The sequence below is a fragment of the Delphinus delphis genome, chromosome 2 (assembly GCF_949987515.2).
Source record: "Delphinus delphis chromosome 2, mDelDel1.2, whole genome shotgun sequence".
Classification (NCBI taxonomy): domain Eukaryota; kingdom Metazoa; phylum Chordata; class Mammalia; order Artiodactyla; family Delphinidae; genus Delphinus; species Delphinus delphis.
In genome coordinates this window covers 113041780-113330137 of record NC_082684.1, presented here as the reverse complement: position 1 = coordinate 113330137, position 288358 = coordinate 113041780, and positions in this window count along the sequence as shown.

Genomic DNA, 288358 nt, shown 5'->3' with positions numbered 1-288358 from the left:
AGATTTTTTCCTGTAATTGATATCTAGTCTCATAGCATTGTGGTCGGAAAAGATACTTGATACAATTTTAACTTTCTTAAATTTACCAAGGCTTGATTTGTGATCCAAGATATGACCTATCCTGGAGAATGTTCCATGAGCACTTGAGAAGAAAGTGTATTCTGGTTTTTTTTGGATGGAATGTCCTATAAATATTAATTAAGTCTATATTGTTTAATGTATCATTTAAAGCTTGTGTTTCCTTATGTATTTTCATTTTGGATGATCTGTCCATTGGTGAAAGTCACGTGTTAAAGTCCCCTACTATGATTGTGTTACTGTCAATTTCCCCTTTTATGACTGTTAGCATTTGTCTTATGTGTTGAGGTACTCCTATGTTGGGTGCATAAATACTTACAGTAGTTATATCTTCTTCTTGGTTAAATCCCTTGATCATTATTTAGTGTCATTCTTTGTCTTTGTAATAGTCTTTGTTTTAAAGTCTATTTTGTCTGGTATGAGAATTGCTACTGCAGGTTTCTTTTGATTTCCATTTGCATGGAATATCTTTTTCATCCCCTCACTTTCAGTCTGTATGTGTCCCTAGGTCTGAAGTGGTTCTCTTGTAGACAGCGTATATATGGGTCTTGTTTTTGTAGCCAGTCAGCCAGTCTATGTCTTTTGGTTGGAGCATTTAATCCATTTACGTTTAAGGTAATTATCAATATGTATGTTCCTATTACCATTTTCTTAATTGTTTTGGGTTTGTTAATGTAGGTCTTTTCTTTCTCTTGTGTTTCCTGCCTAGAGAATTTCCTTTAGCATTTGTTGTAAAGCTGGTTTGGTGGTGCTGAATTCTCTTAGTTTTGCTTGTCTGTAAAGGTTTTAGTTTCTCCATTGATTCTGAATGAGATCCTTGCTGTGTAGAGTAATCTTGGTTGTAGGTTTTTCCCTTTCATCACTTTAAATATGTCTTGCCACTCCCTTCTGGCTTGCAGAGTTTCTGCTGAAGGACCAGCTGTTAACCCTATGGGGATTCCCTTGTATGTTATTTGTTGTTTTTCCTTTGCTGCTTTTAGTATTTTTTCTTTGTATTTAATTTTAGATAGTTTGAGTAATATGTGTCTTGGCGTGTTTCTTATTGGATTTATCCTGTATGGGAGCCTCTGTGCTTTCTGGACTTGATTATCTATTTCCTTTCCCATATTAGGGAATTTTTCAACTCTAATCCCTTCAAATACTTTCTCAGTTCCTTTCTTTTATTCTTCTTCTTCTGGGACCCTTATACTGTGAATGTTAGTGTGTTTAATGTTGTCCCAGAAGTCTCTGAGATGGTCCTCAGTTCATTTCATTCTTTTTTCTTTATTCTTCTCTTCAGTAGTTATTTCCACTATTTTATCTTCCAGGTCACTTATCCGTTTTTCTGCCTCAGTTATTCTGCTATGGATTCATTCCAGAGAATTTTAAATTTCAGTTATTGTGTTGTTCATCATTGTTTGTTTTCTCTTTAGTTCGTCTAGGTCCTTGTTAAACGTTTCTTGTTTTCTTTCATTCTATTTCCAAGATTATGGTTCATCTTTACTCTCATTATTCTGAATTCTTTTTCAGGTAGACTGCCTATTTCCTCTTCATTTGTTTGGTCCGGTGGATTTTTATCTTGCTCCTTCATCTGCTCTGTGTTTCTCTGTCCTCTCATTTTTCTTAACTTACTGTGTTTGGGGTCTCCTTTTCGAAGGCTGCAGGTTTGTAGTTCCCATTGTTTCTGGTGCCTGCCCCCAGTGGCTAAGGTTATTTCAGTGAGTGGTGTAGGCTTCCTGGTGGAGGGGACCAGTGCCTGTGTTCTGGTGGATGAGGCTGGATCTTGTCTTTCTGGTGAACAGGTCCATGTTTGGTGGTGTGTTTTGGGGTGTCTGTGACCTTATTATTATTTTAGGCAGCCTCTCTGCTAATGGGTGGGTTTGTGTTCTTGTCTTGCTAGTTGTTTGGCATAGGGTGTCCAGCACTGTAGCTTACTGGTCATTGAGTGGAGCTGGGTCTTCACCTTGAGATGGAGATCTCTGGGAGATTTTCGGGGTTTGATATTACATGGAGCTGGGAGGTCTCTGGTGGACCAATGTCCTGAACTCAGCTCTCCCACCTCAGAGGCACAGGCCTGACAACCAGTTGGAGCACCAAGACTTTGTAATCCACATGGCTTGGAAGAAAAGTGAGAAAAAAAGAAAGAAAGATAAATGTATTAATATAAAAAAATTATTAAATATAAATATAATTTAAAAAGTAATTAAAAAATAGTAAGAAAGAAAGAGGAGAGCAACCAAACCAAGAAACAAATCCACCAATGATAGCAAGTACTAAGAACTATACTAAAAAAAACCCACCAAAAACAGACAGAACCCTAAGATAAATGGTAAAAGCAAAGCTATAGAGACAAAATCACATACAGAAGCAAACACATACTCACAAAAAGAGAAAAAGGAAAAAGAAATTATATATTGTTGCTCCCAAAGTCCACCTCCTCAATTTGGGATGACTCGTTGTCTATTCAGGTATTCCATAGATGCAGGGTACATCAAGTTGATTGTGGAGCTTTAATCCGCTGCTTCTGAGGATGCTGGGAGAAATTTCCCTTTCTCTTCTTTGTTCGCTCAGATCCTGGGGTTCAGCTTTGGATTTGGCCCCACCTTTGCATGTAGGTTGCCTGAGGGCATCTGTTCTTCGCTCAGACAGGACGGGGTTAAAGGAGCAGCTGATTAGGGGACTCTGGCTCACTCAGGCCGGGTGGGGAGGGAGGGGTACGGAGTGCGGGGTGAGCCTGCAGTGGCAGAGGCCGGCGTGACGTTGCACCAGCCTGAGATGCGCTGTATGTTCTCCCGGGGAATTTGTCCCTGGATCCCGGGACCCTGGCAGTGACGGGCTGCACAGGCTCCCCGGAAGCGGGGTGTGGATAGTGACCTGTGCTCACACACAGGCTTCTTGGTGGCTTCAGCAGCAGCCTTAGCGTCTCATGTCCGTCTCTGGTGTCTGTGCTGATAGCCGTGGCTCGTGCCCATCTCTGGAGCTCATTTAGGTGGTGCTCTTAATCCCGTCTCCTCACGCACCACGAAACAAAGAGGCAAGAAAATGTTTCTTGCCTCTTTGGCAGCTCCAGACATTTTCCCAGACTCCCTGCCAGCTAGCTGTGGCCCACTAGCCCCCTTAAGGCTGTGTTCATGACGCCAACCCCAATCCTCTCCCTGCGATCCGACCGAAGCCTGAGCCTCAGCCCCCAGCCCCCACCCACCCCGGTGGGTGAGCATACAATCCTCTCCGGCTGGTGAGTGCTGGTCATCACCGATCCTCTGTGCGGGAATCTCTCCACTTTGCCCTCTGCACCCCTGTGGCTGCGCTCTCCTCCCCGGCTCCGAAGCTTCCCCCCTCCCCCACCCGCAGTCTCTGCCCACGAAGGGACTTCCTAGTGTGTGGAAACCTTTCCTCCTTCACATCTCCCTCCCACTGGTGTGGGTCCCGTCCCTATTCTTTTGTGTCTCTTTATTCTTTTTTCTTTTGCCCTATCCAGGTACGTGGGGGGTTTCTTGCCTTTTGGAAGGTGTGAGGTCTTCTGTCAGCGTTCAGTAGGTGTTCTGTAGCAGTTGTTCCACATGTAGATGTATTTCTGATGTATTTGTGGGGAGGAAGGTGATTTCCACGTCTTACTCTTCTGCCATTTTGAAGCTCCTCTCTCATTTTCTGTTTGTTGCTATAATCTAAAAATCCAATTTCTAAATGCCATTTACTTTAGCAAATGTGATAAACTCGTTCATTATTAGCTGTATTAAATCCTATTTCTTATTCCAGCAAGGCTATCAAAGTGGGGAGGACTCTCCTCCCTGATGCCCTGGAAGACGTCCCAAATCCTGGGCTCATTTCTCTGGGCTCAGTCCTCATCCAGGTCTTGGCCATCACTGTCCTATCAACTCCTTCAAGTAAACATTTCTTTTTTTAAGTATTTGCAGCTTTCCTATTTGCCCTCATAGGATGGTTGGTTTGTAATGTAATCCTCCTTTACTAAAAGTAATCTCAAAGTTGCTTTATTTGACAAAATATAATTCAAATGTAAATGCAGACAGATTCTTCCTATTAAACTGCTCTCAGAGTTAAATTTTTGCTTAGATCTAAAAAAATTATTAAAATTGGAGATAGGAGGAAAAAATGAAGAATGTTGTTAAAACATTCTGCTTTAATTATTTTCTATAATATTTACAATCTGTTAGAAGCAAAAACTCATTACATAAAAGAAAATAAATTTTCCTATGTTGTGATATAGGTGTTATTTCAATTCATAAAAACTACCGTGTTAAAGAAAACAATAAACATAAATTAATGAGTAATTATTTGTTTTACATAAACTGCTGTTCATATATTTGGCTGTAGGTGCCAATGATTCAATAGCTATGTTTTTGGTTTTGTTTTGGGTTTGTTAGTTTACCACCTTAAGAGGCATGAAATTTGGTCTGCTTCTTATTTCTTAAAGATATTCAGTTTTATTCCTCATAGTTATCTCAAATGACACATTGCTATTATGTTAACAGCAGAATAGGCCAATAATATGCATAAACATGCTCAAGGAATTAGGAGGAATCCTACTATATTTATTTTCCTTCATGGCTTGGGTCATTTAATTCAGATTTTCAACACCAAAAGGTCAATTCAATTTATGTGATTATTTCTGGGAAAGATAGTAATTACATAAGCCAGATATTACTTGAGAAATTTTATAGAAAATATATATTACTAGCTTTATCTAGATACATCTGGAAATGTTAAAGCATAGTTGGTCTCTCTAGGTAAAGTAAGAAGAATAAATAAGTAAAATTTAAAAATTTCAAAAATAATTTTTTGCCATGCCCTACTACTGTAGAATGTGCCAAAGCTCTAAAGTTAACTTATTAAAGAATTAGAATACGAAGATTACTGACAAATATGGGTTTAGTGGGCCTTTAAGACCAAAGAAATTGTAATAAATTGTTTTATGCTAAAGGAATTGAAGAAATAAATGAAAATAAGCTGTGTAAGGAATCAATGAAATGAAAAGCATCAATAACTGGGAGAAAGTAAAGGTATACAAAGACTGGGAGCCCTGATGAACCTGAAGAGTGGCTGTAGTGGAGGAGAATGAATAAGATTCCTGAATCAGAGGGAGTTATAGGCAGATAATGGGATAGTGAATTGGTTTTACAGAAGTGGGGCAGTTATGGATGATGACCAGGGCCAAGACAGGACAGAGAGTACATGTGGACTGGAGGAGATACTCCTGGAGTTCAGGATCTCAAAGAAATGAGAGACCATTGTGTGGACTTATCCACATGGAAAAAAAAATAACCCAGGATCATGGCACGGGTTGAGGGAGAAAGAAAGATTCTGAGCTAAATGCCAAAGTCTTTGATAAATAAATGAGGATAACAAAAACAAAATATCTAAAATCTAGGAAAGAAACAATCTCAAATGGAGTACTACTTGAGGGAAATGCTATCTGATCAAAACTACTTTCTTCAACAGTGGGATAGTAGAAAAGATGTTTAATTTAACCACCTATTGAAAATCAACAAAAGCTACAAACGCTGCCTGTGTACCAAAGCAACCAGGTCAATTGCACCAGGACACCTCACTTGTCAGCAATAACCCAAGAAAACACATTTGATGTCATTTCACACATGCGCTAAATTAAATTTTCAAATGTATATTAGAGTCAGAGATATATGAGCAGTAGTGTTATCTAGGGAAACCAGCTCTTGTCCAGATGCGCCCTCAAAGGGCAGAATTGCCTTGGCAACATCGTCATTCTCAGTGATATTTATTAGGTACCCACCACATGCCTGCCACTGGGCTGGGCGTTGGAGATCGACCTGTATTTACACCCCAGCAGGGTGTTTGGGGTAGTTCTTATCTTTGCTTTTCTGGAAGTCAATATTTCTAGTCCTTAAGTTCTCTCAATTGGATATACCAAATTAGCATGTAGTAATGACAAGGATGGTTAATGAACATACTAATGACAAGCACAAAGAAGTGGAAGTATTAAAGAGCCTTTCATCTAATCATAGAGGAAAGGGCCATAGTCATCAAGCTATGGTCCATGAGCCAGCCTGCCACCCGATTTTATATAGCCAGCAAGCTAAATGTATTAGCCTTCTGAGAACAGTCGCTTGATTTTGCTTCTTGGCTGGCAAAGCCTACAATATTTACTATTTGGACTTTTATAGAAAAATTTTAACTAACCCCAATTTAAGCAAGACCCGATGAAGTATCTCTGTTCCATATTACCTGGTTTTAGTCTTCTAAACTTGAAAAAGATTGTATCCGTAGTGCCAACAAATTTTGAGTTTGGTGCTTTCCTTAACCAGTGTGCTAGAAACTTTGTTTTGTTTTGCTACCTAGTTATTCTTCAGCTATAATGTTCACTGTCAAATAGCTCTGTTCAGCAATCTAGTCTTGATTAGGTTTCCAGGCCATTTCACTCTGATTTTTTGACCTGATAAATATCCTTTTATTTCTGAGGGTGTCTGTAGATACTGCCTCTCATGGACTATGCATACTGTAGTCTAACTTAGGGATTGACAAACATTTTGTGTAAAGAACTAAATAGTAAAATTTTGGGCTTTGCAGGCCTGATAGTCTCTGTCGAAACCACAAAACTCTGCCATGGTCATGTGAAAGCAGAGATAGAAAATTTGAAAATGAATGGGGTAGGGGTGTTCCAATAAAACTGTATTTACAAAAACAGGTGAGCTGGTTTTGGCCTCTGGACCACAGTTTGTCAAACTCTAGTCCAACTTGTTCTTAGATGTTCCAACTCAAGTTTTATAAATATCTATGCAGAAGTTTCATTTTCTTTTATATCCACTTTACAAGTGAGGAAAATGGCACTGTCTCTCTTACAGCAGAATAAATTCCGTATTTGAATAAACCAATCAAGCAACTAATAATATCTGTGGGGAGAAAAGTAAACCATCAAATTGTTAGTCATAAATTGAACCCCAAAACTGAGTTTGGAGTTTGAATTTTTCCAGGGATTACAATGCCTTACATTTGATCCCTAATGCTGGTGAATGTCGAATCACAGCTGTTGGACCTTTAATGTAACAGTCTTGAAAGGACAGCTTTGGCTTTGCTTGAGACAGTTCATGTTTTCATGAGATTTTTAGCTTACTGTCTTTGGGTATTGCTCCACCTTTCATATCTGAAGATTCTCTCTTCTACCTGGAAATCAGGGCTGGTCAGAATGGCCCTGAGTATTGTTCCTTTTGGGTATCAATTATAAATGTTTAAACAAATGGGTCACAAACTGAAATGAGGTCAATTAAATCTTCTGAGGCATGCTCCATTCTGATGGATGAAATGAAATGAAAACCATTTCAGAACTTACTTTCAGCAGAATAATGAATTCGGCATCTCCAGTCATTAAAGTTGAAATTATAATAGATAGCATTCTGCCCCACTGTTCATGAGATTTAACTCTTCAAAGGTCATAATAGATACACCCTATTAAATAATGCAGGCCAGACAAAACTGACTTAATAAAACTGAAATGTCACTTTGGGTTTGAACTGATTTTCCTTCTTAAAGACCTTTTAGGCTTGCAAATCAGAACTGCCTTGTATTCGCATGTCTGAAGGAGCTTGACTTTCCCAGGGTTAGTTTAAAATATGCAGATCGATAGGAAAGGTTGGTGTTGGGTCAGTATCGAATAGCCTTCTCTCAGGGGCTTGAATTATTCATGAGCATCCATGTGTTTTGTGTTTCTTGCTTAACACTGTGGGCATTGGGGGCAGGAGGAGAATGTAGTCAGATGCAAACATAGATTCCTTCTTGGACAGAGTTAGCAGTTCAAGGAGGCTGGGGGTGGATGTAATTTTACAGGGATTTGAATCGATAAACTTTGAAATGAAAGAACTGTCCGACAGCTGAGGATACCCAAGTTTTATGTTATCTACAGTTCATTTTTGCCAAGCTGTGTACTCTTTAAACAAAAGTAAGAAGACGTAAAGCCAACTGCCTATCTTCTGATTGTGAATATAACTGTCTTTGGCTGCCTCCTATACTGACTTTGAGGGGGGGTGGCCCCTGTAGACACGTAAGTGTACAACTGGAGTATGGAAATAAGACTCAAGAAGGGAATAAAGCCAATATTTTATAATAACTGTAAATGGAATATAATCTTAAAAAATTCTGAATCACTATGTTGTGCGGCTGAAACATATAATATTGTAAATCAACTCTACCTCAGTTAAAAAAAAAGAAAGAAAAGAAGAAGAAAGAAAACTCAAGAGCTAGGTTCCACTCTGCCTTCCTTTCCACTGAGTGCACCATCTACCATTTCTGAGCTGCAGAATGCACGTCTATAAAATAAAGCACTTTAGGTCTCTTCAGTGATTTTCAAATTTTGGGGGGGATGCAGAGCACACTCTTGGAACAGAATATTCCCTACAAGTCATATGCACAGAACAGACACAGGACTGAGGTAGGAGTAAGGGAGGCAAGGAAGGAGACGCTGAGTCTCTCTTTTTCCTAACTTGGTAGAATTGGTCTCAGTATTCTCCCTGACCCCATGTCCCTAAATATCAAGCTGAGGAAGTCAGGAGAAAGAAAGAGCTAGCTCTTCCTCCATTTTCCCTGTTCGCCCCCTTAACTGCCCTTCATCCTTCCTCCCATGGTTCACAAACTTTAGGTCTTAAAAAATTCCTTAGCTGAAATATTGTGTGTGGTTTTGTCTACAAAGGAGACCCAGAATGAGCCACATTGAAGATCATGATTTTCAGGGCCCACTTCCTGACTTTAGAGAGGAATCCTGTGTATGGACGACTAGTTTTGAGAGCATTTAAAGAAGGACAGAATGAAGAATGGTAAAAAAATAAATAGAAAAAAAGATTGTTGGATTAATGCTATAGTATTAGATCTGGAGGGCTAGAGCTAAAATAATGTCTTAATTTGGAAGAATAAACGGCCACATCGGGTTACACCAACATCTGAGAGCCTGAAGCAAAGTTTCTCTGCCCGTATTTCCCTTACCACATTAATGCCTGTAAGGAACCAGCTGGGGCCCCTATGGATAATGATCACCTTATTACTGTATAGATGTTCATTCTAGTGTCAAAAATAAGTTGTCCTTTGTCATCAGCGTGTCTTGATTTCATTCTCAGCCCTGGACAATAAGACAGTTATATAATTTTTTTCTGACAGAAAGAAAATACGCCACATTTTACAAGAATGAAAACTTCATCTAGAGAAGTGGTCCAAGAAAAATATCCAAGGAAAACCCTGCCCTGGCCTCATAAATCTGTGACCTTAATGTTAAATGCAAAAAAAAAAAAAAAAAAAAAAAAGGTGATCTTAAAACCAAAAAAAGAAATGTCTAAAGTTCAATTCATTTTTTTCTTGCTGTTAATTAAGGCTATGAGGACAGTGACCTTAAAAGTGTAACATTCCTTGTAAATTGATGCAGCCACTATGGAGAACAGTATGGAGGTTCCTTAAAAAACTAAAAATAGAACTACCATATGACCCAGCAATCCTTCTACTGGGCATATACCCTGACAAAGCCATAATTCAAAAAGAGTCATGTACCACAATGTTCATTGCAGCTCTATTTACAATAGCCAGGACATGGAAGCACCTAAGGGTCCATTGACAGAGGAATGGATAAAGAAGATGTGGCACATATATACAATGGAATATTACTCAGCCATGAAAAGAAACAAAATTGAGTTATTTGTAGTGAGGTGGATGGACTTAGAGTCTGTCATACAGAGTGAAGTAAGTCCGAAAGAGAAAAACAAATACCATATGCTAACACATATATATGGAATCTAAAAAAAAGATGGTTCTGAAGAACCTAGGGCCAGGACAGGAATAAAGATGCAGAAGTAGAGAATGAACTTGAGGACACGGGGAGGGGGAAGGGTAAGCTGGGACAAAATGAGAGAGTGGCATGGACTTATAAATAATACCAAATGTAAAATAGATAGCTAGTGGGAAGCAGCCGCATAGCACAGGGAGATCAGCTCAGTGCTTTGTGACCACCTAGAGGGGTGGGATAGGGAGGGTGGGAGGGAGATGCAAGAGGGAGGAGATATGGGGATATAGGTATATGTATAGCTGATTCATTTTGTTATACAGCAGAAACTAACACACCATTGTAAAACAATTATACTCCAATAAAGATGTTAAAAAAAAAAGTAACATTTTTTTAGGCAGTGAAAGGAATAATGACTGGCCCTTAAGACTGCTGCTGAATGGACAAAATATGCATTGATTATGCATGCAGTTACCCAATTTTGTTATTTTACAAAATTGAATTTTTTCCTGGTGAAGTCCAATGCTGAGCAGTTAAATGCAGACTGTACCTAATTTTGTCAGAGTAAATAGCAGAGGTTATGGAAAGTGTTGTGGTTCCACAGTCATTAATATTCCACTGGTGTTGGAAGAGACTAGCAAGAGAAGAACACAGCAGGTTAGGTTTATATGAATCTATTCAAACCCCACATAATGAATGTGGAGAAGAGTGATTTGAATGTCTAATTTCAGTCACTCAGCAGAAAGAAAAAAATCTCATGCTTACTCTCAGGGCTTTGAAAGAGCTGTTTATTTTGTAATTTTTCACTCACTATTATAATCAGACCTTCTGTAATAAATTATTAATAATTTTCAAGCTAAATGAACTCTTTTTTTTCTCTAGAAAATTTCTAAATTTCTTATGCTGTCACAAGATTTTGTATTTTGTAGCTCTTTCCACTACAAGGATTCAGAGCAGTCACAAGACAGGGAAATTCAGTTATGCTGGCATTTTAATGCTTTCATACACTCACACCTACTGGGACCCACATCTGTCCCTCCTGAATTCAATAGACAGTTGTGGTTATTTTCACTTTCTAGTGGAGATGGCTAAAGTGCCTAGCCACTTATGTCACACTTCTACCAAATGTTTTAGGCAAAGGTAATCAAAAGGAGTTAAACACTATAATTATGAGATGAAAGAAAGTTCCCAATTCAAAGATGAAAGAGCAATCTCTATCTGGAACTCTCAATAGTGGGGTCAGGGAATCAAACAATAAATTGTGGATAAAGAGATGGGCAGAAAATATCAAATTTAATAAAGAACTCTGGTGGAGAGGAAGATGGAATGTTATAGGATCGAAAAGCCCTGGGGAGGAAATTACAACTATGTGAAGATCCTTTAGCTCTCTCCTGCAATGTCAGGAGATGTCTTTCCAAGAATATGATGAATATAAGGAAACTAAAACAGACTTATCAGTAATTTACCCAAGACTCTCTGTAGGCACTCAACAACTGTCATCATTTTCTACTAAGTCAAACTGTAACACTACCCTGGAATGTGAATACAAGACAGTAAGAAAAATAGGGATAGAGGTGACAGAGTTTTCTTTCAAAGCGAGTGTAACTTATTTTTTATGTTTCCAAAACTACCATCTTGACATTACAAATAAATAAAAGTAAAAACTTCTCCTATATCTATAGGACTGTACTAACAACTAAAAGCTTCTTGTGTGATGGAAATAGTAATACTAAAATATAATAATAATTTTAAAAGAGCTGAGGGAGAAGGAGGAAAATTACCTGGAGTTTCCTGTAAGTCCATCCACCTGAGAATACAAATAGGAATTGGTTTCCAATCCATACTTCACCGGTTCTTGCTTCTTCCTACTCATCCAAGGAAACCTATTCCCTGTAAAGCCTCCACTTGGCCACCAAGGGTTTCTAGGCATCCCTAGAGGATGTCTCCCATGTGTTTATAAACATGCCCATCAGCATCCATGGAACATCACTGCCAAATCCCTGGGGAACTCATATCTCTTCAAAGTACCACAGCTGCTGTCATCCACTGGACACTACCATTGGTTGGGTCTGCTACACTTGCCAGACACTGCCACTGCTATGAGCTTTGGACACTTGTGCTAAGAAATTTCTGCCATCTTCCATCACATGTTTCAGAATTCCATTGGAGGCAGCTGCCACTTCCATCCCCTCCCACCTAGCACCTCCCCAGTACATCAGACCTCCATGGTGCCCAAGCTGTGTAGTGGTCTAGAGGAAAACCTTTATTTTTTCTCTTCTTACTCTGATACAACAGTATTGGCTTGCCCTGACATATATTTTTGATGGAATAGCATTGTCAGTTTTTATTTTAAACTTATTTCACCTTAGGACAAAGACAAGAGTCCTTCCTTGGTGGCTGAGTTGGACTCTAACTCAAGTGTTATTCATCACTCATCCCTGACATCGCTCTGCTTCTCCCCTCCAGCTGTAAGGCTGTGCCTGACCTTTACTTTCCTTGAAATAAGTACTTAACTATGAGACTCTCATAGAAGCAGATTCCTGGTAGAACTGCCCCACAAGCCCATCAGACCTGCCCAGCCTGACTCTCAGGTGTAGAGATAATATAGACCCTATACCCCAAACTAACTAGAGAAATCTTTGTCTAGCATGTTTATCTTTAAAATATGTTTACATTATTTTCTCTTAATCCTGTTCTATTGAAACATGACACAGAGTTGCAACCACTGGAACACTCTTCTTCTAGAGACTTAGCCTCTTAGAATGTTTTGGGCCACCTGAACAAACAGAATCCAGTGCCAGAGCAAGAACTGTTCAGCAATCTTGGACTTTTAAAACGCAACTCATAGTTACTTGTTAAGTCATCAGCCTTCGGTAATTAAGGATATTTCTCTTTTTTCTGCAGGATAAGGCCAGTAAAATCCTCATCCAATTCAGCCATGAGATGGTCAACAACACAGGGAGAGAAACTCTGAGTTCCCAAGCGGTATTGCTGTTGCCCTGTCATCACATATGTCACACTGTATTGTAATTTCTTTTTGATTCATCTCTGTTCCCCATCAGCTCAAGGCTCACATCTACCTTGTCCTCAAGCACCTAGCTCAATACCTGGCATATAAGATTTCCGTAGTAAATATTTCTGAATGAATGACTTCAACATATTCCAATACCTTATATAAGTAACTATAATTCCCCAATGAGATATACTTTCAGACTTTGAGAACATGGAGATTAATTATCATGCTTTCAATATTTCATATAAAGTCTGAAAAATAAAATGCATGAGTTTGGCCATAATCAGAGTGTCCCTCCCCAGAAAGGTAGTTTCTGAGTGTTTTATGCTAAGACTAGGGTGTTCCTCAATTCTCAATCTACAAAGTCAAGGTGCTAATCTAATCATGGCGCTCTTTCAGGGGAAAAATGACTCATTAGAATGAAGCTATAAACTTCATCAAGGAGGAAATGTCCTTTGCAAATTATAGGATGTCCTTTGGGTATCCTTTTAGGTAGATGCCTTATCCATAATGTGAGTCAGGTTCTGGAGTCTACTTGACTCTGTGTAGCTTCTCTAGAGTATGGAGGACATCTATCAAGGTGCCATTCCACCATGATGCCCAGGAGCGTGGTCAGCCCCTCCTCATATCTTCATGGCTTGAAAAATTTTTAGTGATGTCTTGTGTTTTTCTTTTCCTTGAGTGTGTGACCTCAGGCTGTGTGCATTTCTAAGGCCTCAATTTCCTCACTGAAGAGTAGCAGTTACACTAAAAATTCTCCCTCTTATAACTTAAATTTGTGACACTGCATTAAATCTGTCCTCTGAAACTCTCTTCCTCAGCTAGATTAGTCAAATCTGACACTATAATTCTATGATTTCATCCAATGTTGAAAGGAAAGTCTTATCTAGGCTGTCCCTGCCAATGTCTCCCCCATATCCATTGAACCTACCATTTTCTTTGTCTGGATGTGATTTTTGGCATCTAGAAGGCCAGGAGTGTCAGGGAACTGACATCCCACGGGAGCACCCAAAACCAATGACTCAAGAATTAGTGTATAAATTCCCCAGCCTGCTTGCCCCTCAGCTGGGTTAATTTCATGCCTTGTATTCTGTACCATTTCCCAGACTTTGCTTTCAGGATCAAATACTAATCCCCCATGGTGGCAGCTGGCTTAATAGGGCACACTCTATTTCCTGCCTTCCCTTCCCTGTGTAACTCCCTCCACTCTCTGCACAGCCCAGATAAATTATCTGTACTTAAATCCTATCTCAGGTTCTGCTTCTGGGGGAATCTGAATTAAGACACACATATTAAACTAAATTGAAAGTATTGTTTCAGGTATTTGAGTCTCTTTATATTTTCTCCCTTCTTTTGACCTCCAGAGAATAGATGGATGAAGTATCAATACCCTGGGATGTGCCTGCATGAATTGGATATTATTACTTAGCTGCCTTCCCTGCAGAGTAAACAGCTCAATATGCCAGTGTGTAGAACTCCATAACCCTGTGGCTACCTTTATGCACCCAGCAAAGTGTTCTGTATATGTTCACATCATAGTGTGCTGTGCAACTCAAGAAGCCCTGGAAGAGCCAGGGTTTGTGATTAACAGAGCAAAAGCAAACTTAGAGTTCCCAGGAAACTGGGAAGAAATACAGGGCAAATAGAGATGTCCAGAAATAAAAGATGATGAAAGAAAGCATCATTTAATTTTGTGAAAATAATAATTTCAGGACCCTGAGTCATAATTGATTTATAAATTTATGCTTATATAATTTATATATTTAATCAAGATGGTATAGATCTGTTTTATCCAACAGCAACCTATGGAATTTGAGCACTTGAAATATAGTTGGTTCAAATTGAGATGAGCTACAGCTAAATACACATCTGCTTTCAGACTCAGCCTGAAAAAAAGAATGTAAGGTATCTCATTAGTGATTTTTTACATTAATGACATGTTTAATTTATAATATTTTGGATATGTGAGGTTGAATAACATACATTATTAATTTCACCTATTTACCTTTACCCTTTAATATATGGCTGCTAAATAATTTATAATTACCTATCTGGCTCAAGTTATATTACTATTATACCATACTAAGCCAAATCATGCTGTGATAACAGATAAACTGAATTTTCAGTAGTAAATAATGCAAGAATGGTCAATTTCTTTTTTTTATATATCTTTATTGGAGTATAATTGCTTTAAAATGTTGTGTTAGTTTCTGCTATACAACAAAGTGAATCAGCTATAAGTATACATATATCCCCATATCCCTTCCCTCTTGAGACTCCCTCCCACTCTCCCTATCCCACCCCTCTAGGTCATCACAAAGCATCAAGCTGATCTCCCTGTGCTATGCAGCAGCTTCCCACTAGCCATCCATTTTACATATGTCAGTGCTACTCTCTCACTTCATCCCAGGTTCCCCTTCCCCCAATGTCCTCAAGTCCATTCTCTATGTCTGCATCTTTATTCCTGCCCTTCCACTAGGTTTATCAGTACAGTTTTTTTTTAGATTCCATATATATGCGTTAGCGTACAATATTTGTTTTTCTCTTTCTGACTTACTTCACTCTGTATGACAGACTCTAGGTCCATCCACCTCAACACAAATAACTCAATTTCGTTCCTTTTTATGGCTGAGCAACATTCCATTGTATATATGTGCCACATCTTCTTTATCCATTCATCTGTCGATGGACACCTAGGTTGCTTCCATGTTCTGGCTACTGTAAATAGAGCAGGAAAGAACATTCTGGTACATGCATCTTTTTGAATTATGGTTTTCTCTGGATATATGCCCAGGAGTGGTATTGCTGGATCATATGGTAGCACTATTTTCAGTTTTCTAAGGAATCTCCATAGTGGCTGTATCAATTTACATTCCCACCAACAGTGCAAGAGCATTCCCTTTTCTCCACACCTTCTCCAGCATTTATCGTTTGTAGATGTTTTGATGATGCCCATTCTGACTAGTGTGAGGTGGATACATCCTTGTGCTTTTGATTTGCATTTCTCTAATAATTTGTGATTTTCAGCACCTTTTCATGTGTTTGTTAAGCATCTGTATGTCATCTTGGTGAAATGCCTATTTAGGTCTTCTGTCCATTTTTGGATGGGGTTGTTTGTTTTCTTGATATTGAGCTGCATGAACTGTTTGTATATTTGGGGGATTAATCCTTTGTCAGTTGCTTCATTTGCAAATATTTTCTCCCATTCTGAGGTTTGTCTTTTCGTCTTGTTTATGGTTTCCTTTGCTGTGCAAAATGTTTTAAGTTTCATTAGGTCCCTTTGCTGTGCAAAAGTTTTTAAGTTTCATTAGGTCCCATTTGTTTATTTCTGATTTCATTTTCATTACTCTAGGAGGTGGGTGAAAAAGATCTTGCTGTGATTTATGTCACAGAGTGTTCTGCCTATGTTTTTCTATAAGAGTTTTATATTGTCTGGCCTTACATTTAGGTCTTCAATCCATTTTGAGTTTATTTTTGTGTATGGTGTTAGGAAGTGTTCTAATTTCATTCTTTTACATGTAGCTGTCCAGTTTTCCCAGCTCCGCTTGTTGAAGAGGCTGTCTTTTCTCCATGATATATTCTTGTTTTCTTTGTCAAAGATAAGGTGACCATATGTGCATGGGTGTCTCTGGGCTTTCTATCCTGTTTCATTGATATACATATGTATATATATATACATATATATATATATATATATATATATTTTTTTTTTTTTTTTGCCAGTACAATACTGTCTTGATTACTGTTGCTTCGTAGTATAGTCTGAAATCTGGGAGCCTGATTCCTCCTTCTCTGTTTTTCTTTCTCAAGATTGCTTTGGCTATTCGGGGTCTTTTGTGTTTCCATACAAATTGTGAAATTTTTTGCTCTACTTCTGTGAAAAATGTCATTGGTAATTTGATAGAGATTGCATTGAATCTGTAGATTGCTTTGGGTAGTATAGTCATTTTCACAATGTTGATTCTGCCAATCCAAGAACATGGTATATCTTTCCATCTGTTTGTATCGTCTTTGATTTCTTTCATCAGTGTCTTATAGTTTTCTGCATACAGGTCTTTTGCCTCCTTAGGTTTATTCCTAGGTATTTTATTCTGTTTGTTGCAGTGGTAAATGGGAATGTTTCCTTAATTTTTTTTATGATTTTTTTTGTTGTTAGTGTATAGGAATGCAAGACATTTTTGTGCATTAATTTTGTATCATGCTACTTTACCAAATTCATTGATTAGCTCTAGTAGTTTTCTGGTAACATCTTTAGGATTTTCAATGTATAGTATCATGTCATCTGCAAACAGTGACAGTTTTACTTCTTTTCCAATTTGTTTTCCTTTTATTTATTTTTCTTCTCTGATTGCTGTGGCTGAAACTTCCAAAACGATATTGAATAATAATGGTGAGAGTGGACACCCTTGTTTTGTTCCTGATCTTAGAGGAAATGCTTTCAGTTTTTCACCATTGAGAATAATGTTGGCTCTGGGTTTGTCATATATGGCTTTTATTATGTTGAGGTAGGTTCCTTCTTTGCCCACTTTCTGGAGAGTTTTTATCATAAATGGGTGTTGAAATTTGTCATAAGCTTTTTCTGCATCTACTGAGATTATCATATTGTTTTTTCCTTCAGTTTGTTAATATGGTGTATCACATTGATTGATTTGCATATATTGAAGAATCCTTGCATTCCTGGGATAAACCCCACTTGATCATGGTGTATGATCCTTTTAATGTGCTGTTGGATTCTGTTTGCTAATATTTTGTTGAGGATTTTTGCATCTATGCCCATCAGTGATATTGGCCTCTAATTTTCTTTGTCTGGTTTTGGTATCAGGGTGATGTTGGCCTCGTAGAATGAGTTTGAGAGTGTTCCTCCCTCTGCTATATTTTGGAAGAGTTTGAGAAGGATAGGTGTTAGCTCTTCTCTAAATGTTTGATAGAATTCACCTGTGAAGCCATCTGGTCCTGGACTTTTGTTTGTTGGAAGATTTTTAATCACAGTTTCAATTTCAGTGCTTGTGATTGGTCTGTTCATATTTTCTATTTCTTCCTGGTTCAGTCTTGGAAGGTTGTCCTTTTCTAAGAATTTGTCCATTTCCTCCAGGTTGTCCATTTTATTGGCATATAGTTGCTTGTAGTAGTCTCTCATGATCCTTTGTATTTCTGCAGTGTCAGTTGTTACTTCTCCTTTTTCATTTCTAATTCTGTTGATTTGAGTCTTCTCCCAAAGAACCAGCTTTTAGTTTTATTGATCTTTGCTATTGTTTCCTTCATTTATTTTTCATTTATTTTTGATGTGATTTTTATGATTTTTTTTCCTTCAGCTAACTTTAGGGTTTTTTTGTTCTTCTTTTCTCTAATCACTTTAGGTGTAAGATTAGGTTGTTTATTTGAGATCGTTCTTGTTTCTTGAGGTAGGATTGTATTGCTATAAACTTCCCTCTTAGAACTGCTTTGCTGCATCCTACAGGTTTTGGGTCATCGTGTTTTCATTGTTATGTTTCTAGGTAATTTTTGATTTCCTCTTTGATTTCTTTAGTGATCTCTTGGTTGTTTAATACCATATTGTTTAGCCTCCATGTGTCTGTATTTTTTACAGTATTTTTCCTGTAATTGACCTCTAATCTCATAGTGTTGTGGTCAGAGAAGATCTTGATACAATTTCAATTTTCTTAAATTTACCAAGGCTTGATGTGACCTATCCTGTAGAATGTTCTGTGTGCACTTGAGAAGAAAGTGTATTCTGTTGTTTTTGGATGGAATGTCCTATAAATATCAATTAAATCCATCTTGTCTAATGTGTCATTTAAAGCTTGTGTTTCCTTATTTATTTTCTGTTTGGGTGATTTGTCCATTTGTGTAAGTGGGCCGTTAAAGTTTCCCACTATTATTGTGTTACTGTTGATATCCCCTTTTATGGTTGTTAGCATTTTCCTTATGTATTAAGGTCCTCCTATGTTGGGTCCATAGATATTTATAATTGTTATATCTTCTTCTTGGATTGATCTCTTGATCATTATGTACTGTCCTTCCTTGTCTCTTGTAATAGTCCTTATTTTAAGGTCTATTTTGTCTGATGAGTATTGCTACTCCAGCTTTCTTTTGGTTTCCATTTGCATGGATTATCTTTTTCCATCCCCTCACTTTCAGTCTGTACGTGTCCCTAGGTCTGAAATGGGTCTCCAGTACACAGCATATATACAGGTCTTGTTTTTGTAACCATCCAGTCAGTCTGTGTCTTTTGGTTGGGGCATTTAATCCATTTACATTTAAGGTAATTATAGATATGTATGCTCCTATTACCATTTTCTTAATTTTGGAGGGTTTGTTTTTGCAAATCTTTTCTTTCTCTTGTGTCTCCTGCCTAGAGAAGTTCCTTTGGCATTTGTTGTAAAGGTGATTTGGTGGTGCTGAATTCTCTTAACTTTTGCTTCTCTGTAAAGTTTCTGATTTCTCTGTCAAATCTGAATGAGAACCTTGCTGGGTAGAGTAATCTTGGTTGTAGGTTTTATCCTTTCATCACTTTAAATTTATCTTGCCATTCCCTTCTGGCCTGTAGAGCTTCTGCTGATAGGTCAGCTGTTAACTTTACGGGGATTCCCTTCTATGTTATTTGTTGTTTTCCCTTGCTGCTTTTAATATTTCTTCTTTGTGTTTAATTTTTGTTAGTTTGATTAATATGTGTCTTCACATGTTTCTCCTTGGTTTATCCAGTATGGGACTCTCTGTGTTTCCTGGACTTGATTGACTATTTCCTTTCCCATATTGGTAAGTTTTCAACTATAATCTCTTCAAATATTTTCTCAGACCCTTTCTATTTTTCTTCTTCTTCTGGGATGCCTCTAATTCGAACGTTGGTGTGCTTAATGTTTTCCCATAGATCTCTGAGACTGTCCTCCATTCTTTTCATTCTTTTTCCTTTATTCTGCTCTGTGGCAGTTATTTCCACCAGAATGGTCAACTTCTTATCATGGTTCATATCCCAAAATGGTGCATATACAAACCCAGTGGGGGCCTCTACTCCTGAGTCTTTCAGGGATTCAGGCTGTTGGAGGGACTGTCATTTTTTATCAGAGAGACAAAGATGAAATTTCCCTTGTTGCCCCAGAAGGGATAGAGAGTTTTGGGAGATCTTGCCCCAGCACAAACTGTTTTGAATCAAAAGGAACACACACTATCTACTCATAGCACGTTATCGGAACTCATCACAAGACTCCAAGGCAAAGGAGATCAGAGAAACATCACCATCCCATGCACCGGAAGACAAATCAGAATGGACATGGTTGCACACCTAAAGTGTCTACCACAGTGTGCATAGTTTAATGAAGTGTAAATTTCCAACATCAGTCACTCCAATCTAGAGCATATAAGCATGAAGATGGCAAGATGGCACTGGATGATGCTATCAGTCATTTACACATTGACAAGAACCACTTAAGAGATGCATTTTTAGGTGAGGAAAAGAAACTGAGATTAAGGAACTGGGTACAGAACTGATACATTAGACGTACAGAAAACAAACTTGCCTAGCTGCCCATTTTTTTTCTTAGCAGTGTCCTGTGCTTTGATATATATCTCAGGTGAATGAAATGAAATCAAATGTCACCTAACAAAGGCCAGACAGCTGCTCAGAGTAATCTTCCCACTGTCCAAAATCTAAAGATCAGAAAGACTTTGTTGGAACACTAAGAGTGTCTCGGTCTCTCAGGAACAAGGTCATATTTAAACAGAATTCCAACATATTAGTTTAAGTTGGGAACACTGCCATTCTCAGATAGGACTCACAAACACACTTTTATTACAAGAAGAAAATACTAAATGGAAAATCACTGTTACCTGGTAAATAGGAAATTAAAACAAGGAATGTTTACTGATTTCAAGAATTGCTTCTCAGGTAAGAAGGCTTGAGGAATTCTAATATATTGTAGGAATAATTTGACCAAGGAGAACATGAGCCATAAGTCTACTTAGCCAAGACCAGCTATCTAATGGTATATACATAAACCTGTTCAAGAACTGGTACTCTTATTTTACACTTTCATGACTAAACCATCTATTTTCCATGGGCTTTCTCCAAATAGTGAAAGCACAAGTAATGATATTTCAGATGGCTGAATTGCATTTACTTCCATTCCACACTGCCTCCCTGAGATGACTTCCAGAAAGCCTTAATTACAATTTTAGATATTCCCACATCCTTTCAGCACATATTCACTCATAGTATTACACATCTCCTCATTTATGATATGTAGATTTTTGCCATTGTAATTCTCAGAGGGCTCTTATATTTACTAGTCCTCAGTCCTCTCTGTGACCCCCATAAAATAAAAATTTGTCCAATTTGGATTAATGCACTGACTTTATTTTCTATGGCAAATTATGTTGCATTTGGATTAACGTTTTGATACTCAGACTAGAAAAGGAAAATTGAAAATTAGTCCTAATAATTCTAGACTATATGAAAGATCAAATGAAGCTAATGATCAGCTTTTTACTAAAAAAAAAAAATAAAATTAATTAAGATGGCTTTACCTTTCATGTTTTTTCTTCAGATTTTCACAGAAAGGTATTAAGATTTTATCTCCATAGAACAAATTTACCAAATGTTTCATTGGAAACATCTATAAGGCATATATCTAAAAGCATTAAAACTATATATATTTATGGAGACAAATTTGACACTAATGAGAAGTTTTCAACATGACGCTGAGAGCAGGTCAACATAATCCCTCATTGCATTGGCTCTGGGTAGGTTTGGAATGACAGTTCTACCAAGGACAATTAGATTTGGTAGCATTCATGTTTATAAGTAAAACAGAGAGTTTATTATACTGCATAATTCCAAAAATGATAGCCTCCCTATAAAAAAATATACACCCTTGGCTGAAGTGCAAACATACCTAACATTACATTCAATATTTGTGGACGATTAGATTTGAAATTCACACTCTCAACTTTTGGGGATAAACACTGCCCTTTTAGTTCTTTCAATTTAAAAATTCAAATGATACCAAGACTGGTAGCAAATCAAGAAAATAGTTTTCTAATGTCAGTGGGTGAACACCTAGAACCAGAAAACTTAAGTAGCATGAAGTTATTAATTACTCAGGAAAGGTAACAAATGCAATCCAGAAGGGGGAAAATGGCATTAGGAGGAATGAGTTATAAAAAGGAATAAGGTAGGCTTCATAATATTATTCAGTGTTTGTCCTAAGCAAAATATAACTTTAAACAAGTTTTAGGACTTTTAAGAGAGAAGTTAGGCTTTCATACTTTTTTTTATATTCCCCTCAGGCTCTTGCAGTAGGCTATAAAGATAGAAGGATTCAATAAAGATTTGTTCATTCAATATTTACCGCTTTTTTATAGTGCCAACTATATCCTAGTTGCTATACCAGGTTTTAAATGTATATCACAAACAAGAAAGATTCTCTGCTGTCAAAGTGTTTATGGTCTAGGTGGGGTTTCCAAACAATAAAACATGCCATTAGAATTCACTGTTAATACAAGAGCAAAATACAAAACTCAGTTATATTTCTGTAAACTAAACAATAAACACTCTAAAAATAAAATTAAGAAAATTATATTTAAAATATTATAAAAAAAAAATGCTTAGAAATAAATTTGCCCAAGAAGTGTAAGACTCATACTCTGAAGATTACAAAATATAGTTGGAAGAAATTAGAGAAGATTTAAACAAATGGAAAGATCAAAATAAATGAAAGAAATTAGAGAAGATCTAAATAAACTTTCATTAATCAAAAGACTTAATATTAAGATGGCAGTACTCCTCATATGTATGTACAGATTCAATGTAAGCCCTATCACAGATGGCTTCATTGCAGAAATGCACAAGCTGATCCTAAAATTCATTCAGAAATTCAAGGTGTGCAAAATGGCCAAAACAATCTTGAAAAAGAAAAGCAGAGTTGGAAAACTCACACTTACAGATTTTAAACCTTATTACTAAGCTAGAACAATCAAGCAAGTGTGTAGTGGCATAAGGTAAACATATAGATCAAAGGAACAGAATTGAGAGTCCAGAAATAAAACCTCACATTTATTTAGGAAAAATTTAGTTCTGACAATTTTGCCAAGACAATTCAGTGGGGTAAAGAACAGTCTTTTAACAAATAGTGCTGAGACAGCTAGATAGCTACAAGCAAAAGAATGATACTGAGCTACATATAAAAAACTTAACTCAAAATTGATCATAGATATAAATACCATATCTGAAAGTATAAGATTCTTAAAAGCAAACATAGAAGTAACTCTTCATGACATTGACCTAGGCAATGAATTCGTAAAGAAAACTACATAAGTCCAGACAACAACAACTATATGTATAGTTGGGTTTCATCATTTTTTTTAAATTGTACTTCAGTGGACACCATAAAAAGAGTGAAAATAAAACCCACAGAACAGGAGAATATATGTGAGAATATATCTCAAATTATGTACCTGATAAAGGATTTGTATCTAGAATATATAAATAACTCCTATAACTCAACAACAGAAAAACAAATGCCCTATTGACAATAGGCAAAAGATCTGAATAGCCACTTCTCCAAACAAGATATACACATGGCCAATAGACATATAAAAAGATACTTATACTACAATGAGATGCCATTTCATACCCAATAAAATAGCTACAATCAAAACGGCAGATAATAACAAATGTTAGTGAAATTGTGGAGAAATTGGAACCTTCATGCATTGCTGGTGGAAATATAAAACAAGTCAGTCACTTTTAAAAAAACTGTTTGCCAACTTCTGAAAAAGTTAAACATGGAATTACCATATGACCCACTCTTGGCATATACCCCAAAGAACTGAAAATCTATGCCCACTCAAAAACTTACAGATGAATATTCATAGAAGCACTAGACACAATAGACCAAAAGTTGAAACAGCTTAAATGTTCATCAGCTGATGAATGGCTTAACAAAACACTGTATATCCACAAAATGGAATATTATTCAACCACAAAAAGGAGTGAAGCTCTGATACATGCACAGATGAATTTTTAAAACATTACACTAAATGGAAAAAGCTAGTCACAAAGAACAACATATTATATGATTCCATTCATATGAAATGTCCACAATAGGCAATTCCATAGAGTCAGAAAATATATTAGTGGTTGCCAAAGGTTGGGGCGGAAGGAAAGAGAGAATGGTGAGTAACTGCTAATGGGTGCAAGCTTCCTTTTAGAAATGACTAAAATATTCTGGAATTAGATATCAGTGATTCAGGCATGATTTTGTGCACATTCTAAAAACCACTGATTAATCTATTGTAAAAAGGCAAAGTTTATGATATATGAATCTGCAAGGAATTCAGACAACTTATGCAGTCTAAGGAAATAGTCTCCACAAGACTGCCCTCACTTCACACCCTAGATACAGATTTGGAGGTCCCCAGGGCCACATTCACTTCACACCAGCTGTCTACAAATTAGGGGGTTTCCTAATAACAACCCTCTGTTTCAATAATGACTCATGGAATTCCAGAAAGCACTGTAATTAGAGTCAGTTTTATTTTAAGAAAGGATACAAATTAAAACCAGCCAGAGGAGGAGACACTTAGGGTGAAATCTGGGAAATTTCCAAAAGTAAGGTTTCCATCATCTTCAAGGGTGTGTTACCTTCCCAGCATCAATATGTTACAATATACATGGAGTATTGTGAAACGGGGAAGCTCACCCATGCATTAGTGTCCAGAGCTTTAATTGAGGCTTAATTATGTAGCCATGATTGATTGAATCATTGCCCACATAGTCGAACTCAGTTTCCATCCCTCTTTCCTTGCCCAAAGGTGAGGTTCATATCAGGTAGCTCAAAGCCCAAACTCTCTAATCACTTGATTGGTTTTTCTGGCACGACCAAGTTTTACCTCCTTAATGTAACTTAGCATCTCCTGAGCATAAACAATCAGATATAATCCAAATTACACATCATGAATAACAAAGATACTCTTATCACTCAGGAAATTAAAAGAGATTGGAAACTACCTGCGTGCCAGCACTCCCAGGACAAAATTCAGATCTCTCTTTAAGTGAGGTCAAATTCCTTACTACACAGAATTATATCTCAATAAAGCTGCTATTAAAAAGAAAAGAAAGAAAAAGAACATTGAATCCTGATTTATGATAGATACTGCCTACATGCATATAAAGTGAATATAGGAATTTAAGTCATATTAAAGAATTTTAGAAGGATTCTTCAGAAGCGTAATGTATGTATATCACTGATATTGAAATAATGCCCAAATAAAAGAAAAGTTAAACTACTGGCAATAATTTTTAAAAATTTACTGTGGAAGTTCTGCTATGTGAATAAATAAAGGCATCTATGGAACAAGTAAGAGATACATGCAGTGCAGGAGGGACATCAAGAGAGGCTCTGTTAAAGCACTAGCTTCAGGAAGTTTCCCTGGGTTTGAGTGGTGAATTGTCAACAGGAAACACAGAAAGTAATGGAATCCTTTAAGATACCATGACAAGACTTGACCTCAAAATCAAGAAAATATAAGTGGAAAATATAACAGTTCTGGAGTCCAGAGTGATGAGCTACAGCTCTTTAAATCTCCACCCATTCCAGAGAGGATTTGTCCCAGAGTCTAGGCAGGACCATGTCCTCAGCTGAGGACCAAGTGGCCCAAGATATTAGAAGAGAAGAGGAATGCAACACAAAGGGCATGGCTCAGGGTCAACACGAAACACCTTCACACAGAATCCATTTGGAACAATTACGTGGACCCAAAGTCATTGATTTTAATCTTTGCTTCTCCTCGCAGATAAGCTATGTGAAGAGAATCCTATGGACAATTGCTTAGAGTAGACTCTTCTCAAGGACAGAACTCTGGAGACAAATTCCAGTTAGGAAATTAGAAGTCATGTCAGCCTCATGCATGGTCAGGAACCAGAAGGAGCTGAGGAACACCTGGACCCAGTAGCATCAGTATCCTTAACCTACTTTGGAGTGGAGCTCACATCTACTTGAGAAGACCTGTTTGCTTTTACAAGTTAACATCCAAAGCAAAACTGGTTTCTAGAAGAACCCTACTTTAATGAAATGAAAAAGCATGGGTTGTAAATGAAAAAAGCTTATCTGAAAAAAACTCGTTATAATAAAATTCACTTATTAATAATTTCATTCATCCAAAATATGCCCTTGAACATCTGCTAATAATATATTTATCCATGTAACAGGTATTTATTGGATGCCTACTAATATCAGGCATGTAGTCCCTGATGATACAGAAGTAAACAAATCAAATAAGGTAGAGCTCTGCATTCAGAGATCTTACATCTTAGAAGGAACACAAGTAATAAACACAAATACATACATAAGAACATAGATAGGTACCTAAGATAGATAATTCATACAATGAAAATGTACTAAAGAAAATAAAAGGGGGAAATGAGATTAAGTGTGCCTGAGGAAGGGGAATTCTAATTTTGCTATGTTAGATCACAGACAGCCTTGCTAAGGCAGTGACATTTGGATGACATTTTGCATGGAAAACAGCCAGGCAAAATGTGGAGGAAGAGAGTTCCAGCTAGAGAAAATATCAAGTGGAATAGGAGAGGGAATATGCTAGAGAATTTGAGGAACAGGAAGAGGGACGACACAGAAAGCAGAGGCCAATATACATAGCTCCTTATAGGCCACGGGGAGGGTTGTGGATTTAATGCTAAATGCCAAGTGCTGGGCCATGTGGATTACAGGGTCACACTCTCTGCCCTCTTGAGTCTTCCAGTCTAGACTGTGGGGCACAAACACTAAACAAATAGCCACACACAAAAAATAGAACTACAGACTGGGACATGATACAGAGGAAGACTCCAGATCACCCTGGGGCTTTATAACCAGAAAACCCAACTTAATTTGGGGGTAAGAAGGGCTTCTTGGGGGGAATAACCTTTAAGGGAAAATTTAAAGGGGAGTTGTATTAATATAACCAGTTACATTAAGTTGATTATTTTAGGTTTATATGAATAAATAAAGATAGATAGAGATGATAGAGTTATAGAATTCATTCACTTTAATTAAAAATTTTAAATGGTGACCCTAATGAGGCTCCTGATGAAAAGAATGACAAATTTTCAGTCACACAGAATATATGCCATCAGACATGAAAATTTTATTATCTTTGCAATGACAGATTGATTCACTATACAGGACTTCATAATATTTGAAATTAGGAACATGGCATTAAAGTTCATGAACTGATTACCATAATTATAGTTCATTTGATCTTGATTGCTTTTGTAGGAACTCCTGATTAAATCTGTCTGCCCTTGTAATTACTACAGCTTCTTTCTTACAGTGCTAAAAATTTCTTGGGATAATAATTCAGCATTTTGCTTTCAGCCCTTACCCTCTTCCTGTACCATATTGCTACAGATGTTTTAATCATAATTTTTTTCTTAAAAACCTGGGGTAGTAGTTTACAAAGATTTTCACTTACAGTATTCAGAGATTCAAAACAAGCTGGGGAAGGCAAGCATTATTCATTCTATTTATAAATGAGGAGACTGAAGATCACCAAGGGGAAGTGAATGATCCTAAGCTACATAACTCTGTGTTAGTTTCTCTTCTTCAGGTTGCCAGAGAGCTCTAGGACGTTGGATTCACACAGGCAGGGAGTCATCCATGCATTCTTCTTCACCAACAGGGAAATGCATGTGAGAGTCACTTTGCTTCTTTACCAAAGGAGAGCAGAGAGGCTAGAAAGAAGCAGAAGGGTAGGGGACAAGTTCCTATTGAAACACAAAGATCTTTTGATCTCCCCTCTCCAACTTTCTGAGTTCTCAGCCAACACCTTACAACTTGGATTTTGGCAGCCAAATAACAAGTCAGAGGCTGCTCCCTGGGACAAAGGAAGAGGCTGGAGGTAGGGGGAATTTTTCTGTCTGCAAACATTAACCTTTGAAGAAGACTTCTGTAGATCTAGAGCCCCAACCCTTTACAAAATAATTCATCCAAGAGGGTTCAGTTAGATGAGTGGGCTTCACAGAATTCCTAGAAAACCAAGGCTACCAACATGGGTGGTATTTGATGGTGGTTGCTATTTTGGAAGATTTGCCCATGAGAGATGAGAGGCAGGGGCCCAAGTTGGCTGGGAGTGTAAGGGCAAGCCCAGAATAGGTAATATTGAACATTAATTGGGTACCAGAGACCTGCCAAAAGTTTGGAGTTCCAAAAGGAGAAGCTTCCATCCTAGACAAGGTCATGGGATGAAAGCTCAGCCTCAGAGAAACTGCTGACCTGGTATAAAGAGAAGTACAGTGGTCAGTTGTGACTCAAAAATAAAAGTGAGGACCCAATAATTCTCCTAAAGGACCAACTCCAATTCCTTCTATCCACATATGCTTGGGAAAGAAGGAAAAAATGAGAGGATCAATAGGTATTAGTATAGGCTGAATTGTGTACCCTTAATTCCTATGTCTAAGTTCTAAGCCCCAGTACCTCAGAATATGACTTTATTTCGAGACAGGGCCTTTAAAAAGTGGGTTAATTTTGCTTATGGTGTGAGGAAATGTTCTAATCTCATTTTTCCACATGTAGCTGTCCAATTTTCCCAGCACAGCTTACTGAAGAGGCTGCCTTTTCTCCATCATAATATTCTTGCCTCCTTTGTCATAGATTAATTGACCATAGGTGTGTGGGTTTATTTCTGGGCTCTCTATCATGTTCCATTGACCTATGTTTCTGTTTTTTGCCAGTTTTAATTACTGTAGCTTTGTAGTATAGTCTGAAGTCAGAGAGCATGATGCCTTCAGCTTTGTTCTTTTTTCCAAAGTTGCTTTGGCAATTTGGGATTTTTTGTGGTTCCATATAAATTTTAAGATTATTTGTTCTTGTTCTGTGAAAAATGTCATGGGTATTTTGATAGGGATTGCATGAAATCTGAAGATTGCTTTGGGTAGTATGGAAATTTTAACAATATTAATTCTCCCAATCCAAGAACACAGAATATCTTTCCATTTCTTTGTATCATTTTCAAATTCTTTCATCAATGCTTTATAGTTTTCAGAGTATAGGTCTTTCCCCTCCTTAGTTAAGTTTATTTCTAGGTATTTTATTATTTTTAAAGTGATTGTAAATGGGATTGTTTCCCTAATTTCTCTTTCTGATTATTCATTATTAGTGTGTAGAAAAGCAACAGATTTCTGTATATTAATCTTGTATCTTGCAACCTTGCTGAATTCATTTATTACCTCTAATAGTTTTTTGGTAGAGACTTTAGGATTTTCTATATAATAGCATGTCATCTGCAAATAATGACAGTTTTACCTCTTTCCTCCTAATTTGGATACCTTTTATTTCTTTTTCTTGACTGATGTCTATGGCTAGGACTTCCAATGTTATGTTAAATAGAAATAGTGAGAATGGGCAACCTTGTTTTGTTCCTGATTTTAAAGGAAAAGCCTTAGGTTTTCATACTGAAGTATGATGTTAGCTGTGAGTTTGTCATAACTAGCCTTTATTATGTTGAGATATGTTCCCTCTATACCAACTTTGATGAGAGTTTTTGTCATGGAGAGATGTTGAATTTTGTCTAAAGTTTTTTCTGCATCCATTGAGATAATTGTGTGATTTTTATCCTCCCTTTTTTTAATGTGGTGTATCACATTGATTGATTTGCAAATACTGAACCACCCGTGAATCCCTGGAATAAATTCCACTTGATCATTGTGTATGATCCTTTTATATATTGTTGAATTCAATTTGCTAATATTTTGTTGAGGATTTTGCATCTATATTCATCAGAGATATTGGCCTGTGATTTTCTTTTTTTGTAGAGTCCTTGTTTGGTTTTGGTATCAGGGTAATAGTGGCCTTGTAGAATGAATTTGGGAGTACTGCATCCTCTTCAAATTTTTGGAATAGTTTGAGAAGGATAGGTATTAGCTCTTCTTTGCATGATTGGTAGAATCCCCCTGTGAAGCCATCTGGTCCTGGACTTTTGTTTTCTAGTAGTTTTTTTCTTTTTAATTACAAGTTCAATTTTATTACTAGTGATTGGCTGGTTCAAATTGTCTATTTCTTCCTGATTCAGAGAAGCTTGTATGTTTCTAGAAATTTGTCCATTTCTTCTAGGTTGTCCAATTTGTTGGCATGTAACTGTTTATAGTATTCTCTTATGATTTTTTGTATCTCTGTGGTGTCAGTTGTTATTTCTTCTCTTTCATTTCTTATTTTGTTTATTTGAGACTTCTCTCTTCCTCTTGAGAGGCTTGCTAAAGTTTAGCCAATTTTGTTTATATTTTCACAGAACCAGATCTTGGTTTCATTGATCTTTTCAATTGTATTTTTTTCTCTATTGCATTTATTTCAACTCTGATCTTTATTATTTCCTTCCTTTTGCTGAATTTGGCTTTGTTCTTCTTTTTTAAATTCCTTTAGATGAAAGTTTAGGTTGCTTATTTAATATTTTTCTTGTTTCTTGAGGTAGGACTGTGTGGCTATAAACTTCCCTCTTAGAACTGCTTTTGCTGCTTCCCACAGATTTTGGAAAGTTTTCTTTTCATTTTAATTTGTCTCGAGGTATTTTCTGATTTCCTCACACCATTTGAAAAATAAACTCAAAATGGAATAAAGACCTAAATGTAAGACCTGAAACCATAAAACTCCTAGAAAAGAATATAGGCAGACCACTCTTTGACATGAATCATAGCAATATTTTTTGTATCTAAAAATAAAAGCAAAAATAAACAAATGAGACCTAATCAAACTAAAAGCTTTTTCACAGCAAAAGAAACCATTGACAAAACAAAAAGACAACCTATTAAATGGGAGAAAACATTTGCAAATTGCGTGACCAATAGGGGTTAATATCTAAATTTTATAAATGGCTCATACAACTCGATATCAAAAAACCCCAAAGAACTCAGTTTAAAAATGGAATGAAATAGGGGTATGGGATTAAGAGACACAAACTACCATGTATCAAATAGATAAGCTACAAGGATATTTTGTACAGCAGAATGTAATATAGCCATTATTCTATAATAATTTTAAATGGAGTATAATCTATAAAAGTATTGAATCACGATGTTGTACACCCCAAACAATATAACATTGTAAATGAACTGTACTTTAATTAAAAAAATGATTTGATTAAGTTAAAATGAGGTCATTAGGATAGGCCCTAATCCAATACTATTGCATTGGATTCTTTATAACATGAAGAAATTTGGACACAAACACAGAGGGAAAACCATGTGAAGACATAGGAAGAAGATAGCCATCTGTAAGACCTGAGACAGGTCTCAGAAGAAACCAACCCTACCAACACTTTGATCTCTGATTCCAAGCCTACAGAATTGTGAGCAAATCCATCTCTGTTGTTTAAGCCACCCAGTCTGTGGTACTTTGTTATGGCAGCCATAGCAAACTAATACAGGTATGTCTATGTTTTTCTTCTAAGCCCCACACTTCTCTGGGGGGAGGGAGTCATCATAATATGCAGCCAACCCCTGAGGAGATGGATTAGAAAAGTGAGGGAGTCTGGTCTGTTGGAGCAGAGAGGGGTGGCATCAGCAGACCCATCTTCAAGGAAATAAGAGTTTCTGGGAAATGAGGAAGGGAGTGCTATTCCCCTCATCTGTTCCTACAAATTGCCCAAAGACAGCAGTGAAACACCTTCTCAGTGAAAAAAATGCCTTTTCCTCTTCCTTCACAATACAGCACACAAAGGATCACCCCACCCTTCAGAGTGAACCATCTCATTGGGATTTACAAAATAAAAGGTAGTCAAGTTGTTCAAGTCTTTACAAAAATCCTTGACCCAGAAGGGTTAGAATCTAGAAGAAGGAAATCAAGACATAATGGGTGATTATTTTCAATAGTATCACTCTTGACATTCTGCTCTTTCCATTCTTTTGTGTGTGTGTGTGTGTGTGTGTGTGTGTGTGTGTGTGTGTGTGTATTTTCAGAATCATAGCCATTGTGGTTATACAGTTCTCAACTTGCTTTGGTTATATTTTAGTTTTTTAAAAGGCATAGAAAAGTATTCAAATGAGACATGGTATGTGAGAAATGAAAAGAGAGGATGAGTTATTGAAAGCTCTAGGGAAACCTGAGGTCACCTGTGCTGCTGGAAACCCAGGCTGCAGTGCATTGGAGCAACGCTGTGGTCACAAAATACTCCCACCTTCAGTGTTCCAAGTAGAACAAATATTAGGGTGAAGAGCCAGATGAGGTCATTCCCTCCAAGTCTCCCTAGAGACATCCTTAACTGAGCAAACAGGCAGGTAGATGCACAGTGGCACTTCCCCTCCGGGGAGTGGGGAGCCCTTCTTGTGCCCTTCACCGGCTGATCTTAGTCATTCTGAATCAGAGGAATCAGCAAGTCCATCACTTGGAGACTTAATTATCTTTTCTTTACTCGAATCTCATAATGAATCATTCCAGGAGGTTATTAATTTTTCATTCCAGAATGAGTGCATGAAGGCTACCTAGTATGATGTTCTGCTACTTTTGAAAAATTCCACTCATGCCATGGGTCTGTACTGTGAATGGGCTGTACATTCTCTTGATTAACAGTTAGAATCACATTGAATCTTGTCGACAAGGGCTTAAGGCAAGGTCATACTAGCATGCACCTAAACATCTTTTAACTGAGGTATTGCCAAACCCATACTGGCTTCAACCAGAGGCTGGAGCATGGGGTACTACAGAACCCCACCCCCCAGTCAGAACACAGGAGCCCCTGTATCTAACATCTGTCAACCTGTCACTGAAGCTGCCTCTACCTGAGTTCAGGATTAATGATCTCTCACTTGAACAATAACATTAGCCTTCATCTTACTTAACCAGCTTCTCTTCCTACATTCAACCCTACCAAACCATACTCAACCTGCACTTGCTTGGACATACCTCCAAGTTTGTTAGAGGAAAGTTCTTGATATTTGAAAAGAAATAAGAGCTAATCAAGGACTCTTCAGCAGTACAAGAATTTCCTTAATTTTTGTCATGTTATAGTTGGTGCTCCATAAATGCCCATGAAATGAATCAAGGTTGCATAGAGCAGCTCTCTGCTCTGCAGATATAGTGTTCCTACAAGTATCATCTGTTTCCTACTTCTACCTCAGATTTTTTTTCAATCACATCAATGTCTTAATTTTTAGTAGTATTTTATCTTCTCGAATTCTTTAGGTAACAATTATTTAATTAGCATCTACTAAGGGCTTTAAATTATGTATTTATTTTTATCCAGTTCTTCATTGTTTTTCTTCCTCAGTAGATTCTAAACTCCACAAAAACAGAGACCTGTCTGTCTTACTCACTATGAGATCTTCGACACCTGGAAAACAGTAGGTGCTAAAATATATGTGTAGTGCTAAATGGATGAATGTGTAAACATGCACCTACGATCTCAACAACTGAGGTTTTTAGGGTTTGTTTCCTCCCTCTATAGCTTTCTTTTTTATTCAAACAACATCAAGATCGTACCTATTTGTTTTAAAACAACAAAAAATGATTGTTTGGGAGGGCTCTCAGATTAGCCATTTCTTCATGGTGATTGATGGACTGACATTTTCACTTTTTCACCTTCCATTTCTATCCTGAATCACTCTTCATTCTAATACAGACTACACACTGATAGGTGCTTTTGCAGCAGATGCTGGAACAGCTCCCAGCATGATACTGCAAAGTCTCTTTTCCCAGCAAAATCTGAGTCCATCAGTAACACGTTTATTCTTCACAGCCAAGATTACAATTTTTTCCAGTCAGATTTCACTTGCTTGGGATAAATCTTGTAAGCTATTAAATCTGACTTTCTGATCCCTGCTAACAGGGTATTTGAAGAACTATCAAAGGGACACTGCCAGTGTCTTGTATATTACAGTAAGCCCTTGATAGCAGCCATAACGTGTTGTATGATGGGGAATGTTGTCTAAAGATAAAAATAGGCTGGCGGGCAGGCATCAGCCCAATTGACTTAATTTTACACATGTACAGCCACTGACATGTCTGCAATGAGATTAAGTAATGCCCTTGTTGGCAAACATTACAACTTTTCTCCAATAACAAATCTTTAGTTGATACTATAACTTTGGTGTAGCTAAGTGTAGGAAGGAAAGAACAAATAGTAGTTGATTCCAAAGGAACACTCTCGTTTAAAAAAGTTCACCCATTAGGAAGGCATATATCAGATAGAAGTATGTACATAAGAAGGATTTACAGGTTTTTTGTTTTCAAATAGTCAGGGATGTAGATAAGCAGAACAGACTGAAAGCTGTTGTCAGACCCTTCCTCTTTTCTGCCTTCACAGCTAGAAGGGAAATTCCAAGTTTGCTACAAGCTCTCTATTAAATCATAATATATGTTTCCTGCACATCATTAAACCTCTAGCTGATTACTTGATGCATTTCTCTGAAACAAGGGAGCCCCACTTAGGACAGGAAGCACTTATAAAAATAGCCCTTTTAGATATCACCTGTGATTCTGATGATCTGTCAAAGCCAAGATGCAGAGAGACCAAGGTCAGAAACACCCTGTGAAAGCAGATTGTATCCCTGCTTCTAGGCAAAACAAAAGAAGGGGGAAAGCCCATGGCTGGGGAATCCATCAATTTCTGGGAAATGATGTCTAATCACAAGTTTGCATATGCAGTAGGTGCCCGGGGAAAAAAGACAGGACCTACAGGGCACATTTGAAATGCATCTCAAATGCAGTCCTCAGAACTCCATTCAAGGAGGGAATAATTGCATGGGACCAGAGGGGGAAGGTGAATGGGGAAAGCAATGGGTTGAGGCTGAAAACCCTTGAGTGTTGTCACAAGTGGGCAGGTGCACATCAAAGAGTTCACATGGATCCCATTCTATGTATTTCTGTGGTGATACTATGAAATATGTGCTTTCCTTTAATATCGTAGAAGAAAAAACAGGTCCTGGAAAGTATAGTTATTTCAATTGTTTTAATACTGGAATGTTTGAATATAGTGTATTTGCTAATTTAATTCCAAGTATTTATTGCATACTCCCTTATTAACTCAAAGGAAATTGCATGCAGGTACCCCAAAGGTATAAGTAAAAAAGTCCTTCCATTTGTGATGTGCCTGCTTTTACCAATGCCTGAATTCCATGCTGGCTGAGATTATCTCTGTGTCGAATGGGAGAGGTACTATGAATTCTAAATGCTACATTATCTTGCTTTATAACTGCAATGCCTAATAACAGAAAGAGGGCTTTGGGCCACAATTAATAGCCATTCTTGCAGATCTTTTAACTCTGCAATCTCTAAGGAGTTTGCTTTCCATTAACATTTCCAGAAATAGCTTACTTTACATTATTAAAGTGCGGTGAGTGATAGTTTCCAAATTATTCCTAAGCTAATTATTAGAAAAATGATTACTCCAAAAAGCTTTTCCCACTTTAAATTGTACATTTAAGAGTCTTGCAATAAATATGAAGATAGAGCCATAGCTATCGTAAGGATCTCTGTTTGTGATATAACCAGTTTTATTAAGCCAATCTCCAGTGTACTCTAAAATGTGTTTTCATTACAAGTTATGGTGCTAAATACCATGAGAAAAGATATGGAAATCAGCAATATTAACTATGCCAGTTAAGATGAGCCAAAGTAACCTAATGAAGGGGATATAGCCACTAGAAAGCTATGTTTCGATTTTTTTAAAGGTTAATTAGACTGCTTAATCATTCCAGACTGAGAGCATGTTATTCTCTTAGAAAAGCAAGCATAATTAACTTAGAGAGGGGCCTCCCCTACAAGCAAAAACAAGTAAATAAGACAGCTCCAAGCCAAAGTGGTTTGCTTCTGTTGAAATCCAGTGACTTGATGCTTATATAAATAGGATAAAACACACATGCACACACACTCACACACTCACACACACTCAAACACACACACAACAATAGCTGTTAAATGTGGCCATCCTGAGAGTTTACAAGATATGGAAGAGTTGACTGCAAATCTATATCCATAATTTCTAATCTGTATAAAGTATGCTTCTCAAGAAGATGAAAAGAAAATACTTCCTAGGAAAGAATGGGACATCTGTCACTTTGAGCTGCCTAGCAACAATCCCCCTTTCTTTTGGTAACACTGCCCCAGTTTTCTTTCTGGAATTATCTGTTGCACCTACATTGCACTCCCTTACTGTTTAATGTTCCCTAGGAGACTATCCAATAAACCAACCGCACACAAATGTCCACTTCAGACTCTCAGAGAAGACTTTTCCAGGGAAGCCAATATAAGGTACTGGTGCCAGAACTGGCCCTAGGAAGCAGAAACTAAAATGAGATTTTAGTTTCTATCACTTGTCTGCTGACTGGCAATGAGGATCACATCACTGGTAGTTGGGGTAGAACTGATAGCCCCCTTGTATGCTATAGCAAGATAGATATTAAAACTTTCACAGGTTTTACATAATGACTTATAAAGTGTTTGAGCTACTGATAAAGGATCCTCTTCAGCATTTCATCAGACCAAAGGCTCTATCTTATGGCCAAGGAGGTGAGGTAGTTGACACAAAATTATAGGATCTATTCATCTTCTACCACATCACCTAGAAACTGTGGGCAAAATAGAGCCATAGAATACATAGCTGAGGCACCAGCTTGAAGATGACACTTTCAAGGATGGGCACCACTCTCCAAGACCTAGTATACACCATAAATCCACTGTATGGTTCTGTGTTCCAACTGGCAGAATACATAGAGCTGAAGACTGAGGAGCAGAGGTAGGAGCAACTCCATTTACCATCACTCCCAGTGGGGAGTTTTTCTCTCTCATCCACATAAATGTAGGCTCTTGGGTCTAGTGATTCTGATTCACAGAGGGAGGACACTTCTACCAGGGGATGCAGCAAGGGTACCATTAATCTATAAGCCCTGGCTGCTGGCCTATCACTACAGGTTCCTTGTGCCAAGAGACCAGATTGCAAGGAAGCTCATTATGCTGGAAGGAGTAATTGACACTGGTCTTCAGGAGGACGTTGAACTACTGTTACACAGTGAAGGTAAATGTATGCTAGAAACCCAGTTGATTCACTGGAGCTTTTTAATGCTCCCCTGCATAATTGTGGCAGAAAATTGTCAAGAGAAGCATTCATGACATGAGAAGGGCATAGTGACCGTGTCCCCAGACCCCTCAAAGATGAGAGCCTGGGTCACCCCATGAGGTAAGCCATGACAGGAGAGGTGCTAGCAGAGAGTACAGGACTCACAATGGGCCATGCAGGAGGGAGCATTTGTTATGGCCCCATGAACAACTGTAGCAGTGGGAGCTGTAATTTGTTTCACCAACCTTACCCTTGTAAACTTCCCCACAAAAATAGACCAACCAGAATTCTAGAGGAGCTGTTCCCAGAGAGGCTGAACTTATACAGCAAATGGATCCAAGCAGTAAAAGGAGTAGACAGTAGTGGATGCTGGGGTGCAGCACCCAGATCCCCCACTTAAGACTGAGTTACTACTTCCCCCAGCTGTCAAGGTGTATTTCCAGATGGCAGCGCAGGTGTGAATTCTCCAGGAATTTCTGTCAGCCATTGAGAGCTTGTTCATCCAACATTATGTCCTATCTCAAGTCTAGCCTTCACTCAACTACTGGTTAATGTGGGAGGGAGTACTAAGCCCTATCTCGGAAGAATCACTCCAGCTTCAGAGCTGCCATCAACAACCACAGGACCATGCAAAGCAATGACAGTATTTCTGATATTTACACATTTCAGTTAAGGTACTGTGTCAAGCGAGGAATACATATATGTCTATGGGCTATCATAAAATAAATTTGTTTTTCCCTGTATTTAATGAAAAAATAAAACCTGCCACAAGATGCATTCCTTTAAGTGGGCTTCCATATTCTATGAAGAAATATTTAGAACTTATGCCAGTATAAGATAAGAATAATCTATTTTCCTGGAAGGGAGTAATATAAGGGCCTCATTCTTATCCATTTGTATCCATGCAAGGATTTTTGCAATTAAAGGAAAAAGAAAGAGGAGGCAGGGGGTGGGGGTGGGGAGAAGAAAGAGAAATGAGGGAGAGGGGAAGGATAAGAAGAAAAATTTCAAGATTTGAAATATAGCAGTATACAAGAAGGCTATTCACGATGACCTATTCTCAATTTATCCCATTCAACAATTTGTCATATAATCCCCCCAACAGTCCACAATAGTCCTTGGCTCCCTAATAAATTACAAGGAATAGATAAAAATGCTGAAATTAGTTCTTATGCTCAAGCTTCTCCATCAACAAACTGTAATAAAGAGAACTACACAGCTCCTGTCCCTGCCTGTTGAAAGCCTGAAATATAAGTCCTATTGCTTAAAGATTGCTGCTCTCTGATTGCAAATGTGACATTGGTTTTGGGTCCTGGGATGTTTGCAAAGATGCAAATGTTAACAGGCGCAGCAAGTCTAGAAAAGGATTTGAGGGAAGACTGTCAGAGCATTAAAGAAAACTCTGAGGCTTGGTTTCCTCACCCGAAGGAAGGGTTGGTTCTCCTGGACATTCTGTCTGCCTTCTTCCAGAAGGACTTGGCCAAGCTTCCATGGCCACCCCAGAGAGAGGAAGATGGAAATGTTCATTCCTCCCAGCCAGGGGCAATAGCTCAGTTCCTTTCCATTCTTCCCTGCAAGTCAGCAGGGTGCCATTGGCAGCATCCTTGTGATTTCTTACATAGGCGCCGAGTATTACAGTTTTCCAAATTAAGTTCCTCTCCTTTCCTCTGCAGAGTGCCATGCTCTATCTTGGAGTTTTTTCTCCTTCATGTGGAGCAGCTTGCCCTCCGCTTCCTGTTTTCTAGAGGCCAGTTCCCTGACCCTAATCACTTACCTCAGTAAACTAAGAACATCAGAAACTGAAGAAATTGAAACAGCCATTTCCACTCCCGGAGGTCAGAAGCTGCTCAAGGCCAAATGTTATAGGGGCATTCGAGGCCAAGAAAAAGCAATTTACTTCTCACAACATTTTACCAGGGAGGCAAGTGGAGTCACCCCACTAAAACAAGTCACCTCTTACACTTTCCCTCATTGAGTAGGTCCCTTCAGTGAGGAGAGAGAGCCATGCCCTCCTGCTTACATGAAGTGGGCACAGTGATGCTCTATACGAGTGTTTTCCAGCATCCGTCCACGTTTGAATCCCCTGGAAAGCTGCTCACAGCACAAATCCTGGCCCCACCCCCTGAGTTTCTGATTCAGTCATTTGGGGGTGGGGCTTAAAGATTTGCTTTTCTAACCACTCCCCCAGGGTATGCTGACCCTGCTAGCCCACAACCCTCACTTTGTGTGGACTTTTGCACCATACTAAGTCTCTACCATGTGTGTAGGGGCAGCAGGTGACCCCAGCCAAATGGCTCTCAATGAGTCTGCTTGGGATGGAGAATTGATTTTAAGTAGACCATGAAGGCAAAATCAATATGAAGAGAAATAAGTAGGTGTGGGAGGAAAACCCTGATCTCACGATACTGGCTTTCCAGTCTCACCCATGATCCATACCAAACCACTGAGCCAATTTCAGAGGGGGGCACTGGTGGCAAAGAAAACTTTCAATTAGCACATCTGCAACAGAGATTGTTGCCTGAATATTTATTTTGTTCAATAGTCTTATCAGCCAGGCACCGGAAGGAAATCCAGCCAGTGAAAGGCTTGTAATTATTTTTATTCACCTTGAAAACTAAATGCTGGTTCAGATGAGAATTCAACTGATTTGCAAACAGTGTTTACTCTTTTCCTTGTCATCACACAGACAGCCAATTAATGACATTAAAGGTTAATTAACAGGGAAACTGTGCACTACCTGCCAAAGAGATGATTAAACTTGGAGTCTATGTTTCTTCCCAGAAAAGAAAATAAACTTCGGTAATTAAACGTTCAGAAGCAGCTTTTGTTCTGGGTACCAAGTCCGTCCAAGTCAGAATAAGGAAGGTTTCTTAAAAAGTCAAGTGGGTAGGCTCAAGCTGCAGCCAAGTCTTAGCCACCCAGTGACGCCAATTCGCGTGAGCCATCGTGTGAGCCAGCGAGCAGCTCCACCCGCCAGGGAAGCGGGAGTCCTCACACAGAGCCTCCGTGTGCCTGCTTTCCAAATGGAGCAGCAGCAACTCAGAACTGGCTCTCCTTTCCTGCACCTTCCCAACGTTCACAATCACATCCCATTTCTCTAGAACCTTCTCTTATTCTAAAATCATCTTTTCTCAAACGACTCTGCTGAGGTTGCTCATTTTTCTTCCAAAGAAACACATATCAAAAGCAAGGTTTGATCATTCTAAAAATGCATAATTGAACAGAAAGTTTGAGGTTGGGAGAAGGGCATGATCTCACTAGAACACTGCAGACCACCGCTGGTACCGCACACTGGATAACATTTCACAGTTCACAGCGTGTGCTTTTCTTTGTATGCTATCCCATTAAATACTCCCAATAGCCTTGAGAAGTGGTCTTCATTGTTTTTTTTTCCACAGATGAAGAAACTAAGCCAATGTGGGTGTGCAAAGTCTAGCAAAGTCTAGGGATAGGAGGTGTCAAACGATCCCCCCACTAGTGCTGATGTATATCCATTGACTAGCTGTGGGCTCCTTTCACTGACCATGCTGAATAAGGGACTTGGCTGTAGAGTCCAGAACAGTAAAGGCAGTCATGAAAATCTCGCAGTGAGAGAAAAAACATGGGATGCCATAACTTCTAAATCTAAGATAAGCAGCTAATTAATTAAATAATCACAATTAAATAAAAGCTATAGCTCATGGATCAGTAATGTGACCATACAATGCAGCTCTGGTCCAGAATATTTTGAGAATGACAGGGGACAAATCAGAACTTGTAGTCATCTCATGATTAGCAAAGTGCTTCGAAAATAAATACCCATATATATCAATGTTTCAGGTAGTGGTATTCTGAGTAGCTATTGCGGGTACCTTGAAACACATAATGCTATAGTTTAGCCAAGATGAATTCTGTATATGTTCTTGTCCAGAAAAGATTCTTCAATAAAAACCTTTTTAAAAAAATTATTAGATGAGCTATATAATCCTAAGGGATGGATGGAATCATTTCAGTTGAAGCCCTGGAGAAATTTTATGGAGAAGGTGACATTTAAGTTCAACTATGAAGGACCAGTAGATAATCTATAGTAAGATAAAGAAAAAGAGCATTTTTAGGTTAGAGGAATTGCTTGAAGAAATAATAATTCAAGGCTATGTTATGGACGTAGGAAATGTCATGTTATGCTTGAGGAACAGTGAGTAAGACAATTTTTATGTCTTTATTTAATTAGAAGTTTTTTTCCTCTCAAAGAGTAAATGAATGGAGATTCCACAGTAAGTTTATTAACATACAGTGTTATCTTACTTAACATTGACAATGTTCCCCCAAAGTTAAATATTTATGAAGTTACATTTTGATTTAGATAAAAGATAAAATTTGCTTCAAGTAATATTTAATAGAAGAATTAGAATGGTAATTAAAAAGGCCATTGGTTGCAATGCTTGATAACATTTGATGCAATTATCACAAAGGTTACTGAGCCAGCAGAAGACACTACAAATAAGTAAAAGCCTAGAAATGGAAATGGCTGGGAACTGATAACTATAGTACTGGGAATGAAATGAAATAAAAGAGTAAATATGTCCATTCAAATCAATAGATAACAGTGCCTTTCTTGTGCAGTGAAATGTTAAAGTTACCATATTTAATTCCCTGGTCAAGTTCATCTGCAAGTAGATAGTGAGCCATGATGAGATAAGCAGGCTGGGTTTCCATGTTTTGTGATTGTCTGATGCTAAGGAAACATCCCAGAAATGCTGACATAATGGGAATGAAGGAGAATTTATTTAAGACAATCTTGAATATTGTATTCTGAATGAATGCAGAAATTAATAAATCCAACACGGTGCTGAAGGAGAAAGTGTGTTAGTCTCTGAGAAGAGGGAAGAGTTGAGGTTATCACTGTAAAAAATGGAAACAATTTAATTTGTACAATAACAACCACAATATAACAACAAAAACCACATCATATTCATTTATTCTGTAAATTTTTATTGTATACAAGTATGTGCCAATAGACTCTAGTGATACAGTAGTAAATAAAGTTCCTGCCCTCCTGGAGAAAGACAATTTTTTAAAATATGTAAATTAATTCTAGTAGTGATGAGTACTCTGAAGAAAAACAAAGCAGGTCAGGAGTACAGAGTGACAGTCATGCTAGTTTAAATCAGGGAAAATTTCTCTTACATTTGAATCATTTTTCTGCTGACAAAACCCTTCCATAAACTCATTTATTTCACTTAACCTTGACAGCAGAATGTTAATTTGGATATTATTCCTACTTTTACAGATAAGAAGACCTAGATAAGTTAACAGAATCACCCAGCATGGGGTGGGCATTGGTAAGGAGGGGATGCCGGAACGCCCTGGAAGTAACATTGGTTGTGCACCTGGATGTCAAAAACCCATCTCAAGGTGCTTTACAAATGCATACAGTCTTCATAAGATGTTTTGGTCTATTTCTTCTTCCCATAAAAATTCCCACCATAGGTTTGAAGTTATTGTACAAAGTAAAACGTCAGTAAATGGCAGATATAGTTAAACATAGTGTGGTGATTCCAAATTCTGCTCCCGTCCTATTGCACAGGAACTTCATCATGGGTCAGGATCTTTAAAAAAAAAAAATTCAGGGCAGGCTGCCTATTATTTCCCAGGGAAGGAACGGATATGCATATATATGTACATTTATATACAAAAGACTCATATTCTGAAAATAAAAAGAACTATAATAAAACAACGTTTAAAAAGACACATAGCCTCACAGGAAAAGAAAAGGGCAATGGAATTTAACAGGCATTTCAAAAAAGAGGATATCCAAGTGGCTAATAAATATATTAAAAAGGCTCATATTTATTTATTAAAAACTTTTTTTTTTAACAGTAGGTCCTTGTTGGTTATCTATTTTAAATATATCAGTGAGTACATGTAAATCCCAAACTCCCAATCTATCCCTCCCTCGCAACCCTTCTCCCCTGGTAACTGTCAGTTCATTCTCTAAGTCTGTGAGTCTGTTTCTATTTTGTAAATAAGTTTATTTATATTATTATTTTTTTAGATTCAGCATATAAGCTATACCATGTGATATTTTTCTCTGACTTACTTCACTTACTATGATGAGCTGCACGTCCATCCATGTTGCTGCAAATGGCATTATTTCATTCTTTTTAAAGGCTGAGTAACATTCCATTGTATATATGTACCACATCTTCTTTATCCATTCCTCTATTGATGGACATTTAGGTTGCTTCCATGTCTTGGCTATTGTAAACAGTGTTGCAATGAACATTGGAGTGCATGTATCCTTTTGAACCATGTTTTTCTCCAGATATATGACCAGGAGTGGGATTGCTGGGTCATATGGTAGCTCTATTTTTAGTTTTTTAATGAACCTCCATACTGTTCTCCATAGTGGTTATACCAATTTACATTTCCACCAACAGTGTAGGAGGGTTCCCTTTTCTCCACACCCTCTCCAGCATTTAATGTTTGTAGATTTTTTGATGATGGCCATTCTGACTCTGTGAGGTGATGTATCATTGTAGTTTTGATTTGCATTCTCTAATGACTAGCGATGTTGAGCATATTTTCATGTGTCTTTTGGCCATCTGTATGTCTTCTTTGGAGAAATGTCTATTTAGGTCTTCTGCCTATTTTTTGACTGCATTGTTTGTTTTTGGATATTGTGCCACATGAGCTGTTTGTAAATTTTGGAGACTAATCCTTTGTTGGTCATATCATTTGTGAATAGTTTCTCCCATTCTGTCAGTTGTCTTTTCATTTTGTTTGTGGTCTCAAAAGGGGTTCTTATTTATTTATTTATTTATTTATTTATGACGTGGACAATTTTTTTTTTTTTTTTTTTTTTGCAGTATGCAGGCCTCTCACTGTTGTGTCCTCTCCCTTTGCGAAGCACAGGCTCCAGACGCGCAGGCTCAGCGGCCATGACTCACGGGCCCAGCTGCTCTGTGGCATGTGGGATCTTCCCGAACTGGGGCACGAACCCATGTCCCCTGCATTGGCAGGCGGACTCTCAACCACTGTGCCACCTGGGAAGCTCCTATGATGTGGACTATTTTTAAAGTCTTTACTGAATTTATTGCAATATTCCTTCTGTTTTATGTTTTGGATTTTTGGCCGCAAGGCATGTAAGATCTTAGCTCCCTGACCAGGTATCAAACTTGCATTGAAAAGCAAGGTCTTAACCACTGGACCGTCAGGGAAGTCCCAAGGGCTCATATTTATTAATCATCAGGGAACATCAATTAAAATCACAAGGTGATGCTACTTCATACACATCCAAACAGCTAAAATGAAATAGAGACTGTACCAAGTGTTGACAATGACGTGAAGTATCAGGGATTTTTATACACTGCTGATGGGATGACAAAGCAATTAACTTTGGAAAATCTTTAGCAAGATCTATTCAAGCTAGATACTCTAAGACCTTGAAATTCTACCCCTAGGTATATACCTTACAGAAATGCATAGATGAGTTCACTTAAAGACACATTTGAGAATATTCATGGCTTCTTTATTCATGACAGCCAAAAGCTGGAAATAACCAAAATGTGCATCAACAGTAGAATGTTAAATAAACCGTGACATATTCAGGCAATGGCATTCCATATGGTAATAAGAATGAACTATACACAGCACACAACTACACATCGCAACGTAGATGAATTTCACAAACATAATAACAAGCAAAAGAATAGAAATAGACTCAGAGACATAGAAAACAAACATGCTCACCAAACAGGAAAGGAGGCAAATAAATTAGGAGTTTGGGATTAACAGATATACACTACTATATATATGTGTGTGTAATAGATAAACAACAAGGACCTACTGAATAGCACAGAGAACTATATTCAATATCTTGTATAGAGATCAGACCTGTGGTTGCCAAGGGTGGGGCGGGGGGAGAGGGATGGACTGGGAGTTTGGGGTTAGTAGATGCAAACTGTTACATATAGAATGGATAAACAAGATCCTACTGTACAGCACAGGGAACTATATTCAATCTCCTGGGATAAACCATAATGTAAAAAAATATTTAAAAAAAAAGAATGTATACATGTGTATAACTGAGTCACTGCTGTACAACAGAGATTGGCACAACATTGTAAATCAACTATACTTATATTATTGCTTATATAGATTATAAGCAGTAATCTATAATAGAAAAGAATCTGAAAAATTATATATATATTATATATATTTATATATATAATATATATGTGTGTGTGTATATATATATATGTATATGTATATATATATGTATATGTGTATATATATATATATATATATAATCACTGAATCACTTTGCTATACACCTGAAACTAACACAACATTGTAAATCAACTATATTTAAATTAAAAAAAAAAAGAAGTTAGGCACAAAACAGTGTTTACTGGATGATACCAATTATATAAAGTTCAACAAAAGCAAAACTAATCTTTTGTGCTAGCAGTCAGCCTGGTACATTTTGGAGGAAGCAGCTGGGAGGGGCAGGGGCTGGAGGAGTGCAATTCTGGTCCCAGTAAACACTCTCCCTTGGTCTGGGTGTGGATTACACTGGTGAGTTTACTTTGTAAAAATTTATTGTTCATTATATGTCAATAAAAAGTTTTTTAAATTCTTCAGGAAAATAAAAAAGGAATAAAACTTGCAGAAACAAAGGAAAGGACCCAGTCTGGATTCCATGAGAACTGAAGCAAAGAGAAAGAGCCCGCAGCTTTGGGAAGACACCGAGGGATCTCGTGTGTTTCTCTTGCAGGCCTCTCCATCCACACCCTCTCATGCTGGCTTTATCCCAGGAGCTCCCAGCAGACAGAAAGAGCAGGCTTTAAGCTCATCATGAGAACTAAAGGATTTTAAGATCCACCTGTTTTCAAAGTAACACCCACTATTTTTATTTGATGCAGGCAAAGTCTGTACGTTCAAAGCTGCTTTCATGTTCTGTGCTGACTGAGATCTGTGGCTCTATTGTTACTGAAATGTGGCCTTGGCTTTGTCTAGTTATTAAAGGAGATGTTTTAAGTCACTCAGATACAAAATGGAAAACTCAACAGGTTGAACTGTTAAAGTTCTATTTGGAATGAACCAAAGAGACTGATTTTCTACTCCACATAGTTCCTCTCCAAAACTGATTCTCTGCCACACGGTTTTGTCTGGTGTTGGTTTATGCAAATTTTACATCCAAAGTTCTCACTGCAACTATTTTGTGCACTTTACAAAGGGTCCTGAAACAATCTGCTGGACCCTAGGTTCACCCAAGCACAACCACTAGCATAGATCAACCACAGTATTTTATAGATTCATGTGCTTATTCACTACCTAAGCAAACATCAACTGAATGCCTCATGTACTGGGTTATCTACCAGGAGTATGGCCGAGGAGAGATTGGGTAAGTAACTCAGTGTCATACAGTAACCAGGCTACAGCACAGACATTGAAATTCAGGGCTCTCGCCACCCTCTGCAGTGTTGTTTCCAGTCTCACTGCCCTACCTCTCCCCCACACCTCTGAAATCTGGGGTATGCTCTTATGCTGCTTATAACTGTTATAAATAAAGGAAAATGTTCAGGGAAAGACTCCTCACCTCATTGCCAAAATGATAAAGATCTGGACAAGATAGACCCCAGATGTTGGGGTGAGGATTTTTTTCTTCTTTCACAATGGGAAAGTGAAAAAAAAAAGGCTATCCACCATCCTTTACCTCCAAAATGGAGATCAGACTCACATCACTGGTACCAGGAGAGAATCAAAGTGTATGTATCTTTCAAAGGAAAGATAAATAGGAAAGCTGTAATAGTAAATGTTTACTGTCTTAGATTAACTTTCTCCAAACATGACAAATGTATTTACCAATCAACAGTCAAGTTTCAGGAAGGCATCCTCACCTATTCTACTAGATAATTACAATGCAAAGGATGCACTTGGCAGAAAAGACATATTGCCTTCTTGGAGGACCTTTTCACCACACAAAACTCTAAAATACACTTAACAAATGATCATGCAATTGTTGAGCAAAATTTGTTTTACACATGTTCTCTATGAAGTTAAGCCAAAATGTCCTTCCCTGTAATTTTTGTCCTCATTCTGAATTTTGCCTTTGGAAGAAGCATGTTACAAATATAATCCCTCTTTACTTTGACAATTCTTTAAAGATTTAAAAACCTCAAGCATATTACCCACCCCAGGACTTTTTTTTTAGTCAAAATTAGAACCTATATCCTCTATGATTACATTTAATTTTCCAGTCAGTATAATTTTTTCAAAGACCAGTTCAGTGATAAGACTTAACCTTTTTTCTTGGATTATAAAAACAGTATATATTCACTATAAAAATAATTTTAAATCCAGACGAAAATGAAGACATAATAAATATCACCATTATTTCCATTACTCTGAAAAAAGCTAACATTTTGTTGTACATCTTTTTAACTCTTTTCTATGCATATTTATAAGTATAACTGGTCTGACCCATATTGTAAAATGGGTCCATACTATACATAACTGTTTCAAACCTTAGAAGTTTACTTACTGTACAATGAAGATTTTTCCTTATCAAAAAGTGGTACAAGTGGTTCTGGAAAAAAATGACATAAACTCACGTTTTCCTGTTCTAAGTTCAACTGAATACCGTGGAAATTACTCAGCAGACAACGATAAAAGGACTCTGAAAGCTGGAAAGAAGGTGAGCTGGCTAGAAATCTTAGGACTTGAGGAACAACAACATGGTGAGTTTCCTGGGTTCAAGTCTAATCTCCCATCTACCCCAGACTGGACTCTGGAGAGACCTGCAACCACAAAGCACTATAGACAAAGAAAAAACACAAAAACAATCCCGAAAAGCCTCTTCTCTTTGGCTAAAAGACTGGGAAAGAGACGCTTGTCTTCCCCTCTCTCTCCACAACAAGGAAGTAGTTCAATCAACCTGCAGAAGAGCAAGGAATCCCAGGCCAACCCAATCTGCACTCTATACTCAGGGCACTGGCCAGGTAGCCCAATCTACTGATGGCAGCATCAGCAGTGAAGCTTTGCGTCTCCCTGATCTCCATCCAGTGATGCAAGAACACTCAGGTCTAGTGACTTCTGCCCCCTCATACACACAGAAGGTGGCCCAGTAACAGCAGGTAACCTACAGAAGTGCCTTTCACCCCTGCAGATGTCACCAGCAGGATTGAGTTAGGAGCCCCACCAACACTAGGAAAAAAAAAAGAAAAAGACCAAAACAGCATTGCAAAGGTTCTGAACACTAAAATGCCATGGAAATAAAGATACACAAGTAGGTTAGAACTTACACAATAAACCTAAGCAAGGTTACTGCTTGCTAAAATAGAAGATTTAAGTAGGATCAGTGTTCCTAACATAGTAACCAAAGTGTTCAGGAGGAAATAAAACATCATTTATGCAAGGAACCAGGAAAATCATAATTTGAATTAGAAAATACAATCAATTTATGTCAACATTGAGATGTATCAGATGTTAAAATTATCTGCTAAGGATTTTAGGATGGTCATCATAAAAATGTTTCAGCAATCAATTACAAATTTTCCTGAAAAAAATGAAAATAAGTCAATCTCAGCAAAGAAATTGAAATTATAAAAAGGGACCAAATGAAAATCATAGAAATAAAAAGATAACCAAAATTTAAAGGTGGCTGGATGGTCTCAACAGTATAGAGATAACAGAGAATAGAATCAGTGAACTTGAAAACGATCAATAGAATTTACTCAGTCTGCCCAACAGAGAAAAAATAGACTGAAAAAATAAATGATCAGAACCCCAGGGACAGGTTAAGTAATAGCAAAAGATCTAATGTTTGTATCATTGGAGTTTCAGAAGGAGAAAGAGTATGGGACTGAAAAAATATTCAAGAAATAATGCCTGAAAATGTTTCAAAATAGGCAAAATCATAAATCTACAGATTCAAGAAGCTAGATGAACTTCAAATAGGGTGAACCTTAAGAAATTCACATGAAGATACAACATAATCAAACTTTTTTTTTTCTTGAGAAACCTGTATTTATTAAAACACTGCCAACATGGACTAAATGATTTTTTAATTAATTTTTAAAATTAGAGAGTAGTTGATTTACAACAATTGTGTTAGTTTCTGCTATACAGCAAAGTGAGTCTGTTATACATATGCATATATCCATACTTTTTTAGATTCTATTCCCATATAGGTAGTTACAGAGTACTGAATAGAGTTCCCTGTGCTATACAGAAGGTTCTTTTTTTATATAATTGGAGTATAATTGCTTTACAATGTTGTATTAATTTCTGCTGTACAACAAAGTGAATCAGTTATGTGTATACATATGTCCCCTCCCTCTTGAGCCTCCCTCCTACCCCCCATCTTATTAGTTATCAATTTTATGTAGAGTAGTGTGTGTATGTCAATCCCAATCTCCCAATTTATCCCTCCCCCCGTCCCTTTCCTGCTTGGTAACCATAAGTTTGTTTTCTACATCTTTAACTCTATTTCTGTTTTGTTAATATGTTCATTAAAACTAAAGACAAATAAAAGAAATCTTTAAAACAGCCAGATGGAAAAGAAACATCACATGTGAAGGAAGACCAATTCAAATGACAGTGGATTTCTCACCCAAAACTATGGAGGCCAGAGGATGTGGCACAACATTCTTTCAGAAGAACTGTCAACTCTGAATTCTATATTTGGTGACACTATCTTCCAGGACTGAAGGAGGACTAAAGACATTCTCAGATGAAGGAAAACAAAGAGCCTGTGTTGCTAGCACACCTACCCTTGAAGAATGGCTAATGGAAGCTCTCCAACAGAAAGATAATGATAACATAAGCAGGCTGGGACCTTCATAAATAAGAGGACAACAAAATGGGTAAAAATAGAAAAAAACACAATAAACTATCCTGCACCTCATGAGTTTCTTTAGTTATATTTCATATTTATACTATTTATAACATGGGATGTGTGTTCAATGTATGCAGAGAAAATACCTAAGATATTTTCATTTGAAAAGTAGGGAGGTAAAGAGATACAAATGGGAGTAAGTTTTTTAATAGTTGAAATGGTAAAAACATCAATATCAGTGGCCTGTAATAAATAAATATTTTATATATACAAACACATAGAGCAATCACTAAGATAAGCAATCAGTATGCAAAATGATGTATTCAAAAATAGTATAGGGTTAGGACCTGTGCAGATAGTGAGAGGCAGCAAGTTAAAAGGAGGGCCTCTTGAGTGTGGGGTTCCGGAGTCTGGAGATCTGCAGTCCACCTGGGAACAATTACTGGGTATGGGGTGAAGTGTGGTCAAGTCTGATTTTTTGGCCATGTGGCTGACAGGGTCTTTGTGCTCTAGCCGTGTGTCAGGACTGTGCCTCTGAGGTGAGAGAGCTGAGTTCAGAATATTGGTCCACCAGAAACCTCACGGCTCCACATAATATCAAACGGGGAAAGCTCTCCCAGAGACCTCCATCTCAACGTTAAGACCCAACTCCACTCACCTACCAGCAAGCCACAATGCTAGACACCCTACGCCAAAGACAGGAAGACAACCCCACCCATTAGCAGAGAGGCTGCTTAAAAATCATAAGGTCACAGACATGCCAAAACACACCACCGGACATGGTCCTGCCAACCAAAGACAAGATCCAGCCTCATCTACCAGAACATAGGCACCAGTCCACTCCACCAGGAAGCCTAAACAACACACTGAACCAACCTTGGCCACTGGGGGCAGACACCAAAAACAACAGGCATTATGAACCTGCAGTGTGCAGAAAGGAGACCCCAAACACAGTAAGTTAAGCAAAATGAGAAGAGGAGAAACACACAGTAGATGAAGGAGCAAGGTAAAAACCCACCAGACCAAATAAATGAAGAGGAAATAGGCAGTCTATCTGAAAAAGAATTCAGAGAAATGAAAGTAAAGGTGATCCAAAATCTTGGAAATAGAATGGAGAAACTACAAGCAACATTTAACAAAGACCTAGAAGAACTAAAGGGCAAACAAACAATGATAAACAACACAATAAATGAATATAAAAATTCTCTAGAAGGAACCAATAGCAGAATAACCAAGGCAGAAGAACAGATAACTGACCTGGAAGACAAAATAGTGGAAATAACTACTGCAGAGCAGAATAAAGAAAAAAGAATGAAAAGAAATGAGGAAAGTCTCACAGAACTCTGGGACAACACTGAACGCACCAACTTTCAAATGATAGGGGTCCCAGAAGAAGAAGAGAAAAAGAAAGGGACTGAGAAAATACTTGAAGGGATTAGAGTTGAAACTTCCCTAATATGGGAAAAGAAAGAGTCATTCAAGTCCAGGAAGCACAGAGAGTCCCATATAGAATAAATCCAAGGAGAAACATTCCAAGACACATATTACTCAAAATATCAAAAATTAAATACAAAGAAAACATACTAAAAGCAGCAGAGGAAAAGCAATGAATAATATACAAGGGAATCCCCATAAGGTTAACAGGTGATCTTTCAGCAGAACTCTGCAAGCCAGCAGGGAGTGGCAGGACATATTTAAAGTGATGAAAGGGAAAAACGTACGATCAAGATTACTCTACCCACAAGGATCTCATTCAGATTCAACAGAGAAATAAAAATCTTTACAGACAAGCAAAAGCTGAGAGAATTCAATACCACCAAACCAGCTTTACAACAAATGCTAAAGGAACTACTCTAGGCAAGAAACACAAGAGAAAGGAAAACCCTACAAGAACAAACCCAAAATAATTAAGAAAATGGTAATAGGAACATACATATCAATAATTACCTTAAATGTAAATGGATTAAATTCTCCAACCAAAGACATAGACTGGCTGAGTGGATACAAAAACAAGACCCATATATATGCTGTCTACAAGAGACACACTTCAGACCTAGGGACACATACACTGAAAGTGAGAGAATGGAAAAAGATATTTCATGCAAATGGAAATCAAAAGAAAGCTGGAGTAGTAACTCTCATATAAGACAAAATAGACTTTAAAAAAAGACTATTACAAGAGACAAAGAAGGACACTACCTAATGATCAAGGGATCAATCCAAGAAGAAGATATAACAATTGTAGATATCTATGCACCCAACATAGGAGCACTTCAGTACATAAGGCAAATGCTAACAGCCATAAAAGGGGAAATCGACAGAAACACAATCATAGTAGGGGACCTTAACACCCCATTTTCACCAATGGACAGATCATCCAAAATGAAAATAAATACGGAAACACAAGCTTTAAATTATACATTAAACAAGATGGACTTAATTGATATTTATAGGACAACCCATCCAAAAAGAGAATACACTTTCTTCTCAAGTGCTCATGGAACATTCTTCAGGATAGATCATATCTTGTGTCACAAATCAAACCTTGATAAATTTAAGAAAATTGAAATCATATCAAGTATCTTCTCCGACCACAAGGCTATGAGACTAGATATCACCTACAGGAAAAAAATCTGTAAAAAATACAAACACATGGAGGCTAAACAATACACTACTAAATAACCAAGAGTTCACTGAAGAAATCAAAGAGGAAATTAAAAAATGACTAGAAACAAATGACAATGAAAACACGATGACCAAAAACCTATGGGATGCAGCAAAAGCAGTTCTAAGAGGGAAGTTTATACCAATACAATCCTACCTTAAGAAACAAGAAACATCTCAAATAAACAACCTAACCTTACACCTGAAGCAATTAGAGAAAGGAGAACAAAAATACCCCAATGTTAGCAGAAGGAAAGAAATTATAAAGATCAGATCAGAAATAAATGAAAAAGAAATGAAGGAAACAATAGGAAAGATCAATAAAACTGAAAGCTGGTTCTTTGAGAAGATTAAAAAAATTGATAAACCATTAGCAGACTCATCAAGAAAAAAAGGGAGAAGACTCCAATCAATAGAATTAGCATTGAAAAAGGAGAAGTAACAAGTGACACTGCAGAAATACAAAGGATCATGAGAGATTACTACAAACAACAATATGCTAATAATATGGACAACCTGGAGGAAATGGACAAATTCTTGTCCTTTTTGAACTTTTTGAATTCTTGAACTTTTTGAATTCTTGAACTTTCTGAGACTGAACCAAGAAAAAAATACAATATATAAACAGACAAATCACAAGCACTGAAATTGAGACTGTAATTAAAAATCTTCCAACAAACAAAAGCCCAGGACTGGATGGTTTCATAGGAGAATTCTATCAAACATTTAGAGAAGATCTAACACCCATCCTTCTCAAACTCTTCCAAAATATAGCAGAGGGAGGAACACTCCCAAACTCATTCTACAAGGCCACAATCATCCTGATACCAAAACCAGACAAAGATGTCACAAAGAAAGAAAACAACAGGCCAATATCACTGATGGACATAGATGCAAAAATCCTCAACAAAATGCTAGCAAACAGAATCCAACAGCACATTAAATGGATCATACACCATGATCAAGCTTATTCCAAGAATGCAAAGATTCTTCAATATATGCAAATAAATCAATGTAATACACATATTAACAAATTGAAGGATGAAAACCATATGATCGTCTCAATGAATGCAGAAAAAAGCTGTCGACAAAATTCATCACCCATTTACGATAAAAAACCTGCAGAAAGTAGGCATAGGGGGAACTTACCTCAACATGATAAAGGCCATATATGACAAACCCACAGCCAACATCGTTCTCAATGGTGAAAAACTGAAACCATACTGAAACCATTTCCTCTAAGATCAGGAACAAGACAAGCTTATCCCCTGTTATTCAACATAGTGTTGGAAGTTTTAGTCACAGCAATCAGAGAAGAAAAAGAAATAAAAGGAATCCAAACTGGAAAAAAAGTAAAGCTGTCACTCTTTTCAGATGACATGATACTATACATAGAGAATCCTAAATATGCTACCAGAAAACAAGTAGAGTTAATCAATGAATTTGGTAAAGTAACAGGATACAAAATTAATGTGCAGAAATCTCTTTCATTCCTATACACTAATGATGATAAATCTAAAGTGAAATTAAAGAAACACTTCCATTTACCATTGCAACAAAAAGAATAAAATACCTAGGAATAAACCTACCTAAGAGACAAAAGATCTGTATGCAGGAAACTATAAGACACTGATGAAAGAAAATAAAGATGATACAAACAGATGGAGAGATATGTCCTTAGATTGGAAGAATCAACATTGTGAAAATGACTATACTACCCAAAGCAATCTACAGATTCAATGCAATCCCTATCAAATTATCATTGGCATTTTTCACAGAACTAGAAAAAAAATTTTCACAATTTGTATGGAAACACAAAAGACACTGAATAGCAAAAGCAATCTTGAGAAAGAAAAACGGAGCTGGAGGAATCAGGCTCCCAGACTTCAAACTATGCGACAAAGCTACAGTAATCAAGACAGTATGTTACTGGCACAAAAACAGAAATATAGATCAATGGAACAGGATAGAAAACCCAGAGATAAACCCACACACATATGGTCACCTTATTTTTGATAAAGGAAGCAAGAATATACAATGGAGAAAGCCTCTTCAATAAGTGTTGCTGGGAAAACTGGACAGCTACATGTAAAAGAATGAAATTAGAACACTCCCTAACCATATACAAAAGTAAACTCAAAATGAATTAAAGACCTAAATGTAAGGCCAGACACTGTAAAAGTCTTAGAGGAAAACATAGGCAGAACACTCTGTGACATGAACCACAGCAAGATCCTTTTTGACCCAGCTCCTAGAGAAATGGAAATAAAAACAAAAATAAACATATGGGACCTAATGAAACCTGAAAGCTTTTTTTAACAGCAAAGGAAAACCTGAATAAGACAAAAAGACTACCCTCAGAATGGAGAAAATATTTGCAAATGAAGCAACTGACAAAGGATTAATCTCCAAAATTTACAAGCAGCTCATGCAGCTCAATATCAGAAAAACAAACAACCCAGTCCGAAAATGGGCAGAAGACTTAAATAGACATTTCTCCAAAGAAGATATACAGATTGCCAATAAACACATGAAAGGATGCTCAACATCACTAATCGTTAGAAAAATGTTAATCAAAACTACAGTGAGGTGTCACCTCACACGAGTCAGAATGGCCATCATCAAAAAATCTACAAACAATAAATGCTGGAGTGGGTGTGGAGAAAAGGGGACTCTCTTGCACTGTTGATGGAAATGTAAAGTGATACAACCGGTATGGAGAACAGTATGGAGGTTCCTTAATAAACTAAAGATAGAACTACCATAAGACCCAGCAATCCCACTACTGGGCATATACCCTGAGAAAACCATAATTCAAAAAGAGACATGTACCACAATGTTCATTGCAGCTCTATTTACAATAGCCAGGACATGGAAGCAACCTAAGTGTCCATCGACAGATGAATGGATAAAGAAGATGTGGCACATATATACAATGGAATATTACTCAGCCATAAAAAGAAATGAAATTGAGTTATTGGTAGTGAGGTGGATGGACCTAGAGTCTGTCATACAGAGTGAAGTAAGTCAGAAAGAGAAAAACAAATACCATATGCTAACACATATATATGGATTCTAAAAAATAAAATCATTCTGAAGAACCTAGGTGCAGGACAGGAACAAAATGCAGACCTAGAGAATGGATTTGAGGACACGAGAAAGGGGAAGGGTAAGCTGGGAGAAAGTGAGACAGCATGGACATATATACACTACCAAATGTAAAATAGATAGCTAGTGGGAAGCAGCCGCATAGCACAGGGAGATCAGCTCGTTGCTTTGTGACCACCTAGGGGGGTGGGATAGGGAGGGTGGGAGGGAGGGAGACGCAAGAGGGACGAGATATGGAGACATATGTATATGTATAGGTGATTCACTTTGTTATAAAGCAGAAACTAACACACCATTGTAAAGCAATTATACTCCAATAAAGATGTTTAAAAAATAGTATAAATAAATCAAAATAGAATTCTCAATCTTTTTTGAGTAACGCCAGAAAAAAAAAGGAACAAACAGAATACTAATAACAAAATAGCAGACTTAAGCCTTAACATATCTATAATTACTTTTAATGGAAAGTTGTTCCAGTTTCCAAAAGGAAGAAAGTGGATTCTGATCAGCTTTGTGATAATCCTGAGCAAAATCTTTATAATGAAATAATTACGTGTCGACTCAATGGGACCGGAGAATGAGGAATTAGATGGGGTGTGGTGGCATAACATATTTTATGAAATCCTTTGGACAGGTATCAGGTTAGTAATTATTAGTAAGTGTTAATTTTGGTCATATAAAAGTACATAGTGAGTTATATAACTCACTAACTCCAAAGTGCTTTACATACTAACATCTATATAGATACATTAGTAACTAATATTTATAAACATTTAAAACATATAAATTTTCCACTTTCCATACATTTTCTTTTTCTGAGCCTCATATCAAGTCTATAAACTAGGTATTATAAGCTACAAATGAAATTTGAAGAAATCAAGTATAAGATTGACTTGCATAAGGTCATGCTGCCCGCACGTGACAGTGCTGAAATCTCAGCCCAGGTATTCTGTCCCCAAATGCCATCATTTTTCTACCATACCATACAGGTCCCCCAGGACTTCCAGGGAACACAGTAGCTCTCAGCACTCCTCACAAGACTCCCAAGACATGATAAACTCAGGGTTGTCACGTTTATGGTGTTATAAACAATAACCTCACAGGTGTGGCTAGGTGATAGCAGGAGAATAGAATCTTTCAATCTTGGAAAGGCATTTCCTTAGCATCCTAAGTTCAATGGTGGGCTTTTCACTAGTTCTTAAAAGGAAATGTTTTGAAAGTTTAATAGATCTTTATTGAGCATCCATTATATGTAAGTAACTGTGCAGAACACTGTGTGGATCAACAGAGTTCCTTTCCCCCACAAGGAACTGGAAGAGATGAATAAAGGCTTAGGTGACTGTAATAGTATCAGTCAGAATCCAGTCAGGGAAGTAGAGTCACTGTGGGTGTTATGGGATAAAGGACTTGTTACAGGATGCACACGTTCATGATTGTGGAGACGTTGAGGGAAATGAAGGTGTGGAAAAGGAAGCTGGAGGATCAGAGGAAAAGGCACTAACAAGTCTGCCTGAAGCCCTGGTGTGGGTAAAAAGTCAGAACAGGAAGGGACACGTTGGGGCCAGAGAAGGGAAAGCTTGTGGAGAGGTCTTTGGGAGCCTCCTGGAGAGCCACAGCCTCTGTAGATCCACCACTAAGTGTCTGATGGTGAGCCTGGGATCCCCGCCAGTCAGCGGGGTGAGCCATCAGGAAGAAGAGATGATGTAGAGCAGTGGAGAGCAAGGAAGAACTGGGACCTGCTCATTACTCTGGTCACCTCAGCATCATTCCAGTCCCTGTATTTAACCAGGTGAAGACATCCAGAGAATAATAGCAGCTGCTTTCCTTCTACCTCCCAAATATATCTCTCTTTTGGCCAACTCAAACTTGAAACAAAACAAGGAAGAAGATTCTGGGAAAGGTAAGTCTTGATGTAACTATGTTGACAATAAAAATCCAGTATAATGAGTTAGACCAAAAGGGTATCAGAGCTGGGGTACAAATACCTTATAATAGGAGGAGGGAGGCACAAAAGAGGCACGGGCTCAGAAGCCAGGTTCAGGCAACCTCTCTGCCTCCATATTTCTTGCCTCTCCCCTTTTCTCAAATACTTGGCTCTAGTGGGAATGATGCTGCACGCTTGTCACAGCATTTACTGTGTGATCTTGGGGAAGTTACTTAATCTCTGTGAGACTCCATTTCCTCATCTGTAAATGGAGAATAATGAAACATACCTCAATGAACTATGAAAATCCCATGAGAATTACAAGCAAAAGCTCCTGGTACACAGCAGATGCTTGAAAAATTGTGTCCACCTTCTCTTCCACTTTGCTCTTCTCCACTACTGCAGAGGTTCATATTCAATCTTCGACTACGTGTCAACTCTGGTTCCACAAATGACCCTGATGATACATAGACTCTTGCTAAATGCTCTAATGATTCTTAAATACATCATGCATTCTGAATTTCCTTTTTGCATCATGGAAACTATGTTTTAAAGTATTCCAACTCTTCATTTCTAAAGTGGTACCTAAAATGTATTAAGCCCTTAGATGGTGCCAAAGTCTGCAGAATATGTATGCTTATAAAAAGGTAAGAACCTAATGTTTCATTTCAGGTGTCTTGTCAAGTGGTGATTTCCCCCATTTCTTTTCACACGACCCCTTTGTTCTTCACTGAGGCTTGCATTTTTTACACTGAGTTCTTGGGAACTCTCCTCCACCAAGTCCTGAGCTATTCAAGATGTCTGGCAAAAAGACTTCCAAGTGTAGGTGTATGTAATTAGGATCAGGTGGGCTGTCCTCTTTAGTCACCCTTCTTTCCATCTGTTTAGTTCCTTGCTGACAAGCAATTCATCTATCATGCTGAATAATTGATTCCAGATTGAAGAAGTTTTCTCTTGCATCTCCCCAACCATAAGCAGAAATTCTCTCTCCCTGTCTCTCTCTCCATATATATGTATATAGTCCATTTTATATTTTGTCCACTGTACCCCTTTGGGATAAATCAACTGCAATCAAAAATAGTATTTTTAAAAAATGGGAATGGGAAATGTGGGGAGAGGAGAGTGCATGATGGGAAATATTAGCACATATGCAGCAGACCATTTGGAGAATATTGCCCAGCACCACTCAGCCAAGTTGAAGGGAATTGATGAAGGGATTCCAACTGGCCAGATTTCTCCTGTAATCCATAAAAATTCAAAATGACACTTTATGTATGAGCAGAGAAATCCACAAATCAGAGCAAAAGATGGATTTGCAAGTGCAGTTTTTTGTGGCTGCAGCGTTAATGCTCTCAGTGTGCATGCTGTCAGAGCGATTGTGCAACGTGGGTTTGTTGTGGTGGAAGAAATAAAATGCACAAAGTACTTGGAAGAAGAGGTTGAGCCAGGAGAGCTTCCCAAAGCCCTTACCCCACATTTCTCCACATTAGTGTAGCAGATGTTTCAGAGAATTACATAAAACAACAAATGTAATAATAATTTAAAATAATGTCACTATGTAACTCTAAGGCTTCTTTTTTTTTTTTTTTTTTTTTTTTTTTTTGTGGTACGCGGTCCTCTCACTTGCTGTGGCCTCTCCCGTTGCGGAGCACAGACTCCAGACGCGCAGGCTCAGCGGCCATGGCTCACGGGCCCAGCCGCTCCGCGGCATGTGGGATCCTCCCAGACCGGGGCATGAACCCGTGTCCCCTGCATCGGCAGGCAGACTCTCAACCACTGAGCCACCAGGGAAGCCCCTAAGGCATTTTTTATTACACAGGATGATATAAATTATTTACTCATTATTTAAATTATTGTTCATTCATTAGTCCTAACTAAAGTTGAAAATGTCAACATCAAGTAGCGTTTATTTAAACACTATCTTTTTTGTATCTATTCGTTATTAACCTAAAGTCTAGTTGAATAGATCCTTCTAAGAAAATACAATCTAAGCTGAACCCAATAGTGTATACAAACATATAATTAGCACAAATAGCTATACAAATAGCTATGATTGCACAAATAATGAAATATTTGCAGATTTTTTTTTCAATTTTAAACACTATATTCTAAACTAAAGCAACCTGCCAGGTGCTTGCCTTAGCCCATACCCCCTCCCCCCCCCCCCCCCCCCCACACACACACACCTTATTTGCATCAATCCCTCAGCTCAAATCTTAAATGATGGGTTGGTGAAGAGCAACTTGGCTCCTGGGCCCTGCCATATTATGCTGACCTTTTTTTTAAAAAAGCACCTCTAATTAATGTGCTAAGTACAGGGTAAGCATTAGCAAAATAGAGCAAATTCAGGTTTCCCTTGATGTTTTATTGGCCAAAATCAGTCAGTAAATTATTTCTCATGACTGCTTCTCTTATGGCCCTCTACCTTTATATTTCATTTCCACATTATCAAACAGGTGTGCAACTGCCCTATTGCCTCCAAACTGTTGGCCAATTGCCCATTGTCTGCCTTCTACATTACTCAGAATTAGATATGGCTGGTCTTACAATTGAAGGGAAATCATTTCTAGAAGCCCCTCAAAAGTGCTTGCTGAAAAAAAAAAAAGTCCTTGCTGTTGAACCAGAAGGGTTCCACATACAGAGTCCAATATTGCAGTTGGATAATTATGCATTTCTTGCTCCACGACATTCACCAGCATTGTCTTGAAAAAAAATCACATCATGAAACCTTTTACTTTGATATTCCTTGAGAGTTTTAAGAAAGGGTTTAAGGTATTCAGCACGCAAAGCTCTTATTGACCTGAATCTTCCTATGACACCTATCTCAGCTTTCCTTATTCTCACCTGCACACCCTAACCTGTGGCCCTATTCACTTAAATGTATTGTTATTACCTGAATCCTCATCTATTTGCTTATGTCTGGAACACTTTCCCTCTACGTTGTCTCTTGGAGAATACCCACCCATCTTTTAAGGCTCTGGATCTAGATAGTGTGCCCTGGTCCTGATAGAGATTGGAATAAGTATCCCCACATTCAGCACCATCTTCTTTCATAATTCTATTTACACGTTAGAATCACCTGGAGGTTTTTTTGTTTGTTTGTTTTGTTTTTTTCACTTATCTGTCTGCCTCACTGACTGAGAAATTCCAAAGACCAAGACCTTTGTCATTAATTTTAGTATTAACAATTTCTGCCCTGTGCCTGGTACACAGCAAATACTCAATACATATTGATGAAAAGTCTCAGTTAATGGGGGTACAGATGGATGGATGAGTGGATGGATGGATGGATGGATGATAGAAAAGTTACAATCTATTTCCTAGCCAGTTACTACTTGCTTCTTGTAGTAAAGTGGCATGGTCTTGCAATGTGCTGAGATGAAATTAAGGTGTGTCCATACCCTCCGTTCCCCTCTACTCATCCTGGAGCTGTTAGACTTAATTAAAAGGCATGAAAAATTTGAGACCCCAAAATAAAAATCAAAGCAGCAATCTCCTCAATAGTAAAAACGTTGTTTCTATTGATTGTACTCTTGTAAGAAGCAACAAAAACCATTCATGATCTAAAATTCAAAGTATGGGGCTTCCCTGGTGGCGCAGTGGTTGGGGGTCCGCCTGCCGACGCAGGGGACGGGGGTTCGTGCCCCGGTCCGGGAGGATCCCGCGTGCCGCGGAGCGGCTGGGCCCGTGGGCCATGGCCGCTGAGCCCGCGCGTCCGGAGCCTGTGCTCCGCAGCGGGAGAGGCCACAACAGTGAGAGGCCCGCGTACCGCAAAAAAAAAAAAAAAAAATCAAAGTATGTTGTATACATTTTTAAATGCTTTTTCAATGCTGTTTTTATTTCCTATCTCTGCTCATTTGTACTTACGTGATGAAGATATAAATTTGTTATCATTGAGCATCTTCCTTGAAAAAGAACGCCTGGCATCTCTACAGCCCTTTCTCTTTGACAGAAGGACTTACTCTATGGGGAAATATATCAATGTACAAGCCACCTTCACTTTTAGAAGAAATCAAAATATTCCTTTGTCATCCAAAGAACGATTTCATTACAGTTAGTATTTCAGTAGCTAAACCAATGAGAATCTTTATTTTAGAAATACGAGTCAAACAATGCTAAGGCTGGAAGTTACATAAACGTTTAGTCCAGTGCTTAAGGCTTAATTCACTTTCCATCCCTTCCAAACTATTTGACATCTCTAAGCCTTAGTGTCCTCCTCTAAGGAACTGGAAATAAGAAAAAATAACTGATTCATAGGATGATTTTGAAACTGAATGAGACAGTATGTATGAATATAGAGTATGTTTTGGTCATTCCTGGCACAGAGCAAGCATTTACTAAATTCTAATAGTTATAAAGGGGGGGGAATTATACCTTCATGATACAGGCAAGGAACTCTGAGGTCATGAGATATGACGTGAATTACTCAAGTTTACAATGGAATTTATCTTTAGTTTCCCATAATTATCTCTAGCATAGATGGTACTTATTTATGAGCCTACAGATTTTTTTTCTTTATATATATATATATATATATATATATATTTAATTGGAGTATAATTGCTTTACAATGGTGTGTTAGTTTCTGCTTTATAACAAAGTGAATCAGTTATACATATACATATGTTCCCATATCTCTTCCCTCTTGCGTCTCCCTCCCTCCCACCCTCCCTATCCCACTCCTCCAGGCGGTCACAAAGCACCGAGCTGATCTCCCTGTGCTATGCAGCTGCTTCCCACTAGCTATTGAAGCAAAACAACAACAAAAAACAATGGTAGTGATACTAAAGCTGAGGACTGGGTGAGTTGGAAACCAATTTTAGGCCTTATCAGAACCAGTTCGGCTTCAAAGCCCTATCAAACGTAACAAAAATATCATACAGAAAAAGTGGTATTAGAAACTACTTTCCAAACCCTCAATCAGTGCACAGTTTATAACAGTTCTTCTATACAGTTAGAGAAGGAAAGAAAAAAAGAAAGGCAAATATGAAATTTCAGAGGACAGGTTTGTAAATCCCCAAACTTAAATGGGGATGTTGTCAGGTTCTGATGCCCTTTCTTCCTCTGACCTCAGCTCAGCCAGTAATACCCTCTCTGGCTTCTTCACAAGTACTTATTACAAGAATCTATACTTTTTCAGTCCAGAGTCCTCACAGGTCAGCAAAATTGGAGCCTTAATGGTTTTCTTATAAGCTTTCCCACACTCTTTGCCTTGGCTCAAACCTCAATATAGTATCATTTATCATAAGTTAACTATTTGACCTTCAAGTTTAAACCAGGACCTGGCAATGCAGCCAGCTACAATGGTGAGGAGAGTTGAGAACCTAGCTTTTCTTTTAAAAAGGCTCATTTCCAGTGGTGCTTAAGTTTCTTTCTAAGCAGAGACAGAAATTGGTTTTAATTTTATTGACATTAGATATCTTCTCCAGAACAATAAATAGATTGGCTAAATTCCTGTAGCTGCGTTGTATCCACTTAACATTTTTAAAAAGAGGCTTACCCATTTTCCAGATGCCTGATCAGGATATAAGGATCTGATCCCAGAATTAACACAACCTTTATAATGGGCTCTTCCTCAGAAGAGGAAATAAGGAATGAATGAGGTAACCTGAAAGTCCTGGAGAAGATCTACATCCATCTCCCCATCAAAGGGAGTGGGAGGGTGGCAAGAATGGAGCCTAGTTGAGGATGGAGCCAGCACTGGTGATACCCTAGGCGCCAGGAAGGAACAGAACAACTTTTTACTAAACAACATGTACTGCTCTGGCAGAGCAACCAAATCCCAGGGCTGGAGATTCTGATGTTTGGGTATATATATGTTTAAAATAGCAATAATGTTTCAAATAACAGAAACTTCAAAAGCCTCGTGATCTTGTTCTGGCAGCTCAAAGTAGAGATCTTTACTAAATATCCCTTCCCACTGACTGCCTCATTCCCTCCCGTGAGCGTCCTGATTGGCTGAGAAGGGCTCTGCAAGAGCAGAAAGAGTCATAGTAATTGCTTCCTCAAAGGTTATTGTGGAAATCCAATCAGATGCTGAGTATCAGAGTACCTGGCCCAGGGTAACTATGTAACTCTTCCCTTCCTTGCAAAGAGATCATTGTACATCTTCTGCTGTTTTAACATAAGATAAAGTCCAAAAGTTATATTTCAGGAGGTTCCTAAGGATAAAATTAATACATAGCAAACTCCAAAAACAATGTTGCATTTTAGACATTTTTAACTCCACCTCTACCTGCTTTCAAAGAAATAGCTTTTATGAATCCACCTTCAATGGTACTGAATATGCATAACCTAGACGTCAGTGAGTATCTTAATTTTTTTCCTTCCCATAATATTGCCAAATTTACCAGGACATTCACATACCCACACAAAAATTAAGCTAAAAAATAGAAGTCACAATTAAACTAAATGAAGATAAAAGGAAGCATCATGTTAATGAAAACCTAATTTACATACTGTTCTGTATGGCATTCAGATTAATAGGAGAACAATGGATATAATAGGAAAATTATACAAGGATTGAATTTCACATGGATCATTTGATATTCTTCTACCTGTGCTGTGAGCAAGTCATGTTGCATTAGATCAAATCCTGATTTTATTCTGTTGCCGAATATCCAATTGTCGCATCTTCACCTTTTGCCTCTTCATTACAGGGATGTAATCACAGGATGAACCCCTGAGAGCTTGTGTTCAACTGCCCGTGTGTGCCTATTTCACAATCTGCCATTGTTACAAGACACTCTGGTTAATAAGCAGATAATGAGATATGCAAATTGCATGTACCTGATGAGGAAGGAAAAGTGTGCCTTCCCACCTTTGCATAAATACTAGCTGACTTCTTTGTGACCATGGAAGCATCCCCATCGAGGTGATTTATGGAGTGTTCTATCCCTTTCCTTTCAGGAAATATAGGTAATGAAATTGTTTTCTTGCAATTTACAGAACTTAGAGTATGGGCAACACAGGAAGGTCTGAGGACAGGGAAACTTTTTCAAATGGGTTCATTAAACCATAAAATAAAATGAGCCCCACATTGCAAAATGTGTCAATCAGCCCCAGAAGAGGTATAAAATATGATACCAAAGTCTGAACAACCTCAGGGATGCTCACAAGAGGTCAAATTGATACAGAAACTTACCAGACGCAGAACTATGGTGATTCGGCCCTGGTACCAAAGAGAGTAAGAAGTGATTTAGTCAATTTTAAACATCAGGAGTTACTTGAGGTTCTGCATTAGCCCTCTCTGGGACAATGTTCCACTGGACATAGCATCACAATCAACCAGTCCATCAACTCGCTGCTCTGAAACAGAAGAAAGAGCAAGGGGTTTGTAGAGAAAAGGTGTGGCTTTGATGGGCGACCTATGACATGTCTCTGGCTTCAGTTTTCTCATCTATAAATGTAAATAACTGTACAGGCTTTTCATAGGATCACTTAAGTTTCCTTTTATTTGGGGGGAGGGTGCACAGAGAGGCTTGTGGGGATCTTATTTCCCCGACCAGGGATTGAACCTGGACCTTCAGCAGCGAAAGTGCAGAGTCCTAGCCACTGGACCACCAAGGAATTCCCTGTAAGTTTCTTTTTTTAATTGAAGTATAGTTGATTTACAATGTTGTGTTACTTATTGCTGTACAACAAAGTGACTCAGTTATACATATATATATATTATTTTTCATATTCTTTTCCATTATGGTTTATCACAGGAGATTGAACATTGTTCCTGTTGAATATTGCTCCTGTTGAATATCTATTCAAACAGATTGAATATGTTTCTGTTTCATAGGTAGGTTCATTGGTGTCGTATTTTAGATTCCACATATAAGTGATATCATATGGTATTTGTCTTTCTCTTTCTGACTTACTTCACTTAGTATGATAATCTCTAGTTGTATCCATGTTACTGCAAATGACATTATTTCATTCCATTGTATATATGTACCATTGTGTGTGTATATATATATACATATATATATATATATATATATATAAGAGATGGTACATATATACAATGTAATACTACTCAGCCATTGTAAGTTTCAAAAGTTGGGATAATCATGGGAACTGTTCTGGGTAGCTTCCCTCTGCTGGTACTAAATCCCCCTGCCCCCTTCTCCAGCCCCATCTCTGCCCTGGGAGACCCACCTGGATGAATTTTCCTGGCCCTTACACCCTCTGGCTTTACGTTGGTTTTGTCAATGGTGAGCAGAAGCAAGAGAACAGAAGGAAGAAGGAGAGTGGGTTTGGGGGTGTATTCCTTTGGCTCTTTCCTGGCAAGGTTACCCCAGGCTAGTCATGTCCTTTGAACTGAGGTGGTGCCTACCCTCTGTTTGTGAATTACAATAACTGTCCCTCCCCTCACTCCTTTATGCATATGTGTCCCCCAGCTTTGTTACTAGCTCAAGGTCCTGCTTTATCCTTTGTGGTTGTGCTGTATCCAGCTCACACCATCTTAAGAGATCTTTTATTAAACATTACTCAATCTAAAAAAAAAAAATGTTTCTGAAGAACTCAGGGGCAGGACAGGAATAAAGACACAGACGGAGAGCATGGACTTGAGGATACGGGGAGTGGGAAGGGTAAGATGGGATGAAGTGAGAGAGTGGCATGGACATATATACACTACCAAATGTAAAATAGATAGCTAGTGGGAAGCAGCTGCATAGCACAGGGAGATCAGCTCAGTGCTTTGTGACCACCTAGAGGGGTGGGATAGGGAGGGTGAGAGGGAGATGCAAGAGGGAGGGGATATGGGGATACATGTATATGTATAGCTGATTCACTTTGATATAAAGCAGAAACTAAAACACCATTGTAAAGCAGTTATACTCCAATAAAGATGTTAAAAAAAATTACTCAAGATTATCCTAATTTGAATGTCCTGTCTGTGTCCTGCTGGGTGCCTCAGTACTGCACACTCTAAAAATATTTTATGGGCTAAGACATATAACAGTTCTAACTTAAAATAATAAAAAGAATTCCAAAGCCAACAGTCAAATTCTCTATTTTTCAATTCCTAATTTCTAATTCCTTTATTACAATTCAATCAAGTAGCCATGAAAATGATAAAATCCTGCAGGTCCACAGCAATTTGTATGTAGGAAAATAATATCAGATGAATCATTTCCACTTTCATCTGGGTTTCTCCTTAGCAGTCTAGATGCTAAAACCTGTATTACTAAGCAAACAAGGCACACACATCTGTTTATAGTTTATCTGTTATCAAATATTGTCATGAAATATCCCTGTAAGGATGAGGCTGGGATCCTCTATCTTTGTGCAGATTTTTGGAGGAAGACACCCCAAATTCTAGTGTCTGTGATTGCCATGCCCTCCACAGCTAGAACAGACCCTTGAGTCCACAGCTGCCACAGCAACAACTGAGTCAAAGGCTCTGTTTAGACAGTGGATCTTCCCAGCCCTGGAAAGCCAGGGTGAAACTCTGTGTCTGAATCCATTTTCCCAGGGTCTACACTGGCATAGTTAGTGGGCCTCAGGAGGGACCTTGCTCCTCCTATACCTGACTCTGGCTCTAGGAGTAGACAGTTAACCTCTTGCCTGATTCAAGTCATCAAACACAGAAAACTCTCCCAATTGACTTGAAAGTTCGGAGGCCATGGGAGGTGGAAGTAAAAATAATGAAACCCAGTCATTATACCTCCACCATAGATAAGACAGGGCACTTTTTTAGTAGTTGTTGTTAATGGGCTAATTTGGAACTTGACTTTCACATACAAAAAATTTGAGAATGGAAACATCATTAATTAAAGACAAAACATTTTAAGTGAGGCCATGGAGGTGTCTTGCATTTGGAGTAAAGAGTCCTGAGTTTGAAGCCCCAACTCTCCCTCCGATCATTTGTCACTTTAGGCCACCTGTGCGTCTTTTGGACCGTGTGATTTTTCAAGTGCAATTTAAAGATACCAACACCTTTCCCAACAGAATCTCCTAATGGGGGAGTTGTAATTGTCAGCAAGGTGATAAAATAGGGTAACACCTTGCAAAATTAGACTCTATGCAATTGTGTCACGTTGTTGTTAATAAAAACATGAAAACAGGCATGTACAAATACATCGAGACTGGAAGAGTCCCAGGAGCTCACAGTTAAATGTTCCTGGAAGGCAGAGCCCTTAAATGTTTCCAGAATTAAACACTTAGGATGGATTAAAGAGAAGAGCATCAAAGGTAACCCCTTTTTTTGATGATGGGAAGGCAGGTGGAGATCACAGGAACGAAGAATGCCGTTGAAAATTTTAGACAACACAGAGACAATTGAACAGATTCAAAACTTTCCTAAGGTGACCTTTCTTATACAGTAATCCCCTACATACAAACCTTCAAGTTGTGAACTTTCTAAGATGCAAACGTGTGTTCTCATGTCCAATCATGTAAATTAGTTCATGTGTCTGGTGTACATTGTCATGTGTGTGTACCTTCTACAAGTGGTTGTGTTTTTGTACTTTACTGTATAGTACTGTGTAGAGTACAGTAGTACAGTATCTTTATTTCAAGCCCAGGATGTCCGCAAGCAAGCATAAAATCAGCAGTATATAACTGATTATGTTAGTTGGGTACCTAGGCTAACTTTATTGGACTTGCGAAAAAATTGGAATTACGAACATGCTCTCCAAACGGACCTCGTTCGAATGTATTGGGACTTACTGTACCTAGGATAACTAAGCTTCCCAATTTGCCCAGGCCTGCAGGTTTTTATGGGAGTTGGGACTTTCTGGGCTAAAACCAGGAAGGTCTTAGGCAACCAAGAAGACATGGTCACCCTACCTATACTTACCCAGCTCCAGCGGCCAGATCACTGTACCTTTGCTTCTCAGGGTGTGGTGTTATTTCACCACTGAAATCCACTTTATCTTCTCTCCTTTTAAAACTGCATTTCACCCTTTCACTTGTCTAATCCTTCTACTAAGCACACAGAAGAAAAAGAGGCACCCAGGGACCCCTGTCCCTTGGAAGAGTAGTCTACTGGGACCCGTAGGAATATTATTTTTATGTCTTGTTATTTTCTTAATATCCTCTCCAGTTACCTCCAAAGAGAGCAGCAGAACAAGCCGGCCCACCCCCAAACAGGAATTTTACCATTTCATTCTGCATGCTCCCAATAGAGACAATTTTTTGGAGAAAATACTGTGTTTTCTCATGATTCCACAAACATTATGCAAAACATGTTCTCTCTTCATAGCTGCCATGGCTTGGATCTGCTGGGTGACATCATCTGTTTAAACAATTATTTTTGCCTAATGGAGAGTTTGGGTGCATGAAAATACTGCAGATAAGCATTTGACTCTTGAAGACTGGTGGCCGTGGTTCTCTCGTTAGCCAGCTGAGGATACCAGCCTCCTCTCTGCAGAGCTAATAGTCCATCAGCAGCAGCAGAAAGGAGACAGCAGAGCCAAATTGTAGCAATTATCCTCTAATTTTACTAAAATTTAATTTAACTCCATTCACTTTCACCAGCTTCTTGGCATATACGCTGAGCCCAGGGGGCTGGGCATGGATGTAAGACAGGAACAAGTCACAGCTCTTAATCCCTTGGAAGACAAGAGTCTGATGGGGAGGCCAACACACCATTAACCAGGAAGGCAGGTGATAGCACTGTGCCACTAAAGTGGAGTCCCAGAGCTGGCAACTGAGCATCACCTGGAAGCTTGTGAGACATGTAGAATCTCCAGCTCACGCCAGACCTGGTGAATCAGATTCTGTATTTTTACAAGCTCCCCAGTGAGCTTGTTATGTACTTGGAAGCCTGAGAAGCACAAGAAGTGTAAAGCATCTCTTTACATTTCATACAAGAAATAGAAAAGAAAAATACTTATACCCAGAGATGCCAGCAGTTGGGAGCCTCCCTGAAAAAGGAATGAGGGTGGAAACCCCAAAGCATTGACATGACTCCAGGGGAACACCAGGTGAGTACAGAGAGCAGCAAACTGGAGCATAGGATTGAGATCCAGATGAGTTGAGGTCAGGATCATTAAAGGGCTTGGATGTCAAGCTGGGAATCTGGACTTAGTCTAAAGAAATGAAAAGTCAATGATGGTTTTGAGGAAGAAAAACTTTGATCAGGACTGTGCTTTAGAAACACATCACCGGTTGCTGTGTGAAGGAGGGAAGTGAGGGGGAAAATGAGAATCAATAAGATAAGTGTTTTGAAACAGCATCAGATATTAGCCACCGCCTCCATTCCCAGGGAATCTGTCAATAGTACAGTTTCTCGGCCCCACTGCACCTACCCTCCAAATGATGCTGCTGCCCACTGATGTCTGAGAACAACTACCAATAGAATGGTTCATGATGAGGCCAGCATATTGGGAGGCCAGCTCCTTTGGGAAAAAAAAATTGTAATTTCTTTCCCCTGAGGCAATTCTGATTTGGGGGAATGTACTGGGTTAAATGGCAGTTCCCCAAAAGATACGTCCATGTGCTAACACCCAGAACCTGTGCATGTGATCTTACTTGGATAAAGGGTTTTTGCAGATTTAATTATCCTGGGTTAAGTGAGTGAACTGTGAATCTAATGACAAGTGTCCTTATAAAAGACAGAAGGCCCAGATGAGGGGAGGAAAGCGGTCATGTGAAGACAGAGGCAGAGACTGGAGTGACGCAGCCTCAAGCCAAGGAATGCCTAGAACCACCAGAAATGGGAAGAGGCTGGGGAACATTCACCCCTAGAGCCTTCAGAGGGAGCATAGCCCTGCCAATGCCTTGATTTTGAACTTCTGGCCTCCAGAACTAGGAGAGAATGAATTTCTGTTTTAAGCCACCCAATTTGTGGTAACATTACAATCATTTTAATAAACTAATGCAAGGAGTGATTGGGACTTTTGGATTTACATATGCAAATGAAGGAACACTTAAAAAGTCATGTAGAAACATAAAATCAAAACTATTATGGTGACCAACAGTGGTGAACCACAATTCAAATGATAACAATGGTGTCCGTACTTGAGCATAACATCCCTGTATCCCTATTAGTTGGCCATCTCTGTCCTGAATTGTTTCCCCATGATTATGATTGCACAGGTCCTCCCCTAACACAAAACTAATAACACATACCTTTCTTTCATCTAAGTCAGTGTTTCCCAAGTGATAGGCAAAGTAATGTGCCCCACCCCAAATATGTCCAATCCCAGAACTTGTGAATGTTATGTTGCATGGTCAAGGGATGTTGCCAATGTGTTTAATTAAAGATTTTGGGGTGGCAAGATTATCCTGGATTGTCCAAGTGGGGCCAATATAATCACAGGGACCTTATAAAGGAAAAGAGAGAGAGGAGATGTGATTACAGAAGCAGAGAGATGATGCGGGGCCATGAGTCAAGGAATGTGGCAGACTTTAGAAGTTGGAAAAGGCAAGCAATTCCAAGGATTCTTCCCTAGGACCTCCAGAGGGACTGATGCTCTGCTGACCCATTTTAGACTTCTGAATTCCAGGACTGTAAGATAATAAATATGTGTTGTTTAAAGTGACTAGTTTGTGATAATTTGTCACAGCAACAATAGAAAATGAATACACCAATCTTCTTTTCTCATCATGGTTTCAGTAAGGAACCTTTTTAGACTTTTCATTTTCCTAACCAGTCCCCTTCCAGCATGAAATAGTAATATCACATATATATTGTATATGTAGTGTGGTTCTTAGGAGAGCCACAGACTATTGTAATATCTAGGTATTTTTCACCCCCTAAGAACTAATTTCATTGTCTTGGGGCAATAGCATCCCTGTTAAGATGCATGATCCAATTTATATCCATCCTTCCCGGCACAAACTCAAGTGTTATCTCCTCCATAAAGATTCCCCAAATAATCCAAACCATTTTGGATTATAGGAGAATTTTCATGATCATTTCTCCTGTTGCCCAATTTTAATCCACTGTGTGCCTTTAACTACTCATATAGTTTATTCTTGAACATCTTTATCAGTCAACCCCTTCACAAAGATGAAATGTCCAATGGCTAAACTCTGTTGAAAAAATGTTTTCACAGGTTGAGCTGAAACCCGTTTTCTTGCAGCTTTCATCTGTTGGTCTTATCCTTCTAGAAAGGGTATAAATATCCCTATCCTTTTAGAAGGATATAAAATGCAGTTGATTCCTTTTCTACCCAACAGCCCTTATTTGACGATGCCTGTTTCCTCTCCAGGCATCTTTCTCTTTTCAGGATGAACGTCATAAGTTCCTTAAACAAATCCTTATATGATGTAGCTGCAAATTCTTTTATTACTCTGATTATACCACAAATGTACTTTTTACTGAGGACCCTCTTCAAGCTTGTTGTTCTGAACCTGATATTCTTAGAACTGAACTGAGCTGTCTTGGCTATAGTTTGACCAGAATAGAGAAGAGCAGGATCTTACCTTCCTTTTTCTGCATAATATATTCCTATAGATGCAGCTTTTGGTAACAATATTTTGTCAGCCACATTACACTGTCGATTCATATTACGCTTACAGTTAGGTCAATGTTCAACATTTGCTGATGCTAATCCTGTTGGGTTTTGGAAAAATTTCAGCACCTCATGTTTATTGCTATTAACTTCTATTACATTCATCTCTCTAACCTTTCGATGTTTATTTAGAGACAGATTCTGGTAACATCATAAGCATTGTCTGCTCCCAACTTTTGAACATCTGCAACTATGAATATGTCTTTATATTTTTCCATGTTATTAATACCATAAATATTAAACTATCAGGGTAGGTCTAAGGCCAAACCCCTGAAGTACACTGCTAGAGAACTCTCTTGAGGTAGACATTTATCATTAACTGACTTAACTGGGTTCAGTCAACAGCCATCTAATAATACAACTCTTTAATCTTTTATTTATGTCTGTATTTAGTTCATAAGGCTCTAGGAAGATATTGTGCCTTGCTGATATCTCCTGGGGCTACCTCTTTTTCTTAATCTTTGGCATAGTAAAATCCAAAAAAAAAAAAACAGGAGACTGGTCTAATATGATTTGTTTTCAGCGTACTCAGTCTGTCTCCTTGTCATCATCACTTCCTTCTCTCAGTGCTCACAACCAGGAGTTGGTATTTCATTTCAGAATCTCACTCAGTGACTAGGCAGAAGGATGCTATAGACAAGAAGCAGGCTGGGAGACAGCTCCCTGGGCCATTCCACTCTTGTTCTGGGTGAAGATCAGTAGAGCAGATACTCCAGCCAAAGGCCACAGAAGCCATCAAGACAGCTCTGGAGTCAGAATGAATGGGAACCAATGAGGAGTGAAGGCAGCCTGGCCAGCCTGTGAGATGTCCCTCCATATTTTCAGCCACAGAGTTAAAGAATCACAGACTTTTAAGAGCATTACCTGAGAGAGAGATATCAGAAGTTTCCCTGGGAGGCAAGAATGCCACTGAAAAGAGATAGATTGGATGAGAGATAGAGGGGTTTGGATTCCAAAGAACAGAGAGAAAGACTCAAAGTCTTCACTCACAACTTCTAAATCTCCAACCCCTAAACTTCCAAGCATTCATGCTTTCCATCCTTCTCAATGTCATCATTTACAGTTAGGAAATCTCCAGAAAATAAAAATGACTTCAGCGATAAATGATAAGACATTTAAAGAACCAAGAGCTACAAGAAAAAACAAGAGCAGAAGCAGGGCTAATGGAAGAGAAAAAGTAGTGATTCAAAATTAGCTTAATATGCTCTTGCAAACAAATCAACGGACAAAGGATTAATCTCCAAAATATATAAACAGCTCATGCAGCTCAATATTAAAAAACAAACAACCCAATCCAAAAATGGGCAGAAGACCTAAATAGACATTTCTCCAAAGAAGACATACAGATGGCCAAGAGGCACATGAAAAGCTGCTCAACATCACTAATTATTAGAGAAATGAAAATCAAAACTACAATGAGGTATCACCTCACACCAGTTAGAATGGGCACCATCAGAAAATCTACAAACAACAAATGCTGGAGAGGGTGTGGAGAAAAGGGAACCCTCTTGCACTGTTGGTGGGAATGTAAATTGATACAGCCACTATGGAGAACAGCATGGAAGTTCCTTAAAAAACTAAAAATAAAATTACCATATGATCCAGAAATCCTACTATTGGGCATATACCCAGAGAAAACCATAATTCAAAAAGACACATGCACCCCAATGTTCATTGCAGCACTATTTACAATAGCCAGGTCATGGAAGCAACCTAAATGCCCATCGACAGATGAATGGATAAAGAAGATGTGGTACATACATACAATGGAATATTACTCAGCCATAAAAAGGAACAAAATTGGGTCATTTGTTGAGATGTGGATGGATCTAGAGACTGTCATACAGAGTGAAGTAAGTCAGAAAGAGAAAAACAAATATCGTATATTAACACATATATGTGGAACCTAGAAAAATGGTACAGATGAACCAGTTTGCAGGGCAGAAATTGAGACACAGATGTAGAGAACAAACGTATGAACATCAAGGGGGGAAAGCGGGGGGGTGGTGGTGGTATGAATTGGGTGATTGGAATTGACATGTATACACTGATGTGTATAACATTGATGACTAATAAGAACCTGCTGTATAAAAAAATAAATAAAATAAAATTCAAAAAAATATGCTCAAGGTATTAAAGGAGTATTCTTAGAAATATGAAGCAAGAATAAGCATTATGAGGAACCAACCAGATATATTCACTATTAAAATTATAGTTGCTAAAATGAAAAGTTCAGAAGATGGTTTGAGTAACAGAATGGATTCAACCAAAACCTAGAGAGCTAGGGGATTTTCAGGAACCTCCCCAAAAGACATTAGAATGGAGTTAAGGGAGGTCAGAATAAAAGAGAAGTGAATGATAAAAGTAGAAATTTTAACATCCAACTAATTGGAATTTCAAAGTGAGAAGAAAAGGTAAAAAGAGGGTAGGATACACTTGAAGAACTTATGATTGAGAAAGTCCTAGACCTAAAAAAGACTTAAGAACTTGGATTGAAAGGGCAAAAAGGGGGTCAATCAGGATCAATAAGAAAACATACCTTTCCAGAAGCCACCATCAGAGTTACCTTGTATCCTATTGTCCGGAACTGGCCCACGTGACATGGGGAGATGAATCCCTGATTAACTTAGATCAATCATATTTCATCTATGAAGTTGTGTGTATTTTTAATGGCTCTTTTTTTCCAGAACATTAAAGTAGTTGAAAATTGAGAAGTCAGGGTAAAGAAGTTGAAAATTGAGAAGTCAGGGTATTCTTTTTTTCCAGAACATTAAAGTAGTTGAAAATTGAGAAGTCAGGTATTAAAACTCACATTATTTTATGTTTAAATATTTATTTATACCCAAAACAGGACTGGTTGTAATTTTACTTTCCTGACTTCAGTAGAAGCAAACTCCCCAATAATATTTTCAACTGAAAAAATAAGCCAAGAAGTCAGTTTTGGAAATTTGTGATGGGCTCTGAGATGATTCAAGGTGCCCTAAGGAGAAAAGACTGCCTGGACAGTTGGTTCTAATCTGCATCTGATGTGGGACCTGTTTGAAATGGCACATACCTTCTCCTGGTGCTTTAGGGGCCCCGTCAACTAATACTGATGACTCCTCAGTTGATCCTTAAGTGGTTTTTCAGACTTTAAAACTTCATCTCAGGTGTGCCCATGAACACCACAGTCCCTGCTAAGCCACAAATCAGCGTTTGCTTGCAAATCCCTTCTCTTTATTTGTTTGATTGCGAATGCTATTCAGACTGCTCAAGCTGCAGCCACAACTACTTTTCTGAAACATGCTTTGTGGATCCGTTAAATCATCTAGTTAGAAAATCACATTAGTTTGGGCTATCGATTCTGTATAGGTTCTTCTCATCTGGCTGTAGTGAAGCTGTCTTTGTGGCAATCTTCTTGGCATCCACCAAAGGCTGTCTTTCCAAGCAAGGGTGACATCACAATTAAAAGTAAAAATCTAGGTGCTGGCCAAGTGTTTTGGAGAACAATTCAAAAGAAATACTAAAAACATATTCTTTTCAACTATTTTTAAGATAAGAATGGAAATGTCTCTTTCTCCTGTTCTCCCTGATTCATTCCATTTCTACCCCTTTAAATTCTGGTGGGTTGTTTGTAATAACAAGATTGTCTGCTTATTGGAGCAGCTAGGTCCTATGGTAGTGGATCTCAAACTTTAGAGGCCATCAGAATTATCAGGAAGGCTTGTTGAAACACAGATGTCTGGGCTCCAGCCCCAGATCTTTTGATTCAGTGGGTCTGGGATGTGGTGGAGTATTTGCTTGTCTAACAGGTTCCCAGGGCCTGTTGATGCTGCAGGTCCGGGAAGCACATTTTCAGAAGCATTGTACTAGAGTACTGTGTATAAATAGAGATATCTTGCTAAACAGTAAGATTTAGCTTAGAAGTGATGAGTATGTCTATTTTGTAGCACAGTTAAGTGGACACTTGTATTGAAGTAAACTAAAAATGCACACACAGACCATATACTGGTCTGGTTGTTTGGAGGAACTTGCTAAAACACAGATTCTAATCTAGTAGATGTGAGGGAAAACCCTGGATTTTTCATTTCTCACTTGTGATGCTCCATAGCCCACATTTTAAGTAGCAAGAGGGTAAGATAAACCTTATTTGATACAGCTTTTCATTAAGTCCCTTACTATTGATTCAAAATAGAAAGCTTTTTTTCCTGTGAACAACTGATGCAAAATACTTTAAATTCAGAAACAGGGCTTTTGTCACTATTATTGTGTTTATTAGAAAATAAATTTTTATTTCATAGCTTCTGAATTAAACAACTTCCTTTGGATTTCACTTCCCTTCAGTGAGGGAGATGCCAGGAAACATACAGAATGTGGGATAGTATGAGATGTGGTCTCATTCATAGCTTTTTGGCCTCAGGGACTCCTATATCTCTATTTTAACCTTGTCCAAGAAGGACAGCTTTGATTGGGCAGGATTGCCACTTTGCAGTACAAAGCAACTTTAATGGAAAGAATTGACCTCAAGTAATAGAAGAGGCATCTTCTTCTGGTTCACCGCCTGTGGTCAATGAAATGCAATTAGGTTCAGCTGCCAGGGCAACCGCCTTGCAGCATAACCAGCAAGGATTTTATAGCTTCCTCTGTCTAGCACAGTCCCAAATATACATACATTGGAGCTAAGATAACCAGCCCTTCCGGTTTACCCAGGGCTGTCTACATTGTGGCAGTGAAAGTTTTGCATCCTAGGAAAAACCTCAGTCCCAAGAACACAGGGACAGTTGGTCACCCTACATGGGGCAAGGCAATGATCTTTACTCCACTGATATTCTTTCTGCTCAATTCCCACCAGTGTGGCATAATGGAATTCTGCTTACACCTCCACATCCTCACCTGTGATGGGGTATTCTTTTTTTAAATAATTTTATCATTTTCTTTTTACATTTTTATTTATTGCACTAATTTACATGCAAGAAAGTACAAATACGTGTACAATTCAATGACTTTTCACAAAGCATATTCTATTGTGTAACCAGAATTTAGATTAAGAAACAGAATGTTACCAGCACCAGTCTCCTCATGCTCCCATCCAATCACTGTTCTCCCCCAAGAGTGACAACTATCTGACTACTTTTTAATAGCTTAGAGAATTATTACAAGACAAATACCCTTGTAACCACAAGGGTGCTTACCATACGTAGCTTAATTTTTTCTTAATTTCTCAAAAGTTTTCTTGAATTATATATTTTGGTATTTGTTCTTTTACCTTGGTTTGGTTTTCTTCTTCAGAAACTTCTGTCTCTAGGGACTTCCCTTGGCAGTCCAGGGGTTAAGACTTCACCTTCCAATGCAGGAGGTGCAGGCGCGATCCATGGTCAGGGAGCTAAGATCCCACATAACTCATGGCCAAAAAACCAAACCATAAAACAGAAGCATTATTGTAACAAATTCAATAAAGACTTTAAAAATGGTCCACATCAAAATAATCTTTAAAAAATATACTTTAAAAAAAAGAATTTCTCTCTCTAATTTGGAACTTCTTTGCCTTCTACAGGTGTTATTTTCTCTCAATTCCTTCTATCTTACATTTCTTTTGTTTTTAAAATTTTCCTCATTCACCTCCTACTTCTCTTAAGGGATGATTTGTTATATCTATTTTTCTTGTACTTCTTCTAGCTTAGTTTTTAGCTCCAAATGACTTTTACTTATTTTTAACATCTTTATTGGACTATAATTGCTTTACAATGGTGTGTTAGTTTCTGCTTTATAACAAAGTGAACCAGCTATACATATACATATATCCACATAACTCTTCCCTCTTGAGTCACCCTCCCTCCCACACTCCCTATCCCACCCCTCTACGTGGTCACAAAGCACCGAGCTAATCTCCCTGTGCTATGTGGCTGCTTTCCACTACCTTCCCACTATCAGTTTTACACTTGGTAGTGTATATATGCCCATGCCACTCTCTTTGTCCCAGCTTCCCCTTCCCCTTCCCCATGTCCTCAAGTCCATTCTCTAGGAGGTCTGCATCTTTATTCCTGTCCTGCCCCTAGCTTCTTCATGACCTTTATTGTCTATATATATTCCATATATATGTGTTAAAATACGGTATTTATTTTTCTCTTTCTGACTTACTTCACTCTGTATGACAGACTCTAGGTCCATCCACCTCACTACCAATAACTCAATTTCGTTTCTTTTTATGGCTGAGTAATATTCCATTGTATATATGTGCCACATCTTCTTTATCCATTCATTTGTCGATGGACACCTAGGTTGTTTCCATGTCCGGGCTATTGTAAATAGAGCTGCGATGAACATTGTGCTACATGACTCTTTATGAATTATGGTTTTCTCAGGATATATGCCAGTAGTGGGATTGCTGGGTCATATGGTAGTTCTATTTTTAGTTTTTTAAGGAACCTCCATACTGTTCTCCATAGTGGCTGTATCAATTTACATTCCCACCAACAGTACAAGAGGGTTCCCTTTTCTCCACACCCTCTCCTGCATTTATTGTTTGTGGATTTTCTGATGATGGTCATTCTGACCAGTGTGAGGTGATATCTCATTGTAGTTTTGATTTGCATTTCTCTGATGATTCATGATGTTGAGCATTCTTTCATGTGTTTGTTGACAATCTGTATATCTTCTATGGAGAAATGTCTATTTAGGTCTTCTGCCCATTTTTGGATTGGGGTTGTTTGTTTTTTGGTATTGAGCTGCATGAGCTGCTTGTAAATTTTGCAGATTGAGCCTTTGTCAGTTGCTTCATTTGCAAATAATTTCTACCATTCTGAGGGTTGTCTTTGGTCTCGTTTATGGTTTCCTTTGTTGTGCAAAAGCTTTTAAGTTTCATGAGGTCTCATTCATTTATTTTGGTTTTTATTTCCATTTCTCTAGGAGGTGGGTCAAAAAAGGATCTTTCTGTGATTTATGTCATGGAGTGGTGTTCTGCCTATGTTTTCCTTTAAGGGTTTGATAGTGTCTGCCCTTACATTTAGGTCTTTAATCCATTGAGTTTATTTTTGTGTATGGTGTTAGGGAGTGTTCTAATTTCATTATTTTATGTGTAGCTGTCCAGTTTTCCCAGCACCACTTATTGAAGAGGCTGTCGTTTCTCCATTGTATATTCTTGTCTCCTTTATCAAAAATAAGGTGACCATATGCATGTGTGTTTAACTCTTGGCTTTCTATCCTGTTCCCTTGATCTATATTTTTGTTTTTGTGCCAGTACCATACTGTCTTGATTACTGTAGTTTCGTAGTATAGTCTGAAGTCAGGGAGCCTGATTCTTCCAGCTCCGTTTATCTTTTTCAAGATTGCTTTGGCTATTAGGGGTCTTTTTTGTTTCCACGAAAATTGTGAATTTTTTTGTTCTACTTCTGTGAAAATGTCCAGTGGTAATTTGATAGGGATTGCATTGAATGTGTATATTGCTTTGGGTAGTATAGACATTTTCCCAATGTTGATTCTTCCAATCCAAGAACATGGTATATCTCTCCATCTGTTGCTATCATCTTTAATTTATTTCTCAGTGTCTTATAATTTTCTTCATACTGGTCTTTTTTCCCCTTAGGTAGGTTTATTCCTAGGTATTTTATTCTTTTTGTTGCAATGGTAAACGGGAGAGTTTCCTTAATTTCACTTTCAGATTTTTCATCATTAGTGTATAGGAATGTGAGAGATTTCTGTGCATTATTTTTTTACCCTGCTACTTTACCAAATTCATTGATTAGCTCTAGTAGCTTTCTGGTAGGATCTTTAGGATTCTCTGTGCATAGTATCATGTCATCTGGAAAGAGTGACAGCTTTACGTCTTCTTTTCTGATTTGGATTCCTTTTATGTCTCTTTCTTCTCTGATTGCTGTGGCTAAAACTTCCAAAACTATGTTGAATAATAATGGTGAATATGGGCAACCTTGTCTTGTTCCTGATCTTAGTGGAAATGCTTTCAGTTTTTCACCTTTGAGGATGATGTGGGCTGTAGGTTTCTCATGTATGGCCTTTATTATGTTGAGGAAAGTTCCCTCTATACTTACTTTCTGGGGGATTTTTATCATAAATGGGTGTTGAATTTTGTTGAATGCTTTCTCTGCATCTATTGAGATGATTATTTGGTTTTTCTCCTTCAATTTGTTAATATGGTGTATCACATGGATTCATTTGTGTATATTGAAGAATCCTTGCATTCCTGGGATAAACCCCACTTGATCATGGTGTATGATCCTTTTAATGTGCTTTTGGATTCTGTTTGCCAGAATTTTTTTGTGGGTTTTTCATCTATGTTCTTCAGTGATACTGGCCTGTAGTTTTCTTTCTTTGTGACATCTTTGTCTGGTTTTTGTATCAGGGTGATGGGGGCCTCGTAGAATGAGTTTGGGAGTGTTCCTCCCTCTGCTATATTGTGGAAGATTTTGAGAAGGATAGGTGTTAGCACTTCTCTAACTGTTTGATAGAATTTACCTGTGAAGCCATCTGGTTCTGGGCTTTTGTTTGTTGGAAGATTTTTAATCACAGTTTCAATTGTGATTGGTTTGTTCATATTTTCTATTTCGTCCTGGTTCAGTCTTGGAAGGTTGTGCTTTCCAAAGGATTTGTCCATTTCTTCCAGGTTGTCCATTTTATTGGCATAGAGTTGCTTGTAGTAATCTCTCATGATCCTTTGTATTTCTGCAGTGTCACTTGTTACTTCTCCTTTTTCATTTCTAATTCTATTGATTTGAGTCTTCTCCCTTATTTCTTGATGTGTCTGGCTAATGGTTTATCAATTTTGTTTATCTTCTCAAAGAACCAGCCTTTAGTTTTATTGATATTTGGTATTGTTTCCTTCATTTCTTTTTAATTTATTTCTGATCTGATCTTTATGATTTCTTTCCTTCTGCTAACTTTGGGTTTTTTTTTTTTTTTATCTTCTTTCTCTAATTGCTTGAGGTGTAAGTTTAGGTTGTTTATTTGAGATGTTTCTTGTTTCTTAAGGTAGGATTGTATTGGTATGAACTTCCTTCTTAGAACTGATTTTGCTGCATCCCATAGGTTTTGGGTCATCACGTTTTTATTGTCATTTATTTTTAGGTATTTTTTGATTTCCTCTTTAATTTCTTCAGTGATCTCTTGGTTATTAAGTAGTGTATTGTTTAATAACCTCCATGTGTTTGTATTTTGTACAGATTTTTTCCTGTAATTGATATCTAGTCTCATAGCATTGTGGGTGGAAAAGACACTTGATACTATTTCGATTTTCTTAAATTTACCAAGGCTTCATTAGTGACCCAAGATATGATATATCCTGGGGAATGTTCCATGAGCACTTGAGAAAAACGTGTATTCTGTTGTTTATGGATGGAATGTCCTATAAATATCAATTAAGTCCATCTTGTTTAATGTATCATTTAAAGCTTGTGTTTCCTTACTTATTTTCATTTTGGATGATCTGTCCATTGGTGAAAATAGGGAGTTAATGTCCCCAACTATGATTGTGTTACTGTCGATTTCCCCTTTTATGGCTGTTAACATTTGCTTTATGTACTGAAGTGCTCCTATGTTGGGTGCATAGATATTTACAATTGTTATATCTTCTTGGATTGATCCCTTGATCATTATGTAGTGTCCTTCTTTGTCTCTTGTAATAGTCTTTTTTTTAAAGTCTATTTTGTCTTATATGAAAATTGCTACTCCAGCTTTCTTTTGATTTGCATTTGCTTGGAATATCTTTTTCCATTCTCTCACTTTCAGTGTATGTGTCCCTAGCTCTGAAATGAGTCTCTTGTAGACAGCATATATATGGGTCTTATTTTTGTATCCATTCAGTCAGTCTATGTCTTTTTTTTGGAGCATTTAATCCATTTACATTTAAGGTAATTATTGATATGTATGTTCCTATTACTATTTTCTTAATTGTTTTTGTTATTGTAGGTCTTTTCCTTCTCTTGTGTTTCCTGCCTAGAGAAGTCCCTTTAGCATTTGTTGTAAAGCTGGTTTGGTGGTGCTGAATTCTCTTAGCTTTTGCTTGTCTGTAAAGTTTTAATTTCTCCATCGAATCTGAATGAGATCCTTTCTGGGTAGAGTAATCTTGGTTGTAATTTTCTCTGTTTCCTCACTTTAAATATGTCCTGCCACTCCCTTCTGGTTTGAAGAGTTTCTGCTGGAATATCAGCTGTTAACCTTATGGAGAGTCCCTTGTATGTTATTTGTTTTTCCCTTGGTCCTTTTAATAGTTTTTCTTTGTATTTACTTTTTGATAGTTTTATTAATATGTGTCTTGGCTGTTTCTTCTTGGATTTATCCTGTATGGGACTCTCCACACTTCTTGGACTTGACTGACTCTTTCCTTTCCCATATTAGGGAAGTTTTCAACTATAATCCCTTCAAATATTTTCTCAGTCCCTTTCTTTTTCTCTTCTTCTGGGACCCCTATCATTCAAATGTTGATGCATTTAATGTTGTCCCAGAGGTCTCTGAGACTATCTTTATTTCTTTTCAGTCTTTTTTCTTTATTCTGCTGTGCAGTAGTTATTTCCACTATTTTGTCTTCTAGGTCACTTATCCGTTCTTCTGCCTCAATTATTCTGCTATTGATTCCTTCTAGAGAGTTTTTTATTTCATTTATTGTGTTGTTCATGATTGTTTGCTCTTTAGTTCTTCTAGGTCCTTGTTAAATGTTTCTTGTATTTTCTCCATTCTATTTTCAAGATTTTGGATCATGATTACTCTCATTATTCTGAATTCTTTTTCAGGTAGACTACCTATTTCCTCTTCATTTGTTTGGTCTGGTGGGCTTTTACCTTGCTCCTTCATCTGCTGTGTGTTTCCCTGTCATATCATTTTCCTCAACTTACTGTGTTAGATAAGCAAAATGATACTGTGTTTGGGGTCTCCTTTTCATAGGCTGCAGGTTCGTAGTTCCCATTGTTTTTGGTGTCTGCTCCCAGTAGCTAAGTTTGGTTCAGTGGGTTGTGTAGGCTTCCTGGTGGAGGAAACTAGTGCCTGTGTTCTGGTGGATGAGGCTGGATCTTGTCTTTCTGGTGAGCAGGTCCACATCCGGTGGTGTGTTTTGGGGTGTCTGTTACCTTATTATGATTTTAGGCAGCCTCTCTGCTAATGGGTGGGTTTGTGTTCCAGTCTTGCTAGTTGTTTGGCATAGGGTGTCCTGCACTGTAGCTTGCTGGTTGTTGAGTGGAGCTGGATCTTGGCATTGAGAGGGAGATCTCTGGGAGATTTTTGCCAATTGATATTATATGGAGCTGGGAGGTTTCTGGTGGACCAATGTCCTGAACTCGGCTCTCACACCTGAGAGGCACAGCCCTGACGCCTGGCCGGAGCAGCAAGACTCTGTCATCCACATGGCTCAGAATAAAAGGGAGAAAGAAAGAAAAAGGTAAAATAAAATAAAGTTATTAAAATAAAAAATAGTTATTAAAATAATTTTAAATGTAATAAAAAAAGAAAGAAAGGAAGAAGAGAGCAACCAAACCAAAAAACAAGTCCACCAATGGTAACAAGTGCTAAAAACTATACTAAAAAAAGAAAAGAATGGACAGACAGAACCCTAGGACAAATGGTAAAAGCAAAGCTATAGAGAGAAAATCACACACAGAAGCATACACATACACAATCACAAAAAGAGAAAAAAGGAAATATATATATATATCCTGGCTCGCAAAATCCACCACCTCAATGTGGGATTATTGATTGTCTATTTAGGTATTCCACAGATGCAGGTACATCAATTTGATCGTGGGGATTTAATCCGCTGCTCTTGAGGCTGCTGGGAGAGACTTCCCTTTCTCTTCTTTGTTTGCACAGCTCCCGAGGTTCAGCTTTGGATTTGTTCCGGCCTCTGCCTGTAGGTCGCCTGAGGGCGTCTGTTCTTCGCCCAGACAGGACGGGGTTAAAGTAGCAGCTGATAGCGGAGGCCTGGCTCACTCAGGCCAGGGGCTATGCAGGGCGAGCCTGCGGCGGCAGAGGCCTGGGTGACTTTGTACCAGCCTGAGGTGCGTTGTGCGTTCTCCCGGGGAAGTTGTCCCTGGATCACGGGAGCCTGGCAGTGGCGGGCTGCACAGGCTCCCCGGAGGGGAGGTGTGGATAGTGACCTGTGCTTGCACACAGGCTTCTTGGTGGCGGCAGCAGCAGCCTTAGCGTCTCATGCCCGTCTCTGGGGTCCGCGCTTTTAGCCGCGGCTCGCTCCCGTCTCCGGAGCTCCTTAAAGCAGCGCTCTTAATCCCCTCTCCTCGCGCATCAGGAAACAAAGAGGGAAGAAAAAGTCTCTTGCTTCTCTGGCAGCTCCAGACCTTTTCCCGGACTCCCTCCCGGCTAGCCGTGGCACACTAGCCCCTTCAGACTGTGTTCACCCTGCCAACCCCAATCCTCTCCCTGCGCTCAGACCGAAGCCTGAGTCTCAGCTCCCAGCCCCGCCCGCCCCGCCGGGTGAGCAGACAAGCCTCTCGGCCTGGTGAGTGCAGGTCGGCACCGATCCTCTGTGCGGGAATCTCTCCGCTTTGCCCTCTGCACCCCTGTTGCTGTGCTCTTCTCCACGGCTCCGAAGCTTCCCCCTTCTGCCCCCCGCAGTCTCCGCCCGAGAAGGGGCTTCCTAGTGTGTGGAAACATTTCCTCCTTCTCAGCTCCTTCCCACTGGTGCAGGTCCCGTCCCTATTCTTTTGTCTCTGTTTTTTCTTTTTTCTTTTGCCCTACCCAGGTACGTGGGGAGTTTCTTGCCTTTTGGGAGGTCTGAGGTCTTCTGCCAGCGTTCAGTAGGTGTTCTGTAGGAGTTGTTCCACATATAGATGTATTTCTGATGTATCTGTGGGGAGGAAGGTGATCTCCGCATCCTACTCTTCCACCATCTTGAAGCCATGCTCCCAAATGACTTTTATATTTATTTCCAATTCCTTCTTGAGTTCTGTCACCTCATTTCTGAGTTTTTTTTTTTTAATTTATGACTGATGTTATTGTTTTATATTTTGAATCATTTTTTATGTCTTTTAACTTATTTTCAAATAGAGTTTTGATCCTTTTATGAGTATGTCTTTCTGGTCATTGCCTATAGGAAAATTTCTCTGCTACTCATTCTCTTTTTTCTTAAAGTAACTTTGTATGGGATTTGACCTTACAACTTTTCTTTAGTTCAGTTTTATATATTTAAATAAACTTTTATTTTAGAATAATTTTAGATTTACAGAAAAAGTTGCAAAAAATATTACAGAGATTTTACTTTGTACCTAGTTTATTGTTAGCATGTAACATTATGCTGACACATTGGTCACAACTGAAGAATTAACATTGATCCATTATCAATAATTAAATCCATACTTCATTCAGGTGTCATTAATTTCCACCTAATATTCTCCTTCTCATCATGGCTTCCATCCAGTATACCAGATTAAACTTGGTCGTCATTTAGCCTCCTCTTAGCCAGGTTAATTTCTCAGACATTCTTTGTTTTTGATGACTTTCATGGTTTTGAGGAGTCCTCTTTAGATATTTTGCAGAATGTCCCTCAATTTGAATTTGTTTGCTGTTTTTCTCACATTATACCGGGGTTATGGGTTTGAGGGAGGAAGACCAGAGTGTATATTCCCAACACATCATAACAAGGGTACAAGCTATCAGCATGATTTATCATTGATGATGTTAACATCAATCACTTGGCTAAGAGTGTTTGTCAGTTTTCCACTGTTAACTTTTCCCCTTTCCATACTGTAGTCTTTGGAAGCAAGTCACAGATTATAGCCCACACTCAAGATGTAGAGAGTTATGCTTCACCTTCTGTGGGAGGAGTACCTACATAAATTATTTGTAACTATTCTGTGTGGGAGATTTGTCCATTCTCCCCCATTTATTTATTAATTCTAGCATTTATTTATATCAGTATAAACTCAGTGACTCAGATTTTACATGTTGGGTTATAAACTATTACTATTTTATTTCTTTTTTGTCACTCAAATTGTTCCAGCTCTGGACATTGGGAACTAATTCAGTTGTCTCCTGTGTCCCTTTGATATACTTGCATTGCTTTGTTTTTTGAGCATTTACTTTTTTCTGGCATTACATGATGCTCCAGGCTCATCCTATACATATTTCCTGTCCTAGTCCCAGACTCAGGCATCTTTCCAAGGAACTCTGATTCCTTTCATTGGAAAACGATATTAGAAACCAAGATTTGGATGCTGAATGTTCTCATTGATGCTGGGCTGTGGTTGTATTTTACGTGTAAAATTAGTTTTTCTGAGATTTTAGAAATAGACTTTGTTCATGTTTATGTATTTTCTAATGCCCCAGAGCTCCATTTTCTATTGCTTCTATGTAATGCCAAAAATTTTGGCCTCTTGCTTTCTGTGATGTCCTGATTCTGTTCCCTCTCTCACCTTTATTTGGATGTTCTCTTTTCTTTATCTTCATTGTCCCATGAGACCTAGAATGTGCCAGTCTTTTCAGGCCTTACTGAAGTCCTTGTTATATTTACCAACTACTGAATTGGTTAAAACATTTTATAGTTTAAAATATTCCTAAATGTGTCTGTTCTCATTCCAGAAAATACCTGTTGGCTATGCTGCAGCTCTGCTGTACTCATATCCACCAGACAGCCTCTATATCCCTCTGCTTTCTCCAAGACACACATGTGACTCTTGTATCTGTAGTTTGTATCTGTAGTTTGTTCTCCCAGCTTGCATTTGGGAGTTTGTTGGGATACCTCATTCTTATACTTATTTTCAGTGTTGTCCCTGAAGTTTCATCTCCTACTGAGTTGTTCTATTTTCACTTGGGGATCACTTGGGGATTTGGAGACCTTACAACTGTATTGCCATCACTGGCTCTTTCCAGAATTGCTGAAGGTTTCAAAAATTTTTTAGAGAAAAATGTTGTCAATGAGAAAAAGTTGTCTTTGTCTTGTGAGTTCTTGACTCAAGAAGATGTGAGGGTGAATGAGAGGGAAAGAGGGAAAGAGAATTTCCAGGACTCCGATATGACACAGTCTTGTCATGGACAGAATGGAGACCCAGGGAGAATAATAAAGAAATATATCCACCATTTTAGCTAAATGATCAAAGTTAGTTTCACTAGCAGTGGGACAAACTTGACATCACATGCCTGCTGATGAGAAGCACATGTCACTTCTATGTAGTTCTGCCAAATCCTATCACCTCAATCAAATTCTGAGAAAATGTGGAGCAAATCCAAATTGGGGGATAATATATAAAATAATTTCCCAGTATTCTTCAAAAAATAAACATTAGGGAACACAAAGACATACTGATAAACCATTCTACATTACAGGAGACTAAAAAGACAACTGAACACAATATCTGATCCTAGGATATTTCTTGCACCAAAAAATGTTCCCTCTCTCTTTCTCTCTCTCCCTCTCTCCCCTCCCCCTCCCTCTGCCTCTTGTTCTCTTTTGTTTCACTATAAGTGTTATTAGTGGGAAAATTGAAAATGAATAATGTTCATATGTTATACAATAGTATCAATATTAATTTCTTGATTTTTACAATTGTACTGTTGTTCTATAATAAAATGTCCTCATTCTTAGAAAGTACACAGTGAAGTACTTAAGAGAAAATGGACATCATATTTGCAACTTATTCTCAAATGGTTTATAAAAAATAAGATGTGTAACAAAAAAACCCTATAAAACTCTTAGAAGATAAAATAGGAGAAAACCTAGATGACCTTGGATATAGATATTAGTCTTTTTAGATACAACACCATGAAAGAAATAATTTATAAGCTGGACTTCATTAAAATTAAAAGAACTTCTGCTCTGTGAAAGACAATATCAAGAGAATGAGAAAAGCCACAGATTGGGAGAAAATATTTGCAAAAGACACATCTGATAGAAGTCTGTTATCTAAAATATACAAAGAAATCTTAAAACTCAACAATCGGAAAACAAACAACCCAGTTAAAAATGGGCCAAAGACCTTAGCAAACCACTTACCAAAGGAGGTACACAGATGGAGAATAAGCATATGAAAAGATGCTCCATATCATATATCATCAGGAAAATACAAATTAAAACAAAAAAATAGTTCTTTATACTTATTAGAACGTCCTGGAACATTGACAACACCAAATGCTGAAGAGGATGTAAGCAACAGGAACTCTCATTAATTGCTGGTGGGAATGCAAAATTCTACCACCACAAGACATTTTGGTGGTTTCTCACAAAATTAAACATACTTTTACCATACTATCCAGTGATCACACTTCTTGGTATTTACGCAAAAAAGCCGAAAACATGTCTACACAAAAACTTGCACACAGATGTTCAAAGCAGCTTATCATACTTGCCAAAAGTTGGAAGCAACAAAGGTGTTCTTCTTTAGGTGGGTGGATAAACTGTGGTACATCCAGACAACGGAATATTATTCAGTGCTAAAAAGAAATGAGCCATCAAGCCATAAAAAGACATGGAGGAACATTAAATGCATTTTAAAAAGAAATAAGTGAAAGGAGTCAATCAGAAAAGTCTACATAGTATATGATTTTTAATATATGACATTCTGAAGAAAGAAAAACTATGGAGACAGTAAAAAGATCAATGATGGCCAAGGGTTAGAGGGTAGTAGGGATGAATGGGTGGAGCACAGAGGATCTTTAGAGCCGTGAAAATACTGTTTGATACCATAATTATTAATACATATCACTATGCATTTGTCCAAACCCATAGAGTGTACATCACCAAGAGTGAACCATAGTGTAAACTATGACCTTTGGGTGATTATGATGTGTCAGTGTAGGTTCATCAATTGTTACAAGTGTGCCACTCTGCTGGGAAATGTTAACAGTGGTGAGGCTATGCGTGTGTGGGGAACAGGAGGTATATGGTACATGTCTGTACCTTTCCCTCAGTTTTGCTGTGGACCTAAAACTACTCTAAAAAATTGCCTTCATAAAATAATAATAATGATACTAATAATACTAAGAAGAAGAAGAAGGAGAAGAAGAAAAAGGAGAAAGAGGAGAAAAAGGAGAGGGAAAAGGGGAAAACACAAATTCATATAGTAAAAAGAAAAAGCAAATGTGTTAAAATTTTAACAGCTGTGGAATATGGATAAAGGATAATCATGAGTTCTTAGTACTATTTTTACAATTTTTTGTAAGTCTGAAATTATTTTAAAATACAAAGTATATATATATATATATATATATATATATACATAGTGTGTGTGTGTGTGTGTGTGTGTGTGTGTGTGGTACGCGGGCCTCTCACTGTCGTGGCCTCTCCCGTTGCGGAGCACAGGCTCCAGACGCACAGGCTCAGCGGCCATGGCCCACGGGCCCAGACGCTCCGCGGCATGTGGGATCTTCCCGGACTGGGGCACGAACACGTGTTCCCTGCATCGGCAGGCGGATTCTCAACCACTGCGCCACCAGGGAAGCCCCAAAGTAAATATTTTTAACTATATACCTCTTTGCCTCTAACACCCCTCACTCCGTTGCTCTGCTGACACACTGGATAAAATTATTCAGTTTTAATCCTCATTTAATCTGTCTCAAACACCATTGACTTTATGCTCAGGAGGTGAGAATAAGAGCACATCTACTAGACACCAAGAAGTTGGGGAGCAGCTTCCATTTGTTGAGTAAAGTTTACTGTAAGACAGAGGAGCATGAGCCTTAACTCATGACCACATTTTGGAAATTTTCCAGCTTCCTTAAAGCTGACTCTTGGTGATATTCTGCAAGTGAACTTCTTCAATCAAATGTCAACATTAGTTATTGATGGAAAGCTATTAGATAGATCTCAGAAAAACAGCTGGATGGACCCATATGGAACACTTGTTACAGAAGACAAGAAGAAATGCATATATTAGCCTGGGTTTTCTAGATAAATTGAAAGTGTGATACCAGATCTTTGTGAAACGAGAAGGCATTATTTATTCATTCCCTTCAACATCCCAACAAGCTTAATGAATATAGATGGTTCACCTGGACTTTGAAATGGCAAACAGCAATCGTTCTCCAACAAGATGAATGGACACATTGCAGAGCTAGACAACTTCATTTGTCAAAAAGAGGCAACCAGCATTCATTGAAGACCTCCAGAGGTTTTTTCATCATCTCCCTATATTTTCTAAGGTGAATCCAACTCTTCAATGATGTTTCAATTCTTACCATTCAAGAATTCTCTAGCACATTCTCTGATTTCAGCCTTATTACTTGGATTCCTTGGCAAATTATTTGCAGGTTGGAGGGGAGAGAAATTACTCTTTTATGATATTTGTCAGAGGACATATCTCTGAGCTATCTGTTGCCCAACACTTATCCAAAACCTTGCCAGGATAATTGATATTTATACTAGATGGTCTGAAAATCAGTAAGATAATCCATTTCTCAATATAATCCATGCTTCATCTATACATTAAGCCAAAGAGTCAGAAATCTACATTAGTTTGTAGAAAACTGCCCAGGCTTTCAAGTACTCCTTTTACTAAGTCATACACTTGTATCATGCCTGAGTGTTCCCAGGAAATGTTACAGAATCGAGGTTATTAAAACCAGTATCCATTTTATTATAAAGCCATCACCTTATACACTGCACGGTGCCTGGCTGCTATACTATATAGAGCCACAGAGGGTAGCTTTCAGAACAGATGCCAAGAATATTTTTACTTTTCTAGCGAAATTGATATGTGTTCTCTGTGTGGTCAATGGAACCCATACAACTGACTATACTTCTCTTTTGTTCTAACCACTAGAAAGCACAAAGCCAAATTTTAAGTTCAGCTTTAACAACAATATAAGGGTCTATGGGGATTGCCTGCACTGTGATCTTGTTTACGTATTGCTCTTCTGATTTGTCTTTTTGTTGTTGCGATTTTTAATTTCATTTTTGTATTTGTCTAAGGGAAGGAGGGAAGAAAGATGTGTAAGGGAGGAGGGAGAGTAGCAGGAAGGAAGGATAGAGGAAGGAGGAGTAAAGCAGGAAATGCATTTGTTGAAATGGGATTAGATTGTTCAAGGAATCAGGAATTATCTATGTATCCTTTTCCCCTGCTAATGTCACTGGCAAAAAAATATTTTGACATTTTATTAACATCACATTTTTCTTAAAGAAATAGAAAGGATTCTTTAACACAAGCTACATGGCTTGTGTTAGCCAAATAACAATAGCAGACTTTACGGTCACAAAAGAGAAAATTGAAAGCTAGATGAACAGGAGAGGGGACTTTGACCAAAGGAACAAGATAGTTGATCAGTTCTAACCAGAAGTAACTGTAAAGCTCTCCATTCTGCATACTTGAGAGACAAGTCACCGAATTGAATAAGCCTTTAACTTCCTTCCCATTTTTTAAAATTTATTTTTACTGAGGTAACATTGGTTTATAACATTCTATAAATTTCTTGTGTGCAATATTATATTGCTACAGCTCTGGAGAGTGAGACAGCAGAAGACAATGCTGCCATATAGGGTACATCTCCTTGAAGCTACCTACCTCCACCACTCAGATGCGATCTGGAATACCCCAAGTGCCTCTGACCCTATCATGCTGAGTCCTTGTCCTTCTGGGGCAATCCTTCTCTGAGATGTCCTCATAAGTTTAAATGATAGCAACAGAATCCCAGTAGAGCATAATAAAATATGGAAACATACTGGGGTAAATGAAACATTAGTAGGCTCCTGAGAGATATAAAGAGAATAAATGGTATGGTTCCTTTTTTTTTTTTTTTTTTTTTTTGCAGAGCCAGCATTGAGATGGGCATGAAAATCCCCACAGAATTCGAATAATATCCCTCTGCATGTAGGATTTCATGGGAACATTCCCACAGTTGTTAGGGTTCTATTCAGATTATGAACCAGCTAATAAATTTAATTTTAAAAAAAGAAAGAAGAGCCACAGTCCCTGGGTACAGTTGATTGCTACCATTTTCCAAAGGCGGCCACAGCTGCACAATGCAAAAGCCAAGAGGAGAGTTAGGCCAGCAACAGTGCTATTCCCAGAGGTGTGCATTTGCTTGTTCCTTCAGCTAGTGTGTTATCTCCCTCAGACAGGAACATAAATAAATGTTGCCTCAGACAGGAACTGTAGCATCAAATATAAAAGCTGTGTATTTGAAATTAGTTATTTTCTGGCACAATTCTGTAAGAAAATGTCATGCTTTCAGTTGAAGCACTTCCATGTAAAGCCAATTAAGCAAGAGAAGCAACAACTGGGCTGAGATCAATAAAGGATGTTGGCTATTGTGCAGCCATGAGACAGGCTGTGCCGGTCACCATCTGTGGAAGCAAGTTAGGATGCCATTTTCAATAAAGGTTGTCAGGACCTGCTGGAAGTAAGATAACAAGTGGAAGGAAATTAGACCTTCAGATTAAAAAAAAAAAAACCTTCCCTTTCTTCTAGTTCTGTCCTCTTTATTCATCACTTCTCTCCATTCTTACCAAATCCAATTTCTGGGGAAGAATTGGCCATTTGATGAATAGATATACCTTGGTGTGAAGGTACCTCTTGGCTTATTCTGCCCAGGATGTCTACCACTAAACCATACTTGATTTTAACAGCTTAATTGAAATATAATTTGCATAGCATAAAATTCATCATTTAATTTTTTAATTTTTTTTTTTTTGGCCACACTGCGCAGCTTGCAGGATCTTAGTTCCCTGACCAGGGATTGAACCCGGGTCTCAGCAGTGAAAGTACTGAGTCCTAACCACTGGACTGTCAGGGAATTCCCTAAAATTCATCATTTTATTTTTTTTAATTTTTATTGGAGTATAGTTGATTTACAATGTTGTCTTAGTTTCAGGTGTACAGAAAAGTGAATCAGTTATACATATACATATATCCACTCTTTTTTAGATTCTTTTCCCATATAGGCCATTACAGCATATTGATTAGAGTTCCCTGTGCTACACAGTATGTTCTTATTAGTTATTAATTTTATATATAGTAGTGTATATATGTCAATCTTCCAATTTATCCCTCTCCCAACCTCTTAGCCCCTGGTAACCATACATTTATTTTCTACATCTGTAACTCTATTTCTGTTTTGTAGATAAGTTCATTTGTACCTTTTATTTTTTTTTAGATTCCACATATAAGCGATATCATATGATATTTATCTTTCTCTGTCTGACTTACTTCACTCAGTATGACAATCTCTAGGTCCATTAATGTTGCAAAATTCATCATTTTAAATGTACAATTCAGTCACTGTAACATCACTGTGGCCATTTCCATCAACCCCAAACTATCCCTCATGCCCATCTGTAGTTTGTTAATCCCTGTTCCCACCTCCAGCACCAGGTAACCACTAAAGTACTTCCTGAATCTATATATTTTATAAAATTTGGACATTTCATATAAATGGAATAATGGTGGGGAGGAAGGCAACTAACATGTGTCCAGTGTGCCAGCTGAAGAAAAATCTAACTTATAAAAGAATTCTCCTCTCTTTTCTCCTAGAATTGTAATGGATTCTATTTTTCATATTTAAATATTTGATCCATTAAAAATTTATCTAAAGTTTCCATTTTTCATTTTTCCAGATGTGACTCGACAGTTTCAGTTCTATTGTTTATGTAGACCGTATTTTTTCTGCTGGTTTGAGATGCTACCGGTATTGAACAGTAAATTCCTATGAGTTTTTGTTTTCAGGTTCGTATTATATTCCATTTTATTCTAGTCCATCTATCACTTCATATGCCATCACCACACCTTTAAAATGTTTTTCACATCTGACAGTTCTAGTCTCCAAAAAAAAAACAACAAACTCACCATTTTTATTTGCCTATTGTTTTCCCAACAAACTTTATGTTTATCTTTGATGGGAAAGAAATGTGTAGCTCCAGCTCAAAATGCAGTAACTATTAACAGATTGATACATACATCTATATGGTAGTAAGTTCTTTTGAAAGATAAACTAAAAGAAACAAAAATCTATAAACAGAGTCAAATGACAAACTGGACAATAATATTTGCAACTCATCACAGATAATGGGTTAATCACCCTAATGTATAAAAAGTTCTTAGAAATAAAAAGACCGACAGCTCAAGAGAAATGGGGAAAATATATGAATAATTCACAGAAAAGGGTGGCTAATAGTCCACTGTTCAATAGCCTCACACTCAGTCTTGCTCTGTTATTTTTTTTTTCTTATCTGGAAATGGGCATAACAGTGAGAATAGTAAACAAACTCAACACACTTTGGGGAACACTTTCTTTCCCAAAATTAAAACTGAACTTGGAAGGATGATACTACAAAAGGGAAAGAAAAAAGGGCAATTTCTGTACTCGAGGGATTCTTAGTAGTTATTGAAGCCCACATACAAAGACCACTAGAGAAACCCACTAATCATATAAAGTATCGTAGGATCTCAAAATGGGGAATTAAGGAAGAGGAGTTATAGACTGATTTGGGGACAGTTATTAATCAAGACCTGGACAGGGACTGATCAGAACTTATAAATAGTTGAATTGCTGAAGCAGTCAGTGTTCTTATCTTTGGAACACCTTGGTCCATGTGGAATTACCAGTAAAGCAGTGTTTTTATGGTTTAATCTCAGAACATACTCATCTGAAGGAGCTGGTATTTGAACAACTTGAGTTTTGATGGGTTTGTTGCATGTCATTTTATCTGTTTTGCAAGTTATAGAACAGCATCATGAGTTGTAATTTTTCTGTTTTCATTTCTCATGGTTTATATGGCACTTCAATATCCGCCATAACTAATGCATTAGATATGTACTATAATATTCATTTTATACATGGGGAAACATGCACTATGGTTTTAAGTATTTTGTCTAAATTCCCACAGTTATTAAGTGTCAGACTGAGTTTCAAAATCACGTCTGTCTAGCTCCAAATCCTGGGCTTTGGACGTCTATCTACTCCATATGCTTCTAAATCAGGGATTCTTTACTTGGTGTACATGAACTATCAGGAGGATTCACGACCCCTGCATATCATGTGCTAAATTTGGGGTATATGTATATTTGGGGGGAGAAGGATGAGAATGATTACACCCATCTCATTCTCAATGGGTAGGTGAACCAACAAAAGAGGTTAAATGTCTTTGCCCTAGAGAAATTATCTCCCTAAACCTAGGGCAGCTTAATCCCACAGTAGCATGGGGAGAGAAATTCTATTTACTTTAAAAGCTAAAGGGGCATGGTGACCACTTTCAGAGCCATTACATGGATTGGGTTTCTCATTTGTACCTTCTCTGGAATTAAAATAAAGAGCTAAAAGGAAGCAAACGATGACCTTGGATTGAGAACCCATAAAAGAGGGAATCCATGTGTTCTATCTAGTCAGTGCAATTGCTTGGGAAAGTCATGCAGTGCATCTGAAAGTCATCTAGTATCTCTGGCTCTCTAAATCATGTCCATTTATCCCAGACAGATCCAAGTAGAAAGTGATTTCAAAAGGATAACTCTATTCTCTCTATGGTTCATGCAAATTTGAAACAAGAATTAGACTTTCAGCTTCTTCCCAGCAAGATCTCATCTCAGAAGCTTGCCTTTTTAAAGTGAAAAAAGAAATTAATTCATACCATAATATGTAAGTTTGTTTTCCCAAGAACAGGAAAATACACTTTAACTCATTTGTTCGTGTGACTGTTTTTTCAAGTACAAATAGTGAAGGAGTTTGGAAATTAACAAAAGAAGAGATTATAGCTCACGGAGGAAAAAAAAAAAAAATCCCTCTCTGAGTTTCTCCCTTACAGCTTGTTGCAAACTATGTTCTCCAAAACGGAGTGAGTACAACATCTTGAGGAGAAAGATTATAAGCTAACAGTAACAGGAAAAATCTCCCTACAGACAGAAGGATTTAGCAACAGATTCTGAGAAGGGAAGGAGACAAAACAGGCAGCTCACAAGACACAGCCAACTTGAACTGTCTCTAGTTTGTGGAGCCTGACAATTCCCTCTGTTTTGAAAGCTTCACATCAGGGTTTTTTTTTTTTTTTTTTTTTTTTTGTATGCTCTTCACTATTGCAGCCAACCTGCAGCTGTTATGCACATTTCAGAAAAAAAAGTTAATTTATAATAATGTATTGTTTGTCACAGAAGACAAGGGGGAAATTGAACTCTTTCCATCCATCTGGAGATGGTGAGCAGCTGGTTAAAATCAGGGATTTGACATATTTTATTTTCTAAGTATCTCACCACCTTAGCACACCAGCCCAGCCATAGCTGTTTTCCCGGAATGCATGTTGGTGTCTATCATCTAACCTCCCCTATTATTCTTCAGCCATCTGGCTTGAGGTTTGCCCTCTCTTGGAAGTTTTGTGAAACAAGTGTTTGAGAATTCGTGAGAAGAGACACTATGCCACACTAGGGCAGAGATTCTTCAGTAATCAGACTCTGAAATTAACCATAACCAGACTGCATGCATGCCTAGAGTCAAATATTCATATTATAGGGGAAACACAACAGCAATTTCGTGGCTGAAAAAGATTGCCTAGATCAGGCCTGTGACAAAACCATTAAAACTTAAAGGAAACAAACAAACAAAAGTCAAACACAAATGTGCTTTATATCCCTCTGGATATTTAGCTGGTGAAGGGTCACATCCAGATTATATGCCCCTGAAAAACACTGAAATGGATCTTCATAAGAAGCTCTCTCTGAGAGTCAGAAGATAAACTAGTAACTTCAGAAATGTGTAAATGTGTATCAAATGAGAGCATCCTAAATTTTGTCAGTGGAAAGTTACTTAAATTGGACATAGATGTTGCCCCACAACTTTATCATATATAATTAAATCATTAATTTTACTGTAATGTCACTCTCATGTATTTAATTAACATTTCCACTAGCCAAAAAAGGAAAAAAAAATAGTGAATCTGGATATAAGAAGTAATGGTCAGCTTGGTTCCTCACCATCAAAATTATTACACTGTTAATCCATAAATTCCAAGTGTTCAGAGTTTCAGAGGCATTTCTTCATGGTCATTATGGGCTTCCAGTGTTTTGTTTGTTTGTTTGTATATGGCCCACAGAGTTATAGAAGACTACAAATAATTATGAATCATAGCCTCAGAGACCATGATCAACACAAATAAAACCAAATTTTGTATTTCTAAGGAGAATTATTAAACTATCATTCTAAGACTAGCTTACCCACTTCCACCAAGTCTGAAACAAAGTAAAAATGACATCTCAGTGCATCTCCCAGGACTAAGGTCAAACCAAAAACAGACCAGGCCTAACAAGGCCTGAAACTCAGCTTCAATTAGATTATGATAATTGTCTTGTATTGTAACTGCCTAACAGAAAGATATTAAATCCTCTTTGTAGGATAATAACATCATCCAAGTCCTCTAATATAGTTCATAAGGATTGCCCAGCATTCAATCAAAAATTACTAAGCATGAACAGGAACAAATGACCAAAAATAGACAACAGAAATAAACTCACAAGTGATATAGCTATTATAATATCAGACAAGGACACTTTAAAAACTTTAATGAATATAATTAAGAAAATAGAGAAATAGATGCAAAAACTTACCAGAAAACTGGAATCTATTAAAAAGAATCAAAGGAAGTTTCAGAACTGAGAAACTAATTTACAGAAATTAAGAGCTCAGAAGATAGATTTAACAGCAAAACAGAGAACTAGTGAATTGCAAGATAAATCTGTAGATAAATTAGTTTGGGGCACAGAGAAAGTAAAGATGGAAAATTCAGAAAAGAGTATTAAAAAATATATGGGACACAGTGAAAAGTTCTAATGTACATGTAATTAAAGAACCAGAAAGATGAAGGGTAGTGAGTATTACAGCTAAGAAATTTCTAAAACAGACTTGGGACACCAAGCCATAGGTTCAAGAAACTCTGTAAAAGCAAAGCAAGATGAATTCAAAGACAGCCAAACCTAGGAAACGGTAGTAAAGCCTCTTAAGCCAGAGACAAAGAGAAAATTTCAAAAGCAGCCTGATTATGCATTTCTATCAAAAACCTACAGATATCATCAAACTCAAAGATCAAGCTTTAGAATTATGTTTAATATAGTGAGGAACAAGACTAGGGTATCCTTTTTTTCAAGTGTTCAATAGTTTCAAATCATTTCTTCAGGCCCATTATGGCCTTCCAGTGTTTTGTTTTTTCACATTTGGGATATGACCCAGGAAATTAGAATATCTAAGAATCTAGCCTCAGAATCCATCATTAATATAGTACAAACAGATATTTTTACCAGTCAATATAGTAAAACAAGACTTTTCCAAGATTGATATTTATTCTCCTTATTTAGAGGTTATTGATTATTTATATATCTACCAGCAAAATAGTAGAACCAATTCTAGTGAATAAGATTAATATGTAAAACTTGATACCCTTCCTAAACACCACTAATCAAATAGCAACAAAATTTTTGTGGAACTTGACAAGCTGACCCTAATATTGATATGAAGCAGCAAAAGCCAAACATAACTAAGATAATTTTATAGGAGAAATACAAAGTATTAGAATCAGATAACCTGATATTAATTCATACTACAAAATATAGTGATTAAATATGAGGTATGGATAAATTAAGGAAAAATAGGCAGTATTAAAATAAATCCATACCTATATTAAAATTTGACATATGACGGGAATTAAGTAAGAAGGCACACTCTTCCTGACAGAATGATAGCCTAGATGTTTTAAAAAACTCATGGTGGAAAAATAACCAAAATAGTGGAGACATACACGTGTATGTATGTGTACACACACATAAACACACACATGCACATGTGCACACATGCATATATAGTCATAATTTAAGCAAATCCCTTTATTGGCAAGAAGATTAAAAAGTTCTTCAAGGACTTCCCTGGTGGCGCGGTGGTTGAGAGTCCGCCTGCCGATGCAGGGTACACGGGTTCATGCCCCGGTCCGGGAAGATCCCACATGCTGCGGAGCGGCTGGGCCCGTGAGCCATGGCCGCTGAGCCTGCGCGTCCAGAGCCTGTGCTCCGCAACGGGAGAGGCCACAAAGGTGAGAGGCCCGCGTACCACAAAAAAAAAAAAAAAAAAAGTTCTTCAAAACCAACTATTTAGTGAAAGCAGGAATCCAAAAAGGCAAACAATTGCTGAATTTATCCCGGATTCATTAATCTTGATGAACCATAGTTTTTATTTCCACACTTACATGCAGTATGGGAAACAGGGGAAGAAACCCAGGTTTATCTAAAAATTAACAATCAACTAAAAAGTGTCTGTGTAAAGCTGGGACTCCAAAGGCCTATTCCCTCAGTGTTTAGGTGAAGGAGAGAAAAAAGTCACAAAGCAGAGCACGAAATTTGCCAGACTGTAACTTGGTGTTGGGTAGAGAGGGGATAAGAATTCCCCTGTAAGCCAGATTTTATGAGAATTTGAGGGCAGAGTCACACATATGTGTCCAGAACACCTCCAGCCAAGAATTTATACTAAACCTGTTTTGGTGGTTATTGTTTCATGTATCTGCAAGAAAGAAAGTACAATTCTTCTCTCAAAGAAAGAGTGCCAGCTGAAAAATAAATAAGAATACATAAAGAACAGAAACAGCGCATAAAGAATGGCCTAAGGTATTATAATTATCATACACAGAATTATAAAATTTGTATGCTTAGTATGTTTCAAGAAATAAAAAATTGAAAATATTTTTAGAAAATAAAAATAAACATACTATAAAATATGACCGAGATGATTTCTAAAAATTTAAACAAATCTCCTGAGAAAGACAATATTAACTTAGCCTCAAATATAGGAAACAAAAATCATTGGAACTACACAGAGAACTGATACATCCATCAGTGTAGTAGAAGAATATAATCAAAATCACAATGAGATATCACCTCACACCTGTCACGATGGCTATTATCAAAAAACAAAACACAATAAGTATTGGCAAGGATGTGGAGAAATTGGAACATTTGTATACTGTTTTTGTGAATGAAAAATGGTGCAGCCACTATGGAAAACAATATGGAGATTCCTCAAAAATTGAATATAGAACTACCATATGATCCAGCAATCCTACTTCTGGGTATTTACCCAAAAGAATTGAAGTCAGCCCTCCCACGTTCATTGCAGCACTAGTCACAATAGCCAAGATGTGGAAACAACCCAGCTGTCCATGGACAGATGAATAGATAAAGAAAACACACACACACACACACACACACACACACACACACACACACACACAAATGGAATACTATTTATCTTTACATAAGAAGAAAAATCTGCAATATGTATAAACATGGATGAACCTTGAGGACATTATGTTAAGTGAAATAAGCCAGTCATAGAAACACAAATACTGCATGATTCCACTGATATGAGGTTTCTAAAACAGTCAAATTCATACACTCAAAGAGTGGAATGGGGGTTGCCAGGGGCTGAGAGAGCAGAGAATGGGGAGTTACTAATCGATGGGCACAAAGTTTCAGTTAAGCAAAATGAATAAGCTCTAGAGATCTGATGTACAACATTGTACCTCTAGTCAATGATACTATTGTACACTTAAAAATTTGTTAAAAGGGTATATCTCATGTTAAAAATTCTCATTACAATAGAATATAATTTCAAAAAGAAGAATATCGCATACATACCTCAGTAATCAAGTGATTAATCAGACTCAAAAAATTAGTGAAGATGAAAGCAACACATTTAAAAACACAAACTAATAGAAATATGCAGAACATGGCACCCCACAATTGGAGAATAAATATTGTATTAAAGCATAAATTGATAGTTAATAACAATGGACCATGTTTCAAACTATAAATTAACTCTCAAAAGAATTTCCTAAGATGCCATACAAACAAAATTCTCTAACTACCATCCAGGTAAGTCAAAATCAATAAAAAGATAATAACTAGAAAAATATATGCATAAAAAGTAAAGAATACACTTTCAAATAACTCATGGGTTAAGGAAGAAATAAAATTGAGAAAATTTGACTAAATAGTAAAAGAAATACTACATTTCAAAACATTATATGTAGCTGAGGCAGTAGAAAATAAGGAATCTATAGCCATTACTTCTTGAATAAGAATGAAGAAAAGGTTGAAAATTAATGAGTTAAACATCCTACTTAATAAGTTCTTATAATTACAAAACTAATGCAAATAACTCATTTTTTATGTCTTTTGCCCAGTTATCAGAAAAATACATGTTTTAAGTATATAGCTTGATGAATTTTCATAAACTGAACACACACATAGCATCACCTGGATCAAGAAACAGAGTATTACCAGCACCCCAGAATTCAACTTAATTAAAAGTAATTTTATAGATCAGGGAAAAATTTTGTGATATACGTTTTCTCGACTTTGCTTATGATCTTGGTGCCATCCAAACTTTTTCTATAACCAGATTTATCAATAATTATTTTATTGCTTTTGGATTTGAGACCTGTTTAAAAAAGCCCTCTTCACATCTCAATTATAATATTCTCCACTTTTGTATGTAGTTCTCAGGTTCACTCAGGGTTTGGCATCAAATTTTATCTTTTTCCTTAGCTCCTAGGTTGCCCCAGTGCCATTTATTGAAAAGTCAATGTTTCTCCAAAGATTTGAGGTGTCACATTTACCATATGCCAACTTTTCATATGTACTTGGTCTATTTCTGGACTCTCTGTAGTGTGCCATCAGTCTGTCTATTTTGGTGTCAAATCCACACAACATAATTAGAGAGGCTTTTTAGTAAGTGATAATATCTTATCAGACCAGCCCCATCCCAATCTTTGGCTCTTCTTTTTTAGGTTTTTTTTTTTTTTTCTGGTTATTCTTCCTTAATTATTTTCCCATATGAACTTTATTATCATCTTCACCACCAACAACAACAAAAAGACACCTTGGTGCTTTTATTAAGATTGTATTAAACTATTAAATTTATATATTAACATAGGGAGAATTGACATATTTATGATGTCTTTCCATTTGTTCAAGTCAAATGTGATTACAGAATATTACCTGATGCCAAGATTATTTTCTTTCCTTCATAAGAAACAGTTTTTGTTTTGGAAGCCATAGAAATTTTCCTATTTTATCCCAAAACAGCAACAATTTTTACTAGACTATGTCTTGGAATTGATCGTTTTTGGCCAATTTTCCCACGTATGTGGTAAATCCTTTCAGTATGTTCATCCATGGCTTTTTTGTAAGGAAAATTTTCTTGAATTATAAATTTAAATATTAAGTCTATTTCTTTTCTTTTCTTTTCTTTTTTTTGCGGTACGCGGGCCTCTCACTGTTGTGGCCTCTCCTGTTGCGGAGCACAGGCTCTGGACGCACAGGCTCAGTGGCCATGGCTCACGGGCCCAGCCGCTCCGCAGCATGTGGGATCCTCCTGGACCGGGGCACGAACCCGTGTCCCCAGCATTGGCAGGCGGACTCTCAACCACTGCACCACCAGGGAAGCCCAAGTCTATTTCATTGTTTTATTTTTCTTCTACAGGTAAGATTATTATAACCATGTTGGATCTTCTTGCCTGACTTATCCATCTGTCTGTCTCTCTGTGATCCTTTTTTCATTTTTTTTTTTTAATGAGAAGATTCTATTGGCTAATATATCCAGTTACAAGAATTAATGTGAATTTACAAATGTCTATAATCCCTCCTAACTTCATTTTGCTTTTCATTTTTCTATTTTAGTAGAGGTACAATTTATTTGCTATGAAATGTACAGACCAGAAATGTGCAGTTTGAAAAGTGCATATACCGCAGTAACCTACAGACATATTAAGATATAGGATATTTCTTTCACCCCAGAAAGTTTCCTTGTGCTTCGTCTCAACCTCCCAGAAGAAATTTCTCCTCTGATTTCTATCACAACAGACTAATATTGGTATTTCTGCTACTTTATAAATGGAATCATACAGTATATATTCTTTTGTGTCTTTCTTCTCTCATTCAGCATTACGGTTTCAGATTCATCCATGCTGTTGTATCAGTAACTCGTTATTTTAAATTGCTAAATAGTACTCCAGTGAATATGTGGCAATTATTTATCCATTATACTATTGAAAATGATTTGGGTCGTTTCCCATTTGAGAATATTATGAATAAAGCTTCTATAATTACTCTAGTACATATAAGTCTTTGGAGAATGTATGTTTTATTTCCCTTAGGTAAATACCTAGTGGTGGAATTATTTGTTCATAAGGTAAGAGCATGTTTAACTTTGTGAGAAACTATTGAAATTCTTTAAAGTAGTACTACAGTTTTTAACTCTCACCAGCAGTATGTGAAAGTTCTCTCTAAAACGTCATCAATAGCTTATATTTACTGTTAGTCATTCTAGTGGTTGTGTAAGAGTATGTCATTGTGGTTTAATTTGCATCCCCCTGACTGCTACAGATGTTAAGCACTTTTTTATATGCTTTTCAGCCTTTCATTATGCCTTCTTTTCAAGGCTTTTGGCCATTTTAAATTCAGTTATTTGTTTTTATTATTGAGTTGTAAGCTTATTTACAATTAAGATACAAATCCTTTGTCAATTATGCACTATGAGTAATTTCTGCTAAACTGTGGGTGGCCGATTCACTTTCTTAGTGATGTCTTTTGATAAGCAAAAAGTTTTAATGTTGATGAAGTCCATTTTATCAATTAAAATAATTGTCAATGGTGCTTTTGGTGTTCTAAGAAGACTTTGCTCACTTGGAAGTGGTAAGCATATTGTCCTGTATTTTCTCCCAAGAGCTTTGTAGTGTTAATTTTTATCTTTCAGTCTATGTTCTATCCCAAATTAATATTTATGTTACAAGAAATGACTTGAGGTTAATTTTTACATATGAATATCTAGTTGTTACAGCACCATTTGTTGAAAGGTTTTTCTTTGCTGATTTTCATTAACCACATTGCCATTATTACTGTCAAAAAAAATTTTGATCATATGAGTGTGGTTCTATTTCTGAAGACTACTCTGTCTCATTGATCTATTTGTCTATCTTTATGCCAATACTACATACTTTGATTAATATAGTGTTAAAAATACCAAGTTTTAAAAATTGATAGTGTAAGCCCTCAACTTTCTTCTTTTTTGAGATTATTTTGACTATTCTAGTTTCTTTGTATGTCTATCAATTTTTAAGCCAGCTTATCAATTCTACAGAAAACCTGACTCAGATTCTGATTTGGATTGTGTTGAACCCATAGATATATTACTGGGAAAAGATTATTAAAATAGCCATGCAGAATTATGGACTTGTCTGTTCCTCCCTTCAGTTCTGTCACTTAATTGCTTCTTGTATTGTGAGGCTCTGTAATTGAATATTTATATGAATCAAATTCACCCCTTCTATTGGTTTTTAGTTCTATCACTTTGTTTTTATTTGTTTATTTGTTTGTTTGGTGATCACTCCAGGGATTACAGTTGCATCATTAACCTATCATGTTCCACCTTGGATTCATATTATATCACTTAATGTATAATGCAAGAATCTTACACTTTCATTTATCACCTCTTGCTCTCTGTGCTAATTTTGTCCTACGATGTTTCTTCTCCATATGTTGTAAATACCATAACACATGATGATCATTCTTATTTAAAATGGGAAATGCCTTGTCAATATACTAAGAAACAAACAAAACTATTTTTAACATTTACCCACATATTAACCATTAGGCATCATGTGGTTTTAGATGTGGGGAGGGAGAGGGTAAGTGGTTTTATAGTTGAGAAGATAGATTATAGACATATCCCAAGAGGAAAAAAGAAGAAAGTTAGTTACTGCTGGATACTAGGTAAGGAGCCTTCAATACAGCCCCTGAAACCTGGTCAATTGCCTATAATTAGACAGAAAATATTTTTTGTTTTATTTACATTTTCCCTTACCCAGTGCATAATCAATTCTGTAATTGATGAATCGACAGTCAATCTTGATTCAAATGTAATTACTGTAAATAAAAATGTCAGTAAGAGGGACTCCTTTATTTTTGAAAAAATATACTCATATACTATGGCTTCATTCTCAACTTCTATTGCCATTTTTAACTTTTTTTTTTTTTTTTTTTGCGGCACGCGGGCCTCTCACTGTTGTGGCCTCTCCCGTTGCGGACCACAAGCCCCGGACGCACAGGCTCAGCGGCCATGGCTCACGGGCCCAGCCGCTCCGCGGCATGTGGGATCTTCCCAGACCGGGACACGAACCCGTGTCCCCTGCATCGGCAGGCGGATTCTCAACCACTGCACCACCAGGGAAGCCCCCATTTTTGACATTTGAAGCTCTAAGTATTGAAGGAAGCATAATGCATCATGATCCTCTCTGTTCTCCTTAATAACTGGGATCACACCAATAACGAGGGCTAGTGAACCCTGACATGAGGCTTACCAGAGCCGGAAAGGGGATCACTGATTTAATTCTTCTGGAAACGTTAGGCAATGTATCTTTGGTATGAATTAGAAGTGCCTTTACTGTTTGGGCTCTGATTAGAGCTACTCTTGGAGCGATGTGACTCATATTGGAATCTGTGTTTTAAAAACTAACAGCTCTGTGTTAATATGAAAGCCAGTTAACCTCCATGCACCTATAGTAATTAAACTGCAAAATCAGAATAATAATTCAGACTTCGCAAAGTTGTCATGCATATTAAATGAGTATTTACACCAAAATGCTTGGTTGGATAACCATAAATCAGCTTATAAAATTAAAATAACACTACTATTTTTGCATAAGTTAATTTTATTATTTTGCATAAAGAATAGTATGCAAAGAAGTGCAATGCCCTAACCTTCATTTCAAATTCCTGTTCAGAGGCTTATTTTATTGTTGATTACAGAGATTGCTGCATATATCTTATTTGAACTTTCTGGAAGTGAGTTCAGTTAATTTCACTTGAGTTTCAAATCTAGGTATGTGATATTGGGAAGGTCACTTAAATCACTTAATTTATTCACATGAAAAGATGAGAATTGGACCAGGTAAATTGTGGGGTCCTTTCCAGCATTGATTGCTATGGTCCCATGATCCCATAAATCACCTTCACTGTAAAATGCCATTTCTCCATTTGCTTTGTTTCAGTTCTGTCTTTAGATCACCCCAAGCTGGATGTTTCTATAAATCCAGAAGATGGGAAGGAGAGGATCATAGGAAGAGCAAGCCTGTCAAAGGGGGGAAGCCCAGTGCCTCCAAGAGATTTTTTCCCTGTTGCTACCCTCAGTCAACTAAACTGGTCTCTCCATTTGTTCTGAATGAAAGAGAGTCAAGAATTTTAGTAACAATGCAGATACACAGTAGTGAGTTGGCAGGATTGTTCAGAAGGGGACATCTGTCGAAAAGGAGGAAAGACATGGTTAAGGTATATTAATAGCAATAGAATGTAGGCAAATGTGCAGGTCAAAAGAAACAGACAAAACTGCAGAAGTATGAGATGATTTGCAGGATTACAACTCAGTGACTTTGATCAAGTAGCCTTAAGGTTTCTCTGTGGCTCAGACATCATTATCTTCACCTTCTAACAAAATAATATAAAAGGGAGACCAGTACTGAACAGCAGAGCCACTTGTCACATGGCTGATTCTACACTGGAGGAGTCTGGAGATCATGTCAGACAAAAGTATGAGGTCACGAGGCGAAAGAATCCATGTTCTGTATAAAGTTATTAAACTGAGGTTACACATGGCCAAGAGCAGACCTGCTCTTTTCTCCTCTAGTTTCATGGCCACAGATGTGTAATGAATCACCTGTCTGCATATTCCCACATGATCCTGCCTGCTGTAACCAGCAGCTTCAGTGCCTGGAGGGACCCTGGGCTGAGAACATGAGAAGGCTCGATGTCATGGTGACCCAGTGAGTTGTCTGGAATGGCTGAAATGGCCACAACTTCTATGTTCTTCCTGGCCTTGCAGTCACCCCATGACAGGAGATACTGACCACGCCAAAATATAACTTTATTTTTCTAAAACTAAACTCAATTAGCCCAAGACACCAAGTTTTTCCAATGGCAAAATCCAAGCCAAAATAAAACTCTCCTTACTTGACAACAGTAATTCAACCCCTTTCCAATTTAAAACAATCTCTTTCATCCTTAACAATTAGTTCTAATGACTAAGTCAAATTCAAGATTGTAACTTGGTAGGTTACAGATTCTCTCATTTCCCTCTTCTTGAGTTGGGCTCTTGGTACAGAAAATATATTGTATTATTATTGGGGAGCTCAATCATCTCACCTGATAATCATCCTATCTTGGCTTTCACTAGTAATGGTCATTCCCTTAACCTGGTCCCCAGCTTAGGACCTTTACATGCAAAAATGAAAAATAAATTTGATAACATTTTTTTAAATTATTGATATTGTGTGCCACAATGCTAATTGACCTATATTAGAATAAAGCCATATTTTTTCATAAGTATCCAAGGGATTAAGTTAGAAAGTAAAAGGTAGAAAGAAATGAAAGAGAAACTGAAGTGGGCAGAAAACCTCTTTCTGTCATTTCTATAAGCACCTTAATTTATTATACCATGATCCTACTCATAGCATTTTTCTTGGTTCAAATTTTTCACCTCGGTGAATAACATTATACACATATCTGTTCACACATGGTCAAGTATTTCTGCAGGATAAATTACTAGCAGTGAATTGCTGGGGAAAAGGGCAAGTGTATTTAGAATTTTAATAGATAAAGTTGACTTTCTGTCCAAATAGGTTGTACCAATTCAGATTCCCTCAAGCAGCATGAGAGCTCGCATTTTCTGCATCCTCCCCAGTGCTACATATTGTTTTAAAATATTATGCTAGAGCTTCCCTGGTGGTGCAGTGGTTGAGAGTCCGCCTGCCGATGCAGGGGACGTGGGTTCGTGCCCCGGTCCGGGAAGATCCCATATGCCGCGGAGCAGCTAGGCCCGTGAGCCATGGCCGCCGAGCCTGCGCGTCCAGAGCCTGTGCTCCGCAACGGGAGAGGCCACAACAGTGAGAGGCCCACGTACCGCAAAAATAAATAAATAAATAAAAAAGTATTATGCTAATAAAATAAGAACTATTCCACTAAGTTCCATTTGTTTGATTATTAGCAGGGTTGAACATTTTTTTCAGCTATTTATTGGCCATTTGTATTCCATCAACTGTGAATTGTCTGCCCATGGTGTTCGCTTGTTTTTTATTCAGCTGTTTGTCTTTTTCTTATTAATCTATAGGAATTCTTTATTCTAAGTATTAATCTTTGTCTGTGCTTTTTGTTGCTGGTAAAAAATATCCCAGTCACTTGCTTATCTTTTATTTATAATGTTTTTCATCACCTAAATGTTTTGAGCTTCTGTGTGCTAAAATATTTCTTTTTCTTTATGAAATTCAATTTTTATATTTTTCTTAGGAAAGCCTTTCTGGCTCAATATTACTTAAAGCAAATATATCCTTTTATTTCCTTCTAGAATTGCTATTGTTGTTTGCTTATTGTTTTAAAGATTATAATGAAATCGATCTAGATTATTTTTGCCTGTGGTGTGGGGTACTTTTTAAGATAGATAACCAATTGTCCCCAAAATATTTATGTCAATCCAGTATTTTTCTTCCAAGAGAAAATGCTATTCTTCTTGACAACAGAGTCCCATAGACACATAGGTTTGTTTCAGGGCCCCATTGCAAGGAATTTGAGCAATTTGAAAGGATCCAGAAATTCAGTGGAATAAAACTACATATATTAATTCATTTTATTTATTTTATTTTATTTTTTAACAGAAGTGTAGATGATTTATAATATTATATTGGTTTCAGGTGTACAACATAGTGATTCAATTTTTTAATATAGTCTACTCCATTTAAAGTTATTACAAAATAATGGCTATATTTCCCTGTGCTATACAATATATCCTTATTGCTTATTTAAGCAATTACTTTATTCCACAACATTATTAAAACCAAAAATAATATAAGTGCTTCATCTTCTGGAATTGTTTTTTTCCTCTGACTAAATAAATTAAATATCCCTTGAATAACTTAGACCAGCCATAGAAAAGGCAGATTTCTAGAGGCAATTCAGCTGAAGCATCCCAACATCTTAAGCCCACCAGGATGAACCATCAACAGAGGAACATGTAAACAGATATTTGAAAGGCTGTTGAAATATTTGTGTTGGGTTTAGTAGGGTCAGAAGGTCTTTTCTCACTCAGGTGGCCTGGAGACTACATCTCATTGGCTGAAGAGGAATATCTGAGAATCTGATTTTCACATTCTGAGTCTTCAGGTATGTGCTAAGACTGTCCTGCTGACACAGCTTTTAAAAATGGGAACTTTCTAAGCCAATCCTTTCAGATATAGCTCCTCTAAATAGAGAACTGAGTTGATTAGGTTTTGACCTCCTATGTTATCTAAGGCAAGGGAGTCTTTGATCGACACAAATCAATGTACCATTGGAAACATACCCTTTGGAAAAGAAAACGCCAACATCCAGTCAAGACATGTGCAGTCAGCATAGGTTACAGGAAAAGAGAGGGTAAATTTATTTCTTTATTTACTACCTACTGAGTCAGGCTTAAAGAAAGTCCTGGATTAACAAGAGCTGTATGGCCAAGAGAGGGGTTTTATGTTACAAGATAAACATGCTCTTGTTCAGGTTATAACATGTTCAGGATATCCTCCCAGTTCAAGGAACTCACCCAGTGAGGATTTGCTGCTTCCTGGTGACTCAGGGGAACACACCAATACACTTGGACTGGTGACAGCCCCCTTGCACCCAGAGGAAGGCAGGGCCAAGTGCAAGGGTAAAACGGGACTGGGATGAGCAAACCCTGCTCAACTGCAGTAGGGTTTCACTCATTGCCAGGGAGACATCAGAGTCAATTTGGCAGGTTACAAACATCCTCCTCCTGCTTCAGGCCAGTCCAGCCAGTGGAACACACAGGTGTGTGAATGTGTCTGGGTGAGTGTGTATGTTGAGTATGAAAAATGCAAAAATATTACCTGTGATGACTTTGACTGTCCTTTATTCTCATACCCTTGGTATTGATGTTGGTCTATATACATACCCAACAGCCTAGTTCACAGTTTGTGCTGTCAAATATGGAAGCCACATGGGGCTCTCGAAACTTAAATGTAAGTAAATTAGAACTAAATGGAATTAATTTTTTTTATTTTATATTGGAGTATACTTGTGTTAGTTTCAGATGCACAGCAAAATGATTTAGTTACACATATTCATATACTTATTCTTTTTCAGATTATTTTCCCATTAGGTTATTACAGAGTATTGAGCGTAGGTCCCTGTACTATACAGTAGGTCCTTGTTATCTATTTTATATATAGTAGTGTGTATATGTTAATTCCATAAAACTCTATTCCTCGGTCACACTGGCCACATTTCAACTACTTAATAGACGCAGGTGGCCCGCGGCTACCATAAAAAACAACACAGATACAGAACATTTCCATCATTGCAGGAGGTTCTGTGGCATAGCACTGTCCTTATATAAGTCCTTCTATGTTTTGTTCTGTTTGGTATGCCCTGCCTTCAAGGAGCGTATAGCCAGCTGGGAGACAGACTGTAAGCAAGTATTCTCTCAAATAAATCAGCAGGAATAATTTGAGATAGTGCTTACAAAGGAAAGGTGCTGGGTGCTTGGAGAGAGTGCAGTGTGAGATCTGACTTGTTTAGAACATCCCAGACAGCAATTGACACTTTGAAGAGTGAAGTCTAAGAGGAGGCCTGAAGAATCTGTGGAAGAACAATTTTCCACTTGAAGGCGTGTATCCATGGCATGGTGCAGAGTGGAGGGGAGTAAGGGCGTTAAATGTACAGAGAGAAGGGACGGGAGCAGCAGCGGGATAAGATTTCAAGATGTCTCCAGGCTTACCTGTCTCCGCTTTATGTTTTCAAGCCCAAAAAGAATCTGCCCTCTGATTTAGCCTGCTCCCTCCTACATCCTCAGGTCCCCATCAAAATCAGGTTTTACCCAAGATAATTCAGACTAGGAAAAATAAAGACTAAAATTTAAATTAAATAAAAACTGCCATCCTTTGCATAACTAGTGGAAAAAGTCAGGCTCAGTTTGCTAATTTCCACCTGGTTGAGGAAGAAGGGCAAGGACAGGGGGTACTTGGGCAGGCAAATCTTGGAGAATGCACATGGAGAACCATGGAGTCAGCATAGACATGGAGGAAGGAAAGGGAGCATTAGGAAAGGTCTGGTTCCCCCTGGGAAGAGGAAAGTGACAGGAGAAAGGACACCAAATGCAAGTGAAATTAATTAAACAGAATATTTATAACGTGGCCCTAAAGTTAGGCTGAGCTGGTGGAGTTTTCATCAGAACATTATTTATGGAATTATTTTATGACTTACATGCTTCCTTCCTAAACAGATGTTTCAAGAACAAAATTGTAAAGGAAAGCCAGCATTTACAATACAATTTCCAAATAACATGCTAGTTTGCCTAATTGAAAGAATAAATGCAAGGGTGGAACTGAGTATCTAATTTTAATAAGCAAATAGATCAAGTTGGAAAACAGCTACTACTCAATGTTTCTTTCCAAAGCAGTGGAATGAAAAATGAACTTTAAGTTAGCTATTCTGATGATAGAAACAAAGAAATGATTAAAAGGATTCTTAAGATAAAACAACTTTGTTTTAATCATTGATTTAAGAGATATTTACACAAAGAGTTATTGAGGGAGAAAAGTAAGAAGCAGAGAAGAATGAAAAAAAATAGAAGCAGAAGGTACAATGTGCCATTTTTGAAAAACAATGAGAAAACCTTTAAGTAAATATGGAGAAAAATCACCAAAAATGTATACCATTTCAGGATAATTTGTAAAATACAATATTATTTTGGAAAAATTAAACAAATGGGAGTCCCGCGTGTGTGTGTGTGTGTGTAACTGGCTTATCAGATATTCATTTCTCTTTTAATGCACTTTCCAAATTGTGTCTTTGTTATCTCTACATAGTTGGTCTTTTCCATGAGACAAGGTCTCTCCCCTCATCTACAATGTACCCAGCTACAATCTCTGGCAAGCATTAGGCATGGGATGGATTGTTGATGCATAAATGACACCAACTAGACCAAACGGGATGCTGGGGAAGGAAGGATGGATGGGAAGATGCAGGAAAAGCTCAGGGGTGAGGTCAGAGAACTCTGACCAGGGTGTTGGCTGTAAGGAGATGCCATCACCAGTCATGTGGACCATGATGGCTCTTTCCCGGGCTTGAATTCTACACCAAAGACAGGACCAGCTACATAAGTTTTGGAGCCCAGTGTGAAATGAAATTTCAGGACCCCTTGTTTTAAAATTATTAAGAAGTTCAAGAGGGTAACCACAGAGAATTAAACCAAGCATGGGGCCCTGTGTTAATTGCATTGTGCCACACTCGTGAAGCCGACCCTGACTACAGACAAGCATCTTTTTTTTTTTTTTTTTTTTTTTTTACGGTACCCGGGCCTCTCACTGCTGTGGCCTCTCCCGTTGTGGAGCACAAGCTCCGGACGCACAGGCTCAGAGGCCATGGCTCACGGGCCCAGCCGCTCCGCGGCATGTGGGATCTTCCCAGACCGGGGCACGAACCCATGTCCCCTGCATCGGCAGGCGGACTCTCAACCACTGCGCCACCAGGGAAGCCCACAATCAAGCATCTTTGATAGATGTTAAGCAGGGCCAAGATGATCAGATTTAAGGATGTCTTTAAGAAAGATCAGTGCAGGGCTTCCCTGGTGGCGCAGTGGTTGAGAAACTTGCGAGTTTCTGCCTCTGGCAACAAGGCAAATGGAGGTGCAAACAGATCCAGCTCACAAGGACACCCAACATATTCTTGAGAATGACAGTAAAACGTGGCAAGTGAGCACATGGATGTTGCCCTGAAAAGGTAGAGCTAACATGCTAACGAGCTCAGAGGAGACAGACATCATTTCTTTCAAAGAACCTGGGAGAAGAAGAGGAATTGTCCCGTGGCAAAGTTGGCATTTGTGCTGCAACTCAAAATATTGTTAAGTTTTGTATAAAGAATGGTGGGGAAGAGAGTTCAGGAGTATAGGCAGGTGCCTGGGGATGTTCATGGTATATGGAAGGAAATGCTGGTGTTTTGGATCACAGCATCAGGATGAGCCCTATTTACATGGGACGGGTTGGGTGGGTGTGCATAAGGAAACAAGGTGACTTTCCCAAGGCTACAGTGAAAATAAAGCGAACCACAGCAAACTAGAAAATAGTGTCACCAGACTCTTTATCTAGGGTTTTCTCCAATAGAGCACTTTCTCCCCCCAAACCCTTCTGTTGTTTAGATTGTGCTAATAACCAATTGAATTATCAACATGGCAAATTCAACAGAAGACGGGATGGACACCAGGCGTGAAGACCACCAAGGATTTGAATGGTAAACAGTCAAATGGTTGGAAATGAGCTGGACTCCAAAGTTAATTTAGAGTAACAACACGCCTCTGGCAAAGACTTGCCTCCTGATTTTTTTTTTTTTTTTTTTGATCAAGGCAAATCGCTGAGTGAAATTGAACGCACAAGTGCACACAAATCCATGGAAGGATTTTTCTTTCAGGTTATGCCTGAATGTCCAGTATCGTCATGAGAAAGTAATTGTTGAAACATTTGCTTCTTTGTTATTGATGAGCAGCTGTGGATGACAGAAACATAAGACTCAGAAGTTTCTGTCCCTTAGCCCCTTCAGCCCGTTCTGGTTTAAGATGATTACATAGCTATTTGATATAACAAGAGCCAGTCGCATGGAAGAGACAAATGGTTTTATTTCTCAAACCAGCTTCATCAAGGACTACTCAAAGCAGAGTCTCATCTGTCTTTGCACAATTTCTCTCTCATTATAGCTGGAAATGGGAAGTCATTTTTCACAAGGCTGATCTCTAGTTAGCGATGGAACTGTTAATGGTGCATCCTGAAAAACTGGACATTCATTATCTGCCCCTTCTGGCCTCAGCTGCCTTGTGAGTTTCCATCCATCATAGCAACTCCTTGGATAGTCCGGCCCCACTGTTCCAGAGGTGTTTGCAATGGAATCCCAGACCCTGAACAGGAAATGGTCAAGGAGACCACTTCCAGAACCTTTCAAAAGGAGCCACAAAACCACTGTTCCTGAGAGAACACCATGTAATAAATTATCCAAACACTTATCATCTCCTGGAACACTTTTAAAAGTAGAGGAAGGTTTTATTAATAATTACATTGTCAATAGATATAAGTCAAACTTAAATGAGAAAAACCAGTTCACTCTAACCCTTATCAATGGAATTTCAAAGGTAAATCAGCCAACCTTTCCTACTGGGACAAGCACCTGGCATCATACATAGATATATATTCATGAAAGGTAGAAATAAAATATACTAGTCAATTGACAATTGAATCTTTTGTTAGCTTTTTTTCCTTCCATATGTTTGGATCAGTTGACTCTTAAAGATAGTCCTGGATGTTCAGAAAATACTGGACTTTTTTTTTTTTTTTTTTTTTTTTTTTTTTGCGGTACGCGGGCCTCTCACTCTTGTAGCCTCTCCCATTGCGGAGCACAGGCTCCCGACGTGCAGGCTCAGTGGCCATGGCTCACGGGCCCAGCCGCTCCGCGGCATGTGGGATCTTCCCCTGCATCGGCAGGCGGACTCTCAACCAGTGCGCCACCAGGGAAACCCTTTTTTTTTTTTTTTAACTTAAAGTCAAGGGCACTTAAATCCCAGAACCAGAGAAACTACTATAGCAAATAAATTGGTTTTACTTTGGCTCACTCCATTTACCATGTCTGGAATTAATAAGTATTTATTGAATAAATAAATGAGGTGATAAATTTCATCAAAAGCTCATCTGGTTGCCTCTGATGTTCTCAAAACATTGTGTTAAAGAATAAATTGGTAATGATAGTTATTATAAGCACTTCAAGGTAGCAAAGAGGGAAGAGAATGACCATTTCAACACTTATTCCATGTCAGGCAGTATTCGAGGCCTTTTATATAAGCTATTTTAATCCTAAAAACAATCCTGTTAGATAGATATTGTTATCCTCATCTTACAATTGAGAAAACAAAGGTAAGAGTTAGTGACGTAACTAAACAGAGCAATCACGTGATGTCCCAAACCCATGACTTTCTGATTCCACCACCCAACCCTTTTCCTTTTCCATTATGGATAATTACAACTTTTCACGGATCACCCAAATGAAAACTCTCAGCACTAACAGACATTTCTAAATATTACAAAATAGGTAAGGAAATTAAAGTTTTAGAAAGAAGATAAAAATCAATTTAAAACAATATATGTAAATACTCAAAACAAGAAACAACATTCTCATTATGTTAGGATCTTAAAAATGTATGTGTCTCAATATTACCAGTCATCTTCTTTGGAAAGTGTTGATTCAGGGTGAGTTCTCAGATGCTTTGCTGAGTCACTCACAAAAAGATCTATACGTCGCCTGTTCTATCTTTCTGAGACTGTCATCCCCTAAGTATCAGATCAATGAGAAGAAATCATTGCCACAGCTCAAGAAATCTACTAACAAGTGAATGGTTGAGATGAAAGGCCATTTGAGGAGAACCAAAATTAAAATGGTCTCAACAGTGTTCCTGTGGATTTTTACAATATCTTTTAATTAAAGCAGCTGGAATTTCATCCTGGCTCACAAGCTTTCGTTATGGGTCCCAAGTACTTCGATCTTTTTTTTTTTTTTTCCTTTTTTTCTTTTAGTACTTATGCCAAATATCAGAGTCTTGAAAATACTGGAAAGCTTGTTTGCTTTTTATTTTGTTCCTTTCTCATTTTCCTTTTGCAAATGTGTTTTGGGCTGCACATTCCTTAGACATTTCTTTGCAGTTGGTTATCGAAATGAGTGTTTCCCTGTGACAATGTTTAGCCAGGAATGCCACTAGGTCATTGAGATTTAAGGCCTACTGCTGACTTGCAAGTTCCCCTGAGAATCACTGCCCTTTCCTTGTGTATTGCAGACTCAGGGGAGGCAGGCAGGGAACCAGCACGGTCAGAGGCAGCTGATGATTTGCGCTCAGTTAAGTCTGCTCTCATCATTCCTCCTATTGAAGCCCCACCCCAGTGTCCCCAAAGTGTCCATCTGCCAAGGGCAGGGCTGTACTAGCAACATTCTTTGCTCGTGAAGTCTACTGAGCACCATCCTAAGATACCAGCTGGTCCAAAGCTGCTGTCTTTCTATAGACCATGCAGCAAATGGGAAAATAATGGGTCTTGGAGCCCACAGCCCTGAACTTCAATTCCAGTTCTACTTTTTACTAGTAATTAGTACCATAATTCACTGCGAAGTTTATTTAGCTTCATTGAGCTTCTGCTTTCTTGTTTCTAAAAGGGGCTGTTTATATATAACTGTAGAAAAACACCAAAAAAAGATATCGCTTTTAATACAAAAACTGCAGACATTTCTTCTTTTTGTAGCTGGCAGAACAACTTTCTGAGGTGTTTAGAAAAATGCCTCAGTTTGGTCTTGATGAGTCATTTGGGGTTAAAAAGTATGATACCACTTGGGCAGAGCCTAAATGGATGGAGACATGGGAAGAAGCAGATTTCTATGCCCCAAAACATGTGAGGAATGCTAAGATTCTACAGGAAACCCTAGATTAGGGAGAAGGGTTTCAGAAACAGAGAGAAAACAAGGATGGAAGGAGGTCAATGAGGATAGCCCCAAAGTTGTGTGGAAGGCAGGGGCAGGCTTCCCTCTAAGGAAGCTTGAGCACATGAGTCTGCACAAGGATGGCCAGCAAGGAGAAGTGAGGCCATGGGGGCTGGAATTCTGTGCAAGTCAAGCCAGCCATATGCCCAGGGTTAAGGCTACCTTTTCCTTCAGGCAAAGGCACTAAATGTTGCCACAGCCCTGGACAGGGGTCTACAAAGAGAAACAGCCCAAATGACGAGTCCCTATCAAATCAAATGTCAAGTTTGAAGGTATTTCACGCCGTCCTCACACATACCTGCCCCTGCGTACTCAACATACTTCCAGTAAATGCTTTGTTATCAGTGAGGTTGTGGGGATTACAAGAAAGTAGATGGTAACCACCATGCGATGAAGCAGAATAAAAGATGGCAGCTCAGAGGATGAGGAGTAATTGCTGTGATCCAAGTTCCAGAAAAAGAAAGAAAAGGAGAAATAGCTGGAGCGAAAAAATAAGTAATAACAGAGCTAGAAGTGACTGAGTTTGGAGAAACAACCACCGCCAAAACAAACACAGAAAATCTCTGGAGGCATTGAGAAGGGCCCTTGACTGCCTGCGCAGTGAGAGCTGTGGATATGGAAGGGTGGAGGACTTGAGGACATGTGGGTGACACTCCTCAGGGTGGCAGCAAGAATTAAGTGAATGAAAGTCCGTGAAGCATCTGACCCAGGGCCTTCTACCTATTTCACGCCTCTCCTCTGTCACTTTTCACTCATTTCTTGTTTTGCTCACTCTGAGGGCTTCCCTGCACCCCGCCTTTTCTGGGCTCAAATGCCAAGGGGACTAAAAATGTTCACCTGGCTGGACCTGCTTCCAGGAAGAGGACCCCTGTTAATGACTCTGCTAGGCTTGGAAACCAATTAATTTCTGATTTTCTAATCATCTACTGGACGGTTGTCATCTTGGAGAAGTTTAGAAGGCAAATTTACTTCCCCTACTCTCAAAGATGCCTCGGATTAATTACAGGTTCATACAATCATATTCACTTTATATGAGAAACAGATTCAAGGACATAGACTTGTAGTTCCCAAAAGGGAAGGGGTTGGGGGAAGGATGGAGTGGGAGGTTGGGGTTAGCAGATGTAAGTGATTATATATAGAATGGACAGACAACAAGGTCCTACTGTATAGCATAGGGAACTATATTCAACAACCTAAATGTCCAACGATAAATGAATGGATAAAAAAGACGTGGCACAAATATACAATGGAATATTACTCAGCCATAAAAAGGAATGAAATTAGGTCATTTGTAGAGATGTGTATGGACCTAGAGTCTGTCATACAGAATGAAGTAAGCCAGAAAGAGAAAAACAAATACCGTATATTAACGCATATATGTGGACTCTAGAAAAATGGTACAGATGAACCTATTTGTAGGGCAGGAATAGAGACATAGACATAGAGAACGGATATGTGGACACAGGTTGAGGAAGGGGAGGGTGGGACGAATTGGGAGATTAGGTTTGATATAAATACACTACCATGTGTAAAATAGATAGCTAGTGGGAACATGCTGTACAGCACAGGGAGTGCAGCTTGGTGCTCTGTGATGACCTAGATGGGTGGGATAGTGGGTGGGAGGGAGGTCCAAGAGGTAGGGGATATAGGTATACATATAGCTGATTCACTTCATTGTACAGCAGAAACTAACCCATCATTGTAAAGCAATTTTACTCCAATAAAATAAAAGACAACATCTAATAAAAATACAGCATCAAAAAAAAAAAACCTATGACAAAACATAATGGAAAAGAATATTAAAAAAAGAATGTGTGTATATATTTATGTATAACTGAGTCACTTTGCTGTACAGCAGAAATAAACACATTATAAATCAACTATACTTCAATTTTTTAAAAAAAAATTAAATAAAATAAAATCACATTCTTTTTATAAAATTTCCAGAAAAAGAATGCCATATTTTAAGTAAAGTTATTTATAAATTAGAAATAACTAGCAGTTGTATGACTCCTCACAATTTACAATGAGCTTTCACATTCTTTTTTATCTTACTCAACCTTATTTAATTCTTACCACAAACCCAGTGGTGTCAGAAATATTGTTAATGGGGCTCAAACCCAGGTCCTTGCCAACAGTTTTATTCCACTACAGCTGAGGTGGCATCATTGACCAGATATGCCCACTCTTCCATTAACCTCTCCAAATTAATGGGAAAACTAGAATGATGGTACAAAATTAGAAAGAAAAAAAAACAACAAGAAGCAAAAGACTATGAACTTGAAGTTTGTTCTTTTGTCTTCATAACCCCATTTGTAGCCTGATCACCCTTCTCTCTCCTTCCATCTCTCTTGTCCTTGTGTGTCTGGCAGCCCTGGTTCAGTCGACAAAGGAGAGTGCCCTTGGGCCCATATTCCTGGTGTGAAATAACAAGCCCACGATTCTGAGAAAATGTTCCTCATTGCAAATACCCTAGGAAAATAAATCAGACATTTTTCTTTTTCAGTAAAAGCCTTTACTTCCAAGCCTTTACTGTGAGTTCTAAAGCTGGGAGTTCACATTCATTGTGGGGGATCCAAAGTGGTTCCGTGGGCATCCACCATAATCAATACAGGCTTAAGCTCTCCATTGCAAAATCTACAGGAAGTAGGGACCCTTTTCTATTCTCAGAGCGCTTCAGATCTGGATGGCAAAAGAAGACGAGCTACTCAACATTTCATGGCTGTTCAAAAATCAAAGAACTCTCATATATGACAGAAGGGAAGCCACAAGGTTTTTATTTTTTTATTTAATTATTTTTATTTTTATTTTATTTTTTTAACATCTTTACCGGAGTATAATTGCTTTACAATGGTGTGTTAGTTTCTGCTGTATAACAAAGTGAATCAGCTATACATATACATATATCTCCATATCCCCTCGCTCTTGCATCTCCCCCCCACCCTCCCTATCCCACCCCTCTAGGTGGTCACAAAGCACCGAGCTGAAATGTCATCTCATTTGGCTGAGCTGCAAGAGAGAAATTGCAAAATGTATGTTCCTTATGCCACTTAAGCAGACAAAGTCATTGTCTCTGAACCAAATATTTCTTCAGCTAAGAGAACATGAAAACAGTCAATTACCTGGCTCCATCTGCAGCTGTGGATTCCTTCCTGGCCATGGCTGATTAGTTTCAGCATGCTTGGGCCTGGCTTTGCTTTTCTGTCTAAGGAGGGTACCAAGGAAAAAGCTGATGGGCAGGTTACAGGACACTACTTGCTAGAGTCATTCCATGCTCCACCTGAACATCCAAAGCAATTAATCTCATCTGAATGGACGTGAAGATTATAGGATTTATAGGATGGTTGGATGGTCTGTTAATGAAAGCAGCTGGATAAACACAAAAATATTCCCAAATCAAGTTTTCTTAAGAAGCTCTTTCTTCATATGAGTTAATCAAAAAGTAGATAAATGGTAATTTGGGCACTATACCTCCATTTTTAAGCAAAGCAAATGATGCATATGAAAATTGAAAATAATGATCCTGCAAGGAATAGTTATGGAAGGAGGTGGGGGGGGGGAGCAAAAGTAGGGGAAGAGAAAGACAGAGGAAGTGTAATAAGTATAACAAGATTAATTTGTTCCCCTAACCCAGTTCCTCTTTTCAGCCCCAAACACACTGTGTGACCATTGGTATGTGTGGGTGACTATGAAAATGAGTGTGTCTGGGTGTATCTGTATGGGTCTCTGTATATGTGGTGTGTATATGAGGGAAGGGAAAACTGAGAGTGCATAAGGTGGAGGGGTTTGAGTGTGTATGGGTGTGCAGGGTGTGTATCTGAAGGATGTGTATAAGGGTACTTGAATAAGGGGTGTGGGGCTGTGGGTATGGATGGAGATTAGAAAAGAGAGTGTGTCTGAGCTTATGTAGGTGATATTTAGAGACTATGGAGGGGGTTCTGTTTGTTAGGGTGGTAAGTGTGGGTGTGTGTATATGAGGCAGGAAATGTGCACGTGGAGCTGTGTATACGCATCTGGGGTACACGTACAAGGTGAGGGTATGTGCCTAGGAACTGCATGCAGGTCCTGTGTGTAAAAGCAGGGTGGTGTGTCTGTGCAATCAATGTGATGTATGAGATCCTCTGAAAAGCAAACTAAGCCTTTCTTTTGCCTCAGCTGCCCTGCCCTGTGTGTCCTCTCCTCGAGATGGTCCTGCTCTCAATATTCAATCCCCTGGAGCTCCTTCTGAATCTGATCTACACTTGGAAATCCACACCTTTGTCTCCTTTTCTGGGACTCAGGGGATTGATTTGTTATGATTTATGTTACCTTAGACTTTCTTTTGCCCACTGAGCTTATTTGGGAAAAATACCTCTGGGCCAGAATTTCTGCTGACAAATCATCATCGTCATCACCACCACCACCGTCATCATCACCATCACCACCATCATTATCACCATCAACATCATCATCATCATCTTCCTCATCACCATTACCATCATTGTCATCATCACCATCACCACCACCATCATTATCATGATCCTTGTCATCATTCCCACGTGTTGCGCAGCACCGAGCATTTACTATGTATCATCATCTCAAGCTAATGACACATTATCCTTTTTGAAAGGTTAATTCTACAGCATAAAATACAGCTGGATTTGCTCACAAATCTATGCTAGTCAAGAAAAAGCTGTCTGAAAGGCTGAGGAGTACTAGAGACCTTCAAATTAACATACAACTTCTGTTTCTGGTCCAAAGCCCCAATCCATTCAGAGATCTTGCTTGTTCTACCCTTACATGAAAATTCTTTTAATTCAGCTTCAATTTATTCATCCCTTCTACCACTCCGCTAAAATACAAAATTAGTAATCCATAATATTTCCCTGGACGTTTATAGAGATACATATTGTTTTTGTTGGTGGTGTCAGTATGTGACTAGACTTACTGCAACACAGCCTGTGGAGATAACAACGCTGTGTAACCATTTTCCAGAATGGAACCCCACAGAGAGCAGTTTGTTACAGCATTTGTACCAAGGACATTTTCACAAGGCTCCACATTTCCATTTCATAAACATCCATTCCCAGGAGAGCAAAACAGGAATTTCTCAAGGACAACAAAACAACAGCAATGGGGTAATTTGCAGGCAAAGATACAGCAAGTGTGCCAAACCTTTGATATTGGAGGCAGCATTCAGTCCATTTAGAGCAGGAGAGCCAATGACATTTCCCAGTTTCACCTGGTGTTCTCTCCAAGGCAAGAAGAAAGGGAAAAGTGATGAAGGGTGTACACAACCTCTATCTGTACGGTGAAATTTTCTCTAACTGTAATGGATTGAAAAGTTGGGAGGTTACTCAAATACACAGAGAATTCAGTTCTCACTTTTATGGCCAAGTGAGTTCTGTATCCTTCTGCATAAGGAATTGGAATGACAAATATCCTCGGCACTTGCATCTCCATCCATTCAAGTCTCTACTGGAAAGGAGACTCTAGTTCCAATGCCTTCTGGCAAAGAAAGGCAACACCCCTTATGGCTGCTAGCCTAAGTCTTTATAAAACCCAGAGAGCTGCATAGATATTCCAGAGACCCAGATGGTAGATCATGTCACAACTGTGTCCTGGCATTGTCCTCAGGCCATGTCCAGGGAGACCATAGATGCCACACAGTTACTAAAGCTGGACTCATCCCCATTGCCTGATTATAATGTCAGGCAACTTGTTGACAGGCTGGAATACTTTTCTTTTTGTGCAATTGTTTCAAAGACTGATTTAGACATCACAGAGTGACAATAGTCAGCTTATTCAAGAATGTGGATACACACAAAATGTGGGCACAAGATATATCAGAGCCCACACTTAAATGCTATCCATTCATTCATCCATCCACTCAGCAAGCCTTTGTAGAGAGCCTGCAGTGGCCAAGTATGAGTCTTAGAATGGTGTTCAGAGATGACCCTACCAGGCCTCACACATTCAAGAAGTTCAAAGTCCACAGACAATTCAACCAACCATTAATAGACAGAGAGGTCAGTGCTTTAAATGCAGCTAAAGGAACAGAATGGATGTGTACTGAGCAGAGCCTGGGTTGGGGCAAGGAGGGACAGAGAGCTGAAGCTCCCTTGAAGTCATGACACTTGAGCCGAGCCATGAAAGAGGAGCAGGAACTGTCCAGGCAGAGGCGGGCAATTCTCCAGCTGCAGAATAAGTGGTTCCAGAATATCCCCTTACAGGATCGCCAGAGGAAGCTGGGGCTGGGGAACATTAGGCCAAATATTTCACACCGGAATCCGTGAGAATGCCCGGAAAAAAACGGCCCCCCAAAGTTGCTCTGTAGAACTCTTAGTAAATGCCACATCTCATTCACTCACACACACACACACACACACACACACACACACACACACACTGCCATCTTCCTAGAGAGCAGAGAATACTGTGGGAAAAATTAGGTGAGGTTACAGTCCATTCTTTGGTCTGTTGATGCCAGGCATGAGGGAGTACAGCTGCATAATTTATGTTAAGTTTTCCTGGGAAACAAAATCTCCTAAAGACTGTGAAATCTTACCTTGCATTGCCTTCCAATGGATGAAGTACCATCTTGTTTACAAGGGCATAAATCCCTCCAGTTCCACAGCTTGCATCTGTCATTACACTAGCTACCTGTGCCAGCTACAGTCCTAAGGAGACACAGACCTACTTCAGATTTAGTGTGGATGACAGTACATGCAACAGCAAACTGGGGCACAGAGTACAGAAATCCAGAAGTACATGGGAACCCCATGCCCGTCCTTCAGCAGGACTAATTAGTTATCAAGACTTTTACTCATAGTGACCATATCACATGGATATATATTAATTCTTTAGAATGTGTCAATCTTCCCTGCTCTTGCACCTGACTAAACACTTTCCACCCATGCAAAGCCAGCTCAAGTCCTCCATGTCCCTTAGAAGTCTTTCTCTTTTCCCCTAAATTCTTACAACAAAGAAAATGTGCCATGTGCAATTTAGCCCTAACTTACATTCTTTTTATTGTTGTTGCTTATAAAGTGTTACCTTGACCTCACAAATAGATTTTAAGCCCCCTGAGGAAAAACTATACCTTATAAGGCCATCAGCATCCTTCACACCGTTATCAAGGGTTATTCCTCTCCCATGATAACTAATACCCTATTTCTGTCTGCCTATTGGATTTCCCCTGGTGGACAGTCTACAAGAACCAGAACCTCAATACAGCTAAAGTTGGGATCATCTTTCTACCAAAATGAAGTCCTCTTTTTGACTGCCTCTAATTCTCTGAAGCTCTGACTTTTCCTTGTGTTAACCTGCCTGCAGCCACAGGTGACATTAACTCTTTTTTTCTCTTCCTTCGTGTCTCTCATAGTCATTCTCTCTTTTAATGATTAATGCCATTGCCCTGGTTCTGGCCTCTATCACTTCTCATCAGGACAACTTCAGAACCTCCTATCTGATCTCCCTTTAACATTTCTCTTCCAAATCCAGTCACCCCTATGACTCAGTCACATTAAACTTCCTGTAATGTCACATGAATGGTGTCCCTCCTGTGGCTTCTCACTGACCACTTTATGAAGCACATACATTTCTTTATTTACTGTTCAAAACCCTCTACATTCTGACACTCATTTTTCCAGCTTCGTACTTACTACTTCTCATCCCATACCCTTTATTCCAGCAAAGCTATTTCTGCTGCTTGAACCTCTCTTGTGCCTGTCTAGCTCCACACCTTAACTGAAGCCATTACTTTTACATAAAATATTTTTCCAACTATCATATCATAATTTAGCTCTGTCTCCAAGGTATACGTAGTGTGCTGTGAACTCTTAATAAATGAACCCATCAAGAATTAGGCATTCTGTTCTTTGCTGGAGGCATTTTTTATTTAAGTGATTTTATAATATACTTAATACATTAAAGGCACTATGTTAAATATTGGAGGATTAATCTAGAAAGCACAATTCCATTTAGTAAGAGGTCAAAAGCATAGAGACATGAAACAAAGAGATTAATTAATCAATTAATACAAGAGAAATAAAACATCCTTGATGTGAAGTCATGGTTCTTCATAGTGAAAAGTGCACTGAACAACAAAATTCATAAATGACTCATATAAAACATACCCTAGTAAAATTTTGGAATTCTGTGGATAGCTACAAAAGCATAAAATTTTCAAAGAAATGGACAGAGGCCCCTTTTAAAAAAAAATCTACACTTGGCTTTTCATCAGCATCACTAAATAATTATTACAAAATCAGAAGCAATATTTGAAGTTTCAAGGCTAAACTGTTGGACTCTAGAATTCTATGCACAGTAAAACTAACATATTAGTGCAAGGGCAAAAAAAAACATCTATTATCTATATATATAGATAGATTTTTTTCTCTATCTATTATATATATATATAAAAGAAAAAAATATTTTGGTGATGCAAGAATACAGATGTCCTATTAAACCAAACATTCTGTAAATCATTCAAGGTTACACTGCAGAAAAATTAATTACATGATATGGAATATGATGGGTCACCCAAAAAATAAATTATGGTTATTCCTAAACAACAGTTGATATATAATCTTTATAAATTAATGAAAATATAATAATTATGACATGATAAGGAGAATAAGAGAGATGGTATCCTAAATTTCTTTCAGTGGTCAGAGAAAAATACAATGACTAACTTTAAATGATTATAGAAAATATGAGTTTTAAAATATGCACTAAACATTTAAACATATCAAGTACTCAAAATAGGTATTGAACCATAATTCCAAACCAGATGAAAAAGCTGGACTAAGAAAACTCATTCAATTCCACCATATACATGCATACACACACACACACACACACACACACACACACACACACAAAGGCCAATAAAGGGGGGAAAGGAAACAATAATACATCATATAGAAAAATGCATAAAATATGAGCCAATGTTAATAAATGTAAATGGGTTAAATTTCCTTATTAAAAGGTGACTATCAGAATAAGATACTTTTTTCCTCCTCCAGCCCCAGCACATCCTCGAAGCACCACTGGTCAGTGAATCCCAGTCAGGGTAGCACTTTGTTCAACATCTTGGTGTTAACTTCTATCTCTCTGCAACATCCTGAACCATGGAAGGAACCACAAACCAGAGGAGAGGAAAAATAGTGCCAGAATAAGATTTTAAAAGGAATAAATAAAAAATCCAGTATTTTGTTATTAATGAGCATGATATCTAAAATAGAATGACACACAAAGGTTAAAAATTTATAAAGATGGGAAAGGATGAACGAAGTAAAATTGAAGAAAAAAAGAAAATAGACATGGCAAAACTTCATATGGGACAAAAATGATACAAAGTTCACAGCAAAAACTAGGACAAAGAGATATATTTTGTGATAATAAAAAAGTGAAATCAAAGTTATGTTATAATATTCATGAACATTATGTAATTAACAACATAGAATCAAAATATTTATGCAAAATTTTTTGAAAAAAAAGAAATTGACAGATCTGGATTTGAAAATTCTTCCCTCAGTAAAAATAGATTAAAATTAGTTGAATTATAAAAGAGTTTAATAACTCAATAAAGAAGCTTAATCTAAAAGTGTGTGTATAGGTGTGTGTGCATCTGTGCACATGTGTGTGCATGAGACAGAATTGTTTATAAAGCTCTGTACCTAATACACAAAACACGCTTGTTTTATAATAATATGAACATTCCAGAATCCTGACTATTAGGGCACAAAGAAGAATCTCAAAAGGGCCAAAAAGCTGCATTTACTGGATCCAAATTAATAATAAAATGGGATAACCAAAAATTTATCAAGTCATTTAGAAATTAGAAACAAGCAAATGAAAGCAACTTTCAATATGCTCTTTGGTAAAAGAGGATGACAGGACTAAAATAACCCATTTAAAAATGAATGACAGGGAAAACATTGCATTTATCAACTTGTCTCATGTGGCCAAAATGTTATTCAAAGTAATGAGCAATGTGCTTATAAAACAAGTAAGACTAAAATAAGAATTACATATTAAACACCAGTAGCTAAAAAATAAACAGTAAAATGAACCCAAAGAAAGTAAAAGAAATAAATTAATAATTATTAAAAATTTAACTTGATATAGGAAACAAGCAAATACTGGGTTAATAAAACCAAGAGCTAATTCTTTGAAAAGAACTTCCCTCCAAAAATATGAATAAATCTTTGGCATATGTGTTTAGTAAAAATGATCCAAGTGATAACACTGAATGTGAGAAAAATACTGTACATACAAAAAAATCTGAAGACCTTTTTAATTATGTGAAAATAGTAGGGTTTTTTTTTTGTTTCTTTAGATATTAGGAATGGGACTCCAGGTCCTTTTTCCAACATTCTAACAATAAATTTAAAATCTAAATAAAATCATCTATTTCCTAGGGTATATATATTATATCGTACTGATTCAGGATACTAGAAAACATGAGTAGACTTACAATCATATTTTTATTTGTTTCTTTGTTTGTTTGTTTGTTTGACCATGCGGCTTGCAGGATCTTAATTCCCCAGCCATGGATTGAACCTGGGCCCTTGGCAGTGAAAGTGCAGAGTCCTAACCACTGGACTGCCAGGGAATTCCCAACAATCATATTTTTAAAGTAAAATTGTAATTGAAATTCTCCTGAAAAATAACACTAAGATCAGAGTTTTAATAAAAATTTTATAAAACCTGCAAAGAAGGGATACTTCCAATATTATATAAGCTAACAGATTATATTTTAAAAAAGATTAAAAGGCCCTCAGTACATTCCATAGACCTATAAAATCCCTAATTTTAGAAAAATCCTGGGCTAAAAATACATGATATTAGTCTTAGATTGGTCTTAGAGACAACCATCATAAGAACAAAAATGTGTCAACCTTAAACAAAATGAACAGCAATTATTTATTAAGCAAAGGTGAGTTTATTCAGGAATTGTAGATGAATTGCAATTTGAGACAAGCAAACTATGGCAAACCATGGCAAGTCTGAGGAAACAAAGGAAAGATTAGCTTTTATTAGTTTCTGGGAGGAAATTGGGGGGACTTATTTTGAACAAAAGTTCACTGGAGGATGAGAGTTCAGGGTTTTGATGGTTTCACATTGGTTGAAGGTGATGGGCAGTTTCCTGTTACTAAGGAATGCTGAAATCTCCTTTCTTCCTACTGCCTGTGTAAGTTGAGATGAGTGGTACATATGTGAGAGCTCTCCCTTCATGACTCCCAACTCCATTTTAAATCAGATTTCCTTTATCCATTTTCACAAATATATACAATTTTTAAACCAGTAAAAGAAAATAAAATCTATTCAATAGAAACATATATGTATATGGAGAGAAAGAAGGAAGAGTGTACAATAAATGGAGGGTATAAGATAAAATGACAGAAATAAACCCTAATACAATTTACAATAAATGTAAATAGGTTAAACTCACCAGTTACAGACACTCTTGAATTAGATAACAAAAACAAGGTTGAAAAATTACCATCTAGAGGAGACACACTCCAAACAGAAAACACACAGATTCAAAAAAAAGGGCTATCAAAAAGTATACTGGGCAAATCTAAAGCAAAAAGGACCTGAAGTCCCTTTCCTAATATCTGAAGAAGCAAAAAAAAAAAAAAAAAAAAAAAAAAAAAACCCTAGATTTTAAGACAAATACAAGTGATCAATAAATATGTAATATTATTAAGGAAAAAATAGAGCCAGAAGATCACATGTTTGCTTTAAAATCTACTTTTTCAGATATGTTACTAACAAAATAGTCTCAAAATATAAAAATCAATAAATTACAAAAGTAGAGGGGTAAATAAATTATCAGATGTAGGTAGAGATTTTAACTCACCCCTCTTCAAACAAGTAGAAGAAAAATAAGAAACTTCAAAGAGCTGAAAAATACTATGAATAATAGTAAAGAAACAGACAGCACATGTCTTCTTGAGCATATATAGATCAGTAGCAGAAACAGAACATGTAATAAGTCAGAAACAGAAGCCTCAGATAATTCAAAAGAATAGATATCATATATGCTGTTCTCTGATCTTATTCAATAAAAATTGTTAAAATAACAAAATGAGAACTAAAAAGATCCTCCATGTTCAGTAACTTAGTAACAAAATAACTCCTGTTGAAAAAGGAAATTAAGAAATATTTAGAATACAATGCTAGTACAAATGCTCACCAAGCTAAATTACAGGGAAATTTATAGTCATAGATACTACAAATTCACTTTTGTACCTAAATAAGAACAAAAAAAGTGCAGAGACCTCCTGTTTTTGAAGATCCAATTTTAGAAAAATATCAATTCTCCTTAAATTAATCTATAAATTTAAAGCAATCTCAATCATGATTCTCAAAAGATTATTTTTATGTAATCTAAGAAAATTATTCTAATTTGTATCATATTCAAGTATCTCCCCAACATTTTAAAATGATGAAAAGGGCCTTGCTTCATCAGGTGGTAGACAGTGCCAAAAAGTCCTAGTAATTGAAACAATGTTGTATGGGTTCAAGAGCAAACAAACCTATAGATAGAGAAAGGAGAGCTGCCGTTACAAGTATTAAAGTCAATACAATGGTCATTAGTGGGCTTCCCTGGTTGCGCAGTGGTTGGGAGTCTGCCTGCCGTTGCAGGGGACACGGGTTTGTGCCCCGGTCGAGGAGGGTCCCACGTGCCGCGGAGCGGCTGGGCCCGTGGCCAGTGGGCCGTGGCCGCTGAGCTTGCGCGTCCGGGGCCTGTGCTCCGCAACGGGAGGGGCCGCAGCGGTGTGGGGCCCGCTTACCGCAAAAAAACAAACAAACATAAAAAAGTCATTAGTGCTATCTAGCAAATACTGTGTAGGGTATCGGTGCATTATACCATCCCGCCTCACCCCCCCACCCCTGCTTGAAGTTAGGTACGATCATGTGACTTGCTTTGGACAGTGAAATGTCCTTGTGTTCTTTTCGGGTAAAAGCTTTAAAACGCATGCCCTCTTTCCTTCTGATATCATGACTGTCAGCAGCAGCTCTGATACTCCTGATGCCTGAGCAAGAATAGAGCAGAACCCTCAGCCAGCCCACAGTGGATATGTAACATAAGGGAGAAATGCACCTTTGATTTATATACCAGTAAGCCTTGGGCTGGGAATTCCCTGGTGGTCCAGTGGTTAGGACTCAGTGCTTCCTCTGGTCCCAAGTTCAATCCCTGGTCAGGGAAATAAGATCCCACATAAAAAAAAAATAAATTAATTTTAAAAATAGAAGATTAAAAAGACTTGGATTTTACTATGACATAAGCTAGCCTAGACTGAGAGAAAAAGAGGTCTTTTACCTTTTCGAGTTCTTATAGTACTCAATATTTCAGAAAAATGTACTCAGACATTCCTTCTAAAATTTGAATTAAAAATCTTACTAGGGCTTCCCTGGTGGCGCAGTGGTTGGGAGTCTGCCTGCCGATGCAGGGGACGCGGGTTCGTGCCCCGGTCCAGGAGGATCCCACATGCTGCGGAGCGGCTGGGCCCGTGAGCCATGGCCGCTGGGCCTGCGCGTCCGGAGCCTGTGCTCCGCAACGGGAGAGGCCGCAACGATGAGAGGCCCGTGTACCACAAAAAAAAAAAAAAAAAAAAAAAAAAAAAAAAAATCTTACTAAAAGTTAATTAATAGCAACAAAAAGAAGGTATTGGGAGGAAGCTATTTTCATGTTGTTGTAATAATTCATTCTTCTGAGTTTAATTTCTCACAATGTAGTTTACAATAAAACAGTGCTTTACAGAAATTAGGGATTTTGACAATCTGAGAGATTGAGAGAATAACTTCCTAAGAATCTCTTATCCTAAAAGAAAACAAGCAATCTTCCTACTTCCCTTCCAAACTTTTTAATTTCTAGGAATTTTAATAGACAGATATTAACTGCCCGGCAGTGATGGGAAAGGATGTAAAACACACAGAACTGCTGCCTCATCTATGGTGTTTCAAGTAAGCAATGGAAACAATTATGAACAACTTTTTCTTTGCTATGCTCTCATCTTTGGAGCAAAAGTTAAAGGCAGTGGGTTGATAATAATGGCCAGTTATCCATGAAAACCCCAAAAGAAAAAATGGCTCATGATGGGTCTGACCTCTGACAATTGCTGGAACTTTGGTTAGCAGAATTCTGTACATGAGTAACAGAAATCAGAGTTCTCCTCTTCAACACTAATCTCATTAGTTGAAACTATGAGCAAATCATAGCCCATAATTCGCGCAGTGGGCCCAGTTATCTTAGAACGAAATCTCTCTTTCTAATGTATCCCATTAGATTATTCTTTAGCTTCTCAATTTTAATATCTCAAAGTTATTGGTCTCAAACCAATTTGTTTAAAATCCAGATAGATGGTCTTTGCAATATAAGTGAACTAACCATAGCACACTGATAGGGAATTTTATGATGTTCAGATATTGCTACAACACACAGAGCAACTGGAGGTGAACGCTATTCAGCTGCTAAAATTGGCAAAGAAAACTGATGTATTTACTCATAGCCCATTTATTTAGGTAAAAAGACACTAGAAATTCTAGCTCTCAGCACATGCCATAATGATTCCAAGGAAGTTTGGGGATGTCTAACCACCACTCAGATCCTGACTCAAGCACTTTTGACTTGTAAATGTAATTACAGTTATTGTATAGAAATCATCTGGAATCTCAACTGTGAGAAATGGAAAAGTAGGCTGGACTATTTCCTTAGTACAATTCTCTAGAGATTCTCTAAACAAAACTATGATACTATCTGCAAGACCATTCCAGAAAATTCTGTTCATTCTATTTATTTGTCTGAGTTGATACTAAATCTGGCATCATTTCTCTTTGCCCGGTCACTCTGGTTTCTTCTCAGTTAATTATGATAAGTTACTGAAAAAGCCTGGAGAGTAGCAAAAGTGCTTGTGGTACAGGCACTAAACAAGATTAGAAAAAAGAGCATTCAAAACGGCCGTTTAATCTTGAAGTTATACTAGAAGGAAAATGTCTTTGATTCCCAAGTGATATTACACAAATGTCTATGTGGGATAATAGATGGGATAAAGAATGCAGAAATGACTAAAATTAATGGAGTAGTTATCACAGAGAGCCAGCTCTTTGACTTTGGATCTGAGTTTTCTTTCTCTGTGTCATATGAGACAAAGGCAACTGGAGAACAGTGGAAAGAAAGGGGGATTTAGAATCAGAAGTCTGAACTGTGGAGACTGAGCAGGAGAGCTTACCCTCCTTGTGTACTGGTCCTCACCTATGAGGTACAGATCGTGACTTGACCTTAACAGTAGTTGTACGGATTAAACTAAATGAGACAACATGCAAATTACTTTATCAATTGCAAAGCATTTCTCAAGTGATCATTTTTATGATCCAATTTTGCAAACATCATTGAAATTTTCAACAAGGATCTAGTGGAATCTGAGATAGGAATCCTGATACCAAGGTCTGCTCCACGCCCTAGTCGATGATGTTAGTCATTCATGCAGAAAGAATAGACAAGCAAGAAAAAGACACGCTCAAGAGTCCACTGAAAGCGGATGCAGGCTCTCCAGCAGCACTCAGTGTGGGAAGCAGCAAGCTGGCCAGGCTACCGTTATTTTGCCTCCTGAAATCAGAAGTAAGGCCAGAGAGACCTGCCTTCCTTCAACATGCCTGACCCTGGTAGGCAATGTTCAGCCTTGCTGGGTCTTATTGATCCTTCCCTGGTCCAAATTCATGTCTCCCTTGTTTTCCCATTTCACATCTTACTGCTTTGCTGAATGATTTGATTGGTAAATTATTCAGTAAAGCAACCATAAATTATTCTATTTCATCAATTTTACAACTGCTGAAGGAAGCTGTTCAAAGTGTTTTTCTTGACTCCTGCTTGCTGTATACCTGTAGCCCTCTACCACAAAGCACAACTTTTCTATGAGTTTTACATGCAGGAAGCCTCTGAGATCCATTCAGATTCAGCCAATCACCAATGTGACATGAACATCTAATCAAAAGGCCATGTTTGCTGTGTTTGCCTTGGATGATAAACACATTCCAGCTGTGTGATCTTGACAAGTTATTTAACCTTTCTTTGCCTCAGTTTCCTTATCTGTTATATAAGCATAATAATAGCACCTATCTCATAGGAAAGTTAAGAGGATTAAATAAATGAATACTTATAAAGCACTTAAAATAGTGCCTGGGACATGGTAAGAGCTATATATGGGCTTGTTAAATTTAAAAAGTACATTATTATTCTTTATAAGGGAAATCATATATGAATCCAGAATAACAAACTTTTAAGTGAAGATGAACATATATTAAGTTTTTATTGTAAAACAATATTCCAAGTGCGGTTGTCTCTGAGAGAGACACTATACATTTGTCAAAAACTCATAGAACTTTACAGCACAGTGAATCATAGTATACATGAAGTTGGAAAATCATTTGGGAGGTCAGGGGATCCCAGAATGGAATGCAGATTGGGACAAATGAATCTAACTGCATTACAAATGTATGAAACAAGCTCACTGAAGGGGGTGGGAGAAAAAGGTTGTGATCTAAGTAACTTTGGAATTCAGTAAAATCTGTAAGAGTAAAGGCAACAGAAACTATACACAAGCAAGTATTCTAGTTGATAGAGTTATTTTCTATGGGGGTAGGTGTTAAAAATTCTGATACTGTTATACATGTATATTGGATTAGGGCAGTTAAATAAGCGGGTGGAGGGGCAAGTTTCTCACTGTTGAGTAAAAGTTGACGGATAAGCAAGAGAAGGAGGTGTGAATGATCCATGTGATAACAGATTATAGTTGGAGATATTAGTATAAACCCATATTTAGCTTAATAGAGACACAGACGGTTACATATAGCTATGTGTATACACACACATATATTTCCTTGTTCTGACAGCTGAGGGAGCCTGAAGGAATAGTATCCCAGTAACAGCAAGCACACCTAGTGCCAAGATCTTGGTTTTTAATGATATTTTCAGTAAAAAACAAAACAAAACAAGGATCCTTGGAGAAATGGCTGATTCTAAGAGTGGGGCAAGAAACTCTCAAGAAAAATCTGGAGCATCTTACAGTGACAGAAAGGAAGAATATGGTTTTAAAAAGAAAAGAGAGAGAGAGAGAGAGACATAGTATGTCAAAAGGACACAGAAGCCAAGGGAGCATTATCAGAGGCCAGAGTTGAAACTTCATTTGAGCAACAAAAGAAATTAAGTAGTATTGGATTATAACCCAAAGTATAAAATAAATATTCATGAGTTTATACTGACATAAATAAATGATTAAATACATAAATAAGGTTAAGGAGAAGAGATAATCTCCCCCGAAAAGAATTTCAAATAGTTTATACATATGGTCCACCCTCAAGAAGGTGGAGTACAACTTTCTATTCAGTGACATTCTGCCACAGACAACAGTGTGGAAAAAAGGAAAAACATAACTTCACGGGGGGAAATCTGACAAACGTGACCTCAGCCAGGTGATCCAAATCAGCATCAACAGTGACAAGTCATGTTGGTAGTATTCACCCTTGACATCATGTGATGAAAATGACTCTACCTCTGTGGTCTTCCTCCCTAGAACTCATAACCAAGGTCTAATCATGAGAAGAATATCAGACCAATCCCAACTGAAGACAGTCTGCAAAATACACCTGACCAGTCATCTTCAATGCTGTCAAAATCTTCAAAAACAAGGAAGGTCTGAGAAACAACCACAGCCAAGAGGATCCAAAGGAAACATGATGAATAAATATAACCTGATATCCTAGATGGGATCCTGGAACAGAAAGGGGACATTAGGTAAAAACTAAGGAAATGTGGAGAAAAGGGTAAGGAGGGAGGAGGGATGAACATTAACCACAATAACAGTGTGCCATGAATTGAGGAGAATGGCTAACTCAACCCTCTGCCCCCAAGGCAACGAATCAAACAAGTCAACTAACACACGACTGAAAGGTAGGACCTGAAGAAGTTACAGTTATCCTGAGAAGGGAAGAGAAAGAACTAGCAGGGAGATGACTGGCTTCCCTGGAAAGACAGCTCCTGTGGAGCCACCAAGCAAGCATTGGAGGCCCTGGTTGAGACCTCACTACATGTGGCCATCTCTGGATGGAGTGGTAGACACCACACTGATTTAATGGGTGCACGGTGGGACCAGGCATTAGCCTGGTTTGAGAGGATCCCCGGGGATTCTGAAATCCAGCCACGGTTGAAAGAGCACCACTGAACTGTATCAGGGATGGCAATGGAGATCTGTGAAATCCTGTAGCTTTCAGCACTTGGAATGTTATGTGGTCTTGTGGCCACCAATCCTGCCTTCTTAGCAGACAATTGTCCAACAATACTGAAATGGACAAAAGAGAATATGGAGAGTTACACACCAGGGAGAAAGAGAAAAGGAAAACACCCAAACCCTTTAGTTGTGTGTTAATAATTCCATTCTACAAAATGACATGGAGCTCAGTCTGGAAAATCATGCCAGTTGGATTAGATCACCAGGGTAACAACTTACAGCAAAGCCAAGAAACTCCCCCAATTCTTTCTGTTCTCCAAGCTAATTTCCAGGATTGGAGGAAGAAAGAAGAGTAATACTGGCTGCCCTCAAAGGTCCAAAATGAACTGGAACCAATATCACAAGGCAAGGCTTGCTGACTCTGAGGTAGACCCCTGGTCCATAGTTTCCGCAAAAGGAGTTCCTTACTCTAGTTAGAGTTGAAAACCACAAATTTATTTTCAATATGGAAGCCCTGATGAGAAGCTGGACCTAGGAGCACACACCCAAACATCAGTGACACTTCTATGGTTACTTGGTATGAGACAAAACTCTTTTACCAACATGCAGTATCTCCAAGTTTTGTTTTTTCTTTTCAGGCAAAAGTGCTATAAATAGATAAGAACATCTATTAATATAATATTTGACAGAAGTAGATTAAAGAAGAAAAATATGGTCTAAGGATACATAGTATTTAGCATAAGTGGATTAAAGAACAAAAATGCTCAAAAAAGATTACGTCCTTTTATAAAGTACTAAAATACAGGAGTAGAGGAAAACTGCTTTACCACAATAAAGGCCATCTGTTTCTATCTAAAAGCCATATTCATGATAAAATAAATTTGTTCAGTTTCACTATTATTAATATTCTAGAAATTCTATTCACTGAAAGCAAAAATGAGATAGCAGTAAGGGTTAGAAATATTGAAAAATAAGTGATAAAAAATTTCTGGCAGTATAATTTCATAGTTAGATAACTCAAGAGAATAAGCTAAGAAACTATTTTAATTAATAAAAGTTTGATAGGTAGTCTGGTAGAAAATAAAGCACACACACACACACACACACACACACACACACACACACACATATACACACACATACATACCCCCCAATTCTCATAGTGTGGCTGAAGATATAATGAAAAAAATCTCCTTTCACAATGTCCATGGAAATATGCAATTATAAGAAATAGCTTTAATGAGAAAATAACTCAGCAATATTTTACTGAAAGACATAAATAAAGACTTGAATAAATGAAAAAGAACATCATGATCTGAGATGGGAGACAACATTTTAAAAGTACAATTTTCCCAAATCAATTTGTATTTCATATAAGTCTAATCGAAACCCCAACCTGTTTTTTCACTTGGAAAAATTGCTGTAAATGTCACCAGAAAAAAAAATGTCTAAATATAATTTTTTAAATATTTGAAGAAGGAGGAGCAATCTTATCAGATAGCAATGCATATTACAGAGGAACAGTACAAAAATGGTTTCATACTGGCACCAGCTAGGCATATGGGGAAACTAAACAGAAGAGTCACTTAGTAATGTAGAGAAATGGTTAACAATTTATACCCACATACATGCATGCACACATTTACTCAATAAGAGATTTAGAGTCTGATAATGATTTGGAAAAATAGACTTTCATATCATACCTTGAACCAAAATAAATACAGCACTCTACCAAGCACATAGTTGACACTCAATATTTATTTATTCATTTATTTATTTACTTATTTATTTATTTAGCTGTGTCTCATGGCATGTGGGATCTTAGTTCCCCTACCGGGGATTGAACCCGCAGCCCCTGCATTGGAAGCTCAGAGTCTTAACTACTGGACTGCCAGGGAAGTCCACTCAGTATTTATTAAATGTGAAAGTTACAGATAAAATTTAAAACCATATTTAAAAAACGAAAACTGTATGTGATATACATCAGACCTCTGAAGGCTAGGGAGAATTTTCTATTCTAGAAGAAAAGGAAGAAATCGTAAGAGAAGAGATGGACAGATGTCGGATGCAAAAATTTTTAATGTTTACATCACAAAATAAAAGGATAGAATTGGAAAAGAATTCATAGCAAATGTGCTTTTATGCATTAATCTACAGAAATATTTTTGTAATGTAATGAGAAAAGTGACTAGGCTCTGAGAGACACAATGAGATTTTTCACAACAAAGAATTACAACTATCAAAAAATTTAGAAATTGATCCACTTTAGTAATCAAAGAAATGAATGGCAAAACACCTATTAAATTAACAAATAATTTTTAAAAGATAATAATATGCAATTCTGGTGAATAAGAGATTCATTATGGGCAGAATTGTAATTTGAGGTGATACTGTAGTGCCAAGAGATTTATCAATATGACTTTATAGTCATAAAAATGCCCATGAAAGTAATTCCTTCCCTGGTAGTCTATCTTAAGGAAACAACACAAAATAGTGGAAAAGCTGATTCTATAGTATGTATAGTAAGAGGAATTGTTCAACAAGAAGGGGCTATTTTGCATAAACTATAGTATACCTATTCTGCCTTGATTTTTAACAGGTTTATTGATATTCAGTGACTTTTAATATATGCAGAGTTGGGCAATCATCATCTCATTAGAATATTTCATCACTCCAAAACAGAAAACCTGCATCCCTTAGCTGTCACATCTGAGTCCCACCCTCCCAGCCCTGCAATCACTAATCTACTTTCTGTCTCCATACATTTGCTATTCTAGGCATTTTGTATAAATGGAATCTTATAATATGTGATCCTTTATGACTGGCGTCTTTCACTTAGTGTAACGTATTCAAGGTTCATTCATGTTGTAGCGTGCATCAGTATTTTGTTTCTTTTTATTGCTAAATAATATATCATTATAGGGATGTGTCACATTTTGTTAATCACTTCCTCAGTTGATGGACATTTGGGTTATTTCCTATTTTGGATATTATGAATAATGTTGCTATAAACATTCATGTACAGGTTTTTGTGTGAACATATGTTTTCATTTATTTTGGGTATCATTCCTCTAGGAGTGGAATTTTCAGGTCATGTGGTAACTCTATATTTAACATTTTCAGGAATGGTCAATCTGTTTTCCACACTGGTTGCACCATTTTATATTCCCATCAGCAGTGTATGATTTCTAATTAAGAATTAGAAATTCCTAGTTTCTCTACATTCCAACAAAGATATGTTATCATCTGCCTTTTAAAAAATTATACTCATCCTAGTGGTTGTGAAGTAGTATTTCGTTGTGGTTTTGATTTGCGTTTCCCTGATGGCTAATGATGTTCAGCATTTTTTCATGTCCTTGTTGGCCATTCTTATACCTTCTTTGGAGGTATCTATTAAGAGCTTTCCCATTCTTTAATTGGGTTATTTGACTTTTTATGACTGAGTTGTAAGAACTCTTTACATGTTCTAGATAAGTCCCTTATCAGATATGTATTTGCAAATACTCTCCTCCATTCTGTATGCAACCTTTTCACCTTCTTGATGATATCCTTTGAAACACAAAAGTTTGTGATTTTGATGATGCCCAATTTATCTATATTTTTCTTTGTTGCTTGTGTTTCTGGTGTCATATCTAAGAAAACATTTCATAATCCATGCAATGATTTTTTGAAGTAGATTGTATATAGTTAGGTTATTTTCCAGAAAGTTTGATTTCCTGGTGCAGCTACATGGTCTCTCCAGCCATCCCATCTGTCCTTTTTCAGGTAAATGTTTAGCTTTCCCAACAAGGAAGCCTTAGGCAGCATCTCAGAATGCAGCAGAAGACGGAACATTTCAGAGATCGCAGAGAGGTAGATAAAACCTGACAAAACAAGTACCATTGCAGTGCCCATCAGGAAGTTGACACTCATTTCTTAGATGTCCCTGTGATATAATTTCTAATAAAAGTAATCTGAACTCATGAGCACCTATTTCCCTATTTACCAGGGAAAGTCAGAATGACTGACTCCTTCAGAAAAATTGCATCTCCAGCCTTGCCAAGTCCTCACTTTGGGAACACTGAACCTGTTCCATGTATTCAATATTAGATGGACTTTTATATAAATAAGCTGATTATGAAGATGATGGAGCAACTTTTTTTTTTTTGCGGTACGCGGGCCTCTCGCTGTTGTGGCTTCTCCCGTTGCGGAGCACAGGCTCCGGACGCGCAGGCTCAGCGGCCATGGCTCACGGGCCCAGCCGCTCCACGGCATGTGGGATCTTCCCAGACCGGGGCACGAACCCATGTCCCCTGTATCGGCAGGCGGACTCTCAACCACTGCGTCACCAGGGAAGCCCTGGAGCAACTTTTAATAATTCTTACTGAAAAGCATTAGGTAAGGGAAGAAGAGTAATCTGTCAATATGCTGTGTAAAAGATAAATATATAAGGAGAAAAAGATTAGAAAGAAACATGCCGAAATACTGTCATTGCACCAGGCTGGAAGAATAGCTGCATTTTTAATTTTATTTGTACTATCTAAATTATTTCCAGCCAAATCAAATCTGAATTTCAGTAAATTGCATTGAATACCATTTATAGTCTTGTATCAATCTCTGTTCAGTATATTTTCCAAATATACTCCACTATCAAACTACCCTTCCCAGGCTTCAGGTAAGTATTCCCTATTTTATGTCTTTGTTCATGATGTTCCCACAGCCCCTAATGCTATTCCCTCTCAGCTCAGCCTGACAAAAGAGCGCTCACTTTTCAATGCCTACTTCTAAAATCTTCCACCATCTCCTTGAAACCTCAAGCTAAAAATAATTATTCCCTCCTCTAAAGTTATTTGTTTATAACTTTGCTCTTATCATCCTTGCCTTTTTCTACCTTTTTCTGTTATAAATAAAACTGTGATTTATTCACACGCCCCCTCCCACCAGAATAGAAAAGCAACTTAGTAGTAGTATTTAGGTCACAAGTATTTTTGATTTTCTCTCAGTCCTCAGTAAATGTTCGTTAAACTGAATTGGCCTTGGAGTAGCAGGACAGCATGTAGAAATAGCAAAGGAGACACAGAAAGTAAAATGGATATCGTAGGAAAATTATGACCATGTGAACTTCTACACTGGGTCGTGCTTTCTACCAAGGAGCTGCGGGTGCCTGCTATTCAGGGCAGACATGGGTGCAGAGTTCAGGGCCACCACTGCGGAGCCTCAGCTTAGACTATCAGTCAGAAAGGAGCCTGTGCTGCAAACTAGTCACCTCCTTCTCTGACAGCTGGCCAGAAGCCCTTCCTCGGCCATCCACAGTAGTTCCTGCGAGTGATAAGTTTTCTGCTGATAATAATAAAACTCATAACATTAGTTCTTCAAAACAAAACACTTTGCACTTTACAATGTGCTTTCCTATGTGATGACTTATTTACTGTCCGTTCTATCCTTACCAGGTATCACTACTATGCTTCATCCTTGGTAAGACTTGGCGTACTAGAAGCCGTGCTTCCCTGTAAGTCACATGTCCTTGATATGGTCAGCACTCAAGCCCCAGTCATCCATGTGCAGCGTTTCCCTCATTCATCACCTTCAAAAGAGTCTTGGGACATAGAGTGTGGTCAGCCTGATGAAAAAAAATGTGTCATTTGGAGAACCAGCGCATTATGGGACAAAGAATAGCAAAGACAGAAGGAGTAAGACATAGTTCCACCTCTCCTCATTCAAGAGACTTAATCATATAAATCACAGCTTCTGGTAATGACACACCACAGCCTATGCCAGTTGAAGTGGGGTCTACCTCGTAGATTTCAACTACTGATGTGTGGGATAGACTGAGAAACAAACATATTAAAAGAAGTGACATGTTTTCAAGCATTGGATTACAGAAAGGAGGTAGGTCTATAAAAGTACATGATTCTATTTCCCCAAATGATGCTGCCCCATTTTCTGTTGACAAACTGAGTTTCTGTTTGTTCACATGCTCATTCCTTTAGCAAATATCTATTGAGAACATCCACAATGTGTCAGATATGGCAACATCTCAGTTGTGCATGTAGCTTCAAGAAGTTCCTGTACCCCACTTTGAGGACCGTTATCTAGAAGGTACAAGTATCTTCTTCTCATCAAAGTAGAGAGAAGAGAGGATTAACAAGCACTGATGCTCAGTGACAGCTCCATAAATTTACAAATGGGCTTCTCCATTGACAGTCTAATCTTCTGCAATCAGTTGATTTACATAAGTGGTTCTGAACTGAATTAGTTAATAAGCCACCTTGCAGTGATATAATGGAATTGGCTTCAGGACAAATACATTTTGTTGAAGGGAGGAATTATTTCAAGCACTGGTGCTGTGACTGGGAGCTGATTTATAACTACCAAAGTGGATCGCTAAGGTACCCCGACCCCATCACCAGAATTTCTATCCAGTTTGACTTTAAATTATCACAAGTACCAGCATCTGAATTCATGGGCTGACACAACACGAAGCCAGAGCTACGAAAGGGCTTGTTGGCAAACATTTGGTCCCCAGTTAATAATCGCTGGCAAGCATAAAAAAAGTTGTTTTTTACAAAATGGAGCTGTCTATCTGTTTCACTTTCAGGACTTGTTGTGGTTATGTCAAAGTGTGAAGGCTAGAAGATTGGGACTGATGTATACACACTACTATACATAAAATAGGTAACTAATAACGACCTACTGTATAGCACAGGGAACTCCACTCAGTACTCTGTAATGACTCATATGGAAAAGAATCTAAAAAAGAGTGGCTATATGTATATGTGTAATTGATTCACTTTGCTGTACAGCAGAAACTAACACAACAGTAAATCAACAATACTCCAATAAAAACTAAAAAAAAAAAGGCTGCATTGCAGACTTCCTCCAGAAGTTCGCTTACCACTGCCACCCACCCACCTGCCAAACTTTCCCCAAGCAGATGGACCTGCATGTAGTGTAAATTTGAAAGGAGTGAGCTGGGGGCGGGGTGTCGGGGTGTTGACTTTAAGTTAAACAGGGTGAAAATGAAACACATGGGAACCTACAAGTTAGAGAGCAGGGAAATTCCCAGGATTAACTTGAATAGAAGACAGAGCAGAGTCCCTGTGAGAACAGATTTGGAGAGCTGTTCAAACAGATGGGCTAATTTTGATGAACGCTTTGGAGAGATGGGAACAGAAGCCTGGGGTTTATTGTCTGTGAACAATCCACACTAGGTGTGGTTCAACCTGAACTAGGAGAAGCTGGGGAACAACAGTAGGGACTTTATGGTCAAGGTCGGTCTATCCCAGGATGAGGATAGAACGTGGATAAAATTAAGAATTTCTTTATTAAGAATTAAGAATTTGGAATTAGCAGATGCAAACTATTATATATAGAATGAATAAACAACAAGGTCCTACTGTATAACACAGGGAACTATATTCAATATCCTGTAATAAACCATAATGGAAAAAAATACATATTACATATATGATTATACCTAAATCACTTTGTTGTACACCAGAAGCTAACACAACATTGTAAATTAGCTATACTTCAATAAATTTTTTTTAAGTTTTTCAAGAATTTCTTCTGTTTAAGATAATTGGGTGGAGAGAGACGGGGTCTGGTGGAAAGAGCTAGATTTAGAAAGTAAACCGGGGGCTGTAGCATGAAAGAATCACTTTTTAAATCTAGCCTACACTGAACATAGCTAGCCTTTGAATCTAGTTGAATACAATTTATATTCTGACAAATATACTAGAATAAAGGGGTTTTGTTCATTGAAGACAAATGGCCAAAGAGAATGGCTATGAGCATCTTATAGAAGGCACTGGATTTGGTACATAAAGATATTAAGTATTCATTAAAGATTTATCAATTAATTTAGTATCTGTTAGAAAGGACATATCTGACCAAATGAATCTTACCTCACAGTCTACCCTCTCCTAATCAAATATCAAGCAAGGAAGGAGTAAAAACAAAATCAATGTTCCTTTTTAATTTAAACCTAAATATTTTAGATTTTGTTTATCTCTTCTTGTTCCAATTCTTTCACTGATATTGTGGCAGATATTATATGTTACCTCGCTTAAGACATATCCAAATTCCCCTTTTCTAGAAGTTATAACGCAAAATATTCAAATCCCAGCCTCTTTTGCAGGTAAGGATGTTCAGGTAACTTGAGTATTGCCAATAAAATTCAAGGAGGCATTCCTGGGATGGGGGTGGTGGTTGGTATTCATTCTTGAGTCCTGGACTGCCACCTCACTCCAGAATCCTTGCAACATGAGAAGCATTAACCCATTTGATTATTTGACCCATGGTCAGGTTTTCTACACCTTGCAGCTAAATGTATTCCTAACTGATACAGTGTTTTAGGTCAGGCTGCCATAACAAACTACCCCAGACTGGGTGGCTTGAACATCAGAAATTGATTTTCTCAGAGCTGTGGAGGCTGGAAATCCATCAGGGTGCCAGCACCATCCAGTTCTGGTGAAGGCACTCTTCTTGGCTTACAGATAGCCACCTTCTCACTGTGTTCTCAAGTGGCTGAGAGAGAGAGAGAGAGAGAGAGAGAGAGAGAGAGAGAGAGAATGCCCTCATGTCTCTTCTTATAAGTGCAAAAATCCCACCATGAGAGCTCTACTCTCATGACCTCATCCAAACCTAAGTACTTCTCAATGGCTTCATCTCTAATACCATCAGTTTGGGGGCCAGGACCTCACCATATGAATTGAGGGGGTAGAGAGCAGAAACTTTCAGTCCCTAACATTCACTTCTGACGGTTAATTTTAGGGGTCAACTTGACTGAGCTATCATGTGCCCAGACATTTGTGAAACATTATTCTAGATGTGCTGTGAGGGCGTTTCTGGATGAGAATGACATTTGAGTCAGTAGACTATGTAAAACAGACTGCCCTCCCCAATGTGGGTGGGCCTCGCCAATTAGCTGAAGGATTGAATAGAACAAAAAGACTGAGTAAGACAGAATTCTTCCTGTCTAACTGCTAAGCTGGGACATTGGTCTTTTTTACAGCCCTGGACAAGTGAGAATTTTGCTTTACTATTTCTTATCAGAAAAAAGTCTTTACCTGAGGAAGTGGTACATTTAGTGTAGTGGCCATTAGCTTGAACTCTGAAATCAGATGTAAACTTGCTTCAATAGCCTGCCACTTACAAAGAAATAAATATCGGCATTTTTATGTTCCTTTCTGTCTATCATTTTTCTCATCTATAAGTTGAGAACAATGCCTACCCCACTGAGCTGCCATGAAGCTTGGAGGGAATTCTCCACATGATAATGACCATGTTCACACTAATATGTGAGATTTTCTTCTGTTTTCTTGACTGATTTTTATAGTACTATTCAGTTGGCCTTTTATAGTACTATTCAGATCATCCAAAGAAATATGTAAGAAAAGTTTTAACAGGTAAATATGTTTTTCTATAAATGCAGTTTGTTAGTGACTGAGAATTTCAGCAAAGTCCTCTCAATTACTCTTCTCATATTATTTGGCACAAGAAAAAAAAATTAATATTACTCAAAATGTCCCATTTGTTTGGCTTAGTACCCATGGTCAGTATGACAATATGTTTATGAGGATGCATTATGATTTCCATGACTTCAGTTCTTTATCTTTTCACTAAACTGAAACTCCAAGTCTTTCTTCCAGGGTTACAAAGATGGAAGAAGTGATTCATCCAAAATCCCAAATGTACCCCCATGTAATTTTCTTTCTTCAGTTCTTTATCTTTTCACTAAACTGAAACTCCAACTCTTTTTTCCAGGGTTACAAAGATGGAAGAAATGATTCATCCAAAATCCCAAATGTACCCCCATGTAATTTTTTTTCTAGAAATTTCTAAGCCATCCTGAAAAATCACTTTTTGAAACAGCATGGAGTTCTCAGTACTGCTCTAATACCCTTTTCCTAACACAGGTTTCAGGAAGTCAAAAGAAGTTGCTAGAGAGCGTTGGGAGTGTGAAAGGTGAGGGAGCAGAGGGAGAGGTAGAGTAAAATAAAACCCTCATGACCTAACTCAAGGACTATAATTGGATGAGCTTTCAAATTACAGCCTGTTATGAAAGAGGCAGATCCCAAAGCAGTTTTTCTACGTTTTTTTGTGCTAAAGTTATACACCCAGGGATTTTCTTTTCGATCGCAAAGACATCAAACTTAGTTCAAGCAGTGGGTAATTCTAGAATTTTCAAATACACAGGATATTTTCTTGCCTCCCACACGATATCTGAAGTAGATACACCACAGGTAGAAATGGCCCTAGCATGCAGTAGGTATCATTAGTGTTGAAAACTACCGGCCATCCCTCTGAATGCAGTATTTCAAAGGAGCAACTTCAAACCATGCAGTATAAAGTTTCCAGCTTTGCTTTGAAGTTACCTTCTATTTGTTGTTATCGTTGAAGCAGAAAGCCTGCAATAAATCATTTTTGTTATTTATCTGACTTCTGTTCAGGAGAGAAAATATGTACAGTTACTTTGAACACCACAGTGTTGGTATTCCAGGTAAAATCTCTTTGATACACCCCAAGCAAGTGAGGAAGAGGGGGCAGTAGAGAGTATATATAAACCTGAGTCCTTCATCAACCTGCTTGTTCAGACAGCATGGGGCATGGCCCACCTCCCTGAGAATGATAACCCACAGTGGCAGGGCTCTTCTGTCCTGTGGGTTCTCTCACCTCCTATAGAACCACCATATTCCCAGTGTTTTCTCTGGAAACTGAAAACATTTTCATGCACCTTAAGTCACAAAAGCCTTGGAGAAGAAGACACAGACCCGAAAAGTGAATTACCTTCCAATTCATAACACAAAGAAAAGCATCTCTTCATGAAGGCGTTTTGAAGAAAGGACACAATGGGCACACCAGCACTGCCTGACCATCCTTATAGGAGAGGGCAGCATTGCTCATCCCATATAAGGAGGGACAATGAATGATGACTGGGGTGGTCCAAAGGCCATAGATAAAGTGCTGGCTCTGCCACTTGTTACTTCCTCTCTCTGAGGCTTGGTTTCATTATAATCAAATTCAGACTAATCTTAAAAAGGATGGTAATAACAATAAGGCACTGTGTAATCATACGTGTCAGGCAACGCACAGGGCACTTTTTTGAAGCATCTCCTCTATTTCCAAAACAATGTTATGAAGGAAGTGTTACTGTTGCAACTCACAAATGTGGAAATTGAGGCTCAAAAAGATGGAAAAATCTGTCCATGTTGTATATGTAGTACTTGTGGGAAAAGGATTTGGATTCCACATATGTCTCTCAAACTTATGGTCTCGCCAAGAGTAACATTCCCTTTCCAGAAAAATTATTCTTCCTCCTCCTGGGGAGTCATGAGAATCACATCAGAGAAACTATGAAAATTACTCTGAATGCACGATGTGAGTGTAACACAGCGTTGTAGAATGTCTTTCACATCACAGGTTTATCAATAATTGTAGGGAAAAGGAAGGAGGGAGGGAAGGAGGGAGACATATTCTTATAGGTAGAGAGAGATACATATAAGCAAAAGTAACTCGGGCCAGAGTTGTCCTTGATTCCAAGGATGAGTAAATAATCACAGCTATGGATTTAGTAAGGGATGATTTATGATTCTAGAACCCAAAATCTTGGAAGAGAAAGAGAAATTCAAAGAGACAGCCGTGGAGAGGAGCTGCTGGGTGCTGCTGTAGGAAATGGTTTCCAGTGCACAGCGTCCCACAGGTAACTTCACAGGATCCCACGGGGGCTCCCTGGAGAATACTGTTTTCTGCAACCCCATGATATGATTCCATAACTGTAGTGTGAGCCAGTGCCAGAAGGGAAACCCTTCTTTCATGCAAGATTGACCCTGACTCACGCCCAAAAGGAAAGCTTACCAACCGCGATAATTGACCTGTGGCTTCTGTTCCAAGGAAGAATGTGGCCTTCAGGAGTCAAATTATAGGGTAACAAATTATAGGGTAACAAATATAGGGTAACAGAGTCAAATTATAGGGATGTTTATAGCCATAAACATCCAGTCAACAGCTCGTTATGAGGGCTTTTCCCCCTCTGGAAGAGAGCTGTTACAAGTCTTTAGTATTAGCTTGTTATCCAAGCCTCTATTTCTAGGGGCTCTTACAAATCTACACAGTGTCCCCAGTGGAGCGGTGGAGGGGGCTGGGTACAGAGGGGCTCTATGCATGGTTTGCCTTTTGTTGTTTTAATCTGATGACTTTCCAGGAGGACTGACTGTGAAAATATTCCTTTGTCATTACTGAGGTCATTGCCCTGCTCTTTCTCTAGCTTTGAAATTGTGGTTTGCACTGAATTCACTACCAATTTCTCATTTACACTTAAAACTTATAATCACCTAATCACCCAAAAAAGTCTAATCTTGGAATTTGAGGTTGACCACAGAAGTTATATAGACACACACACACACACACACACACACACACACACACACACATTTTTTTATTTGAAAGGGGTTTAGGAATACACAAATTTCTTTAGGTTTTAAGAATTACTCATATTTTTTTTTGGCTGTGTGTGTGTGTGTGTGTGTGTGTGTGTGCGCGCGTGTATGCATGCATGCACACTCGTCTGCTATCTTTTGTAAAAGAGTAGCCAGCGCCCTTGGTCATGGTGGCCCCATCTGCATGACAGGGAGCCAGAGAGGCTGCCTGGACACCCACCAGTGGCCAAGCCCATGGCAGTTCTGAGAGTCCCAGGAGCCAGAAGATGTCAGCAGTGCCATTATTCTGTCATTTGAGAGTAGGACTAGTTAGAGGGGGATAAAACCAAGAAACTTCAATGTTCAAGTCCAAATTGCAAACTTATCAAAACTAGAAATAGAATATTGAGCTTCTTTGTCAAAAACTCAGCTAGCCCTGGAATGGAGTGGTGTATGAGAACAAAAGGGAAACTTAGTGAGGGGATCTGACATGGGGGTCAGCACCTCTCCATTATTTTGTTGTATCGTTGAAAGCTTGTTTTTGTTTGGGAACTGGTGTTTCTTTGAAGGAGTGGACCAAGTCTACGCCAAGCCTAGGCTATAAGACTTATTACCTTTTATAAACTTAAGCAAGTATGTGTCCAATAGGAACGCCAAAAGGTCAGAGTAAAGGGAGAGAAAGACAATATTTGGAGAGAAAACTTCTGAGAGTTTTTCAGAATTGGAGAAAGGCATGAATCCTAACATTGAAAAAGCCTTTCTTCATAATGTAGTTTTTCTGTTCTAGAATATCATAAACGGAGCCACACCGTATGTACTGTTTCGTGTCTGGCTTCTTTTACTTGGCATATTGTTTTTGAGGTTCCTCTGCATTGGTTTGCGTATCATAAAGCAGCTTTCCTTAGATGATTACACCACAATTTTTCATCCGTTCTCTTGTGGATGGGCATTCTGGTTGTTTCCGTTTGGATGGTATTATGACTAATGCTGCTCTGAATATATTTTTAATGGACACCCACCTTTGTTTCTCTTGGGAAAATTACCTGGATCGTAGTGTAGATATATATTAAACTAGATAACAATTTCCCAAACAGTATTACAAAGTGTACTTTGTACCATTTTAAAGTCCCACCGGCAGTAGAGGCCTAGTGGCTTCACATCCTCACCAACACTTCATACTGTCGGTCATTTTAATTTTAAATTTTCTAGTGGGTATGTAGTGCTATACCACAGTGGGGAGGGGAGGGTTGAGATAGACTTGACATATAACATCATATTAGTTTCAGGTGTACAACATAAATGATTAGATATTGACAAGTGGTCGGCACAATAAATCTAATCAACGTTCATCACCACACATAGTTACAAAGTTGTGTGCATGTGATGAGAACTTTTAAGTTGTACTCTCCTGGCTTTCTGATATACAATATGGTATTATTAATTATAGTCACCATGCCGTACATTATATCCCATGACATTTATCTTATAACTTGAATTTTGTACATTTTGACCCCCTTTACCCATTTTGCACCCCTCCACACAACCCCCACCCCTCCCCTACCCGCCTCATAGGGTTGTTTTTTTAATTAATTTTTATTGGAGTATAGTTGCTTTGCAATGTTGTGTTAGTTTCTACTGTACAGCAAAGTGAATCAGCTGTACATATACATATAGTCCCTCTTTTTTGGATTTCCTTCCCATTTAGGTCACCAAAGAACATTGAGTAGAGTTCCCCGTGCTATACAGTAGGTTCTAAGTAGTTATCTATTTTATACATAGTATCAATAGTGTATATATGTCAACCCAATCTCCCAATTCATCCCATCACCCCACTCCCGCTTGCCCCTTGGTATCCATATGTTTGTTCTCTACGTCTCTGTCTCATAAGGTTTTAAATTGCATTTCCCTGATGACACTGATATGAGCTCTTTTTCTTGTGCTTGATGGCCAATTTTTGTAAAGTGTTCAAGTCTTTTGCCCGTTTTTAATTAGGTTTTCTATCTTTTTATTGTTGAACTGTAGGAATTCTTTATATATTCTGGCTACAAGTTCTTTGTCAGATATGTGATCTGCAAACATTTTCTCCCACTCTATGAATTGTCTTTTCATTCTCTTTAACTGTGTTTCACAGAGAAAAATGTTTAGTTGTTTGTTTTGGGTTTTTTTTTGTTGTTTGTTTTTTGTTTTTTTGCGGTACGCGGGCCTCTCACTGTTGTGGCCTCTCCCGTTGCGGAGCACAGGCTCCGGACGCGCAGGCTCAGTGGCCATGGCTCACGGGCCCAGCCGCTCCGCGGCATGTGGGATCTTCCCGGACCGGGGCACGAACCCACGTCCCCTGCATCGGCAGGCAGACTCTCAACCACTGCGCCACCAGGGAAGCCCTAGTTGTTTGTTTTTTTAACATCTTTATTGGAGTATAATTGCTTTACAATGGTGTGTTAGTTTCTGCCTTATAACAAAGTGAATCAGCTATACATATACATATATCCCCATATCTCTTCCCTCTTGCGTCTCCCTCCCTCCCACCCTCCCTATCCCACCCCTCTAGGTGGTCAACAAAGCACCAAGCTGATCTCCCTGTGCTATCCAGCCGCTTTCCACTAGCTATCGGTTTTACATTTGGACCTACTAGAGAATGAACTTAAGGACACGGGGACGGGGAAGGGTAACCTGGGACAAAGTAGAGAGAGTGGCATGGACATATATACGCTACCAAATGTTTAGTTTTGATGAAATCCAAATTCTATTTTTTCTTGTATGGTTGATGCTTTCTGTATCCTAAGAATTTTTGTCTACCCCAAGGTCACAAAGATTATTCTTTTCATTTGTTTTCTTCTAGAAAATTTAGAGTTTTAGCTTTTATGTTTAGGTCTGTGAGTCATCTAAATTTATTTTTTGTATATGTTGTGAAGAAGAGATCAAACATTTTCTCTTTTCCACATGGAGATCCAGTTATTCCTGCAACATTTCTTTTTTTTCTTTAACATCTTTATTGGAGTATAATTGCTTTACAATGGTGTGTTAGTTTCTGCTTTATAACAAAGTGAATCAGCTATACATAAACATATATCCCCATATCTCCTCCCTCCCACCCTCCCTATCCCTTCCCTCTAGGTGGACACAAAGCACAGAGCTGATCTCCTGAGCTATGTGGCTGCTTCCCACTGGCTATTTTACATTTGGTAGTGTATATATGTCCATGCCACTCTCTAACTTCGTACCAGCTTCCCCTTCCCCATGTCCTCAAGTCCATTCTCTACGTCTGTGTCTTTATTCCTGTCCTGCCCCTAGGTTCTTCAGAACCTTTTTTTTTTTTTTTTAGATTCCATATATATGTGTTAGCATACGGTATTTGTTTTTCTCTTTCTGACTTACTTCACTCGGTATCCTGCATCATTTCTTGAAAAGAATTTCCTTTCTTAATAAATAGCTTTGGCATAGCACGTTTGTCAAAAATCAATTGACCATATAAGTTTGAGTCTTTTTCTGGGCTTTCTATTCTGTTCTATAGATCTTTCTATTCATATGCCAATACTGCATTCTTGATGTCTGTTTCTTTATAGTGTCTTGAAGTGAAGTAGTGTAAATCCTTCAACATTGTTCTTCTCTTTGAAAGTTGTTCTGGCTATTATGGGTCCTTTGACTTTCATATAAATTTTAGAATCAGGTTGTACATTTCTACACAATTCTTTCATGGAGTGTGTGAAACCTATAATCAGTTTACGGAGAAGTGACATTATTACCACATTGCATCTTCTTTTTTTCTTAATGCTACTCTAAAACTAAATAAATAATACATAAATAAGACACCTGCATTTTAAAACTTGAGAAAGGAAGTAGATGTTGGTGAAACATTTCCTAATTTTCAGTGGAAATTTTATTACCTGTTCAAAAACTCACCTCCTGAAAGGAAGGGTTTTGCATTAAAGGGAACCAATTAGAACTCACGCCAAGAGACTCTAAAATCAATATCTTAGGATTTTCCCCCTGGACTCATGCCTTAACCTGCTCTTTTCATTTAAGAAATATTTATTGAGTGCCTGCTATGTGTCAAGCATTACTCTGGGCACAGGAAACACCAGTGTGACCAAAACAAGCAAAAATCCCTGCCTTCAGGGAGCTCACATTTTTTAGTGAGGACTAACATCTTCATGCTTAAGTCCTTTGGAGGACTCAAACAAATCTATACTATTCTAAATGCTGTCTAAAATTAAATATTGCATTTATAAACATGTAAAATGTAAGCCTGAAAATAAGCCCTATGTGTGAATATATAAGATTCTCAAAGTCACTCCCTTAAGATTTTAGAATAGGAAAGTTTTGACCTTGGTTCCTTGTAGAATAGCAAAGCTCTATTTCAGGAAAGAATGGAGGTAATTTCCAGAAACCATGGACATTGTCTCTTTTGATGTTTTCATGCCAAAATGGCATATTTACTGCAGTTATTTGCATATAAACACTGCTTTTTGCTTCCACACAATCCCTGTTCTGACAACTATGTTTGGTATATGGTGTGGATTAAAATGAATATAAAAGAGAAAGGCACTCTTCACAAGGGTACTAAATCAAAAGAGAAACTAGGCAAGGGTGGGGGAAAAGCAGAGAAAGATGGATGCAAGGCCAAGAGAATAAATTATCAGCAAGAGTCAGAATTATTCTGACTCCAAATATTTTTCAGGTACAAGTCTGCTGAACCACCTATATAGTTCTCAAACTCTCATATACCAATTTGTCTTCCTTCTTTTCCTCAAAGAATATTGTTTATTAGCCAAATACAAAATAACTATTTAGTCATTGTTTATTCATTTCAGGACATCTGATCTTCAAACCTTTGAAGAAAGATATGTTTTCCTTACAAATATGTCTGCTCTTTTTTGATAGAGAGAGTGCAGCAGGGAGAAGGGGATACAAAGGAAAGAGTATTTGGGGGGAAAACAACCATCATATGCTTGTGTATCGCTCCTACTAATAGATTGTCTATCCAGGCAATCTATTCTGCACTTTTGGAAATGAAAAGGATAGGTACAGCCATGCGTACAAATAAATTTTCCATAAATAATCTACCAATGGTTAGATATTTATAATCTGGAGAGGATATGATTGCTCAAATCATAATTCTAGAGCAAGAAACATACATGCTTTAGGGCTTCCCTGGTGGCACAGTGGTTGAGAGTCTGCCTGCCGATGCAGGGGACATGGGTTTGTGCCCTGGTCCAGGAAGATCCCACATGCCGCAGAGTGGCTAGGCCCGTGAGCCATGGCCGCTGAGCCTGCGTGTCCGGAGACTGTGCTCAGCAACGGGAGAGGCCACAGCAGTGAGAGGCCTGTGTACCGCAAAAGAAAAAACAAACAAACAAAAATATATGCTTTAAATGGAAAATAGTAATATATTTCTAATAAATTGGCTTTAAACTCACTAATTTTAATCAAACTCTAAGCTGCAGCTGATTGATTTAGTAATATAATGTACTTGGACTCCAATTTTTAATAATTAATTGTTCATTGCAAGGAATTGCTTTTGGGTCATCCCATCCCATCTTGGCCATCACCTCATTACTGCTGGGCTCCTCACATCAATTCCTCATTCATTCCACATGCAAAAATTAATGAATGGCTCAGACATCTTTTATTTTCTTTGGGAGAAATAGTTACTTTGGCAGGAAATAGGTGTGAGCAAATGGAACACGAGTCTAGAGCAAAGTAGCCCTTTTCTGTGTGGGATAAAAGACAGAGATGAATCATGATGTGCCTTGGACTGGAACTTCCAGAGTAAGGCAGCCTTTCAAGGGCCAAGAGGGAGGAAACAGGTGACCCTTCCCCTATTTCCAAAATGTAGAAGTTGAAGAAGATGATAAGACCAGAAGTAGAAACCGGAACATCTTGTGAGCTTGATGTGAGCTTGCAGTAAGGCTTGGGCACAGAGCAGTGTTTCTGACACAATGATACAGGATCTATTTTGGTATAATGACAAAGTCAGCACATAGTTACATAAAACCACTTGAGTGCCAGGGATGACAAAGCACATGGCAAGGAAAGCCAAATACATTTTGCTGAGGCAATGTCTGTCTCTATCTCTAGCTCACTTCAGAGATCTACTGGAAAATCAAGGCAGGAGATGGAAACACATCCAGTACACTGTGAGCTACAAAATTAGCAGTGAAGATTCTTGAGGGAATAAAAGTTGTGATCGAGCCCAACCTTCTAATGCTGGACATTTGTTGAATAAATGAGACATAAAAGAGAGAAGTGACCTGCTTAGTATCAAACTAAGTCCATGAAAAATTATGTTTAGAAACAATGCAGGTCTCCCCATTACCTGAGATGTGATGCTCCAATCTCCTTCCCAAACTATGTAACCCATTGCATCAAAGATGAACATGAACTTTTCATAAATACTTACATACAAATATACATAAAGTGGGGACTTCCCTGGTGGTGCAGTTGTTAAGAACCTGCCTACCGATGCAGGGGACATGGGTTCAATCACTGGTCCAGAAAGATCCCACATGTCGCAGAGCAACTAAGCCCGTGCACCACAAATACTGAGCCTGCACTCTAGAGCTCACAAGCCACAACTACTGGAGGTTGCATGCCCTAGAGACTGCACGTCATGACTACTGAGTGCACGTGCTGCAACTACTGAAGCCCGGGTGTGTAGAGCCCACGCTCCATAACAAGAGAGGCCACCATGGGGATTTGGTTAAAGATGGTGGAGTAGAAGGACATGCTCTCACTCCCTCTCATGAGAGCACCGGAATCACAACTAACTGCTGAACAATCATCAACAGGAAGACACTGGAACTGACCAAAAATGATATCCCACATCCAAAGACAAAGGAGATGCCACAATGAGATGGTAAGAGGGACACAATCACAATAAAATCAAATCCCATAATGGCTGTGTGGGTGACTCACAAACTAGAGAACACTTATACCACAGAAGTCCACCCACTGGAATGAAGGTTCTGAGCCTCACGTCAGGTTTCCCAATCTGGGGGTACGGCAATGCGAGGAGAAATTCCTAGAGAATCAGACTTTGAAGCCTAGTGGGATTTGATTGCAGAACTTTGACAGGACTAGCGGAAACAGAGACTCGACTCTTGGAGGGCACACACGAAGTAGTGTGTGCATCAGGACCCAGGGGAAGGAGCAGTGACCCCATAGGAGACTGAACCAGACCTACCTGCTAGTGTTGGAGAGTCTCCTACAGAGGCAGGGGGTGGCTGTTGCTCACTGTGAGGACAAGGACACTGGCAGCAGAAGTTCTGGGAAGTACCCCTTAGCGTGAGCACTTCCAGAGTCCACAATTAGCCCCACCAAAGAGCCAGGTAGGCTCCAGTGTTGGGTCGCCTCAGGCCAAACAACCAACCGGGAAGGAACCCAGCCCTACCCATCAGCAGAAAAGCAGATTAAGTTTTACTGAGCTCTCCCCACCAGAGCAAGAGCCAGCTCTACCCACCACCAGTCCTTCCCATCAGAAAACTTACACAAGCCTCTTAGATAGCCTCATCCACCAGAGGGCAGAGGGCAGAGAGCAGGAGCAAGAGAAACTACCATCCTGCAGCCTGTGGAACAAAAACCACATTCACAGAAAGATAGACAAGATGAAAAGGCAGAGGGCTATGTACCAGATGAAGGAACAATATAAAACCCAAGAAAAACAACTAAATGAAGTGGAGATAGGCAACATTCCAGAAAAAGAATTCAGAAAAATAATAGTGAAGATGATCCAGGACCTCAGAAAAAGAATGGAGGTAAAGATCAAGTAGATGAAAGAAATGTTTAACAAAGACCTAGAGAATTAAAGAACAAAAACCTAGAAAAATTAAAGAAAAAAAACCTAGAAGAATTAAAGAACAAACACACAGAGATGAAAAATACAGTAACTGAAATGAAACATACACTCGAAGGAATCAATAGCAGACTAACTGAGGCAGAAGAATGGATAAGTGACCTGGAAGACAGAATGGTGGAATTCACTGCTGCAGAACAGAATAAAGAAAAAAGAATGAAAAGAAATGAAGACGGCCTAAGAGACCTCTGAGAACATTAAACACAACAACATTTGCATTATAGAGGTCCCAGAAGGAGAAGAGAGAGAGAAAGGACCCGAGAAAATATTTGAAGAGATTATAGTCGAAAAATTCCCTAACATGGGAAAGGAAATAGCCACCCAAGACCAGGAAGTGCAAAGAGTCCCAGGCAGGATAAACCCAAGGAGAAACAAGCCGAGACACACAGTAATCAAATTGCCAAAATTAAAGACAAAGAAAAATTATTGAAAGCAGCAGAAAAACGACAAATAACATACAAGGGAACTCCCATAAGGTTAACACCTGATTTTTCAGCAGAAACTCTACAAGCCAGAAGGCGGTGGCATGAGAGATTTAAAGTGATGAAAGGGAAGAACTGACAACCAAGATTACATTACCCAGGAAGGATCTCATTCAGATTCGATGGAGAAATCAAAAGTTTTACAGACAAGCAAAAGCTAAGAGAATTCAGCACAACCAAACCAGCTCTACAACAAATGCTAAAGGAACTTCTCTAAGAGGAAAACACAAGAGAAGAAAAGGATCTACAAAAACAAACTCATAACAATTAAGAAAATGGTAATAGGAACATACATATCGATAATTACCTTAAATGTGAATGGATTAAATGCTCCAACCAAAAGACACAGGCTTGCTGAATGGATACAAAAAGAAGATCCATATATATGCTGTCTGCAAGAGACCCACTTCACACCTAGGGACACATACAGACACAAAGTGAGGGGATGGAAAAAGATATTCCATGAAAATGGAAATCAAAAGAAAGCTGGAGTAGCAATAGTCATATCAGATAAAATAGACTTTAAAGAATGTTACAAGAGACAAGGAAGGACACTACATAATGATGAAGGGATCAATCCGAGAAGAAGATATAACAATTATAAATATATATGCACCCAACATAGGAGCACCTCAATACATAAGGCAACTGCTAAAAGCTACAAAAGAGGAAATCGACAGTAACACAATAATAGTGGACTTTAACACCTCACTCACACCAATGGACAGATCATCCAAACAGAAAATTTATAAGGAAACACAAGCTTTAAATGACACAATAGACCAGATAGATTTAATTGATATCTATAGGATATTCCATCCAAAAACAACAGATTACACTCTCTTCTTAAGTGCACACGGAACATTCTCCAGGATAGATCCCATCTTGGGCCACACATCAAGCCTCAATAAATTTAAGAAAATTGAAATCATATCAAGCATCTTTTCTGACCACAATGCTATGAGATTAGAAATCAATTACAGGGGAAAAAATGTAAAAGAACAAAAACACATGGAAGCTAAACAATACATTACTAAATAAGCAAGAGATCACTGAAGAAGACAAAGAGGAAATCAAAAAATACCTAGAGACAAATAAGAATGAAAACATGATGATCCAAATCCTATGGGATGCAACCAAAGCAGTTCTAAGAGGGAAGTTTATAGCAATACAATCCTACCTAAAGAAACAACAAACATTTCAAATAAGCAATCTAACCTTACACTAAAGGAAGTAGAGAAAGAGGAAGAAACAAAACCCAAAGTTAATAGAAGGAAAGAAATCATAAAGATCAGAGCAGAAATAAATGAAATAGAAACCAAGAAAACAATAGCAAAGATCAATAACACTAAAAGTTCTTTGAGAAGATAAACAAAATTGATAAACTGTTAGCCAGACTCGCCAAGAAAAAGAGGGAGAAGACTCAAATCAATAAAATTAGAAATGAGAAGGAGAAGAAGTTACAAAAGACATCGCAGAAATACAAAGCATCCTAAGAGACTACTACAAGCACCTCTATGCCGATAAAATGGACAACCTGGAAGAAATGGACAAATTCGTAGAAAGGTATAACCTTCCAAGATTGAACCAGGAAGAAATACAAAATATGAACAGGCCAATCACAAGTAATGAAATTGAAACTGTGATTAAAAATCTTCAAACAAACAAAAGTCTATGACCAGATGGCTTCACAGGTTAATTCTATCAAACATTTAGAGAAGAGCTAACACCCATCCTTCTAAAACTCTTACATAAAATTGCAGAGGATGTAACACTCCCATACTCATTCTATGAGACCACCATCACCCTGATACCAAAACCAGACAAACATACTACAAAAAAAAGAAAATTACAGACCAATATCACTGATGAATAAAGATGCAAAAATCCTCAACAAAATACTAGCAAACAGAATCCAACAACACATTAAAAGGATCATACACCATGATCAAGTGGGATTTATCCCAAGGATGCAAGGATTCTTCAATATTCACAAAGCAATCAATGTGATACACCATATTAACAAATTAAAGAATAAAAACCATATGATCATCTCAATAGATGCAGAAAAAGCTTTTGACAAAATTCAACACCCATTTATGATAAAAACTCTCCAGAAAGTGGGCATAGAGGGAACCTACCTCAACATAATAAAGGCCATATAAGACAAACCCACAGCAAACATCATTTTCAATGGTGAAAAACTGAAAGCATTTCCTCTAAGATCAGGAATAAGACAAGCATATCCACTCTCCCTATATTAGTCAACATAGTTTTGGAAGTCCTAGCCACAGCAATCAGAGAACAAAAAGAAATAAAAGGAATACAAACTGGAAAAGAAGAAGTAAAACTGTCACTGTTTGCAGATGACATGATACTATACATAGAGAATCCTAAAGATGCCACCAGAAAACTACTAGAGCTAATTGAGAAATTTGGTAAAGTTGCAGGATACAAAATTAATTCACAGAAATCTCTTGCATTCCTGTACACTAATGATGAAAAATCTGAATGAGAAATTAAGGAAACACTCCCATTTACCGTTGCAACAAGAAGAATAAAATACCCAGGAAGAAACCTACCTAAGGAGACAAAAGACCTGTATGTAGAAAACTATAAGACACTGATGAAAGAAATTAAAGATGATAAAAACAGATGGAGAGATTTACCATGTTCTTGGATTGGAAGAATCAATATTGTGAAAATGACTATACTATCCAAAGCTATCTACAGATTCAATGCAATCCCTATCAAATTACCAATGGTATTTTTACAGAACTAGAACAAAAAATCTTAAAATTTGTATGGAGTCATAAAAGACCCCAAATAGCCAAAGCAGTCTTGAGGGAAAAAAATGGAGCTGGAGGAACCAGACTCCCTGACTTCAGACTCTACTACAAAGTTACAGTAATCAAGACAATATGGTACTGGCACAAAAGCAGAAATATAGATCAATGGAACAAGATAGAAAGCCCAGAGATAAACCCACACACCTATGGTCAACTAATCTATGACAAATGAGGCAAGGATATACAATGGAGAAAAGACAGTCTCTTCAATAAGTGGTGCTGGGAAAACTGGACAGCTACATGTAAAAGAAGGAAATTAGAACACTTCCTAACACCATACACAAAAATAAACTCAAAATGGATTAGAGACCTAAGTGTAAGACCAGATACTATAAAACTCTTAGAGGAAAACATAGGAAAAACACCCTTTGACATAAATCACAGCAAGATCTTTTATGACCCACCTCCTAGAGTAATGGAAATAAAAACAAAAATCAACAAATGTGACCTAATGAAACTTACAAACCTTTGCACAGCAAAGGAAACTACAAACAAGATGAAAAGACAGCAATCAGAATGGAAGAAAATATTTGCAAATGAATCAACAAAGGGTTAATCTCCAAAATATATAAACAGCTCATGCAGCTCAATATTTAAAAAAACAAACAACTCAATCCAAAAATGGGCAGAAGACCTGAATAGACATTTCTCCAAAGAAGACATACAGATGGCCAAGAAGTACATGAAAAGCTGCTCTACATCACTAATTATTAGAGAAATGCAAATCAAAACTACAATGAGGTATCACCTCACACCAGTTAGAATGGGCATCATCAGAAAATCTAGAAGTAACAAATGCTGGAGAGGGTGTGGAGAAAAGGGAACCCTCTTGCACTGTTGGTGGGAATGTAAATTTATCCAGCCACTATGGAGAACAGTATGGAAGTTTCCTAAAAAACTAAAAATAGAATTACCATATGACCCAGCAATCCCACTACTGGGCACATACCCAGATAAACCATAATTCAGAAAGATACACGCACCCCAATGTTCATTGCAGCACTATTTACAATAGCCAGGACATGGAAGCAACCTAAATGCCCATCAACAGACAAATGGATAAAGAAGATGTGGTATATCTATACAATGGAATATTACACAGCCATGAAAGGGAACAAAACTGGGTCATTTGTAGAGATGACAGAGTGAAGCAAGTCAGAAAGAGAAAAACAACTATTGTATATTAATGCATAAATGTGGAACCTAGAAAAATGGTACAGATGAACCAGTTTGCAGGGCAGAAATTGAGACATAGATGTAGAGAACAAAGGTATGGACACCAAGGGCAGAAAGGGGTGGGGTGGGGGGGTAGGGGTGTGATTAACTGGGAGATTCAGATTGACATATATACAGTAATATGTATAAAATGGATAACTAATAAGAACCTGTCGTATAAAAAAATAATAAAAAATTCAAAAATTAAGAACAAAAATATAATTAGTAAAAAAAAAAAAAAAAAGAGACGCCACCACAGTGAGAAGCCCGTGCACTGCAATGAAGAGTAGTCCCCACTCGCAGCAACTAGGGAAAGCCCACATGCAGCAATGAAGACCCAACGCAGCCAAAAAAAAATATATATATATATATATACTTATATATATATATATGAAGTTATTGAATTTGCATATCAACAAGTGTACATATTGAAAGTGTACATGTCAATGATTTTTAGTATATTCATGGAATTGTGCAACCACCACCACAATACACTTTAGAATATTTTCATCACCTCAAAAGGAAATCCCATACCCATTCACAATCACTCCTAAGCCCCCTCTCCCCCAATACCTGATCATAGACAAACGTTAATCTACTTTCTTGCTGTATAGATTTACCTCTTCTAGACATTTCATATACATGAAATCATAGAGTATGTAATTTTTGTGACTGACTTCTTTCACTTAACATGTTTTCAAGGTTCATACATGCTGTAGCATGTTATCAGTACTTCATTTCTTCTTACAGCTGAAAAATATTCTATTGTATGGATATAGTGTATTTTGTTTTTCCATTCACCATTTGATAAACATTTTAGATGTTTCTTCTTTTTGTTTTTATAAATAATACTTCTAAGAACAGTATGTTCAAGTTTTTACATCTTTCCATTTCTCTTGGATATTAAAAATGGAATTGCTGAATCAAATGGTAACTATGTTCAACCAGATTTTCTTTAGTCAGGCTTCCTTTCAAAGGGGCTACATCATTTTACATTCCCACTCAGAATGTATGAGGGTACCAATTTCTCCATATCCTTTCCAACACTTGTTAATGTCTGTCTGTTTTATTATAACTATCGTAGTTGTTGTGAAGTGGTATCTCAGTGTGGTTTTGATTTTTATCTCCCTGATGGCTAATGACATGAGCTTATTTTCATGTGTTTATTGGCTATTTTAACATTTTCTTTGGAGAAATATCTATTCAGATCCTTTGCCCATTTTTAATTGAGTTATTTGTCTTTTTATTTCTGAGTTGTAAAATTTCTTTATATATTCTGGATACTAGACGTTTATCAGATATATCATTTGCAAATATTTTATCCCAATCTGTAGGCTATCTTTCTGCTTTCTTGGTAGTGTCCTTTGACGCCTAAAAGTTTAAATTTTGATCAAGTAAAATTTATTTATTTTTGTTGTTGCTCTTGTTGCTTATACTTTGGGGATCATATCTAAGAACCTGTTGCTTAAGTCAAGGTCACAAAGATGTTGTGTTTGTTTTTTCTAAGATTTTAATAATATTATTTCCTACCTTTAGGTTTTTGATTCATTTGAGTTAATTTTTGTAAATGGTGTGAAGTGGGAGTCCAACTTCATTCTTTTACATGTGTATACCCAATTGTCTAAACACCATTTGTTGAAAGGAGTATTTATTCTTTCCCATTAGATGGTCTTGGCATCCTGGTAAAAGATCAATTGGTCATAGATGTATGGGCTTATGTTCGGACTCAATTCTATTTCATTGATCTATATGTCTATTTTGTTGCCAGAACTGGACAGTCTTGACTACTGTAGCTTCTGTAGTAAGTTTTGAAATCGTGAAGTATAACCTCTCCAACTTTTTCTTTTTCAAGATTGTCTTGGTTATTCTAGGTCCCTTGAATTTCCATATGAATTTTCGGATCAACTTGTCAATTTCTGCAAAGAACACAGCTGATATTTTGTTACAGATTCTGTTGAATCTGTAAACCATGAGCATTAGAAAAAATATTATTAAAACGAAATAAAAGAATCAGTAATCCATATTTTTTTCAGGTCACTATCATCCCTTTCATATATTATTGGGAAAATCTCAGGATTTTTAACCAAATAAAAAGGAAAATGGACTTAAGAATCATGGAACTCCCACTCTCCTCTTGGCCCCATGGTAGGTATTTTTAAGTAAGTTTTTCCTCATTGAATTCTCATGATAATCCTGTGAGAGACAGGTGGTATTACCTCCATTTTACCTACCATCAAGATTCAAACAAGTTAGGAAACATGCTCAAATCTCCACAGTCAGCAAAAGGTGAAGTCATATTTTCAATCCAGACTAAAGCTGTACTGATAGGCCTAAGTGTTCGAAAAGCCTTATATCGCTTCTGAGAAAAGCTGTATCTTTCCTAAAGGTACCCTCATGACTCTCCATGACTGGGCTACGGAGTGACCTTCCTTTTGGAAAAAAGTACAAATCAACTTCTGAATTTTCTCAAGAGATTATCTGTTAAACGGTTGACGGGTCTGGTTCCTAAAGTATATGTTTTACACTTTAATCAATTACATGACATTCAGGAACTCCTCAGCAAATTCAACCATGAAAATTCACATTTCACTTTTGCATTTTGTATTTGCAACTACCAGTGGTTGTTTCTGACAAGATTTAGGCATTCTTGAAGTTGGAAGTGTTCATTATGCATCACTCTAGGCTCTTAAGAAATCTATAATCATAATATCTTAATAAAATAAATAATACCGATAAAAAGAATAATCCTAGTAAAAATAAACAAATGAAAAAATGCTTCATCAACAAGAGAGTTTGGAAGACAGTAGGTAAAGCAAAATCAATCAAGTTTCTCTGTTCCAGGATTTCTCGTTTAACTTAAGGTTCATATGTACTCTAGAAGGCGTAAACACACAGTTTCTCAGACATGTTAAATGCTTGTCAATGGGCTTCTCATAGTACTAGCATATCATGGAACACAAGTTAGCCTCAGGAAATGCCATGAATGTTCTATATTTCCTTAGATTTCTATAGCAATAATTCCTCTGAATAAAGTCAATGCTCACCACTACCCTTCCCCCATCCCTACCACCACCATCATCACAGATTTTTAAATAGATGCATATAAGGAAAATTCATTTGAGAAAGTTTCTAAATATTTAGAAAGTTATATTCTAAAATTCCATCTGCTGTGTTATCAAATGTCTTATATATAAGAATCTAAATAATAAATTTTACCTGAAAGCCAATGCCAAGGGAAGGTCCACCCCTCCATGCAAATGTGTGTACTTCCTTTGATAATGAAAGTTATATAATACAACATATACAACACATTTTTCATTTTTGCCTGACCCCCAGGAATCTGTCTAAGCTAAGTGCCTACACACAGTATATACCATCTCTATTGTATACTGGTTCCCAAGTATTTATGTTTTCTGGCTTTTTAAAATTGTATTTGTACATCTATTTTTGCCTTGTCTTATATGTTCTAATATGTTGCATTCTGCTCAAGTCTTACTTGCAACTGGGGCAAGAGGGTATGATTGATAAATCAATAAATAAATGAATAAATAATTTATATGAAAGCAAATTTAAATTTTTATCTTTTTAAAATTAACTTGTCAGATGAAAACTGCTGTACATATTCTCAAAATACGTGAAGGGTGAGATTGAGGCTCTATGTATTAAAGCGAAGATTCTAGTGTATACGTGAAAATTCATGCTGAAGGGTCTTGAGAGAGGATGTAGTTTTAAGACATACCCCAGAGCAGCTGATTCAATGACAATTCAATTACATAATCCTAGAGCAGTGGATTCTGATGTACAGACTCACATGGTTATACATATGCAGAAACTCATCATATGTATTAAGAAACTATGAACAAAGCAAAAATAAAACAAAGCAAAAACTAAACCAAAAATTCCAATGGTTTTAAACATCAGCTTCCAAACAAAGTCACAGGATGTACCAAATGTTAGGCATGATTTGTAATTGTGTTTAGTTGTCAGATGGGCAAACTTAACTGCTGTGTTCTAGAATGAGACACAACTTACTTATTGAACAACATTTAATGCTTCTCCAGAGCAAATCTAAAGACGTGGTATAAGTAAATTAATTAGTAAGCAAACGAACGGGTTATCTATGAAACCAGTGCATGTTTGGCCTTGCTCCTCAAAGTAAAGCTTAAAACTAGACTTTCTGAGAAATACTGAATGGAAAGATTTATGAATACATAAAAGGAAATTCTGGTCTAGAGATTTTCACACTTGTCTTTGAGAGTGAATTATTTTTCAATCCTAATCTCAGGATTTAGAGCCACTTTTAGGGCATTAATGCTGTACATAGTGCCAGTAGAGAAGTTGAAATAGTCTTGAAAAATCACATTCATATTAATTTTTTAAAAAAACTCACAAGAGAAAGGGTGCCCTGAAAGACCCAATTTTTAAAATTTCTCTATTTATAAATGGTTGCTTTTGCTCCACTCCACCACTATCATTCCCAATGCTAAAGCTCCTTGAAATTCATGGAAGCAGTTTTTAAAGAAATGGAGCTTTACAATGTCTGAGAACCCACACTTTCTTCCCAAAGAACTGACCAGAAGCTTGTGTTGTATCATTTGACCCTTGGACCAAGGGGCAGGCACCCCCTGAAGACTGGCTGAATGAGGTGCCTGGTTTGCAAAGATTGGTCTGTTCCCTAAATAGACATTTCTCCAAAGAAGATATACAGATTGCCAACAAACACATGAAAGGACGCTCAACATCACTAATCATTAGAGAAATGAAAATCAAAACTACAATGAGATATCACCTCACACCAGTCAGAATGGCCATCGTCAAAAAATCTAGACACAATAAATGCTGGAGAGGGTGTGGAGAAAAGGGAACCCTCTTGCACTGTTGGTGGGAATGTAAACTGATACAGCCACTATGGAGAACAGTATGGACGTTCCTTAAAAAATTAAAAATAGAACTACCATACGACCCAGCAATCCCACTACTGGGCATATACCCTGAGAAAACCATAATTCAAAAAGAGTCATGTACCACAATGTTCATTGCAGCTCTATTTACAATAGCCAGGACATGGAAGCAACCTAAGTGTCCAATCGACAGATGAAGAAGATGTGGTACATATATACAATGGAATATTACTCAGCCATAAAAAGAAATGAAATTGAGTTATGTGTAGTGAGGTGGATGCACCTAGAGTCTGTCATACAGAGTGAAGTAAGTCCGAAAGAGAAAAACAAATACCGTATGCTAACATGTATATATGGAATATAAAAAAAAAATGTTTCTGGAGAACCTAGGTGCAGGACAGGAATAAAGATGCAGACATAGAGAATGGACTTGAGGACACTGGAAGGGGGAAGGGTAAGCTGGAACGAAGTGAGAGAGTGGCATGGACATATACACACTACCAAATGTAAAATAGATAGCTAGTGGGAAGCAGCCGCATAGCACAGGGAGATCAGCTCGGTGCTTGGTGACTACCGAGAGGGGTGGGATAGGGAGGGTTGGAGGGAGATGCAAGAGGGAGGGGATATGGGGATATATGTATATGTATAGCTGATTCACTTTGTGATACAGCAGAAACTAACACACCATTGTAAAGCAGTTATACTCCAATAAAGATGTTTTTAGAAAAATGGATTAAAGACCTAAATATAAGGCCAGACACTATAAAACTCTTAGAGGAAAACATAGGCAGAACACTCTATGACATAAGTCACAGCAAGATCCTTTTTGACCTACCTCCTAGAGAAAGGGAAATGAAAACAAAAATAAACAAATGGGACCTAATGAAACTTCAAAGCTTTTGCACAGCAAAGGAAACCATAAACTAGACGAAAAGACAACCCTCAGAATGGGAGAAAATAGTTGCAAGTGAAGCAACTGACAGAGGATTAATCTCCAAAATATACAAGCAGTTCGTGTGGCTCAATATCACAAAAACAACCCAATCCAAAATTGGGCAGAAGACCTAAACAGACATTTCTCCAAAGAAGATACACAGATTGCCAACAAACACATGAAAGGACGCTCAACATCACTAATCATTAGAGAAATGCAAATCAAAACCACAATGAGGTATCACCTCACACTGGTCAGAATGGCCATCATCAAAAAATCTACAAACAATAAATGCTGGAGAGGGTGTGGAGAAAAGGAAACCCTCTTGCACTGTTGGTGGGAATGTAAATTGATACAGCCACTATGGAGAACAGTATGGAGGTTCCTTAAGAAACTAAAAATAGAACTACCATACGACACAGCAATCCCTCTACTGGGCATATACCCTGAGAAAACCATAATTCAAAAAGAGACATGTACCACAATGTTCATTGCGGCACTATTTACAATAGCCAGGACATAGAAGCAACCTAAGTGTCCATCAACAGATGAGTAGGTAAAGAAGATGTGGCACATATATACAATGGAATATTACTCAACCATAAAAAGAAATGAAATTGAGTTTTTTGTAGTGAGGTGGATGGACCTAGAGTCTGTCATACAGAGTGAAGTAAGTCAGAAAGGGTAAAACAAATACCGTATGCTAACACATATATATGGAATCTAAAAAAAAAAAATGGTTCTGAAGAACCTAGAGGCAGGACAGGAATAAAGACGCAGACTTAGAGAATGGACTTGAAGACATGGGGAGGGGGAAGGGTAAGCTGGGACAAAGTGAGAGAGTGGCATGGACATATATACACTACCAAATGTAAAATAGCTAGTGGGAAGCAGCTGCATAGCACAGGAAGATCAGCTCGGTGCTTTGTGACCACCTAGAGGGGTGGGATAGGGAGGGTGAGAGGGAGACGCAAGAGGGAGGGGATATGGGGATATATGTATACATATAGCTGATTCACTTTGTATTACAGCAGAAACTAACACAACACTGTAAAGCAATTATACGCCAATAAAGATGTTAAAATACTTATTAGTTCAGTAATGTTTGTGTACATAAACATATATTAATGTGTGTGCATGCATTCAAGCATACATATATATTTTATTTACAATACAAATAGAAAATCTAATTTTAATTACATAATAATCACTAGAGAGAAAGTGAGTACTAATGCAACTCTTGAGTATTGCGTAATGGTTAATCCCTATGACTCTGTAGTCTGATTACCTTGTGCAAAACCTCATGCTACCACTTAGAAACTGTTACTAGGGCAAGATAATTAACCTTTCCAAGCCTCTGTAAAATGAAGGCAATAATAAATAGAACCTAACTCAGAAGCTTTATTTTTAGTGTCCAATGCTAAAACTATGCAAATGGGAATACAAAGATAAAATATACCAAAATTAATGAGTGTCATACACTTGCTTGGATGCACAGTAACTAGGAAATCAGCCCTTCCACCATCAACATAATTTCACCTCATTTATTTTGAAAGTTAAACCGTCTTCAACAAATACCATGACCCCTTTATAGAGCATAATTCTGGCTTTCACCTGTCATCCTGGCGTAATTATTGACAGCGATTCCTGTCACTCTCAAAAGTTTGCATGATAATTTATTTGGTTACTCAGCCTTTACAGAGCTTGGATGTCAGTCTCTTCTTTTTTCCTCTAAATAAATACTGTGACTGCTTTTGTTTTCAGATGTCTATACGACATCTTTTCAAATATGTATGTTTTTTTTCTTTCCAAACTTGTGCTATCAGTTTTTCCTCTCAAATAGCCCTTTGAGGTTTTTTTTTAAAACTTGTGAGTACCAGGTCTCCACCCGCCCCCATGTAACACAAGAAATTCCTAAAAGCGGTGTAGGTATTTATACTGAAGGGGTTAGGGGGAGAGGCCTGTATTCATGTATAATAGAAAACTGTAAAACTGATTTTCAAGGAACTGGGGTGTGCACTAATTCAACTTCTAGCTGATGGATGCCCCCTTCTCTTCTCCCTCCATGAAGATTTGCATAAGCCACAAAAGCTATATTTCAGAATACTTAGTTTGTGATCTTTTCCCCATAAGAACAATTTAAAACTAGAGATCGATGCATGAGACACAATTTGGGGAGCAAGGGGTGATAACAGGTCAGCCTTAAAGACTATGAACATTCATACAGTGAAGAGACCTCTTTGCTTTGGTTTCAACCAGACTTTCCCAGAGTGACTTGTGCACAGAACAGATCTTTTTTTTTTTCTTTTTGCATTTTTATCTCTTTAACTGAGAGGCTGTGTAGTGGCATGGAAAGAGCTTACAGCAGAACTGTTAAAACACCAGATCTGGAGATAGTCGTGGCTGTATCACTTATCAGCTGGATGACCTTGAAAGGTTACTTAATCTATCAACTTCCTCGTTAATGAAATGCAAAACCAATAGCATCTCTCTCATCTTGTTAAAACAAGTGAATATAAATAGAAAGTTTAATTTAATAAGTAGTATTGAAAAGGCTAGTTATTCATTAGAAGGAAAACATATGGCCTCCCCATCTGATGCCATATACAAAATATAAATTCCCAATGAATTAAAGATTAAATACAAAAACAGGAAGAGCAAATACAATAACAAAAACCTTAGAAGAAAATCCAGGAGGCTGCCTGTACAATTTAAGGATGGGGGGAACATGTTAACTAAGGCAAGTAACCTAAGAAACTGTAAAAGAAATTATACTTTTTTTTTTTACTATACGAGAAATTGAAAACTTTTGTGTGTCATAAATATATATACCAATATACAAATGATAGAGTTGGAAAAAATATCTCCATGCAAGTGACAGATAAAGAAGTAATATCTATATAATGCAAAAAGCTTTTGAAGACTGAAAAGCAAAAAAAAAAAGCCAACTAAATAGAAAAATTTTCAAGGAAATTGAATAGCAAGTCACAGAAGGGCAAATTCAAATGTTGTTTATATTAAAAGATGAATAAACTCATTAAAGATCAAGAAAATGCCAATTAAAGTAACAATGAGATAACAGTGACACTCATCAAATTGGCAAAATTTATTTTTAAAAGTTAACATATATTGATGGCAAATACTTGGAGGGGACCAAGCTCTCATACTTTGCTGGTTGAAATATAAATTATGCAGACCTTTTCGAAAAGCAACCACGAAGAAAAATCTATTAAAAGGAAAAATATGTTTATCTTTGACCTAGAAATCCCACTCCTGGTTGTCTATTCTAGAGAAATCAAAACACCGATATGTTTATGCACATAAACACGCACATAGTGGCAAAGGAATAGAAATGAAGTCAAGGTCCGTCAATAAGAAAACGGTTGAATTAATTATGGTGTTTCTGTATCACAGGGCATTACACTCCATTACAAAGAATGGATTAGAGCCAAACCAATTCACCCAGAAGGCTAGCTACAAGACATTGTTAAATGAGATAGGCACGATGAGAAAGTTTTTTTCAGCAAATTACTATTATTTACTAGTTTAGATAATAGCAAATGACACTCATCCTGTGCCCACACTAGTTTCTTGGCATTCTGTTGGCACCCAGTCTTCATTCTTGAACTACTGTATTTTATTTTTTATTTTTTTTGGCCGTGCCACACGGCATGCAGGATCCAAGCTCCCCGACCAGGGATTGAACCCGAGTCCCCTGCACTGGAAGTGCGGCATCTTAACCACTGGACCGCCGGGGAAGGCCCTCGAACTATTGTATTTTAAAGGGTCAATCAGCATTCACAATCTATCCGCACTCGAGCCCCATCTTAGGAGGAGATAAATTGCCGTCCATCCATGATCAACTCTTCAGACACAAATTGGTCATCATTCCTCTTCATTAGAGAAATCTTAGTGTTTCTCTAATCATTAAGATAATGGACAATAATCCAATTCTGTTTGGGTTTGTTCCTTTTATTTGGGACATTAAGGATTTGGCTTCTTTGTTTCCCTTGTGAGAGAGGTTTGTAAAAGTAAGTGTTGCAGTTTATCTCACAGACAAATAAAGCATTATTATCCCAAGAGCTTCTACAATGGAGAAGAAAAAGCAATAGATTTACTTTTTTAAAATTGTTTGCTGATAAGAGAGACAGCCCATGAGGTGAAAATGTGAGAGGTCCTGAACTGCACAGAAAGATGCTCAACCTTGCTTGCGGTGGTATTTTCTTGCACTAACTTAGGTAAGGAAGAACTATGTTTCCCAGAACTCCCTTCACTACATAGCTCCAGGTTCATGTGCACCAAAAGAGACCTGGTACAAGGATTTGGAGAATGGAAGAAAAGCAGGAGTTTTATACTCAGGTCAGTGCAAGATGCCATGTGCTGCTGCTACTCACACATGCCTACCTGCTGGCTTAACTTGCAGGGAACCTACGGCCAGCCTGCATCAACTCCCACTCCTGCCCAATCTCCACTTTTGGCTTTCCACTCTCCCAGACCTGGTGCGTCTTAGCTCTTCGTCAAAGAGCAACAGTTTCTCTTGCAGCTAACCTGCCACCTCTGCACCACCACCATTAAAGTCTGAGGCTTAGAAGAACTAACAGATGAACTCAGTTTCCAGTCCAACCTCTGGATTCTGGCTCATCCTCCCAGGTTCCTGCTTCTCTTTGTTTCCCCTGCTAACTCCCTGCCCTGCTGACTTTAGGCTCCAACATCACACAACAGAAGCAACAGCCACATATAAATTGTTTAACCAGTTCTCACAATTGTGTAAGGTCAAATACATAAAACCATGGCTTATTACCAATATTTCCCACTGTTTCTGACTTTTAGATTGAACTCTGATTGATGCCTTACTCAGAATAAGAGAAAGGCATATTAAAAGTTCACTGAGGTAGAATCTGTGAATATCTGAAACATAAAAATATATTTTTATGTTGGATGAAAGCTGTGGGAACACAGGCCTAATCATATATTGTTAAGGAAATTTAAAAATACGGTGATACTTATGGAGAATAATTTGATTCACATCGAGTGAAACCATACATAGATTTACTCTTAGATCCTGAGGTACTACTTCTGGAATCTATCCCAAAGATACACAGGCAAAAATCTAAAATGATGCATGCACAAGCCTATTAATTGAAACACAAATGTAATAACAAAAGACTGGCAATAACCCAAATGTACATCAATAAGGAACAGATTGAAAAATTATAATAAATCCAAGCATTGAAGTAGTATAAAGCTGTCAAAGGGAATGAGGTGCCTCTCCATATATTACTATGGGTTAATCGCAAGATATAGTAAATATAGTAGAAAGTAAAAGATGCAAAGGGGAAAAAAGTGTGGGTAGTGTGTGTCTACCATTTATCTAAGTGTTTGCAAGGATATGAAACAACTGGAACTTTTATTCTATACACTGCTGGTGAGAATATAAAATGTTACTTTTGAAAACAGTTTAAACATACACCTACCATAAGAACCAGCCATTCCATTCAAAGGCATTTAACCCCCAAAAATGAAAGCATAAATCTTCTATACACAGACTTGTAAATAAATGTTCATTGCAGCTTCTTCTTTTTTTTTTTTTTTTTTTTTTTGCGGTATGCAGGCCTCTCACTGTTGTGGCCTCTCCCATTGTGGAGCACAGGCTCCGGACGCGCAGGCTCAGCGGCCATGGCTCACGGGCCCAGCCTCTCCGCGGCACGTGGGATCTTCCCGGACCGGGGCACGAACCCGTGTCCCCTGCATCGGCAGGCGGACTCTCAACCACTGCGCCACCAGGGAAGCCCGATAGCAGCTTCATTTTTAATAGTCAAAGACTAAAAGCAAACTGAATGTTCATGAACAGATGAATGGATAAACAAATTGTGGTATATCCATATAAAGGAATACTATTCACCAATAAGAAAGAACTGTTCATACATAAAACTTTGATGAATCTCAATATAATTATACTGAGTGAAAGAAACAAGACAAAAAGAGTACATAGTTTCACAGTGATCTCTATTAAAATTCCAGGCAAATTGTATTTGCAGAAATGAAAAAAATGACACTAAAATTTGTTTGGAATTTCAAGGGATCCCCAAATAGCCAAAACAGTCTTGAAAAATAAAAAAAAAAATAGGTTGAGGGTTTATATTTCCTGACTTCAAATTTACTACAAAGACACAGTAAACAAACCAGTGTGGTGCTGGCATAAAGACAAATAGTTTACTGGCATGGAATTGAGAGTCCAGAAATAAACCCATGCAGCTACGCTGCATTGATTTTTAGCAAGGGTGCCAAGAGCATTTAATGGGGAAGGACTATCTTTTTAACAAATAGTGCTAGGACAACTGGATAGCCACATGCAAAAGAATGAAGTTGAACCTCTACCTCACTCCACATACAAAAATAAACTCAAACTGGATCAAACACCTAAGTGTAAGAGATAAAACTATAACATTTTTAGAAGAAAACAGAGGGGTCCTTCGTGACCTTGAATTAAGAAATGGATTCTGGGCTTCCCTGGTGGCACAGTGGTTGAGAGTCCGCCTGCGGATGCAGGGGACACGGGTTCGTGCCCCGGTCCGGGAGGATCCCGCATGCCGCGGAGAGGCTGGGCCCGTCCGGAGCCTGTGCTCTGCGGCGGTGAGAGGCCCACGTACTGCAAAAAAAAAAAAAAAAAAAAAAGAAATGGATTCTTAGATGTGACACCAAAAACACAAGCAACTAAAGAAAAAATAAATTGTCCTTGATCCAAATTAAAAACTTTTGTACATCAAAGGACACCAGCAAGGAAGTGAAAAGACAACTTACGGAATGGGAGAAAATATTTGCAAGCCATATGTCTGATAAGGGTCTAGAATCCAGAATATACAGGGAACACTTACAACTCAACAACAGAAAGACAAAAAATCCAATTAGAAAATGGGTGAAGGACTTGAACACACATTTCCCTGAAGATGAACAATTTCAAAATGTTGAAGAGATGCTCAACATAATTAGCCATTAGGGAAGTGCAAATGAAGACTGAAATGAAATACTAATTCACACCACTAGGTTGGCTATAATTTTTTTTAATGGGAAATAACAAATGTTGCTGAGGATGTGGAGAGATTGGAATCCTCACACATTGCTGGTGAGAACGCAAAACGGTGCAGCCACCACAGAAAACTGTTAAACATACTGTTAAAATGTGACCAACCACTCTCTTAAGTATATGCCCCAAAATATTGAAAACACGCAGTCAAACAAAACCATGATTTGTCCATGAATGTTCATAGCAGAACAATTCACAAGAGCCAAAGGGTGTAAACAACTCAAACGTATATCAAGAGATGAATGAGTAAACAGATTGAGGTATATCCATACAGTGAAATATTTTTCAGACATAAAACAGCAATGTCTTACTAATACATGCTACAACACGGATGTACCTGAAAAACATTATGCTAAGTGAAAGAAGCCAGACATAAAAGGCCACACAGTACATGATTCCTTTTATATGAAATACCCAGAATAGGCAAAACCAGAGAGACAAAAAGCAGATTAGTGGTTGCCAGGGGCTGGGTAGAGGAGAGGAAAGAAAAGTGACTGCTTAATGAGTACGAGGTTTCTTTTGGGGGCAATCAAAGTGTATTGGAACTAGATAAAGGTGATGGCTACACAATACTGTAAATGTACTAAATGCCACTGAATCGTCTACTTTAAAATGGTGCATTTTATGTTATGGGAATTTTGCCTCAACAGAAGAAAACGAGACTACATAGTGAATGATTTCTTTTGTATAAAATTATAGAGATGAATATTCATCTATAGGGCCAGAGAGCAGATCAGTGGTTGTCTTGAGATAGGAGGGTATACAGGGGAGGGGGATTACCAAAGGGCACAGGAAGCTTTAGGGAGTGATGGATGTGCTCATTATCTTGATTGTGGTGATGGTTTTGTAGCTGTATACATATGTCCAAATATGTGTGCAGTTTATTGTATGTTATAATATAATGCACAGTTAGTCACACCTCAATAAAGCTGAAAGTAATTTAAAATGATGGAGTTCTCTGTAGATTAAAAGATAATTAACACTCATAGTAACAATTGTACTGTGTGACATTATTTACCTCCTTATAAAAAACACATCATAAAACATAAAAGGTACAAGGAAAAATGTGAATGACAGATAATGAATGACACTAAGGTATTGCTGTTAATTTTGTTAGCATGATAATGGTATATGATTATGTATTTTAAAGTCTTTATCTTTTGGCAATACATAATGAGGAGGTTATTCTCTTTACCTTTATATACATTTGAAATTTTCTATACTAAAATATTTAAAAATAAGGTTAGCATGCATATGTATTCTCCTCACATAATACAAGATGTAAAGGGAATTTCTTATACTTTTATTCCCTTTCCAAGCCATAAACAACATCATGGGGATAGATTTTACTCAGTAGAATGACTCAAGCCTGTTCTACCATGCTGTCTTAGTTAGTGATAGTTTTACTAGGTCCATACATTAACTGATAAAGGAGGAACTGACACAAAGCCAATGATCAAGGTCTTGGCCTCCTGAGGCAAGACTGTCTAAGAGTCCCCCAACATAATTTCGAGGTGAAGGGGATCATTACCCTTCACTGAGATTTTTCAGAAACTGAATTTCTATGTTTTTCAATACCAATCATCTCTCACTCAGCCATCATGGCAAAACTCCAAAGCCTCAGTCTGAGGTTACCCTGGGAAATGTCTTTAAAACACTATTTCTACTTTTATTTCTGGATGATCAGAAATAACTGTATCCTTCTGGGGATAATATAAACTATTTGTCCCATGTTCTGCACAGAATATTGGCATTTCTGATGAATAGGAGAAAGTTAAATCCATTTTGGGAGAGAAAGGGGAATTGGAGAAATCAATGTCTCTAAATGTTCTGGTTTGTATTTTCAGAAGTTTAAGGATTTTTTAAAACTGTTAATTCCTCTAAGGTTCTACTTATAAATATATGTGTGCCTCCCTTCCACTGAAAAATTCTTTCAATATTTCTTAGGTTGTTCTTAATCTATTCTATGCAATCATAATAAATCGGTACCTTTACTGAGAACACCACAAACCCAACAATTACTTTGAAAGTTTCCTGCTCAAATACACCCAGACATAAAACTGGAATATACCACAAAACTTAGGACTATCAGATTTATATGATTTTAAACAGAGATCTCTCTTATAAGTAGCAGATAGAACTGAGTTCCAAAGTATAATGTCACCAAATCATTATCCTAGAATCAGTTAAACAAAAGATTTTGGTTTAGAAATCTACCCTACATGGAAGATAAAAACACATTACTTCAAATCACTATGCACTATGGCATTTTTACCCATTCTGTTTAATCAAAGCACATAGCTCACTAAACCAGGACAGTGAACCGTACGTACATTATCCAGTCATATTAATCTTATTGGTCCTTGCCTGTCTGACAATGACCAACTTCATGTTAATAATGACTCCTCCCTAAAGAAAGATCTGAAATTCTTCTACCTACCTCTCATCCTCCTAGCTCTGCACAGAGACATTCCTAATAGTTGATATAGAGACCCTCTTCTTGGTGATGACACCTGTGAAGTTGTTCAAACACAGACGTACAAAGACATGAATTCAATTCTTCTTCCAATTTATCCTTCAAGTCACTTTTCTCTAGTAGACTTTTGTCATTTAAATTTTGAATAAAATATCTATTTTATCACACCTTCCGACTCTGTAACAATCACTACTACTTCTTGAATGCCTTCTTGAACGCTGGCACTCACTAGACATGTGTATACTCCAGGCCAAGCCTCACAAGAATCATGCAAAGAAGATCTTGCTTTTTAAACTGAGAACACAAATAGCCAGAGAGATTAAGCTCAAGCTCACTTAGCAATAAGTGATAGAGCTAAAATTCTAACCTCAGTCCACCTGCCTGTGTCTTGTGTTCTACCTACTACTTCCTTTCCACTCTCTACATCTCTCAACAGAACTGTCTTATCACTTTCCAAGACTTTCACTCTCCTTAATAACTTCAGCACCTAGTTCCCAAAGTGTAGAGGCCTGACCCATCCAGCTACCGTGCCAGAGGTAAGATGTCAGCTAACTCTGGAGGTTTACTATTGAGAAGTCAATTTGGCTCTCATTCTTTTTTTTTTTTTTTTCCATATTCTTTTCCATTGTGGTTTTCTAACAGGATATTGAATATAGTTCCCTGTGCTATACAGTAGGACCTTGCTGTTTATCCATTCTATACATAATAGCTTGTATCTGCTAATCCCAAACTCCTAATCCCTCCTTCCCCAACCCCCCTTGGCAACCACAAATCCGTTCTCTATGTCCATGAGTCTGTTTCTGTTTTGTAAATAAGTTCATTTGTGTCATATTTTAGATATGACATATAAATGATAAATATCATATGGTATTTGTCTTTCTCTGTCTGACTTACTTCACTCAGTATGATAATCTCTAGGTCCATCCATGTTGCTGCAAATTGCATTATTTCATTCTTTTTTATGGCTGCATAATATTCCACTGTACATATGTACCACATCTTCTTTATTCATTCATCTGTTGGTGGACATTTAGGTTCTTTCCATGTCTTGGCTATTGTAAATAGTCCTGCTATGGACATAGAGGTGCATGTATCTTTTCAAGTTATGGTTTTGTCCAGATATATGCCCAGGAGTGAGATTGCTGGATCATATGGCAACTCGATTTTTAGTTTTTTAAGGAACCTCCATACTGTTTTCCATAGTGGCTGCACCAACTTACATTCCCACCAACAGTGTAGAAGGGTTCCCTTTTCTCCACACCCTCTCCAGCATTTGTTATATGTAGACTTTTTAATGATGGCCATTCTGATCAGTGTGAGGAGATATCTCATTGTAGTTTTGATCTGCATTTCTCTAGTAATTAGTAATGATGGGCATCTTTTCATGGGCCTATTGGCCATCTGTATGTCTTATTTGGAGAAACGTCTACTTAGGTCTTCTGTCTATTTTTTGATTGGGTTGTTTGGGGGTTTTTTGTTGTTGTTGTTATTAAGTTGTAAGAGTTGTTTGTATATTTTGGAAATTAAGCCATTGTCAGTTACATCATTTGCAAATATTTTCTCTCAGTCCATAGGTTACCTTTTTGTTTTGTTTATGGTTTCCTTTGCTGTGCAAAAGCTTATAAGTTTGATTAGGTCCCATTTGTTTATTTTTGTTTTTATTTCTACTGCCTTGGAAGCCTGACCAAAGAAAACATTGGTATGATTTATGTCAGAGAATGTTTTCCTGAGTTTTATGGAGTCATGTCTTATACTTAAATCTTTACATTTGGCTCTCATTCTTAGGCCACATTTCATGCTAACTAATTTTGCCACTAATAAGGGTAATGTTTTGTTTTCCACCTACCTTATTCCTTTATCTTATTTCTCAGTTGGTTCAGAACCCAAATGGGGAAGATTGGGCCCACTCTATGATCTGACATCACTATTTTAGAATATGTGCTCCTAAGTTTGGGTGGATTTTGCCTTTGCTTATTAAAAAAGGGGGTTCCCTATGCAAATCCGTACTGTAACCAAACACAGTAGTTGTTTAACCTGAGTGCGTGCACACACGGAGAAATTAGGTTAAGAACATATGTGTTAATTTGCCTCTGAGGAACAACTTTAATTATAAGTGAACATTTTTTATCCCTTAACTAGGCCCAGTAGGACTTCTCTTTGGCAGTACCTACTTCTTTATTTTTAGCTGTTGATTAGAAATGTTCTCTGTAATTGAAAGCAATAAAAAGATTTTCATTTAAAAGGAAGGGGAATCTATAAATCAGGTTGATATTCTCCCACATAACAATGAGTCTTTAAGATTTTATTTAAGCTTCTTCCCCTGTTTAAATAATATTGAGACCCTTTCAACTTGCAAGTGGAAAGTAACACAGCTTGCTGTGCTACCAAACCCAAGAAGCCTCACAATATAAATAGAGCCAGAGGTACAGAGAGCCAAAGCCAGCTCAGCTCCTGGAGGATTCCCTTGAATACAAGTCCCTTGCCAGCAACCAACATATTTTCTTAGCAAGAGGAAAACTATTTCACAGCATGTTACATTACTTGCTGTTTTTCAGCTCTTAAATAATAAAAGTCAATAATCAGCGAAGTCAGAATAATGACTTTAAACTCACACGGGGACAACCAGGTGAAGAATTGTGGACCAGATTACCAATTCTGGCAAAAAAGGAGAGCAGTTTTATGATCAGATGGTCCATAGCCTAGATAGCTGAAAATGGCAATAACCAGGGATTCATTTCAGTGCTTTATGACTGACATTTACATGTTAATGATCAAATGGAGAATCAGAATTATTGTTGGGAATGGAGACACTGTACTCCAGGAGAAATAGAACGTTACCTAACTTCTGGGGTTTCACGGACCGCAAATGGATCCTCAGGGACCTTTACTGCCCATTGAACAGTTCATTTCAAGGTGCATCCTCTGTGTCACAGCCCCAAACTCAAATACCTGCAGGGTCAAATAGGTAATGGGAGTAAGCAACATGGACCCCATGTACTAGTTCACACAACTTCTCTAAATTCTCAGCAGGACTAGCTACACAATTTGTGGAGTCCAATGCCTAATGAAAATGCAAGGCCCCTTGTTCTCAAAGCAGCAAAAAAGTGACATTAAAGGTATTAAAGTATGAAGCTTTTTCGTTTCTGCCCAGTCTCATGCTGTCTCTGCCTCTGTCTCTCTTTCCCTACAACTCCCTCCGCGTGTCCTGTCAAGATGATTTTATTTGCTATTTAATGCTGCTTTTTCTCAGGCACAGGGAGACTCATGAGGCGAGTGCAGACCGTATGGTGTAAGACCAAAAATTAAGATTCAACATTACATGCTGTCTTGACATCTGAAGCCAAGAGGCCCTCAAATGGCATAATGACAAGTTCCCCTCCCCACTCTGCTCCTGCAGATAAGGTCTCCTAGCCAAACACCCCTCCTTATCATGGGGCCCCAACACAGGGCCTGCTTGTTCCTGGACAGCAGGTTTCAGCCCCCTGCCGGCCAACAGAATTATTCAAACAAGCCAATTCCATCCTCCCGTGGAAATCAGGGGTCACCTCTACCTCTTGTTACTACAAAGCCTGCTCTCACAGCCTCTGCTTCTTTACTCTCTTCCCAAGTGCACCTCCTCTGTGGTCTTGTGTGGCACGTGACTTCTTCCTCCCTGGAGCTGTGAGTACAGGTGACTAATAACTGCTGTTAATCTCATTTGTCTTGTGTCAAGTGTCATGTGTTCAGCCACCCCCATAATCCCAGGGCATGACTCTCACCCTTGCCAACAGAGTGAAGAAGAGGCAATCGAAATAGACTCTCACAGACCCTGCCCTGTGACGTCATGAGCAGGCATATGTGTACATGCTGGTATGTGATCCACCAACTGCCAGGATCCCCTCCCACACGCTGCTGGACCAGCACACCACGCCCCAACCATAAGCACGGAAGGTATCTTCTCTTACCAGGAGCTTACCACCCCAAGTCATGGCAGATGGGCAACCCCCAGGGGCATTGCAATCTCTTGTCCAGGACATGACAGACTAAGGATAGATGAGAGGGTCACTCCTGCCAAGTCACCCACCAACAACAGCCTGGCACTGCTAGCCCAGGGTGGAGACAGCCACCACCATGCCCGGCTCCAAGATAGGAGGAGGACATGCCTGTCCAGCACTCACTGTCCACACATCAATGCCCAGATCCTCGCTAGGGGCAGACGGTGGCAGTAGTCATGAGGTGGCAATGAGGAGCAGGGTCCAGGCAAGGTCTGGGGCACCAGGAAGTGGGGAAGTAGGTGGCTGAGCATCCTTCCCAGGAATACAGGCAGTGAGGTGCATGGAACCGCACATGAGTTGAGGCTTCAGACCTGGGGCACACTCCATTGTCCCATCAGACTTCATGAACAGAGCACAAATTCAAAGATAAAATTATTAAGAATTTTAAGACAGTAACCATAGGACATTAAACCCTAAGCATGGAGCCCTGCCTGTGAAGTTGGTCCTGGTTCTCAAACATTCAGCACACTAAGTAGCAATGTTTCTGGTTGTACATGTTTATGTCTGTTCATGACACATGATTTCTACTGCCCCCAGAAAATCCTTTGTGATAAACTTGCTATCTCATAAAAACTTCAATGCCTCCAAAGTATCTTCATTCTTACTGAATTTACAACATCTTAATTTATTTTCATTGAAATGTAAAACCTGTTGAAATTTCAGTAATTTTATTTTCAGTTTGGCCCATGGTTCTCAATGTGGTTATTTCATAAAGGATTCTTAAATTACATCACTTTGTATAGATACAATTGATTTGTACCTTAAACACCTAGGAATGTGTTTCCTATCTACAAAGGAATTTGCTTTTTTCTTTCTTGCCTGAAACATAATACCCTCTCAAGGTATCTTCCATTATTCCAGTTTGAATAGATACAGAAAATCTTCAACTACCTCTTAACTCTATGCCATGAAAACCACACTGCAGGTATGACTGTGAGGGCCCACTGACGGCCTCAGTGTTGAGAGGCCAGTAGAGTATGGTTTGGGGAGCACATGCCCCATCTAAATGGAGCCTCCATCACTCGGCAGCCAAATCATTGCCACATGGAAACATGGAGCCAGGATTGGCAGAGCGGCCACATTTTCAAAGAAAGCCAGTAATTCAGATTTTTACAGGAAAATAAAACTTATTTGTAAATGAGGACGACTGAAGAAAAAAAAAAATTAATGCTGATTTGACCAACACTAAAAGGACCTAATAAGACACATACATGTAGGTAGCATTCAGCCACATTTGACGGTCTCTGACATGGAGGAAGAGTACCACTCTCATAAAAATCCCATTTATTGCTCTGTCATGACACTTACCTTATCATACAATCATTATCTGTTTATTTGCCTGTTTCTTTCACTAGACCCTGAGCTCCCTGTTGAAGGGAGTATGTCTGCACCTGGCACTATGGTCTGACACACACCACGTGCTACAGAATCATCTATTAAATGATTTATTTTACTTTTTAAATTTTATTATTTTATTTTTGGCTCCGTTGGGTCTTTGTTGCTCCACGCGGGCTTTCTCTAGTTGCGGTGAGCGGGGGCTGCTCTTCGTCATGGTGCGCGGGCTTCTCATTGCGGTGGCTTCTCTTGTTGCAGAGCACGGGCTCTAAGCGCATGGGCTTCAGCAGTTGTGGCACATGGGCTTAGTTGCTCCGCCGCACGTGGGATCTTCCCGGACCAGGGCTCGAACCCATGTCCCCTGTATTGGCAGGCGGATTCTTAACCACTGAGCCACCAGGGAAGCCCCTATTAAATGATTTAAATTCAATGAATACTTATTAAAAACTTACAACTTCCCAGGCACTGAGATGAACCGAACAAATAATGCACATATTCTATGAATTAATCTTTCATTTTAAAAGCTTTCTTCTTTTCTTCTCAGTGAGACTTTAAAAATCTCTACGTTCTTTTTAAAATCACATCTATCAGTAGCAGAGAGTCAGGTGTTGGGATTTTATTCTGCAGAACATGGCCCTAGACCAAGAAATACATTAAAAATCACCCTTGAATTTTGGTGGAAATCTCCGACATTCCTCAAGTTTCTTATTCATGTAATACATACATGGGACATAATGTCTTTCAACAGACATTAATTGAGGGCCTGATATATACCAGGTACTGTGTGAGCTTTGGGGGACCAGAAGACCAAATAAACATGGTCTCTCCCCTCAGTTAATCTCAGACTATAGAAATACAATCTTACCCTGACTTCGTCTAACTTGCTTTTTTGGTCCACAAATTCTTCCTTGCAGGAGAATCATTCTCCTGCAATATCCATTGCAATATCCAATATCCATTCCCCTCAGTCTCTTTTCCAAGGTGCAGTCCCACTGACTCCCAGGATGCCATAATATGCAATCTGGGGCCAACAATGTCCACGAGTTTACACTGGCCTGGCCTGGCCTGTCTCAGGATGTGATGCCACTCTCATGGCTGCACCTATGAAGGCTTCCTTCACACAACCACATCTTATTATGCCTACTGCACAACCAAGCAAGAATATCTTAACCTAAGATATTTGCAGATGTTCCTGGATGAGAAACCACACTGGTGCTTTCCAAATCTGCCTCCTCCTGCAAACCAACGCCCATTCTGCATTAGCAACGATAATATCAGATATCATTGACTGACTCCTTGCTCAATACTAGATCTATTCTGAACACACTGCATACAGTATATAAAGTAGTCCTTGCACATATACACACAGCCTCTAAGGTAGTCTTTACAGTTACCTGGAAAGAAGTTAGTTCAGGGAATCCAGGTTATGATGCCAACACTTGTTTGGAACTCATACTGTTTGTATAGGATACAAAATCATAATTCTCAACTACCTTGTAGGCCTCCTGACTCTGAGGACCTCAGATATGGATTTCTTACATACCCAACACAGGTCATGGGAACTAGCTCAGATTCTCTCTGCCTAACCTTCCCAAATCCATTAGTATTCACCCATGACCACGTCGGCACACTGGCCTGGGGCATTCGGCTAAGTGTCCTTCCCAGAATTCAAATAGGAAGAGGGGAAGAGGTAGTAGGACACCAGTGTCCTCTTTTCTCCCAATCCTTTACTTTTGGCTTCCCTCCTCAATCTGTCTTTCCCACCTTCTTCCAAGTGATAGAGCCACTAGGTCCCTCTGAGCAACCCCACAAGAATTTTCACCCTAGCTTTTGCCTTCTGATTCTTGCCTCCATTAACTAAGCTCCTCTTTCCCATGGTAAAAGAACTTTCTACCATTTCCTCTCTAGTAAGACATTCCCTTAAACCTTTTATTTGCTCCTCTCTGTACTGTGTCTTGGCTGTTGGTATGATTATGAAGTAGAGTGGAATTTAAATAACCATTTTCTCTGTCAACAGACCCTAGCTTTCAATGAAGACTCAAGAAAATCTGTTCTGAAACTCAAAAGTGAGCACTGATCTCTTTGGTCTAAGTGTACCCTGAGCAAATTAATGTTTTAGGTCGATGAGTTGCCCTTTGGACATAATTTAAGGAGAATAAAATACATTGGCATAGTATATTTTAAAAACGATATCCCAGGGACAGTAACACTCATAATCAAAGGAAGTTGAAGTGACATTCATTATTTTCTGTCTCTAAGAAAAGCTTCAAAAGGAAGCAATCTTCAGACTGAATAAAATTTGTCACCTGCCCCCCATCTGCATCTGCCTTCCTGGATGCCAAGAGGTTGGGGGAGGTGAATATAGGGATCCTCTACCACTCCGCCTTCCTCTTCACTCTCCTCCCTAATTCACTTCTTTCTCTAGGTTGTACTTTTATCCAGGTGGTCTGAGTGCCATAATTCCTGCATCAGATCGAGAGTTAACATTTTTTAGCTACGAGTGATTGACAAAGCCTCTTGTTGTTTCTTTATGACTTACGTTAAGCTTATTAAATAACATTTAATCATTTCTGGGCAGTGTTGATGAATCAAACTCTTGGATAATGGGTGTCTGGAAATGTATCTACACTTTCTAACATTAACTTGTGTTTAAAAATAGCCAGTATAAGTGTTTTTGCTCTAAACTGCGTTTGTATGGAACTTTACAGTAAGGTATGTAACATGGAAAACAGCTCTATCTTTGAGAGGTGAAATCAAACAACTTACCTAAGGTGACTCAACTACTAAGTAGATTCAACCTGTCTTACTTTCCTTAGAATCTATGTTCCTAACCACTAGGATAGACTAGCTCCCTATAAATAGGACACTGGTTCATGCCTACAGTGCCATGCTATAAGGCAGCAGGATAGTTTGCTTCTGACCCAGAATTCTGACACAGCAATACAACCTATGACTGCCCTCACAATGCCCTGTACCTAGGCTTTCTTAGTTGTTACTCTCCTTCAACACATCCTCTCCCATAAAGCCATTTGGAAATGATGACCTGGCAGAATTCTGCATAGTCCAACATCCAGACCATGTACCAGCAGATAAGGCATGACCTGTTCCAAGGATGTGACAAGCAGGTAGAGTCTCCAGGTCAGAGCCTCATCTGGTATCAGCTTAGATCAGAAATCTCAGCAACAGGCTCCCTGGGACCTTTTTATGCCAACATTCATGGTACTCAATGATGTGTCTTCGAGGTGCGTATTTTGTGTGTTGATTTAATCCCGCCTTCATTTTATTTTCCCATTATAGTCATTTAATCTGCTGCTACTGCTATTACTACATTCTAAAAACTGCCTAAGTCCCTTCTTAAAATGAGGCAATAGGTAAATATTAACCAGACCAGCCTAGAATGCTCATAGAAAACTCTAGTTACTGTAAACCAAACGTTAGCATTAAGAATCAGCAACCCAGTTGTGTAATGTCCCTACCTTGGTGACTAAGTACCATTGACCCACCATATAAAGACAAGACCCTTCCTCAGCCGGGAGCAGGGCAGGGCCCATAGGGACAAGGATGAAAGAGACTGAGCAGGACTCCTGGGGATGACAGGCAGAGCCTTCCAGGAGACTTAGATTGACTGCCCCATGGTTGAATCTGTCCTGCTTTCTATCAACATAGTCAACGCAGACAGCCTACCTCCTGAGAGCAGAGATTTCAAAACTCCCTCCTGTTTTCAGTATCTACAAATGGGCTCATTTCCAGTCCCTGGGAAACAGCATGGAGCATTGGAAAGGCATGAGATTTGAAACCAAACCCAGCTATCCATCCTCACTGGCCAAGTGATCTTGGAAAGTTACTTAACTTCTTTAAGCTTGTGTTATTTCATATGTAAACTGAATCAGTATATCCTTGCAGGGTGGTCATAAAGAGCAAATGCAAGGAACCTGGTTCTGTGCAGCGGTGGTTAACAGTATATGGACTATGTTCGAATATGTCCAGTCTTCCGTTGCCCCTTCTTCACAACCTGGCCCCAACTCTGCCTTGTAAGCCATGGACTGAACTATTTATTATTAACTGTAAGTCCATGGGTTCCATGTCTACCCAATTTCCATGTATAAAAAGACTAAAATTGGAAAATATATATCTTTATGACCACTTTGTGCCAGATTGACTGACTAGCTTAAATTTTTGATGCATTAAGAGGGGGTGAGGGCATTTCTGTGGTTTGGTGTTCCTTGAATGTGAGCCAGACCTTGAGCCAGAACCTCTAACTTCTGTTGAAGGACCTATCTACCTGCTGATACTTTCAATACACTCCCTTGTTTTATACTCACACCAACTCTGGGATGCTAATTTTATAAACTGAGGCATAAGGAAGTTAAGTATCTTGCATCAAGAAAGTGGTAGACCAGGAAGTCAAACCTAGATCTCACTGGACTGTGTACTTTCCCAAATGATGCAGTTCATTTGGCAATCTGCTGCATGAAACTTCCTAATTTTAGACAGTATAGCAGGCCTCAGATGCATTCTGTTGTACTAAGCCATGCTAAAGGAGGAGCTGTTCCACAAATAAAATCAGAATCATCTGCATTTAAGGAACTCACTAAGTATGTCCCTTTTAGAATAAATGTTGAGAAAATCTACTGGCACCATCAAACATAAAGATGTGAAGACAGTCAGAGCTGCTGTGCTCTATTTCTTGAGAGACTCAGAAATGTAAATCTCACAGCAAAGGTGGTCTATGTAGAATTTGTTATTCTTTCTGTTGTGCATATGCCAAAGTTAATTTCATATCACAAAAATATCCTAGATCAGTGTTACTAACAAGAATGGTTCTCAAAACTTAATTTGGTAGAAATAAACATGTTAAGAAATTGTTGTATATCTTATTAAGGAGGGGAATATATTAGGGTTATTGTGTTAAAATACAGCCGGCCCAGCATCTCCACAGATGTGGTACCACAGAGTCGGAGGGCCAACTGTACTACCATCATTTTATATAAGGGACTTGAACATCCACAGATTTTGGAATCCTCGGCTGAGAGTCCTGGAACCAATCCTCCATGGATACCAAGAAAGACTATACACTTTCCTGTGGTCATTGGAATGTAAAAGGAATGCTGACTTTACCATCAAAGTAAGGAAAAGATTCACTCACCTCTTCTTGTGCGATGTGCTTGGTCAGTGAGTTTGGTGAGGGCAAGAAGAGCAAGTAGGCAGGCTGTCACCAGAATCTAGAGATCAGGCAACTGTCTGAGTCTGTGGTTAAAGTTGGGAGTGGTGGGCCAGGATGGCAAAGGGATGGTAAGGCCAAGACCCATCCTGGGAGGTCACAGAGATGCCAGCGCCAAGCAAGATGGTTCAGAAGCCAGTAGCCAAGGTTCCTGAAGACAAAACATGGGAGACAATCATCACGTGAGCCAGCAAATCTTCAGGCCAATATTTCTCAACCAGAGCATTGCTTATCCAAGGCATCTGAAGGTGCTCCCTCAAATATGACATTCTGAAAACTAGATTGTTCTAAGTATACTCTGCATACACTATGAATGACAGCACCTCCAACTACCACTTATATCACTCTTCAATTTCATTTGTTCATCAAGTTCTACTAGATTTACCTACCAAGTATCTCTAGAATCCCTTCTCTTTTATTCTTTTCTTTTGCCGTGGTCCTTATGACAACTTGCCCTGATTACAGTTTCCTTAGGATGAGACTTCCTACTTCTGTTCCTATCTACCCTGTCCCTGTACCTCCAACTCTAATGGTATTGTTTCTCTACTTAGAGACTTGGAGCACACAATCTACAATCCCTTGCTGTGTTGTTGTTGCTACTGCTGCTGATGCTGTGAGATGCTATGTTCCTGGCACTGTCCCAAGCACCAGGGATCCAAAGAATAGGACAGATCCCCTTCCCCCAAAGAGCTCATCATATTTAGGTGAAAAATCTCCAGCTTCATCTCATGCTCTTCATTCCTATTCATGTCATATTCCTGCTACAGAACATCAATCAATCCATGCTCTTTAATATCTTCTTGCTTCTGACTGTCACTCCTCTGTCCAGAAAACTCCTATTCATTCTTCAATACCCAACACATTTATTACCTTGTGCCTAAATTTTTTCTCAATTCCCAAAACATAATTTGTCCTACGTGTGTTCCCAGAGCACTTTGCATTTCTCCTTGTATAGCACTGACCCCATTAATTGTAAATATCTGCTTAAAAGTCTTTTTTTTTTCCACCAAACTTAATCAGTTTTTCAAGCACAAGAACCATATTCTGTTCACATTTGCCTTGCTCAGGAGCTGAGAGAGTGCTAAAATGTATTGATATTAGGCATCAAAACATGGTTTTAAAAATTAGTTTGTTAATTAAGTACATGAATGTAGACAAGGTTTGAGAAATCAGACTGAAATTTGACACAAAATAACCACACAAGCATCATATTTCATTTATTGAAGGTGGAATACCAGTGGAAACACCCAGAATGTTTGGCAGGTAAATGGGGGATTCTTCGTCTTAAGAATGCAACAATCATATTTTCAAATGACTTGAGAGGAATTTATCCACTGCATAAATAAATTATTTCCTCAAAGATATTCAAGTCATATTTCTAATTCTTATCAGCAAGATCATCTACTCCTGTCTCCAGAATTTCTTCATTGGTTTAGTGGTAAATTTATTTTATTAGATAATTTTTCTCTATCTAGTTAAAGGCACGTTTCAGGGAGGTAGGAAATGGTGCAAGCTCTCCTTCAGCTCCCGCACCATCCTACAAGCATCCCCCAGCAACAAGAGCTTGGATACCAGAGACTGAGAAAAAGTCGATAACTGACAGCAAGGAAAGAATTCGAGGCATTGATCATCTCAGACTTGGGAGTTGAGATAAAGCCACAGAATTCAACACCACATTAACTCTGCTTGTGCTGGAAGAGATAAATATTTTTAAATGGGCTCAGATTAGAAATATGGGAGCGATTTTAAGGCATTTTAAGGCATTGTTTCTTGGCACTATTGACACTTTGGACCAGATAATTTTCTGTTGAGGGTGGTGGGCGGGGGGGGGGGGGGGGGCGGGGGAGGGGGTCGGAGGGTGTTGTCCTGGGCACTGGAGCATGCTTAGCAGAATCTCGTGCCTCTACTCACTAGATGCCAGTAGCAACCCCCAGCTGTGGACAAGCAAAAATGTCTCCAGACATTGGCAAATGTCCCAAGGGGCTAAATGGACCCCTTGTTGAGAACCACTGCTCTAACCCATCACACACAAATAAAAATGCTTCTAGCTCCATTATAGAAATCTACCTTTTCAAATGATTTAACAATGGCAAAATGTGGAATAGTATCAAATTAATATTTAGGCAAATGATGTTGCTCCAAAGAGATTATCCTAAAGAGATCATCTGTAAGCCCCACCAAAGGAATGTGAAACAGACTTTGACATTACCTCAGCCAGAGGTCTATTTTGGATGAGAAGTGGAGGCAGTTTGCCATGCGGTAAGCTTCTCCTTTCTTGATATTTCTGGAGGGCATGTGCTTGCTTGCTCTACAGCCAAATCAGAAGCATTCAACACAATGATTTCTGTTTTAAACAAAAAACGATACTCTAAGGAATGTTTTTCCTGACAAAGCAGGCTGTAAAAACCCTGCTGTTCAAATGAGAGAACCGATCTACCATGTCAGTGACTCAGCCCTCCTTCAACCCAGTTCACCTGAAATCAGCAAAACCAGGCAAAAGGCCAAGTTAATGTTAATTCAATAGAAAAAGCATCTTTTTACAAGATAATCTTTTTATAACCTCCCCAGGCCTTCATTTCCTCACCTCTGAAATCAAGTAATAAGATCTGTCTAACAGATTTATGAAAATTGAGACATTACATACAAAGGCAGTAGCTGGCACATGACATGTATTCAAAAGTGTTTAAATACCAATTCGAATATATTTTCTCAGCCAGTTTCTCTGATAGCATATGAGAACTAAGACTAGAATTTATTTTCACCTCCTGTTGCCTACTGAACAACCAAAGGGTTAAGAAAAACTGAAAGAATTAGGATACTGATCATTTACTAATGTATGTAGTTACTTTTGTGTTTCAAGAAAACAAAAAAGACATCAGACAAAAGTTTCATATAAAGTAACTTTCTAATCCTAACTTCTTAAAATTTAACAAGCATTGCTCTCTAAGTAAGTGGTTGGCCTTTTTTTCCTACTGATATTTCATTCCAAAAATCATTTGGCTACAGGATGTGTGTTGTTGTAAAGAATGGCAATTTTAAATATTCAAAATCACAGTATTCCCTTTCACCAAATATTAACACTTATCAAATGTATGAAATATAAATCAAAACCAAATCTAGTAAGGAATATCTATATGTGTATAACTGAATCATTTTGCTGTACAGTGGAAATTAACACAATGTTGTAAATCAACTATACTTCAATTTTAAAATAAATTGAAAAAACCAAGCCTAGGAGAACCAGCTCAATGCATCAAATAAAAGAGAGCATCAAATAAAAGTAATCATTATAAATGGCTACTTCTTCAGGCTGCACCAGACACCAAGCCAAGCCCTCTACATAAATTTTTGATGTTCTACGATGTGTCATATTGTGATCTTATCCCCCATGGCAATTTTTATTATTCCCATGTTACAGATGAGGAAACCGAAGCTGAAAGTATCTGAGTGACTTACCCAAGGTCATGCCCCTTAATGGAGCCAGGATTGAAACCCAGGCACTCTAGCTGGGCTTCTATCCATCAGGAATTACGCTTCAGTACAAATGGGTAATGGATATGAAGAGAGTGTGGGTTTCTCTTGCCGCCAAGTTACCATGGAAGCAATGACTTAAACCAGTCCTATTAAAACATATGCCCACCTGAAGATCATGCTGATTTCCGTGCCTCACAAATTAGTCTCAGGCTGTTCCCAGGTAATGAAAATACAAATCATGAAAACTGGCGTCCCCATTCATAAGCCCATCTTTCCCATAGATAAGTTACCTAGCAGAAAAATCAAGACAGAGCCCTCATAAAACAACGATACTCCAATAATAATTAATTTTTAAAAAAGAATATCAATGAAAAAAAAAGAGTCCTCTTTCTAAAAGATTCTTCTCCACCAGAGACTTCTAAGTAAGTCTATCTCTTGAGTAGATTTTGGAAAATCCATGGACACTTTATCAATATATGCAGATATTTTGCATGCATCAGAGCCCAGAATTTTTAGAACAAAAAATTTAAGAAGCACTGTGCTAAACCAAAAGAAGTACATGGATCAGAAGCCTATTAAGAAACTTTTAGTGCTGAGATCTAATAGGATCTGATTTTAAGATGGCATAATATCTATAGCCAACTCCTAAAGTAGTAGCAACAACCAATAAATATCAATATGTCATATTCATGAGTGGTCAAACCCAAGGGACTCATGTGCCTCAAATTTGAAGATTCAATCCAGACTTCTGGACTTCCCTGGTGGCGCAGCGGTTAAGAATCCGCCTGCTAACGCAGGGGACACGGGTGGAAGATCCCACATGCTGCAGCTCAACTAAGCCCATGTGCCACAACTACTGAGCCCGAACCCCATGCGCCTAGAGCCCGTGCTCCGCAGCAAGACAAGCCACAGTAATGAGAAGCCTGCACACCACAACGAAACTAGAGAAAACCTGCATGCAGCAACAAAGACCCAACGCAGCCAAAAATAAATTTATTTAATAAAAATGAAATCCAGACTTTTGTCAAAGCACCTACTAGACAACTAGCAGGCGCCATGATGGGCACAAAACGTTCAAACACAAATTAAAATTTCTGCCTTCATAGCTTATTATGGAAGATTTTTTGAAAATAAGTATCAATGGCAAAATAACACTGAATGGTTAATGTTGCTATAAAGGTACGTGAAACATTATAAGGGATCAGAACAGGGTAGAATGATTAATTCTTTGTGTCAGGAAAACATGAAGAGTTACAGAAAAGAAATGGTGTTTGAGCAGAGTCTTGCAGGTGAAGAGGAGGTTGTCATACAACAGAGTTAGTTGACAGTACAGTGGTCATGTCTGAGAGGCGACAAACTGTCCTACATTCCTAGAAATGTACAGAAAGGAGAGGCCAGGGACAGGGTTTGGTATGTGGGCTGAGGTAAAGATGCAATAACCCAATTCAAATAATTTTGGCAATACTCTACCGATGATAATGAGAAGCTTTGGAGAATATACCTGGAAATGAAGATGATCTATCTGTGTGAGAATGAGTACTCCGAATGCAGAGGATGTACTTAATTGGAGACAGGAGAATCTGGGGACAGAATGATCAATTAGGATGCCCTGTTACCATAATTCAGGAGAGAGATGAGCCTCAGGGCACATCAGATAAACAATTGGCTGTGCTGGGAGTTGCAGGAAGAAGGAGATCAGGGAGAAAAGGGGGTACCCCACAAGGGTAACTGGATGCTAACTGACCCAATGAGAAGTGCCAGAAATAGCTCCCTACTTCAGAAGTATACGTGGCCCTTATGGTATATCTTGCTTAAAATGGGTACACACCTATATTAATTCCAAGAAAAGACTTAGGTGTAACATATCGGAGAAATCTCCCTACTTCAGAAGTATACGTGGCCCTTATGGTATATCTTGCTTAAAATGGGTACGCACCTATATTAATTCCAAGAAGAGACTTAGGTGTAACATCGGAGAAAAGCTCTAAGACTCGGGAACATGGACGATCCACCAGGCACCATGCTGGACACTGCATACATTGTCTCAAAGACTGTATGTCAGGAGCTCACCCATATCCTGACCCACTGGTGGGCCAGACATCTCCCTCTTCACAGATCCGCCTTAGCAATCCACCCAGAATGGCTCATTTCTCTCCATTTCTCTTGCCAGCAACAAAATGAATCATTTTTTTTATGACATCAGCCCTACAAATCAATTCAATGAATTAAAACGGGCCCTGCTAGACCAGAACACAAGCCAAGGGTGTCAGATCTTCTTTCCTCCCACTCGCTCTCATGGCTCAAAACTGCTCCAGGGTATCTGGAGAGAACAGCTCAGGCTCCCCCTGCCCAGCACCACGTGGGCTTGAACAAGGCCAGACCACCACCCTTAGGGACAGCTGAGATGATCCTGAAATGTCAGAAGCAGCCCTGCCAGCCTCCCAGCCTCCGCCATGTTCTGTGTGATGGGTATTGATTTCAGACACTGTTTCAGAGCAAAATTGAAAGCGTGTGCCTTTGCAGCTTGTCAAGAACTCGGGCCTGACTTTCACAAGGGACTTTGCACCAGCAGCCTTGTGCCTGGTGCCTGGGAAAGTGGAGCCAGGCCCTCTGAGGCCTGTTTCCTCACTCTCTGAGATTCAATCAATGGCTCACCAGTCAACATTTGCATTCTTTTAACAAGTGTACATAAAGTCCTCCAACTAGGAGAAAAGGGAGGGGAAAACAGAAGACCTTCAGTCGTTGGTGTGGACAAAATTCAAGCAGAATAAAAAATGTCAACATGCTCAGGTGCCTCTATCTTTTGTACTTTTGGGGGTCTGTTGTTCTTTTGAGCAAGTCCGTATTTTATTCAACAGACATTTATTACACGTTATAGTAGATTTTGAGGTGGGGAGAAGGAAATCAATAAGGAAGTCCCTTCCTCAAAGAAACCTGTAATCTAGGAAGGAAATGGATATGGATACAAATGCTACAAGGAAGGAAATCAAAGCGGGTGAGGAAATAAGAAATCGGAGATGGATCTGAGCTGCACTGATGCTGGGGTAAGTAAGGATTTTCAGCCTTGTCCCAGATGCATTATTAAAAACGAGAGAACATTAGGATCAAAAGTGAAACTGTTGTCTGCTCTTTAGTTGCTGGTGAAATGTCAATATCAATAAAAGCCTTGAATGTGACCTCCACATCAGATAGATCATCTAGCTGAATATGCTCCCCACATTTTACTTATTTTTTTACTTGTCAATCATGTATTCATTCAACAGATATTGATTAAGCACAGTGTAACTAATAAAAATAAACATGTTCATGATTAGTTGTACACACATAAAACTTCTGTAAACAGTTATAAAGCATGACCTAAACTTAAGTTGAAATGTTAAAAATCTGTAATAAAAGGCATTAATTTTTCTGTCATCCTGAAGCATTTGACCATGACTATGTACTCGGCACATGGCAGGTGCTCAAAAATGTTTGTCCTGTGAGAAGAGGGACACCTAATTTCCTTAGGTAGCTAAGAGCATCATTCCCGGTTTCTCCTCACAATTTAAATCCAAATGACACTAGAGTGGTCATATTAATCTGAGTTTCAAGTTTTCGAATCCTACACTTTGACTATAAAGTACGGTTTTGCAAACCATCTTTTTATAAAAAGCTGCAGAATGTTGAGAATAAATTAACCTAGGAACGTGGGCCCTGAGCAATGAAACCGTCTGATATTGAAAGTAACCTTGAGGTTTCTCTCTTCAACCTCAGAGAACCACAGGAAGAGAAAGCAAAAATAATGGTGGAAATAAAGTAAGATAGGTGTTTAAAATGGCCTAAAATGCTATCTATTTTTAATGATCTCGGATGCTAGAAACCCAAGGAAGGAAAGTCAAATTTGAAAATAACCAGTGAGCCTTTACTTGGTATTCAATACCATATTTCACAAAGTTTCTAAACTTCCCTGTATCATCTTTTGCAGTGTATCATAAGGGGGCATTAGCGTCCCCAATGCTTAGGAATTAAACAGGAACAGAGAGAAGAAATGCATAGGGGCAGGCTTGTAATAAAAGATCACCAAACGTAAGCTAAACGAAGCCAGAGGTCAACCTACATAATTGCAGGAGAATCTCAGACCACTTGTTCATACAACTATTTCATTCAATCAACAAAACTTTACTTAACCCCTAATATTGCCAGGTACTGAGCTGGGTGGCTTGTCACCCAGAAGCTTGTCATCCAGTAGTTCACACTAGAAATGTCTATTGATCTAAAATTATGAATAAACCATCTCATCCTTTTTCATAAGTTAAAAGTGCGTCGTCATTCTACATTCTATTTCCCTCTCATTCATTCATTCAGCCAGTCAGTTGCTTATCTGACAAAGATTTAAGCATTTAATCTGTACCAGATATTTTCCTAGGTTCAAGGGATACCCAAATTAATAGAATACAGTACCTGCCCATATAAAGAGGCAAGGATTTCTAGTAATTCTGGTTAAATGTGATAGGCACAATAATTACTACATAAACAAAATGCTATAAAAGGTACCAGCAAGAGGTGGGGAGGGTGAAGAGGGATTTTTAAAGTTTTAAGGAAAAAAGGGAGGTGGCATTTGATTTGGGTTCCCCAATATGTGTAGGAGCTTTCCAGGCAAAGGCGATGGAGGAAGGGCATTCCTGATTGAGAGCAGGACATGCAAAGAGGCAGAGGAACAAGAGTGTGTGGACAGTAAGGCCAGGAGAGCTGGACAGCCACATGCTTGGGGCTGACGACTCTACACTGCAGAGTCAGGCACAAGCAGGAAGATCTTGGGGGCTCGGCAAGGAATTTGGACTTAATTCCGTCACGACCGGGGGGCGCTTTCAGATACCTACATCCTAACTTCATCAAGCAAGGCTTAGAAAGTTTAAACCCAAGAGCAAGTCTATCAACACACAAAGAGCTATTTCGGTTTGCTTAGAGAATAAAACACGACGGTCCTCCTGGCTGGGCTAAATTTTGAGTGGATATTGAAATGTTTAGCCTGTAGAGAAAGGGGAGATCACTATTAGGCCATATTTAAGGTTTGTTGGTCATTCCTCCATGCCTTTATTCAACTGCTTCACATCAGCCCCTGCAGGATGCCAAGCACTGTATTAGACCCTTTGACTCTAAATAGTAATGAAAATAGTGAATTTCCTGGCTGTCTAGCGGTTAGGACCCAGCACTTTCACTACCAGGGCCTGGGTTCGATCCCTGGTGAGGGAACCAATATCCTGCAAGCTGCGTAGTGCGGCCAAAAAATAAATTAATAAATTAATAATAATAATGAAAATAGACATATAAAGGTTTAATAGTGGAGTTGGCCAAACAATATAAGTTCAGGGCATCAGAGAAAGCCCATATCAGGGACCCTTGACCTGGCCTGGGGTGGAGGGGTCCATACCTTAGAATTGAAATGTCATAGAGAATTGCCCTGTGGTATTTCACCGGGAAAGCCCACTGGATGATGTCCAAGCAAACCTAATAGTTGACATTCCACCAGCAGGTCCCATCCCCTGGAGTTGCTGCGCCTCCCTTGAATGTGCTTTTCTGTCTGAATACACATGGACAGGAAGGAAAGCAGATCCTTCTGCAGGTGACAGAACTAATTCCCAGGTCTCCATCTTCTCTGTCAGTCTAGAGCGAACCCCTGAATCTTGTTCATAAAACTAGGATGAAAAAGGAAAACAAATACATTTCATTGAAAAGAAATCTCAAGGCTGTGACTGACTCCATCACTTCTGTCAGCAGATGGGAAATTCAAGCGCAACGCCTGCATAGAATTACCCACCATGTCTTGAATACAAAATTACTGATTTAACAGGTGACACATTCCACACACAAACATTGTAATAATATAAAAGGAGAGTTGGACAATAGATTCCATAAATAGAAGAGATGCATAGTAAAGAGTTTTTTGCTATTTTATTTTATGCATTGTGATGACATACGCACTACAAATTTATAAGCACTTCGAAAATAGGATTTATATATTGGATTTCTTTTCATCTGATCACAAAATCTCTGCCACTTTCAGACTCCCCCGCTTCGCAGCTTCCCGAAGACCCGGAAGGAACATCGGACTAGGAGTCAAGAAAAGCAGGTTTCTCAGGCTCTGTCACAAACTACTTTTTGTAGGCAAAGTTGTTTAATCCCTGTTCAACGTCCTCATCTATACCGCGTGAACAGTGGCACCTACCGCTGTGAACTCCCAGCCTGCTTGGAAAAACCCTGGATTTAGAGTTAAGAGGTTAAAGTTGGAGTCTGGTCTTGCCGCTGACTGGTAAATTACTTTGGGGAAATCACATACAGTCACCAAGTTAATTCACCTGCAAAGGGGCCCTAATTCCACCTGCCTTATACACTTGTCCTGAATCAAGTAAGCCAAAGTGTTTTACAAACCATAACCACTTATGGTAGCATAAGGTATTATTAATTAGAATCAAACAAGATCACAAAGAAGATAGATCTTATAACTCTAGTGCTTTGAGGAACACACAGTACGTGTGACATTGAATTTCTTATGCAGTCAACTATGCTGTGTGCATTTTCCACAATCAAACTTTAAGCTTTAGGACATTTTAGGGTTACCTCATTTATCATGAGCTGGGAAAAGACTGGGGGGGTCCCAAGTGGCAGGAATCCCCGGGCAGCTCAGGTTGCTGTGCTCTGGGATTATCCCAGGGAGAACGAATAACGCTAAGTCAGTGACTGAGGAGTGATGACCTGATGCTACTCCCAAACTGGGGAAAATTGGGATGAAAGAATGAGGAGCTCCTTTCTGCCCCAAAATTCTAAGGTTTAATAGTAAAAGGGGCCTCCTGTAAACCTCCACTTAGCTATGATCAAGCCAGTTCAATGCTCAGACCAAGATTTGTTCAACAAGAACCAGGTGGAACTCTTCTAGGCTAATGACACGAGATTGAACTTCGGAGTGGCTTTTGAAAGTCTCAGGTCCTAAATCCAAGTTCATCTACTTCACCACCTCCCTCAATCTGTCAGACATTCTAGAAGCACTCAGCCTTCTCCAAGCTGGCCCACTGTTGCTCAGCACAGTTGGCTAAACAGAGAGAGGGAATATGCCGTCCAAATATCCCCAAGTGTCCACAGCACGCCGGTTGTCTTGACCGGGAGCGGTAGAAATAGCACTGGCACCTTCCCGCTTTGGCCTTGGAGTGTGTGCCGGTGTCCGCTGCACCCCGTGCCAAACCAGAGCACAGGGACACGGGCGTGAATTTTGCAGCCTAAATCCCCCAGGGTAAATTTTATAGCTGTGCTATAGTAGTTACTTTCTTTTTAAAGGTCAAGATTCACATGTTTATTATGACTTGTGTTTCTTGGCCTAATCCAGATTGGGGTGGGGGAAGAAAAAAAAGAAAGAACGAACTTGACACAAATAGATGAATAGTTTGCAAGTGAAATCTACAGCTCATTTTGAGCCCTGTCCTTTGAAGACCTTGCTTTATTTTATTGAAAAGGGCAAGAAAGAGTGACATTTCTGTTCAGCTCAGGGAGCCCAACGAGCCAAAGACCAAGTCCCAGAGAGGAACATCTGGTTGGCAAACACAAAGGAACGTAACACCTGCAAACTGGCTGTGTTGTGTTTACTCTGGGACTGGTTGTCCATTACCCTCTGAAAATACGTTTCAGGGCTGGAAATGGACTGTTTGTGCCAAGAAAGTCTGGGGTGATAACGCAGCCTGTTCACCTTGGAATTCTCCCCGTCCCAGCATGGGCGGGCCCTGGTGAGCCAAGAGAGATTTGTAGTATTTTTCCACCTAGCGCCTCTTTGCAGAAACCTCTACAAGTTTGGAGCTGGAGACCAGAGAAGGGGCGTCGGGGACTGAGAGCGTGGAGAATGACTGCTGGGCTTCAGGTTGTGGTTATGCTATTATTTATGCCTCTATGATGACTTTCTGGCAAGGCTTTGCATGTCGTAGCCTCTGGACAGAGTTGTGCATATCAAAAACAACACCAAAACAAACGGTTTTAACACCCACACTTACAGGAAACTTTACCCCAGGGGCTCCAAGTGCTTCTAACAGAACAAGAAGGCCTGCTGTGTGCAGCTCCGTCCTTGGCAGCCGTGGTTGTCAGCCCTGAGCACAATTTATTGTGTCTTCTTTGAATCACTTTTGGTCTAGAATGAAGCATCCGCCGAAGAGACCTCACTGAGAGCAGCTAATGGTGCCCACGGCAGGAGAGTTCCCACCAAAAGGCAAAGCCCCCTCACTGCTGGGAGCCCCGAAACCCAGCAGAGGCACCCCCTGTTACCATCCTGAGTCAAAATTGCAGCCTGAGTCTGATGGGTACAGTAAACGCCATGGGCTTGGAGATAGTTTGAAGCCTAGAATGAAGAGACATCAGAAGACGTGTGTGGAAGAACAGCAGAACTCACATTTATATGCGTCTCATCGTAAGCCCCCCTAGACAATTAGCTCTTTGCATGCCTTTTCTCATATAATTCCAGAAAATGATTCTATTCTTATTTCATAAGCTAGGGAAAGAAGGCTTAGAAAATTTAAGCAGTTCTCCCAGGGTCATGTTATTCAGTCAATTGGAAGCACTGGGGTTTCAACCCAGGCCCACCTGGCCTTTCTTCCACTGTCTCATGTGGCCTGCAGAAGGTTGACATGCATTGATAGTCCTTTTGCCTCCAAATGTATTCCAGAAAGACCCAGTGCGGTTGCTGGGATGTTTGTCTGCTTCTAATGTCTGAAGCTGGTCTCCATTCCTTCCCTCAAGCTTCCTTGTCTCAATCTGAGAACAGGAGGAAGATTAAGGGATAGTGGAAGTCCAGGCTTGTTTCACACAGAATTGTAGTGCATGATGACATATGTTTGCTGTATTGTTTAAGGATGTTTGATTCGACTCTGTAAACTAAGAAAAACAGACCAATGAGGATAGAGGAAATTAAGAGATGTAAGTGGCTGGTGAGACACATTAAACATAGATAACGTAAGTTGAGCATGAGTACTGGTGGTAGGTGGGAAAGACGAAATATTCAGAGTTACATTAAGACACTAAGGTACTCAGAATTCACCAGGCCTAAAGTTGGCCATTCATTGGGAACACCTATTTTGGCTCTACCAATTTTCTGCCTACAGCACACAGGTAAAAGCCAGCAGGCCAACTGGCAAGCTACAGCTGTGACCAAGAAAACTTGTCTGTCTGTCTCGTAAAAGCAAGTCTGTGTTTGCCTCAAGCCCCTTCCAGACCCCCTTGTTCATTATGAATTCTGGTCCACCTCATAACCCCAGCAGGGAAGGCTGGTGTGTCAGAGAAACAAAGAGAGAGTGAGAGATAGAAGAAGCAACAGAGACAGAGACAGAGAGCGACTATAGGCATTGCCTAATACAGGATTCAAGGAGTATGGCCCTTTAACCCTGTTTGTAGCCAGCTTTGGTGTGTCAATCATCCGTCTCTTCCCCCTTGCTTCTCACTGTGTGTTTATTAAACCACATGGTTCAAACATCTTAATCTGGCACTTGAGTCTTTATGTTCCTGACCACTGTGGTAGGTGATATGGTAATATACTTGGAGGGTACCATCGCATCAAGGTGATTTCCCACTAACACATGACCTCCAAGAGTCAACTTATCTTTAGCATTTTGTAGTTCTTAATCTTCAAAGCATAGGAAATCCTGGTGGAATGATTCAATGGCAAAGAAAAGCAAGTAAACCCAGGAAGATTAATGTGATTTTTTTTTAAAAAGACAATACTTATGAATTACTTCCTGAATGTAATCATAGCATTGGAATTTGTATTCATTTATTTAAAAATCCATTCTGTGTTCTTTGGACTCAGCCTGTCAGTAGGCACTCTTGCCGAAAGTCCTTTCTCCCTTGTGGAAGCTATGTGAATATTATACTGACTTTGTAAGGTTCTCACAACAGATGTGAGTCTTCCTATTTTACAAATGAATAAACTGTGCTCAAGCTGGTAGAGAGAATTGCTTAAGGCTAGATTGCTACCAAAAAATGAGTACAGACCTAGAATCCTAAATAAATATTCTATTATACCACATATACATTGAAACGTATATAGATTCCTGTCCACATGTGAATTGAAAGATAGGGAAGAAACAGAAATAAGGTGGATGGTAATGAATGAATTAATATTTTTATTTTACATATATGGTATATACAGTACCCTTAGTTGAAGGCCTGTTGTGTACCCAGTAATATTATATGCGTCTTATCCACACTATCTCTTTTCCTTGAAGTGCTAGGCGATGTTATCATTCTCATTTCATAATTAATGAAAGGGAGATTTAGAGATATTCTTTCTATAACATGCCTAATCACAAGTAGAAAACCAAGATTTCCGACGTAGGTCAGCTGACCCTAAGTCTTGCTTTCTGAGATGCAATAATTATAATGACCATCATCGCCAATTGAGAATCCATAAACTTCTTGAGTATTTTCTATGTGCTGGGCAGTGTTAAGCATTCTACTTGAACCACCTCCATTTTCCTCAGAGAGCGTCATTAACAAAATGTCTCTTTCCCAAAAGAACGGAAAGTTTACGTGTTAAACTATAAATGCAGGGCTTTAGACTTTAAAATATGCAATGGAGAATGCTCAAAAGATCCTATCAAGATGGGGCTTGTCTTTAATCTTTGACGTTGCCTTCTAATCACTTCCAAAAGGAGGATAAAAAGAGGAGACTAGAAACCCAGTGGTCAGGACTTGTCTTGGGAGAATTAATTGGGGAAAAGGGTACGAATGATCAAGAGGACCAAACACAACCTGTGCACCTTATTTGCATTCAGATCCTAACAAACTAAACATAAAAAGACATTGAATAGGGACTGGGTATTAAATAACATTAACAAAGTATCTGGATTGTGTTTTGTAAGGTATGATAATGTTCCTGTGAATATATAATAATATTTAATAAAATACCCTTATTTTTGTAAGGCATATATCCATTCTACTTTTATGTGTGTTCCAATTTTTTTGTAATAAAGGGAAAATAATTTGTTGGTGGCTGAGGGGTTTAGAGAGGAGGGGGTGGGAGAAGAGAGAGCAGAATGAAATGATCTGGAGGGAAAATGTTGGGGGCACCTAGAAAGGCAGTGAAAAGGATGAAAACAAGAAACAAACTCCCTGGGGTGAAGGGGCTTAGTCCGGAGTGGAGTCAGGGAATGGGAATGGGGTAAGTAAAGCTTCAGCCCTGTGGATCACAGAAGCAGCGATACTAACCAAAAAAATAAAGAGGACGAATTAGAGCCCAAATAAGAATGAGTCAAGGAATGGAAGACTAATTGAGCATCCAGCATGCAAGTCACTGTGTGTGCATGTGATATTGTGATTTATAAGAAATATATATTTGGTCTTCGTCCCCATTTCTGGCACCAAGCTCCTAAAACCCTTGGAATTTATGTTCATGAGGTGACTTTTGAAAAGACGTTAGGTAGCCTAAGGATGGGAGCTGGTTGCCAGGGGAAACTTAGAGGATTGGAACTTTCAGCCTCACCCCCCAACTTGGGGTTGGAAGAGGAGCTGGAGATTGAGGTCAATCACCAATGGCCAATGACTTAATCAACCAAGCTTTGTAATGAAGGTATCGCTAAACCCCAAAAGGATGGACTTCTTAGAGCCTCTGGGTTGGTAAACACACTGGGGTGCCTGGGAGAACGGTGCTCTCAGAAAGAACACGGAAGCTCCAGGCCCCTTCTCCATACCTTGTCTTATGCATCTCTTCCATCTGGTTGTTCCTGAGTTATATCCTTTTACAATAAACTGGTAATCTAGGAAGTAAGATGCTTCTCTGAGTTCTGTGAGATGCCCTAGTAAATTAATCAAACCCAAGGAAGAGGTCATGGAAACCTCCAACGTATAGCTGGTTGGTCAGAAGCCCAGATGATAACCTAGGTTTGCAGTTGGCATCTGACGTGGGGGGCAGTCTTTTACAACTGAGCCCTTAGTCTGTGGGATCTGATGCTATCTCTGAGTAGATAGTGTCAGAATTGAGTTGAATCGTAGGACACCCAGCCGGTGTCAGAGAATTGCTTGGTGGTATGGAAAAAAAAAAAAAAAACAGACATCCTCATGCATCACCTCACTATACTTCTTCATCATGGACCCGAATGACAGATGAGAACACTGAGGTGCAGGGAGCTGAAGACCTTTGCCTGAGGTTCCATGAGTCACAGAGCGTTGTTGATGGGTAAGGAGGAGAGTGGAGAAGCCTACTGGGCAAGGATCCAATGGAACTTCCATGAAAGCAACATCAAGTTTTTGCATCAATCTTCATTTGCAAATAGCGTTCTGTAGCTTCAAAAGACACAAAAATCCCAAACTGAGAGAACTAAAGCTGAATGTATTAGCTTGAAAAACTTAACCCAAACATATTAATATAAACATAAAGGACAGTCACAGATGAGAATGCCCAAAAGGTGACTTTCAAATTGTCTCAACTTGTGTCAGATTCAACCTCACTGCAATTATCCCAAAGATTTCACCCACAACTGCATGCGGTTTGCACCCAGAAATTCCCTCACACTGTAATAGTTTGGGTATGAACTTGAAATTGCTCGGGGAGGGGTGGTGTTTGGGGAAGAGGCAAGAAGAAGGGGGCAAAAAGAGAAAAGGTAACTTAATTGGGCAAAGCTGAGGCCCTGCAGTGAGTTCTTTGAAGAAGATGCGAAACCAAACTGCTGCTGCACTAGAACAGCCATCGTATGCAAAATGGCCTTTTAATGGGGGGCAGGGGGTATTTCCCAGCTTTGTCTTCTCCACGAGGGAAATGATTCATACACATTTCTTGAGCCAGATGCAGAGCTCTGCACTGAGGCTCCTCCTTTAAGTTTTCAGTGAATGTGATTAGCATCCCATCTGCTACAAAGCTACAAAGTTCCCAGAAACTGTGCAATTAAATAATAATAATAAGGTTGGGTTCATGTTTGGCTGAACCCTTTGCTCACTGTGTGGCCTTGGGCCAGTCAGATGACCTGCTTGTGTCCTGATAGTCAAACCAGCTGGAAAATTGAGTCAGAGACAACGGCCTCCCTGCAAAACAGATGCTACAGCTGAGTTGCACACTTCTTTTTTTTAGTAAATAAATTGAGGGTCAAGGAAAGGAGGGATTGGTGAGTTGTTTGGAATATTCAGGAGCAGCTCCAAGCCGAGGAACAGATTAGAACCTCCTTCCAGAATGATCACCAGGTCTCCTATGGTCCACCTGGTCTCCCACCTCCGCAAACACTGTTGGATCACAGGTGGCCTCTCTTTAGACAACTCAACCCTTGACAACAAAGGTCCCCAGGGATCCTATCTGTTAAAATATCACCTCATTGAAGCTGTCCTGGTGCCTAGTGAAAATTGCAAGCCGCCTTCCCCCGGCACTCCCTGTTTTCCTCCCATGTTTATTTTGGCCAGCACCTTCCTTGTTACCTAGCATCTAATGTGATGACTTATTTATGTTTTCTACCCCCGACTAGAACGTAAGCTCCTCCAGGGAAGCGACTTCAGTCCATTTCATTCACTGCTGTGTACCCAGTGCCAGAGACAGTCCCAATAATTCACTCATTTTCTCTGGGCTGGAAAGCTGGGAAGATTGTCACAGTTAAGGGAAGCTGCTAGTATGCTTATTAAACAGTTGGTCTAGTCAATCTTTAAGGAAGTAGAGTGCATCCCATCCGATGTTCTCAGTGTGCTGGGGCGAGATTACAGGACAAATGCTCCTGACATCATAGTAACAGATTCACCGGAGGTGCGATTGTTCCTACCCCCGGTTTCTGGGACCAGAAACTGCACTCTTAACAGCTTTGTTCCTGCCTCCCTGCCTCCAGGCTCACCATGCTCCAACCCACCTCCAACCTCCTACCAGCAGGATCCAAGTCCGACCCTATGGTTCCCAGCATGATAAACTCCAGACCATGTTAGGGTCTTCTTGATCTGTGCTCCATCCACCTATCCTGCCCACCCTCCCACCTCCATCATACCTTACCTGCCGACCACACTTTCCCCACCTCTACCCCTTGCAGTTTGCTGGACGCACCATGCTCTCCATGTCTTCAAACATTTTCTCTGCTCTTCTCTGCCTGAAACTCCTTTCTCAACTGGCTGACAACTGCTGGCTTACCCCATTGTGCTCCAACACCAGCTCCTGCCTGAATCCTTCCCTGTTTATTGCTCCCCACCCACCCCCCGCAGAGGTCCCTCTCGCATCTTAGGAGAACCACTGTGATACTGTGCTACACTTCATTACGACCACTTGGATGTTTCTCTTCCCTACGAAACGGCTGTGGTCTCAGGACAAAAATAGAGTCTTATTTATCTCCATGCCTAGCTCAGGGCTGGGCATATGTGCTGGCACTCTGCAACTAGCAAATGAACAAAAAATAAAATCAGGTGTTTTTTTTCTCAGGTTTAACAGTTCCCTGGTTTCCTTCACCTTTATAGATCATTTTAATATTTCAAATAGGTAATGAAAACCTGATCAAATGCTGAAAAAGAGCTCTTCTGTCAGAGGTTCCATCTTGTATGACAGTCTGTAATTCCCAGACAGTTGATTAGGAGTGTTAAAAGATAAAGCAGGGGGCTTCCCTGGTGGCGCAGTGGTTGAGAGTCCGCCTGCCGATGCAGGGGACATGGGTTCATGCCCCGGTCCGGGAAGATCCCACATGCCGCGGAGCTGGTGGGCCCGTGAACCATGGCCGCTGAGCCTGCGCGTCCGGAGCCTGTGCTCCACAACAGTGAGAGGCCCGCGTACCAGAAAAAAAAAAAAAAAAAAAAGATAAACCAGGGCAACTAAAAAGTTTGAGTTTGTTTGAGCAAAATGGATTCCAGTTGGGCAACACCAAACCGGAAGTGGTTAGGAGCAGTCCTGGGACAGAAGCTAGAGAAAAGGCTCAGAGAGAGAAAGTACGGAAACAAAGAAAGGAAGTGATTTGATTGGCTATAGCTTGAATCCTAGCCGGCTGCTTGTGATCGATTGTCCTTAGTGTTTGATCTGTTTGATCTTGTAAACTTGAGGCGTTTACGGGCTTAGATTTGGGCTTGCTTACGTAGGCTGCCATGGGATTAGAGACGCCTCAGTCTAATCGTTCCTGTGCCAACTACAAATTGGCACTTGCCATCTGCTTCTACAAGGACTAAGCACGAACTGCTGCAGCCGCTGACCTTCAACACCCCCTGAAAGGACTTCAAGATGCAGAGCAGGAATGAGGCCCTCTGTGCTCCGGGAAAAACTGGCAGAACAGGGCCTTAGATAGTTAGATATTTTCAGAAGATTTTATGAGCCCAAGTCTTGCATCACCTCATATCTAGAAAAGCACTGAAATCATTAACAGTGACATCTGCTCCTCGTGACTCGCAGCAAGCCTTTGCCAAAATATGTGCTCAACTGCAGGTACACCCCCTCCACTGAAATCATGTATAACACCGACCAGCCTCCCTACCTCTTTGGAGCAGTTTCTAGGGCTATCTGAGATGCTGTCTCCCGGGCTATAATCCTCGTTTTGCCCCTAATAAAACTTAACTTACAACTCTCACGTTGTGCATTTTTTTTAGTTGACACTTGTTTAATTAATCTAACAGAGGTCTGAATTTCTTTAGCTTAAAGGGCTAAATCAAGCAGATGCTTACAACCAAGGTGTATTGCTGGAAAGCTCAAGTGTATAGGCAGAAGAGGAGGGCGGGCAAAGGTGGATAGTGGAAGAGAGAGAAGGAAACTGACCGAGTACAACAGCCCAGGGGAAATCAAGGGCCTGAGTTGGATGTGATTCAGCCTCTCCCAGCTTCTTTACAAAGTTCCTGATGGCTATTGGGCCTCTTGGTGGCTTCTGAAGATTTTCCCAGCAACCCCCAGAAGAATAAAAATAGACCCTGTCTGAGAGCAGGAGAAACCTGAGAGAAGTTGCATAATTATCTTCCACCTGCATTGAGAACTGGCCCCTCTGGGCTCTCACAGAACACGATGTAATGCTGAGCCATGAACTTTTCTTGAATCTTTCAAATGTCTACAAGATTCTCGAAGACTCTATTTTCACACCTCAGAGTACATATTGCAACACAATTTTAAGAGCTGGTTTTTGTTTCCAGACAAATAGATGCTGAGGGGAAATATACTTTCAAAAATTAATTTTTTTCAAGGTGGGTGGCAAGAACAATCTAAAAACAAAATTTGCCTTTTAAATTGAAACATGCCAAAAAAGAACTTGCTTTTCCGCTGGTCTTGGGGCTCACTCATTTCCTTCTCACTGCCAGGGAAGAATCAGTCATAGAAACACAGACATTGCTATTCAAAGCCCATCCTTTTCTTTTAGAACTTACTTTTGACAGGAGACCATGCAATTTTCTGACTGGGGGAAGCTGACAGTGGCAGAAAGTGGATTCAGAAGAGCACTAGTTGGGCTTCCCTGGTGGCACAGTGGTTGAGAGTCCGCCTGCCGATGCAGGGGACACGGGTTCGTGCCCCGGTCCTGGAAGATCCCACGTGCCGCAGAGCGGCTGGGTCCGTGAGCCGTGGCCGCTGAGCCTGCGCGCCGCAATGGGAGAGGCCACAGCAGTGAGAGGCCCGCGTACCACAAAAAAAAAAAAAAAAAAAAAAAAAAAAAAAAAAAAAAGAGCACTAATTGACTCATAGATTTAGGTTAGGGACCTTTGTCTTGTCAGCCTGCCAAACCTTCCCCATTCCTTGCCCTCACTAAACCCTCCCAAACCTGCTGCCACTCAAATTATTAAACCATTTTCTTTTCCTGCCACTACTTTCGTCCTGTGTGGCTCAAGTCTAAGCTTGCTTCTTAAACAATGGGTCCAAGTGCCATGTGGGCAGGGACTGTGTGCTTTTTAGTCAACCATGCATTGGCCCCAGCTCCCAGCCAGCACCTGGAGCAGAGCAGGCATTCAAGAAGTGTTTGCTGAAAAATAAAAGCTAGGCTATATGGTTTTCTTTGTGATTCCTGATTCCACTGCTACATTTTCAGGCCAAGAAGAGGTAGCCCAACACCCCAAGCATGTATTCTTCAAAATGCCTTTACAACTGTTATTTTCCAATTGACTGTGAAAAAGAATAAACTCCCGTGACCAGGAAGACAGAAAGAGAACTCGTTTACATGGCCCCAGGCTCAGCAAACCCACTGGTAGAGATGCAACAACTCACAATTGCCCATCCCAGGGAGGCTGGTGGAGGAGGGGTTATTGTTAACTTAGTCATCCTCTTTCTTCAAGGTGGTGGTTTTGCTTGGGCTTGTTTTGACCCATTGATCTTCCCTACAGATCTATCTCTTACTTGGAAAACAATCATGTTTTCAATCTTCTTTTACCTATTCACCTCCTACTTTTTAAAGATTTTAATTTTTAGATTCTTTTCCTATCTAACACAACATTGCAAATCAACTGTACTCCAATATAAAACAAAAATTAAATTTAAAAAAGGCTTTAATTAGTTTACACTAAAGTTTTCAATATTCACAATCTTCTTCATGTCCTGTAATCAAAATCCTTCATAGGCCTTTGTATTCATTTTCTTAGGCTGCTGTAACAACGTACCACAGACTTGGTGGCTGAAACAACAAAAATATAATCGCTCACAGTTCTGGAGGCCAGAAGTCTGATTGCAAGGGTTGGTTCCTTCTGAGGCCTCTCTCCCTGGCACGAGGACAGCAGCCTTCTCCCTGTGTCTTCACATTGCCTTCCCTCTATACACATCTGTCTCTGTGTCCAAATTTCCCCTTTTCATAAAGACACCAGTCACATTGCCTTAGGGCCTAAAGACCTTATCTCCAAATAAAGTCATATTCCGAGGTACGAAGGGTGAGGATTTCAACATATTTGCGGGGAGCAGACATATTTCAATCTATAACAGTCTTTCTGTACTATTGGAAGCACCCATAGTGAGAGTTAGCTGGAAAATATAAAGAAACTGTTTTTTTCCCCATAATTCTGAAAATTAACTCATTACAGAGATCACCAACCCCTTTAGCTCCAACTCCCAAACAAAAAATAATAATAATAAATAAACAAATGAGGACTACATCCCCAAAAGTCTAACTGCTCTCTGAAGCAACCCAGTCCTACCTGCTGAACTTTCCCACTCCTGATGGATCAATAATCCTTTCTCCTTGCTGCTACATTATTGGACCCAATTTCTCTAAGTCAGGCTTAGGAGCTTAAAGTAAACCAGTGGCCTTGATTCTTACTAGGTAAATCCAACCAAAGAGGAATAATTTCTTGCCCAAGGTCAGTAAGTTAGGCATGAATTGTAGTATGCAGCCTATGAAGCCAGAAAAAAAAAGCAACCTATCCCAAGAGTCCACACAGAGAGTAGCTGACGCGTCACAACTGGGCTGAGAGGCAAGAGCCAAGCTGAGGGGGTAAGCTAAGTTCAAAGGTCATAGAAAGTCACCAACAAATGACAGGCAGCATTCCGAGATCAGAGTCAAACTTCAACCTTTGCTGGGAGACAGGTTTGAAAAGGAGCTTTGGGGACATCCAAGGCCTCCCTGCTAGCCAGCTCAGGCTGCTTTAAAAGGCAAATGGGATGTGTCTTTCAGTGGGTACCAGGGGTCCTCTTAAAGGCACCATCTAGCTCTATCTTAAGTAGGATAGGAAAAAGATTCTCTGAATGCCTGGGAAAATGGAACTGATGCCTTCCTCTTAGACTTGGAAAACTAAAAAAGACATTTCCCTAGGAGTCAAAGACTTTATAAATTCCTTGTTTTCTATTATTCTCCTTCCACAAGAAGTTTCTCAAATATTTTAATAGACTGGTCCTCATAGGGAAACAAGGAAAATATGAGGCACAGCAAGTAGTTAGGAGCAAAAGAACCATGTTCATGGGGAAGCATATGCTCATGCTGACGCATACATTTGTTTTTCCGTTTGCATTTTATAATTGTTAATCACAGAAGCATGTGACAAATAAGCAGGATCAGAACCATAAGAGTTTCATGAATCGAATAATTTTTCATGGAGTCAATATTGGGCTCCAGGCCCTGGAGAAATAAAAATAACAAAACAATATCCTGCCCTTGGAGCTCCCAGTCTAAGTGAGCTGGATGCACAAGGAAGTAGGTAGTGACACCAGAAGGTGACAAGGACCCCTGAGATGCCCTGGACTGTCCAGATATATTGGGATGGGACCCTAAGTACCTAGGGGACGAGGAGAGGTCATCTGGAAAGAAGACCTAGGACAATGGCAAAAGCTCTTTAGGAACCCAATATGCTCCCGACCCAATAATTTGGTCACATGCAAACGCTTTCCTTGTCCCTTGAGAAACTGCGCTATTCCTTCCTTTCCTGGTACAGCCCAAAGAGGCTGGAATGTCAAGCGATTTACTCTTACAGGCATCTGTCAGTGAGGCATAGTCTTGCATCTTTCATTGAATTATAACATATATATTTAAAGTAAGCACATTTTAAGTGTAAAGCTCAATGAATTTTTTTCATAAGTATCATGCCGAGTAAGCACTACCTAAAACATGACTCAGGACATTCCCGGCACCCACAAGGCTCCCTCATGCCTGTCTCAGTGACTACCTAGTCCCTGGAAAAAAATCACCATTCTGTTGTTGTTGTTGTTGCGTGATTTGTTTATTATAAACTATCATCTTGAGTCAAATTATAACATGTAAATTGAGATTTCCTTGTCACTAAGAAAATAAACCAACATTCTGCTGATGTTTGTTTTTCTGTATGGACTCCTAAATGCCTGCTTTTAAATTCTGTCAAATTCTGAATTCTCGAGCTCTTAAGAAAACAGCGTTCTTATTCTCATAACCATGGATTCGTTTTGCCTGTCCTTGAATCTCATGTAAATGAAATCACACAGAATATAGTTTTTCGTGTCTGGTTTCTTTTGCTCATTTTCACGTCTGTGAGATTCACCTATGTTTCTCTGCATACCACAATAGCTTGTTTTTATTTTTGTGGTGTACTCCATATACCACAATTTATCTGTCTGTTCTACTGTTGGTGGATATTTGGGTTGTGTTCAATTGGAGATACCATGCATAAAGTCAATTTGAACATTCTTATGCCTGTCACATATGTGCTCATTCCTCTTAGTTATATTACTAAGAGTGGAATTACCCTGTCAAAGGATACAAGCATATGTCATTTTAGTGGGTACCACCAAACAGTTTTACAAAGCAATAGTGCCCACTTACACTCCCATCATCAGTGTCTGAGAGTCCCAGTTTGAGCTATAATCCTGGGTGCAAGTTCCCCTCGGTATCTCTGTGTGTAAACTGGGAAGTCTGTCTAAGAAGAGAAACTTGCAATGTCAAAAGGACTCAACATGTAACTATTTTCTGACCAATGCGCTAGTCCCTCCTGCTAGAAGACTGGATGGAGGATGGTTAGTTGGATATACTAATAGGGAAGCACGAGCTAAGAAAACAGCAAATAGATATAAAGTTGGACTCTGCTGGTCAGACTGTTGGACCCAGGCTAACAGCATCTGTAGTGATGGTCCCTCTGCCAGGTTCTTCTTCAAGTTGGCTGGCCTCCTCGTTACCACTCAGCTTAATGGACTTAAGGACCAGAAGGGCTGACCTAGAGTCAACTGGGTGCTGTCCACAAATACTGATGGCTTTGGATACCTTCTCCTGGGGAAATCCTATAGAGGCAAACATTTCTTCTACTTCTTCAGTACTTGGCCATGTAGCAGCCAGCCACAAGGAAATTGCACATGTTTGGTAAGAAATATCACAGCTCCATGAAGGAAGTTCTGGGAAAATAGTAATAATGCTCTTGAATCTTTCTGGCAACCAACACATCTGCACACACAGGGAGAAGATGTGCCTTTCACATCTATTAAGATATCAAATGAAAGATGAAAAGCAAGACCGAAGACGCTAGTCTAAATATCCTTGCTGAACCCTCAAAGACCACTCAGAAGACACTTGAAGACCTTGTAAATGGCTTCTTCCAAAATACTAAAGCTCCCTAAAAAAAACAGGGTGGCAGGAGAACACATTTAACAGTGTGTTCGTTAATAGTGTAAAGACTAAGACAGAAGAAAACACTGACTGTATCTAACATTTTCCACATTTGTTATCCTTTGCTCTTCAGAATGGCATTTTTAGTTGAGCAGGGCTAGCCTTATTATTATCAAACTGTCTTCACAAACCAAAAGAGCTGTTTCCTGATCAAAATTAATCCTAAAATAGAATGTGCAGATTTCATAAAATTGAAACGTCTCCATTATTATAGAAACGTTAGAGGCTCATTTTTTTAAATTTATTTTAAAAATCAAAATGAGATATTGACCAAAAGAATATCTGAACGCACTTAAATGCAGGTGTTCTTGAATATAGGCAGCAATACTTTGACATTTCACAAGATCTTTCCAGAAATTCAAGATGTTCACCTTAGACTGAACCAATAAACATGAACAGTAATCTAATTTAAGAGAGAGTCTTTTGACCTTTTAGACAGGTGGTAAAATTCTGCAGTGCTGTATAGCCTTCTAGATACTTTGAACAGAGGCATTTTACTCTTACAAGAGCTGTTTTTCCAGAAGAACTCATTAAAAACTTTCTGGCTTTCAAAAATCTGCATTTCTATTTCGAGACAGGGAAAGGTGTTTTTTTTTTTCAAAACTTTCAAGTGTTTCCATGTGGGTTCAAGTTCAGGTGCAGAATCTATAAGGGAGCAGGAAGGTTTCTGCTTTCTCTGTACTAGAAAGAATTACAGGCAGAAAATACCTGGTCTTCAACAAGATGTGTGTGGGTATCTTGAACTGGCTTCAAAGGGTCTTTCCAGCTTGGCTAACATTAGAGAAATATCTATGGCTTTGGTCTTTATTGTAGTCTTTTTGTTAGAATTATTTACCGCTGCAAAGTCAGCAAAGCTTATGCGCCAGCAGCCCAATTCAATCACTGAATACAAATAAGCAACCTTCTGCCCAAGGGCCAGAGGGGACACCCTCTTCCCCATTTACAGAGGAGCAGAGTCACAGACAGTCTGAAGTTTTGATGTGTTCAGCGTTGATTTATGTCTCATGATTCAAGAAAATGAACTGACCTAAGAATTCTTGTCTCATTCAGTAGACTCATTCAGTTGACAACGCCAACTGCGTTTGGAAGAAATGGCAGTCATAATGACCACCCTCCTCACATTAAAAAAAAAAAAGTTCTTCCTCTGCATGGGTCAACCCAAGACCATTTCAGCTATTATTCCCTCATTATTGCTTATATCTAAGGATAATCTTGCAGCTGAACAAAACCCATAGGGTAATTAAATTTCGAGCTTCTCTTGGAATCTAGCCTCCACGGTAACCCTACACCTCACGCTCCTGACCTCTTAGGGAGGAACTGGTGTCCTCTGCTTCCAGAGGAAGTGAATTATGCCCCCAAGACCCTGGGTCATAGCTGAAATTCCATTCTGTTTGTGGGCAAAATGGTTCCTTTTTTCATCATTTTGCTATTGACACCAGTAGGCAGTGATTTCATTGACCTGAAAGTGAAGTCACCGGAACTGTCTTTTTCAGAAGAAAAGATTATTGAAACATGTCTAAATTATGGTCAGTAAAGAGATGCCTGGCATGTTGTTGATTGCTGCAACTCTTTTTCAGTAAGTGGCCTCACTTCCTATTAAAGATTTCATCAAGATGTTTACCAGAATACGCTCCACATATTTGAAATATATATTCTTAGAGAGATTTTTTTAAATCCCTCAACTCCCCAGTCTGAGGGAAATGGAATTAAAGGGATTGTCCTTGAAGTGAGGTCTAATATCCCATCTATATATCTCATGTTTAGACCTTGAACACTGGCAATGGCTTCAGAGGGCTGACTTTTAGTCCTGTCTCCAAAAGACAACATTTTGAGAGTGTTGGGCAAGTTACTCTCTCTCTCCACATCTGTAATCAAAAAAAAAAAAAAAAAAGGATGTAGAAAAATTGTCCCAGGCTCCCATAAAGTGGAGGTATTTGTGATTTTTTTAGAATAAAAAGATTAAGTCACAGTGCATATGGGTACAGGGTTTCTCTTTAGGGTGATGAAAATGTTCTAGAATTATGTGTTCACAATTCTGTGACTGTGCTAAGAACTATGGAAGTTATATGGTATGTGAATTATATCTCAGTAAAGTTGTTGTATTAACAAAAAGAACTAAGTCACGATAGTTTGTCATACAACTATTTTTAAGAGTTAAACAATGCAAGCAAGCACTTTCACAATATCACTACAGTTTGGGAAGAAAATATTTGGAAAGATAATAACAGCAATTTGACTACCTCAGCAATAATCTTTCAAAAATGTTCACCGAGGGGGGATTCCCTGGTGGTGCAGTGGTTGCGAGTCCACCTGCCGATGCAGGGGACACAGGTTCGTGCCCCGGTCCAGGAAGATCCCACATGCCGCGGGCCATGGCCCGTGAGCCATGGCCGCTGAGCCTGCGTATCCGGAGCCTGTGCTCCACAACGGGAGAGGCCACAACGGTGAGAGGCCCGTGTAGCGCCAAAAAAAAAAAAAAAAAAAAAAAAAATATTCACCGAAACAAAGAATAAAATTTATATGAGTACATAATTATGTAACACTAGATTGTTATAGTATTATTGTGATTTTATTTAGCCACGCCTACATGCTCACTATAATCTAAGTGAGAAAGTTACCCTTTGTGTTAACAAGGTCAGTATGTGCCCATGAGACCCAGATGTGAAGGATCAGCCACTGCCCCTTGTGGGTGAAAGGAGTCATTGCACGTGGTACATGTCCCTGCTCCATCATCAGGGAGGCTCAAAACATGACTTAACTCTGCACTGGCTCCATCATATATGGAAGATGGGGAAGTAAACTGGCCCAACGCTTTAAGAAAGGAAAATAGGAGAAGGTATGGAGAGAAGGGAGCCCTGCTACACTGTTGGTGGGAATGTAAATTGGTGCAGTCACTATGAAAAACTGTATGGAGATTCCTGAAGAAGCTAAAAATAGAGTTACCATATGATCCAGCAATCCCACTCCTGGGCATATACCTAAACAACACCAGAATTTGAAAAAAATACATGCACCTAGATGTTCATTGCAGCACTATTCACAAGAGCCAAGACATGGAAGCAACCTAAATGTCCATCGACAGATGAATGGATAAAGAAGATGTGGTACAGATAAACAATGGAACACTACTCAACCATAAAAAAGAATGAAATAATGCCATTTGCAGCAACATAGATGGACCTAAAGATTATCTTACTAAGTGAAATAAGTCAGAGAAAGAAAAATACCATATGATATCACTTATATGTGGAATCTAAAATAGGACACAAATGAGCATATCTACAAAACAGAAACAGACTCACAAATATAGAGAACAGACTTCTGGTTTCCAAGGGGGAGCGGGGTGGAGGAGAGAAGGATTGGGTGTTTGGGATTAGCAGATGCAAACTAGCATATATAGGATGGATAAACAACAAGGTCCTACTGTATAGCACAAGGAACTCTATTCAATATCCTGTGATAAACCATAATGGAAAAGAGTATGAAAAAGAATGTATACATGTGTAACTGAATCACTAATGTACAGCAGAAATTAACACAACATTGTAAATCAACTATACATCAATAAAATATAAAAAAATAAAAAGAACAATGATATCTACAAAAAAGAAAGGAAAATGGCAATAGGTATAAAAATTCTAATGATATCATATCCTTTAGACTGTTGTCACACTTGTAGAAACCTATCCCAATGAAATAAAGCAAAGAACTATGACCAGAAATGTCCGTTCAGCATCACTACGGGTACACAGACTTTAGAAAACCACCTAGGTATGTATATACATATGTACGTACAGATATGTATTTGGGAAAATTGTGGAAATCCACTTTAAGGTGTATTATGCAGCTATGATAATTTTTATTATGTTAAAAGAAAAGATAAAGAGCAACTGCATATGTACTATAATCGCAACACTTTTTTTTTTTCTTTTTTTTTTTTTTTTTGCAGTACGCGGGCCTCTCACGGTTGTGGCCTCTCCTGTTGCGGAGCACAGGCTCCGGCGCGCAGGCCCAGCGGCCATGGCTCACGGGCCCAGCCGCCCCGCGGCATGTGGGATCCTCCCGGACCGGGGCACGAACCCGCGTCCCCTGCATCGGCAGGCGGACTCTCAACCACTGCGCCACCAGGGAAGCCCAATCACAACACTCTTAAGGGTACAGTGTGATGGTTTTCAAGATATGCCCACAGACTCTTTGCTGTGTCTTCCTTTTGAGGAAGGGAGCTTAATTTTCCTTCTTTTGAATGTGAGTGCAATTTAATGACTTGCTTCTAGTGAACAGAATATGGTAGAAGTGATAGAATGTTAATTCTTAAGATTGACTGCAGTTTCCGTGTCGGGGTTCAGTCTCTCCCTCCCTCTTTTTCCCTCTCTCATCACTTGATCTGGCGGAAACCAGGACGAAAGGCAACGCTGCAAAGAGGGAAGGCACCTGTCCTGAGGAGACACTGAGGCAGACTATGGAGAGGCCCAGGTGATGAGAAATCAATAGAGGCCAGCCAGCAACCACGTGAGGCTGCTCAGAAGAACATCCTTCACCAGACAAGCCTTGAGATGACCTTCACCCTGGCCAAAAGCTTGACGGCAACATCACCACGGACAGACTGTCAAATCACCCACCTAAACTGTTCTGGGAGGCTCGACCCAGAAAAAAATCTGTGAAATAATAGTGTTTGCTGTTTTAAGCCACTAAATTGAGGATAATTTCTTACACAGAAAAGATAACTGATACCTATAATACAGAAAAATATTACAGGAAAATACACCAAAATGCAAACAGAGGCACAGTAGTCAGATGACAAAACATTTTCCTCCTTTTGTCTCTCTTTTCAAATAATCTCTAATTAACAGTATTCATTACAGCCTGCTTGAAAAATATTTTAGTTCCTTTATTCCACAAACAGTCATTTAACTTTTCCCCAAACCCTAAATATCTGAAGGATGTGAACTTTATTCTGGTTCAGAGACACATATGAAGTGGGGGAGGAAAGTGACCAACCCTTTAAGACATAGCTGCTCAGAACACAGGCATTGACACATATGCTGTTAGGCACTGTTCCTTTTGAAAGATGCTACTGACTCAGCAAGAGCAAGGCAATCATTGAAAGGTTTTTCTGGTTGTTTTAGAGTTTATCTTGATACACCCCTATTTTGTTATCCAGCGTTTTTTGACAGACACTGTGGATTTTTAAGAAGTCCGTTTATTACCTTGGTGACCTTGGGTATTTAACCTCTCTGTACCTCTGTTTCCTCGTGCATAAAATGGTGATAATTGTACCTTTCTCATAGAGTGGTTGTGAGAATCAAACGAAATAAAACATGCAAAGCACCTCATAAAGGGTCTGACCCATAAGGGCTTTGCAGAAGTAGCTATTATCATTAAGAACATTAAGAGGACCGTAAACTATCTGAGCCGTTAGTTTGGCGGGTAAGCCACGGGCTAAGGAATGAGAGCAGGTTCTGTAACGATACTCCCAACCAAGCCAGGTTCGCTGAGTTTTCGGGTACCTCAATCCCATCACAGTGCCTTTTTCAAGGAAAGTTATTCTGACGACTTGCCCCTAAAGCTAATTTGTCACGACAGGAAAATAATTACATGGACCCAAGGCTTGTGTCCATTTCCATCTGCCTTGATAGGATGTTTTTTTAATCTTTTAAATTATGAATATTTATTTTGATCCGATTTAAAGTCTATCTCTGACCTTAGGAGGGTGGGATTCCAGCTCTTCCAAAGCCAAGAAGCGTGATCAATCAGGTACTGAACCTGTAGGAAAGGAGCAACTGGATGAGGGTGCTCACTGGGTTTGCAGGCCACCTGGGCTAATTATTTTTAAGTACCAATTTGCATTTAATCTCAGCTTGAATCATTGCACTCCAAAGGTGGTGTGTGCTAATAATAAGACATTTAGCCCCATTCATCTCTCAGGTCAAAGGACCTTTTCAGTTTTTAATTAAAGACATAAAAGAGGTGAAAGTGTGTGAACCTGGCTTAAAACAGGGAGTATGTATTGTCAAGGAATCAGCGAATGCTCCTTTTACTCAGAAATCAAACATGTTTGGGCTACACAGAGAGAGCCAATCATAATCGTGATGGCATGACCAGGAAGATGGGCTTCAGTTTCCACTGGGGCATACCCAAGAAAGACATCCAACACATAGAGCAGTGACAGAATCTCACAATTGCTTTGGGGAGCTATGCCTTCTGCGCTCCCCAGAAAACTAGTGCTCTGAGCCCAGTGGGTATTAAATTTTGAAACTCCCCAATAAAGGAAAATGAAAAAAATCCAAACTTCTAAACAAAGTACACATTAACTGGGGAGGTATAACCAATTGACCTGATCATTAAGGGAGATAATATTGATATTACTGGAGTTAATTCAGTTCATTGACTAGACTTAGCTCTAAGCAAAACAGAGGACAAGAGAGTGTGCTGGAAAGAAAAATTGCTTCAGGGATCAGGTAATCCAGGTTCTAGCCCTGTTTCTATCATTTACCGGAAGTGTGTAACATTAGTTAATTCTCTCACTAAGTCTGCTGGAAAAGGATGAACTGGGCCCAAAGCTTGTGGCTATTTCCATTTGCCTTGATTTATTTTAAAAATCCTCAAATTTGGGATGTTTATTTTGTCCCTAACTAAAATCGTTCTCTAAACTTAGGAGGGTATGAGTCCTGCTATTAGCTCCATTCTATGTAAAATGAAAGGGTTGGACTAGTCCAGTGGTACTTAATTAAGAATATGAATGATAGACCTAGAGTCTGTACGAGTGAAGTAAGTCAGAAAAAGAAAGACAAATACCGTATGCTAACACATATATATGGAATTTAAGAAAAAAAAATGTCATGAAGAACCTTGGGGTAAGAAAGGAATAAAGACACAGACCTACTAGAGAATGGACTTGAGGATATGGGGAGGGGGAAGGGTAAGCAGTGACAAAGCGAGAGAGAGGCATGGACATATATACACTACCAAAGGTAAGGTAGATGGCTAGCGGGAAGCAGCCACATAGCACAGGGAGATCAGCTCGGTGCTTTGTGACCGCCTGGAGGGGTAGGATAGGGAGGGTGGGAGGGAGGGAGACGCAAGAGGGAAAAGATATGGGAACATATGTATAAGTGATTCACTTTGTTATAAAGCAGAAACCAACACACCATTGTAAAGCAATTATACTCCAATAAAGATGTAAAAAAAAAAGAACATGAATGAGAATTTGCTGAAAATATTGTCCAGTCTCAAGACAGATGTTATTCAGAATATCACCATCTAGCACTTCTGGGGCTGGGGTCTTAGCACCTGTTTCTTGAAAACTCTCTCCAGGGGATTCTGATATGGTAAGAACGAAAGGGAGGATGAGCTCTGAGTGCCATCCATGTGCAGTGTCCTATGAGTCTATCTCGCCTGCCCATAAAAGTCCTCAGTGCCTCACTTCACTTCTTCCCAGGTTGGTCCTGGGACCCGCAAATCAAGATGAACTTCACCAGTTATCGAGAAGGCGACTTTCTTAGAGCAGGGTCAGGTAAGTGTCTGACATTACCCTAAAGATGTTAAGTCTGAACAAGAACAAATTGATGTCATAGAGAATTCCTTCTGTGTGTAAACACACACATACACACACACACACACACACACACCCAGAGCTGCTGGGCAAAATCCCTCCATTTCCCAACATTGTTCTGATGCTCAGCTCCTGGTCAATTATAAGATCCAGTGTCCTGTTCCACTGTGATTAGGGACCTAGGACAGGAAGACAACATGTGAACAATTACTGAACACCCAAACATTACAGCAGCTACTTCTTTCCATCATCGATAAAACCCTCTGAGTGGTCCCTATTCAACATACAAGGAGAGTAACAAGAGAATGATGGTGCCCTTTAACCGAACGAAATAGTTACTGCTACGAAAACAAAGAACGTGGATGTGAAATGTTGAGCTCGGCTCTCCTCTTCATGCAACAGGTCTGCACACAGGAAGAAACGCCAGGGACAGACCGACCAGCAGAGAGAAGTCTGGGAGTCTCACACCTTGGTTCTGAACACATCAATCTTACTTCTTCCTTTTGGAGTGAATGTTAGCCATGCACCCCTCCATGGGGAAGGAACCTGAGACTCCCAAGTAATCAAACCTGGAGAGGCTATTATTTTTGAAAATAAAGAGAGTCACAGTGTTTGTGCAAGAATACAAAGAGGCACGTGACCTTGAAACCCTGTAAAGGGGTCACAGCTACTGCGGACTCCAACAGGCATGTGACACGTTCATGCACTCAGGACACCACACTCCGTGTTTGGCTCCGTGCTCTACTATCTCTGTCTTTGAAATCCTTAATACTTTTTACACATGGGCCCCGCATTCTCATTTGCACTGGGCCCGACAAAGTGTGGATCTGGTTCAGTGGAATAGAGCACCAAGGATATCTTCCGCTAGATGAGATTTTTGCTTTTAGAGCACGTGGCATAGTTGTGTGGCCTGTGGAGGTGCCGATTTCATCCTTAGCAGATTGGACTCCAGTCCAAGGCCTGGGTCGCCAAGGCTGAGAGGAAACGTGACCTCCTGAGACGTGAGGGACCAGCCGCTGAGACCCGAAGGCTCCAGGTCTCACCTGGTGTTCACTGGATCAGTCAAGGCAGCCAGCACTGGCCTTAAAAACTGACTGGCTGCTGGAGGGGAACCTGCTAATGTTACTACCCGGAATGGAACCAGGCAGAGACTAACACCAGGGTCAGATGAGAACTATTTTCTTCTCCTTGGCCAGACTGACACCCATCAGTAGCGTTCTCCTGCATGACTCTCTCCACAAAGCCCCCATGGCCCTGAGTGCTAACCAGCAAAGCACTGGAACAGCAAAGGTGGTTTGGTGTGAAGGGAGGAGAGTGGGACGGGGATGTCAGATGCCAGGGTTCAGAGTTGGGATGAAGGGGGCCAAGCCAGGGACTCTGGAAAAGTCTCACCGCACTCCAGCTGTTTATGCAGGGTGCCCTTGCTTGTCGCACAGCGGTGGGCTATCGGTGGAAGGAGGGCTCATTCTTTCCTCCTCTCCACTTAGGAAAAGTCTAAGTATGAAACACAAATATTGAGTCAAATCTGAGGAGAGCAGAAAGAAGAATGGGCTGAGTTTGAGAAAACTGGTTTCCGAGAGAATCAGGGCTTCAAGAGGAGGTACCGGGGTGGCGAGGGGGACAGAGGCCACAGCAAGAAAGAGCAAGAACTAAAGGGTCACGTGACCCAGGGGAAGGAGGGTTGAAATGACACCCTGATCGGGCAATCCCAGCAAGAAAACTGAAAGCTGCAGAAGAGCACAGCTTCTGGGGGATGCTTCCCCTCACAGCTACCGTACTGGTGGGCTCCATCGCAGGGCCTGGCACTGGACCTGGGCTCCCAGCAGGCTGCCCCGCTAGTATCCAGCACACACCTACCCCTGAACTTCTACACTACCCTCCTTACTTCTCTTCTCTGGAAGCCTGAAACCAGCTCCCACGGCAAGGCCTTTAGACAGCTGAGGCACAACAAGCCACCAGCTCTGGCATTCCTTCTTTCCTTCACTCGTTTCCCTGACGATGTCATTGGAGATGAAAATATGGACAAGACAGACAAGATCCCAGCTCACATGGACCTTAAAATCTAATTGGGGAAAAAGTGCAATGAATAAATAAACAAGACATTGCCTGAAGGGGTAAGTGATACAGAAAATAAACCAAAGTGATGCAATAAAGTGATGCAGGGGTGGAGGTTGGGTGAGAGTGGGGATGAGAGTTGTCAAAAGATCACCCTTGGGGCTTCCCTGGTGGCGCAGTGGTTGGGAGTCCGCCTGCCGATGCAGGGGACGCGGGTTCGTGCCCTGGTCCGGGAGGATCCCACGTGCCACGGAGCGGTTGGGCCCGTGGGCCATGGCCGCTGGGCCTGCGCGTCCGGAGCCTGTGCTCCGCGATGGGAGAGGCCACAACAGTGAGAGGCCTGCGTACCGCAAAAAACAAATAAAAAATAAAAGAAGATCACCCTTGGGACGTGGCAGGCTAAAGCCTAAGACTCAAATATATGAGCAAATCCAAGGCAGAGCGCTCCAGGCAGAAAGGATAGTAGGTGCAAAGACCCTGGGGCAAGAACCAGCTTCCTATGTCCCAGGAAGAAAGAGGACCAGCACTGCTGGAGGAGGGAGAGAAGGAAGCCATCTGTGGATGCGGGCCAGATAAAATAAAGGCTTGGGTCCCCAGGACATCCACAACAGCTATCTTCCTATACCTGAAAGACCATCTCCCAGAGAAGGCTTTACCTACTTCTTTTGCAGGACCAAGTAAGTAACAATCATAAAGTGCTGCGCACATTGTCCCCCCAGGGAAGCGAAGAGCCAGGCAATATCTACGCATCTGACCGCTTCCTGAGCTGTTGTGATTCTCACTCATTTCAGCAGCACCTGCTCCAGCCAGGCATCTCCCAATCACTCGACAGGTGCCCTCTCATTTAGTACTTTCAAAGGAAATAATTACTGCTACGAAGTAACTGGTTACTGCTAAGAAGTCTTAGGAGATGGGTGGTGCTTTCCCATTTTACAGACAAGAACACTGAGGCTTAAATAGGTTGAGTTACAAATCAAAACCACACAGTCCTCTGAGTAGCAAAGTCAACGTTCTATCATCCAAGCAAGTTTGTAGCTACAAAGCTCTTGTTCTTTCTGCCCAGCCACAAGCTTTGACACCACACCCTAATGATCCCACTCCCCTCCCTCGCTCTGATCAAGCCATTCCACCTCCCAACATTGGCCTCTGGCAACACACTGGCAATGGCGAGGTTCCTCCCCACCACCAATGCCTTTTCAGATCCAAGTGCCTTAAAGCAACTGAAGAATTGTTGGAGAAAAAACAATGATTTTTTAATCCATTTTGAAACTCACTTTCCTTTAATCTTTCATTACCCAAACTGGATCAATAATTTAACACAATTGCTGATGTGGTTTGCAGAAGACGTAGTTCTTTCTTAGCATTTACACCTACCAAAATGCATCATTTGTCTGTCAATCAGTCTGCCTTGATGAGGGATCATATCTCCCTCACCACTGTGGTTCCAACCCAAGTATGCTTCCTGAAGATTGATGGAAGGAGAACTCACCATCCTCCATATGAGGTGCTACCTGGCCAGGTGCTTATGATCTGGAATAAAGTAAGCAACCGGTGGTGATACATCAATGTAATGGGCAAGGATGCAGACACGTATATGTAATGAGTGGGGATGCAGGAGCCTCATTCTAAGATGGGATTCGTTGTCCTCATCACAATACTCCAATTTACCTGGTGTCCTAAAGTTTGAATCCTAAGGTTTAGCAGCTGCAATAGAAGAGGAAGAGTGCAATTCTTGGACTCAACACACATGAGCTCGTGTTCCTGCTCTGCCACTCCCTAGCTTGGTGACAACATCCAAGTCTCTTTGATGCACTGAGCCTAAATTCTCACCCGCAAATAGTACCAGCTTCTGTCTTTGGGCCAATGCTATGGCCACACTCTAGGCTAGCTTCTATACATTACATCCAATCTTTATAAAAACTCTCATAGGCAAATGTGTTATTTTGCCCCCATTTTAAACATTAAGAAACTGAGTCTCTAATGATAAGAACTTTTAAGATTTACTCTCTCAGCAACTTTCAAATATACAATATAATATTATTAGCTATAGTCACCATGCTGTGCATGACATCCCCAGGACTTATTTATTTACAGCTGGAGGTTTGTACCTTTTGACCGCCTTCACCCATCTGGCCTACCCTTCACCCCCTGCTTCATTTTGCAACATATTCAAATAACGAGTCATTATGCTGTACACTTGGAACTAATATAATGTTATATGTCAATTATACCTCACTAAAATAAATACGTAAAAGTAAAAAAAAAAAATTAAATTAAAAAAGAAACTGAGTCTCCAAGAGATGAAGTAACTTACGAAAGGGCACATATTTAAAAAGTAACGAGAAGTCACAGATGTAGAAAATAAACGTATGGTTACCAGGGGGGAAGGCGGAGGGAGGGAGGGATAAACTGAGAGATTGGGATTGACATATACACATTACTATATATAAAATAGATAACTAATAAGGACCTACTGTATAGCACAGGGAACTCTACTTAGTACTCTATAATGGCCTATATGGGAAAAGAATCTAAAAAAGGGTGAATATATGAATATGTATAACTGATTCACTTTGCTGTATACCTGAAGCTAACACAACATTGTAAATCAACTGTATTCCAATAAAATTTGTTTTTTAAAAATGAATTATTTGAAGGTCAGGTCTTGCATTAACAAATTGAGGATTAAATAGTGCTGTTCCTTTCACAGCAGGCCCACTGTTTTACTTTATATTTAGGTATTGTAAGAGAAATTTAAATAAAACTCCAACTGGACGGTTGCATGTAAAAGAATGAAATTGGAACACTCCCTAACACTATACACAAAAATAAACTCAAAATGGATTAAAGACCTAAATGTAAGGCCAGACACTATAAAACTCTTAGAGGAAAACATAGGCAGAACATTCTCTGACATAAATCGTAGCAAGATCTTTTTCAATCCACCTCCTGGAGTAATGAAGATTAAAACAAAAATAAACAAATGAGACCTAATGAAATTTAAATGCTTTTGCACAGCAAAGGAAACTATAAACAAGATGAAAAGACAACCCTCAGAATGGGAGAAAATACTTGCAAACAAAGCAACTGACAAGGGATTAATCTCCAAAATATACAAACAGCTCATGCAGCTCAATATCAAAATAACAAACAACCCAGTCCAAGAATGCGCAGAAGACCTAAATAGACATTTCTCCAAAGAAGACACACAGATGGCTAAGAAGCACATGAAAAGCTGCTCAACATCACTAATTATTAGAGAAATGCAAATTAAAACTACAATGAGGTATCACCTCACGTGTTCAGAAAGGCCATCATCAAAAAATTTACAAACAATAAATGCTGGAGAGAGTATGGAGAAAAGGGAACGTTCCGACACTATTATTGGGAATGTAATCTGGTACAGCCACTATGGAGAACAGTATGGAGATTCCTTAAAACACTGAAAATAGAGCTACCATATGATCCAGCAATACCACTCCTGGACATATATCTAGAGAAAACCATAATTCAAAAAGATATATGCACCCCAAGTTTCATTGCAGTACTCTTTACAATAGCCAGGATATGGAAGCAACCTAAATGTCCATCAACAGAGAAATGGATAAAGAAGATGTAGTACATATATACAATGGAAAATTACTCAGCCATAAAAAAGAATGAAATCATGCCATTTGTAGCAACATGGATGGACCTAGAGATTGTCACACTGAGTGACGTAAGTCAGACAAAGACAAATATCATGTGATATCACTTATATATGCAATCTTAAAAAAAAAAAAAGGCTACAAATGAACTTATCTACAAACCAGAAATAGAGTTACAGATGTAGAAAATAAACTTATGGTTACTGGAGGGAAGAGGGTAGGGGGAGGGATAAATTGGAAGATTGGGACTGACACATACACAGTACTATATATAAAATAGATAACTAATAAGGACCTACTGTGTAGCACAGGGAACTCTACTCAATACTCTGTAATGGCCTATATGGGAAAAGAATCTAAACATTAGTGCATATATGTATAGGTATAACAGATTCATTCTGCTGTACACCTGAAACTAACACAACATTAAAACTCAACTCTTAGGCTTCCCTGGTGGCGCAGTGATTAAGAGTCCGCCTGCCGATGCAGGGGACACGGGTTTGTTCCCCAGTCCGGGGGGATCCCGCATGCCGTGGAGCAGCTGGGCCCGTGAGCCATGGCCGCTGAACCTGTGCGTCCGGAGCCTGTGCTCCCCAGCGGGAGAGGCCACAACAGTGAGAGGCCCGCGTACCGCAAAAAAAAAAAAACCAAAAAACTCAACTCTACTCCAATAATTTTTTTAAATAAATAAATAAATAAAACTCCAAACAGTGTCAAAAAATAAAAGGTAAATGAGTCAAGTTTCAAAGTAGGGTCAGTTTCCCTCCAAAGGCCAACCTCCTGCTCAAATTCACAGCCTCCCTTATAAAGCGCCTGCCAGTGCCTGTTCTGAGGAAACATAAGTGCACAGAGCAGAGGCAAAAAGAATGGCAGTAGAGGAGCCAGAGGAGGCCTGCCTGGTCCTCTGGGGCCGAGCCCTGTGAAATTGATCCCCAGGCGTGGGCCCAGCCTGCATGCAGGCCTCACCTGCGTGTGGCCCACATCCGACTGCCGGCCCAAACTGGCAGTGTCAGCACTCCCACCATGCAGGCTCCCAGGCCTTTAAAAGCTGTTCTCCTGCAAGAAACACAAACACCCTTCCTCCGACGTGGCTGGCTAGACAGACGGTCCCAGGGTTCAGTGTAAGCAAGACACCAGTGGGTACAGCTAGAGTGCCAGCTCATGCTGTAGCAGGCTTGCCAGACTGATAAACTGCTCTGCCTCTGGTTCATCTTAATTTAGAATTCATTATGTCTCCCATTCCATGAAAGATAAACCAATAGCTGCCCTTGACAGCTGTTTTCTTCGGGGTCATTCTTTCTATCCGCCCAGATACTCTTTCTTTGGGGATTTGAGCAATGTAATGTTAGTCCTATCAATTTCATTCAATCCTTCCAGGGCAGTCTACAGGGACTGGGGAGGCAGCCAAGCTGAGTGCCCTTAACTGTTTGTGCACTGTGCAAGTCCGAGACGGAGGGAAAGAAGGATCTAGAAAGAAGGTTCCCAAAAAAGAAAAAGAGAAAAATAACTTCTAGGACAGGATCTGTGGAAAGTAGACAAGGAAGAATGAGAATGGCAGCAACTTGGAATGCTGAAATCAACTTCGACCAGACTCTGCTCCATGGCTGGGGACAGTGGCCAGCTCAGAAGCTGCTTGCCTCAAATAGGATGCTCAGCTATGGAGGCGCAAAAAGCCAACCCAGCCAGCAGATCGTTTGTCCGTCAAGGAGAGAGAGTCCATCCCTTTGCACCTTTATGTAGCTGAATTTGACGATTTCATGGGCAGATAGGCGTCGGAGGAAACCTAGACCCATGTGAATGGTGGAAAGGATTTCTATATCATGAACATTGGGTTGCTGATGGGGAAAGTAGACTCCAATTTTCTGAGAATTGAGTGAAATGGTCAGCACTTAACAAGCATTATCTCACAGCACCCCTGAAAGGGAAAAACAAAGATCACCAGTTTGCAAGTGAGTAAACTGGGGCTCTTGGGGTTTCATCAACTTGCCAAAGATGATGCAACTCAGAAGTAAAGAAGCTAGGATTCGAACATAGGTGAGACTAGCGGTGCTCCGCCTGGGTGATTTGGTCCCTGGGGAATTTGCCTGGAGAAATTTTTGGTTGAAACAGCTGGGGTGCTGCTGCTAGGGTCTGAGAGGTAGAGTCCAGGGATGCTGTTAAACATCCCACAATGTGTAAGACAGCTGCCCACAGCAAAGAATTATCTGGCCCCAAATATCAGTAGGTTGTGGTTGAGGAACCATGGGTTAGACTGACTCATAGCTCGTGAGGCTGTGAGGTTGGGCACAATAAAAAAATTATTCCAAATAATAGGACGTTTTAGGGCTTCCCTGGTGGCTCAGTGGCTGAGAGTCCGCCTGCCGATGCAGGGGACACGGGCTCGTGCGCCGGTCCGGGAAGATCCCACATGCTGCGGAGGGGCTGGGCCCATGAGCCATGGCCGCTGGGCCTGCGCGTCCAGAGCCTGTGCTCCGCAATGGGAGAGGCCACAGCAGTGAGCGGCCCGCATACAGCAAAAAAAATAAAAAATAAATAATAGGACGTTTTATAATTGAAATTCTAAGCAGGGCCTTGGTGCCTCCCAAACTTAATGGGACTCATGAAGAAGAGAATTTCCAAGGCTCTAAAAAAATGATCCCCATGTACAATTATGACAGTTTGTCTAGTGGAAACCACATGGCCAAACCCCCAGGCAGGGCCTTGAGATCAAATCTCCAAGTCTTTTCTGTGCCTGAACTGGATTTTTCTAAACATGTATGAAGCATTTGCAAACGGTGACCGAAAAAGAAAAGTTCCCTGCGAGGAAAATGAAATACAGTTCAGGAGTGGCAAGGGACACCTCAACCAGAATTCTCCAGAAGCATCTGTACTTCATCAGACCCATGGGCTAGAGTCAGCCTGGGGGTTATCCAGGCTCTTTGCATCCCTCCAGCGGGTCTTGGAGCTACCGGGGATCTCCTTTCATCCTTGGAGGAAAGAGCCCTGGCAAGTGGGGTCCTTCCTGACTTGGCTCCCATGAGGCTCCAGCCCTTGCAGATCTCTAACCCCCTTGCCAGGCCTTTGCCCATGCTGTGCCTTCTCTCTGGAAAGTTCCCTGAGGCCACCCTGAGCCACCTTCCTGGGTGCTCAGGGTTCCTTCATCGTTCTTCCTACAGCCCTGGGCTTTTCCTCTGTGGTGGGGCTGGGTTCACCTCCTGCCATTCCTCAAGCACCGAGCCTTCCCCTTACACAGTTTTGTACACAGCACCACGGGACAGAAGAGCTTCTTCAGGCAGATGAAGGAATGAAGAAAAGGCAGTGGTGAGTTGTCTCGAGTGGTGACAGGTAACGACTACTAAGTAGAGGGCACTTTGATGTTAGGTCAAGAGGCTTCAAGTGACCTCACACCTCAGTTATGTCATGAACTTATGCCTGTGACTTCACCTTTCTAATCCTCGGTTGCCTTATCTGTAAAATGGGAGGGGAGTTGAAAAACAAAGCCCACAATAAGGTGGGCTTATTGTAAGGATCAATGAGATATACACGCAAAGCATTTAACCGGCACCAAGCTTGGAGAAAACATTTTTTAAAGAAGGCATCCTTTTTTAAAAAGGAAAGATGACACTGTGGCCAGTTAGAGGAGTTTTGCTTTAGTTCCACATTAATGAACAGAGAATCAAACTGACGCATCCGGAATTCTACAGCCCCATCTCCTTTGCCACCCCGGAGAGAGGAATTTGAAGCAGGGTTGGGCGTTCTGCCTGTGGCCGGAGCTTGGCTACAAGATACCCTCAGTAACCTACCGCTGACTGAGGCAGGAGAAGGTCCCACACGTTTTCTAGCAATTGCAGGACAAATAGGGCAACGATCATCGGTGCAGATGAGAAGGGCTCCTGCCATGAAAACTGGTATGATCTGTCCCAGAAGAATAGAGCTTCGTGGTTTTTAAAAGAGATTCTTAATTTCTCAGGCACTACCAATTTCCCGTGGAGAAAGCGATCTCCATCTCTGTTAACGGAATGATTTGAGACAAAACTACAAAATGCTTTTGCTGGAGTCATACTGCCACTTTACTCCCCCTGCCCCCTCTCAGCCGCCCCTTCCCCCTTCCCGCTTTTTCGGGGGGACTGCATTCTCTGGTATCCACTGCTGGCTTCTCGTGAGCACTCCAGGGAGGCAGGGAGATGTAACCAGAGCTGGTGGGCGATGGTATCAGCTGCCCCCAGTGACTGGCACTTCGACTAAAAGCCTCCTCCCCGCTCCTGCACTGTGATTGAGTTTCCCTCTCCCAGCCCAGACCCCCAGCCCCCTCTTAGAGACAGTGTCAGTGCCAAAGGGCCAGGAGCTCACCCTACAGCCAAGAGCACCTGCGAATGTGAACCAGCCTGCCTGTCTGAGTTACACACTATCTTCCACTCGGACAGACAGCTCTGAGAGCTCTGGGCAGGCTGGGAGCAGGAACCAGAGGGACCTGCGGGCAATTCCCTTTCCTCGGTCCCTGGGATGCTGCGGTGGAAATGCCCAGGAGGAGGGGTGAGGGTAACAGTGACATCCCCTTCAGTGACAGAGATCTGGGCAGGGTTAAAGGAGGTCCTCAGAGCTGGGAATCTAAATGAAGCAGGAGGCTGAGCAAACAGAGCCATTTTCCTGCCCCCAAGAATGGTAATGAGGGTGGGGAGAGAGACCAGAACTATTACGGGGCGTTAGGGTCCTAAATGTAGTCTCAGGTGTAGCTCAGGATCTCCATAGCGCTGATAATAGGCAGACAAAGGAACCCTGAGGGTCAGAGAGGGTTGCACCAAAGAAAACCAGAACCTCTGTTTGCGTCTTTTACACAAAAGTCAAAAGACATTGCATCATCAGATGCAGTGCTGGCATCTTACCATTTCCCCCAATTTCCTTATGCTAATCGACTTGTCAGTCAGCGTGGTCACTTACAAAAGATGGCTGAGCAGAGCTAAATCCCTGCCACGAGCTCCTTCAGCAGGACCCAGCTTCGTCAGCCAAAGGCAGCACAGATGCAATCCAACCCAACTGTAACAGAAAACTTGGCCATTTCATAAACCCACATGTCTTCATTTTATTTCCCAACAATAATAAATGTAGAGCTTACTCACACCTCCCGAGAGAAAGGGAGGACTCACATTTATTGAGATCCTACCGTGTGCCTGGCCCTTCCCAGACATCACCTCATAGAATCCATACATTGCCTAGGGGGTAGTTTTTCTCTCCCTGTTGACTCCAAGTCTCAAACTGTAAACTCAAGATTTGCCTGGCAGTCTTCCTTCCCCACTCTTGTGGCCAGCAGTCAGCAAACACCACCAGTTTCACCTCCCAAAGAGGTGGTCCTTGGTTCCACCTTGCTCAGCTTCCACTGAGATTTCAAAACGCAGCTTCGTGGCCACCTCTTCCAAGTGGCCGAGACAGAGTCAAACTCCCCTCTGTACTCCGCCTCCTTGACGGTGTTTCCTTTTTATTCTTACAGTCATGTACTATAACTTTTTGTTTGTTCGCTTATTTAAGAAGATATGCCATGTATCTGTTTATTTGCTTTTTAATTGAAGTATAGTTAATTAACAATGTCATGTTAATTTCAAGTGTACAGCAAAGTGATTCAGTTATACATAAATATATTCTTTTTCAGATTCTTTTCCCTTACAGGTTATTACAAGATATTGAGTATAGTTCCCTGTGCTATACAGGAGGTCCTTGTTATTTACCTAGTTTATATCTAGTAGTGTGTATATGTTAATCCTAAACTCCTAATTTATCCCTCCCCACCACATTTTCCCCTCTGTTAACCACAAGTTTGTTTTTGAAATCTGTTGAGTCTATTTCTGTTTTGTAAATAAGTTCATTTGTGTCATTTTTTAGATTCCACATACAAGTGATATCATATGATACTTGTCTTTGTCTGACCTACTCCACTTAATATGATAACCTCTATGTATGATAATTTTTTTAAAGTATCTGTCTCCCCTGATAGACTATCAACAGGTTGCAGGCACCATCTGTGTCTTATGCCCCAGGGTCTCTCTCTCTGTCCAACACAAGAGGAATAAGTAAGAAAACTATGATTTGAAGAAGCAAACAATTATGTGCCCAATTCCAGGGCCCAGATTCTCACCCAGGCTGACTGCGGTGAAGGCTCCACGTTCCTGTCCAAAGTAATACCCAGCACCATTCTGAAGCTCCTTTCCATAGGCTGCTGGAAGGAGTTCGAGATTCTGCTGTCCACGTGATGCAGGGATGTCCCTAAAGCAACAAACTGCAACCTCAGGCACATTCTCCCCTAGACACAGTATCACGGATGCATGGTGAAATTTTATTCCACAGCTGGTGCTGCAGTTCAGCAACATTATAGATCAAGAACGTCTTCATAGATTATCATACACAGGTAATCACACCCCTGGCTTTCCATGACAAATGATTAATTCGTAGAATTTTAGATCTCCAAGTGTTCTAAGTGCTTGATATGCACTAGCTCGTCTAATCTTGATAACAGTCCTACTAAGTGGTTAGGGATCATTATCATTCCCATTTTAGAGGTGAGGAGACTGAAGCAAAGGGAAAGGTAAGTAAAAAATTGTCCAGAGTCATAGGATTTGAGCACAGGCAGAGGTCCCTTAACTTCTCTGCAAAATCACACGTTAGATGTTAATATACTTTGTTTAGATAAAACTAGAAAGCGTTACCTGGAAAAGATTGGAGAGAAAATCTAAGTCCCTTACTTTAAGCAGGCCCTCCTTGGCAATTTACCCTTAGCTCATACATAAACAAGGTAACAAGTTACCTTGTTTTCCAGTCAAAACACACAAAATGCAATAAACTGTGAAAAGGCAGGAAAGCTGTTATACATTTCCTAACAGCCTAATATATCAGGGGAAGAGGGAAAAACCTCTGCCCCTGATACATATATTATATATATATATATATATATATATATATATATATGAAAGAGCACTCTTCCATGACTTAGAATTCAATAACCAGACACTGACGCCAGAATCCCATCCCATTTGTTTTTAACCTTTGACCTCCTTCACCCATTTCTCCCACCCCAACACTCTGCCTGTAAAACCACTGATCTGTGCTCTGTATCTATGAGCTTGAAGGGTTTTTTTTGGGGGGGGGGGAGGCGGTTGTTTTGTCTTGTTTTAGATTCCATGTATAAGTGAGATCGTACGGTATTTGTCTTCCTCTGTCTGACTTATTTCTCTTAGCATAATGCCCTTGAGGTCTGTCCATGTTGTCACAAATGGTAAGAGTTCAATCTTTTTTATGGCTGAGTGATATTCCATTGTATATATGTACCACATCTTCTTCATCGGTTCATGGACATTTAAGTTGTTTCCATATCTGGGCTATTATAAACCATGCTGAAATGAATATGAGAGTTTATACATCTTTTCAAATTAGTTTTTTTGTTTTCTTTGGATAAATACCCAGAAATTCTGAAATTTGAATGTCGTTTCATATAAGAATTTACATTTCATTCTTCATATTAACACCTGTCCCCTCTCAGCCCTAGGCAGAAGCCTCTTTCCCTCTTTGCTGTCCACCTCTCCCTCTGCAAATAGATGCAGTGCTGACACTTCCAGGGTTGGTTGGATGAAACAGAGAGAGAAGTAAGGGAAGTTCTCACTTACCTGGCACTGTTAGAAGCTGGCCTTGTGTTCCGAGCTTGGCAGATGTATTTACCCGATGCTTTCTCTGATGGGACGCTTTCATGGTCCTTTAGAATCCATCTCTGAACCATCGCTAGGAATCTTTCACTTTGTTTTATGGGTTCAGATACTTGGCTTTTCCAGATGACCACTTATTCATTCTGTAATTCCCAAGAATCCAGCAATGAACACCTTCAGCTTCTCTCCATTGAGTTCCAGTTACCTTCACAGTAGGTCCTTTTGAACAGGTCCTTAGATAACCTTGCATTCGGTTTCACACAGGGTCCACCTCTGGTCCAGAGAAACACTTGCTTTGTCTCTAGAAGCACCACGCATACAAAGCAGCCCTCTTGCTGTCAGCTCATCCAGCCACACCTGACTAGCTCAGTTCTTGTCCTTTGGTTGAGAAGGAGCCAAGCACCAGGCCACTATGCTCCTTACTGAAAGTGACAGATGCCAAGTTTTCTACATGGTTTTGTTGACTTGAAGTAAAAGAAGAAGAATCAACACCACCCATCCCATGCACACACACACACATACACTCAGACACAGACACACACACACAGGCACACACACTCACAGACACACACTCATACATATAGACACACACACTCACACACAGACACATACACACTCCTTGCTCTACATGAGGCAATACAGGGTTCACAGCAAAGTTCTTTTCCAAAATCTCCTTCTCAAAAAACTTGTCTTCAAAATCTCTGTGCTGACTCATTTATACCCTTGATATAGATGAGAGGGTTAAGAGTCACCTAACCGGTTGTAGATCAGCCGTTTCCCCACTTTTTCGTGGTGGTCTCTTTAGGCGTGACGTACCCATTGTCTTCATCCTTGACCATGAGCCAGAGGAGGCCCCTTGAAAGTTGTGTTAGACCAGGTCAGGAAGTGAGGTGAGAAGCACATACGTCAAACAATCCCTTTGAGAGTCATGCGTTTGGTGCTCAGGCTGAGGTGCAGAGCACTTAAAACTGTAACTGTACCTGTTCTGAGAAACCCCAGGCTCCCAATACAACAGCCTCAAATGTGCTTTCTCAGAAAACTCCTGACCCCAGCACCTGTGGGGCTGCCATACTCCCCCCACCTCCACAGTGTTACGTCCTTCCTATGTCCCCCACTGGCTCCCGTTGCAACAGACCGTTTCCCCTTACCCTCACCTTTGTAAGACTGTTAGGGAAGCCTGCCTCTGGAATTCCTGCATTCCTCATGAAAGAGATTCCTTAGCATTTTATAAGCCTCTCCTAGTGGAAACAGATGTCCAGCTTCATCACCAAATGACCTTCATTTCAATGGTACTTTCCTCCCAACTTGCCACATAAGTGGCTTCTCCCGCAGAGAAACACTCATGACCACAACTTCAGATTCTTTCCCCTTATAGGTTATTACAAGATATTGACTATAGCTCCTTGTGCTATACAGTAGGACCTCGTTGTTTATCTGTTTTATATAAGGTAGCGTGCATCTGTTAATCCCATACTCCCAATTTATCCCACCCTCCGCTCCCCGTTTGGTATGTTTGTTTTCTGTGTCTGTGAGTCTGTCTGTTCTGTAAATAAGTTCATTTGTATCATATTGTAGGTTCCACATAAAAGTGACATCATTTATCTTTGTCTGACTCACTTCACTTAGTACGATAATCTCTAGGTCCAACCATGTTGCTGTGAATGGCATTATTTCATTCTTTTTTATGGCTGAGTATTATTCCATTATATGTAAATATATATACACCACATCTATTTTTTTTTAAACAGAATGGTTTTTAAAGGCCCAGAGACTTCTGATCCTAACTTCATATATCCCTGGCCATGAAGAAAAGAAATCATTGTCCTTTGCAACAAGACATGTTTCCTACACATTACCTATAGACCTATGTTGATCATTTAAAAGACACGGGTATGTCATGCAGGTGACCAGACCTCAGATTAGTCTGTGAAAAACAGGATATTGGGTGTAAGGACTTCTCTGATTTCCTTCCCCATCTGAGATCACAAATACCTGAATTTTCCTTTTGATTCTTCAGTTGGGCAATGTGACATGAAAAGCATTGGCGTGCAGCTGGAGGAGATGGACAGGTGGGCATTTAAAGGAGAGGCTGTGAGTTCTAGGGACTCCTTCAGAATCTTTCGGGGTGGGAAGATCTGGATCCTGTCGTTCATCTGTCTCCACCCAAATCTGAAGACTTGACTGGAAAGGAGGAAGAGACATCTGGTCTTCACATTTCCTTTCACTCTTCTGATCAAGGAGAGTCCTTCTTGCTGGTAGAAAGTGAGCAAAATAACAGAGCAGCAGGGCAGGGACATCTCTTCCCCAGCTGTGCTTATCCGAGGCCTCTTCCCTTCCATAAACAGCACCAGATGGAGAATAATTAGGATCTTAAAAAGTAAATAACGTCAAACCCAAGTTGGTGTCTTTCCTATCACCCAGTGGACAAGAGGCCATGAGTAAAAAATAAAGAGCAGTAAACAAGACTGCTTTCCCTCGGGCTGACAGACAAGCTGAGCTCTCCTGGCTTGGCAGGAGTGGAGCGCTTCAGTTAAGGCTCACTTCACACTGCCGCTCTGTCTGAGGCCCTGGGACAGAGTGGCTTCCGTTGGCTATCAAAGTCTCCTTTTCAGAACGCACATTTATAAACACGTTTTTCTAGAGTCAAAACATTTTTTTTTTTTAAGTAGGCTGGGTCAGAAAACCAGGAGACCCGGGGCTATTTTCTCAGGGTACACACACCTGGTAATGCAAGGATCCACCTAGAGGTCGAGGCAAGTTCTGTCAGCCTGGTTGGCTTATCCCAAATCAGATAACGTTCAACTCTTAAGCAAACAGACCCCTTGCCTATAAACCCTTCGTTGAAAAGCCAACAACAATTAGACACATTATAGGAACAGAGCAATCACAACAGTCTCGAGGCACAGGCTGCCAACACTAGGGGGACAGGTGGGCATTTAAAGGACAGGTGGGCATTATCAGTCATACTCCTGGAAAAGGCCACCCCATTCCGGAGATTGACTCACTGGATTGGAGTCATACTGCCCCCTGTGAGCAAACTGAGGGGTGACACTCCTGGGTGCCGTCTTCTCTGTCAACTGCAATGCTATAAAGAGACAATAAAGTTCCTCTTCACTTCACCCTCCTCCACCTTCTCCTTGGCAGAAGCACTAAACTAAGGTTCAAGAAAATGATTTGGTGAGGTACCCCAGACCTTCTGTTGAAAACAGCAAAGGCATACACTCCTGTTCACCTACTAGATTCCCAAAACAAGTAAAGATGAACATGAAGACACACACACTATGACCGAGAAGCAATCTTTTGGTCAACTGAGTGACATTTAGAAATTTCTGCCAGCTCTCAAGATTAGTTTAGTGAAAACAACCAAAGCTGCCTCATTTTCAACCACATGAGCTAACGCTGCCTACCTTCTTTAAAGAAAGTAGAAACAACTTCATCTCCCCCACCTCCCTGCAGGGCTACCCAGTCAGAGAGCTGGGATCCATCCAAACTGAACACTGGAAGTCTGTCTCTCCACTGCATGGTTGATGCCCTTGATGTGACCACGGTGGTACTCTAACCCCATCACCTCTGTTCGTCTTGCTACTCCATCAGGCCACTGAAATTCCCAGTACACAAGAGTGCAGGGTGGGTGAATGACTGGAGAATGTGGCATGGAAATAGATCCCCTACCAGTAAAATTCCATGGGAGAGTCAAACACAAGAAAGCTCAGACAGGTGCTAACGATGAAGACCAATTTTTCATTCATCTAATCAGAGCAATAGAAATACAAGTCTGAGAGGACATCTTATGGCAGTATCAAAGGGCCTGCCACAAGCTAGGAAGTGAGCTGGGAGCTACCTAACTTAATCTAATTTCAGCTACTGAACTGATTGAGGAAAATCTATACATCTGTATTGAGGAGGAGAAGGGAAAGCCAGGATAAAAATGGCAAATGCTGGGACTAAGCACATTTTTTGAGGTTGGGGAGGCAGACAGGAAGGAAGGTACATACACATACACACACATGCACACACAAAAAGAAATATATTTTAAGTCTATGTCAACATGGGCTCATCGACGTGTGTTTTGAGAGTTGGGTTCATAACGGTTTAGAATCATCTGAGCTTGCTTTGGTGCAGTTCGTGTCTCCATTCCTTATAGCCCTGCATATCCCTAAGTTTGAGTTTTAAGCAGTAGATTCAAAATACACAATGATTATCAAGTCAAAAATTAGAACCTCAGTGTCTACATTCTGTCCATTCTCTCTGACCACTTGGAATCGTTTGTGTTTAAAATGTAAACAGTGAACACAGTGTGATTCTCTAAGGGGCAGTGTTTTTGTAAGGACCAATGTATACAGTAAGTTCATTATGCAATATTACACTGAAATCAAATTTTATCTTTAAAATTGAAATGTATACTCTTAAACTGAATGAATTCATTCATTCAAAAATGAATCGAGAAAATGATTCCTTAAATTGGGAGTATGGAATTAACAGATGCACACTACTATATATAAAATACATAAGGATTTACTGTACAGTAGGGGGAACTATATTTAATATCTTGTAATAAACTATAATGGAAAAGAATTTTTAAAAGACTATAGATGTTTACATATATATACAGATATATATAACAGAATCATTTTGCTGTACACCTGAAACTTACCTAATATTGTAACTCAACTATACTTCAATTAAAAAAAGAAGATGATTCCTAATTATTACATTATTACTGACAATAATTTTGTTGTACAGAGGAGGTCACGTAAAAACTGATCCACTTTGGGTAGCCAGCCCACCAGCTGCACCTCTGCATTTGCTGCACCCATGTTCTGGAACATTCTTCCCTCGATAGCCCCAGGGCATGGACCCGCACTTCTTCAGGCCACTGCCCAAATGCCACCTTATCCAAGAGGTCTTCTGTGACCAACACCCACATCCATCAGTCTGGGGCTTCCTGGCCAGATTTGCTTTTGTGCATTTCTGCAGCCCCCTGTCAAGTGCTATACTGTTTGCTCAATGTGTCTCCCCTTCCCCAGGAACTCCCAGCTCCCCGGGACAGCCAAGACTTCATTTGTTTTGTTCACATGCGGGGTGTTAGCACCCAGAACAATGCCTGGCCTGCACCCCCAACACAGGCACTCGGTAATTACCCATTGAAAAAAACAATAATTGGGTGATTTCTGGATGAATAATTGCATGATTTATGCTTTACTTCCTGACTTGGAATGCCACATTGATTCAGGAAAATTACTTGCTTGATATACTCAAGGGCAAAGGCCTGCATCTGTAGTCTACAGAGTGACCACGGTGGTGTTGGGAGATGTGCACAGATGATGCTCAGAAAACAGGAAGGCCGTCCCCATTAGCTGCATCCGCTCCCACAGCACTGCCTTCTGTCAGAGGCTTCGCACAACCTTCCTTCCCCCTTTTCTTCATATCTTTAAAGGAGATCAAGAGCACCTCCTAGTAAGCATGCACAGAGCTCTGACACATCTCAGGGTTCCAGGTAGAAAAAGCATTCAAGACCACAAGGAAGATGGCTAAGCAGCTGAACACAGTGTGACAGGACATAAAACTATGGGGAACCAGTGGCCGGAGAGGGAACAACGTGGCCGTTGGCTGGTGCCCCCCTCGTCCCAGCCTTTGCACCATGGTGCCAGTGAATGGGGCACCTCCCTTGCTTTGTTCCCAACAGTGATGCACCTTCTATCATTCAAAGTTCTAAATGACAACACCCACTCCTCTAAAAGCAGGTAAGGCAAATATAAACCCTATCTTGACTTTCTTGTCATTTGGCCACCAGCTTTGTACTGTTGAAATAATTTCAGATGCAAAATATGCTTTAAAATCTAACAATACAAGCTTTTGCGTGCTCGTGTACTTTTTTTCTGGGCGAATTTTACTTGTTCTTCCCAAATAAATTCTTCCAAATCAATATTGGAAATATCATTCCAAGTTCAAAAACCTCCCATTGCAATGTTGATTGGAACTGTGTCAAATGCGATTCGTTTGGGAAGAACTGGCCACTTGGCAATGGGACGTCTTCCTTCGACGAGATGTAGTGGATTCCTCTATCGACAGCAGTTCCTGCTGCGTCCAGAGCCTACCCACCAACTGCTGGTGGGCGCTGTTGGTGGGGAAGGAGAAACGTGAAAAACAGGCAATGGCCAACCCATTCACATCTGGGCCCACTGTCCTCCCCTGCTCCTCTACAAGCCCAAACAGCTCTCCGCTGGCCCCCAGCCTCCCCCACCTCTGCAAGAGGCAGAGATAAACTCTTCCCTGGACCTCCTGGTGATCACTGTTGCCAATCTAAGTCATTCAGCTCATACATTTGGCTTCCTTCTTCCTGACATCGGGAATCTACTCCTCCGGACTCTTGCATCTCTCTTGACTCAACTCCCCCTCTTGTTCAGAGCTCTTAGTTTCCCTTGGGCCTTTCTACACTTCTGTATCCCTTCCTCTTCACCTGCACTAGGTCATTCATAAAAATTAACATTTACAATTCCCAAAGTTAAAAGCCTGCTTATCTTGAGAAGGTGCCTTCCAAGGACCCCTTTGGAAGTGCCCCTGGACATGGGGCCCAGACTCAGGAGGGAAAGAGCCCCAGACAGACAGTAGAAAACCTGAACACCATGGCATAGCAAAAGTCAGTCGCCTCTCCTTTTGACCTTCCCCGCCTGGATGAAACAAACCTCCTGTCTTCCCACCTCCTTGCTTTCAAATGGGTCCCTCTCTACCCTCTCACCTGAAGGTCACCTGAAAGCCCCTTGGCTAGAATCCTGTAGTTCTCCAGTCTTTTGAGATGAACATGTAGCTGAGAAAATGTCTTTCTTGGGATATGACCTTTGCTCCGTCCTGCTGTAAGCAACACTCTCACCAACCAGCTGATGTTTCTTTCTCCCTAAGGTTTCTCAAAATCACCAATACAATAACACTCACACAGAGAACACCATTCAGAAACTGTAGGCGGTGGCTGGGTGGTCACCAAAGTTCCCAGTGACTCTCTGACATAATCAGCAGCGTGGCACGGTCCATGGGTTTCTGACCAAACAGAGGAATCATGGCAGTGGCCAATGGCTCACTGTCCAACCCAGGGAGACTGGCCTTCTCCCCAGAGGAGGGCCATTCCTGGATTCATTCATTTCTAGCACTTATCTTGTTTCACTGTGCATGTGAAGGAAGATGTTTTTGCAAACCAGCAGAAGAGTTTTGATCTTGACCCCACATACTCCTTTGCAGGCGAAGGATTGCAGGGCAACCTGGCAGGCCTTTCCTCGGATGCTTCTCATCTTTGGCATGTCCTTCAATTCACCAGACACTTGATGATGATCTACCAGATGGAAGTCACACTCTGAGCACCCAGGGAAAAGCACGTCTGCCTTTCTGCTTCTGAAACTAAATAGGGGCTTGGCAAAGATTAACACTAACCGTGACCTTCGCCCAGGAAGGGTCCCAGAAGGGTTGGTGTTTACTGAACACTGAAGTATGTACCAGTGCTCCCACACTAACATTTTCATCAGCCTTTCAGCTTTACAAAAACCTGGAATCTCCCCTACATCATGCAAACCTCAGCTCAGCCATCTCCTGTCCAGAGAATCAACTTTGTCTCTCTTGGACAACCTCACCTGCTCACACTGCTATTCATGACTCCAAGGTCATTTCTCCTCAACATGACATTCAGCCACTGCCCCTCCCTATATTACAGCCATGTTCTACAGGGGAAGCAAATTTAATGAATAGAAAAAGTGAGAGAAATTTATCAGTCAGTTCTTTCCTCATAGACTTTTTGTCTGCCCATCTGTCTGGGGTTAACAGAATTCTCTCACGTCATTTCCTCTCATTCCCACCCCAGCTCTGTGTGGTCAGCTGGACAGGTAGGATTATCCTCATTTTACAAATGTAGAAATCAGTGCTCACAGAGGTGCCTAAGATCACCTAATTGGGACAGGAAATCATTTTCTTCCCAGAAGGTTCTCGCCACCTCCCAAACTGCCACACCCCAGTTTTTGGGTGGCCAATAACTGGCTTCATTGTCACCCTATCAGAGAAGATTTCCATGACCTAAAGTTAGGTAACCTTCATCTTATTTATTCCCATTAAGTTTTTCTTTTCCCCTTCACAATGTTAATCATATTTTGTAATTATTAAAAAAAAATTTTTTGCCTGTCTCCCAACTGTCATCAGCTCTGTTAATGCAGGTACCATCTCTCTCTTGATGGCCAAAGAAGTCTCAGCCCCCAGCACTGGTCCCAGCATATGGAAGACTCAAATATGTAATTGTGGTCCTCTGACTCCTAAGTCTGTATCCATCCCACTCTAATAAGCATTCTTGGAAAAAAAAATATTCTCCATACTAATCCTCACATGTAAGCCTGAAACCAAATCTTATCAAGACTATTCAATCATGAACTTGCATCACCTACTTTTTGAGCAGCATGGAGTCACAGGTTGAGTCTCCTGTTCCCCCCTAGAAATCTATTTCTTTGCCCCCACATATGTCTTGCCTTGAGGGCATGAGGAAGCCACACCCCAAAGGGGGTCTGAAAGTGTTCTTTCTACCCCATTCTTCCCCCTCCCTCACTGTTCCCACCTCCTTCTGAGGCCATGGCCTCAAGCCAGCAACTTAACAGGACTTCCCTGCCTCCACGTGGTGGGGCTTCAGTTGTGGAGTGTCTAGAATTCCAGGCACAAAATGGCGGCTGGACCCAATGGTCTGAGTGGGGGCCTGCATGCCCCGAGACATGGCATGCTGGCCCAGGGAGTGGTGGAGGGGATCTGATGGGCTGCCTCTATTTGCTGAGGTTGTCTTGACTTGTGACCAGCTTTGACCCTTCCCAGCCTCTCGAGCGGCCTGTCTCTCTATGACCCCTTTTCTCTGGACCCCATGAATGTCCTGAGGAGCTCTAAAAAGGCAGAGGGGTGAGGCAGGGGGAGGGACAGAGAGCCTGTGTGGGCTTCAGAGATTTTTCTCGGAACCTGCATAAATTTGAAATCAGAGTCCTGTGACCCTGACCTGTTTCCTTCAGGGATCTCGGGACCTCAAAAAGAGGATATTCTATCTTCTCCTCCCCTCTGACTCTTCTCTTACCTTTTATAGTGACAAACTGCTTCTGTTTCTTGCTTCTCTAAGAAACATGCCTATGCCAGGAAAAGAAAAGACCTTCTGCCTATCTTAAGACCCAACAGACCATGGAAGCTGGTACTTCTTAGAGGTTGGTGGTCAAAGCTAGCCTTGTTCTCCCTCCAGACCACCCTCCCCAAATTAAGTTTCTTAATCCCGACAACCTCCCCAAAGAGACTCCCCATCTCCTGTCCCTTGGCCTCCTTGTTTCCTTTCTTTATAATGTCCCTGACTCACAGCACATGGACCTGTAGATAGAGAAAATGCTGCCACCCAACCTCGAACTTCCATCAGCTTCTTCATTCCTCTCACTGTGCCACCAGATCTAATGGAGCTTGCCAGAGCCTTTCTTGGTCCTCCTGCTCTGTACTTGAAGAGTGCCTCCCTGCCTTTCCCAGAGGACATGAGCAGTGTTTCCCACTCTTCTTCCTACATCTCACATTCAGGATGATGGAGATGTGTTTGTGATGAAATCATCTTCCAAGGTGAATGGTTGTGGAGAGCAGCAAAGATACTCTTTCCTGGGGTCCCTCCTTCTCTGGCCATTCCTCCTCAGCCTCCTTTGAGAGATCCTTTTGCATTCCCCTAAGACCCCCGTACTTTTCTAGTCTTTCACCTTGGCAAGCTCCCCAATGCCCATGGAGGTATTACCTATAAGCAGATATTCACCAATTTCTATCTACATGTCAGATCTCTCGCACAAATTCCATACCTGAATGTCCTGTCCTTTCAAAGTCACCTCAACTCAGCATGCCCCAGACCTCATTCACAATCATCTCCCTCAGATGAGCTCTCCTCCTATATTTGCTTACTGTTGAGTGATCACCATTCACCAGCCCCATGTGCAATCCACACCCATGGCCTGCCACTTTCCACCGCTGGGTAACATTTCCAACCTTTGCTCCCCAAGCCCCTCCAATCCCAGCTACCAGCCTTGCCCAATGGGCCTCATGACTGACCTCCACTCCTGCCTTCTTCTAACTTGTGTTCCACACAACTAGTGCCTTCTTTGAAAAAAAAAAAAAAAAAACAACAAATGTGATCATTTCTCTCCTCTGCTTAAAATCCTTCAACGGTACTTCAAGGCTTCTATGATCAAAACTAAAATTCTAAACCTGGTCTACCAGTTCTCATTAGCATTTAGGCGTCCTTTCCCAGCCTCTGCTCACACCATTAGCTCACACAGCTCCCTCCAGCCAGGTGCCCCACACATCCTGTTCCCATCACACAGGTGGCCCCTTAGACTGAGAGCTCTCTCAAGTCAAAGTCCATTTCTGTTTGCCTGACACTTTGTGTATCCCCAGTACCTAGCTAATGCCTGGCACATAGGTATTCAATAGATATTAAATGAATAAATGGGTGAAGGAATGAACGAATGCATGAGGAAAGAACAAATTGTGACTTGTTCCAGGAGTACAACAAATGGCCAGAAGAAGCCCTGCGGCCCAAAGCCAGCTCTGCTTGGGTGGGCCTCTAGCTCCCAGGAGCAAAACATAAGGGCTTTATTAAAGACAAATCAAATCAGAGATGGAGCCCCAACTTTCCCACTCGAGACAGAAGCCCAGAAGAGAGCAGTGGTGAGGAGAGAAGGCACAAGTTCATATTTCTTAGAGCTGAACGCATTTGTGACCCCAGGGGAAGCTACTGTAAGCAACACCTTTCCACTGTCTCTTTGAGCCCAAGGCTAGCCTGCCCTCCTCCTCCACGGCCTGGCCATCCTGAGAGTGAAGAAGCAGGAGTGATTAGTTGGAATCTTGGGGCAGGAGCTACTTTGGGGCAGTACAACAAATGGCAGCCGCAGCTGGGATCAGAGTTGCCTGCGGGGCTGGGCCACGTGAGGTGGCAGGAAGTCCTTTGGCTCCCACCTTCCCTCCGCTGGGCCCGTCAATGAACCCACAAGAGGGTTCTTCCCAGCAGGTAGGGAGAGTCCAGTAAGGTTGTAAAACTCCCACAGAGGGACCAGGCAGGTGGCCCTGAGTGCCTGGGAAACTTGAGTAAGCCTTTGGTTAGGAAATCCAATCGCCGTGCGTTGCTGTGTGGCGACTGCTTGCTAAAGACCCAGCCTTCTCAGCGGGTGAGAGCCTGTGTCCTGAGCCCGAGGTCTCATCCACCCAGCTGCAGAACCAGGGCACCAACCCCTTAGAATTTTAAGGAAAGAACAGTCTGATGGCAGTTGAAGGCAACAGTTGAAGCAAAGGCTCAGGGCAGGGCAGGATTCACAGACCAGAGAAGGGCATAGACACCCCAGACAGGATTTCAGAGAGGGGAAGGCCCCTACGGGCCCTGCAGACAGGAGAGCAGGGATGCAGACAGAGGGGCCTACGAGGATCAGAGAAGAGCTGAAGGGCAAGGGCACCTGAAGGGGTGAGGACCCAAAATGGCCAGTGGGCCAGAAGTCAAATTGACCTCTCTGGGATCTGCTGGGAGCCTGCCCTGGAGAAAAGGCTCCCAAACTCTTCACTCAATGGGCAGCAGTCATGGCTGCCTCTGTCTCAGAGCTGGTGTTTTGCAAAGGGTGTTCACTGTGAATCAGGACAAAATCAAGTCCAGGTGCATCCTCTAGCATCAAGTGTCAAATACTAAACCCATTCATTCATTCATTCATTCAACAAATACTTATTGAGCACCTATTATGTGCTGGACATTAGGAATGTAATCGGGAAGAGAAGGATGGCGACGACAAGTAACTCTAAAATACTTCTCTGTGATGATAGGTGCTTTAAACGAGCCCAGCAGGGCACTGTGCGTGCTTAAATCCCGATCCAGGTGTAGGGCTTCTCTGAGTATGATGGAGCTGAAAAATGAAAGATGAGTGAGAATTACCCAATGGGTAGGACGATGGTGTTTTAGGTAGAAGGAACTGCAGAAGCAGTGCTTAAGTGCAGAAAAAAACTTGGCAGATTTAAGATGCCAACAGTGGGCCAGGGGTCAGGAGCTCAGACAGACCTGGAAGAAATGAGGCTGGAGAGGAAGGCATGCATCGAATCACACATGCTCTTGGAGGTCATGGCCAATGTTTATTTTTGGAGTTCGTGTTGAATTGTTCTGGTCTGTATGCTGAAGGCAAAAGCACAGGCAGCCAATGGCAAGACCACAACAATGGCCAAATGCAGAAGGTTAGGACGTGTCCGATGTGCACATCGTAAGCAAAGATGAGTATATATGTATTCATAGGTGATACCAAGCCACGGGGGGTCAGGCACCAAATCCATCACTACCAAAGAGTCCCTGTTCTTTCTCTTGGCTCGACATCAATTACGGAGAAGAAAACGTCAGGCATCTCAGGCACAGAAACTTACTAAAGGTTAAGTCATGGTTTCACTGATGACAGAGGGACCTTGGCACAGTTTTGTTGTGTTTATGTATATATATGTGCATAATTCTCCAAACCATATCTATATGTTGAGGTAGAAGACGTAGATTGCTATCCCATTTCGCAAATGGAAAACTAAGGCCTAGGACGATTAAATGGCTTCCCAAAAGTCACAAAGGGAGAAGGAGACAGAATGCAGACCAGAAACTACCTTCTAGCGCATCTCTCAGCATGCTTTCTCTAAATAACATAGGCCCAGCAAGGCTTGGAACTGATATATGAGAAGAAAGTAAAATAAGATAAATTTACCCCCCAAAATGCATTCCTATAAGCTTGTGAAACAGCTGGATAATATATTGAGTTCTACTCTATAAGTTTGCAAATAAAGATGTTAAATACTAGATAATTTACTCATCTCCAAACCGAAGGGATTTGCTTAAAGCAAAGAAATTCTCAAAATCATAAAAAGAAGCAGGAGTAATTGGAGAGGTAACGAAGTCAATGATGATGATGGAAACTCATCCAAATACTCTTGGGTTATGTAATTCTAATTAATACTCCTACTTGGCTGTTCAGAACTTGAGAAACTCCTGGTGAGATTCATCTGGAAGACAAACATGTCTCACCTAGTACAGAATGGACTCCCTGATAGCAAAACAGGCAACAGGAAAACCATATTGAAATGGATTAAAGATGGAGGGAATTACCAATGGTTTGGAAAAGAGAATCTGAGAAATGCAAACACGACAGCTTGTGGATGAGAATGCAAGTGCTCGATAGGACACCTGCCCCTGCTTGTCCTGCTTGCTTCTACTTACCAGTTGGCTCTGACATCCTAAAAATACTTCCTACCCTATAATCCCCCGAGCGTCTCAGGATAAACTCTCCAGTGGCTCCCCTGCCCTAGCCCCACACAGCCCAAGGTCATACACATCATAGTAAGCTTCTGACAGCCTCACCTCATTGACCCCTAAATCTAACCCATGGAACCTCGTCCTTCTTCCTCTAAGCATCCGGCTCATGTTCCCCAGCTTACACATACCAGAAGCTGCCACATCCTAAGGCAACAGACTCCTTGGGATATCATGTGTCCATTCACAGCTGAACTCCGAGGTCCCCTAAAGCAACCAGGGCATAGCCCTTCCCAGCCCGGGCCCTGGGCAAGCATTCACGGACTGGGCTCTCAGTCCTAGAAATTGTGAGCAAGAGAGCACAGAGGTTGAAAAGACTTAGCTCTTCTCATGAGGAGACAGTGGCTCTCTGTTCCTCTGTCCCTCCTCCTTTCCGGACTGGGATTGGCCTCACTCTATGTTACCCCAAAATGAGCTGGACTCAGCTGTGATGCTCAAGGAAATGAAGCGTGTCCCCCAGCCTTCTTTTAAGGAATACAGAATCTCAGCTGATCAGAGAGGTCCCTCTGCACTGGCCACGTCCCCCTGGGGAGGCTGCAGGAGGCCGGCTGCTGCACTGCCTTTTGGGGCGTCTCCGCTCCCAGCAAAGTCTCCTGGAGGCCAGGCTGGGCGTGGGCAGGGCTCAGCCACATCTCTCCCCATGGCTGTCTTCCCTGAGCCTCCCTATTCTCCTTCCCTCTCTCCACATCGTTTATAAGACTGTGGGGTGAACTGCGTCTGAGCCCAGGGTGCCCGCAGCTCTGGTGGGAGGGGAACGAACAGGGAGAAGTGGACGCGAGGGGAAGGAAGGGCAGGTCAGGTCCTGCTCCTGGAGGCGGGGTGGGGGGGATGGGCGCTGTCCCCTCCCCAGCATCCCCAGGACAACAGTCAGTTGGCACCACAGCCTAGGCACGCCTGGGCACCAGCCTCTGCCCACTGTCCCCCCGCCAGGTGGAGGACCGGATCTTTCAGATCTCAACCCCGTTTCCCCCCATAAAATCCTTTTCATAACAGAGACCATCCCTGACCTCAGAATCCAGCGGAGGGCATGTTGTCTCCCATGCCCCGAACGGCCAGAGTTTTCTCTCTCAGGGATCCTTTGAGCCTCCTTCCTCCAGTGGAGGACTCCGCAGAAACCTTCCTCTGAAGCTGCATGTTCCATTCCTCACTCCTTTTTCTTACTCATTTTTCGGTGAATCTCTCCCCTTCCTTCCCTCCCATCTTCTCCACTTTTCTCTGCTTTCTTCTTTCATAAGATGTGAAGTAAGAAGGCTAACATCGGCCCTGCTCATCACTCCGATACTCTTATTTTCCTTGGCATAGATCCACACCCCACCCAGGCCCCACTGCCCCAAGAAACACTCAGCCTTGGGCAGGGGACCATTCCCAAGGGCATCGTGACACTTCCCGCCAGGGCCAGAGCCCCAGACCAACCATTCTTTCTAGAAGGCTGCAGGTCCTTGCTCTTGACATTCTCCCTTCTCAGTCATCTTTCAAAATCCATTTATGTGTTTGCAACCCAGGACACAACAGGAATTTTAGTAATCAGTTAGGGTCTCTCATACAGTTTCTCTTATATATCTAAATGATACATTCTTCTAAATGTCAAGTTGAAATAAATCCTCTAGTCACTCCAGAAAAAAAAAAAAATCTCCTTAATTCCTCACACTTTCATCCACAAACACTGATTAAGCATCACACTCACTTTTGAGAATTTACAGAAGGGCCTTTTGAGAATTCAAATTGCTCATCGTACCAGTAGAGAAACTCTGGAACTAGGAGCAAGGATGGGGGCTGTACTCACATTTTAAGTCTTAAACCTTAACTGGGCTTAGTTTAGCAAATCAAGTGCTTGTTTCCTAAGTATGTGGTATGGACTAAGTACCATTTTATATTATAGAAAGTATAAGGACTTTAACTTGGAAGTGTATGAGGGGGGCAGTGGATAAAGAATCATATCTATAAAACTGAATCCATAAATATTTTCGCCTGCCATCCGGAATGCTCTGGCAGAAGGCAGGGGTGGGGGGGCGTACTGTGGCCTTTCCTGTACTTGTTTCTGTGTTTTCATCTCATGGTTTATCAGTGCTCTCGTTTTTGCCTTGAGGGTAATGGGAATAGAGAGGCGCTCTTCAGTCCATGAATATTTCAGGCCCATGTCTCCCAGAGCTGATCCACTGGCATGATTTGTCGTAATACGGACATAGTGGCTTCTCCAAGAAAGCGGAGTCGGGCTTCCCTGGTGGCGCAGTGGTTGAGGGTCCGCCTGCCGATGCAGGGGACGTGGGTTCGTGCCCCGGTCTGGGAGGATCCCGCATGCCGCGGAGCGGCTGGGCCTGTGAGCCATGGCCGCTGAGCCTGCGCGTCTGGAGCCTGTGCTCCGCAACGGGAGAGGTCACAGCAGCGAGAGGCCCGCGTAAGGCAAAAAAAAAAAAAAGAAAAAAAAGAAAGTGGAGTCTCTGCTGGCCTCCACTTTTCCCAAGAAGCCAGCCCTTCCTCTTCCTGACTGGTTCTGGCTCTGGCCACCCAACTCTGGGATGGCATCCAGGTCCAAGGACCCTGGGACCCAAGTCATTGACAGAGGTGCTGTTTAGTAATTGAAGGTGGGGCAGCAATAGGACAGGGGAAGGTAGAGGCAGAATGAAGTGACTTCAGGAGAAGTCCCAACCCCCAATGCTGCTGCACCCCCATCCTTATGTCTCTGTTCATGACCTGCTCTTTCCAAAGCAAAATATCATAAGAGTGGGACTTTATGTGTCTTTGCCTATGAACTTGACTTTGATGGATCTCTGTGGTCTAATGCTAGAGGTCTCACCTGCAGCATCTCGTCATAAAACACCCACTACCTAGAGCCTTCCTTCTGCCTACTTAAAGGGAGGGCTCTACAGAAGTGTTTCCTATCAAATGGTAAGAAGTCCTCAAAGCAAGCAGCAGAAGCTGTGGTAATTGTAGCAGACAATCAGAGCTCAGCTCAAGGTCTGAGCCCTAGGGAAAAAGGTCAGCCTTCGGATTCGGGGTCCTCTTGAGCCAGGCACATGTGGCAGCCTTTCTAGAAAAGAACTCATGCTGCTTTCCCCCAGAGCGCTCTACCAGACAGGACTCTCAGGATTGTTTTTACATCCAGATGGGCCAAAGGAAGGAATTCACTCAAGCCCTCAGGGCCTGACGATGAGGGCTCAAAGATCCCATGTCTCTCTTCTTGCTCTGAAGGAAAGAAGGTGATGAAACCGTAGGTGTAAACAAAAGAGCTTGAAAAAGGAGGAACTCTCCAGCCTGGATCTTTCTCTGTACGGCATGTAGGGCTTAGGGTACAAAAACACTCTGCGCTGTGTGGGAAGTTAGGGATCTTTGCCAGAGTACCTGAGGGAAAAAGAAAAAGAAAATCACAAACTCTGGGTCCCTTTTCCTCTAATGTAAATTACAGGGTAGGGGGTCTTGATCATCTCCAGTGAGAGCCCTTCCACCACCTCATCCAAATGGGGACTCAGCCTGGCTTCCTCCTCCCCACATGGTGGTTCTCAGAGACACCGTGGTGGCGGAGCATGGCATCTCCGTGCCCCATGGTCAAGGCCAAAGGCTGCTCTTCCCTTTAAAGCTGTAGATTCAAAAACGTGTATGCTCTGAAGCAAGAAACCGGAGCTTCAAACCCAAACCCTGTGGGGTTTTTATTCCACCACCATTTATTGAGTACTCATCAGGGGCCCCGGGGCAGGGATAGGGGAAGTGGATCTGACCGTGGTCCCTGGCCTCAAGTAACTCACAGTCTGATGGTGAACGAATGGAGGCAGGAGCAGGATCATGTACGGAAAATCTCTCCATCTCACGGGGGCTGACTCAACCCAGTTAGCAGCAACCCCCTCTGAATTAGCAGGTACCCAAGAGGAGCCGTAATCCCGGAGGGCAGGGAGGGAGGTTAAGGAATGAACATCCCTTTCCCAAATCTCTGCTATTTGCTATGAGCTACGTAAAGGTGTCTGCTCAAGGCTTAAGGCTTGGACTGATCAGAATATTTCAGAGATAGACAAGTTAGATTTAATAGTGAGAGACATTTGAGGACTCAATCCCCTTTTGCCTTCTCTAAGGTACAGAACAGTGTACAATCAGCAGCTCTCTCTTTGCAGCGAGGAGAGGAACAAAGGAAGTTTGAGCAATGCAGGCTTTGTTGCAACCAGCTCATTAAAGCACCATTCCAACTTACTGCAGCCTTTTGCAACGGGGACAAGAGTGTTTATGCAGAAAATTATAAGGACTGTAACCCTAGCTCTGAAAAGGGTTTAGGAAGCAAATTCACATGATACTAGGGGAATGTCAGCATCTTAAAAATTCAAGCAAAGGCTTTCATTGCTTCATTTGGATTAAAACCGTGAGATGCCAGTTGCAAATGATTCTGACACACGAGCGTGATGGTTTCTGCCCAGCATGCAAGGACGCCTGTCAGGCTAGGAATCACAGACCTCAAGAGTTTTCAATGTGTTTCCTGTTTTGTTGTGTTTTTTTTAATTCGGATGGAGGCATCCAGCGAAGGTGTTACAGGTTGGAAGTTTACGTCAGAATCCTGAAGATAGAGCCAGAAAGTTCAAAGACCTGCCCCCCACCTCCTCCCGGCTCCCCACGCTGCATATGGTCCCTTTCTCAGTTCCACTTTTCCAACAGTACCTTAAGGGTTTCCCTCTAGTCTGCTCCATCCAAGCCTCCAGGAAACTCAAGGGCTCTGACCTCCTCACTGGGACAGAGATGTTGGTCACCAGTCCTCCCCTGGGATATTTTCCGCTTAGAACTTTTTCCCAATTCACTGTCCTGGCTGTCTCGGCAATCTTTCCCAGGGTCTTCCTCCCTCCACCCTCCCCCTCAGTCTGATTTCCCGACAACCAGAGGCGTGGTGTGCCTCTAGTACTAGCTTGGTCTCTCATCTCTGCCCCCGGCACAGCCTGGGCTCCTGGGGGTGGGGGGGGGGCGGTTCTCCTCTCCTCCCCCCACCCCTCTCAGTACACAACAGTCAGACAAGGCTGCTGTCTCGGAGTGAAGCGTGGGCTGTCGCCCCTGAGCATGGGGTGGAGCCTCCAGTGTTGATCTCCTCTAAAGTGTAAGGAGCCTGCGTCTGGAAGCCATCTCCCTCCCTATCTTCATTTCCAAATGATACAAAACAGTCCCTAGAGGCTGCTTTTTTGCCCAGCTTCCTGGCTCTGCCAGCAGGCCCTGTCCTGGCTGCCCTGGCTGCCTGGCCAGACCCCAGCCTGGCCTCTCCCTGCTCAGCAACAATAAACTTTGGGAAAGCATCTCTCTGGCCATCCAAGTGGAAGACCTCCTGCCGGCCACCCTGCACAAGGGTCTTGCACACACTGTGCCTCATTTTTCTAGAATGATGGGGAAAATAAGAAGGTCCCCTCTGAGACACGATTGCCTCCTCGTGCCTACATGGAATAGTCAGGCCAAGTAACTATGTGCTGATGACGCTTTTCTGATGATACTGGGTCTCCGTATGGGGAGGTCTCCAGAATGCGGAGCGGCCAGCCCTGCCCTGCGCTGGGGCATACAGAGCATTCAGTGTGCTGGGAAGAATCACCAGGCAAAGGCACTCCGTGCCTTTGTTAGGGTTTAGCTCAGTAATGTAAAAAGAAAACAAAGCCAGCCACTGGTGAAAGAGGGCTTCCTTTTATGCAGAAAGGAGGCTATCACAGAACAGAGAACAGAAACTGGAAAAGCAGTCTCCGCAGCTCCATCTTCCCCACCCTGGGCTTGCAGGGCTTCTTAGGGGCTCCTCCTTTGCCCAGAATGTCAACTCCCTTCTGTGTGGCCAATCTGTGTTTACTCACGGCTACTCTTTCTGCCCTGGGTGCAGTCTCCGCAGCACACAGCAGTATTTGGCTACAGCTTCTGTATTCTTCAAATCAGATTATCCAGTGAGAGGCTCTGGGCACCTGTGGCCACCAGGCAGATTCCTGACGCCCCTGGGATCAAAAGTCCACTCCAGTCTGATCCGTCCGGGACAGAACGGGTGATCTGAATCCAGTAACGTAGCCCAACTGGTGAAACCAGGAAGGGAGTTCAGAGATGGGAGTTCACCTGCATTGTGATGGAGGTGAAAGCAGCCTGGAGATTGCCGAGTGCCCTGCCCACTGAGGACTGCAGTGTGGAGGGGTGCCGGGAAGTCGCCGGTAGGGCGTCGAGAAAGGGGGAGCCAACAGGATGGAGCGCTGGTGAGAAATCAAAGAGTCTGAGGATGTAGGAAAGGCCTCAGAGATTTGGCCCACGGGAAGTCTCAGTGGTCTTTGATCATTGCAGGCAGAGGTAGCAAAGGGAGAAATAGTGTGGCCAGTCACCTGGGCGGAAGCCAGGTGAAGACAGGAAGGAAGGGGTGACTTGAGGTGACGTGTGAGAACTTTCTCAAGAAAGAGGGAAGTAGAAGGAAGATGGGAGGTGTAGGAGACCAGGCCCACTCAGTCCTCCCTCCTTCAGAGAGAGCAAAGTGCTCACAGGGGGAGGGGTGGGTTTTAGGTTTGAACCTCAGTTTTGCAGCTAATTAACCATAAGGCTGCACTCTGTGTCTCAGTTTCTTCTTCTGTAAGGCAAAAGCGTTCTGTCATTTACAGGGGTGGTATAAGAATCAGATATGTTCCTTGCTCGACCTACACAGAGTTTACGGTAAGGGCTCAAAGGGGCCTCTTAGTGGTCCAGAAGCTTCCCTTACAAGGAGAAGCTATTTGCTCCTCTGGGTACACATAACCCGCGCTGATTTTCTCTCAGACCCTACCTCCCTCTGCCCTGGGTTTTGGTTACTTAGGTGCTTTCCCACCTCCCCTCTTAGCTAGACCAGGCAGGAGAGCCCCACCCTGTGGACCATCCCACCCACCACCAGAGGTCCAGGGCCTGGCATACAGCAGGTGCTGGGTGCACTTAGTGACCTGCCCAGCCACAAAAAGTCATCTCGGTGGGGAATTGCGGAAGCTGCCTTCCGAGCCCCGGTTTTGTCCTATCACTGGCCACATGCGAGCAAAGGACACCGTGTGAACGGGCCTCAGCGTCCTTGTCTGTAAAATGGGAGGCTTGGTCTTCGAGTCCTCTGGAGGCCTCCCTTGGAAAAGAAGCTGATTTTTGTTTTTTAAGGAAAAGCAGATACATGATCTTCTGGATCTAATAAACAGAGAAGTACACAAAAGTTTCACCCACAGAAATGTCTATTTCAAAGGTGCCATTAGGTTACCAGAAGTGGTAAATTTGACCCCCAGCAGCTCCCTCTGAGCTCAGAGGAGCTCAATAGTTTAAAAAAAATAAAAAACAAAACAAAACAAAAAACTATCCTCCTGAAGCAGGAGATCTATATCAAGAGGGAAAAAAATTCAGAAATGAAACTGGCTCTTTCTTTCTTTCCACTCTCCACTCATTCCTTTCTTGGTGAGCCAAATCGCAGTCCCCTGGTGTCGCCCATCACACAAACCTCTGCGTGGGAAGGGACACTTGAAATTCTGTAGAGTCTCCGCCAACGCTGGAAACTGGGCTCGCAAACTTCAATCCAGCCAACTGCCGTGAAACCCTCAGTCCATGTGCAATGACCCTCCAAGAGGCCTTGCCTGGACAAAGTGAACCTTTGCCTTCCTGGTCAGGCCATGCTCTGGTCCTCAAGGCAGGTCCTGAAATTCCACCCATGTGAGCTGGCATGTTTGCCTCCCCTCCTAGACTGTGAGTTCCTTGAGGGCAGGGATGGTGGGACCCCTCTCCCTCCAAAGAGCACACACGTTTTTAAACTGCTGGTCTGTAGATGACTAACAAATATTTGAGACATATTTTAATTAAGTAATTGACTTTGGGAAATAGTAAGCAGTGGTACCACACACAGAACTAAAGGACTCAGACAAACAAGAAGACTTGAAGGGTGAAGACCATTAATTGATTTGGTGGAGGGTGGGGGAGGCACTGAGTTTGATGTGCCAACTGAAAGTGTCCAGCTGGGTGGAAAGCACCTGGAGATACAGGGCTAGGGCCCAGGCAAGCAGTCAGGAATATGTTTGGGGAAATCAGCTTACTGGTTAATAAGCATCATGGGCACATATGAGATAAGCCTAGGAGAAAAGGGTGACCAGGGCACTGAGGCTGGAATTCTGGAGAAGTCCATCTCTTAGAGGACAAGGAGGTTGACACAGAAGAGCAGAGAAGCAGAGGGACAACCAGAAAGATCATGGGAGAAAAAAGAGGAGGGAGTTGCAAGAAGGAAAGGCTGGAAATTGAGTCGGGATCCTTAACAGAGTGGTTTTGTGAGAGACGAAGTGGGTGAGAGGAGAACAAAGGCAGAGGAAAGGAGGGCGGACCTGATGGTCAAGTTCTGCCTATAATAATGAAGTGTGTGGAAATAAACTGAGGAATGCAATAACACAAGGAGGAAAATAGAGGTAGCAAAGATATTTTAAACAAAAAACAAGCAAGGCAGCCTTAGCCAGCCCTCTTGCTGTGTTATGTTTCTTTCTATAGGGAACGATTTTCCACACTTTAATCAAGTTTCAACCAGGAGAGAAGAAGTTGAGTTTCTCCAAGTCTTCCTTAAACTCTTCGTTAGCACTTTCTCCTTCAAGTGTGTTACTTATCTCGTGGGAGAATGGCAAGAAGGACAAATTCCATTATGGAAAGTGTTCTCACAAGGACAAGCTGGAACACAAATGCCCCCTTGGGCTCTGTGTCTGGTTGCACGGGACACAGGAAGCATAGAGTCTACATGAGGCTGAAATGGAAAAGTTGCCTTCCTCAAATCGCAAGTGTAAACTATATACACAGAACAAAAGATAACTTCCCGGGCACTCAAGGCCCTTCTTCCTCTCTATGCAGTCTGCTCAGAGGACTGGATAAGGAGCAATGGAGTAACAAAATCAGCAGCAAAGCACCTGTCTTCCAGGAGTTTGCAGTCTACCTATAACTCCACACAAATGCTCCAAGCGTTTCTTGAGTTCTGGAATCATCCAGATCTGAACTGGGGTGGGGGGTGGTCCACTGGACCTGCCAATTGCTAGCCTTGAGTAAGGAACATAAAATCCCTGGGCCTGATTCTTGGCCTATAAAACAGGAAAATTTTTCACGTTTTTTAATTAGGACTGGAATCGTGTTTAAAGCACTTGACACGGTGGCTGGTATATACAGGGGAGAGTTGCCTTAATTACTCTGGTTGCAATGTGGGGTTGGAGTTCATACCAAATCTAGCCAGGTTGCTCAGAGAAAATGAAAACGGCTTCTTAGAGAAAGCAGAAATAAAAATTATCCTTCAAAGGTAAACAGCGTTTTCCCTAAACAAGATGCTGCTTGTGAAGTTCTGACTATTCATCCATCCATTCATTCAACAAACATTTTTGGAGTGCCCAGAAGGTGCCAGGCACATTAGGAACACATTAGGACATTAGTAACACAGCTAAGCAACCACGGATGTCCAATGAGATATTGAAAAATAAGCCAAGCTTCAAACCCAGGTAATTCCTATCTCCCTTTTCCTTACATGTATCAGAAATGCCATACAGAAATGAACCGTGACGTGAATCTCTAGACCCATTTGTAGGTTTTTTAGTGAGATTTTTCCTTTTCTTTTCAGCTGCTCTGGCTTTTCACAAAGAATCAAGTGTCTACACATTGTAAAATTTCCACGTAAAGTAAAACGTCTGTCCTCATATAAGGGCTTTTAAAGTAATGCTTGAGATAGCTCTTTGTTGAAGTTCATCACTGGAGAACCACTCTTCCCTCCCCGTAGGGAGCTTACTCTTCACAGCCAAAGGAAGAGTCGGGAGCATGGGGATGGAGATGCTTTGGGGAGGTGGGGAGACATCAAATTTTTTTGCTTGCCAAAACCTCCTCATTTTTGAAAATAAAATTTAAATATTTATGAAGTTTCTTTGACTGGTTTGTTCTTTGTTATCCAGTCTCATTCGCCCATTTCTCTAACCTCTCTGCAAAATTCAAGCACGTGTTTTTTCACCCGTGGTCCTCCCTACTCTAAGAGAAAGCCAACAGGTAGACCTTCCTAAACCCAGTGGAAGCTATAGCTAAAAATTCCTGCAAAGGAAAGGGGTAGAAGCCACTCAATGCCCTCAGTCTCTTGAGCCCAAACCCTAGAGCTTGAGGGGTCCTCAGCCATCAACCCATCTCTTCCTGGAGCTCTTTGCACACAGAAATCCCACATCCTACTCAGAGAGGAAAGGCTCTCTAACTTCACAGGGACCCTGGAGGAGCTGTAGTGACGTATTTGTCAACCATGGGGCAAGTTTTCTTGTCACTGAATTGTATCACCCATCATTGTTGGGGGCTTGGATTCCCTCTCCAGCCCTCTACAGGGAGCTGGCCAGAAAGGGAGCCTAGATGCCAAATAATTGTGTTTAGAGAACTTTCTAGTGGATAAAGCACTTGTAAAGTAATAACTGAGACATGGTTTTTCATCATCTTGTGGATCATAATAATGGCTACCTCTTATTACACTAGATGCTGCTCTTGTGTTCCTGACATGTATTTACTCATATAATCTTCAAAACAACCATTGAAAGCCTTGCTACTCAAAGTGTGATCTGTGAATCAGCAGCATCACCACCATCTGGGAGCTCATGAGAGATAATAAGCATCTCGGGCTCCTCCGAGGGCCAACAAAATCAGAATGTGTATTTTAACAAGACAGTGAGTTCAAGTTCTAGTTTGAGAAGTGCTGCTCTAGTCACTGCTATTATCCCCATTTCATAGATAAAGAAACCAAGGCACAGAGAGGCTAGGTAACTTGCCCAAGAATATGCAGATAGTAAGTGGCAGAGCCGGGATTCAAACCAAAGAAACTAGAGGTCAGAGCCCATGCTCTTCACACCACGTAACACGGACATTGAATCACTACTTAAGTACCTTTCCAGAGTAATTTCTTATCCCCAGCTCCTGCCATGAGTCCAAGCCCCCTCCACTCTGCTGCCAGTCTATGCAAAACACTGCCCTCATCATACTTCCCAGCATAGCATGTTCAACGTCACCCCAAGACTCGCCAGATAGGGGCTAAATCCTCTTTCATAGAGGACAAGACCTCTGACAATTTGGCCCCAGGCAACCTTTCCAACTTCATCTTTCAGCTCTCCCTGACTCCCCATTCATGTCACCCAAACTTGGGGATACCTTTGCGTCCTCTCACAGATGGGAAGTGCCCTCTACCTAGAACTTTCCTTCTTCTCCATCTGGCAAATCCAAATCCAAGCCCAAGTGTCAATTCGACATGGAAGCATTTCCTAGCACCCTCAGCTGAATTGTATCGTCTCAGGCCCTCTGGGCTCATAGCACTTAGTTCACACCACGTTGGTAAGTCTTGTATGTGGTTATGGATGCATGTCTCTCCTACAACTCCAAAATGTGACCTCCATGAATAGAGTTCACGCTATATGTGTCTTTGAGCCCTCGGTGACCACCACAGTGCTTTACCCATAGTGGTGAGTGCTTGTGCTGTGAGTCAATGAAATGTGTGGGTTGCCTCATTCCATGGATAAATGGGGAGAATGGAGCATTTTATCCAATGAACCCTCTGCTTGGGTAGAGGGAAAGTGCCACCTACCAGATTGTGCTTTCACTCAACACAGTCTTGGAAGAAGGAGCTCAGAGTATTTAACAAGGAGCCTCATCTTAAGAGGCACCAAGTTCTCCACTGAGCCTCTTTGTGTAGAGGTTGGAGAGTACAGTTTTGCCACCATAATCCTTCTCTTTGTATCATGATACTTGAGGGAATTCCCTCAATGTCCCTTTAGATTGCAGTGGTCTGTGACTAAAAATGATATTGTGTATGAAGCCAACACCTAGGCTATTTGACATGGCAAGACCTGGCCCTTCAGGATGGAGGGAATTGTTTCAGTGTATAATTTGGGATCACCAATTACTCCAAGATACACTTCCTTTTATTAAATTTCTACATCTTCCACCAACTCAACTTGCCTTTCCCAGGCTCCTGGGAAATCTAGGTACTTTGGGACGCGGTCCTGAACACAAAACCAATTCCTGGACCATATCCATTAGCAAGGCAACATCTGTTTTTTGAAAAATCTTAGATGCCAACACTTTCTCCAAAATATTCAAAGAAAAACCAAAAATTAGGCCAGAGACTGTGTCAGCAGAAGGACACTGAAAAACTTCTCCATTTTTTTTCTTGATTGCTAGAGAATATAACTATTTGGAGAGGCTCTCCATTGTAAGTATTGTAGCTGGTGTTACAATTTAATATTTTAATTAATTTAATATTAAATTAATATTTAATATTAATTTTAATATTACAAACCCTTGAAATTTTCAAGGGTTTGTAATATTCACATGTGGCCTCAGAAAAAGTTGACCCTGGAGGATGTGCAAGACCTATTTCCACTTCTCACCCCCCTTCCATCTGAAAACAGTAGAAGTGGTCTGTGTATGTTCACCTTGGAATGTCCCTTTGCCCAGGGACACTCAGGGCCCTCCACACACTCAACCCCAGTCTCAGATCCCACTAACTCTCACCCTGTGGTAAAACAAATGGGGCACCTCGCTCCTGGTCTTTAACTGTGCTCTTCCCTGTACCTGTGGTGCTGCCTCACACCTGCCCATCTGTCATCATTCTAAATCCAACCAGGGCCTCATTGTCCAGTTCCTCTGCTGGCACAGAGTGGGCCAGCCGGAGATCTGTGTCATGAAGGGCTACTGCCACCACACCCACTGGGAAGCTCTTCTTGCCACCTCCCTCATCATTAAAGAACATGTGAAACACAATGGTAATTGACATTTAATATATCTGACCACATGTTTCTACCATCTTGATATCAGGAGCTAAATTATACTCCATTCATTTCTCCCCAGGTGAAATACTAGGTGTACCTGGCACCTAGTAAATAATAAATGTTTGTTGGATTAGTTGGATAAATAAATTTCCCTGCACTTTTATGAATACTAGTTGTGATTATACACAAACATATGTCTGTGTATTTATAATAGTCTTTCCTAAGTGCAATTTTTAATAGTGCTGTATTAAAAATGAGGCAAATTCAAAAGAATAAGAATATTAATGAGTCTTATGACATCTTTTTCTGTTAATTAGGGAAGTGGCAGTAATTTCAAGTAAAATGGTACTTGGGTCAGCCATGCAATAGGTATGAAACAACAGTAAGGCAGAAAGCCCAGGTGAGCCAGAATTTTGCTACACCAAGGTAGATTATAACCTCGATCACTACTGCTGACACAGTGGGAGGAGGGGAAAGGGATTTATAGGGATAATAGGAAATGCCATGGAGGAAAATGTTCTGAGTTAAGAGTGGACAAATATTTTCTGGGCAGCCCTCAGACCAGAAGGTCTCCTCTTTTTTTTTTTTTTTTTTTTTCTTTTTTTCTTTTTTTCCTGAAACAAGACTACAAAGTTTTTCTTAGTACCACAAGATTCAACTCAGTTAGAAGGGACTTGAAAAATGCCTTCTTACTCACTAGGGGCATCAAAGTCCTAGCTCCCAAGGTACCACCTCTATGAAAATTTACATAACAGCAATCAGCAATATCCCTGGACTTATAAAATTTTGAAAAATTATTTTGAAAAATTGCAGCAGAGAGATTGAGATCCCTTGTAGCATCCATTTTGTAGAGAGAAGCACAGGTAGTCGTTAAGAGCTTGAAGCCAGGCTGTCTGGGCTGGACTCTGGATTGTCCATTGAGTAGCTCTCATTTTTGGCAAGTAACCTAGCCTCCCTATGTCTCAGTTTCCTTCTCTGTAAAATGGGGATAATTATACCTTATAAAGTTACTTTGAGAATTAAATAGGTTAATATTGAGGAATAAGTGAGTTAACATTGTCAAGGGCATAGAAACATGTGTGACATGTGCTAAGCACTGTTGTTATACATAGAGCAACGTCCAATGCAGAAGCGACAAGCATGCGTCGGAAAAAGATACAAAAGAAAGATAATGATATTCATATTATCTGCTTTTGTGAAGTGTCTGTTCAGGTCCTTTGCCCATTTTGATTGGGTGCCTTGTCCTTTTATTATTTATTTCTGAGTTGTTTGTAGATTCTAAGTGCCAGCCCTTTGTCAGATATATGTATTTGAAATAAAATAAAAGACACTCAGTATCATTAGTCATTAGGGAAATGCAAATTAGAACCACAGTGATGACATTTACACATCTACAAGAATGGCTACCATTAAGAAGACAGATGACACCAAGTCCTGGGGAGGATGTGGTGGGAATGTAAAATGATATAACCATTTTGGAAAACAGTTTTGCAGTTTCTCACAGAGTTATTCACCTACCCTATGACTTGGGTATTTACCCAAGAGATATGAAAGCATATGTTTACACAAAGAACTTGTACAAGAATGTTCACAGCTGTGTTCAAAACAGCCAAACACTGGAGACAAGGGCTTCCCTGGTGGCGCAGTGGTTGAGAGTCTGCCTGCCAATGCAGGGGACACAGGTTCGTGCCCCGGTCCGGGAAGATCCCACATGCCGCGGAGAGGCTGGGACCGTGAGCCATGGCTGCTGAGCCTGCACTTCCGGAGCCTGTGCTCTGCAACGGGAGAGGCCACAACAGTGAGAGGCCCGCGTACCGCAAAAAAAAAAAAAAAAAAAAAAAACACTGGAGACAACCCAAATGTCCATTAACAGCAGAACAGATAACACCCCACAGTATACTGATCTAATGGAACTAATATGCACAACGACAAAAATGAATCTCATGGACATAATGTTGTGCAAAAGATGTCAGATACAAAAGAGTAGATACTGTGTGCTTTCATTTACGTTAGGTTCAAGGACAGGAAAAACTAATCTATAGAGATAGAAATCAGAAAGTAGTTACCTCTGGGTGGGAGGGGGATTGACTGAAAAGGACCAGAAAGCAACGTTCTATGGCAGTTCCAACTGGGGGTGATTTAGTCTCCCAGGGAACATTCATCAATGTCTGGAGGCATTTTATTTTGATTGTCCTGTTCTGGCGTCTATTGCACAGAAGCTATTAACTATCCTACAATGCACAGGACAGCTACTCACAACAAAGGATGACCCAACCCCACATGTCGGTAGTGCGGAGGTTGAGAAATCGTTGTCTGGGGTGATGGAAATGTTCTATATCTTGATTGGTTACGTGGGTTTAGCAAAACTCATCAAACTGTATTTTGCTGTATGTAATTATAACACCAATTTAAAAGGACACTGAACAAAATGACAAAAGAAAACAGACCATGAGAGAGACATTCCCTTGGACACATGTGGCTCCATTATCAACCTTCTGAGGAAGAATCATCAGTTTTACTATACCCATGCTGTAACTATACCAATATTTTATGTAATCTGATTTAATTAGCCATTAGTAAATATATGTAATCCATCTAGAGTGTGAGTTCATTTATTCGCCACTAATCCTTTTGGATGACCCTACCAAATCCTGAGTTAACCATGGTTCCCTCTGAGGTTGAGAAGAGATCGTAACCAGGAAGATCCTATCAACATCCCGGTGATTAGAAACCTTACACACAATGGATAGGTAACTGATGGATGAAACTCGTTCCCCCAAACAGTTGGGAAGATACTGAAAGACAATAGTTTTTAGTAGATTTTTTTAATATTTGAGAAATAGATCTGTAGAAGAGCATAGGAAGCTAGGAAAAGTATCTTACCTTTGGAGAGAATATCGGGGCATGCGCAAATCCCACCACAAACCATTCCTTGGTGCAACAGCCAGCGAAGCGCTAATAAAGGATAACAATCCCATCAGACTGTATAGAGCTGGAGGATTTAAAATGTGTTGTCATACGTAATAAATGAATTGATCATCAGAGCAACTCTGAAAGGTAAGGCAGGTATGAATCTTCCCACAAATAAGCTGAATCTTAGTATTTAGATGCTTTGCTAACAACACAAATGGAGGATTCAGAACACAAATCCATAATCCCATGGAAGGACATGGATGGAGGTAGCCCAGAGCAAGGAGTCTATGGGGACAAGGCAACAGGCAGCCTGGAGCCTGAACCCTCCATTCTGTTTCTGGACCATACTCTGGGTACCTGGGAACCTGAGTTCCTTGTCTAAAGAGCCCCAAACTCACATCCATGGCAAATGTGAGCATCTTTCCCAGTTCTGTTGTCCTAAGTGTAGACCACATTGCCAGTGTGACCATGCCAATAGGCCCAGAGGGTGTTCACAGTATCAGAAGAAAGTATGAATGAAGCTTGGGTTTGTGGGCTGGGTCATCTACATGTGGGCACTCAGGCTCCTTGTAGCATAGGATGAAAATTAGGGTGAGAGGAAAAGGGGTAGTTAGGCCAGTGACCATTATTCCCTGTGCCACCATGTTCCGACATGAAAATACAAAGAGTCTGAGAACTCTAAACCTGAACCTAGCCTTCCAGGTCATCATGAAGGTATATTTGTTAAAGTAGGATAGAGTATTAATAGTTTGCTAGTTTGGTTTATAACTTACACTTTGTCAAGTAGTATGTGGACCTTCATTTGTACTCTTGTCCTAGGCCATACAAATGTTCAGGCAGGTCTGAGGTCACATACAAATGGGAAATTTAAGGACATATAGTTGGGCTATAGTACCAGGGATTCTAGCTTTAGCGAGCGTAGCAAAGGAGTAAAGAGAGTAAAAGAATTCCCAATGCCTAGAGAGTCCTTTTCCTCCTGTCTTAGAATTCTTCTTCTAGATAACCATTGTTTCCCACCCACACCCCAATTCCTCTGGCAAAGTAAAAGGAGTCTGGGATGATTGTTGCTTGTTTCATATCCGTACTTCTAAATACTTTCTTATGTTACTGAATTTAATGGGAATAGCACTAACGCTGCACTGTTGAGTCTGGATGCAGGATATTTGATCAGAAAACTCTTTGTCATGTAAGTATCCGTTCCCAATTTTCTAAAATTTATTGGCTAGAGATGCTCAATCTTGTCAAATAATTTTTGTTATCTATTGAAACGATCATTTTTTTGTTTGCTTCATTGCTATGAACACTAAATCATCATGAATTTCCTGGTATAAATCTTTTTTTGTCCTTTCAAAATATTGAAATGTTGGTGTTTTAAGATTTTTTATTTTGTTTATAAGTAATATTTTTTCTATACTGTTATTTTCCCCAGTTTTGTCTGATTTTTTTAAAGCCAAGAAGAACTAACAGAAGAATGATGTGGTTTTTGAAATTTGTGAGAATGCATTCATAAATCTATCTAGTCTTAGAGATTTTTTAATACCTTGAAAAATTAAAAATTTTTACCTTAGCTATTTCTCTCTCTTTTATTTTTTTGGGTCCTGGACATCATTTGAGTCATATGTATTTTTTCAAACATATATTTTTGAGATATCAAAAATATTACCATAATTGTACATGATTTTTATGGCCATTTTAAAGCCCTTTTCCTATCTAACCAACATTTTCTTTCTCATTCCTACTTTGGTATATTTATACTCTCTTATTCTTTTTTTTTTTTTTTTTTTTTTTTGCGGTACGCGGGACTCTCACTGTTGTGGCCTCTCCCGTTGTGGAGCACAGGCTCCGGACGCACAGGCTCAGTGGCCATGGCTCACGGGCCCAGCCGCTCCGCAGCATGTGGGATCTTCCCGGACCGGGGCACGAACCCGTGTCCCCTGCATCGGCAGGCGGACTCTCAACCACTGTGCCACCAGGGAAGCCCCCACTCTCTCTTATTCTTGCCAGTTGATATTTTCAAGTTCAAAAGTTTTCAGTTCTGGTTACATTGCAGAGCCTCAGGGGAAATTTTTTATTGTAAAAATTTTTATGTTGTGCATTCATTCTCATTCATCTCAAAAGTATTTTCTAATTTCCTTTGTGATTTCTTCTCTGAACCATTGTTTTTAAAAGATCTGTTGTTTAATTTCTACAAGTTTTTTAATGTTCCAGTTTTCTTCTTTTAACTGATTCCTAGTTTCCGTTCATTGTTGTTGGAGAAGATACTTTGTATGATTTCAGAGTTTTTCCATTTATTGAGATATTTTGTGGCTTAACACATGGTCTATCCTAGAGAATGTTCCAAGTGCACTTGAGAAGAATATAGATTCTGCTGTTGTTGGGTAGAGTGTTCTGTATATGTCTGCTAGGTCTAGTTGGTTTATAGTGTTGTTCAATTCTTCTATTTCCTTAATGATCTTTTGCCTATATGTTCTATACATTATTGAAAATAAGTTGTTTAAGTCACCAGCTATTATTGTAGAACTGCCTATTTGTCTCTTTAATTTTGTCAACTGTTTCTTTATGTACATAGTGCTCCATTTTGGGGCACATATATGCTTATAATGGTTATAAGTTCTTGATGAATTGATCCTTTTATCAATATATAATGTCCTTCTTTGTCTGTTATAACAGTTTTTAACTTAAAATCTGTTTTGTCTGAGATTAGTATAGCCACCTTTTTTTGGTTACTATTTGCATGGAATATCTTCTTTCATTCCTTCACTTTTAACCTATTTGTGTCTTTGGATCTACTGTGAATCTATTGTAGGGAGCACATAGTTGGATCATGCTTCAAGTCCATCCTCCCATTATCTGCATTTTAATTGGAGCACTTAATCCATTTACATTTAAAGTAATTGCTGATAAGAAAAGATTTGCTTCTGCCATTTTACTCTTTGTTTTCTAAACATCATATCTTTTTTTTGTCCCTCAATTCCTCCATTTCTGTCTTCTTTTGTGTTTAATTGATTCTTATGCCCTCCTCATTTCTTCTTCTGTATAGCTTTTAGTTATTTTCTAATTGGTTACCCTAAGAATTACAATTAACATTCTAAATTTACAGCACTCTGCTTTGAATTGATACCAACTTAGCTTCAATAACATACAAAAGATCTGCTCCTTTGTTGTTATTGTCAAAAATTATGTCTTTATACATTGTGTGCTCACGAATCTCTTTGAGTTTAGCCTACTTGGTGTTCATTGAGCTTCTTGAATGCGTAAATTCATATCTTTCATCAAATTTGAGAAATTTTTGGCCATTATTTTTGTCAAACATTCTTTCTGCTTCCTTCTCTCCTCTCCTTCTAGGATTCCTATAGTACATATGTCATTGTGTCTGATGGTATACAACAGATCTCTTAGACTTCATTCATTTTTCTTTATTCTTTTTTCTTTCTGTATAATTTTAATTGACCTGTCTTTAAGGTTGTTGATTCTTTCTTCTACCTCCTCAAATCAGTTGTTGAAATTTTCTAGTGAATTTTCATTTTCTGCTACCAGGAGCCTTCACTTCCTGCTGCAAAAACCTAAACATCAGTCAGACATGTGAGCTTAGGGGTCTTCTCAGGTCTTTTCTGAGCACACGTCAAGCCCTGGGCTTACACATTGCCTTCTGGTTTCCTCAGTATACCCAGGAGCTTTTCAAAGCCCTCATTTGCCCATGTATTTCAGCCTCTTCCTTCCTAGGATATACATTCTCTCTGTTGCTTGCCCACCTGTTTTCCCAGATCCAGATGGTTTCAGGTGATATATTCCACTAAATGCTCTTGACAGGCAACATCCAGAGGGCCACTCCAGTCTGAGAGAGTTCCAACAGGATGAAACAAAGGTGAGACCCTGATCTGATTCCTCAGATTGCCTCCAGAAAGATAAAAACCCACAGCTACAATTCCTTGAGGGCAATGTCCACATTCCCCCACTTTGGTACCAGCAAGCCACACCAGGAACGTAGACTGGTGTAGGCTTCATGGCTGCTATTCAGCTGGGTAATAGGGGATTATAGATGGGTAAGTAAAAACACCACAGTGCTCTTGCCAACATTTAGCAGATTCTCTCCTCATTAAGCACTCCTCTGATGTAAGTTTTTACTAGATTCCAAAGTTCTGGAAAAGTTGATTATGACAGGTTTGGGCCACTTAATCTAACTTCAGTGGAAGGAGGAATCCTTAGAGCTCCCTACTCCATCATTTTCAATGGCATTACTTTTAAAACGTTTTTAGTTTTTAATTTCATCAGTGGTATCACTGAAAATTTTATTTTTAACATATTGAAATTTTATTTATTGCCTGGGAAAATAATCAGCTTTTTAAATTTTTGATGGTAGTTTGCGAAAATATGTTTGTATCCTGTAGAACACAAAATTTGATTTATTAAATCAACCCTATTAACTCATTTACTTAAATATTTTATATCTAATTGTTTTCTTAGAGGTGAATGATGCATTTAGTTCTCTTATTGCTACTAAGTTTTTGTCTTTTCCTCATATTTCTAAGTTATAACTTTATATTTTTAATACTGCTATTTATCATACCAAAGTAAATGATTTCTAAAAGTTTACTATGGCTTGTACCCTTTAGTTCTTTGTTCCATTTAATGTTTTTTGTCTAATATTAAAAATACCATCTGAGCTTTTTCTTTGTATTTTTGCCATTTGTTTTAATTTTAATATGTAATTTTTAGGTGTGTTTCTAAAGTAGAATATAGCTTCATTGAATTTTGTTTTATTGACATAAAATATTTCACTTCTGTCATTTTGCCTTGTGCTTTTGTTTTTTCATGTTTCCTTGCTTTTTACCATTTTTTTCTGTGCTAAATATGTTTTCTTTCATCCACTGATTTAAAAGTTATATCTATCTTTGTTCTACAAGTGATTTCTTCAATTAAAAAAAGATATTTGGACTCTTTCTTCTCTGATTGTCAATGTCAGTAATTACATAGCATCCATCTATAAGTCCTACCTGTGAGAAATGATATTTAGCCTGCATTTTCTTTTTTCTTGCTTGCTTTCATAATTTTCCAGGTTTGGCTTTAATAATCTGGGATTTTACATGTACATAATTTAATATACTTATCATCATTTATCTATTATTTAAGGAATACTTTGCAGTGTTTGAGCAGTTTTATAATCATACTAATAATAACTGTTTGGACTTATTTATATATGTCTTATAAGCTTCACTGTTCACTGCTAAGTCTGTCAAATCACAATTCTCTCATTTTGTTTCCAAAAGCAAGTTTCCCCCCATGATCTTTTTTCTTCTTCTTCCAGTTTTATTGAAATATAATTGACATACAGCACAGAACAGTGATTTGACTTACATACTTCATGAAATTATTATCACACTAAGTTCAGTGAACTTCCATCATCTCATATAAATACAAAATCAAAGAAATTAAATTTTTTTTCTTGTGATGAGAACTCAAGATTTACTCTCAACAACTTTCATGTATAACATACAGCAGTGTTAATTTTATTTATCATGTTGTACATTATACCCCTAATACTTATTTATCTTATAACTGGAAGTTTGTAAGTTTTGACTGCTTTCATCCAGTTCCCCCTCCCCTAACCAACTGCCTCTGGTAATCACAAATCCAATCTCTTTTTCTATGAGTTTTTTTTTGTTCATTTGTTTGTTTTTGAAATATAACTGAGTTACAACACTATGTTAGCTCCTATTACACAGCGTAGTGATTTGGTACTTCTATACATTTCACACTGATCACCACAATAATTTAGTCATGACATGTCACCATACACAGATATTACAATGTTATAGACTATATTCCCCACACTGTACATTTTATAACTGTGACTCATTTATTTTACAGCTGGAAGTTTGTACCTCTTAATCACCCTCACCTATTTCACTCATCCCCCACACCCCTTCCCCTCTGGCAACCACCTGTTTGTTCTCTGTATCTATAACTCTGTTTCTGTTTTGTTATGTTTGTTCATATGTTTTGTTTTTTAGATTCCACATATAAGTGAAATAATATAGTATTTGTCTTTCTCTGCCTGACCTATTTCACAGAGCAAAATACTGTCTAGGTTAATCCATATTGTCACAAATGGAAAAATTTCATTCTTTTTATGGCTGAGTTATATTCCACTGCACATATATATTACAACTTCTTTATCCATCTATTGATGGACACTTAAGTTGCTTCCATACCCTGGCTATTGTAAATAATGCTGCAATGAACATAATGGTCCATATATCTTTTCTAATTAGTGTTTTTGTTTTCTTCAGATAAATACCCAGAAGTGGAATTCCTGGATCATACAGTAGTTCTATCTTTAATTTTTTTGAGGAACCTCCATACTGTTTTCCAAGTGGCTGCACCAATTTACATTCCCACCAACAATGCACAAGGGTTCCCTTTTCTCCACATCCTCACCAACACTTGTAATTTGTTGTCTCTTTCACAGCAGTCATTCTAACAGGTGTGAGGTGATATCTCACCGTGGTTTTGATTTGCATTTCTCTGATGATTAATTAGTGATATTGAGCATCTTTTCATGTGCCTGTTGGCCATCTGTATGTCTTCTTTAGAGAAATGTCTATTCAGATCCTCTGCTTACTTTTAAATCAGGTGGTTTGAGTTTTTGATGTTGAGTTGTATGAGTTCTTTGTATATTTTGGATATTAACCCCTTGTCAGATATATCATTTGCCAGTATCTCCTCCTATTCAAAGGGCCCATGAAAGTCATAATGTGACCTTGCACATAGGAAGGACTCTGTCAGTTTGAGTCACAGTATTTTCCCTGAAAACTCTGTTGACACTATTCAGTTGTCTTTTAATGCTATTGATTCAGAAAACAGTGGATTTGATTTCTTCAAATCTGGTCTGTTCTTTGATTTTGAATACTCTTTATTCTTTATTATTCTTTATATTCAAAATATTACCGGCATGGGTCTAGATATTATTCACTTTATCTGCTATGCAGGAGAGACCCAAATATGTTTCTTCAACTCAAGCAAGTTGTCTTCTAATTATTCAATCACTGTTTTTGCTTTACCATTTTCTCTGAGGAGTTTTTGTTTTATGCACATTGCATCTTCTTGATAAGTGTTCCAGGTCTTTTATCTATTCTCTCATCTAAGTGCTCCAAGAACTCTTAGGCTGACTCCTGGGAGAATTTCTCAGGCCAGTATTATTACTGATTCAATTTCTAGAGTCTCCAGTCTGCTGTTTATTGCCCCTCTGCCATTCTTAATCCAACAGTCAAGGTTTTCATCTCCTTGCAGGATTTGCTGATCTTAACTGGTCCTTCTTCATAATAATCAACTACCATAAGGGTAATTCTGTCTTTAACCTTACTGCATGACAAGTTCATGTTTTCTGAAGTTCTTCTCTGCATATTTTAGTAATATAGGTATTGATTCATTGTAATTCTTTAGTGTCATCATTTCTTTGCAATTTTATTGATGTATTCAATCATGTTTTTCTTTTTCTCCTCTTTATACAGGAAGGTCTTTGCTTGTCCAAGATTGACATTGGAGATGAGTTCTGGCAAAGAACATTAAAGTCTCTAGTCATATCATGCTGGCCCACATTAAAAGAGAAGGGGATATTTTGAATAAAGTATGGTATAACTCTGATTTTGTGAAAGTCAGCAGGGCAGGGGGACAGAAGGGAGGTTCCAAAGCCAATAGCTATGAGCAAGGAACTTCATTAATGTGTACAGAAAATCTTGTCTATATTTGGGACAGCATCCAGGAATCACTCAGGCCAGAGCACCCACTCATTGTCTGGAAAAGTTGTCTTCAGTAGTCATCAGCCATTCACTGCATGGCCATCATTACTAACAGGAAACACATACTTCCTGTGGCTATCAGGCCATGTGGCCTATAGTGCCTGGTAAACTTCCAGGAGGTGAAGGTGAGCTCAAGATGAGCCCTTCGAAGGGTCTGTGGGCTACACTCTCTGCCGGTCCTAGCCCATCCTTAGAAGGAGACACAGATCTTCAATCCTTTTCTGAATCTCTTGGAGCCAGCTATGTTTCAGAATTCAGAATTTAAAAAGGTAGAAGCTGGAGAACGAAGGTTACCATAACAGGAAAGAATCTTGCAGGGCAATAGTGGAGTATAAATTACACCAAGATGTGCCACCCAAGGTGAGACAGCTGGAGGCCTTGGTTAAGGGTGAGGGAGAGAGAAGATGAAGCATATATTCTCAGGTGCTTTGAGCTCTTGCAAATGTGCAGGCACAAAGTGGACTCCCATAGCATGAGGGTGGTTCCCCAAGAAAGGGCCTCAGGTCTCAGGTATGGGTCCTGGGAAGTAAAAGTACATGAAAATGAAATTGTAAAAATAGATCCCAGGGTTTTGAGCAGAGCACCCACCTTGCCCATCATACGTGCATCATGCAACACCCCAGGTAGGTTTCAGGCAGCATCTTGAAATCGAATACACATTCTGCCACAAAACATAGGAAAAGTCCCAGTAAATGAGATAAAGGGTACAAAATAATATAAACATATTAGAGTTTTTTCAGAGTTAATGTACATTTTTACAGGCTGGTTGGAGAAATAATGCGATAATACCATAAATACTCTGAAACTTTTTAACAACTTATTGAGTTATGATTAACACGTAAAAAGTTGTACATGTTTAATGGATACATCGTTAATACAATTTGGGGATAAGTATACAAACTCTAGTATTTTTCCTAAGGAATCATTCAGTATAACTTCAAATCCATATTGGCTCAAACTAGGCTAAATACCTTTAGCTCTGCGTGCAAGAAACGTCCGTGTCAGCTGGGGGTTCCTATTGTGACCAGGTTGGAGTTGGACATCAGTGAGTTGGGAGCAGATGCTCAGGTGAAGAGCCAGCACCACTATAGATGGCTTTTCTTACTGTGTCCTGTGTCCTCCCTCTCAGTAAGCACGAGTTTCTGTCTAAACAGTTTCTGACTGAGTCAACAGCCATGATCTCTTATTCACAGATAAGGGCATGTTGTCCAATTGTGCAGCAATTAACCCATCATTCATTTTCACCGTTTCACCTGTGGGAATTTTTATATCTCAATGTCATGACTATTATCCATCTCAGTTCAGGTAGGGTTAGATTCTGTGTAGCCAAATCCATTCTGGTACCAATTTTGAAAACAACTGTGCTTTTTCAAATACGCTCACATTTTGGAATTGCAGATATGGGGTCTCAGGTTTGTACTAAAAGAATTTCTTTTTGATCTCTCATCTCCCTCTTCCCATCCAAGCAACCTGCTGCTTTACACAGGGGAATCACAAACTCCTCTTCTATCCAGGTATACCAATCCAGCAGAAATTCCTCAGTTTCCCGAATGTGGATGCCACACTACAGCACTGAGGCAGCTTCTATTTTATTTTCCACTGGGAATCAGGGAGGGGAGAAAAGTGTGTTCTTAGATTGCCCTTTGCCCAAAAGTCCTGCTTATGGCATGTAATGCTGGAAATAGGGCAGGGGTTAAGGGGTATTTCAAGAGCCATATACTTTCTGATAAGGTGTCCTACTTTGCTAATCAAGATCTCTTTATTACTACCAGTAAGTACTAAGTTCTTTCATAAGTATTTACTGCGGTGTCAGTATGCATGTATGCGTTTGCTGTCTCGTTTCTTGGCCTCTTTTCAGTCATATACTCCCGTCAATATGCAATCCCTCTGAAGTTACTATTGTGTCCTCTACCATATAGCTGGCATCGTTTATGTGTCAGAAACATTTATCCACTAATTTATATCAACCACTTATTCATAGACCCAAGTTTAAGCACTTGCTTCGGCAGTTTAGTAATCACACATAAGTTTTTTTTTTTTTTTTGGACTTAGGGGACAAAACAGTCTAGTCCACAATCGTCTCCATCAGATTGGACATGACTCATTCAACTGTAACAGCAAAATCATCCAAGAATTTCCAATAGGGAAAACGTAAGCTTAGGGAAAATTTTCTTCCTTTCCTATCATAAAAACTAAACTATGAATATTTATTGAATATGTACAACAGAAATGATAGTTTGGAGCACACCTGGATTCAACTGTCTGTGGGAGGTTTAATTCTTTGCAGGTCAGTGTTAAAGAGGTGACCAGGAAACAGGTTGGAATGAACTCCAGTCTGTACACAACACTCTAACCCAAATCTCACACTTATGAAAAATCAATAGATCATCAAGGGAACTTTGATCTTTATTTCAAGCTTCCACCTCACTTGGAACCCAAATTCTTGACAAGTGATTTAGGACTGAAACTCAGGAGACAGGAGAGCAGGGCTTTGAAGTCCAGCAGTCTTGGCTTCACCAGTTCTGGGTCTAGCTTTGGAAGTTGATTGCATCTCCATAACCTGATTGCTCATCCCCAAGGTGTGCCTCTTACCACTTACCCCATAGATTGGTGAGAAAACATTCTTGAAAGCACTGACCACTATATTTGACATATAGAGGAGACACTTGGAAAACGTTGCTATCATCATGGTCACAACTGAAAATTTTTCACCCCAGGCCACTGTCTTTGTCAAAGACCAATATATATGACAACTATTATGTTCTTCAGGCTGAAGTAGTTTCTATAAAAGTCAGCTTCCATAGGGCCAATCAGCCACCAACCTGTAGGAGGTGCATCCCTTGCCACAGGTGTTGACCAACAGAAGTGCACAGACCAGCTGCTGAGCAAGCCTGATGGATGGGAGCATGGGATAGAGATTGTCACCCAGGGCCTCAGGTGAGGAGCTTTCCCTCCATGTATGTGACACTGAGCTACCCAACCCAAAGAGAGTCCTTGTCTTCACAATGGCTAGCAAAGACAACGGGACAAGGCAGCCAATGCCTGCTACCATAAGAGATGTACAAAATGAGAGCCTTGGGCTTATTAAGCCCAGCATTGGGGCCGAGAATTGAAGATGGGCAAAATTTGAAGAAGGGTAACTGGAGAGGAGAACGTTGCAGACTGAAAGAGGAGGTGACTTTTCTGTCACCAGCAGGATTACGAGGAAAAGAGAGAGTTGACCAAACGGAGTCCAGCGGGTCAGGCTGGTCTCTCAGGCCAGGTAAGACTCTGTGCAGGTGTGCTCCATGGGTTTGGGAGTAGGGATGAATGCATGTCTGTGCCCTTTTCCCTCTATAGAACTTCAGCTTTGCTTTTCACGTGTCTCCTTACAGCACAAATTTAGGGACACGTTCAGAAGGGATTTTCTTCTTCCCAGTGAGGGCTGAAAGTAGAGTGGATGTAAATGCATTAAAACGATGCTGCTCTATCAGCGATTTTTATGCCATCAGTTTCTATAAGTTGAAACACAGGGCACAGAATTTTAACATTCCACCTCTTAAGCTACTGACTTAGTGAACAGACCTCAGATAATCTCCTCCACGGCCACCGGCAGAGTCTCCTGGAGAGGTCATTCCAGAAAGTTCCCCCAAGCTGGAACATCTGTGGCTCTCAGGTATTTCGTTCCTGGCTCAGCCTTCCTGTCTATGCCGACCACTATGATTAAAAATGCAGCCAAAGTAGACCTCAGGCAACTGAACCTCCCTCAGCAACGTGGGGGGCACTTGGTGTTAGGGGGTGGTCACCCCGAGTCCTTGCAAACTTTGCCCCAGGTACTTAGCAGCTGGCTGGAACGGCTCATGAAATTCTATCCCTCCAGCTCCCACCATGCCGAGAAGTTACCCAGGGAAACCAACAGTCCTGTCCCACCTGTGGAAATTAAGGGCCCCGGCTCAGCATATTGACAGCAAAAAGAAATTTACAAAGCAAACAAACATGCTGAAAAATTGGAAATATTTGTTTAACAGAAGCACATTGATTAAAGTCACTCCAAGATCAAATTACTCTCCCAGCCCAGGCAATTTCATCCCAGAGGGCAGCAGACTCATATTGGCAGAGTATTGATGAAAAGCCCAAGCTATGTCTAGATGTACCATATTAGGGGTGTAAATCTCAGAAGTGGTTCATAAGTTTTCCCCTCCAGCCTGAGTCTTCATTTGGAAGAGTTTAATTCCAATACAAACAGCAATAAGGAAATAAAATCACTGATGTATGTCTTTCCAATATCCATCTTTGGTAAGAACTTTTCATTTCTATGGTCAATTAAAGCTCATCTTAAATAAAATGTTGAGCTCCTTTCAAATAGACTTCCAGGGTTACTTGGTTTCTCAAATCCTCCACAATTGCAAAGGAAAATAAAGGGCAGAGCCAAAGTCACTTCTTAACTACAAAGGCAAGCAAATCACCAAATAAATATGTTTAACATGAGAGTTATGACAATTGCAAGAAGGCCGCCTCACCAGGTACCTGAGGGCTTTTGAGGGCCGGGCCAAAGTCAGCAGGCTACTTAAAAAAGTTTTTCAGCTGTTTGAAGAGGCTGGTTAAGGTCTCTCTGGGCCGCTGTAGTTACCCGCTGAGACACTGATTCCACATTACAACCTTGAAAATGACCCACATTCAATTTGCTGCAGTGTTTTAAACAATCCAAGAAGGGGCGGCCTTTACTTTGCACACGTCTGTTCCCTAAGGTCAGCTATGATGAAACAAGACCATCTCAAACTCTGGCTCAGGTGGGCTTCTCTTGCGGCCCTTTCAGAAGTGATGGAGGCCAAGCCACACGCTGGAAAAGAAGGGTGAGCTTCCTCTCCCCATGTGCCCAAACGTGCAGTAGCTTCAAGGCCCAAGGGCCTAAGAGTAGCAAGAGAAGGGAAGCAAGGTGCACAGGGGCCAGGTGACTGCACAGGCCTGGACCTCCCAGCCTCTGCTGCCCTGCTTCCACCCAACAGGACTCTTGGGGCTGCCCATCACTCCTGCCCAGAGTGGATGGACAACAGCAAAATTCTGAGCTCAGGTCTGGAATCCCCCCTCCCTTCTTCATTCCCAAGTGTGAGTCCCCAGACTAAAAAATCATGCAATTCTCCCCATGCTCAGGCCACCCATCTCCAGCCTAGGACAGTCTACTGGACACCCAAGTTACAAAGACAGTGAATGCTCCCAGAAGCTCCCCGCATGGGTAAAAGGCAAGCTCTCCCTCAGGAAGGTTCACAGCACTGACAGAAAGAGGTCATAACTCTTCAGTAGCCTCTACAGGGAGAACTCGAAGAAGGCTCCTGTCCTGGGACATGGGACACAGTTAGCCGCATTTTCACCACATATGAAGTTATTTAAAAGTAAGAAGTGATTGGTTTAAGGTTTTCAAACATAAGGTTCATTGTTGCATTATTTTCATATATATGTGTTTGTGTACGTATATATTAAAATAAAAGACAAGCTCTCTACACCTTCCCAGAAATCATAGACTCCAAGCTTCCCACACAACCACCTGCCTTCAAAGAGGGTTTGGAACCCACCCTGCACACTTGCTCATATGTACACACCCATGAAAACAACAGGCACTTAGATGGGATTTGCAAAGGTTTTTGCTTGTATTAGCTCATCAGGAACCCAAGGTGGGGAGGGAATGGGAATGATAAGATGGAAGAGGTCGAAGGTAGCGGGTTGGGGGAGAGGTAGGAGACCCCAGAGGAGGTGAGGGAAGGGAAGCCACTATGTTTGAGCACCTAGGTTCCAGGTACTGTTCTGGGTGTGTTTTTCTTGTTTTCCTCATTTCATTGTCACGTCATGCCCCTGTGAGAAGCCAAGGTTCCAATCCTGGCTGAACATTAGAATCCTTGCAGTAACACAGGTGCTGAGCGCCAACTGGATCAGTTGAGTCAGAATCTCTAGGGATGGGGGCCACGCATTCACGGTTTTTTGAAGCATCAGAGGAAATTCCACTGTGCAGCCAGGATGGAGAATCATGATGCCAAGGAGCTGCTAAGATCCTTTTCCTCTCTTGTATAATGAAATATCCCCCACTGATTCAAGGAAGAACAGCCAGCACAGGGTGCCCGGAGGTGAGCCCCATGGGACCGGCCTCCCCTCATCCTGCCCTCTGCAGCTCTTCCCCAGGCTCTCTACCTACTGAGATTGCAAGAAAACATCACCCAGAGGCGCTTGGGATTTTTGCTTTCGGTGATTCAATAAAGGACTGAACTGGAGTTAAATTTTGCTTTCTTAAACTCCTTAAATTCCTAAGACTGTTTCAGTCTTGAAAACATAGGATCACAAGTCTTAGAAGACTTAAGAGCTTTTCAGATGAGGCTTATTTTTTCTTTTTCACCAAGATTTGGAGGCAGGAGCTCACTCCTGGTTTGATTATGACATGCAGTGAGTAGCACGATGTCATTTTGAAGAATAAATTTTGTGGCTTAGGAGAAAATGCGTGCTCTACTTCCTGATCATTGATTTGCAAGGTTCCAATTTAAGAAGCAAATTGCTCCCGTTACCCGGGTATTCCATATCTTATATGAGCATTTAGATAGAAAACTCAATATTACTTATGCTGACCAGGAAATGACAGGAAGAATTTCAGTTTAAATTTGGGATCATTTCTCTACTCTTTTTTTTTTTTAGTATCATTCTAAGAAGCCCTGGTTACAAATAGATGAGGGTAGTTAAAAAAATAGGGGTAGGAGATTAGGAGGTTTAAACTATTAGGTATAAAATAAGCTACAATGATATATTGTACAACACAGAAAATATAGCCAATATTTCATATTAGCCATAAATGGAATATAACTGCTAAAAAATGTGAATCACTATATTGTACACCTGTAACTTATATAATATTGTACCTCAACTATATTTCAATAAAAAAATAAGAATAATGTAAATAGTGTCTTTTAAGTGTACTTTTACCCTAAAAAAAGGCTCAGCTCTCCCCTCAACATGTAATCAATGCTGAGCATAATGCCACCTGAGCCCAGGAGTTGGCAAAGTTGGAAGGTTCCCATTTACACCCAAAGACACGGAGAGCCTGAGGTTTGCTCAGTGGTTGATGGAATCAGGAAAAACAGCCAGGCTCCTCAGTCCCCAAACAAGAGAGGGGAAGAGCAGTGGACCCACGTCAAGATTCCTGGCCTTCAATTCCCAGCCGTGATGCTTGATCCACATGTAAGACTTTAAGAAAAGCCATGTGTTTCCCTCTTTGGGCCACGGTTTCCTCTTTTGTAAAAAGAACAGGTTGGGAGAGTAAATGTCACGTGTCTTTTCCAGCAGGAACACCCCGTGTCCGGAAGACGCTGGGTCCAAAGAGTAGTCGAGGTATCACCCTTGGGGTCAGACTGACCCAGACTTGATGTCCAGCTTGGCCACTTACTGGTGGAGTGACAAAACTATCCCACAGAGACTGAAGAGAAGGGTAGGTAGAACAGGATGGAGAGAGAGCAGGCAGAATACCAGACACTGCCTCCCAGAGTTGATAGGAAATATAAAACTACCTGGTTCAGCAACTCATATGATGATTGGGACCCTCCTACCATAGCTCTGCCCGTTGGTCTCCAGGCCATTTTTTTGTTCGCATTTATTTTTTGTTACCTATCAATGGCAGTCCTTTCATCTTTAGAGAGCTCTGATCATTACACCTCCCGTCCTTAGACCATCTCCCTATGGTTCCCTCCTCTGTAGAGATAGTTTGTTGCAGGAAGGGATCTCAAGGTATTTACCTGGGGACCTGACTGCCAAGGATTGCCAGCAACCATCGGAAGCTAGGAGAATCATGGAACAGATTCTGCCTCAGAGCCTCCAGAAGAAACCAATCCTGCTGACACTTTGCTTTTAACTTCTGGACTCCAGAACTGTAAGAGAATACATTTCCGTTGTTTTGTAATCACCTAGTTTGGGACGTTTCCTAGCACCCCTGGGAAACTATCACAGTGTAGATCTTTCACTTGTTTGTGCTCTTGCAAAACACACATTGCCTCCTATGACTCATTTTGATTTACATAAATGATATTGTGCTATGGACCACTTCTGCCCCTTTCTCAATTCCTTATGACATACCCCCCGGCATCCAGGCGTCAGGTAGTGTGCATTCACGTGTTCCCAGGACACTCATGGTGATGGGTGCCTGGAAGTCTTCCCGCCACCTGCTGTCAAAAACAGCTGGGGTAAACATCCTGCACACATGTCAGAAGACTTGGGCTAGGGAGGGTGGGAGGGAGACGCAAGAGGGAAGAGAGGTGGGAACATATGTATACGTATAGCTGATTCACTTTGTTAGAAACTAACACACTATTGTAAAGCAATTATACTCCAATAAAGATGTTAAAAAAAAAAAGACTTGTGTAACAGTTTCTTTTGCTCGTACACCCAAATGTAGAAATACTCAGTCATACAGACTGTGCCTATTCCTTAAATTTTTTTTTGTTGTGGTAAAAGTCACATAATGTAAAACATACTATTTTAACCATATTTAACTGTACAGTTCAGGGGTACTAAGTACATTCACATCGTTGTGCAACTCTCACCATCAACCATCTACTATGCATGTTTCATTGGAGTAACTACTACTACTAGATTGCTTTCCGGAACAGCTGTACTTTTCTGACTCCTACCAACAGAAAGGGAGCCTGTCCTCTATCCTCACAGCCCCATCAATGCTTGTCATTATTCAGTTTTCTATATTTCGCCAATAGTAGGTATAAAGTCATGTCCCATTTTTATTGGCATTTCTCTGATGAAGAATGAGCCCAAGCAATTCTTCATATGCTTGTCGGCTTTTTCTATAAATTACCTGTTTGCAATGCCTGCCCATTTTTTCTGTTGGGATCCTGTCTTATTCTTGTTGATTTGTGGGAGTTCTCTGTATATTCTAAATCAGTTCACAAGTTTTGAGCAGGAGAAAGGGTACCCTTTATACACTTAAAAATAAATTAGAGCCCCAAGAGCTTTTGTTCATATCTGTTACATCTATCAATATTTACCATTTTGGAAAATAAAACTGAAAGTTTTTAAAGATTTCTTCACTTATTTAAAAAAATAATAAACTCATTATATGTAAACGTAAATAACATTTTTACTAAAAATAATGTTTTAGTAAACATTATATTCCAGAACAAGTAATTTAGTGAGGAGAGAAGCGATGTGTTTTTCATTTTTCCAAATCTTTTTAATGTGTGACAATAAAAGTAAGTGGGATGCTCATATCTGCTTCTGCATTCCACCTGCCATATATTATTTTGGTTGAAGCATATGAAGAGATGCAGTTGGAAAGAGGAGGAGTATTTTAATAGCCTTTGCAGATAATTTTATAGACTCTCTTCTTTGATAATACACTAAAACCCACTAAGTGGTAGTTTCTTAAAGGTTATTAACAATGTGGAATCCAAAATTACATCAATGAGCTTTTGGCACTCTGTTCTGTAAAAATGCACTGGTTTCTCTCGCACTTTCAATAGATCTTTTATCTGTGCATGATTCTGTAGCATCATTCATTGGTCGTTTGGGAAATATTAGTTCACAGAGTTGCACAGATCTAAATGCTGACAGATTGTATTATACAGTATCAAAGAAGTCAGTTTGTTAACATCACTGCCAATCTCATCAGAAAGTCTTTAAGTATTAGGAGCCTATCAAGCTCACAATGGTGGACCTAAGTTTTCCAACATTCGATCTTTGCTTTAAAGCTTGACTGTTATCATTGCCAACACATACAGTCTGCCCATCCTTTTCTTGGAAGTGACAAACTCACTTAATTCATTTCTGAGAAAGCAAGGTGGGAGGTGCTGGGATGCGAAGTGGGTGGTTCGCTTTCAGTCTCCCAGATTCTACCCTGAAAAGCTTCCAAGTCCAGCAGCCCTGACAGCTGGGCCCAAGGATCAGAGCTGGAAGGCAGTGAAGCCCTGGGCCAGCCCCTCACTCAGCAGCAGAGGGCAAGCTCCACCTGCCTTGTGACCACCTGCCTGGGAGGTACCTCCAGAGAGGAAACACGGAGTTCTCAGCCCACAGATGCAGGAGTACTGACCACTGTCCAGCTGGGTGGACTCGGAGTCTCAACTGTCTCATCTGGGAGACAGAGATCAGAGCAGCAACCTTCAACCAGTTTCTTGAGTACCTGTTATCTTCCTGACTCTGGCTCTCAGCAGTGAACCAGCCTGGAGAAACTCATGCTCTGGTGGTGAGCACAGCAGGGCCCTGCAGTGAAGACAAGGGACTGGAGATGGGAGAACCAAGGTCAAACCTGGCTCACAGGGGTGAGGTCTTACTACCGAAGAGACCTGGGGCATCACCTAATCTCCTGGCCCCCATCTCTCTGATCATTTTCCACCCCCAGAATCCCAAATAACCACCAAATTGCAATCACACTGATTTAGTACCTGATATTTCAGTTAACTTACAGTAGCTAAATAAAATATTAAAAATAGTTCCTGCACATTCCACCATGAGTACCCCTAAGGTCTGAGTATCACAGATGGTTCCATAAAATCTTCATCCTTCAATATAACAAAGACAGATTAAAGATTTAAGGAATTTTAAACAAAACCATCTCCCTCTCTCTTTCTCTTTCTTTCTCTCTCTCTCTCTCACACACACACACACACACACACACACACACACACACCCTTTATGCCATCACTAAGGCCCCATTCTCTTAGGGTCTTCAAGGAATTTTGGTCTCCTAGGAGTACCATCTAAAATGCAAATAACCCAGGAGGAGGGCTCACTTAAGCCATCAACACTTTACACTGGAGTTAACAATTAACTCTTTAGAGAGGTTTACAGCTCCTAGAACTTGAGAGCAGTCCTTGATCAGAGATCAACCGCCCACTATCTCACTCAGCAAATGGGGTTCCCAAACAAATGAGGACCCTCGGGCCCAGAAAGAGGAAGCGCCTTCCCCAGATCACACAGCCCACTGGCAGGAGAGTCTTTGTTGGAGGAGCTGGTCCCCGACTCTCACTTCAGACCTCGACGGCCTCCTCACTTTCCTTTGGGCATCATCAAAGGCTTCCCAAGCAGCACAAAGGTAGCACCAGTCCAGAAGAACTCCCCCTCCCGGCTGCAGACACCCTGCACTGTGGCCCTGCAGCTCAGGGAGTGATTCTAGAATCTGCCTCAAGTCCACTCACTGCTGGTTCTCCAGAGTTCATGCCACGGCCTCCGCCCTGGCCACTGCCTCCGCCCTGGCCACTGCCTCCGTTCCAGCCCCTCAGCCTGCTTCTCCCCAGACCATCTCTTGGGCTTCCCATCTGACTCCACTCAGAGGCTGCCTTTCAGCTCTCCTTTGCCTGTGTTGTGCAGATAAACCAGGCTCAGCCTCAGATCTTCTGCTCGGGCCCCACTTCAGAGGTCTTTTTGTGTCCAGAAGGAGGGATTCAACAGCTATTGTGATAAACGCACCTCTCATAGCACATAAGATATAGTAAGATAAAAGAAAGAAAACAAAAGACATCTAAAAAACAAGGAAGGGGAGTAATGAGTGTTCTTGGGGCAGCCTGACCTAGGCCCTGTCTGCGGGACACCTCCTTATGAGGCCTCTTTAACCCAGGATCACCTGGTTCCACATCCTGCCCCTCTGAGTCCCTCACAGTGGCTTGGGGAAGCCATGGAGGGCCAGCTACAGCAGTTAGAAGCACACAGAAGGAGTCACACTGCAGCCCAGGCCTTCTGTTTTCATAAGCCCCTGGAAATCCTTCATTTCAGTCATTCAACATTCCAGTCATTCCCTTACTCTGACACTTTGATTTTGTGTTTTTAATTTTTTTCAAAAAAAGATTTATTTTCTTATGTTTGAATTTCATGTAAAAGAATTTTTTTTATTGAATGAAAGATTCTTTAAATTCTATAGTGCTTACGGTTTTCAAAAGTTTCACATACATGATTTCATATAATCCCATAATAACCCTTCTTTATCCCCCACGTCTATATTGCCCCTCCCCCTTTCCCTCTTTCACTTTCACTGGTAACCGCTAGTTTGTCCTCTGTATCTGTGTCTGCTTCCTTTTTTGTTTTATTCACTAGTTTGTTGTATTTCTTAGATTCCACATATAAGTGATATCATACAGTATTTGTCTTTCTCTGTCTGACTTATTTCACTTAGTATAACGCCCTCCAAGTCCATCCACATTGCCGCAAATGGCAAAATTTCATTCTTTTTTATGGCTGAGTAGTATTCCATTGTATATATCTACCACAGCTTCTTTATGCATTCATCTGTTGATGGACACATAGGTTGCTTCTTAGCTTGGCAATTATAAATAGTGCTGCTATGAGCATTGGGGTGCATGTATCTTTCTGAATTAGTGTTTTCAGTTTTTTCGGATATATACCCCAGAGTGGAATTGCTGGGTCATATGGTAGTCCTATTTTTAGCTTTTTGAGAAACCTCTATACTGTTTTCCATAGTGGCTGCACCAATTTACATTCCCACCAACAGTGCACAAGGGCTCCCTTTCTCCACATCCTTGCCAACATTTGTTATTTGTGTTCTTTTCGATGATACCCATTCTGTCAGGCATGAGGTGATATCTCATTGTGGTTTTGATTTGCATTTCCCTAATCATCAGTGATGTTGAGCATCTTTTCATGTGCCTGTTGGCTATCAGCATTTTCTCTTTGGGAAACTGTCTATTCAGTTCTGCCCATTTTTTAATTGGATTGTTTGTTTTCTTTGATGTTGAGTTGTATGAGCTATTTATAAATATTGGATATTAGTCCCTTATCGGTCATATCATTTGCAAATAAGTTCTCCCGTTCTCTAGGATGTCTTTTCATTGTATTTTTAATTTATTTTTTTTTTGCAGTATGCAGGCCTCTCACTGTCGTGGCCTCTCCTGTTGAGGAGCACAGGCTCAGTGGCCATGGCTCATGGGCCCAGCCGCTCCGCGGCATGTGGGGTCTTCCCGGACCAGGGCATGATCCCGTGTCCCCTGCATCGGCAGGAGGACTCTCAACCACTGTGCCACCAGGGAAGCCCTGTATTTTTTATTTAGATGCTCACTTAAGCAAAATTGATGTGCATGGAAAGTAAATATTGATGTGTTCATAACAGCAGGTGAACTAGCACTTACTCATTACAGCCACCAGCCTGGCGCCTTCCATGTATTATTTCATTGACCCTTCACGAGTCCTACCTTGCAAATGTGCATACCCAACAGAACACATCAATGGGCAGGTGTGCCCACCAACCATTTGCTCAAGCATCACTAACATGCACTAAATTAATGCAACATAAAAAAGTGGCAGTGCTTACATTGCTAAGACTGGGAGAGACCATCAAGATCATCTCATCCCAACCATCTTTCCAGATGTGGTAGCTGCAGCCACTGGGAAGGCATGGCTTGTCTAGGGTCACACAAGCTGGTGGAAGCAGTGCAGGGACCAGAGCCACCCTCCCATCATGCCTGGGCTGCCTTCCTCAACAGCCGGGACTCTCCAGCTCTGTCCCACTTGAGGAATACTGCTGCGTTACACCAGATTCCTGGAATGCTCGATACACCACCAAAGCCACTGTTTTCCATTTGGAGAGGAAGAGGGGACATGTCATAGACTTGTTTAAGGGTTCCATGACTGGTACAGGTCCTCTTAACAGATAAATGCTTATGCACATTCTCAAAGTTTCATACAGAATGGCATGGGTTCCCAGTGTCCCCTTCCCATACCAAGCAGTCCCTGGATTCCCCTTGGACCCTCATTCATGAATCCCAGGGTCAGAACACTCACAGGCCTTCCAAATGGCTGACATTAGTGCATGGGGACTCAGGAGGGACATTCCACCTCTGCCTCAGTCTCCCAAGCTCCACCCTTTCTCCACTTCACTTGCCCCACACCTCCACTGGCCATCAAAATTTCACAGTCTCCACAAGTCATTCAGTAAACTCCTTGCCTACTGTATGAGAAAATCCAGGGATAGCTATATAATGGCAGGGGAATTACAAGTGTACCACTTTGTTGCTTGGTTCAGCTCTCTCTCTGCCCTGGGCCAAAAGCCTTGCTTACATTCTGTCCTGAGTTGAGTAGTGTCTCCCAAAATCATGTCTACCTGGAACTTCATAATATGACCTTTAGAAATAGGGTCCTTGTAGATGTCATCAAGTTAAGATGAGGTCATATTGGATTAGGGTAAGCCCTAATCCAATAACTGGTGTACTTATAAGAAGAGGGAAATCCAGAAAGAGGCCTGCACAGAAGACAATGGGAATGTACACACACACATACACACACACACACACACACACACACAGAAGTTGGCCATGTGAAGATCAAGGCAGCGATTAGGCTCATGTTGCCATAAGCCAAGGGACACCAAGGATTGCCAGCCACCACCAGAAGCTGGAAGAGGCAAGGAGAAATTTTTCCCTAGACACTTCTGAGGGATCATGGCCCTGCCAACACCATGATTCTGGATTTCTGTTCTATAGGGCTGTGTAAGAATAAATGTTTGTTGTTTTAAGCCACTCAATTTGTGGCAATTTGTTATGGCAGTGCAAGGAAACTAATATATATATATATATATATAACCTGCTTCTGCCCTAGTCTGCCCACCTCTCATGTAACCGCCATCTTTGGGGAAAATTGATGTTTTCCAAGGGGGGGTCCAGGTACAGCCCTACAGTTTCAGATAGAAACTTCCTTTCCTAAATCTAAGTAAGTGAATTAAATCTAAAGTAATTAAATCTGATAAGTAATTAAATATAAATCTCATCATAGATCCTCCTCTCTGGAATTTAACCAAATGTCTCATTAACAAATCTCTTCAATAAATATGCTTGCCTTTGGTCCTAGTCTAGGATCCATGAGTGGGGACCCATGAGGGTTTCAGGGAAACTTCAAGTCATGCACTCTTATGTATATAGATCTCAGGTCATGTCTTTTCTTCTCATTGTGCCTGCTCCCTCCCCCTCCACCATCCTCTCCCAACTCAAAACCTTGGTCTGATTCTTCATGTTCCCCCATTCCTGTTTGCCAATCAGTCAGTCCTGTCTCATTATAAAAATTTGCATATATAAGGACTTCCCTGGTGTCACAGTGGTTAAGAATCCGCCTGCCAATGCAGGGGACATGGGTTCGATCCCTGGTCCGGGAAGATCCCACATGCCGTGGAGCAACTAAGCCCGTGCGCTACTACTGAGACTGCGCTCTAGAGCCTGTGAGCCACAACTACTAAGCCCTCATGCCACAACTACTGAAGCTTGCACTCTTAGAGCCCATGCTCCGCAACAAGAGAAGCCACTGCAATGAGAAGCCTGTGCACCGCAACGAAGAGTAGTCCCTGCTAGCCGCAACTAGAGAAAGCCCATGCTCAGCAATGAAGACCCAACGCAGCCAAATACAAATAAATTTTTTAAAAAATGTATGCATCTATGAAACCCATTTTTCCTTATTTATTTTCTACATACATTTTTCTTCTAGGAATCAGGGGCACATGCTCCAAACTTATACATATTCTGGGGGAAGAGAATGATTTCTCACATAAGCTTTCCATTTAAGTAGTTTAAGCAAAAGTGGGATGATTCCCTTATCTAGGAGGTTGACACAAAAATCATAGGGAGCATTAGCTGCCTCCCTGACACCACTTTCCCAAAGCAGAACCCCTCTCAGTTTGGGTGGGATTAATCTGAATGGACCCTGATGGGTCTAAACCATGATTCACAAATCAGCATAACCTCATCCCCTGGACACAACACTTAGTTCAGAAATGGGCATGTGACCTAAGTTTGTCCAGTCACAGTAAAGTCTAGGATTTAGATCCTACGGTTAGAAGAAAGAAATAACCCATCTCTTCTACTGAACATTAGCAAGGAAGCATGAGTTCCCCCCGCCCCTGCCACTCAATTTGTTCCTGGCAACCATCTTGAGACCATGTGGGGGTCAGCCTTAGGATACAGCCAATGCCTTGGAAAGTAGAGGGAAGAAAAGGAAAAATATTCAATCCAGAGCTTCTGGATCAAGCTTTGTTGGACATCAACCGCATCCCTGGGCTTTCCAATTACATAAAAACTCCTATTATCTTCTCAGCTAGCTTAATTTGGATTTCCTGCAGCTTATGCCCAAAAGCATCTGAAATTCTGATACAGAATTTCATGACTCCAGTAAGGATTTTGGACGATCTTAGGTGACATCTAAGAATGTCACAAATCCTGAAATTCAAAACATGTTTCTGGGGCGATGAGGCATCGAGGGTGACTATGCCCGAGCTCTAAAAATCTCTCTCAGTAATGCAGCAAGGCTCTCACTCCTAACAGCTCCTCTCATGTGGACATTACAGGTCAACCAGCATCGGAGCTTCCCAAATTGTTGTTATTTACAACAGAACAAGTTGGAGATATTCTAATTTTTTGAGCCACAACTGTATCTCTCAGGTTTAGCTCTCCCTGACCTGAAGGTATAGTGGTAAAAGTATACAAATTCTCTCCCCATCCCCCATGCCATTCACCCCTGTGAGGCTTCAAAGGGTTAAATGCCAGCAAAGTGGCTTCTAAGAACAGCTGGAAACAAAGGGCTGCCCCAGGCTAACAGCAATCAACAAAAGGTCAGGAGGCTGAGGGAATCATTTTCTGTAGGAATCATTTTCTAAGGGAAATGGGGAAATAGTAAAGTTATTTAAGTCACCAGGTGGGACACATAAAGGACAATATTTGTGGGCTCTCAAGAAATGGATGATGTTTGACCTCACGGATTTTGCCTGTCCCCGACCTACATAATGAGCCAAAACCCTTGTATTAAATTAATTTTTATGTATAATGTTATCTCTCTCATATATATACCATACTTGTTTTCATTTTGAAAGATAGTGTCACCACTTTGTGAATAAACTGGAAGAGGGGAGAGAGGAACATAAAATGATCGTACCCTTTGACCCGGTAATTCCACTCTTGAGAATGCAGCCCCAAGAAATATATTCAACAGGGGAAATAAGTTTTATGTGCAAAGATATTCACTGCAACATTATTTATGATAGGAAAAACAATCTAACGGTTTAGCAAAAGAGGGTGAGTTTGTAAATTACTGCACATTAAAGTGAGAGAATATCACGGGCCATTAAAAATGCAAAGTAACAACACGGGGAAATGTCACCTTACAAAAGCAGACATAAAACAATATGCACAGGATAACTGGAACTGTGTTACTCTGTATCTTTGGTACATAAAGACAGGAAAGTGTGGCAATAATGAAAAAAAGTTAAATCGAGGCAGTAGAATCATGAGAGATCCTCTTTTATTTTTCAATTTCGTTTAATGTGAATTTCTTTTTTCTGATTAAAAATATAATTTTGTTGGGGAAGTGAAAGTGTTCATAAATTATGGTGATGGTTTAGGACACCTCTGTGAATATACTAAAAGACATTGAATTGTACACTTTCAATGGGAGAATCATATGGTATGCGAATTATGTCCCCAAAAGCTGTTACCAAACATGTCATTTTGTTTTAAAAAACATGGGCCATTTTCAGTGAAGAGAGGAAAAGATCTTTGTTTGCAGCTTAAGTAAGAGTGTCATTCAACAGCTGGACTACACAGGGCTTTCTAATAAATCTCAACACAGTTTATGAAGTTGGTGACAAAATCTTGGGCCCAATTTTAACCAAAGCACACCCAATGTGATTAATGAGACAGGATGTTCCCTGGTGCCTCTTGAGATGGGACGAACACCAGTGGGAAAAAATCTTCTGAAATCAGACAGAGGGAATTCAAATCTCAAAACAACTTAATCATAGTATTACTTTGAGCAGCTTACTTACCTGCTCTGAGCCTCTTGTTTTTGGTTTTTTTTGTTTCCATAAGATGGACCCAACTCCACCATCCTGATAAGGTTGCTGTGAAAATTAAAATGCATTATGCCTGTGAAGTATCTGAGACACAGAAGGTACTCAGTAGCTGCTATATTTTTTATTGAAATATATATAATATAGAGATGCAACTGAACCAAGTTTTTAAATTACTTTGAGTTTTGTTCAGGGGGTGCCAATGATGATGAGCCTGGGGAGTGGTCTGTTCATGTCTGTGTGGCAGAGCTGTGTCTGTTTGAGCTATCCCCTGGGGAAGCTGAGGTTTATCTAAGAGGCTAACCACTGGTCTCTGTCACTGGTCTCTCATCTCCAACAATCTGAGCCAGCAGCAGCTGTGTTCGTCAATATGGCCCATCCCAAATCACAGCAGCCTGGAAAGAAGAGAGAAAAGCTTTGTCCACAGGCTCCTAAGGCAACGGCTCAGTTCAGTAAGATGAAATCAACTAAACCAGTTTCCAACAGCTATCTAAACTGCAATTGGAGATTTTCACTCACAGTAAAACTGACTTCCTCCTAACAAGAAAATTCTGCAGCATAAAAACAGTGCACCCAGCCTTGGGGTCATAAAGTCCTGGGGTTGAGTATTGTCTCTACCGGCATACAGCCTTCAGTCAAGTCTCAGATACGCACTTTAGCTGAGACACAGTTTCCTCCGTTGGATAATGGGACTTAACTATCCAATTCATACTGTACAGAAGATTAATGAGACAAAACATAAACATTCTCTGGCACATAGTAGATGCCCAGTAAATGATAATAGTAGCCCCGCCCGTTATGCCTTAATTGATGGGCTTCTCTTCTGCTAAGATAGGCTCATTCATTCTCTTTTTCCTACTCCCCAGCCCCATTCCTACCCTCTGATTTCTTCTCCTTCCCAAACCAACAAGTCCAAGAATCTAAGCCTCCAAATGTCAGTCAGCACCAACTCAGGCCATGGCATATGGCCCCTCACAATCTCCCCATGATCTCATCCAGTTGGACTGTTATTTTTATAGACTGGTATTAAGAAGCATAAGCCAGGAATGTTATATACACTGTCACGCTGAGTATTCTCAGGCCTGCGGTGCAGATGGAGTGCTCCTAGAATTTTATGGTACAACACATGGGCCTCTACCCTCCTCTTCAGACCCCTCATCTCCAGGGCCCAGAGGAAAGCATTGGAGGATTCCTTGCCCCCTGCTGCCCTCTCTCCTCCTTGTTTGCCAAGCAAGTATTCCCCGCCCTAGTTGCGGTTGGCAACAGCAGCCACTGCTCTGAGAGAGAGAGAGAGACAGAGAGAGGGAGGGAGGCGAGAGTGTCAGGGGAAACAGGGAACCATGCAGAGGTCCTGCACATTCTACCATAGAAGAGTTTATGGGGTGAACGGTCCATAAACTAAGAAGCTCAGCTGCTTGTCCTGACAAGAAACCCTGTTCCTCTACACCCAGGAACTCTGAGCATCGCATGGAGGGGGGTTGGGAGGGCAAGTCTTCCTATCTGCCAACTTCCCACTGACGGAAAAAGCAAGGATTTCACAGCTGTTGGACGTGTAATAGAAAGGTCAAAACTGCAATAAATTATCTGTGTAAATTATGAATATAAGCCATTCTCTTATTGTTTTGTAATTCTCAAACATAGAAGAAAAAAGCAAAGAAAAGGTATAAGTGCCTTGGATGAACACAAGGTAGGATGCACGGTTCAGCAGCACCACTGGCCCTTCATCATCTCCCCTCCCCCCCCCCACGCGCCCCTCCCCCCACACTCCACCCCCACACTCCACCCCCACCCCACGCAGAATCACACTGCTTTTCTTCGCTTGTTATTGATGCATGCGTTTCTGACTCTCAGTCGCTCAATAATTTGCTGTCATCAGCTGTGTCCTCTTTCTTGGTAACTACAATTCGTTGAAAACAAAGTCAGCATGAAAGTCTTTCTTCTTCCCCCCTGGCAACCGCCCCAGCTTTGCCTCTCACATGCCCCATCTTGCCGCCTCTCCAGCTCAGCTCCTTTGTTTCTCTCTCTCTTCTATCTGCCTCACCCCTCACCTGGGTGGGAGTGGCCCCGGAAGAGAAGGGACAGGGTCACCAATGTCAGTAAATGGGGAGCAACCCCTGTGCCCTCACACACAATGATGGATTCAAGGCCAAGGTGGCAAACCCATTAACCATCCCTCCAAACACTGGGGTGAGGAGGCGTGTATAGGAGGAATTGGGTCCCAAATGGGACACACAGATCCCTCTCAACTCTTTGCTCTTTCCCTCACTCAGAGCACATGGCAGAGCAACTTCAAAAAATTGTAAGGACTCGCTCCCAGTCTGAGGTTCCAAGAACTCAGAGCACCTCAAAGAAAGAGAAGATGAACGTTCACAGCTACATTCAGCTTTTCAAAATTGTGAAAAAAATCCATGCATTGACTGGTAGGAGGACTACTCAGGCTGACTACATTGTCATATTTCTCCGCTGTGGCTTAACACGGTGTTCACTCAATCCGGGGTAATGCGCAAGCTCACGCAGATCAGAGCCCTAGAGAGGACGCATGTATCTCTTAAGGTGAGGAAAATAAGGATGACTTAGCAACTTAGCGTGTTTAGTGGCAAAAAAGAAGTCTTTCTAAACATAGGACTAGTAGGCAAAGAATCTTGAATAAAACAGTCCTTAATAGAGAAATAATCAGGAATCTCTGAAGTCAACCTCATTTCAAAAGAAAGACCCCCTCGGTAGCTATCTTGGTCTAGGCTGCAATAAAAGGGATGCTGAAGTGACAGATAACAGCTGCTATTAGCCTGAAACTCCTCCGTGGCTCCCCAGGAAACGGTACGGTATGGACATCTTCATGATTCACTATCCCAAACACCAGAAAATGAATCAATGACCATTTCCATCTCTTCATCCAAGACCCCAAAGGCCAAGGATGACCACTCCACTGAGAATTTCCTCATATTGAATGAATCATCTCTAACAGTCTCCAAAACAAACAATACTGAGAAATACACAGTCTGGATCAGCACAGAGCTTCAGACTGATGAAAAGTTAGTACTCCTCAGAACAACACTTGTGGTGTGGAAATCCGTTCTTCTGCTAACCCGCATAATGGCCATCTTCCAAACTCTCCTGAAATCTCACCTCCTCCAAAACTCCAGATTAGAGTTAGTGTGAAT